At 36.5% G+C, this 257,882-nt stretch overlaps 4 protein-coding genes across 6 annotated transcripts in view; 3 read left to right on the top strand and 1 right to left on the bottom strand.

Moving 5' to 3' along the window:
- The first annotated feature begins 11,495 nt into the window (after positions 1-11,495).
- On the top strand, positions 11,496-31,892 carry LOC149775410 (uncharacterized). Its single transcript, XM_089943163.1, has 5 exons — positions 11,496-11,846; positions 20,101-20,279; positions 23,500-23,680; positions 25,152-25,357; positions 28,495-31,892. The coding sequence occupies exons 1-5, from the start codon at positions 11,543-11,545 to the stop codon at positions 29,695-29,697; spliced, it is 2,073 nt and encodes a 690-aa protein (XP_089799289.1). The 5' UTR covers positions 11,496-11,542; the 3' UTR covers positions 29,698-31,892.
- Positions 31,893-45,052: 13,160 nt separating this feature from the next.
- Positions 45,053-73,659, bottom strand: LOC149775411 (zinc finger SWIM domain-containing protein 7-like). Of its 3 annotated transcripts, none has more exons than XM_089943167.1 (7): positions 73,549-73,659; positions 72,106-72,177; positions 69,172-69,193; positions 63,994-64,096; positions 57,749-57,827; positions 48,983-49,008; positions 45,053-45,822 (listed from the first exon to the last, which is right to left on the bottom strand). In XM_089943167.1, the coding sequence occupies exons 1-7, from the start codon at positions 73,607-73,609 to the stop codon at positions 45,718-45,720; spliced, it is 468 nt and encodes a 155-aa protein (XP_089799293.1). In that variant the 5' UTR covers positions 73,610-73,659; the 3' UTR covers positions 45,053-45,717. The 3 variants fall into 3 exon arrangements, with proteins under 3 accessions (XP_089799293.1, XP_089799294.1, XP_089799295.1); XM_089943168.1 differs by having other exon boundaries at positions 57,691-57,827; XM_089943169.1 differs by lacking the exon at positions 72,106-72,177 and having other exon boundaries at positions 73,549-73,645.
- Positions 73,660-73,885: 226 nt separating this feature from the next.
- LOC149775412 (beta-ureidopropionase-like) lies at positions 73,886-173,869 on the top strand. Its single transcript, XM_089943164.1, has 15 exons — positions 73,886-74,041; positions 80,805-80,976; positions 84,900-84,987; positions 89,084-89,178; positions 91,021-91,105; positions 95,817-95,893; positions 102,498-102,552; positions 104,802-104,916; positions 106,365-106,446; positions 109,558-109,600; positions 113,299-113,325; positions 116,784-116,824; positions 165,554-165,640; positions 169,228-169,334; positions 170,685-173,869. The coding sequence occupies exons 1-14, from the start codon at positions 73,941-73,943 to the stop codon at positions 169,312-169,314; spliced, it is 1,155 nt and encodes a 384-aa protein (XP_089799290.1). The 5' UTR covers positions 73,886-73,940; the 3' UTR covers positions 169,315-169,334; positions 170,685-173,869.
- A 53,843-nt stretch (positions 173,870-227,712) lies between these two features.
- Positions 227,713-257,882, top strand: part of LOC149775413 (uncharacterized) — a 41,253-nt gene continuing 11,083 nt past the window's right edge. The window contains exons 1-7 of the mRNA XM_089943475.1: positions 227,713-227,847; positions 232,246-232,745; positions 235,174-235,341; positions 237,833-237,870; positions 239,887-240,061; positions 248,962-249,328; positions 251,088-251,174. Of these exons, the coding sequence (XP_089799601.1) occupies positions 232,275-232,745; positions 235,174-235,341; positions 237,833-237,870; positions 239,887-240,061; positions 248,962-249,328; positions 251,088-251,174 (1,306 nt within the window). The 5' untranslated portion in view covers positions 227,713-227,847; positions 232,246-232,274. The remainder of the gene's footprint in view (positions 227,848-232,245; positions 232,746-235,173; positions 235,342-237,832; positions 237,871-239,886; positions 240,062-248,961; positions 249,329-251,087; positions 251,175-257,882) is intronic.

Consider the following 257,882-nt stretch of genomic DNA (forward strand, 5'->3'; position numbering starts at 1 on the left):
ACACATAAACGAACAACACCTCAAATGGTTTTAAAAGCTTCTTTAAAGAATATAATATACTAGAAGAATAATTTGCGGTCAAAGAGGACAGAAAATAAAATGTCGTGAAAACTGGGAACAGTTTGAACCAGTACTTCTATCCGAGCATAGTTAAATTTTGTATTATAATCTATATAAGCAAACTTACTAATGTGTATAGAATCGAACACAGCCGTTCTCTCTCTCTCTCTCTCTGACACATACACACACATCTTCATTACTTTATTTTCACAACAATGAATTAAATGTAACTAGAAGCAATAATTTTGACGATATATATATGTACTAATGTGTAAATTATTGTAAGCGAAGACTTCAATATTGTGATAATATAGGGTCTGATCCCATCTGTACAGGAAATAATAAACACGTTTTGTTCGGGAGAGGGTACCATTATGTCCATGGCCCTACGAAGGCAGTCATACATTGATGACATCTGTCTCTGTTTTACTTATCAAATACGTATGTTGCCGCACACCGTGAGGTAGTCACTCTTTCCCGGTAATAAGGTTACTACAGCTGCTATCAACAGTACTTGTATGTTTTTTATGACAGGAAATGGTGTAACGACACGTTTCCTTTGTATTTTTGATGGTTTGTTTAGTTAATATATCTTCTAGTTAGAAGACAGATAAAGGTGTGGCCATGTGTGTGTGTTTGTGTGTGTGTCTGTGTGTGTGCTTGCTTTCCGTTTCGTTACTTTGTATTTAATAATCAATTATTGAAGGTAGTATTGATATAATAATTATTTAATAACAAAATGACTACGAAAGATACTTTTGTTATCATTGGACATCAGCTCCCATACTATAACTTGACTTATCCACACTCGCAATAAACTTTTTCGCGCTTGCTTTCTCTCACCTTTATCTTTTCCCCATTAACGTTACCAATTTTATTTTATTTTAAAAATGACCTACTCGTCGCAAAAGGAGCCATTTTCGCCCGTGGCTTGCAACATTGCAAATCTGCATGATCTGTACACGTTGATATTTTGTGTTGCGGCATTTTATTTGAATGTGTTTTGGACCTGATAGCACTCATTTATTTGTTTCTTGTACTTAACCTCATCTAAAATAGGGTTGATACGATGCCTGAAGATTGTACCGTTATTAATAAAAGTCCTTGACATAAATATGCTATTGTTTTATTATACCTTGTCAGCATTTTGTCTTGTTATCCCGTCCGACTATAAGAATATTTCTTTTCATGTCAAACTAATGGCATGTGCTTATTTTATCCGTTTTGTTGTTTTTTTATTTGAAAATTTCAGTGTCATAGCTAACAAACTGTTTGTGTATGTAAGGTAATACTTTTTAATTAGTGATTCACTGTAACATATTCAAATATATGAAATTATTGAATGCCAAGATCAGCCATTGTGTAGAAGACTATTGTACCTAATAATACTGAGCACCTTTCATTTATGAAACTCTACTTTTCACTGTGTATAGCACACATACTAATTTAACTGATTAAACTGTAATAACTTTTCACTGTGTATAGCACACATACAAATTTAATTGATTAAACTGTAAATACTTTTCACTGTGTATAGCACACATGCAACTATAAAATATCATTATTTTTACATTTGGATATTTGTTAAGCTCATGTACACGTGGCAAATGTTCCATCGTTTTCTTTGTAATGCCAAATAAAGTCCTGGTAAAAATATTCATCTTTCAATATCATAATCGAGTTTGCGAACTAACACTAATGAAAAACAATGACGAGCATACATGAACAAAATAACAATTTGCACGTAATTGTTTACTTATAGTCATAAATAATCAAAATATAAGAGACTGTAAATTTAACTCCCTTTGTCTACAGTCCATACGCTGCTTTCCGAAAACGTATCTTCATTCCGTTTGTGCAACAAAGTTTCTGGTTTATAATATATATGTATGTGCACGCCTGAATCAAAATCATATACAGTAACCGAAAATTTAAGTGTCTCGGTAATAATTCCATTATGACACCTTCCGTTTATTTGTCTGGGCAGGTTAGTAAGTAGTCATATTATTCGCACACCCTCCAGTTTGTTAGTACCCTCTAACGATTTTAAAAACGAAAAAACGTAAAGGATATTTACAAAATGCACAAAACTTAATCACTTCATTCATTGATTTATAATGTTTATCCTGGCTGACTCTAAGGGGTCCCTAACACTGTCAAATTATTGGCGCTTCAACGCAAACGGAAGCTCCCGACGTAAATAAGCAGACAGACTGTTCGCTGTCCATTTCTGGTTTCTAGAATTGTCTATTTCAGTCAAATCTGTGTTGTCTGCATCCAATATTTGTAAGTCTAGTTTTAATATTTCTAAAAGAAATTGAACAAATAAACAGGAGGGACTTTGGTATACATGTGTGCAAAGAGATGTAAATTCAAAATGTACGTAATTAGTTAGATTTTCAAAAAAGACGGTGAACTTCATCATCTCTGTTGCATAAAAGCATCAACTGACCCAAACAAACATGGCGACCGTATCGCTATAGGATTCACGGTACTAATTCAGTTCCCATAGTAAACCTATGCAAACACCATGATATTAAAAATTCAATAACTTAAAATTTCTGTGAGCTCATGATCAAACCTATATTTATCAGTATAGATGAAACCTGGATGTCAGCTTCTATGTAGAGGAAAGTATATGAGCCGCGGCATTTTCTGGACCTGCATGTGTTTGAAACATGTGTTTTCAATTCCACACTTAAGAGTCAGGTGCTAATTTTAGTAATGAATGTTCCAAACTCAAGACTGTTAAAGAACTGAAATTCCATCAATAAAACAGTTAAAGAACTGAAATTCCATCAATAAAACAATGTCTTTATTTTTTCTCACTTACAAGTAGGATAAGCTCTCAAAAGAATCTTTTCCCTAAAACGTAACTTACATTATTAACCAATCCTGGTCAGCCAAACCCATATATACTTTATGTTATGTCTCCATTTCCAGGCTGCTTGCCATCTTTCCATATTATTACTACCCTGTGTCCGAAAGAAACTCCCGTATGATTCGAAACGCCAGCAAGTTGACAATGTTTGGGACCCCCTGGCAACAATCTGGTTAGAACTTCTAAATCAATTAATGAAATGACTTAGTTTTGTTCAATTTTTATTTACTTCATGCCATCTGTGTTTAAAATCGGTGGGGAGTACAAACAAACGGAATGGTTTGGAGATACTATACTTGGGTCTTTGGATTGCAGACTGTTGGAATTTCTGTTAACCCATAGTTTGTCTCTTTTTATCCTATTTGCCTTTGACTAAACAATATTATGTTCAATGCCAATCATGCTCGGATGGTCTTTACAACTGTTGGTACTAAAATACGTTGACAGATATTTCATTTCTCTTTGCAGTTTTATGTCCAAAAATTCCCCCCCCCACCCCCAACATAACGGGTACAATTCTTTTGGTTTCCCCTACATAGTGCGTTGTAATATTTAAAGAGTACACGACATAAATTATAGTTTGCGTATCACATAAAATGTGTTTTACAATTCTAAAATGTCTACCTGTTTTCGAGGTTTTTACTTTTTCTGAAGTTTAATTAGACAAACACATTTTGTCAGCATTAAAGTCAACTTAAACCAGCCTATCGTTGGTGCTGGGTGGATTCAATTTCATTAAAATGTCCCTTATGCTATTTTGTCGTAAATTTTTTAAATTATAAATTTGAGGTAAAAAGATTATAAAATGTACAATATTGAAGGTAGAGATTTAGAATGAAAATTAATGGATTGTAATTATGTTCTTCTCCCTGGATAATTCAAACTTTTAAAATATATGTGAATAAATAGCAGATGATATTGAGTTTTAATAAAACAAAGTTAAATTGTTGAATAGTTAAATTGTTGAATAGTTAAATTGACGAGTCTCTTAATTAAGCATTAGCAATTAAGCATGGTGTACGAAGCACAAAGATGAACAACAAAGGGTTGTTAAAGACGAGGATAAAGAATATATAGCAGATTCAAGTAGAAACTGTTCGTTAAAATGTGTACGACATTGTACGTAAAGCTGAGAAAATAAGGAGAAAAGAAAGGAGAAGAACAAAACAGTGGAAATAAAATACGAGATTAAAAGCGAACAATACTTCCCTGCAGAGCGAATCGTTGCAAAAGCGATGACCAATCAATTGGAATAGTTTGTAAGTTGTGACCGATGTGTATTTACCTCACGCTTCAGGAAAGTTTTGTTATAGATCACTAAAAAACATTACCCCACCATAATATGATGAAGAGGCTGAACGTATGTTGAGGTGAACAATGAACGGAATTATGGTCTGTGCTTTGTTGCGAATATTAATTCCCATTAATGCCTCAGATTACATGTACCTATGTTCCCAGATTGTGTAACGTCTTTCTCGTAGTCCAGCGAAAAGCAATGAACAAGCGTCACGAAAGTTTTGTTCAATATTGCAAATCAGGCGGAACCTCAGTATTTTTGATTTAGCAATGTTTCTGAGCGTATGGCGTGATGAAAACTATTATAAAGTAGCATTTTTATTTAGTGTCCCCTTTGACCCTCTGCCCTAGACCGACTGGGTCAATCGTAAGCAATCATGGGGTACGTATCATTTTGAGTAATTTAGAAATGGAACAAAGTGAATTCGAAAAGCTTAATTAACAGAGATGAAAGAGCATTCTGTGTATTTTCATTTACCTTTAAATTTGTCCTGGAGTCCCCGGGAATTGCAGATAAATTTGGAAGCTTAATGCAAATCAGTCCTCACTCGGAAATCGCATGCCAAGTTTAATTGATGTATCATAAATGGTGGAGAGGAAAACAAGTTTTAACATTTTGGTCCGTACTCGAAGAACTCCGAAAACGTAGTCTTATCCGGTAGACAGTAGGTGACACTAGAGACCTACTAGTAAACTGTGTAAATGAAACCAACAGAAGAGTATTTAGAAAGGAGATTTATTGACCACGCGCGGATCATATTTCTCGCCCATTTGTAAATTTATGAAATTGACATTAGATTGTTTAGAAATTGTTTTTTTTTTTGGCCCGCTTCCATACTACTGCGTAACAGCAAATGATGTTTTTGCATACAACTATACAACGATTTTTTTAACAACATTCAAAATGGCACAAAGCTATGTTGAGATAGATTCAGCAGTTTTCAGAGAGGTGAAATAAATATTTGTTGTCGAATTTAAAATACATGTATCAGAAGATAATGTGGATGGTGTAATAAGGGAAACATAAAATGAAACAAAATACATAGAGATTAATAAGTTTGATTTCTCGATATCAGGCATGAAAATAGACATGCAGTGTTTTACAAAGATGAAGATTTACAGCTCACATTTAATGACGATAGCCTTTTGATAACCATCCTCAATTCCGATATCAAGATGTTAGATATATATTCAAAGAGAGAAAAGCCTTAAGTAAACAGCTCGATGAAAAAAAAAAAAAAAACAAAGAAAGAATTTTACCAGAAAAGAAAGGCTTGGGATTTTGTACACAAGGAAAATAATAAGTTCTATCCAATTTATTCAGTCAACAAAGCATCTGTAGCACAAAGGTTTAGCATAAATCTGAAGACTAGAATGGACAAGTATTTTAATCAAAGGTAAATAATAAAATCGGTCGACGTTTCACCAAAGCTAATTTATGAATACAATAACATCCACCATACGTCAATACACACAACCTCGACTGAAGTGAGTAAGGAAGAAAACACGCCAATAGTATGGATGGCACCATTAAGTCATCTAACACCTGATATATTTATAATTCCTAAATTCAAAAGTAGTGAAACAGTCAGTGTCAAAATAAGAAACAATATTGCAAAATTATACCGTCATAACCTTGCCGAGGAAATATCTAACATTAAGCAAATAACATTCGGTGAAGTGGCTATTAACAAACTTGAAGACTTTTAAAAAAGGATATAAGCTAAGCATTTGTACAAGTAAGAATTAACTCTTATATAATTAAAAAGATGGCATATATAAAGCTGAAAATAATTTTCTTCTGTTTTTTCTTTTATGTAATAACGAATCTCTGATAAATTTATTCCAGCAAAATACTCCCTTTGGTTACTTTTGTAAAAGAGGGAATAACTTTCTAAATTGCAAAAAAAAATCGATGTCCACAAATACACTCATCATCATCGTCATCATCATCATCATCATCATCATCATCAATGACCGTTCAGATAATTCACGCAGCAATTTTTCGTAATCGAAAGCTCTCGTCCTCAAACTGGCACCTTTTCGCGAAAAGTAAAAAAATGTTTAAATCGTCTACTTTACCGTGAATAAACTGTTTTCTCTTCTAAGAGTTGTTAAACTTACAGTGTCAAAACGTTCGTGAAAAAGTAGTACCGGAAATACTATCACCGTGGCCGAACATGTCAAAAATGAAGGATTTGCCATGAAAAAAATGTTACTGTGCTGAGCCCTCTTTATTCTCGAAAGTGCCCAACTTTTTCTAAGAAATGGCAAAGGTTACTTTTTTTCTGGAAAAGAATTAAATTTTTCATAAAGATGGTACTTTTCATTATTTTTCGTATTTTTGAATAGATTATAAGAATATAAGTTCATAAGAAAGATTTGTTTTCATAAAAGAAGCAACTTTTTCGTGAAATGTGTAATTTGTGCTTGAAAGGTTAAATAGACATGTAAAGAGGCCTAATTTTACCATGCCGACACTGTGACTAGACCCTTTAGTCATATGTATTGCTACATTTGTATTTACCTGCCTAATAAATTTAGACGAGTGAACCTCAGGGGACTACTTAATAAATTTAGACGAGTGGTGTGCCTCAGGCACTACTTAATAAATTTAGACGAGTGTGCCTCAGAGCACTACTTAATAAATTTAGACGGGTGTGCTTCGGGGCATTACTTTATCTTTTATGCTTTTTAACATCAAAATTAATAACGCCACCAAGTGTTTGGCTGCTATTGTGGATTGCTTTTTATATTCCTGGTATTTTGATGATTTCCTAATATTCTATCGATCCAAACATATGCATACATTTGAATAACAATTGGCAAAAAGAAAAAGGAAAAAAAAATTGGGCAACTGACGGTTTTAAATTCTCAAAATAAAAAAGTATGTATGCATACGAATACGTCATACTGATCCTAATATATTAGATCCAAACAGGACTATGGTTTTGTGGTTCAGCCAGAAAGTCATATTTAAATATGCTTAACCCAGTTCACCAAACAGGCAATGCAGCACACTGTTAACCAACGTTCTCATCAAACATACTGGGCTGTGTACCTCTTACTGTATGTATACCTCTTACTGTATGTATACCTCTTACTGGGCTGTGTACCTCTTACTGTATGTATGCCTCTTACTGTATGTATACCTCTTACTGTATGTGTACCTCTTACTGTATGTATACCTCTTACTGTATAATATACTGTTAGTTACCCAGTAATGTTGTTATTAATGGTCATGCAAGAGGAGACCGCCTTGCCAAAATAGCCATATCTCCGCAACCATCTAATTTTTAAATACCATACATGGATACCTTGTTTAGAAAGTGGCATGCATCATGGAACGATGCTGTCGATAACAAACTCCATGTAGTCAAACCACCCTTCGGCGAATGACCTCCTTCCAACAGAACCATCTATAAGGACGAGGTAGCCATTGCACAAATTAGAACTGGTCATCCTTGTATGATCCACTCTTACGTATTCCCCTGGGTGCTTTTGTTTGCAATCATCTCTTTACCATGAAGCACTTTCTTACTGACTGAGTCGATTTCTCTCACCTCTATATCATTTCAGGACATCAAGGAGATTTTTATATAGTAAGTGTCTTGCACTTTAAATTTCTTGACTGAATTTAACATTTATTCTAAAATATAGCCTGTATGCAACCTATTTCATTTGATTCTTTTAAGCAACACGTGTGCTATCAACCACCTTAAATATCTTTTATTATCTAATTACCTTTTATACTTACCATTTACATTACGCAAATTATCCCCACTATCTCATTGTTTTGTGTGTTGTCTTTTTATCTCTCGTTGATCGTGAGTTACTTTTCAAGTTTAAAACATTTATTAGATACCCTTTTTTTGGCGGTTTATATCATTATAGTACTAGTGCAAAGTAAATTCATAATCAATATGATCAATCAAATCCGTTTGCCGGTTCAGGTAGCTTGCACACGGGCGCCTTTGCAGTATACGAAGACAGTCAATGAATAAATAAATATTACATGTACATCAACTAGCCGGGTTTGACTGATCGTGGATATGCTTCAAACATTACTAGTCACGGCCGGCTTCTTTATTTTACGTGATTATTGACCTTGTAACTGATCATTTACTGACCCCAAATCTTATCAGCCCGAGATGTTGTCCTTGAACGTGTAGGTAAGTTGAACGACTACAACGGTCATTGATATTAGGTTTATATCTTCGCGAAAACAGCGCTTTTTTTCAAGTAAAGTGTACAAGCTTCAAGAAAATAACCAATTTCAGTGCGAGAAAAGTAATCTTCATTAATTGTTTTCAGTCACACGAGAACATTTCTTTTTTACGTGAAAATGTGCAATATTCATAAACAATGTCATTTTCAGTTTTTTTCTTCCTTCGGGATAAAATAAAGTTGCGTGAGATATGTCATCGTCTTCATGAAAATGGCGCCTGTGTATGTCGATGCAATTGTTTTTTAAACGTAAGTAAGTCGGTTCCTTTGCAAAGAAATAAAGTCTTTAACACTTTTTCTCGAAATGTCGAAGAAATGAAAGTGTCTCATAATATGCCCTAACAATTTCTCTCGAGCAAAATGTAAGCATACATCTGCTGTGTCTAATGGAAAGGTGAAATTTTAATGAAGAGTGCCACTTTCTTCACGACTAAATCATCTTTACATGCCGATACAAGCCCTTGACAAATAAAAGTCCTTTTTAAAAATATTTTTTTTGTGTGAAGAAAATGCGTCTTTATGAAGACTGTCGCTTTGTCACACTTTATAAACAATGCAACATTTTTCACGCAGAAAATATAAATCTTCGTGAAGACTGGTGATTATTTTCACTATGAATAAAACGAGTCACAGCAATATTCTACAAGTAATATCGCATCATCTTGTACATGTTCAGTCCTGGGTACATACACTCACGTGAAATACGTTATCGCTTTTTTTTTCCTGTACAAATATTTTGACAGTTTATTCACGAAAAGGGTGACTTTTGAGTAAGCTTTTCATCTAGAAAATTCACTAAGTCAATGACTGGAATAATAATAATAATAATAACAATGATGATTACGATGATAATAATAATAATAATAATAATAATAATAATAATATTATTATTATTATTACTATTATTGTAGAAAGATAATTCTTAGACATAGAGATCACGAAATCATCCGCCGTCTGTGACGGCGTCAAGTCAGTGTAAGAGGTTTTCCAGTCTTAATTAAAGCTTTTGTGCAAACTCTTAAGTTCGAGAAAGGCACATTTTCTCCTCTTCTTATCGTTTTACATCATTAGTGCAATATCGTGTACATTTGTGTCCGAAAAGCGCGGCCCATTATTATAGGACAAGGGTCTCTCCGTTCATGTCCCGGTAATTGTTATGGTTATAGTATTTATATGACAATTAACCTTTTCAGAAATCAAATGACCTATTGCCACTCGTCAGTCACAGTGACCCATTAATCAATCAGCGAGCATAATTAGACACATCTCCAGGCATTGCTTTAGTTAGCCATTTTCCTCCGACAAGATGACTGTTGCAATAATATCATAAATATTTGCAAATTTTGCAAGAGCTCTTCCATTTTTTCGACTGATAATCGTGACAAGGTGTCGATGGGGACTTTGTAATTATGCTTGTCGATATCCAGATCATATTTATTCCATTCCCGAAACCTAGACGAAACTTGAATGGATAAAGATTCGTGGTCGCGTGCACGGTCATTGATGGCAATTATATGTTTCTTTGCAATAAAAGCATTTTCCCTCGACAACTTGAAGAAAAATCGACAATAAAAAAAATCAACATTGAAAAAAAAATCTGTTTAAATTAACACGTTTAGAAGATAAATAGAGAACCCTCTAACCTCGGGCTTTGCTTTGTAGGGCTTGTCTTCTGTAGGAAGCTCTGAACCCTAGAAAGCATTGTTTTATAGTTGGAAAATATACATTTTAATGTTGACTTGACTCAGCAAATAATTAAATGAGTTTTTACTTTCCGTCATTGAGCTGAAATAATGGTGGTCGGGACTGAAAATTGTAATTAATCAATAAGAAATAAAATTTGATTGTTTCAGATATTGATGCTCCGACATATTAAGCACTTATTTGCATCTTTATATCATTATACAACACGGATAAAAAGAATTCCATCTCAGAAACAGAGTAGAACTTCATTTAATTTTTTACAATATTTTACTTATATTTAAGAGTAACTATTTACGCTATAAATATTTTAATTCATTTATCTCTGAGCCAACCTAAATGTCAGTTTAAATTGACAAAGATATGACTGTACGCTAAATACATAGTATATAGTCAGGTGAATTTCCTTTTACATGAATCTGTTCTCAGGCATCTTTAAAACTGACTGGCATAATTTAATGAAATAAAATGCGTAACGTTACAACCATTCGAAATCGAAATACACATATAAACATTGTCTGCAGCAGAATAATCTATGAAAGTTGGCAGGTTTTTATTTTTAAGAACAATAAGAATCATTTTAAATAAACCAATTACATCAATTGAAACATATTTCTTTGCTAAATACCGAATGTTTGTCGAAGGTTATCAGGTTGTCGTGTCATGATCTCGCATTAGGTCAATTACAAAAGAGTCTATTCACAATTAGTCAAATTATTCCCCAGTATAAATCCTGCATTTCTATTCGCAACAAATTTGATACAGTATTTAATTATTTAGCCTGCTCCTTGTTAACGGTGATTAACTCAGAGAAACAGTTGGGAATTAAGATGTTAAGTATATCCGTCAAACGAATTATGACACCAAGGGGCCACCGACCAGTACTAACGCTGGCAAATATGTGAGCATCATGTGATTTACATGTAAACTGGCAGCTAGGCAGGCTTTCACGCCAATGTATGTAACCTGTCCGAATGAAGTAGTTTATTTGGTAGGGCATCGGACACATAATCCAAGGATTGCAGGTTTGATACCAGCTGCTTCAAATGTGTCCTTGGGAAGGACATTTTGCTCCTATTTCCTCAGCGTTCTAAATCCAGTACTGTGTTAAGATAAACAAAGCTATACCAAAAATGTACAAATTCAAATTATCAGTGGCTATGTCAGCTGTTTTTCGTTTGGCATTTTAAAATTCGTTTCTTGAATAAACTCTTTCATAAACTATACTTTACCCATCGATAACGGAAATGTTGCTTTCATACTAAAAATAGATCACACGAGAGGTCAACATGTAAGCAGCCAATCAGAATAGAGTAGTTGGTTTCGATTGTATGATTCGACTGGGACTACACTTAATGAAGGCCATAACGTAACAAAATGTCGAATTATAAAATTGGAATGAATTTGAGAGTCACAGAGGACAGTGATCAGGGTGGTCGACGTTACATGGAAGATCATCATTCATTAAGATTCGTAAAAAATGACGAAGGTGGCTTTGAATTCGCATACTTCGGAATATTCGATGGTCATGGCGGTGCAGAGGCATCCCGATATGCCAGGGACCATTTACTGAATGAAATAACTAAGTACGATAAGTTCTGGAGTGAAAAAGACGATGATATTTTATTTGCTGTTAAAGAAGGATTTCTAGATACACACTATGGCATGTGGAAAGAAGTAGGTGAGTATTCTATATGCTCGAAATGAGTATCAAGGTGTGGAGAGAAATGGGTCCTTCCACAGTGAAATCATTTATGAAACATTCATGAAAGGAGCCTTTTCTTTTCTTATTAATGATGTATTTTTGTGACAGAACCTTAGTTTGTATTGATATATTCGCGTGTCAGAGGTGACCGTGACCACTGTGAATATACCGATGATGTCAAAATTAATATACAAGACCCCATATTTTGAATCTAATCGCGCGCGTTTTCATTCCTCATCAAATCTATTTGTTGAGCAGAATGAGGCTTTGACCTATATATCTTTACTTATTATTATAACGTTATCTCTATACCATTTACCTAAATAATATTGTTTCTTTGACACGTACGTTATAGTTTTGCCACTTAAATCTGATATTACGTCAGTGTTTGATTATACAAGAAGTTAATCATTGGCGGGACATGTATAATTCTCGGTGGTTATGTGAAGGTCACGGCTATTTTTAGGCACTTGTGACAGACCTCAGAGAAAGCGTGTACAGGCATGCACCTTAACCTGTTGTGAATATTCATTAGCTAATAAACTAATAAAAAGTATGTCAACTTTAAATACAGTGGGGAAAACCCCAGTAAAAGTCATGGACATTAGAAAGTCTTATCATAAAAGTGAATGAAGAAAAACAAAACTGTATGAATTAAAAGGGGGTGGTGGAATATTGGCTGTTTAAGCACAAATACGAAGCTGGTTTAAAATTGGTGACAACCAGAAGAGGTACAGTGATTTTTTTGTGGTTCTCTATGAGTGTATTTGGGTATGTGGATAGAGCATGAAGGTGGTTTGTTTTGTTTTAGTGCTATGTCTTACTATCCAAATAATGGCCTTGTATAGCGTGTTCCGATGTCAATGAGTAGTCAAAGTTTAAGGAATATCTCACACATTTGGCGACATATATCGTCACTCTGCCACTAATTTATGTGTAATTAATATACTTACTGTGCTGTCTTTTTCCTGGCGGAATTAAAATATGATACTAGCAAATGGACGCATTTTCATGTTCCATTGACATACATTTGAATTTGTTGCAATGGAAGGAGGTATGCCAAAGTATGTTTAGGTAGGTTCATGTGGCAGATGTGTTTCTTGAACAAAATGAAATGATGCTTTACAGTTCCAGTAGGCATACTATTTTTTTTATTTGTTTCATTAAAGAATAATATTTCAACTTAACCCAATTTTGGCATTCCTGGCTTTCATCGCTTTCCAGTCAACTGAAATGTAGGCCAGGGAAACTTGAAAACAGGTCCATTTCTTTTGTGAGAATTTGAATTTATTAGAGAAAAGACGTCAGAGTAAGTAAAGTCTGACTAAACATTATGACTTTACTTTGTAGAAATGTGCCGTTCTATTAGTTGCCAGTTGTGTGAGATATTCCTGAAAATTTGACTTTTGTTATGTTAGTCGACATCAGAGCACAGCGCTGTCAGTTAGGCAGTAAGACCCTGATGCCAAAAACATAAATATCAGCATCAACGTCTTACATCTAGGAATAGAGGATGGTTAAGGAATAGCCCCTCCACGTTGACACTTTGCAAATTCCCTGTGCTTCATCTCTTGAGATTTGCCTTGTACAGTATGCAACCATGCACATGTCACCAAGTTGCATTGGATATGGTCTTAAGACGTCCCCCTTAATCTCTACTTTTAAGGAGGGATACATTTCTTTAATGAAATGAAGCAATATAATCACTTTTGTCAACATTAGTTTTTCTTCATTTTGTTAAAGAAACATAATCCATCTTCAATTTCGGCATTCCTCAGGTACCATCATATTTCAGCCAGATGGGTGTAAATGCAGTAAAATTCCATAACATTTTTTATACATTTATATGTATAAAAATTTAATTATTTGAAACATGTTGTGTCTTCATGATTTTTAATTTAAAAATGTGTAAAAGGTAAGTGGTTCCACATTAGATTGAAATGATCCTGGACCTTGATGTTTTTGAAATTAGTGTTGAACATCCTTTTTTTCCCCCCAATAGTTATTCATCAATGAAAGAAAACACTAGTACAAAAATAAACCTATAAATGCATTTGTAGTTGGGATATTAATTGGTATCCATTTTGGTACAGTGAGTGTTCTGTGTAAAGGTTTGTTTTTGGGACTGGATGTTGCCTAAGATCTTGAACCTGTATCAGATGAAATGTGTGTGTTTTGGATTTTTAATGTAGCTTTAAAAAAATTTCAGTCATATTGCTATGTCTGCATAGAGACAATTTATAGTGATATCTAGTACTCGAACATCGTGCTGCAGACATGTAGCATGATGTCCCACCTAGTCACATTATCCTGACACCAGGCCAACTAGTCCTAACATTAACCTCTTAATGTTGAGTGCCAAGCCAGGCAGCTGCTTGTACCGTTGTTAACAGTCTTTGTTATGACTGCAGGGGTTTGTACCCACGACCTCCAGCATCCAAGGCAGATGCTTTAACCACTTAGGTTACATGAATGGTCAGACAAAATGAGGACAGAAGGTAAAGTTTCATCTTGGTGTTGATTTACTGTCTGTCCAACCTCATTATATGGAAAAACTTAATGAGCAGTGCACTTCTTCAATGTCCAGTTAACCATTTAAGTTAATCAGTGACCTTAGTTAAATTTACTGTTGTCAAGGTCATCATACCCGTTGCCTAAATTACTAATGTAGCCCACAGCATTATCTATAGTTTTATAAAAATTGGCATCCACATCACTGCCAGCCATTACTTACCTTTTCAGGACTGTCCATCATTTTGATCTTTGCACATTACAATTTGGTTTTAAAAATAAATTTTCTACCAACCAATCAAAGTCAAGATTGTGTCTAAAATATCCCCCCCCCCCCCGCAAAAATGTATATTTTTATTAAAATTGGCATCCGCATCACCACCATCATTTACCACTCCAGTGCTGTCTACTGTTAATCACCATGTTGAAACATGTGTTTAAAATAAATTGTTCAGCTATCCAATTATCACTATTTCAGTTCATTTACATCAAGTAAATATTATGATCACCTCTGCCTAAAGTATTTTCTACCTGAAATTGTCTATATTTTGAATGAATTCAGCACGTACATCATTGCCATTACTTGCATCTTCAATACTGACCACCATTTTGATCCCCACGCATTAAAACAATTTTTAAATGTAACTTTGAACAGTTGTTTAATTTTTTGTTTCTTATAACTCATGCTGTCACAGCCGGATGTACAGTGTAACATGGGGGAGGGTGGGTAATAAATGCGGGCGTAAAAATACGTGCTTCATTGGCACAGTTAATATCTTAAATCTATGCATATTAAATGAAAAATACACCTGTAGTGAAAACCAGAGGTGGCATGTATATTTTACTTTATTACTAGAACCACGTGGATATCTCACAACATTGGTACATACACGTGTATACTGTTTTTGTATACATGCCTAATGTATAGCATGAATGGAGTATCAACACTATGTAGTCGCCCATGAATCTCATCACATACATTGAATACACAATACAAGTGATCCCTTAGAAAATATGCACACACAGAGATTTAAAATATTCAATAATTTTGTCACAGGTCATTTAGGTCTGAAGTCGGTGGATAAAAATAGCACTATCATGTAACGAATGATGAAGCACATTTACTTTTCAATACATCCCAAGTCAGTAAAAGTTTAGGTTTTAAGCCGCAGTTGGTAGCGTTCGTAAGCATAAACTTTTTCCTACAAAAAGGAAACTTTCACTGTACAGTATACATGTTCCAGTCATGTTGGAAATGAAACAATCCGTCGGATTCCATTGCTTTTATTTAAGTTTGGTTTTGACTTCCTTTGAACATAGGTTCTGTTTTTATTAATGATTGTAGTTGGTTTTCTTTGATGAAGAGTGCATGCGATATTGAAGTCACCGCTAAATGAGAACCAAACAAATGTCCATTTCTTGCTGTGGCGACAACATAAATAATAGTATTGCGTGATTGAGACTGATTTTATTTGTATTTGCTTAGTATATTTTCACAACAATCTGTGCTTCATAGGTAATCTGTTTTCTTTGAAATTTCAGCAAATTATTTTTTCTGGGTACATTTTTAAAAAAGAAATTGTCCATCGTTTTTGTCAGTTGGAATAACTGTTCCTCCCTGCCTATTGAATAGACCAACAAGTAAGATTTTGTTGTTGTTGTGGTAGTGGAGTGATGCTGCCTTCTTCTCGTGCTTTTAGGAAATTAAAAAGGGTCAACGGATGATAGAGAACGCAGGTATTCTTTTCTGATGACAGGGATTACTACAAAAAATGTAAATGTTCTGAAGGATTTAATTCTAAGTGAAAATAAGAGGAATTTTATTTACCATCCACATACAAATGTCAGTCTATGTAAATATATTAATTACTAGTGAGCGACAGAAAATCTGACGAAAAAGATTCCTCGTCCGGTTGATCTCCGCTACCAGAAACGTCAAAACAAAAAAAGCTGATATCTCACAAAATGCAGTACTCATGCTAGATGTCAACATAAGCAGATTATAATATAACAGTGCACTGTTCAGATGGTTTGTCAATATGGACAAAGAATATGTTTATGTAACAATAGATAAATTTCAGTGTATTTTATATTAAGTTTGCAGCTTCCTTTTGTAAGGCTTCTGACTTAGTCCACTCCAAAATAATGGTTGTATATAAAAGTTTAAAAAGCCAACAATGTTGGCAATAAAAAAGTCACTAGATGTTATATTTTGCCACCAGTAAGAAGATAAAAATCACAATTTGCGACATTGTCGAAGCCCAGCGTGATCCCTGGATGAACTTTTCACACGTTATTTTTCATACTTTTGAAAAGAAAATATTTTTTTGTGTACAAAAAAAATACATATAAAATTTCATGAGTCATGTCACAATCATCTTGTATTATTCATATGCGATCTCTTCCCTAAAATGATAAACTTTTTACCCTTTTTTGGTGTACTTTTAAGCAAGAAAGTTTTTTTGTGCACGAGAAAGATACATGTATATGAAATTTCGGGAGCGACACCACGACCGTGTTTTATCCGAATTCGTGTTATAATGGAGTGTGCTATAGCTGTACTGTATTTGTGTATCTTCTACCATTGTTTCCCTTTTGATTTTCAAAAGAGGAAACATAAAATGGTGCCGTATTACACACTTAAATTTACACTTAAGTGATATGGTAAATGGAATGTAGTGAACATACAACCTGAATTGTATCCCATCTGAAATGGGTTGAGAGCTTTGCTCCTCAACTGGTATAACTGCTTATAGTTGACATATGGAACAAATTAGCATTGGAGGAATTGGACCACTTATTTCTTCTTTTCTTGTAGAACTTAAGTTAATATAAAAGAATGAATTTCTTCATTAGATTGGCATACAAACCACACATTAGAGTTAAAGAATTTTCTTTCGGCTTTGAAAAACTGTATTTTGATGAATGTTCTTGCACCTCATGCTGCTGAAGAAAGAAGCTCCCAGACCCTGGTCTGCACCTAATAGCATAGCTTTGCACAAAGGCCATATGCTACTTGGTCACTGTGGAATTAAATATAAGATATCAAAATAAAAGTAAATATCTTTTTGCAACTATTGTATATAGATTGAAATGTATAAAATGTAAAATGGAATAGAAAATAATTATATCCATTTATAGGCCGATGAATGCATATTATAATATTTATTACTCTTTTTAATTCCCCATCAACTGGTTTTTGGGCTGTAATATTTATTACCTTATATTTGTAATTCCCCGTCGACTGGTTTTCGGGCTGTAATATTTATTACTCTATTTTTAATTCCCCATTGACTTGTTTTCGGGCTGTAATATTTATTACTTTATATTTGTCATTCCCCATTGACTGGTTTTTGGGCTGTAATATTTATTAGTCTATTTTTAATTCCTTATCGACTGGTTTTCGGGCTGTAATATTTATTGCTCTATTTTTTTATTCCCCATCGACTGGTTTTCGGGCTGTACTATTTATTACTTTGTATTTGTAATTCCCCATTGACTGGTTTTCGGGCTGTAATATTTATTACTCTATATTTTTAATTCCCCATCAACTGGTTTTCTGGCTGCAAAATAAATAGTGGTCCAAGACATGGAAGCAACTTTCAGTCACCGCATATTTTGAATTCAAATGTTCATATTGTAACAGAAAGTCAAATAAATCAAAACTGCTGTTGCCAGTTTGCACAATCTAACTGAAGTGCAAAACACGTATTAAAAGGCCATTCTTGGCATGAGTGGTTAGAGTTTCTGACTCAATGTGTGAGGTCACTGGTTTTGAACTCCAGCTGAGTCAAACCAAAGACTTCTAATTAGAATGGTATTAGCTGCAGCCTTGCTTGGTGCTCAGCATTAAGATGTTAGTGTTAGGACTGGTTGGCCTGGTGTCAGGATAATTTGACTGGGTGGGACATTATGCTACATGTGTGCAGCATGATGCCCCAGTGCTAGACATAACTAAACTGTCATACTGCAGATATCATAACAATATGATTTTTTTATGAAGCTATGTTAAAAATCCAAATCACAGACACACACACACACTTACACACACATAGAAACTAGAAAGATTATGAATATTTAGTAATTGAAACATCTTAGTATTCAAAGTGATAAACTCGATAACAATAGAATATTAGGATTTCTGGAAATGACATATTTTCTGGCTTCTATTATTATTGGTCAGGTTTGATAGTTTCTCACTCCTTTTCAAAAAATAATGCTCGGATCATGTAATAGAAATAGGTGCCTTATGTATCAAATATTCAAATGGTGATATTCTGTTCCAGTATTCTTAAAATGTTCTAATTTGAATGTTAATAATTTAGGCTCTAGTAATTCATTGCTGTACTCAAGGGCTTAATGTTGTTTGCATTTATGTGTAAATATGATATATTTCTGTATAATTCTGTAAATTTCAGTGCAATTATGATATAGTTGTGTATTTGAATTTAATTGCACCTGTCTTGTTGGATTATTTTTCTTTTCAATTATTGGGTTAAATTTATACCTCAGAGAAACTCTCCCAACTGTGTTTATTTTCAAGTCAATGCGTATGTGCATTCATACATCTTTGAAATCATGTAAAAATTAAAATTTAGCTACATTATTTAAATTGAATTACATATTACAGATATTTGACTTAAGCAATAAAGGCAAATCACAGAAGCAGACCAGATTTTTCAAAATATACATGCAATGAATACTTAAGATTTCAGATGTTTTTTGATTTGATAAACTTAATTAGCAGATGTGATTCTACATTTGGTGTTTGATTCTGAATCACTGATGTATCAGTCTCTCCATGGGTGGTCATCATACAATCACTTGGTCATTTCCGAACCTCTTTGTTGTGGAGGTGGATATGTCCATGTTATTTTCCACTCTGCTGCAGCATTTAAACAATGGGCATGGATTGGTTGTTGTTGTTGTTGTTGTAGGGTTTAATGCCATTTTTAAGCACACGATAGGCTATACATGGCGGCCAGTATTAATGGTGGAGGAAGAATCTGGAAAGAACCACTAACCCACGAGAAGCTACTAGCAAGCGTTCTCACATACTCACATGAGCATGGATTGGATGGGATAAACTATCTTGTCACATTTGGTGGGAAATTAAATTATGTATGTATAGGATTTAATGGCATGTTAGCACAATTCTAGCTGTAAAATACCAGGTGATAGTTTCCAAGATTTTATAAGAAAAATGTAAATTAAAGCAGTGCCACTCTTCTTTAATATTTACATGTTGATAAAAATTTCAATATGTAATCATCCACAAGTTGAGGTAATTAATTGGTACTATGAAGATTGAATAGCAACAGCTTTATGACTAATGAAATAAAGGAACTACATTTTCACAATATTTCAAGGTATTCATTTAAAGTGAATATTTCATATTTTTCAATGGCTGATATTCATAGGAGGATTACCAGCAGTACTCAAACAGGAAATGGTCTGTTGGAATGAAGGAAAGGGGCAGCCTGCTCTCCTTTACAGTGGGTCTCTGTTTGGAAAATGATCTCTTTGGTTGCTTGGGACATGTTGAAATGTTTGTTTTGTGCAGTCTTATGAATTTAAAGGCAAGTAGACTATGTTATGATATTTTATTTTTCTTCAGTCTTTTCTGTTTACACATGAATCATTCCTAAAAGGGAAAAGCAGAGAATATTCAGTGGATTGATTTTTAATGTGCAATTTGTATTTTTCAATTTTATTGCAGATAAATGGCCAAAGACTGCAAGTGGTTTGCCCAGCACATCTGGAACAACAGCAAGCATAGGAATTATCAAGAATTCCAAATTATATATAGGCCATGTTGGAGATTCTGCAATTGTGCTTGGCTATGATGACAGCCGCAGTGACAAGTATATCCGTCCAAGATCTGAAATGTTAACAATGGTATGTTGTGTTTGCAAAACGAAGCAAGAAATTTGGTTTACGTTGATCCAACTATACATACATAGAGAAGTGTCATTAGACCAGTGCAGTTCGTTAAAATAAAAATTTACTGTAACATCTTTATTTTCCATCAACTTCTTTGCTTCCTTGTATTTACTTGTGTAATGTAACAGTGTACATCCTTAAGGTGTTAGATGGTTTGATGTTTTTTTGTCAAGTTGCTTATATATAAGTGTTTTTGTTTCATGTGCTGCTAGAGTACAGGGTATTTTGTTTTATAATCTCTTATTTGTTATATAATTTATGGTACTCAGGGCTGTGCAAATTGGATAGGTGGACACCTGGGACCAGTCAGTTTTATGTCAGACCAATGCCTGATGTCATAGTTCAGAAAAGCATTTGGGCAATTTCAAGCTTGTACAAGTGCCGTAAACCCACCATCAGATATGACCAGCATTACTGAATACAGATGTTCTAAATAACAATACTACAGCTGCTCAAAATAATGCCATCATCCTACCATGAAGGTATGTCAGATATAGTCAAATCATGGCCAGCGTAAGCAGTGCACTTGCACAAGGTCCCATTTTTAGAGAGGCTCCAAATTGAATAACAAAGCGCCAGACATTGGAACTAAAATTGTTTCTTCATATAAATGTATTTGTATTGGTTTGTAACTTAACCCATTTTATCCTGAATATGACTATGGTCGTAATACCTCATTCTATACTGAATACACCTGTGGTCGAAGTATCTCATTTTATCCTGAATACGACTAAGTCTATTCTACTACATATGTGTGTGATTTGGATTTTTAACGTAGCTTTAACAATTTTTCAGTCATATTGCTACGCTATCTGCAGTGTGGCAGCTTATAGTGATGTCCAGGACTGGGGCATTGTGCCGCAGACATGTAGCACGATGTCCCACCCAGTCACATTATCCTGACACCAGGCCAACCAGTCCTAACAGTAATCTCTTAATGCTGAGCGTTAAGCGAGGCAGCTGTTAGTACCATTTTTGTAAGTCTTTGGTATGACTCGGCCGGGGATCGATCCCACGACCTCCTGCATCTGAGGTGGCCACTCTAACCACTAGGTCACTGGAGCAGTTACGCATGTGTGTAGTATCTCTATTAACATGTGTTGTGCATCAGAAATATTTGTTTACTTCTTCACCAACACAGAAAATTGTTAAAGCATGCATGCACAGTGAAATTTAAAAAAAACCCACATGGTTAGAAAAGAAATTGCTTGCTTGAAAATTGATCGATAAAATGATGGATGACAACTCAGATGTAAACATGGATGTTGATAGCGAGGGTAGCGACATTGAAGTTGACAATTAAGATGATTCTGATGATAATTGACTTATGTGATCGGTTAGAATTGAATCAAGTTGATGAAAGAGATGATACATGGCTTCATGCACTTTTCAACAGTGATTTATAGAATGAAGCTGACTTTGAAGGCTTTCAACAGGAATGGGTCCGGGATGACTTTTCCAGATTAAATCATCCCAAAGTAATGTTTTGCATCGGCTTTTTCTGGGTTGCCCTGTCTACCAATTTAAATCGTGGCTGCAACCGATGTGACAAGTTTTCATGAGAAACTGCATGCTGAAGTACATGTTCTAGAATGTGAAGTAAACAAATTGTTCCAGGTGTTTTGTTGTCCAATTTTAGGAAAATTATTATAACTTTTGAACTAACAGTGCTAGAAACTTCAAATTTGGACCAAAATATTAGAAATAGAATTATCTTTATTTTGTTAGCATACATGCCAACCATTATGATTTTGGCATAATCATTGCGCTTTTTTCCACTGAATTACATCGTATGCTTAACTGTGTTAAGATTATGCATTTTTGGTCTATCCCCCTCCAAAAAAATTCATAATTTGTTTTCTCATTTTTATTAACATCCCATTGATCCCACAGACTGTATTCTAGAACAGACAGCTTCTTTGTAACTACGATATAAGAGTACGCTTGTCGGAAGGCTTGCATGCACTTTCCTAACATATTGTTCTGTTTATAGCAGTTGCCTATTTCCAAGAAGCCTGCTGGTTTCTACTTTCAACTTTTGACCTGTTTCTATTTATAGCAGCTGTATGGCTTAGTTAGGAGAGAACAAACTGGTTTTCTAACTTTTAATCTTTGCTCACTTATTCTTTGTTCTAATTCGTATCTGGTACAGAACCAGTCTGTAGGTATTTGGCGCTAAAAGTCAAGTCAGATTTATTCTAGTGGATGCGTGTGTTAGAGCAACAATATTTTAAAAATAATTTCACAGATGGATTAGGAAAAAAACAAAAACTGATTCAGAGATGAATACATGAATTACACAATACAGCGTTCCATGCTAGGGCAGCTTCACGCCCCTTGCAGGTTGCATGGAAAGGATTGTAATAATGGTCATGGTGGTAAAACAAAGAAACATTGAATTAGTTCTTAATAGAACATGTATATCCCCATGCAGTAGAAGACTACATTGGTCTTTTGTTAAAAAGGATGTTTTCCGATTCTAAAATTGCAGAAAATATGCACATGCAAGAAAAAATTCATCTAATATTGTTAGGTGTTTAGCAGAAGACACTTCACTTAAAATTGCAGAAGCCATGAAAATTGGGCCGTTTAGTATTGCAACAGACAGGAGTAGTGATTATGACAAAAAGTTGTACCCAGTCTGTGTAAGAGACTTTGACAACGAAAAGGGCAAAGTCAGAGTGCTCTTCTTTCGTTACCAGAATAAACAGTAGATTCCACTGGAGAAAACATTTTTTATTTGCCTGATAATGCTTTTAATAAACATAAGTTGGCAGAACTGTATGCCTATGAGGTTTTCAGCTGATACAGCTGAAATTAGTCTTCTACTGCTATTAAGAACTCGGTAGATAATGCCTATGCATTTATAAAATTCATGTCCACAGTTTAGTTCTGCTGTAGAAAAGAAATTACCTTAATATTGGAGTTAGTAAAACAAGCTAATTCAAGGTTTTTTATAACATGCAGCCATTTGCATTGGAAGAAATTTCTACAGAATGCATATTAGTGACCTATTGAGTTATTGGCAGCTTCTTTTGTATTAATGTACTAGACTGATGCTAGCTAGGTGAGCAGTTTCAGGCCACTTATGGCCTCTTGTTTTTTTTTTTAAGTGATTGAAATTTTAATTCAGGTTATAGAAATCAGTATTGCTCAATAATGTTTATGATTTCAGGACCACAAACCCAGTGATCCAGAGGAGAAGAAAAGGATAGAAGAATCTGGTGGCCAAGTTGTTGCAAAGGCAGGTGTCCAGAGAGTGGTGTGGAACCGACCCAGAATAAATCACAAGGGGCCAATACGCCGTAGTACCCATATTGACAAAATCCCATTTCTGGCTGTTGCGAGATCCCTAGGTACAATACAATTTACCAAACTTAAAGATGTAAATCTGATTAAAGTGTAAGCCAAATTGTCATATTTTGTTGACGGTAGTTGTCTGTTAGGAATTTATTATCACATGCACTTGCTTCTGAGTAGAGGCCAGCTGCCATCACATAATATGCTGAAAAATCGGAGCCTGTGCAGCTTGCTAGGAGTAGCCGATAGAACCAACATTAACCCAGATGTGGTGCATTATATAATGGCAGATCTGGGTCTATGTTGTTTGCAGTTAGACTTGACTTGTAAGCAAGTATATACATTAGATTCTGGCACTGTTCTTTTCATACCTGAAGAATATAGAAGAAGACCGATCTTGCTTATGAAATTAACCTAATTGCTTGCAGCTGCATGAAAGACCTGCTGTTTCAGATACACATCAGTTACAGGAGTCATGATAGACATGAATTTTAGGGAAGTGATTTCTTCTTTCGGATAGAACAAGGAGAAGCGAGAGCTGAACACAGAGAAGTGATAGATAAGTGAGAAACACAATATATGTGTGTGTTTTGTTTTCGTTCTCTTATTTGAATTATGCCCTCTATTTCTCATACAAGCATTTAACTAGGTTTTAAGCAATACTGCTAGCATTAATAAAGTTGTTGCCCGAAAAATTGCCAACCTCAGTATTTTGTCACCAATTTCCAAAAAGTGTTTCATAATACAGTACTACCTGTTTATCTAGAAACCCCTGTTACCAAGGTAATATTGTTGGCTAAAGAAAATGTTGAGATAAGTGTTGTAAGAGGGGGGAGGTTAAAATAAATGAAATTTCATATATAAATGAAATTTTTAAGAGATAAGCTGTTGTCAGTGAGCTGGATTTACACAGTGTGTATTGACAACTTACTACTGTGTAGAAGAACATGTATATAAACAATCCATGAATTTGAACATGGATCACTTGTCAGTTCAGGAGATCAGCTTGTGTTAGTTGTAGTGCATCATGGTTGATTGAGCAGGCATTGGCAGTGTGTTTTTCACCCTAAATAGTTAGGTACAGTAACTGAGTTATAAATTTGGGTGAGAAACATTTTTAGACCACCACTTTGCTTGGTGCTTTGGAAAGATGTCTGTGTTGGCTGTTGTTTACCCTGGATTGAGCAACAGGATGCAAGGAAAACTTAATGGATTTATTGTTGGTGGTTTAGTAATAAATAGATTAACAATTATGAGCTTTTAAGGAGTTAATATCTTTCAGAAATAAGCATGAGGCCAAACTGAAATCAGAACTCTTGTTTATTTTGGCTCAAAAAATTTGTGACATTATTGTCAAATTTTGGGAACTTGACTGCTATATCTGATATCGTGTTATAGAAGACTTTCACTGTACTGTTAAGTATTTGGGATGATAAGTTTATATATTTCAGTTATTTCTTCTGATCAAACACTGAATCACATTTTTTCCATTGATTTTTTTTAAAAATTTTATTTTTAATTTTATAGGTGATCTGTGGAGTTATAATTACCTCAGTGAGCAATTTGTTGTCTCTCCTGAGCCAGATGTATCCGTTCATGAGTTGAAGCCAGGCCGTGACAGGTGCTTGATCATCGGTTCTGATGGCCTTTGGAACATGGTGACCCCAGAGGAAGCTGTGTCTCTCGTTGTTGATTTGGAGTATCAGTTCGAGTACAAGATCATCCATGACATGGTATGTATACATTTTAAATCATAACGTTGTTTATAAGCATAAACTCAGTGAGAATTTAGTTTTATTTATTTCATAGACATTTTATTTGGATTTGATTATGAATAAACCTGCCAGTAGTGGTTGCAAGTAATTGTAATCATAATATGACATCTCTAGTAAACTTGAGTGAATAGACAAAAAAATGTGCACTGACTGCAAAGTAGAGACTAGAACATTATGCATGCATCTCAAGGCAATAAGTAGGAGGTAGGTTAATAACTTGTCAAAAGAAAATTTGTATGAAATATCAGTATTATGCATGCTACAGTTTATATGTAATAGTAGCTGTTTCTTTCATTTTTCAACTATAGATTTATTTATATTAAGCAATAGACCGCTGTGGTGGCCTAGTACTTAGAGTGTCCACCTCGTATGCGGGGTTTGAACCCTGCTCGAGTTATACCAGAAACTTACAAAAATGGTTCTAACAGCTGCCTAGATATGCACTCAGCATTAAGAGGTTAGTCTTAGGACTGGTCGGATAATGTGACTGGGTGGGGCATGATGCCCCACTGCCAGATATTGCTATAAACTGAGACACTTAAGACATCATAGTGATGTAACTGAAAAAAATTGTTAAAGCTACATTAAAAATCCAAATGACACACATATATAAAGCAATAAAGTGTGAAAACAGTCATGTTATTTGCAAATAATGATAACATAGCAGACTACAATAATTTTTATTTAAAGTCTTATGGTATATGCTTACCTATAGGTCAGGTTCATCTTCAAACAGCATAGTACATTCATATAATTTTTAGTCTGAATCCAGCTAGAATTTACTCATGACCCCAAAATGACATTGTTGGACAAGCTTGAAATTGAGCAAGACTCATGCATATTAATAGGTGATTTTAGTCCTGAATTTGCCGAACTTGTCACCACTCCAGAGACCACATTTCTAATCTGATCTTGGGATGTAGGCTGGTATTATCAAGAGCTGGACTGTGTTTGATGATGAGTCATGCATATTAATGAGGTGATATTGCAGTGCATTTGATTTGCTGTGTTAGTTAGCACTCTGGAGGCCAGATTTCAGATTCCTTTTTCAAAAACTTCAAATTTAGGCTAATACCATCAAGATCTTCGATCAGTTTTAAATTGGGCAAGATCCACACATGTTAATGAGGTGAACTGGCATATGATTGGCTGTTCTTATCATCTTGGATACGTCAAAATGATGAATGAGATCTACACACATTAATGAGATGATACTGCATCTGATAGGTTGAGCATTTTACCACTCTGGAGGTTTATTTCTAAGCCAAATTTGAATAAAATTGGAATATGGGCTTGTGTCATCAAAATGTTGGACGGTTTTGGTCATGAATGAGATTTATGCATATTAATGAAGTGATTTTGCATTTGATTGACCAAGCTTATTACAACTTAATTGACTATTTTTTTTATTCAGTTCCTACCTCATACAAGGTTTTCAAATTAGCCAGGTAGGTCCTATATTGTGCCTGTGGAGTTGATTTTAATTTGCACCTCAGTGTGTACTCCAGCCAGTGACAGAATAAAACTCCGGCATACTTGCCTCTTAACTACACCCTACACTAGCATACATTACTGAAATACACTAACATGAGTACAAGTGTAACCAGGTTAGTCCACTTTGTGTGTACTGTAAATCTTGCTCAATACAAGCATAGCTAATACTTAAAACCCTAAGGGGCCCTTTAAAACTATTACAATCATAGTTCATACTTAAGTTGCTAAGGGGCCTTGCACATTTGTTACAAACGTAATTCTTACTTCATATCTTAAGGTGCTTTTAACAACTGTTACAGTGAGGGCGCTCAACAGATATGAATGACGGCTCTGGTGGCCTAGTGGTTAGAGCATCCACCTTGGATGCAGGAGGTCGTGGGTTCGATCCCTGGCTGAGTCATACCAAAGACTTACAAAAATGGTACAAACAGCTGTCTTGCTTGGCACTCAGCATTAAGAGGTTAGTGATAGGACTGGTCGGCCTGGTGTCAGGATAATGTGACTGGGTGGGACATCGTGCTACATGTCTGCGGCATGATGCCCCAGTGCTAGACATCACTATAAGCTGCCACACTGCAGACATCATAGTTATATGACTGCAAAATTGTTAAAAGCTATGTTAAAAATCCAAGTCACAAACACATGACACAGATACGAATGTCTGAGAGATTGACAGGTGTAAGGTGAAGTTGTTAACGCTTGCAGCATGCACAGTGGATTTTGATTTGTGATTTATATTTTTAATGTAACTTTAAAACAATTTCAGTCATATAGCTACGATGTCTGCATTGTGTCAGTTTATAGTGATGTCTAGCACTGGGGTATCATGTCACAGACATTTAGCATGATGTCCCACACAGTGACATTATACTGACACCAGGCTGTCCAGTCCTAACACTAATCTCTTAATGCTTAGCGCCAAGCGAGGTAGCTGCTAGTACCATTTTTGTAAGTCTTTTGTATGACTCGGCATACTGGAAATAATGTTGATATTTTCATGTACTGTGGCTGAAATTTCTTTGGATATTGTACTTGTAGAAATTGCACATAATCCAAGCACACATTTAACTAAAACGATTGTTTCTTTGTGCTAAAAAAATCATTCTGAATTAGTCTAAAGTACACTATCTTTAGCAGTTATTAAAATAGGGAAATGGATTTTGCCAGACTAGATAGTACCTGCTTCTGAAAGTGCAGTGAATTAAATAACATATGTGTGTGTGTGTGTGTGTATATATATATATATATATATATATAAAATGTTAAAATAAAGTTAGCAGTTTCTTGAAAGGTGCACATCTGAAGTAAGGCCAAGCTGTATACTCCATAATCCATATTAAAAAACATCAATCATAGCACCAAACTAAGGGAATTAAAATTTCTTTGCACAATACCTAAGATATACAAGGTCTTTTTTAGATAGTTTAACCAGTGAGGAAAACTTGGGAAATTCTTTTTCATAAAAATCTAACCCTGTGTAAAATATGAAAGTGTAGAGCACTACCACAAGCATAGCTCATGATTAATACCCTAAGGGGCATTTTCAAACTGTCACTGTTCCTAGTTTCAAAGTGAAAATCAGTTAATACTTTCTTTTGTAGAGTGTTCCAGTTTCTTACTGGATTAACCCTGCTCAGCGACTGGTGCAACGAGCTTTACATAAATGGAAGGCACGGAATCTCAAGGCAGACAACACTAGTTGTATGGTGGTTCTTATAGATCCCCCAGGGCCCAGAAAGTTATCCATCCTGAAAAAGAAGAGGGAAGAATATTTCTTGAGTAATAAAACAAAGATTGGCCAAGAACCATCATCAAAAGGGGCTCCACAACAGCCGAGTCCCATCAAGGAACAAAAAGTTCAGAATTCTGCCTCTCTTTCCCCAATAAAAGTGGTAGTATCATCAAAGGGTGTTCCATCCATATCAGGTACACCTATGGTGTTGAGTGACCTTGGACTTGGTTCAAATGTTGCCATCAAAAGCCCAGTAAAGTCAGACCATACCAAAAATTCACAGCTGAGTGGTCAGCTTTCTTTGAAAGGTTCAACGGGTGACTTAGATGATAGTATCCAGGCAGTGGTTGTGCTACAGAAAATGGCAATGACACCAGTGCCACATGAAGATTTATTTAAACATGGTAAAGTACCAGAAAATTCTATGCATAGCCATACATCACCACTGAAAAGTAGTACCAGTGAAAACAGACAGATCAGATTACCCTCTCCAACAGATCCATCCTCTCAAAAGGATTCTGATTCACCCACATTCACCTCTAGCTTAAAACTACTTGTATCTAGGACAAGCAATCAAATTCAAAAGCTGGGAGAAACTGGGACTACTGCAAAACCCAATTTAGTGCACCTACATCATAATCACCCAGCTGAGACAAGAACAAATGTAACCTCTGTACACACATCAAACCAAAAGTGTTTACAACCAAGGAAGTTTTCAGTGGACAGTTTGAGAAGTTCATCTAATTTCAGTAGTATTCAGAACTTGCTGAAAAATTCAGATATTCCAAGAAGTGTTAGAAGATTGGCAGTTAGCAAGAAGCGCCAAAGGTCTATAGAAAGAAAGAATATAAATAATTCGTGTCTGAGTGAATTAAAAGGCTTGACAAAGCAAAATGTCAGTAACAGTTTGTCCAGTAGGATCAGTTTGCGTTTAAGGAGAATGCGACAGAAGTCGAGAAGATCAAGTTCCTACCAACTGGAGAACAAAGCTTTTGTGCCTGCTAAAGTTGGTGTCAAGAGAAAACTGGAATCACTTGATGCTCCTGTCCTTAAGAAAAGCAAGCATAGTTAAAATTTTGCAATTTAAGTTTGTCCATGAAAATATATCCCACTTCAACAAAATTTACCCACTTGCCAGTTGGAAAAAAAAAAAAAACTACAAGTGTTTCATATAATGTTTTAAAAAAAAATAAATTAGGCCAAAGTAAGAGCAGTAAGACCCCACATTGGTTTACAGGATTATTTCTTTCTTGTTGCCAAAAAATGTTTTGGAAATCAGAGTGTCAGTCCCTTTAAAGGACTAGTGTTTCATATATGATGCTGATCCATCATCAGATATGGCCACTATTACTAATAATAGAAAAACTTTTAAACCGTGCAAAAATTGCTCAGTGGAACACAACCAAATTTTATAGAAGACATCCTATTACGAAAGATGCCAAAATTAGCTGTCAGCAACAGTTGCCGTTATTAAAATACACAAAATTTGAAAACTGTTATTCAGACTTCAACTAGATTTGAGAAAGCATTATTGCAAGGAAGCCTTTCAATTTTATCAGATGTTGCTGACCTGTTCATCCAATATACTAACTTTTAATAAAAATAGTCAAATGTTTACATCAGTTCAGAATTTAACCAAATTTGACATATTGCATTCTGGCATGGAAGGCCTTTTAAATTTGTATATATACTGCTGATCCACATGGGCAAAGTATAGAAAAACAAACAACTTTTCAGAAACTGCTGATAAAGAGAGCCAAAATGTACCCTGGTAAAGACATTGCTCAAAATGAACAGTAATCTGTTAGCCTCAGGTTAGTAAATTTCCTGCTAAACTATTTTCATAATTTCAATAGTCCCATGGCTAGTCAAGTTTCAGGTGTCTGAAGTCAGCAATTGTGGGAAGGACTAATGAAGTTTCAGCAGGACTAGTAAATTTCTGTCCTTCTGCCTTCAGATAAATTAATGTTTAATTCTAGGCCTAATAAATCCTTAAAGATTATATATAAAATGCTACTGCTATGTCCTCAGGCTTGGCCATATTCATGATATTTCATCAAGATTGAGGTCAATGACCAACATTTCTGACTTTGGACCCAGCTATTTTTAACCCATAAAGTTCATGTGGACTTGGTCTCAAATGGATCATAACAGACTTTGGATACTTTTTTAAGTTTTACACATTTAAATTATGATTACTGCAGCATTTGTCTTCTGCCTGTCCTTAAATGTTAGACCAGACACACAAACAAGCACTGTTGGATGCTTTCTATATCTTGATACAGTTGATATAGCAAATGCGAATTTTTGGAATATTCTCCTTTAGATATAGTGTGAAATGATTTGTCCATGGTATTATTATCTGTGAGCATCCAAACTTAGAATTGTATATTCAGGGATAGGGTTGGAATTGAGAAACAAAATTTGCCACTGATTGTTTTACTTAAAAGAATGTTGAAAAAAAATTTATTCCAGTATTTTGTTAATGTTTTGTTGAAAACAAATTGGCTTATAGCTAAATGACACTGTTCATCATTTTTAAACACAGAAAATAGCTTTAAAATTTTAAAATAAAAAATATAGTGGATATTTAATTTGTTTTGTAGATATACAGACATCAGGGGTATTTTAGCACTTATGGAAGTTGTTTACAATATATACTGTTGTAACAGTTTTAACAGAAAGGTTGTACAATGTAGTGAATAGTAGTGTAGTTAAATTGTGTGTTCTTTATCATCTTCTAGTGAGGTTATAGACCTCAGATTGTCAGAGCCAGCCACTTGGTTTCCACATAATAACACACTTAATTATTATTAGATTTCAATCAAATTTGATAAGCAGCTTGGTTTTCATGACATGGGTTGAATTTGATTGTCAGCATTCTGCATTAGCAGAGTTATAGTCCTTGATTATCAGCATTCTGCATTAGCAGAGTTATGGTCTTTGATTGTCATAACAACGCACTTTTGTCTCAGCCCAACAAGTCTTTTTAATTATTATTGAGTTTTCTTTGGAATATTTTGGGCCACCATATATTGATTAGGCCAGTGAAAAGTGGGAAATGTCAATTCCTGGAATTAGTAGTTTGTTGCCTTGTGTGCGACCGGAACAATTATTGGGATGTAATTACAGTTGGTATTATTTTATGTGAGCACCAGAGGCTTTAATGTGGTTAGCTGCAAATTCTTTATTGACCGTGAATTTTATTGAAGACATGCAATGTAAGGAGATTTTTTTATATTTGATAATAAAATTTAAGATATTGTATAGTTGGCTAATTGTTTAACTTGAAATAGCATAATTAAGATCTGTGTAAAGCACACATATTTCTCACTGGGTTTATCACCTGTCAATTTATGCCTAAATTAAGATCTGTGTAAAGCGTACACGTTTCTCACTGGTTTTATCACCTGTCAATTTATGCCTAAATTAAGATCTGTGTAAAGCACACACGTTTCTCACTGGTTTTGTCACCTGTCAATTTATGCCTAAATTAAGATCTGTGTAAAGCACACACGTTTCTCACTGGTTTTATCACCTGTCAATTTATGCCTAAATTAAGATCTGTGTAAAGCGTACACATTTCTCACTGGGTTTATCACCTGTCAATTTATGCCTAAATTAAGATCTGTGTAAAGCACACACGTTTCTCACTGGTTTTATCACCTGTCAATTTATGCCTAAATTAAGATCTGTGTAAAGCGTACACATTTCTCACTGGTTTTATCACCTGTCAATTTATGCCTAATAGAGACAGTCAAGACACTGCTCCGGTGGCCTAGTGGTTAGAGTGTCCACCAAGTATGCGGAAGGTCATGGGTTCTATCCCTGGCTGAGTCATACCAAAGACTTACAAAAATGGTACTAACACCTTCCTTGCTTGGCGCTCGGCATTAAGAGGTTAGTGTTAGGACTGGTCGGCCTGGAGTCAGAATAATGTGACTGGGTGGGACATGATGCTACATGTCTGCAACATGCTGCCCCAGTGCTAGACATCACTATAAGCTGCCACACTGCAGACATCGTAGCAATATGACTGAAAAATTGTTAAAGCTACATTATAAATCCAAATCACACACACACTTTGGTCTACTGGACTGGCATACCAACAGGGTCAAATCTGAGTAACCTTGTTACGGGGAAACTGCATCAAAATAGGAGTGTTGGAAGATGAGCTGTGCAGTACACTTTTTTTTTCAACAAAAATATTTGTTAAATAATATGTTTGCTAGATTAACAAGTTTTTACAAGTTGCAAAATTGTCATTCACCAATCAGACTCTTGAATATTTAACATACAAATCAGTAAATGTATACTTTTAAATGGGTGATTGGCAACAATTTGAAATTCTGCATATTCTTTTCAGAAAACTAGGGAAAATTAACCCTTGTTTTATGTTTCCCCCTCCACAACAAAAATTAAATGGTTGTTCCCTCACTATGTCTGTAATGATTCACTTGAGGTTAGCAGTTAAATTAATCAGTTTTGAGGCCCAATTGGTTGGCATTTGTTGATATGTCAGTGGAAGAATACAGATAAAATCGGTGTATGTTGGTGAGTGGCGGACTACATTATATATGTATCACTGTACATGAAATTATTTCTGTTAGAACAACCACTATGTTCATTAGTGACTGGCTTTACATCTGTGATTTCTGAACAAGTCTGAAGGTCATAGCCTTGCATACAGCATTTGGTTATGCACGTCAACATTTGTTATTTCTTAAACTTTTTTATATGTCTATCATTATATATGCCTAGGAGTGACAGCCTGATTCAGGGGTCTCAAAGACTTGGCTTGTGGGCCTCATGCAATCCACCAAGCTGAATTCTGTGGCCAGCAAAATGATTGGCATCACAAGGTGTCATGAGAGACAACAAAGGTAGTGCAGCCCTTGAACCATTGAAAATGCCCTGATGCAGCCCTTACAGTGGTTCGAGTTTGAGACCCCTGACCTAGATATTTTTTTTACCCTTTCGCAAATGTGGGTGGGATGAATTGTGTTAGGGTGTAGTATTATCCTGGACAATCCGTCCAAAAATTGCTTTTAGGTCACTGTATAGAACATTGGTATTTTAGAACAAATTTGTAGTTATTTTATTGTGTCATGGTAAATAACCTTGAATCACAAGTAAGAAATACAATCATGTTGTTTAAAAAAAATATAATTGTATGAATTGATTTAAATATAGTACTATACTTTGGCAGCTAATGAACATACATCATTAACATTTTATTTTCATGTAGTCATTTAGATCAATTTAAAATGCAGAGTATGTAGATATTGTGTATATATGTACAGTAATTTATTGATTTATGTGGAAGGGTAAGTTGAGTTTGAATGAAATTGTATTTAAATATTTACAAACCTCACTTGTCTTCACCAGTAAATTTTTATAAATTTTGCCAGAAAATTGCACCCAGTCATCAATAGAGCTTATATCTGTACTGGTCCTGAAACCAGTTGAATCTTTGCTGAATTAGCTGGCTTTTAAAATAAAAATATTTTATCTATTGCCTTGTTGCCAGCTTTCTTTTGGACAACAGTTCTAAGACTGCAGAAAATGTAAAAATTTAATCTTGTATCTAATGCCAAAAAGAAAAATGTTTCCATTTTACCTTGAAGCCTAGAGCTTCTTGCTAAAAATGTCAAGAATATTGTTACTGGTGTGATTTAGTGAAACATAATATTTCTTCATTTTGTACATAAGTGTTTCAAATACAACTCAGGGGTTAATGATTTGTTACTAGTATTTGAATTAAGCATGTGTGTAACTTGTTTAAATTTCAAACTTATTTATTGGAATATTTTACCAGAATATTATATAGCAATAAATTGACTATCATCTATCAGTTACATGTATTTGACCATAAAATAGTTATATATTTTAGTTTCTCATTTCTTTACTGTACATTTTTTTAATTATAATACCTTCAGCAGGATTTTTAAATTAGTTTGCACTCATCAAAGTAATAAAATGTTGAATTCTAAAATTGTTCATTATACGAAATGAAGGATTGAAAAATTTCTGCATTTCTTACTCTTTTTCACACATTAGAAAGGAAAAAAATCCAGGTTTTTTCAGTCAGTTGCAGGCCGAATATTTTTTGTAACTTTTTGAGTAAGAACTCGAGCTGAGGAACAAAGTCGTAAAGTCAGATGATATTTAGGGTGCGCATACATCATCAGAATTTGAGTTTCATAGAGGGACCCAAGTTGAGAAAAATCGGGAAGGTGTTATTCTAGCTTTATTCTAATTACACTCAAACCTATTTGTCTCATCCTCGGTTATCTCGAGAACCTATTTTGAGTGTTTTGGTCTGGTCTTGAAAAAACCCTTCTTTGTTATGCTAAATTTTCCATCTTTATCTTGACCCCCGTTAAATCGATAACCCCGTTATGTTGGGCATAATATTTTGGTCTGAAGTAACGTGGAGCTGCTTATTTCAATGAAATGCAACTTTTAATATCCATTTTGGAGAAATTTTACAAGAAATGACCTGCAAAAGCAATCATTTTTCACACACTATTTTGGTCAGTCATATTTTTCTACTAGTCACAAGCGAACACTTTGTAATATATCATCTTTAGGTCTGGCAGAAAAACCGGTTGCCTTTTCTTTCTTCTCCTGAGGTATCGTTAAAATCCTTACGTGTTACATGGGCTAATCTTTATTTTATTTACTGAGAAAGATTGAAACTATCATGTTAACCACAAAATATACATTGACTGGAGTTAAAAGATAAAATAGAGTAAAAATTGTACCTTATATATAAACTGTGTACATGTGTGCTATCTGAAATAAAGGTTTTATTTCAGAAACAGCACATGTACACACACATGAGTAATTTATTAACAACACTTTTTTTTGTATTGTATGATATGTACAGCTGTAGTCTGAATTCTGTCTAAAATGTTATATAATCACAACACTTGTTACATAAGTAAAACTGTATACAAAGCAATAATTCTAAAACTATGACCTGTTTGTTGGCATCATTCCAGCAAACCTAAGATAGAGACATGAATAAAAGTAAAGGACATCTTTAAAATTATGTTTCTGACTTTTATGAACCCTGATATCTTGGGGACCCGGTTATGTCAATCGTTTTTTGGACTCCCCCAATGTAATCGAGATAACTGAGTTGGACTATAGTTATTGACCGTTAGAACGTTGGGACTTTGAGCTTGACTTGCTGTAATTGACTTTCATAATGTTGGGAATTTGAGCTTGAACTTGAGTTCTTGCTGATAGTTATGGACCATCAAATTGTTGGAAATTTAAGCTAGATTTTCTTGCTCACAGTTATTGTCTATCAGCATTTTGGGACTTGAAGCTATAGCTTTAGTTTCTTGCTTACAGTTATTATCATTTTGTTGGGACTTTGGTCTTGGCCTTAAGTTTCTTACATAGTTATTGACTATCATCAAGTTGTGATTTTGAGCTAGAGCTTTAGTTCTTGCTTACAGTTATTGATTATCAACATGTTGGGACTTGAAGCTCGAGTTCTTGCTAACAAGGTTTTCAGAATATTGAGCTTTATCTATTTAATCTAAAAGCTTTATCCATTAACTTTTTAAAATGGCTTGCAATGGAATTTTTACTTGTGAATGGGAAGCAAAAGTAGGGAGAAAAAAAACCTTGAATTTTGGCTTGGAATTTTATATTAGATTGAAGGAGTAAAACAAGATTATGGTTGGTAAGGACCAGTTCACGATGTTGTCCAATTGTTATAATGCTCGTATATTGTGAGGAGACACAGTTTTACCTAATATGCATACTGTGAGATATTAGTACCATAATAACAATATATATGCAGCAATAATAGGACTTCTGCCATTAGAGTTATGATAAAACAATTCATATACTACACGATAATAATTGTACTCCATTGGAACGACACATTTTTTTAAAGAACCTGTGTCAGAATACCCTAATTTTGAAAGTACCATGTATTCCACACTTATGAATGATGAAAAATCACAACCATTTTTAAAAAACTATGGAATAGGTAGGTGTAACTGTGTCATCAAAAAATTGTTTCTTAGGTTCTGATTGGTTTTCTGTGCAACGGAGGTAATTAATATGGATATCTATGCTGATTGGTTTTCTGTGCAGTGGAGGTAATTAATATGGATATCTATGCTGATTGGTTTTCTGTGCAGTGGAGGTAATTAATATGGATATCTATGCTGATTGGTTTTCTGTGCAGTGGAGGTAATTAGTATGGATATCTATGCTGATTGGTTTTCTGTGCAGTGGAGGTAATTAATATGGATATCTATGCTGATTGGTTTTCTGTGCAGTGGAGGTAATTAATATGGATATCTATGCTGATTGGTTTTCTGTGCAACGGAGGTAATTAATATGGATATATATGCTGTTTGGTTTTCTGTGCAGTGGAGGTAATTAATATGGATATCTATGCTGATTGGTTTTCTGTGCAGTGGAGGTAATTAATATGGATATCTATCCTGCTTAATAAGCACATCCAGTATTATGCACATTGAATATTTTTAAACATGTATCCAACGTTTCGTCTCTTATATTTTGCTTTTCATTAAACATTTTTCTGGAGATGTTTATACAGGTATTTTTTATCTATAGTTAAAACAAAATTTTTAAATTATATTACAAAATGCTGTATTCTGATTGATTTTAACATTTTTAGATTTCATAAGGCATTACTTTGCTTATATATATTTATTGAAAATTACAATCACATATTTTTGTCTTGTCTTTGAGTGCTTTCTTTCTCAGAAAGCTTTATCAGTTATCATATTTGTTGAGGGAACCACAGTATCTTATTTGGTACAGCATCTGACTTGTAATCCAAAGGTCAGAGGTTTGATATCTGCCCATGCCAGTCTAGGTTGGCTGTCTCAATGTGTCCATGTGGAAAGGCAGTTAGGTCTTGTTTAATTTGCATGATATTGGAGATATTGTGTGAAAAATACCCCAAAACCTATGTGGTGCAATTAATAGAATTAAGAGTAATTTCTCAAAATACCAAATTAAATAATTAGTGAACTTGAAAACATGTTGGTATATCTGTTTAATGCATATTTTTCTGCTTTAAATGCATCAGGACTTGGAATCAGCAATATCAATATCACAGAGTAATGCAGACCTGACAACTCCTATGATTTTGCAGTAAGTCTTATGAAAATTACCCTTAAAATATGGACTTGCGACATAAAAGCAAAAGCTACGGAAAAATCATCATTGCTGAAAAATCTGGAAAATTTATTCTTCTGTCGTTTGATTTGGATCCATGTTTCATATTGGAAGTAGTTAAATTTGCCAGGGAACCAGACTACCTTTACAGCAGCACCTCAGGCTTTAAACTGCACCTATTTATTCATGCGAAGCATCTGCATGATCAAACTGTTGATCATAGAATTTTTTTTTGGTGTCCACCAAGAGATGCATTTTTAAGACGAAAGGGAAAAGAAACCTCTTGAAAAGGGTTAATAATAATAAACAGGAAAAAGTAAAAAGGAATATTCAGATTCTTGTGAATTAAAGCTGGAAAGGAAACAATTATGTTTATTGGACATCACATGCCAGTTTGAGTATGAATCGTGGCAGGAAATATGATTGCCGTTGTCATGTGAAATGGAAAAAAAATTTCCAAGAATTATGTCGAGAGACAGCAGCAAGTCATTAAGCTGCATAGGATTTGGAACTAAAATTTTTTCAGCTGTACTAGTGGTAAATAAAGTCTACAAGTACTTTGCAAACTTTTCAGTTAAACATAATGTTTATCATCGCTGCACGTTCCAAATACCTAGCTTTTTCCAGCTTTACAATAGCAGTTTATATTTTGTTACATCTTACTGAAAACTGGTCAAACTTACAGAAAAAAAATCAACTGCGTTACTGAGACGAACTCGTCAGGGTTGGCAGGTCTGTGTAATGAACAGTCCTTAATACTCATGGAAAATAAAATTCATTTGAGACCACTGTGGCATAACACTAGGTGATACCATGCAATAATAATGAGTAATGAACAGTCCTTAATACTCATGGAAAATAAAATTCATTTGAGACCACTGGCATAACACTAGGTGATACCATGCAATAATAATGAGTAATGAACAGTACTTGACACATGATAAAATGTAAAACTTGTTTTCATTTGATATGAATCTTGTGTGACCAGTTAATAATACAATGTACCACTTAAAGCAAGCTGCTATTGTCATACAGTATTCAGCTTGTTTCATAAATTACATAGCAAATGAGTACTTTTGTAATATCTGCTGTGTCTGACATATTTGGCAGTTACTAATATATGAAAATTGGGATTATATTTGTGGGTATAATTTTAATTGATTTTATATTTACAATAAAATATTGCATTCTTGGATACAAAATTTCCTGTTATAATGTTTTGACTTTAAATACTTGGGCGAAATTGCTAATTAATATGTATTTCAAAGGCTATGTTATATTGTTCCCTTCTGACGTTTAATTGGTTATAATGTTCGATTTGTATGGTCTGCTGTTCAATTACAACATTTGTATCACCCAATATGCCAAAGCAGGAAAAACAATCACAGTTAGTACTAAAGATGAGATAGCCAGAAGCTGGGGCTTCTCATGTATTTTAAGTAAGGTCCTCATTGGGCTTGTTAAAAAAAAATCTAATTTGTGATAAAACTGATCGTGCTCATAAAATATAGCATTTTATTTTCAAGTTGCTGAAAGACTTTTATTATTATGCGTCTTTACCCTTATGAAGATCGTCTACTCACCATACTTCTATTGAAAGCTATAAACTTTATGTACAAAAACGAAGCCAATGAATGGGGAACAGATTGCCTAGGTTACCTCTATTAGTACTCACTTGGCTTAACATGTGATTCTAACTCTGGTATGACAAAAATACCATTTTTATGGCCATCTACTGCACATACTGTTTTTATAGTACCACATTGATATTTAACTGATTCTTTGAAAAAAATTACCCCTCCCCATTCCTGAAAAAAAAAATTATGGCTTGTTTTTAGTTCTATCCAGCAAGAAACAGTTTACTGTTCCAGCAGCCTTAACAATCAGTGCAGTGATATGGCCGAGTAATGGGATTTAGGCTTACATGTATACACAAGTTTTTAACTGATTACATTATTATCATAATATGGAGAGTTTAGGCCCAGTGTGGGACATTTTTGAGGTGTTATAATGAAGGGTTCAAATTTGGTCCAGTGTGGCTTTTGAGTCTTGGATTAAAAATTGACCGTCCTTTGGTGGAGACAATAAAAAAAAAATGATACTGATCAAAAAATTGTTTTGGCAGAAACTCTGAAGTTATTTCAGATTAACAGAAATAGATGACTACTGACAATTTCTTTCCATTCAAATAAATAAAGAACTAATTTACTAGTTACTTATGTATTGAACAAATATCTTTCAACATAAAAGTGATTTTTATGATTCAACCACCCTCAGCTAAAATCCCAGTCCCTTCTGAAATGTTAAACAATCTTTATTGCATTTATTGTGCGTGTACACACACAAACACACACACACACATACATATATATATGTATGTAAGAATGAATACATCTTTATCCATCCTTAAATCCGAGAATATGGGAAGGATGTTCATCAGCCTTCACAGACGAATCATTGTTTGTTTGGGCCTTTAAATTTGATTCATAGCAAACTGGTAACCACCATTAATATTTTAACTTTAGACTAAAAAATTTATTTAAAAAATAGATTTTTTTTTTTGTTGTTGCTGTTATTGAATAGAGATTTGATGTACACACGTGATGCTCCATTCTTGGCCAACAGGAACCTATATGCAAAAAATCTGTTACTTTATAAACATTATATTAGTTACTTATTGAAAGAATAATACATAAATCTCTCAGCTGCCATTGTGAGCTAAACATTCCATTGTTTACAATTGTAGTAGTTGCTTCCCTTGGAACTGAAATCGGCAATCCCCACAGAATGAGCTGACAAATCAGTATTGTTAACTTCAAATCAAGCCTTTTTTGGTTGTTTTTGTCCAGAAAGTGACTCACTTCTATAAATAACAGGTCTTGTATTTGGATCATAAATTAGATATTTATATTTAATTGTTGATACATAGTTTATCTGCCAAATCTATTCATTTGAGTTTGTTACAAGTTGTAATATGCACCACTGGTAAGTCACATGATTATGACCTTACATCCCACTTCAGTAATTTTTGTAAAACATGCCTTGATGCTCGACCAATGTTGTTCCTTTAATTTTGTTTATGAGGTAATGCTACAGCTGATTGGCTGAGCTAGTGAACACTGGAGTGTTCATATAGCACTCTTGAAATCATGAATTCATGTCGCAAAGAAAAATATTCTTGTAAGTCGTTTATTTTCCTTATTTTAATAGCTGCTATGGAAAGTGTCCTTTAGACTAAATCAGGCTGATTTTTGTTAGCACAAGGGAGCAGTAATTTTAGTTAGCAGTGTGCTTAGATCATGTACAATTTCCAAAAGTACAATATCCAAAGAAATATCATCCACATTACATTAATGTAGCATAGAGGTATGCCAACATTCTCTCCATTGTTCAGAGAACATGGGTATTATTATTGTATGATTAAGTTTTGATTGTATGGCTGAAACATTAAAATAGTCCTTTTGAATAATTCTCTTGTATTTCCCCCCACAGAACAGTATGATTGTAAGAGTCTCTAACAAGTCCAGCCCCCCCCCCCCCCCCCCCCGATAAAAGTGAGCTACAGTGGAACTCTGCTATAATGCGATAATTGGGGTCCCAAAAATTGGATCAGGTTAATATCGGGGTCGCGTTAATGTGGGGTTTTACACTATTTTACTTTTTTCAAAGAACAACTCATTGGCACATATACGTGTATTCATGTCTAATGTATATGATGAACAGAGTATCAACACTGTTTACTATCGTGCTGTTGTGGCATTCAGTTCATCTATAATGCATGTAATTCCATTGAAAACTTGCACACAGATTTAAAATATTCAATATTTTTTTCCCCAGATCATTGTGTCTGAATTCAATGTCTAATATACAGCATGAACAGAGTATCAACACCGTTTGTTTGCCGTCTGATATCGTACCGTCGGGGCTTGAAATTAATCCATACTATATGTAATTCCATTTCAAAAATTGCATACATATTTAAACTATTCAATAATTTTGTCACACATCATTATGCGTCTGAATTAAATGGGAAAAATTAACAGCAAAATTAGGTTAAGAAAGACTAAGCACGGGTACGGTTCATTATATTCCAGGGTCTATTAACAGTGTCTGTACAAATTTCATACACCTAAAATTTTCTCAAATGTGTTTCCATGTACATTTATCGATTGCAAATTTCCAATAATTAATGCTTGTACGCCTATTCGTTTGAACGACTACAGCAATAATTACATATCAACACATCCTTTCAGCGAACATATAGCTTTTACTTAAGATTTTGTGAATATTGAAAGAAACGTGTGAAAACTACTATACTAATCATTGTGCAAAGTGTAGAGAACGAACTGTGTTTGTGAACTTGCTTTTCCATAACGGTAAAATATTTTTATAAAGAATAGGAAATTAATAACGAGTTCATAAACACCATACCCGTGTAAAACCCAAGAACTAAGTGCAGTAGGCCTGCAATGGTCACGAGTCACTTTTATAAAAAAATTTTTAAGCTGAATGCATGTGCAATTTCATACCCTTTCAGTTTCCAGCTAACAAAGCGGACACTATATACTGGCCAACTGATTGCGTCTAATAACACCACCAAGCCCAGCAAACATGTTGGCGGCTTTCATTTTTTGATGTTTATTAAATTGTGAGAATCTTTTATCAACCACCACATTGTCTGCTGCTTGGTTGTGTATGCAGTTAAAGAAGAAACACATGTTGGCTATTGTTTGAGCAACGATTGTATACATAATTAATTGAAGACAATCACAAAGACGACTTACTGGCTTTACTCATGGATCAGTAACAAGTAACATTTCCGGTAATGTTTATTTTAGCATAACACTTCAAGATCCTGGTGATATTGTTAGATTTCAGAAGCTACACCATGATAATTTTGGCATAACACTTCAAGAATCTGGTGGGGCCCCGATTGGCCGAGTGGTCTAAAGCGCTCTCCGTTACGGATCACTGCCATCTCACCTCTGTCTGCGTGGGTTCGAGTCTCGGATTCAGCCAATGTGGGTATGTGAGAAAGCTTGCCAGTAGCTTCTCGTGGGTCGGTGGTTCTTTCTAGGGTTTTCCCGGGTTCTTCCTCCACCATTAATACTGGCTGCCATGTATAGCCTATCGTGTGCTGAAAAATGGCGTTAAACCCTACAACAACAACAAGAAGAAGAATCTGGTGAAATTGTTAAATTACAGAAGCCAAGCCACGATTGTGTTATATTCGAATTCATACTCAAACTCTTCCCTAAACTGATAATAAACGTTTTACACACTATTTCTTGTAATTTAAGGTATTTTTCCGGGTACAAGAAAAATACACGTACATCTATTTAAAATTTCAGGAACCACGCTACAATTGTATTGTATTATATTCGAATTCATACACGATCTCTTCCCCAAAATGATAATACATTTTTTTGGCGCAAAGTGCAGAGAATGAATTGCGTTTATGAAGTTGCTTTTCCATAACGGTAAAATATTTTTTATAAAAAATAGGAAATTAATAACAAGTTCATAAACAGTCACCATACCCACATGTTGACTATTGTTTGAGCAACGATTATATGCATAATTAATTGAAGACAATAACATAGATGACTTACTGGCTTTACTCATCGATCAGTAATAAGTAACATTTCCAATAATGTTTATTATGGCATAACACTTCAAGATCCTGGTGATATTGTTAAATTTCAGAAGCTACGCCACGATCATATTATATTAAAATTCATAAGTGAATTCTTCCCCAAAATGATAATAAACGTTTTACACTATTTCTTGTACTTAAAAGTTTTTATTTTTCTAGGTACCAGAAAAATACACATACATGTATTTAAAATTTCAGGAACCACGCCACGATCATATTAAATTCAAATTCATACGCGATCTCTTTCCCATAATGATAATAAATTGTTTATACATTATTTCATGTTCTCTGAACAAAATATATTTTCATGTGCGAATGAATATACAAAATTTCGGGAGCCACGCCACGACTGCGTTATATCCAAATACGCATTTTAGCAGGGTTGCACTGTATTTTAAAAATGCACATTACATTTTGTCAACATAGCAACCAATGTTATGCTGAAAGACTGAAACATGAAACTAGCCAGAATTATTTCTGAGATATCAACAATAAATTTTATAGTTTGAAAAGGGATGGAACAGATTAGGTTCATAAAGATCAAAGGTCAAAGGGTAAAATATTTGCCTATTGTTTAATGTGGAAGAAGTGAATTTGTTTATACAGCATTTATTTTTTAATTTCCTTGCAAATAAATGAAAAGAAACATTTTCACTATATATTTCTTTTACTTATTGCAACAGTTTTAAATTTAAGTTGACTCTATTCCTATATTCTAAGTCTTCTAATTTCCCCATAATTAAGGTCACTACTCACACAAACATACCTCATGGCAAATTATGTAAGCAAGAGCAAAATGAGCATAATTAGCTTATTTTCATGCATAACATCAATATGAATGTATCATTTTGTTCAGAACATCATACATAATGATAAGAAAATAAATAAAAAAATTGCACAGTTTTACATTTGTTTAAAATGGTGAAATTTGCCAGTCATTTCACTATGGTGACCATTTCATTATATTTATGGTGACATTACTTGGAGATTATTTGCAAGTACCAATGATAATAACTTGTGAGAGTAAGTTCAAAATCACTTGCCATACCAATGATGTTTATAGGCATTTTAATGCTTTTGTTTTGTGCATCTGAGATGCACCAAGTCAATTCATTTCATAATGTTTCTGTTACGAGTATTTCCTGTTGTATTGTAAATATTTCTCATGCATTTGTCAGAGGTATGCCTATTTTGGGGTTTTGCATATATATGTTGGATATTTACAGGTGATGGAGTGTTATAAAGTGTAGTGCTATTTGAAAGAATGAGATAAACATGTCATAAAATAAATGTCACAAAAACTACAGATTTAACTATTATTTGTAAAGTATTTAAATAAAACAAAAATTTGAAGCATGATCTCTTCAGATTTTTTTTTTTTTGTTAAAATAAATGATGGGAATGTTCTGTTGAAATGCATTTTATCATTACAGACAGTAAGAGATTGTAATATTGAAATACATTTACTTCTTGACTAGAATAATAATTATCACTTCAGGTAAGTTTGATTCTCTTCAACATGAGGATGTTGAGAAGAATGCTAGGAACTCTATTTTGTTGAAGGCAAAAGTACAAAGTCGTAGATGAAACATTTTTCATTTGGGATAATTTTTATTATTATTTGGTCAAGTTGCCATAAATGTTTCAAATTAACACAACATACAATTATTTGGAACATCTTTGTTTTTCTGATGCATGCTGAATAAATTGGACTTGAAAACTGAGGTATTTTAAGTGATACTTCCCAAATTGTTAGGTTCTGGGTGAATGAACATCCACTTGAATGTGCAAAGAACAGTGGTATAACATTATAAATCTTAAAAATAACACCTGACTGTGTTTCAGCAAACAGTGAAGTACATGCACATTTAATCTTTAACTGTAATGAAAAATTTGAAGAAATCATCAGAAATCCAAAGTGTCCATCCAGGTCTCTATCATTATTCAGTATGTTGTATCATGTTGGCTATATCCTGATCTGACACCTCCAGTGCTCCATGGGGTCCATCCAGGACTATCATTAATCAGTGTGTTGTATCATGTTGGCTATATCCTAATCTGACACCTCCAGTACTCCATGGGGTCCATCTAGGACTATCATTAATCAGTGTGTTGTATCATGTTGGCTATATCCTGATCTGACACCTCTAGGACTCCAAAGGGTCCATCCAGGACTCCTTAATCAGTGTGTTGTATCATGTTGGCTATATCCTGAACTGACACCTCTAGGACTCCAAAGGGTCCATCCAGGACTCCTTAATCAATGTGTTGTATCATGTTGGCTATATCCTGATCTGACACCTCCAGGATTTTGACACAACCAATGGCTTCTGATATTTTGACTGCCAGCACATGCTTACACTTTAAAGAGAGAAAAATAGAAATTAGACTCTAAACACACCTGCAAGTGTAAATGCATTCTCGCATTCATTGTTATCAGAATTTGTGGCAGTATATTCATTATTAAATTTTGGAAAGGCTGACACCATTAGTGTTGTCCCCAAATCGTTAGGTAGACTAAGGTCCTGTTGCCTTTCAGGGCATTTAAAGTGTAGTTCAATTTTTTTTACAGGACACTACATGAGTCGAGACCTTTCTGGTGGCCTAGTGGTTAGAGCGTCCACTTTGAATGGGAGAGGTTGGGTTCTGAAACCCCAGCCGAGTCATACCAAAGACTTATAAAAATAATACTAACTCTGCATTAAGAAGTTAATGTTAAGTCTGGTTGGCCTAATGTCAGGGATAATGTTTACTGGGTGGGACATCCTGCTACATGTCTGCGGCATGATGCACCAGTGCTAGACATCACTATAAACTGTTACACTGCAGACATTGTAGCAATATGACTGAATGTTTTTAAAAAGCTATGTTAAAAACCCAAAACAAACATACATATGAGTGGGTATTTCATGTGCTCCACTGGTGCATTTAAGATATCTGTACTGCCAATGAAAATCCGGTTAATGATGCTAATCTTATGCACAAGATACAGCGTATTTGAACCTCAGCAAATTTAAGACAAGGCGGCCTCCAAAGGAGGGCAGAATGATATCTAGGAAGGCCTGGGTACAATGACCTCCTAAAATAGAATATGAACAACAATGAACCGTAGAGCTGTCATAAATCTCAGTGTCACATAGTGTGACTGGTTTACATCTTATTTTTGGACTGTTTTAACCACATACAAACTTAAAAAATGTAAACAAATGACCAATTTGCACATCAAAGATCTCAATAAACCAGTCTACACATCATATATCTCAATAAGGGTTGATCAGTCTGCACATCTATCTCAAGAATGACTGACTAGTCTGCACAACATTTACCTCAATATAGGCTAATCAGTCAACACACAATTCAATAATGAATAGCCAGTCTACACATCATATATCTCAATACGGATTGACTGTCTGCACATCATATATCTCAAAAATGACTAGTCTACACATCATATCTCAATAAGGATTGACCAGTCTGCACATCATGTATCTCAAAAATGACTAGTCTACACATCATATCTCAATAAGGATTGACCAGTCTGCACATCATGTATCTCAAAAATGACTAGTCTACACATATCTCGATAAGGATTTACCAGTCTGCACATCATGTACCTCAAGAATGACCAGTCTACACATCATATATCTCAAAAAGGATTGACCAGTCTGCACATCATGTATCTCAAGAATGACTGACCAGTCTGCACATCACTAACTAAACAAGCAAGCATCATACATAGCAGGAATAATTTTGAGACAGTTGTAGTTTTAATACCAAAATGAGTGTGTGTTTGTGTTTATGAGAGAGAGAGAGAGAGAGAGAATGCATATCCAAAAATGATCAAAGAGTTATAAATCTTGGATCATATAAGACTTTCTAAAGAATGAGTCTTACAGACAATGTTTCCACAGAACCCAGTGTGTGTTATAACATTGCAATGGTTCTATGCTGCATGCTGTACAAATATTGAGTGCGAGCGTGAATTGAAATTTTAACATAGCATTAACAATTTTTCAGTCATGTAAGAGTTTAACATTTTTTTCTGAGTTTATCGTGGTATAAACTGTCAGCTGCCGACTCACACAGCAAATAACGCCCGAAGGGTGTTATGTAAGCTGTGTGAGTCGGCAACTGACAATTTATACCATGATAAACTCAGAAAAAAACGTTAAACTCTTATAATTGAAATTTTAATTATTTGTTATGTTATTTTGTTTGCATCATTAAAAACAGAAATCTTAACTGAGTGTAGTAATACATGTTTGTGGTTTTTCTGTTAGGTAGCTATTTATAGCACCTGGGATGTCTAGCTTGATCGCAATAAGGTCATAATGTTGTTTTTCTTTAATGCTTACTTCGTGTCTGCCTTAACTGGCAGTGTTTATCTTATACTGTACATGTGACTCTATTTACAGAAGTGGGTATTATTAGAAAAGTAGTTCTCCTTACAGTTCATACAGAAGTGAATGCCATTCATTTTGATCACGTGGTAACATTCTGACCAATGGAAATGTTACATTCCTTTACCAGCTACTGGCATTGCAATTATATCGCTATGATGACTGCAGTGTGACAGTTTATAGTGATGTCTAGCACTGGGGCATCATGCCTCAGACATGTAGCAGGAGGTCCCACCCAGTCACATTATCCTGACACTAGGCCTGCCAGTCCTAACACTGACCTCTTAATGCTGAGTGCCAAGCAAGGCAGCTGTTAGTTCCATTAGTTCCATTTTGATAAGTCTTTGGCATGACTTGGCACGGGGTTTAAACCCATTACCTTCCATATCTGAGGTGGACACTCTAACCACTAGACCACTGGAGTGGTTTATACAGATACTGAACACAGATCATTAACATGGTTGTTGATGATGACTCAACCTTCACCTCATGCAAAAAGTAACAGCACCTTTTATAAAGGCACTCAATATACCACTGCCCCTCAAATGATGTGGATATGGTAACTGATCCCATCAAGTCACATGAATGCTCTTTTATCAGTGATATTTAATTTATTTTACATAATTTTAGTTCTCACATTAACTACGATATGTTCTCAATTATAAGTTTTGTTCAATTGAAATCTGCAAAGACCCAGATCTTATGCCACATAATGTGCAGGCAGATCTGGGTCCATGCAGTTTGTTTTGAAGTAATCAGTACAGCAACAACACAGACCCTGATCTACTGGTGCATTATGTAACATCAGATCAGGGTCTATGTTATTTGCACTTGGAATTAACTTACAATCAAGTAAATATGGTACCTTAATTTTGTGTTTTTGTGTACCATTACCACACAGCTTTGTCTGAACATCCCTCAGGATAAGGTAACTTCAATTACAATGCAGGTCACACTTATAGCATCCATTAATATGATTACACAGAAGGGGCACTTTACCTATGTCCTGCTAGGTTTTAATGACTGTAAAACAAAAAGGCCATTCATAAGATTTTGCATCAATTAGCAGCCAGTAGCATAGAGATTTTCACAGCAACAGTGCATATGGAAATCATACATACCATCATGTGCTCTTCTTTTAGCATTACTGAAAAAAAGGAGTCAAACAGAGCATTTTAGTCAACATAAAAACATGAAACAGTAACTTTCATCTGCAAGTGGAAGTCTGATATTTATATATCTTGTTTCAGTCGATGAAACAGTATTTAATTCAATTTGTAAATATAATGTGGCTCACTTTATGCATGGATTTGAGTTTGGGTAAATGCGTTCAACACGGCCTACTTCAAGATAAAAGCAGCTAAATTTTACTGCCATATTTTAAAAGTCACCAATATCTCAAAGTGAATGCAAAATGGGTCTCAGAATTATGTTTATTCCTCATTTATGCATTTTGCCTCATGAAGCGTGTGAGGTATCAGTTACTAAAGAGTATGAGGTGTCACATACTAAAGAGTATGAGGTGTCACATATTAAAGAGTATGAGGTATCACTTACTAAAGAGTATGAGGTGTCACTAAAGAGTATGAGGTATCACTTACTAAAGAGTATGAGGTGTCACATACTAAAAAGTATGAGGTATCACATATTAAAGAGTGAGGTATCACTAAAGAGTACGAGGTATCACTAAAGAGTATGAGGTGTCACATACTAAAAAGTATGACGTATCACTTTCTAAAGAGTGAGGTATCACTAAAGAGTGAGGTGTCACATACTAAAGAGTGTGAGGTATCACATACTAAAGATTATGAGGTATCACTTATTAAAGAGTATGAGGTATCACTTACTAAAGAGTGAGGTATCACTTATTAAAGAGTATCAGGTGTCATATACTAAAAAGCATGATGTATCACTTACTAAAGAGTGTGAGGTATCACTTACTAAAGAGTGTGAGGTATCACTTACTAAAGAGTGTGAAGTTATTGTGTTCTAAAAAGTGTGTGTATGATATGGATTTTTAACATATTAAAAAAAAAATCAGTCCTATCGCTACAATGTCTGCTGTGTGGCAGTTCATAGTAATGTCTAATACTGGGGCATCATGCTGCAGACATGTAGCATCATGTCCCACCCAGACACATTATCCTGACACCAGGCTGACCAGTCCAACACTAACCTCTTAATGCTGAGCACCAAGTGAGGCAGCTGTAAGTACCATTTTTATAAGTCTTTGGTATGACTTGGCTGGAATTCGAACCCGCAACCTCCTGTATCTGAGGCAGACGCTCTAACCACTAGGCCACCGGAGTGGTCTCTAAAAAGTGTGACCTACAATATGTATGTATGTATGTATGTATGTATGTATGTATGTATGTATGTGTATTAATGTATGTATGTATGTATGTTTGTTTGTATGCATGTAAGTATGCATGTGTGTGTGAGATTTGGATTTTTAATGATGCTTTAACAATCTTAGTCATATTGTTATAATGTCTGCAGTGTGGCAGTTTATGGTGATGTCTAGCACTGGGGGATCATGCTGCAGATATGTATCATCATGTCCTACTAAATCACATCCTGACACCAGGCTGACCAGTCCTAACACAACTCTTAATGCCGAGTACCAAGCGAGGCAGCTGTTAGTACCATTTTTATAAGTCATTAGTATAACTAGGCTTATGTTCGAACCCATGGCCTCCCACATCTGAGGCAGATGTTCCAACCACTAGATGCCACTGGAGTGGTCCTGTGTGCATGTGTGTTTGTTTATGTGTGTGTGCATGCATATGTATGTATGTATGTATGTATGTGTGTGTGTGTGTGTATGTATGCATGCATGCATGCATGTATGTATGTATGTATGTATGTATGTATGTATGTATGTATGTATGTATGTATGTGGGATGATATGTACATACTTAGACTACTGAGAAGTTCAGAAGATACTGTATATATTTTCTTACAAGTCGAGTACACTACAATGAAGCAGAACTGCCATCCCATAATAATCAGGCAGATATTAATACAGCTTGTTAGGAGTATTCAGTAGAACAAATAACACTGATCCTGATCTCCCAGTGCATTATGTAATAGCAGATCAGAGTCCATGTTGTTTACAGTTGGACTTGACTAGTAAGAGAGTATATAAAGTTTCAGCAGATCATTCCAATGAATAAAAACTACCGGTAATGTACGAGTCATAAAAGAATATTAACAAGTATGTCTTAATTCACTGACTGAAAGAAGTTAGAGATGTTTTGTCTTTTTAATAACATTCCGAAAAGTCAGAATACACTTAAATCCCCAGTATTAATCACACACTGCATTAATGGAATCACATACTCAGTCCTGAAACAAACCCCTTCCTTGCCTATTTCCTCAAAAACAAAAACTATCAAAACCTCAACAACTTTTGGGCCTAATGAAGTTTGAATTGAAATACTGTTAATAAGTGAAAACACTTTTAAATGATGATATGATTTCACTGGATATTGGTTACTGTAAATTCATTCAGAGTCAAATAAATAATTCCATGAATGTACAGCAAAACAAACTTTCATCACACACTTGTCAGAACAAGTTACTGGGGCCAAGCCTGACACTTCCAAGCCACCAGCCCCCTTTCTGCCCCCTCCACCAACAGCCAACAACTCACCAAACTCTAAATCTTTAAATGTCCCACCATGGCTATCAATAGCAAAAACTAGAAATATGGACAGCCAAATGCATTTGCTAACCTGGATATCATGAACATTTCTTTATCATTCCATTTAAAGAGATCCATCAGCTATGTATACAAAGCAGGAAAAAAATACATGAGTTTGGATCACATTAGAAGTATGGTGGTATAAATAAATATTGTGACATACATTCACAGAGACTATGTAGGGATGGTGGTAAACTTATCCTTGTATGGGGATGCAGAAAAGAAACCAAAGCTTGGCTGCTTAGTAAAGTTCTGTGGCTTGCAGCTATTGAGGCATAAATATTTAAAATTTACAAAAATGCATCCATTTACAAATGGTGCACTGAGGATGTATAATAACTGAAAAGTTTAAAAAGTTGCAGAGTGTTCAAGCTTCTACCCCATGAGCTGTGCAGCACTGCAGTAGCTCCTGGGTCATTTCACCCACCTATAGTGGCTTAGGCCTAGTGATGGACATATACTGCAGCAGGAAGTTGTTTGCTTGGTTGCTATCTTTGATCTTGACAAGATAGTGCCGCACCCTGTGCCTGTTCCCAAAAATCCTGACCTTGATTGGTATTGTCTTCAGGAAGCATTTTAAATCGAAGGTGCTGCACACATTTTGAAAGTGAAAGACCCATTTGGACTTGGTGACCTTGATATTTTGCTAAGGCACCAACTACAAGACAATTGCCTGATTCCAAACAGACAAATGATAGATGCACATACAGCCTCTATTCTTGTGAGTTTTTTATTTGCATTAAGTTTCTATACTATGAGGAAGAAAATGAGGTGAGACTATAACTGACAAATGTGACCTAGTGGAGACAAAACAGCAAGGCCTGAAAGGTGGTTTGGATTTTACTCAAAACAAAACTGTGACACATTACTGGTATTGACAAGCCTTGCTATAAAAATGCTTGCTTGGTAACTGCAGTTGCATAAATCCTATAGTGGGTCGGTGGCTCTTTCCGGGGGCTTTCCTGGTTCTTCCTCCATCATTAATACTGGCTGCCATGTATAGCCTATCGTGTGCTGAAAAATGGTGTTAAACCCCACAACAACAACAACAACATACATCCTATAAACCATTCAAGAGCCTGACCCTGACAGCACACCACTTTGAAAACATCCTCAGAAGCCAAGAGATTATTGTTACTTGCTACCAATTAGATAATGGAAAATGGGAGTCTGCAAGACAGGTGCAGCAGTCAATGACATAGTCAAGCTGGAAAGTATCCTCTGGCATACAGGTGTCCTGAAGGACATAGCCTGCAGTGACATTTATAAAAGTGGCAAGTTCTGCTCAAGCAGATCAGCAATAAGTTCTGTTGCTCTAAGAATACAACAGCCACACTTGGCCCATCACTCACTGGGCAAATTGAGTACTAGGAGGGTGACAGCTGGGATACATTCAGAGGGCAATGGAAGGCGAACCAAATGCAATTTTGGTTCTTGGTGTTCGGGACAAAAAAAAACTGTACCCCATGCTCACAGAACAGTTTGAGCTATGGAATAGTCAGTGCTTGTTATCAAGGCCTGAAGCATGTACACTTCTGCTGACAAAGAGTTGGCTATTAAAGTAATAAGCAAGGTCTCTGCTGCTGCTAGGCATTGCTCAAGAGTGAAATGATTGAAACTGTATACTGGAGGAGATCCTACAGGCATGCTTTGAGTGTGGACTTGTTGGTCTCTGGAACAGCCCTGAGGTCATCAACATTCACATGACTGTCTGTTACCCAGGCAGCTTTTTGATTACTTGGGAGTGTGCACCATACCCTGAATGGAGAGGTTTCCTTTGCAGTGGGATTACACGTGTGGCTTTAGATGACAGCTTACTCAAGATCTTACAGGATCTGCACAGCTGACCCTGGTTGTCACCCAGTTATTCTGCATGGTTTGGCCACCACTTTAGAAAACCAAAATAAAAAGAGGATGATTACAATGACTGTGGTTGGGCTGTCCTTGTTTCGCTGTGGTTTATATCAATACTGGTATACTAACACACCTTGAGGCCATTGTTTCTGTTAAGAAACAGACCAAAGTCTGGCTGCCAGAGGACAAGAAATCGTTGCCATCTGCAAGCATATGACACATCAACTGGTTACTTACTGTAACAAGACCAACTTGTGTGTTGGTTATGTCATGAACACAATGTCATTAAATACTACTATGGATCACATATGTGTTCTGCGAACTTGTGACCCTCCAATTTTCTATTACAATTCTGTGGTGTTAAAGTAAGTAACAGAAAAGAGTGAGAAGCAATAAGCATTAAAGATTCAACAAATACTTTATTTCCCTAGAATAAAAAGTAAAAATGTTTAAAAGCGAACTTAAGGTTTTGTGAATTAAATCCCAAATAATCCTAGAATTACTAACACAAGTCCTATTGAATAAAGTTCTGAATTATCTTTATAGGCAATCCAAATAATTTCCTAATCTGAATGTGTTGATGTGCCTGTAGTGGCCGGTAGTTTATAATGTACTTATGTGCCAATGACTTGAATTGTAATGATATGCCAACAGTCTTTTGTTGAATCACAGTAATATAATCCAAAGTTTTCTTGATTGAATTAACAATAATTCCCATTTAATGTCTCTTTCCAAGAACATTTTAGATGAACACTTTGTATTTCTAGAGAAGACTACTTTGATTTGAATAATTTCAGCCCAAATCAAACACTGAACACAACAATGATTCTGCTTCAAGATTTTATAGCTAGGAATTACAATTTTACATAACCCAGAACAGGTGTATAGTAGGACAGATGATAACAATGAAATCAAAGTGGCCTTTAAATGGTGATTTAAGAAGTTTGCAGGCAAGCAGACTCATAATCATGGCGAACGACATTTATGGAGCAGTGTTGTTGTAAGCAATCTAGATAATTTGCTGGAATGGTAGGCTAGTAGATGACCGAAACAAACTTGCCATTTTGTATACTGAGCTGTGCATTCATGATGAAATATAAGTTTAACACAACTACTACCTGGATTATCTTTTCAATTGGCAGTGCTATGTTTATACTCATGTTTTTTACGTGTCTTCCTGACTTGTGGAGCATGTGGTCTTCTGTTGACCTCATATTGATTGCAAGTGTATATTGGTTTGGTAAATGGCACCAACATCGATCAACATCATCTTCATGTTCTTGATCAACTCCCTCACCATAATTGTTAGGGCCGCTTCCAGTGCCTGTATCTTCTATGTCCCTGGGCATACATCTGGTATGGGATGCCCTTAATGTGGTTCTAGAAATACACAGTACCATGTGCAAACTCAGCATTCTTTGTCACATGCTCAAAAGCAAAACAATTGCCTTCATGCTTTTCACTGGCATGTTCAGGTTAAAGTTCCACGTATCATCTAATTCACCACCATCCTGCTATGGCACAGCACTTAGGTGAACAAGATAGCCACAATTACAATGTACTGTTTTTTGCCTGATCATGTATGTGGGTCACAATGTTGTATTCCAAAAAGATACCACATATGAAGCTTGCCCCCTTATTAATGTTCTGGATCACTGTGTCGTAGTCATTATACATATGCTCAAAAGTGAGGTACATGTATTCTGAATGGTCAGACTGGTAGTATGGCATGTGATAATTTAGCAGCTTGAATTCAAGTGGCACAATTAAGTGGTTACCAAATGTGGAAGCAATAAATGCTTTGGACTAGGTATCAGCATTTGAAATACCCTGAAACACAGCATTAGTCCACTCTTTTTTCCATCAGCTCGAGATCCTTGTAGATGTCTGAAAAATTAGCATCATTAATGTAGGTCAATTCAGTTGATTCAAACTTTAAACTGATCTTTATGATGATGGCCCTGCCCATTTGTTATTTATACAATCAACTGTATGGTTGGCATTTGGCATTGGTGAGCCGCCATTCAATGCAATTATGAATGCAAGCCCAACAGTGCTGTGCACAATGACATTGTTGCTCGTTAGGTTTTGAAATCTGAACACAGGTTGCTGGTTTTTGTCTTTGGTGCTTGAATGGTGCTACAACTTCTTTTATGTCAAGCACATGGTGGTGGGAGTAAAATGGTTGAATTTATTTTCATACTGAACATATCATGCTTGCAAAAGTTTGGTGTTATTGGTGTTTGTGTCCTTTAATATGTTAAGATCTGTCATATTAGCCCTCTGCTTATTAGTAAAATGTGGCTGAATACTTTGAAATGACTGACCTTAATCATCACGAAGACTTTGAAATGACTGACGTCAGTTATCATGAAGACTCTGAAATGGCCAACCTCAGTGGTCATGAAGATTTTGAAATGGCTAACCTCAGTGGTCAAGAAGATTTTGAAATGGCTAACCTCATTGGTCATGAAGACTTTGAAATGACCAACTTCAGTGCTGTATGAAGACTATGAAATGACCAACCCCAGTGGTCATTAAGACTTTGAATGACCAAACGAAAGAGTCATGAAGACTTTGAAATGACCAACCTCAGTGGTCATGAAGACTTTGAAATGACCAACCTCAGTGGTCATGAATAGGATCTGCCTTATGAAGATGAAACCACATTTACTACCAAAACCAAAGAGGCAAAAGAGTTACCCCTTCTTGGGCTGGCAAAAATAAAATCCCAATTGGGTTGAAGCCCATAGAACTTGAAGTTGAAGAATGCTTACTTTTGTCTGAAGTGTACTGCAAAACATGGGTTTTGGGATGAAAAAGAAATGTACCATCAATCTCAACTGTAAAGTAAAATAAAATAATCTTGCAGTAAAGTGGGGGTCAAACTGGATCTTGCTAAAATACAAAAAAAAACCCAGAGAAAATTCTTGTCCCCATCCATATCAGGGGCATGGGTTCTAAGCAATAGGTCTAGAAGAGGATAAGCTACAGCCTGAAGTTCAAAGCGTTCCACAGCTCAAGAAGATATCCTCACCAATACAAGCATTCTGACAGTTACTGAGCTCATCACTGTCAGATTCTGCGGACAAAGTGTTAAAAGAAGCAATGCTCAGGAATCTGACAGTCTCCTGATGTGAGAGATCATTGATCTCAATGCAGCTCTTCAAAGGAGCTATTGCATGCCTCAAGGTAACCCTGTAAAGCTTACAGTAATGTATAACCAAAAATAACCTAGAAAAAAAAATCCTGGGTCAAACGGAAAATGAGACTCTTTACAAGGAGAAAAAATACTGCATTAAACAGCTAGATGAGTGCAGGCATCAAATAGAGTCTGCCATCATTGACTGACTGGTCTTTCATAGCCAAAGTTTCAGAATTTGGGAGGCTATCATATGAACACAAAGCCTGACTCAGTCTCAACTAAGCCCCAGCATACAGTGGTAAAACCTCAACTAATATCTCCACTAAGTCTTAGCAAACAGTGGTCTAACCTCAACTTGTATCTCCACATATCCCTAGCAAAAAAGTCGTCAAACCTCAACACGTATCTCCATTAAGCCTCAGAATATAGTGGTCAAACCTCAACACATACCTCCACTAAGCCCCAGCATACAGCAGTCTAACCTCAACTTGTACCTCCACTAAGCCCCAGCATATGGCGGTCTAACCTCAACTCATATCTCCACTATGTCTTAGCAAATAGTGGTCTAACCTCAACATGTATCTCCACTAAGCCATAGCAAAAAGTGGTCTAACCTCAACTCGTATCTCCACTAAGCCCAGCATATTGTGGTCTAACCTCAACTCATATCTCCTCTAATCTGCAACATATATCAGTCTAACCTCAACTGATATCTCCACTAAGCCTTAGCAAACAGTGGTCTAACCTTACCTCATATCTCCACTAAGCCCTAGCATACAGTGGTCTAACCACTACTCATATCTCCACTAAGTACCAGCAAATAGCAGTCAAACCGCAACTTGTATCTCTACTAAGTCCACTCAAATAAAACAATTATAGTAAAGATAGCAAAATGTAGAGATATGGGCAGGTGAGGTGGGGTGGAGACACCCATATGTCTTCAGAGAGGCAACCCAAAAGATGATATTTCTTAAACATGCCTAATTTATGATGATTTACCATTGGTAGTTGTGGCAGGACATTTTTAAAAATTGAGGCTGGTTGTTTTGTTGTTTTCAGGGATCAGAATTTCAGAAATGGGGCTAGAGGATTGCAAATAGCTGGCTCAGCTCGCAATAACTTACTCTGCTTGCCCCTGCCCCAATTCACTGTCTTTAATCCCATAAATGCTTCTGCTTGTACCTGAATATCTGTAGGCAGGACATGAACAGTATACACTCGAAGTAAAACAGGTGTATGGTGTTCCTGAACTTCCAACTACCTGTAAAAATTGCCAATAAATATATGTTCCTTTTTGAAAATTTGGCATTTTAAATGCAAATGAATAACAATAATAACTTAAATTATTGTAAAATATTTACCAATAAATTAACTGGAATTAGATGAAAAAATGCAGCACCTAGAATTTCAAGAGCAAAAGATACTTTGTCCCCAATCCCCAAATTTGGGTGACACATAATATTAAAAAGGGTCAAATGAAAATAAGTGCTGATGCATAAGATAATCTTATCTGCTTTGACAGTTATGCCACCTTAACTTTGTTGTCTGCATTGTACTATGTTGTCTGCACTGTACTATCCTAATTTCCTTTGATACTAACATTACTGCAATGAACATTTTATCATGTGCTCATGTAATTCATGAAAACATTAACATGTTTGAACATCTGGCCATCTTCACTAGCCAAGGTTCTATGTTAACCTATCTACACCTTGGATGAATGATCAATCTGATATTTCAGTACTTGGTACTAGTGACATAGATTGGAATTCACGAGTTACCTTCTTTAGTTAATGCCAACTAGCCAATAGCGTAAAACAAGGGTGCATTATACATTGGCTGAAAATGGTGGAGGCAACTGGCTTTGTAAGGATACTTTGTAAGTTTAACATCAAAGGTATGACTACTTATCAGAGAGAAGCCATTACGGGTGTATTTGAGGGAAGGGATTATTTGTGCAAACACTGACTGGCAGTGGAATATTGCTTATTTTTTAGTCCATTCCAGTTGTGTATTCCCCTTTTCTTGACCATGTAGCAACAATGTTCAAATCTGAGCAACTTGATTCTCATTGGACGCAGTGGCTTGCCATTGCATAAAATGAAATTCACAGACCTGAAGCACTGAAATATCAGATCAATCTGCCAAGGTGTAGATATGTTAAAATATCGGAATCTTGGCTTGTGGAGATGATATTTGGTTGACCTGAAGTGAGCTGGACCATCACATTTTCAATTTCAGATTTTGCTCCTCTTAAATTTTATTATCCATTCATTATGTGCTAGCATTTATTACAATAAATATCCCTTTTTTTAAAATTACTTTTCTTTTCAAATGAATAAATTACTGACTTCAGGAAAAATTGTCTATTTGCATAAATTCCATCTCTTTCATCATTAATTCAGACAAGAAATAAAAATTATAATATGTTACACAAACTGCCATCATAGACACTACACTAGTGGCCATCAAAGACTCTGCATTAGCAGCACTCCAAGAAGTTATATTGCAACATGGCTGATTATTAAAACATTAAACAGTTACATTGCCTGTTATATTGTTTTAAAATGAATATTAACTGCCATCTTACATTTTTTATCAACTTTAGCGACTTCAGCCATTGCTAACACCAACCTAGATGTGGATAAACATCCACTAAAGAAGAGATGTAGATATTTTTTTTCTTCTCTTTTTCTATGAAAAAGCATACCTGGTGGGTGCATTGGGTCAAGATTTGTGAGACATAGGGAACAAATTGCTAGAAACTGACAATCCAGTGGTTAAGGTTCAACACTGCAAATTGCTTTGACTTAGTCAGAAACTTAGTTTGGGTGCTGTGCATATCACATACCTGTTTAACTGTCATGTCACTATATGGACAAAAGTTTAATGAAGCATATCATAAGAAATATTTCTACCAATATTGATCAAAACTGCTTCAGCTCTTCTAGTTAAGAAGCTGAAAATAGTCTTTCTAAGTGGTTGCTAAGGAAGCCACATCAATGCAAGGGGAGCAATCCAAGATGAAATTTTGATACAGTATGTCCTAATTAACATCTCTACCAAGTTTGATCAAAACTGGCTTAGCCATTCTTGACAAGCCAAAAATAAGTTTTAAAATTTGTTGCAAACAAAGTGAAGCCAATACAAGGGGACTGACCCAGATCATAATTTTGATTGAGCAGGTTTGAAGAAATATTCTTACCAAGTTTGATCAAAATTGGCTCAAACATTCTGAAGAAGAAGTTGAGAATAAGTTTTCATGTGATTGCTGTGGAAGGCAAAGCATTTTGCCAGAGGATACACCCTAAGGACAAGTTTAATAACGAATGTCCTAAGAAGCAGTCATATCAAGTTTGAAACTAGCTCAGCGACTCTAAAAAGGAAGATGAACATAAGCCACCTAGTTATTAAGGAAGCCATACCATTGTTATAGTGGCCATTCATTTCTGATGAATTTTAAATAAAATTTAATAAATATGATATTTGATCAGATGATATAAACATCTTATTTTCTGTTCTTCTTTAGGGGGCCCCCGAGTGGCCGAGTGGTCTAAAGCGCTCTCCATTACAGATCACTGCCATCTCACCTCTGTCTGCATGATTTCGAGTCTTGGATTCAGCCTATGTGGGTATGTGAGAAAGCTTTCCAGTAGCTTCTCGTGGGTCGGTGGTTCTTTCCAGGGTTTTCCCGGGTTCTTCCTCCACCATTAATACTGGCCGCAGATGGTTATCAACAGGACCAGTAGCCTTTTTACTGGTTCATACAAGCTTCCAGGATTTATTGGTGAGTTTCGCACGTTGCCTATTAAGTTTAATAAAAAACTGGCTAAGCCATTCTGGACGAGACATCAAAATCAGGTTTTAAAGTTTGATTGCCATGTCAGGAACACTATCACTAGGGAATCCACCTTTGATAAAATTTTGGTGCATTATGTTCTGAGGGACATTTATACCAAATTTGATTGAAATTGGCCATGTGAACTTTGAGGAACATTCCTATCACATTTGATTGAAATTGGCCCAGTGAATTTTGAACATCATTGCAACCAAATTTGATTGAAATCAGTCAGGTGAAGTTTGATGAATCATTCCTACCAAATTTGGTTGAAACTGGCCCAGTGAATTTTGAGGAACATTCCTACCAAATTGACTGAAATCAGCCCAGTGAATTTTGAGGAACATTCCTACCAACAATCCAACCAAATCTGATTGAAATTGGCTCAGTGAAGTTTGAGGAATACTCCTACCAAATCTGACTGAATTTATCCAGGTGAATTTTGAGGGACATTCCTACCAAATTTGATTGATATCAGCACAGTGAATTTTGAGGGAAATTCCTACCAAATTTGATTGAAACTGGACCAGCAAATTTTGGGGGAAATTCCTATAAAATTTGATTGAAAATGGTCCAGTGGATTTTGAGGGGCATTCCTACCACATTTGATTGAAACTGACCCAGTGAATTTTGAAGGACATTCCTGCCACACTTGACTGAAACTGACCCAGTGAATTTTGAGGGAAATTCCTATCAAATTTCACTGCAATCAGCCAAGTTAATTTTAACGGACTTCCTGATCAAACTGACTGAAATTTAAAAATTCATTCCTAAAACTGGCTAGGTGAAATTTGAGGGACATTCCTAATAAAATTGTATTGTTGTTGTTGTGGGGTTTAACGCCATTTTTCAGCACATGATAGGCTATACATGGCAGCCAGTATTAATGGTGGAGGAAGAACCCGGGAAAACCCCGGAAAGAACCACAGACACATGAGAAGCTACTAGCAAGCTTTCTCACATAACCACATTGATTGAAAATGGCTGAGTGAATTTAGAGAGGCACTCCTACCAAATTGCTTGAAATTTTCCCAGTGATTTCAAAGGGACATTCCTATCAAATATGATTGTGTTATGACTCTAGGTCTTAAAGTATGTAACAGAATAACAGAAAGGAAGTGAAACCAACAATTTAAGTAAAATCAACAAGCAAATTATTTCTCAACAAAGTAAGTGTCAAGAGACACTTACATGATTGTGAATTGAATCCCAAATAATTCTAAATGTCCTATCACGGGTCCAAAATAAAAGAATGCTCTGAAAGAAATCCAAGAGTCTTGAATGTCCTGCTGTAACACAATGATGCAATCCAGAATGTCTTTGAATGAGTTCACAATAATCCCAAAATAATGAATGAATCCAAGGTCAATGAGCACTTTAGCAATTCCAATGAATATTTTAAATAAACAATTCCTCAAGAATTATATCTAATGTCAGCAACACAACTGCAAACTCTGACTACATTTTCACAAAGACTGATATAAAAAAGAAATGAATTATTTTGTTTATCAAATTCCTATTCATACACATTTTCACATGACCTTGATGTGAAACATTCATACAGAACAACAGTCTAACTGTAAGCATGACTGGCCTTGAACTCAAATGTTATGTAAACATTTTGTTTACAAATGACCATTATCTTAAAGTACAACCTACAATCATGGACAAAAGTTAAGCACTCAATATAGATTAAATATACATAACTGAAATTTATTGCCCAGTGAATTTTGAGGGACATTCCAACCAAATTTAATTGAAACTGTTCCAGTGAATATTGATTTGATTGGAATTGGTCCAGTGAATTTTGAGGAAAATTCCTACCAAATTTGATTGAAATTAGCCCACTAAATTTTAAAAGTTTAGAACAGAAATGTGGATGAACACTTTCACAGGTGATGCACACTGGATGTTAGGGCATATTATAAGCCAAACTGGCCGTGCAGCCAAGCAGAAGCCTACATGGCCTTATGGCATCAGGAAATCCTATTTGTAAAGAACTTTCTAAAACAATATCAAGTGCATTATTTTTATTGTAAATTTTGAATCATGGGAAGACAAAGTATGAGCTGAGTACATGCTCAAGGTTAAGGAGCTTCTTGGAACCACCTCCAAATTAAAAGCACTTTTCCCAAGTCCAGTTGATGGTCTTACAGTATTTCTGATATAATAAGTCCAAAGGGATAGGGATAGTCTTGTCATTGGATATAGCATCCCAGAGTTAACGAGAGGTCTTTTGAGGCCTGAGCCCACACTGCTGATATCTTCCTAGAAGTCAAATGTAAGAACAGTCGGACAAGTAACAAGAGACCTTTGAGGGTCAGATCTCATATGGCTGGTATCTACCAAAAATCAAACACAAGAACTGTTGGCCAAGTAACAAGAGACCTTTGTGATAAAATGAAATGCCTTCATCCTGCTTCCTGTGAAATTTGGTCAAATTCTGACAAACAGTTTTGAGAAGAAGCGATTTAAAATTGTTCAATCTTAAGTTACAGTGGCCATATTTGAAGGAAGAGTTAAATCTGTTCGACAGTTTAAAAGCTTATTCTTTTTAGGGGAATTTCTGTGAAATGTGGTCAAATTCTGTAAAACACTTTTTTTTGAGACTGAAGATGTTTAAAGGATTTTCTATTTTTAATAATAATAATAATAATAATAATAATAATAATGAGGACTTTGTAAAGCTCCTAATCTTTAGAAGCTCTAGGCGCTTGACAACATTAGACAACACCTATAACATAAAAAACATATAATGATATGATTACAAAAAACAAACACCATGAAATTAGAAAACATAAAAAACATGCTGAAAAGATTTAAGGTAGGGAACATTATTAGGTCTTTAAGTTTGTTCTTGCAGTCAAAATAGATGAGTTTTAAGAGCACTCTTGAATGGGATCACTGTATCTTTGTGTCTAAGTTCAGTGGGCAATTCATTCCACGTTGCTGGGCCTTGGTATGCAAAAAAACGCTGTCCATATGACTTCATTTTCATAGTGGGAATAATGAGTATACAATTGTCAGAAGAGGAGTGTAAGTATCTTGCTGGTGTGCACACATGGGTGAGGTCAGATAGGTATGTTGGACTGGACTCCGTCAGGGAATGTAGCACAGAGAACAAATTTTGTATTTGATTCTGGATCGAATGGATAGCCAGTATAGGGTACAGAGCAGCGGGGAGGTGTGCTCTGATCATGGTACTCTAAGTCTAATAATGGTGGCCATACTTGGCAAAGGATCAGTATCATCTGAAAAATCAGAAAAGCCTTTAGGTCGTGATGATTACTGTCAAATTTGTCCAAATTCTGTTGAGCTGCTTATGAGAAGTTTTTAAAAAAAAAATTATATTCTTCTTTATTATGGCAGATTGTAATCATCTGTATAGTCAGTCAGATTTGGTTAAAACTGGTCTTGTTGTTTTGATAAGATGAAATTAGGAAATGTTTATGAACAACATCTCATGGATCAGATACAATGCTAGCTGGGCTGTACCATAAGCTCACTTTACTCTATCGTCATGTGAACCAAACATGACTGAAACTTATTTTTGTGAGGAGATTTAGGGCAAATAGGAGGGTTGCTGTACCTGGTAGAGTGATCTCCCTGCTGGGCAGGTGACCCGGGACACTGACCTTTTGTCAACAAGGTCCAGGGCTGGTAACAGGGAAGCCTGAAATACACACTGCAATCTGGAAAAAACATGAATGATATGTTTTTACAATAATAAAATACCTTCACTGAAGAGATATTGTCTGAAAGCCTCACTTCCAGTGAGGTGGAAGGGGCACGGTTAATGCAGTAGTCATGCACTTACTGTATACACCTGTATAAGCAATAGTATATACTCGCATATAATTCAAGTCCAACTGCAATGACTCAGATATGTCATAGCATAATGTACAGGCAGATCTGGGTCTCTGCGGACTCAGCTTGCAAGCAGATGTGGTACTTTGCATCTTTGCAGACTTGTCAACTGTCTCACAAAACTGTCATAACGTGCAAGAGATAATTCCAATATGCAAATCCAAGCATAAGTTACAAAATCCCATCTTGTGTAAGTTCCTTAGCTTCACTTATATTAGATGTAAACAATTATGATGACTGCTCTATATCATATATAAAAAACAATCAAATCAAATTATAGATGAAAGAAAAGTTATTATAAGTTAGAATTATTACAATAAACTCAAGCACAACTTATTTGTTCCTGAATATTTTTAGATAATGATCTGTGCTAATATGGTGTTCAGTGATACTTATCAAGAGACTCATGTATATGGCAGAGAGGCTTTCACATTCATGATAAACATGTACATGGCAGAAAGGCTTTCACATTCATGATAAACATGTACATGGCAGGGAGCCTTTCACATTCATGATAAACATGTACATGGCATGGAAGCCTTTCACATTCATGATAAACATGTACACGGCATGGAACCTTTCCCATTCATGATAAACATGTACATGGCATGGAAACCTTTCCCATTCATGATAAACATGTACATGGCATGGAAGCCTTTCCCATTCATGATAAACATGTACATGGCAGGGAGCCTTTCACATTCATGATAAACATGTACATGGCATGGAAACCTTTCACATTCATGATAAACATGTACATGGCATGGAAGCCTTTCACATTCATGATAAACATGTACATGGCATGGAAGCCTTTCACATTCATGATAAACATGTACATGGCATGAAAGCCTTTCACATTCATGATAAACATGTACATGGCATGGAAGCCTTTCACATTTATGACAAACATGTGCATGGCATGGAAGCTGTCACATTCATGATAAACATGTACATGGCATGGAAGCCTTTCACATTCATGATAAACATGTACATGGCATGGAAGCCTTTCACATTCATGATAAACATGTACATGGCATGGAAACCTTTCCCATTCATGATAAACATGTACATGGCATGGAAGCCTTTCACATTCATGATAAACATGTACATGGCATGGAAGCCTTTCACATTCATGATAAACATGTACATGGCATGGAAGCCTTTCACATTCATGATAAACATGTACATGGCATGGAAACCTTTCCCATTCATGATATACATGTACATGGCATGGAAGCCTTTCCCATTCATGATAAACATGTACATGGCATGGAAGCCTTTCACATTCATGATAAACATGTACATGGCATGGAAGCCTTTCACATTCATGATAAACATGTACATGGCATGGAAACCTTTCACATTCATAATAAACATGTGCATGGCATTGAAACCTTTCACATTCATGATAAACATGTGCATGGCATGGAAGCCTTTCACATTCATGATAAACATGTACATGGCATGGAAGCTTTCACATTCATGATAAACGTGCAACAACAAAAAAAGTTTGATTGCACCATTAAATGCTATGGAGCAGTCCCATTAAATTATACAAACTTTACATGGAATAATATATAAATTGCCTCTACGCACATGTATAATAACAAAATTGTTTCTCAATTTGCCAATTACAACATAAGTACAAACTGTACTGAGAGAGTGAGGGAAAGAACTATGGCATGTTAAACTTACTGTGATTATCCTAAAAATTCAGCAGAGACGATAACGTCAAAGATAAAATAAATAACAGAAATCACAGCTATCATAATCACTGTCAAGTTTTATATTTATCATCACCACTAACATCATCTTTATTACTTTTGGTGTTTAGCATGGTAGTAACACACAAATAGTAGAAATAGTCAGTAAAAGAACAAAAGTTTATTAGTTTAGCCATACCTTCTTAATATACATTTATATATTTTTTGGCAATTGTCAGATACAAGGAATGTGAAATGAGTAAGAAATTGCATACAGACCGCTTAACGATCATAGTAGGGACAGGCAGCCTTCACTGACAGTGGCACAACACAAACAAGTACATACTCTGACACATGCAATCTCTAATAGAATGTGATATACATTTATCTATCAGGTTATGGAATGAATACTGCATGGATTGAAAGTATTTTGCTACACTGTTGATAAAGACCATGATACACTGCATGAGGTTATAAAACCATTGATAATTTATTTCTCTACATGAAGAAAGTTCTGCATTCTTCCATATTTCATAGCCTACTTAAAAAGAGAAAAGAAATTCCTCAGAGATAGGCATGCCAAGTCACATAGCAAGTAATCTTTAAGTCACAATGGCTACATTTCCATTTCTTCTTACATGACCATTTTAAAACAACCCAAAATGTCTTTAAAACATTACAAGACCTATGTAGAAATTAAATGCTTTAAGACATATCTGAAACAATTACATGTATCAGGTGTTTGCTGTGTAAAATAATTGCTCAAAAATCCAGATTTTCATTCCCATGATACTTTCTCACATCTTCAAAGCAGATGATCAAGTGATGGAATATTTTACAAAACCCTGACACCCCTTCCCCATGTCAATTTTCCTAAAATAGCTGGCATTCTCTCCCACTCTCTCTCTGCCCATGAATATGCAGGGGATGAAAATGAAGCCAACATGTTAATTAATTGATGTAGAGAGAGTAGGAGAGAGGTTAAAAAAAAATAACTTCTGTCTGTGTGGGTTCGAGGCTCTGTGCCACCGACCCACAAGAAGCTACAGGCAAACTTTCTCACATACCCACATAGGCCGAACGCGAGACTTGATCCCACGCAGACAGAGGTGAGATGGCAATGATCCGTAGCGGTGAGTGCTTTAGACCACTCGGCCACTCAGGGCCCCCTGTTATGTGTTGGAAGTATTGTACAATGATTATCTCAAGCCACATGCTATTGGTTCAAAATGCATTACTGTGCATTTATATGACTATGTTAATGAGGGCAATGGGGTGACCTGTTGACACTGAGTAAACAAGTTCTATGAAAGAGAAAAAAGAAACATAAAACCATTTCATATTATTACTGTATTATCATATTTAATTGATGGGTGTCATGAAAACAACAGTAAGTAATTAATAATCTTTGATTCGGATAATTTTTAACTTTTATGTTATAATTTGGAAAAAGTTCTATAGTAGGCAACTGTATGATACATAGAGGATCTCAAGTTGTAATGATTTGATATTGAATTTATGAAACAAATTGAATAATGTCCAGTTTTTGCAAGCCTTGGTGAGCAAAAGCTGGATATTATTCAATGAGTTTCATAAATTTAATATTAAATGATTACCAATTTGAGATTCTGTTTATCACATAGTTTTTATTTGAATGGAAATAGGAGTGAAAGAAGAAGAATTTCATTCATTTTGAATCAGTCATAGTACTTTTAATTTGTTGCGCATAAAAATAGTCCCTGGAAGTTTTGGCACTGTTCTATAACTAGTAAACTTTATTTGTTTAATTTTTTCCAGTTATAATTCAAAGAGCAACTATCCATCCAAAAAAATAGAATATTTGAATCAAACAACATCATTTTAACACAGAATGTATGCAAGTTCAGTAAGATGTCATAAAGAGAAATGTTTAACAGCAAGAGTGTGTCGCTCTCAGTTTTATTTTCTAAGCATTAAAATTGTTGGATATGTGATGGGATGATTATGTATGCAGACATTCCAGATGTACAGTAATGTATTTGTGACTGGACATTTGCATCAAAACTTCATGCAGTTTGGAACAGTAGACTATAGTAGACAAATTCTAAATTGTATCAAATGATAAGAGCTATTATTTTATGGCATAAACATGCTGTGGTTGGCTAACATTCTTTCAGACTGGAGAGCGGCTTATATCCACATTCTTCTGTGAACAAAGGTTTGTTTATTTACTCCTATAAGTTAACATTTAAACTGCTCTGGTATATAGGGTGGATTCCATGCTTCTGGTATACTCCCATCCCCATTTCATATGCATGCTATCAATTGACCAATACCCTTAGTTTTATTTGTTGTTGTTGCTGTTAGGGGTTAAAACCATAATCCAGCACATGATAATCTATACATGGTGAACAGGTGCATGTGGGGGTAAATGGTCCCTGATCTGCTCTCACAGGATGCATCAAAAGACATTGTCTATGTTGTCTGTTCCACTGATTACTCCTAACAGTGTTTCACATTATGAAAAACGGGATTAGATTCAACAGGACTCAACTGCTCTGAATTCTCACTATGTACAGTAGTGGGTGAAAATCCACTGCCTTACTTGAAATGGCTATCAATATTTCATGGTGATCATATAGCACTTACCTAAATGGACAAGTATAGTTTGGGATACAGTCAAATCTTGTTACCTTTAACACAAGTTGCTCAAACACCAGCAGTTACTTGAAATGGTGTTCAGGATCTCAATGACTTCACCTATCGCTCTCTGGAATCGATTTAGAGAACCATAGGCAGTGTGAGATATCAGGGCTCTATTACAAGTATTTTAGAGGACCCTAAGCAGTGTGAGATATCAGAGCTACTGCAAGGGATTTAGAGGACCCTAGGTAGTATGAGATATCAGAGCTACTGCAAGTGATTTAGAGGACCCAAGGCAGTGTGAGAAATCAGGGCTACTGCAAGTGATTTAGAGAACTGTAGACAGTGTGAGATATCAGGGATCTACGAGGACCCTAGACAGTGTGAGAAATCAGGGCTCTAGTATATGATCCATTTATCAGAATAAAATTTTCACATTTATTTCAAGAGTAAATGCAAACATGTCCAGTGATCAGCTTCTGTTGAGAAAATACACTGCAGACTAATTTTTAAAATTAAAAAACAAAATATGAAATCACATGAAACACAATGTTTATATCTTTTCCAGTACTTACGCAGACAGGACTTCATCTGTCACTGAAACAGTAATAAAAAGATATGATGGATTTTTTTATACAAAAAATACTGGCTTCTCTAGCAAAATATGAATGAAGACAGAATTATACCTTATTTCGAACATTATAGCATTTATTCTGTTCTATCATATTAAAGTACCAGAAATATTGATCATATTCAAATAGGGCAATTTGGTTAAAGTCATTAACCAAACAGACTGCAAACTACACAGGTCATCATCTCAGTCTGCAGGACTCAAAAATAACTTGTTTCAGTATTAGCAGTGTTCTGTTGTTATAATATTTTCAGCATGCAAAAATCATGATATTTCAAGGTCCACTAACATATTTCATATTTTCAACAACAGACTTAAATTTTGAATACAAAATATCACAAATAAGAAACTTGAAGTTCATGTTTTTCAGGCTGCAATTTCATAATTGAAACTAGCAAAATGCTAGTTTGCAAGCATCATATTTATTCCCTGGTTTGGTCCATGTCATTCAAAAGTTCAATAGTCTCTTAGATGAAATCTACTAGTTCTTTGTTGTTGTTGTTGGGTTTAACACCATTTTCAGCACAGGATAGGCTATACATGGCGGCCAGTATTGCTGATGGAGGAAGAACCCCGGAAAACCCAGGGAAGAACCACTGACCCATGAGAAACTCCTGGCAAGCTTTCTCATGTACCAACATTAGCCAAGCCTGAAACTCGAACCCATGCAGACAGCGGTGAGACGGCAGTGCTCTGGAATAGAGAGCGCTTTAGACAACTTGACCTCTTGGGGCCCCCCACTAGTTCTTTGTACCCTGGCAAAATAAATCTTACAATAATAACATTTTCACATCTTGTTATTATGTAAAGCAACTACCTTGTCAAGCTTTAAGTTTGTATCATTCATTAATGTAAGGCATGATGGACTCACTGCCAAGATAGCTCATGGGACCATACATATTTATGTCTACATCAAGCACAATGGCAAACTGCATAGACTCAGATCTGCCATGGCAGATATGCATCTATGCAATCTGCTAGGAAAAATCAGTAGAACAAAAAACATAGACCCTGATCTACAAACATATTAGGCAACAGCAGATCAGGGTATATGTTCTATGCACTCGACCTATAAGCGAATATATATGATATGCAAGACCATGTACCATATGAACAAAATAAGTCTTACATTGTACTACCATTGATTTAACAAATCTGTGTACTACAGGTGCAACTGACAAATCAAAATTTGATGCCCCTTCACCCAAAAGAGAAGAGAAGTTGTACTTCACATGCAATGGAAGAAAATTTGGAAACATTTCATGCGGAATGATAAGTAGTGAAGTTGAATAAACAGAAAACACATATTTATTTGGCTGTAATTTCTGATACAACACCTCTCACCCCTCATAACATTTATTGCATCTAAAATTTGTCCAAAGTGATTTTTCAGCAATTTTGAGAAAATATTATTTCCTTGGTAATCAACAGAAGTGATGAACAATATAACAATGTACAGGATAAAAATAATATACTTTTATACAAGATAAACACAATAAACCTTTGTACAATATACACACTAAACATCTGTACAAGATAAACACAATGAACATTTGTACAAGATAAACACTGTCAACAACTGTACAACAAAAACACAATAAACCATTGTAGAAAATAAATACAATGAACTTTTTTACATGATGAACACTATTAAGCTTTGTACAAGATAAAAACAAACCTTTGTATAAGATAAACACAATAAACATTTGTACAAGATATACACTATCAACCATTCTACAAGATAAACACATTAAACCTTTGCATAAGATAAACACTACTAACCTTTGTGCAATATCAACACAATAAACCTTTGTAAAAGATAAACACAATAAACCTTTGTACAATATCAACACAATAAACCTTTGTACAGTATCAACATAATAAAGCTTTGTACAAGATAAAGACTACAAACCTTTGCACAAGTAGAAATAGTCGGTAAAAGAACAAAAGTTTATTAGTTTAGCCATACCTTCTTAGACACAATAAACCTTTGTACAAGATAAACACTATCAACCTTTGTACAATGTCAACACAATAAACCTTTGTACATTATCAACACAATAAACATTTGTATAATATCAACACAATAAACCTTTGTACAATATCAACACAATAAACCTTTGTACAGTATCAACACAATAAACCTTTGTACAATATCAACACAATAAACCTTAGTACAATATCAACACAATAAACCTTTGCACAAGATAAACACAATAAATCTTTGTGCAATATCAACACAATAAACCTTTGCACAAGATAAACACAATAAACCTTTGTGCAATATCAACACAATAAACCTTTGTACAATATCAACACAATAAACCTTTGTACAAGATAAACACTATCAACGTTTGTACAAGGTAAAGACTACAAAACTTTGTGCAAGATAAACATGATAAAACCTTGCACAAGATAAGGAATATAATCCTTTTAGTACAAGATAAACATAAACCTTTGCAAATGATAAAAGAATATAAACAAGCAATTCTGTAATATGATTCTCACTTACAGTCGACTTATGGACTTTTATTGCTGTTTAGGTACAACACCACAATTGCAAAAATAATAAGAGAAAGTGTGAAGAAATAACACACACACACACAGATATATATATATATATATATATATAGAAAGTGTGAAGAAATAACACACACACACAGAGATATATATATATATATATATATATATATATATATATATATATATATATATATATATATATATATATACACATACACACACACACACACACACACACAAATGAAGAATTTTATTTTATATCCAGGCCAATGGCAATATGCAGCCAGATGGACTGAAAAAGGTCAACGAACATTTTCTTCAAGGTGATCAGAATTTCATAATAAAACTGTCTTACATCTTCCTTTATCTTTATACACAGTTTCTACTTCCTTCAGTAGTTGAGAACTAACCTCGTCATAGACATATCCTGAAAAACATAATACATTATAAACTCTGTTTGTGTGTTTTCGATTTTTAATATAGTTTTAACAGTTTTAGTCATATCATTATGATGTCTGCAGTGTGACATTTAATAGTGATATCTAGCATTGGAGCATCATGCCACAGACATGTAGCATCATGTCCCACCTAGTCACATTATCCTGACACCAGGTTGGCCAGTCCTAACACTAACCTCTTAATGCTGAATGCCAAGCAAGGCTGCTGCTAGTACCATTTGTATAAGTCTCTGGTATAACTCTGCCAGGGTTTGAACCCGTTACCATAACAGCATTTGAGGCAGACACTAACCACTTAAGCAACCAGATTGGTTCATTATGAACTGTTATACCAAAATTACATTTGTCATCATTTTGATGTAGCAAAATCAAACTTAATTTATTAAAAAGAAGTGACAATTATTCATCTGAATCACGGATGGTGATAAAGCATTGTCCAGTTTTGGCTCATAATATTTGCTAGACCAGCAAGTTGTTCTCCACCTTTTTTTTTTTGTTTGACTGCCGCCAGTCAAACAAAAAAAAAAGAAGTGGAGAACAACTTGCTGGTCTAAATATCTGCTTGCAAATTTATCACAGAGCCGATTTGTTCTATGTCACTGATGGCCTATGCCTAGTGAAGTGGGTGCCGACTTAAAATACAGACTTCTGCAATTTTATAAATAAGAGTATCGTGAAAATATTAGAATATTTAAAGAAAAATGAATCTACAAATTGGAAAAACAATATAGTGTTGCATACGTTATTTCTTTTTCTAGTTTTGTCCCTCTCCCCCAAATAATAAATAAATATTAACATGCTGGTTTTGGCGTTTTTCCTTTTTCCACCCCCAATCTTTTAAGGCCTGTCCTTAACTCGCTATATCCACAGGTGACTAATGCAAGGATAATGTTAGGAAAAAAACAATAGCCTAAAAGAAAAACAAAAACATTCAACAGACTAAATTTCTCAGATAAATACTGAGAATCGTATAATGAGAAGGTAGAGTGAAGTGTCTGAGTTTTATCACTGACAAACTATTGTCACTGTCGTTTTTACTTTTGCTGGCTATTTTTTTCAAACACTAAGCTTTTATTTTTATAACAGTCCAGTAAGCCGATGGATAAGAGAAGGAACCATCACATTTTTATTTTTTTAAATTCCATGTTCACAACATTGGGTTACCTCCCCATATCCAATCATGTATTGAGTTATTTGCTCTACGCAAAACTCGAAACACGAAATTTGGTGCCTTCAAATCATGGATTTGTGGTTCTACCCTTTAAATGGACAATAACAACAACAAAAAAACTAACACAAAAGTTTCATGGATTTTCTACCCAAGGCAAGAAACAAGAAACCTTTTCTTAACGCGAAATCGGAGTCAACATGAGTGATCCTCTTATTTAAACTCTCCGCCATCCTAGGTCATGGTTGGAATATTCTCAATCTATGTGAGAGGGAAGGTAGACTTAGACGATAACGCTAAGTACGAAACGATATATATATATATATATATATATATATATATATATATATATATATATATATATATATACTTGGTATAAATTATTCGGTTCTTAAATTTTTATTCTTATGAGCGAATGGAAAGCTATTATTTTTTGTAGCATGTCATTATCACAACCATAAATCAGGAAATTAAATGTTCACACCCCTTTTGGAAAAAGTTTGGACCATAGTTCTTCCGGCAAGAGGTTATGACCCTGAGTGAAAAGTACCTTGCAAAGCGAAGATGTCCGGAGAGTTTACTAGTGTGGAAGATTCCTTGGAGAAACATTTACCACCCGCGGAACTTGCGGAGGTTAGGCGAATTCTTTACGGAAAAGAATCAAGGTACAAAAGGACAAGTGACACTTTGAAAATGTCGCAAAGTTAGGACTGTAATATAGGATTATGCAGACAAACATATCTCTCATGTATTCTACTGACCTAATTTTGCCAAAGCTATCACTTAGTTACTGAAGAACGATGATAATGAATTCTGTCTCGTAAAGCGAAATAAAAAATATAAAAAACCCAAGATAAAATAAATAAATAAATAAATAATAATAATAATAATAATAATAGTAATAATAATAATGATAATAATAATAATAATAAAACAGTTGTGGCCAGCAATTATATTAATAATTATAGTGATCAGTAAGAAGATTTATTTAAAGTCTGCATGATTTAAAAACATATAATGGTCTTTTTTTATACTGACATGACATACAAAACAATAAAGACATGAAATTATTCATGATTTACAAAACATACAAACATAGCATAATAGACATACAATCGGACGAAATGCACATTGCAGAACGTAAAATATAAGCAAGCAAAATGTTAACAAAATACATTACTTAAAAGTGAAAACTGTATTTGGGTAAATTAGAAACCACAAATTATGATAATTTACAAAATAGTAAAAGCAGTGTTACTATGACTCGTTAGGTAAAAATTTAAATACAGTAGCACCAATTTAGGACTAAATACATGTTAGGTTGCAGAATGAGATTAAGCCTTCCTTAAAATGAAATGAGCCAATAGTAGGGCACTTGACAGTACAAAAGACAATGACAGATAAAATGCAAAGGTAACAAATTAGGCCACTCTAACCTGGATTTGGTATATATGTGTTATTTTTGTCCAGATGCACCTATATTAGTTGTCAAGGGTGTGGATGTTGCAAAGTCCAAAACTAGAATATATGTGCATCTGGACAAATGTAACACGCATATACCAAATCCAGGGTAGTGTAGCATAATTTGAATGCTTGATTAACCTTGTATTTTCAGCTGTTTCTCTTACATTCTCAATGTCATTTATGTGCTTCATCAAGTTGTGAAAATTAGTATGTATGTACTTTTGACAGAAAGTAACTTGACCATACCAATACCTAATTGTTTTTGACACAGATGGGATGTTTAATTTTCCACTGTTCATTCTTTTCACCCCATTACACAAAATATTGGACCCTGCTATCAAAAACTAGGGAAAAAAATTTGACCTATTTTTCCCCACTAGAGTGGCTTTGGTTTTCAGGTGTTTTTTTTACACCCTCAGTACCTGGAACCTCATTTCATCCCACAAATGAAAAGTGTAATGTTGCTGCATCTTGATAAGAACTCATCCATACCAAAACTGGGTCAAGGTGATCCAGTTTTGTCCTTAGTTTTCTTTTCAGCTTGTTATAATGCCCTCCATGTCACAAAAATTGATATGCGATTGCATCTGAAAGTATGGTTGGATGGTTGATCTTTAACTGCACTTGGAGCGCACTATTTGGTGGCTAGGGTAGGTATCAAACTTGCAAACCTCTGTACCAACTGTGCTACAATAGCTCCCCTCAAAGAAGTAACTGTGCCAACTGTGTTGCTGTGGCCAAATTTAGTGCTTGAATGACTTTTGAATTTGAAGCAATTTGTTCACAATAGCTTTCAACCTGCTTCACCTGCACTCATGATAATTGTTATGTAATTTAATCATAATGAGAGTAACTCAACCATTTTGACTTAAGGTCAATGCGGCCATATATTCATGCATGAGTGACTTATTTTTAGGTATTGGTTCCTTATATCATTAATCTTAGACCCCATGTCACCCATGCTTATGAAAATTGCAATGTGGATGCATATCTACTTGTTGATGTATAATCTACTATAGAATAATCTATGTCAAATTAGGCCATTGTGATCAAATTTTCAGGCTTGAGTGACTTTTACATTTTCACTTGCCCATTTTTTACATCCTCAATATCTTGTATCCTCAATATCCTCAACCCTTTATTACCAATGCTCATGAAACTTGGCATGTGGATGCATTTCAGGGAGGATAACTTAGCCATACAAAAGTAAGTCACTTTGACCAAATCTTCATGATTTTGTGACTTGTGTATTTTCAGCTGGCAGTTTGTTATACCATTAATATCTGGATCCTATTTCACCTATACTCATGAACATTGGTTTGTGGATACATCTCAAGGATAACACATAGTAAAAAAGTTGGTCTTTTTGACCTAATTTTAGGATGAAATGACTCCTACTTCCCTCAAGATTAGTTTTTATATTGTTGACAACTCCATATATGCTCCTGTTGGTGAGTAGATTCATGTTTATGAGTAAACACATTTTAAAAATATATATTTTTGGACTCCTTAGTTGCGCATTTCTTTTGGCTCTTGTGCAGGCATATTTGTTTTATAAACATAAATCTAGTTTGATACTATTTTATTTTCAAAACTTACAGTACATTTGCCACTTTTATTTGAATGCACCACAAAAACTTCATTCCTTACCCTGCTCACAAGTACTTAATAAATATATCTTGGATCCATACTGAAGCATTGGTCTGGGTCTTATTTAGGCTGAGAAGGTATATGTACATGTAGATGAACAGTTTTGTGAGAAAACAGGTCAGGGTTGGCTTTAACACAGGCACATAAGTTAAGATCCATACATGCAGTATGTGAGGTTGCATGTTAACAAGGTACGTGTATGTACTCGCATACAAGTTATATTCAGAGGTAAACTTTTTTGGATCAAGAGCTGCTATCATATAATATCCTGGTGGATCTGGGTCTGTGCAGTTTGTTAGGAGTAACCTGTGGAACATGCATAGATCCTGATCTGTTGTTGCATTATGTGGTGGCTAATCAGGGTCCATGTTATTTTCAATTGGACCTGACTTATAAGTGAGTATATATACAAGATTCCTGTACACTGTAGGTAATATACATATATAGTGTACAACAGGACTGACTATGAGTACACATTGAAAACTTGGCCCAGCCAGGTGTAATTGTGCACACCAATTTGAATGATGGCTAGAGTTGACCTAACCTTACCTGTTCATTAGAATACCATTTCTAGAACATTTTTTGGTATATGTCGAGAGATTTTTCTGGGATTGCATGTCTGTCGTCTGTCTTTTGTTGTCCATCTTCCAATGTTCAGCCATTAGCTAAAGTTTGTTATTGCAGCTCCTACTACAAGATCTCGTTGGTCTTCAATTAAACGAATGCTGCCCAAAAATGAATTATATTTACAGTAGCCACTTTTGAAAATCTTTTTATCAACACTCCATCTGAATGGATGGTCTTAGTAACATGGGGTTCTTCCTGAAAATCTTTTAATGCTCTTTAGATGATTCTAAATGAAATTATGCAGATTTGACATGTAATATGGCAGCTATCTTGAAAATCTTGTTAACACTACTTGACTCAAACAGAGAGTCATATTGACATGGGGTTTCCAAATGACGATTTCTTTGGTCCTAGATGAAAATGGTGAGCTTGGACATTCACTTCAGCCACCACTGTGGCCATTGTGAAAATATTGTTGCTACACCTCATTAATAGATGGTCATATCAATATGTTGTTTCACCAAAGGACATCATGATGTAGTTGGTCTTACATGAAAATGGTGCAAAGCTGATGTCCAGTATGGCCACTATGGCAGCCATTTTGAAACTCTTTTTGCTACTCCTGAGTGGAATGTCATATTGACAGAGGGTTTTCACCAGAAGAGATCTTACTAGATGGCCCTAAGGGGGCGCTCTACTGATATTATGAACTTCAGAGAAAGTGGTGGATGTATAGTGAAGTTTACATTTGCAACATGCACAATGGAGAGAATGTTGATATACCTCTATGTTACATTCATGTACTGTGGCTGACATTTCATTGGATATTGTACTTGTGGAAATTGTAAATGATCTAAGCACACAGCTAACTAAAATGACTGCTCCCTTGTGTAAAAAAATCAGCTGAATTAGTCTAAAGTACACTATCTTTAGCAGTTATTAAAATAGGGAAAGTGAATATTGCCAGACCAGACAATAACAGCTTCTGAGAGTGCAATGAATGAATTACCAAATACATAAAATATAAAAAAGGTATTGGCTCTTTTCACAATTTAGCTAAGAAGTCCAGGAAGTGAAAATGACCAAGCGGAGCTAGCAGTTTTTTTGAGAGGTGCACATTTGAAGTAAGGCCAAGCTGTATACTCTATAGCCCATATTATACCCATCAATCATATACCAAACTAAAGGGAATTAAAGGTTCTTTGAATTATACCAAAGATATACAAGGTCTTTTTTAAATAGCCAGTATAACCAGTGAGGACAACCAGGCAAATTCCTTTTCTTTGAAATTCTAAACCTATGCAAAATACGAAACTGGTGAGCGCCACCTAAATGAAAATGGTTCATCCCATACATCCAATGTGGCCACCAAAACTGCCATCTTGAAAATCTTTTTATTGCAAGTCCACCTGAATGGAGAATCAAGATTGGGTTTCATCAGATTTCTTCTTAATGGTGTCTAGTTTGTCCTGAATGAAAATGGTGCTGTTCTTAATTCCAATATGGATGCCATAATGGCTAATTTGAAAATCTTATCGCTCAAGAATATAGAGATGGTTTCAGCACTCAGCAGTTAAAAAGAAGAAATAGCGTTATTTTGAATTCTTGGAAATACTTTTCAATCAGTAGTGTCAGTTTCTTCACTGGATTTCTTGATTTCAAATATGCCCCTGCTTTGAATTTGTTATTTGGGATAATATGCATTTTGGTATTTGCTTTTTTTAGTTTGTTTGCATGAAATTTACTAATATAGCGTGATGAACAGTCTAAAGGACAATAAGATGAAAACTAACAGATATATTTTTCAAGTTTGTTATGTTTTGTAGTAAGCAATATTTATGATAGTAAATTGGCAAGTCTTTGCTGTGCATATTCAGTGCACTGGTCAATGCTTATGGGAAGGAATGTTGTCCATCATCTGTCTTTTGATATGCATCTGTCTGTTAGTACAAGTTTCTTATTGCTACTCCTCTTATACACTCATTCATCCCAGGTCTAATTGATCCTAAATGAAAACTGTACTGCTGATATACACCATGGCTGATACAGCAGCCATTTGAAACTATTGTTTTTGCCACTCCTTCTAAATAGATGTTATTTCAACATGTGTTTTTACACAAAATACTCTTCATGATGCCTAGTTGGTCCTAAATGTAATTGGTAGCTGTCTGATGTCCAATATGGTCACCATGACAACCATCTCTACTCTTGAACTGAAAGTCATACTGACATGGGGTTTCCACCAGAATATTACTCATGGCATCTACTTGTCTTTTAAGTGTGGGCATTTTTTATGATGTCGAGTTGGTTGTAAATAAAAATGGTAGCAATCTAATGCATGGCTTGTATTTTGAAGAGTGCAATGGCTCTTGCATGCTGTGAAACTCATTAAATTACTTCCAGGAGAGGGATCCATCACTGTTCTCAAACTTATTGTTCAAAACAAATATTTCCAGATGTTTTCGCATTGACGTTTTCAATTTTTGCTCCAGATTTCATTAAAGGTTACTTTCACAAATAATGAATGTTCACTGTTTCTGCCATTTTGATATATGACATCACATGCCATAAACTATGATGTGCTGTAAACAACGATGTTGTAAATATTTGAGGAGAGTTAATAACTTTCCTCATCACTACCAGGAGAGTTGTTTGAAGCTCTCCTGCATTTTACGAAACATAAACCCTGCTGATGTCCATAATGGCCATCAAGACAGCCATCTTGAAAGTCTATTATCTCTGCTTGTGCTGGTTTGGGGGTTTCCACCAAGTCTTCTGATGGCCTCTAGTTTGTCTTAAATGTAAAAGGAGCCAATTTTGCATCCAGTGTGGCTGCCATAGTGGCTAATTAAACCAATCTTTATAAATTGTCTGTCCTGAAAGTCTTGTTATCTCTGCTCTTGAATAGAAAGTCAAATTGGTTTTCACCAGAAGATTACTTATGGTATCTACTTAGTTTTGAAAAATGTGCCGATCTGATGTCCAATAAGGCCACCACAGTGACTGTCTTGAAAATTTTATTTCTGCTGCTAGATGGAAAGTCACATCAGCACTGGGATTTCACCAGAAGACCTCTTATAATTTCATACTTGGTACTAAATAAAAATGGTGCTGGTATAGCTATTTCTTGAAAATGGAAAGTTTACATAGGGTTTTAAAATTATTTTATCTGGTTTGTCCTGAATGAAAATGGTATTTAATCTGACCTCAGATATGGTTGCCACAATGAACATATTGAATGTCTTTTCACTAATTATCTCGAATGGAAGTTCATATCAACATGGTGCTAGTTCTGCATGCACTGTGGCTGCCAGAGTAGATAATTTAAAATCTTTATAAATTCTATGTCCTGATAGCCTTGTTATCTCTATTCAGGAGGAGAAAGTCATATTGGCCTTGGGTTTTTACCAATAGATTTCATATGGAAGTTTCTTCAAAATGAAAAGCCACATTAATATACATGTACAGTTTTCACCAGAAGATTGTATATGATACCTAGTTTGTCTTGAATGAAAGTGCTGCTAATCTGACCTCAAGATATGGTTGCCACAATGAACATAATGAACATCTTGTCACTAAATCTCCTGAATGGATGTTTGTTCTAAATGAAAAAGGTGCAAGTTTTGCATCCAATATGACTGTCATTGTGGCAAATTAAAAAAAACTGTCTGGAAATGTTTAAGTTTATTGTATGATATTATTATTTGTGTAATCACAGCATACACTGTTGATTTTTTTTCACAATAGGAGCCTAGATTTTCCTAGTGATGCTTCATCCCTGGCTGAAAAGCGAGATTTTGAGTTGAAAGGATATGCATTCACAGCATTACCAGAGAGTGTACGACCTCCAAGAGTTGTTAGGGTTGGACTGATACAAAATAAAATTGTTCTACCTACAACATCCCCAGTGTCTGACCAGGTGAACTCTTTAAATTTATTGCATATTGTTTGTCTTTTTTAATGTTGGGTTGAAAAGAAGTAGAAATGCTTCCCCTGCAGTGAGTTCTGGTATGGTGTTAGCAACAGCTGTTTCATTAGAAAATCGTTAATGTTCTGAAACTACAACTCTCCTGATCGAATGATGTATAGTGAAATACTTATTTAGCTTTTTAGAGAGAAATTTAATTGCATGACCATATTTTCTGATCTGCAAATCTTACATGAAATACAGATATTATTTTTCATTGCAACCTAGAAATTGTCATGGATGTTAAGATAGATAGAAACTTTTGTAATGTTGTTGTTGGTTTGTTGTTGTAGGGTTTAATGCCATTTATCAGCTCTGCTCCGGTGGCCTAGTGGTTAGAGCATCTGCCTCGGATGTGGGAGGTTGTGGGTTTGATCTCTGGCTGAGTCATACCAAAGACTTACAAAAATGGTACTAACAGCTGCCTCGCTTTGCGCTCAGCATTAAGAGGTTAGTGTTAGGACTGGCAGCCTGGTGTCAGGATAATGTGACTGGGTGGTACATCATGCTACATGTCTGCAGCATGATACCCTATTGCTAGACATCACTATAAAGTGTCACATTGCAGACATCGTAGTGATATGTCTGAAAAATTGTTAAAGCTACATTAAAAATCCAAATCACACACCCCATTTATCAGCACAAGATAGACTATACATGGTTACCAGTATACATGGTGGAGGAAGAACCTGGGAAAACCCCAGAAATAACCACTGACCCATGAGAAGCTACTGGCAAGCTTTCTTACATACCCACATTGGCCGAACCCGAGACTTAAACCCACACAGACAGAGGTGAGATGGCAGTGATCCGTAACGTTGAGTGCTTTAGACCACTCGGCCACTCTGGGCCTCCAGACTTTTGTAATATTATAAGTATAGATAAAAAACATTGTAATAACATGTATAGTTATAAAACTTTGCAATAAAAGATGTATGGATAGAAAACATTGTAATAACTTGTAGAATAAAAACATTGTAATAACAGCTATACAGATATTAAACTTTATAATTCAAACTGTATAGTTAGAAACCATTGTAATAATGTGCAGATAAAATACATTGTAATAACAGCTATACAAAAAGAAAATTTTGTAATGTTTGATGTATAGATAAGAAACATTGTAATGATGTGTATAGATAGAAAGTGTTTTTATAACACTTGCACTGATAGAAAACTTTGTAATAAAAGATGTATAGATAGAAAACATTGTAATAACATATGTATAGATAGAAACTTTGCAATTACAGATGTAACAAAAAACTTTTAATAACATGTATTGCTAGAGAACTGTATTAATAGATGTATACTGTAAATAACAAATTGTATGCTTGTTAAAATTATGTAATGAAAACGTGTATGATAGAAACACTGACATATACCTTACTGGGTAGTTTTTTAGTTAGTAGCTGTTTTTTCATAAGGGCCATGTGATGCTAAGGATGTAATACTAAGGAGTGAACTGATGAACTTGTTAGTCATACTTGAAATAAATGCTGACTAATGTTATATCCCTCATTCTAGTCATTTTATCTGTGTTGACCTAATGTAGCATACAAGTACGACATGTTGGAATACATTTCATTTTATCTGTGTTGACCTAATGTATCATAGTGTTGACCTGATGTGGCATACAAGTACAACATGTTGGAATACATTTCATTTTATGTGTTGACCTGATGTAGCATACAAGTACAACATGTTGGAATACATTTCATTTTATCTGTGTTGACCTAATGTAGCATACAAGTACAACATGTTGGAATAGATTTAATTTATCTCTGTTGACCTAATGTAGCATACAAGTACAACATGTTGGAATACATTTCATTTTATCTCTGTTGACCTAATATAGCATAGTGTTGACCTAATGTAGCATACAAGTATGACATGTTGGAATACATTTCATTTTATCTGTGTTGACCTAATGTAGCACAGTGTTGACTTAACGTAGCATACAAGCATATATCACTTTTAAACAACTACTCTAAAACTACCACCAAAATATTTAGAGTTTTGCTGATCAGTAATTTGCCAAACATTTATAATAAGTAGCAAATTGTACAGAGAAAACTTTGTAATAAGTACCAATATATATATATATATATATATATATATATATATATATATATATATATATATATATATATATATATATATCTTTTGTTGTAATTAAACTTTCTTATAAAAATAGACATGTAAAACTTTTTAATAAGTATAAAACTTTCTAAGAAGGAACAAATTTAGCATGACATTGTTTTTGTAAAACAGATCTGTACATAGACAACTTTGCCATAAGTAACACATTAGACATACAGAATATTTTAAGAAGTACTAAGTAACAAATTGTGCATTGAAACCTTTATAATAAGTAGCAACTGCACATAGAAAACTTTGTAATAAATAGCAAACATTGATAGTAAACTTTGTAATAATTTACAACTATACATAGAAAACTTTGTAATAAATAACAAATTACAGATAGTAAACTTTGTAATAATTTACAACTATACATAGAAAACTTTGTAATAAATAACAAATTACAGATAGTAAACTTTGTAATAACTTACAGCTATGCATAGAAAACTTTGTAATAAATAACAAATTAGAGAGAAAACTTTGTAATAAGTAACAAATTACACATAGAAAACTTTGTAATAAGTAACATCTATACATAGAAAACATTGTAATAGTTAACAAATTACTCATAGAAAACATTGTAATAAGTGACAAATTACACATAGAAAACTTTGTAATAAGTAACATCTATACATAAAAAACTTTATATTGATGACTGACTTATATTTAAACAGAATGTCAGGTCCCCAAGGGCCAAATTTCTTGATGATGTGTATTGCATAATATTGAGAAGTGGAGTGTTTTCTGACTCTGCTATATAACAAAGTTGATTGCATATCTCCTCACCAACTCTGAATTTTTCCAAAGCAGTGTCTGAAGATTGACTTGAGGATCTTCTTAGCTCAAGTGAATTTTTGCAAACAGTTATTCACCGTGTCATAGGGACCATAACCCTTTGATATCTATCTTGATGAGGCTATTGCCCGATTGATGCTTTCTTCAGAGAAAACAGAGCACTTGAGACATACACTTCCAGGGCCAAGGTGGAATTCATTCGAGGTTGTGCTATCTGCCAAGTGAATTCTTACTTTTGGGACTTCTGTCTGTATATAAATTGACTTTACAAGTTGTTATCGCATTTGTTTCACTAAAGGAGGTTTGAATTGCTAATGTGGTCTATTTGTTTTTTGGTGTTCAAATGTTTTTAAATCTGATGTTGTGAACTTGTAGACTTTAAGTTTTAGTATACTGCAACTCTGAGATTCAAAGAGGATCCACCAAGGCCTGATCACATGGTTGGAAACTTTGTAAGAGTTGGGGTTAGTAAAATATTTATGTGATTGAATAAACAATGAAGTAGTTGTCTGAATTTTCAGTTTGCATTAATTTAAAAAAAATGTTTTCCTGTCTTTTGCTTTGGTTAATGCACCTATTAAATATTTACATATTAGACTAGGCTGTTGGACCTGTTCTTGGTGTATGCTGACCTGGACAATATAAGGTCTTACTTGTCTTGGACCAGCAAGCCAAAAGCAAAATTTTCAGACCCTGTTCATATAATACTTTATTCCAGACATAGAAACTTTGTAATAATAATTGATTATACCACAAATTTATACACAGAATGCTTGATTTTAGCAGGCATCTCATTAAAACAGCCCATTCTTGCTGGCACAGAGTGCTGATAAAAGCAAAACTTCTGTACAGTACAAATTCCTGTAGCTGATATTTTTCAAGGAACAAATCTTTCAGAAATTGTCATAATGTTTGAAAAATGTGTGGTCTTGTTTTTCCAGCTGGAAGCACTGCACAGGAGAATCAGTGAGATAATTGAGGTGGCAGCTCTTTGTGATGTCAATATCATCTGTATGCAGGAAGCATGGAGTAAGTCATTATGCAATTTGCATAACGTGATAATAATTAATAATAATAATATGATTAACTAATCTATTTAATGATGGTAATTCCATTAGATACCATATATACTCACTTATAAGTTGAGTCCATCAGTAGACTACACAGACCAAGATTTGCTGTTACATAATGCGCCAGCAGATTTGTGTATATGAAGTTTTTTGGGAGTATGTAATAGAACAAACAAGATAGACCCTGAGATACTGGCACATTATGTGATGACAGATCAGGGTTTATGTAGTTACAGTTTGGCTTGACTTATTACCAAGTATTTATGATTCATTCAACTATTCTGCTGTTCTCAACATGAAAAAAGTGCTCTAAATACATTTTGTTACTATAACACTTTGTGATGTAGATTCTTGTGTTCAAGTACACTAGGGTTGTGTACAGTTTGAGAGCCCACTTATCTGAATTAGACTGACCTATCACTCGTCAATGTGATTGTTTGGGGGAACAAAGTCCTGCTAAGAACTACATGACAGAAAAGAGCAGGACTGCAGACTGCAGTGCTGCAATGTTCTCACTGATACATCCATTTGAGAATTCATTACAAAGTGTTACCTTTTACAAAAGTTGCGTTCAACCATTATGACTCATGGGGATAAATCTACCACAAGGGTGTGTAAAATAATTCTTTATCAGCAATTAGACAATGTTGATTGTAAATTAATTCTTTATCAGCAAATAGATAATGTTGAATGTAAAATAAATCTTTATCAGCAAATTGATATTGTTCAGTGGAAAATAATTCTTTATCAGCAGATAGACAATGTTCAGTGTAAAATAATTCTTTATCAGCAAATAGATAATGTTGAATGTAAAATAATTCTTTATCAGCAAATAGACAATGTTGAATGTAAAATAATTCTTTATCAGCAAATAGATAATGTTCAATGTAAAATAATTCTTTATCAGCAAATAGACAATGTTCAATGGAAAAAAATTCTTTATCAGCAAATAGAAAATGTTCAATGGAAAATAATTCTTTATCAGCAAATGGATAATGTTCAGTGTAAAATAATTCTTTATCAGCAAATACATGTAGATAATGTTCATTGTAAAATAATTCTTTATCAGCAAGTAGACAATGTTCAATGTAAAATAATTCTTTATCAGCAAGTAGACAATATTCAATGTAAAATAATTCTTTATCAGCTGATAAACAAAGTTCAGTGTAAAATAATTCTTTATCAGCAAATAGACAATGTTCAATGCCAAATAATTCTTTATCAGCAAATACATGTAGATAATGTTCAATGTAAAATAATTCTTTATCAACAAATATATGTGTGTGTTTGATTTGGATTTTTAACGTAGCTTTAACAATTTTTGAGTCATATCGCTACGTTGTCTGCAATGTGGCAGTTTTTAGTGATGTCAAGCACTGGGGTATCATGCCACAGACATGTAGCATGATGTCCCACCCAGTCAGATTATCCTGACACCAGGCTGACCAGTCCTAACACTAAACTCTTAATGCTGAGCACCAAGCGAGGAAGCTGTTAGTACCATTTTTATAAGTCTTTGGTATGACTCAGCCAGGGATCGAACCCACGACCTCCCGCATCCGAGGCGGACGCTCTAACCACTAGACCACCAGAGCGGTCATCAGCAAATAGATAATGTTCAATGTAAAATAATTCTTTATCAGCAAATAGATAATGTTCATTGCAAAATAATTCTTTATCAGCAAATATATAATGTTCAGGGTAAAATAATTCCTTATCAGCAAATAGATAATGTTGAATGTAAAATAATTCTTTATCAGCAAGTAGATAATGTTGAATGTAAAATAATTTTTTATCAGCAAATAGATAATGTTCAGTGTAAAATAATTCTTTATCAGCAAATAGATAATGTTCAATGTAAAATAATTCTTTATCAGCAAATAAACAATGTTCAATGTAAAATAATTCTTTATCAGCAAATAGAGAATGTTCAATGTGAAATAATTCTTTATCAGTAAATAGATAATGTTCATTGTAAAATAATTCTTTATCAGCAAATAGACAAAGTTCAATGTAAAATAATTCTTTATCAGCTAATAAACAATGTTCAGTGTAAAATAATTCTTTATCAGCAAATAGATAATGTTGAATGTAAAATAATTCTTTATCAGCAGATAGATAATGTTCATTGTAAAATTATTCTTTATCAGCAAATAATGTTCATTGTAAAATAATTCTTTATCAGCAAATAGATAATGTTGAATGTAAAATAATTCTTTATCAGCAATTAGATAATGTTGACTGTAAAATAATTCTTTATCAGCAAATAGATAATGTTCATTGTAAAATAATTCTTTATCAGCATTCATTGTAAAATGATTCTTTATCAGCAAATATATATTGTTCAGAATCCAGTGCATGCAATCAGTGTGTTAAAACTGCATGAAAAAAATATTCTTGAGAAAGGCCCAATTTATGTATAAGGTATCGACAAAAACTGCTTCATATTATCTGAACAGCATTTTCCAGTGAAAAGAATCTACTAATACCCTAAATCTGAAATTATTAACTGGTCAAAATTTCAAAGTATCCAGGCCAAACAATGAGCTATTAAAAACAGTTTTCAAATGTCAAATGCTCCTTTTTTAGAATTAAATTTTTCAGCATAATACATGTGCTGTAAGTAATTCTTTCTAGCACAAAAGGTGTGTTAGATGGATGAAATCCAAAATAATGTGATGCTTATTAAATTGTAAGATACATCACCCATGTCCTGTTCATAGACCAGAATACCTTATGGAATGGCTTTTTGTCTGTCAGTCTGTCAGCACAAGAGTGTTATTGCTCTTAAACCTAAACTGTTTGAAGGATTTTCTTGAACAAGTTTTGATCAGACTTACCATGTAAGATCCACGCGTGATAATGAGGATTTAGGCAGTGGTAATGAAACCTGAAATCTTCTGATCCATGAGTTCATTGAATTAACCACTGAGTTACCTTAGTTCTTTTGGGTGGGAATCTCAATGATTTTGGAGTTTTTAATGGTGGGTCCTCAGGGGAGGCAAGAACACAGAAATCCATGCTTATTGTACAGATTACCTCCCTTGATAATGCTAAGCAAGTGTATCTTCTATATCAGCTTGTTGTTATAGACTAGGTCTTTGTTCCTAGATCCAGAGGACAATGCTGCTTGCATAAATGACTTCTCCATTTTGTGCCAAGAAAGTGATTCTATACCTTTGGTCAGGGGCCCTGAGTGGCCGAGTGGTCTAAAGCACTCTCTATTATGGCTCACTGCCATCTCACCTCTGTCTGTGTGGGTTCGAGTCTTGGATTCGGCTAATGTGGGTATGTGAGAAAGCATGCCAGTAGCTTCTTGTGGGTCGGTGGTTTTTTCTGGGGTTTTCCCGGGTTCTTCCTCCACCATTAATACTGGCTGCCTAGCCTATCGTGTGCTGAAAAATGGCGTTAAACCCTACAACAACAACAACAACAACCTATGGTCAAAAAAGAGTATAAATGATACCAACATTAATTGACAGTGTAGTAGCTATGTGTTCCAGGTTTTTATTTCACCTCCAGATTTTCAATTCATGTGAATTTGCATTTACAGGCAGACATGTCAACTACACAAGTGGTTGATATCTCTTGTTTATAATTTTTGTTTCACAGTAATGCATATTTGCAGGTACCATGGTTGACTAGATGGAAGTTGTATAAAGTGGAACAGTAAAACTTGTTACTAGAGCATTATGAAAAGAAAGAACAATTATATATTGATAGATGGGCAATATTTTCATAAATTATCCCCCTCATCTGCGTACAAGAAGAAGCATTATGTTTTCAAATAAAATATGCATATATATTTTTTGCTCTTGTGTTAACCAAGTGTTTTGAAACATAAAGTGCTACTTAATGGTAAATTATTGTAGAAAGGATGGTCATTACAGACTCCAAAAGTTTTTACTATAAACAAGTGTCACTTACATGGTACATTATCACAGAACATGATGACGTATTCTATTATGATATAGATACCTGATAAATGGTAACATGTGCATTCCAGGATTCAGATTAATTTTGTGATTCTCGTTGAACAATATTTTCCATTTTAGCAATGCCCTTTGCTTTTTGCACCCGAGAGAAACACCCATGGTGTGAATTTGCAGAATCAGCAGAAGATGGTCCGACTATCAAGCTGATGCAAGAGGTAATTAATATATATATATATACCTGTCTTAATATGCGTGCATTATTTAAAACATTCTATCTGAACCCATCAGCCCATCTGTTCATTTGTCCATTTACATTTTGTTATCCAGCCCATAACTTTGCAAATTTTTTGAAAGACTTTGCTGAAACTTTGCCCAGGTATATATGATGACCTAATGGTGTGTCACATATCATATTAAAGTTCTATATATCATAGTCAAATCCCAAGTCAAAGTCAAACTCACCACATAAATAAAAGCACTGTAAATTTTAATTTTTGTTTGTCAGTATAAGTTTTTAAATACTGATGTTATTTCAGTAAAAGATTGTTACATGTATGGTATGAGCGCTTTGTTGCATACCATGGCTATGCCCCCTGCCCTGAGTTCAGTGTTGCAAAAGATTAAAATCATTGACTTGCATCCTTTTTCATGGTAAAAACTTTGAACCACTGAAAATATTTGACAGAGTCATTTGTGTGGTTGAGAACAAAAAAATTATTTCATTCCTCTTTTAAGTTCATTTAGGAATATTTTTTTTGTTGTTCAGATATGATATGAGAGGAATCATTTATTTAAATTATTCATTGGAATTAAAAAGTTCTCGTTGCCATTTTGGACAAAATCACTTTTTTAGGATTATTGTGAATTCATTCAAAGATATTCTGGATTATGTCAAAACTGTTGGTACATCAGCACATTCAATATTGGAATTCATTTGGAACACTCTGTACTTTTGGACTTGTGAAAGAACTTTTAAAATTATTTGGGATTTAATAGATAATACTGCAAGTTCCTCTTAAATTTTCATATTGTAACTTAAATAAATAAATATGTTGACTATACTAAACTTGTTGATTTCACTTCTTTCTGTTACGTAGACCATATGGTTGTAACATTAGCCTTTCAGTTGCCAGTTTCACATTATGTGGAAAGTTATTATTTTGTTGACAAAATAATCATATGCCAGACATTGTTGGCACAAAGGAAAAATTTGCTGTAATCATAATTACTTACTAAGGTACCAAAATTACATCTGTTATGCATGGATTGCCAGGTAACAAAACTCTGTATTTGAATTGTTCAGTCTTTATTTTTTCTTTTATATCCAGTGTTATAGATTATATAGGTTGAAATCAGATTTCCACTCTGCTCTTATAAGACAAGGCTTTAGAATGTCAATAAAAATCTATTTATTGCGCAAAGTTAAACACAAAAATATCAACTGGCTTATTTATGTTTCATTTCAGTTACATTGATTTCAGTCTAAATAAGGTAAACACTGTGAATTGTTTTATCTTTGTGGGTGTCAGTTTTGTAATTTAACACTATTTCTTGGCAGAAGGAGTGGTCTTTCAAGACAGGTTCTACAATATTATTATTGTTATGTTTGGCAGAATGGGCGGTTGTTCTACTGTATTAATATTATTATTATTATTATTACTACTACTACAATAGCACCAGTCTTGAGAGACCACCAGTCCTGAGAGACCATTATGTTTGGCAGAAGGGATAGTCTATCAAGACAGATTATACTGTATAATCATTGTTGTTATTATTATTATTATTATTATTATTATAGTAGAACCTATCTTGAGAGACTACTGCTATGAGAGGCCACCTGTCTTGAGAGACCAGGTCATCCATGCACAGATTTATGGATAATATTGTGTTACACCCTGTCATGAAAGACCACCTGTCTTGAAAGGCATGTTTTGGCAGAAGGGGTGGTCTTTCAAGTCAGGTTCTACTGTATTATTATTATTATTATTATTATTGTTGTTATTGTTGTTATTATTATTAAAGAACTTATGAAACATTCTTGGTGTTGATTTCTGCAGCTTGCAAAAAAGTACAACATAGTGATCGTCTCTCCTATCTTGGAACGAGATGAGAATCATGGAGAAATTCTGTCCAACGCAGCAGGTAATATTGGAAATTCCAGAAGTAAGAAATCAGATTTTTTGGCCTCATTGTAGTCCCTTGTCTTTAGTAGTAGGTGTTTGTCCTAAGAGTTGACTCAGAATGTTATATGCAAAATGGTCTTACTACAGTAGTGTTGTGGACCTGACATATGTGAACAACCCAGTTTTTTTTTAAAGCACATGTCTGTTTTTGAACACTTGTGATAATAGGATTGCTCGTCTGCTGGAATTGCTTGAAAAAGGTAGAATTTTGTGCAAAAACAAAAAATGTTTTGATTGCACATTTTTCTGGACACCTTTGAAATTGCTGCTGATGTAAGTGTACCAGGAGACTGAACTGAACCCTGCCTCCAGGAAATGAAACGGTAAAATCCCAACCTCTTACAACTTATGCTATAATGTATGGCAATAAAGAAATAACTGCAAGTGTTACATGGAATAAATGTATTGAATTAACTATTGTCCACTTGTCAGTATATTATGTTGCAACATGCCTATACTTCGTGAATTCCTGCTAAGTTAGCCAGGGTTGTTGATAATATATTGCCAGCAATTCAAGGCTGGCTATTATTGACATCACAAAAAACAGGAAATTATGAATTATTAAATCTTTGGGTCATTTATTTTGCTGCTAGATCTAAGGACTATTTTTGGCATACATCGCTGAAAATACAGTTTTTATGGAGATTATTGTATAATATTTAATGTCTTCAAGTAGGCTATATGCCCTGATCTGAACAAGATTGTTATTACAGTAGAACCTGTCTGGAAAGACCGCTGCTGCGAGAGACCACCGGTCTTGAGAGGCCATTATGTTTTGGCAGAGGGGTGGTCTTCAAGACAGGTTCTACTGTATTATTGTTATTATTATTATTATTATGGTAGAACCTATCTTGAGAGATCACCTGTCTTGAGAGACCAGGTACTTCATGCACATATTTATTGATAATACTGTGTTACACCCTGTCATGAGAGACCACCTGTCTTGAGAGACAATTATGTTTTGGCAGAAAGGGTGGTCTTCCAAGACAGGTTCTTCTGTATTATTATTATTATTATTATTGTTATTAATATCTTGTTCAGAATTATGTAACAAATGAAAGGCTCTTGAATGAAAATAAAATTAAAATGCTCCAAAACGAAAATGAAACACACTATATGCTAAAAATGAAGTATAAATAGAAGAAAATAATTGTTAATTAAATAAATGGATAATAATAAAAGCTCCAAAATAAGAAATCAATGCAAAAAATGATTAAAAAAACGCCAGAAGTCATAGAAATGAAAATATCTGAGGTAATTTAATATGAATAGAAGAAAATAATTGTAAGCTAATTTAATTAATATTTTTAGTTTCCTATTTATAACTTAATTTGAAAAGGGGTAATTTTGCCATCATCATAATAAACAATATCATATATACCTCCATACAAGACAAGTAAAACTGCAAACAACATAAACATATAATTATGACATCGTTCTCCAATAAACTTATAAAAAGAAATTATCTAAATACAAACATTCTAAAAAGAATGCAATTATTGTAAATAAAACATAATACAAATTTAAAATATATTAAGTGTTTACAAAAAATCAGGAATAAAACTTCTGCCATAATTGATCTCCCCTTATTCTGCTGTTTATTGCAGTATTTATCTGCTCCTTATTCTTCTGTTTATTACAGTTATTACCTTAAAATGGAAGTATTTATTGACATCAACAGACACTTTAGCTGAATATAGGTTATAGAATGAAAGAATTCACTGAGAGCAACAGACACTTAGCTCGATGAATGAACTGAGAGTAATATATGATCTTCAGTTAGGGAAAGTCCTGTGTCTAAATATTGGTGACAGTTCTTTTCTTTACATGCATAAGATCGAAGAGTATAATTTACTGTACATTTCCATGTCATTTTTGTATAAAGATGTACATTTAGAGAGTTTATTGCAAAAGATGTATAGCAAGTCATGGCTTTATGTTTTTTAGACTGTCTTGGATCATATTAGAGTGTTTTAGACTGACTTGGATCATAGTAGTGTGTTTTAGACTGTCTTGGATCATAGTAGTGTGTTTCAGACTGCCTTGGATCATAGTGTGTTTTAGATTGTCTTGGATCATAGTACTGTGGAACCTGTCTTGAAAGACCACCCCTTCTGCCAAAACATAATGGTCTCTCATGACAGGTGGTCTCTCATAACAGGTTATTACACTATATAATCTCTAAATCTGTACATGGAGAACCTGGTCTTTCAAGACAGATGGTCTCTCATAGCAGTGGTCTCTCAAGACAGGTTTTACTGTAGTGTGTTTTAGACTATCTTGGATCATAGTAGTGTGTTTTAGACTATCTTGGATCATAGTAGTGTGTTTTAGACTGTCTTGTATCATAGTAGTGTGTTTTAGACTGTTTTGGATATTAGTAGTGTGTTTTAGACTGTCTTGGATCATAGTAGTTTGTTTTAGACTGTCTTGGATCATAGTAGTGTGTTTCAGACTGGCTTGGATCATAGTACCGTATTTTTGCGTATATAAGACGCGTCTTATATTAAATTTTACTTACCCCGCACCCTAAGTGCATCTTATATTCGTGGGCGTCTTATCTAATTATTTTTTTACACAAATCTATTCATCTTCATCTTCATCGTTATCAGTTTCAGCTTTAAATCCATCGAAACTTTCATCGAATTCACTCTCGTCGCCGAATACCTCCATAGCCGCTGATAATCGATCTTCATTGGCGTCAGTGGTATCAGATGCAGCCGATTCGTCGTCCGAAGAACTGATATCGGCGGCCGGTTCTGGAATTATCCGACACTTTCTGAAGCCATTGACGATTGTTGTTGTTTTCACTTTCTCCAATGCCCGGAGAACCCAATTACACACCTCTACGTACGTTGCACGATGTTGTCGACCAGCTGGCGTGAAGGTGTGCAGCTCTGTTGCCATGCTCCTTGGCAAACTTGATGACGTCTAATTTAAAATTGGCTGTATATGATTTTCGCTTTGTCATTGTGAAAATTTTATAAATTTTATAAATGCTCAAGAGGTTGATCACTCATTTATTTATAACAAGAGACTGATCCCACGTATACCCTATATACCGGAATATACCGGTATATACTAACCCAAGCCACTGAAGCCTAGGCCTAGCGCCTACAGGAAGATAAGATCAAACGATAACCGTTGCGGCCCTGCCTCAAACAATTCTTTGAACTCTAGCCAAAACGGTCAATAAAGCCTTGTTTACATCAGGTGAGTGATCGAAACATTAGAGATATTTGCGTTTATGACAAAGGAAAGTACCGGTAGCCACTTTGATGCACGTGGTTTGAAAACGGATTTTTACCGGTACATATTTGAACAAAACAACACACACAATTATTCAAAGGATTTGATTAAACTTTATTGGAACAATAATGTAATAGTAGTTAACAAAATAATATTAGATAAGATCAATACTGTAAGTAGCTTATAAGTTATTTTAAAAAAATCAACGCTATGTCATCTGGAGTCAATATAGGGTTTGTTCAGTTCGGCAGATCGCGAAGCCGAGTGCGTCTTATATTCGTGGGCGTCTTATTTAAAATATTTTTTACACAAATCGCCAAACCCCGCGTCTTATATATGGGTGCATCTTATAATTGGATGCGTCTAATATACGCGAAAATATGGTAGTGTGTTTTAGACTGTCTTGGATATTAGTAGTGTGTTTTAGACTGTCTTGGATCATAGTAGTTTGTTTTAGACTGTCTTGGATCATAGTAGAGTGTTTTAGACTATCTTGGATCATAGTAGTGTGTTTTAGACTGCCTTGGATCGTAGTGTGTTTTAGACTGTCTTGGATCATAGTAGTTTGTTTTAGACTGACTTGGATCATAGCAGTGTGTTTTAGACTATCTTGGATTATAGTAGTGTGATTTAGACTGTCTTGGATATTAGTAGTGTGTTTTAGACTGTCTTGGATCATAGTAGTTTGTTTTAGACTGTCTTGGATCATAGTAGTGTGTTTTAGACTGCCTTGGATCGTAGTGTGTTTTAGACTGTCTTGGATCATAGTAGTTTGTTTTAGACTGACTTGGATCATAGTAGTGTGCTTTAGACTATCTTGGATCATAGTAGTGTGTTTTAGACTGTCTTGGATATTATTAGTGTGTTTTAGACTGTCTTGGATCATAGTAGTTTTTTTTAGACTGTCTTGGATCATAGTAGTGTGTTTTAGACTGCCTTGGATCATAGTGTGTTTTAGACTGTCTTGGATCATAGTAGTTTGTTTTAGACTGACTTGGATCATAGTAGTGTGTTTTGGACTATCTTGGATCATAGTAGTGTGTTTTAGACTGACTTGGATCATAGTAGTGTGTTTTAGGCTGTCTTGGATCATAGTAGTGAAAAACAAGAATTTCGCATGAAGTTATATGCTCTTAGATTTTAGTGGCAATAATTTTAGTGGAATTTGTAGAAAATAAGAATTCATTGGCCCTGTATAATTACAGCAGTTAGTTCAGTGAATAATTCTTATCTTATATCAAGGCATGAAAGCAAAAAGAATTAGTTCAACAGGTGATATATATGGCATTCAGAGTTTGTCCTGAAAAGTCTGTACTAAATGTATTTTTGTCTCCGTTTTTAAGTAGTCTATGCTTGTAAGAGAGGCAGGAAGTAAAAGTTTGGAAGAAAATAGTTTAAACTTTGTTTACTTGTTCTTCCAGTTGTTATCTCCAACACAGGAAAGGTAATGGGAAAATCCAGGAAGAACCACATTCCAAGAGTTGGGGATTTTAATGAGGTATTATTAATTTGTGAAACAAATTATTTCTATATTGTTTTGAATATCTCCCACTTGTACTATGTAAATGTCATTATTTTGTGAAATTATATGGAAAGTAAGGCACATATTACTGTTTATTTAGACGGGCCTTAATGTAAATATTGATGTTAATGGATGGATTTATTGGGTGGATTGGTTCATGCACACAGGGTATGAAAGGAAGTCATTTCACATGAACACATTTTAAGAATTGTATCTTAATTAGGTTGAGTTTGTTAACTTTGTTTAGCTTATATTTAAATGTACATAGGAATATATAATGACGTTTAAATATTGTGTTCTGAACATTTGTTTGAAAAAATAAACATAATGGGTGGCAGTTAAGAGTGTACTGTTAAACGGCAAGTTAAGCCTTTTGTCATTGTAGACCAGTACGAAGCATCGATTGGTGCTTCTGCATTTACCCTTTCTCTTGTTATATCATGGTGCACAGCGGTATAGGAATGGGATAATGAGGAAGATATATACACCTACTATGAGTGGATGAATTGTTTTAATCATCCTGCTTTTTAACGTGGGAATTAAAAACAATGCATGCAATTAAATAAGGAAATATCCTTTTTTAAACCAGTTTAGGAGAACAGGCGTTAAGGATTTTTAACAAAAGGTTCTTGAACTCAAATAAATATTGAAAAGGATGTATAAATAAATATAAATGTTGGATTGAAGTTAATAATAACAAATTTGAGAGTGTTTGATGAGGCAAAATATTTTGGGGATCTTGTAAGTTTGATGTCTAATCATACATTATTTGGAAATGCTTCAATAATATTCCAATTCAGAATGGTTTGAGTATTTTAAACTGAAAACATCTAAAGGGAAAATAATGACAATGTATCTGTGGTATTTGCAATGATTATTTTATTGTTCTGATTCTTAGCTCAGAAATATTTGAGAATGAAGTATTGAAAGCTTTAAGTTGTTTTTTTTAAGTAGCAAATCAGCAGGTGAAGATAGCTTGAATTTTTCAAGTGTAAAAGAGATAAAGTATGTTATTTAACAGCTACCTTTAATATTCTATTCTACAATGGTATCTTTTTCTTTGAATATGTTCCCCAATCACATTATGTTAGGGATATTAACTGCTACCTTGCTAATCCAGCCTTACTAAAAGATGAAAATCAACTTATCCTGTCTATTTTTAGATAGACAATGGGTAGTAACTCTTGTCCATTACCTTCCCTTGATGCCACCAATTGTCACCAGATTTTAGCTTTGCTGTGTGCTGAGACACACACAGTGCAATACCCTCTGACAGTCCAACTCTTTTTTTGTGTTCCTGTGGACCCATCCAATTTTCATTTTGCTTTTATGGTACAGATTTATCAGTCTACTGCAGGTTGTATGCTTTAATTTAGAATTTCTGCCAATATTTTGAGAGACTTGTTACTTACCAAGACTTCGTCTTGTAGGACCACCGTCTCACCATGCTATCATTTACCTTACACAAGGTCAGTGCAGGTTAGTGTACATTTGACTTTATTCGCTTACTCTGTCCACTACGGAACTCATGATAGTGAAATTCTGAAGTGTTGCTTCGCCAAGAATAGATCCCGAAGGGGTCATGTCCTTCACATGGAATGGCCCCTCCATCAGTTGGTCATCACTCAGATTCACACACTTCAAGGGCATCCGATGATCGACCGCTTTGTGACGAAGTGGAATCAACAGCTACCCACCTTCATCTCCCCAGTTCCAGACACAGCAGCTTGGGCTGTGAGATGCACTGTCAGCCATCTGGGAGGGGTTGTGGGCCTCTGCCACCCCTCCTTCAGTGCTACAATTACAGGGTCAGAATGGCAAGATGACTCTGATAGCACCTCTTTGAGGTCACAAGACCTGTATCACTGATCTTTTTTCCCAATGATAATACACCAGGAAGATTCTAGCAAACCTGAGTCAACCGTATCTTCTTCTACATGCTCAGCTTTTACCAGAACAGCCTTGGTTGTCAGATAATTCAAACTTTCATTTTTGGAGAGAATCTCAAGAGTAACCATCTTGTGTGCCTCTATCCCTCATGGCCGACTTTCTCTGGCTCTGTTCTTGGAGGAGAAACAGTTGGACCACAATTGCTACCAAAGGCTACTGCTCATATTGGACACATTCCAGTATCATGTTAGCATGTTTGGACATGATAGAGACCTATCAGATCTTTTAGACAATATTGGTCTCCTTGACCAAAATCCCTTAAATGTCTCCAAAGGGATCCAGTCAGGTTTTTTAACATCGCTAGATTCGAACTTCTTGAACATCGCTATTGTCACTATCATACAGACCTTGTTTACTGATAGCTTTAGTTGCAGCATGCAGGGTAAGAGGGTTGCATCCCTCTTTATGGTCACCAGAATTCTCTTCAGTTCAGATCGGATGGTCCGGCAGTTCTCATTATACTATCAGCATTTGTACCCCAGAACAGATTACCAGTGTCCTTGCCTGCTTTCTTCCATATCCAGGTTGAGAACAGCTGCCATTCAAGAGTATGTTCACCGTCTTAGGGATCTATGATCTTTGACACATTCCGACATCATGGCAGATATTACATTGGGCATGATAAAAGATCTCTCAGCTCTGTTAGACAATTTTGATCTCCAGCAACCAAAATCCATAACATTGCTTCCAGAATGGAATTTCTTGGGTTCTAACTTAGCTCAACTCAAGCAAGTTTCAATCTCTTGTTCTTGCTTCACTGAAGTTTCAATCATACAAGACATGCTTCCTGCATGCAGGGTGATTGAGCTACATGTCCTTTCAATCGACCTGAACTATCTTCTGTTCAGTTCGGATCATTCAGTAGTCCTCCTTACACAACCAGGCCTAGTGGCCAAGAATCATTTGCTGTCTGTAGGTAACCTTTGAGTTATCATTCATCCTCTCTTTTCCATAGACAAGTTGAGAGCTGCAGCCATGCTGGATCCTGTCTGTGCCCTCAAGCACTATTTGAGACGTACAGAGACAAGTTGTGGCATGAGCAATGGCTCTTCTCACATAGCTTACTGCTCCTAAGTTTTGAACAGTCTCTGTGAGACAGAACACAGGATATCACGCTTCATGCCCATTATTCCTGGCTGAAGGGGGTCATACGCTTGGTGTACTCTGACATCTCTTGTCTCACCAGATCAGAGTAGCCTGAAGTAGATTATGGCTCAAAAGCCTCGGGCCATCTCTGCGAGCCTCGCTTTTGAATGCAATGTTTTAATCTGAAACATTATAGAAGCTATTGGCTGGCATGCAGAACCATTCTTCTCAAGTTTTACCTCAAGAGACTTAGCATCACAAAGATAAAATTTGGATCTGGGAGGGCTGGTAGCAGCAGCACAGATGGCCACCAGACCCAACTAGATCAATCAACACAGCCCTGTTAGCTTTGCTGGATTCGCCAGTGAAAACTTTTTTGTAGGTGAGAAGACTTCAACTTCATCTTCTCAACCATATGAGTCCCAGATGAAGGGATCCCAGGCTGTGTTGCTTGTGTCATTAGGAGAAGGGGTTATCCTTCATATGGGGAATCCAACCACTCATGTCCCAGAAGGATACCAGAGGTAGAGGTTGGATGCTCAGCATCCCCTCCTCCTATTATTTATTCTCCTAACATAATGTGGTTGGGGAACTTATTTGAAGGAGAAAGCAAATTTTTAAGTAAATTATGTTTCTCTGAGAATTCTTACCCAATCACATTACTTAAAATCCCTCCCAACCACTCGTTCATGTGAGCCTCCACATTAGTGTCTCACTTAGCTAAAAACTGATGACACCTGGTTGGTATCAAGGGGAGGTAATGGGCATAAGTTACTGCCCTTTGTAAAAATATACAGGATAAGATGTTTTTCATATTTTAGTAGGGATGGAATCGCGAGGTAGCAGACTAATATTCCTAACATAATGTGACTGGGTAAGTGTTATCAGAGAAACATATTTTACTTAAAAATTTGCTTTCCTGAAAAATGCTGAATGGGTTTATTTACACTTTTTAATAAAGGCAACCCCTTTGATCCAAAATGGTAGATAAAGACTAACTTTACTAGACACTTGCAGCACATTTATTTACTATATTTTTAAATGACAAATGTAGTATGTGGGCCCACAGCTATGGCAAGATACCTGAAGAATATGTTGATAGGGCTCCTTCTGTTGATGTTCCTTGCAGTTGTTAGAAGTATGATTCATACATGTATGGGGGCCCCGAGTGGCCGAGTGGTCTAAAGCGCTCTTCGTTACGGATCACTGCCATCTCACCTCTGTCTGCGGCGGTTCGAGTCTAAGATTCAGCCAATGTGGGCATGTGAGAAAGCTTGCCAGTAGCTTCTCGTGGGTCGGTGGTTCTTTCCAGGGTTTTCCGGGTTCTTCCTCCACCATTAACACTGGCCGCCATGTATAGCCTATCGTGCTGAAAAATGGCGTTAAACCCCACAACAACAACAACATACATGTATGATTGTGGTTGGTCTGTTGGTGTGCACAGTGGCATTAGAAGTATGATTCATACTGTATGATTGTGGCTGGTCTGTTGGTGTGTACAGTGGCATTAGAAGTATGATTCATATTGTATGATTGTGGCTGGTCTGTTGATGTGCACAGTGGCATTAGAAGTATGATTAATACTGTATGATACTGTATGATTGTGGCTGGTCTTTTGGTGCTCACAGTGGTGTTAGAAATTTGATTTATACAGTATGGTGTGGGCTTGTCTGTTGATGTGCACAGTGGCATTAGAAGTATGATTAATACTGTGATACTGTATGATTGTGGCTGGTCTTTTGGTGTTCACAGTGGTGTTAGAAATTTGATTCATACTGAATGGATGGTGCATTTGAATGGAAGACACATTTAACTTGCAATACAACATCCTTTATTCATACACTAATGGGATAGATACATTCTGGATGGATAAAGAGTATGCTGTTGAATAGCAGCTAACATTTTTAAATAGAATAAAAAGGGGAAAAAAATACCAAACCATGGTTGGATAGGAAAGTTTTTTTTTTGTTTAATGGAGGTTACCATTGTAAGGGGTTGCACTGTATATGATAATTGCATATAAAATTTGTAATAATTTCACAATTTGTGTGATGTCAGGCACCTGCTATTTTACCTTTATAATTGAGACTTCAAATTATTGGTCATTGATAGTGTTTAACTGGTTTGAAATTAAGATCCATACTTTGGGGGCAGAGCTTGGGAGGTTGGGACATTTTTTCATGGATATGTATGTAACTTGGTGGTGATAACTAAAACCAAAGTGTGGAGGTAGTGTTGCATTGCTACAGACTTGCATGGTTGGAACATGTGTAGATGATATTTATGTAATGAGATAGCAGTGATAACTGAGAAGAGCGTGGAGGTAGTGTTGCAGTGCTACAGACTTGCTTGGTTGGAACATGTGTTGATGATATTTATGTAAAGAGCAGTGATGGGAATCGGTCAGAAATTCATAATCGATAATCGGTTCCACAAAACCAACTGATAATTGATTATAATCGTTTACTAAGAGCAAATTTTAATTTTTGTTTGTTATTCAGTTATATCTTTGATCAATAACTCAAGATGTTAGTAAATGTACAGGAGTAATCTCTTTTAATGACATGTATACTTTAACCTGATAATAATATTACATTTTTGTCTATTGTGTTGTGTTATTTTTGTTCTACATCTTTGTTAAATGAATGCAACTTTTTATGGCTGATAAGTCATATGCAACTGAAATACTGCTACAATCCCCCAAAATCCTTTCATTCATATGTAATGTGTCTATAATTTTAAGTGTAGAAGGACATGGTTTTCTTGTTTGTCATTGTTTACAAATACTACAAATAATGTTGCATTTAAAACTGAAACAGATCAACAACATGTGTTTAAATTTATTAACTCAACTATTTAACAACTTGATCCTGTAGTAATGGCTATATGTTCCTAATTATGAAATTTGGCACCTATGAAATATATGGTTTTATATTTGTAGTTGTGAAGGGAATTAATAAATTTCAGGTCAACTTTAGTGGCTGGGAGTTTTACTAACCTTTGTGCTTTGCATACAACTAAAAAGTAGTCTCCCTTTACACATAATCGATTATGGAGTTTCACAATCGATTATCTTATTGGTTCGCTCAACCAGCTGATGATTGATTATAATCGATAATCGGAACAACACTAGTAAAGAAGGTATAGTGATAACTGAGAAAAGCTTGTAGGTTGTGCTACTTTGCTGCAGACTTCTAGTTGCCTTTGGGAGGTTGGGACATGTATAGATGATATATATGTAATGAGGTAGCAGTGATAACTGAGAAAAGCATGGAGGTTGTGCTGCTTTGCTGCAGACTTCTAGTTGACGTATGTGGTTGGGACTTGTGAAGATGATATATATGTAATGAGGTAGCAGTGATAACTGAGAAAAGCATGGAGGTTGTGCTGCTTTGCTGCAGACTTCTAGTTGCTTTTGGGAGGTTGGGAAATGTGTAGAGGTGATATATGTAATGGGGGAATTGATAGCTGAGAATAGCATGGAGGTTGTGCTGCGTTTGCTTCAGTCTTCAACTTGACTTCTATATTGTATTTTTTGTTGCAGTCAACATACTACATGGAAGGGAACACTGGTCACAGAGTCTTCCAGACACAATTTGGTATGTGGTAGATGTGTCTATTTGCAAAACCCAGATAGTACAAAATCATTACATTCAAATACATAAATGAAAAAAATGAAAGACACTGTGTGAGAGAGAGAGAGAGAGAGAGAGAGAGAAAAAATTTGGATTTTGAACTTTGCTTTAACTATTTTTCACTCATCGCTAACAGCTGCCTTGCTTGGCGCTCAGCATTAAGAGGTTAGTGTTAGGTCTGGTCAGCCTGGTGTCAGGATAATGTGACTGGATGGGACATCATGCTACATGTCTGTGGCATGATGCCTCAGTGCTAGACATCACTATAAACTGCAACACTACAGACATCATAGCAATATGACTGAAAAATTGTTAAAGCTACGTTAAAAATTCAGATCACACACACACACACACACACACACACCATCCACATGTCAGTCTATGTAATTATATTAATTACGAGCGATTGGCCGAAAATACGAAAGATAGATTATAAGATAATGCCTCGTCTTGTTGATCTCCACTACCAGAAATTTCAACTAGAAAAGCGGATATCTCACAACATACAGTACTCATGCTAGATGTCATGATAAGTGGATTATAATATAACAATGCACTGTTTAGATGGTTTGTCAATATGGACAGAAAATTTGTTTATGTAACAATAGATAAATTTCAGTACATTTTATATCAAGTTTGTGGCTTCCTTTCATGGGGCCTCTGAATTTGTCCACTCCAAACCAGCGGTTGTATATACAAGTTTAAACAGCCAACAATGTCGTCAATAAAAAAAATTGGCATATTTTATATTTTGCCACCAATAAGGGAAAAAAATAGCAGTTTATGACATTGCCGAAGCCCTGCACAATCCCAGAGTAAACTTTTTACACGTTATTTTTCGTACTTTTAAGAAGAGAAAACTATTTTTTATGTACAAGAAAAATACACATAAAATTGCAGGAGCTATGCCATGATGATCTTTTATTATTCATGTGCGATCACTTCCCCACAATGATAATAAACTTTTTACATTTTCTTCATACTTTTAAGAAAGTTTTTTTTTTCATGTACAAGAAAATACATGTATATAAAATTTCTGGAGCCACACCACGATTGTGTTATATCCAAATTTGTGTTATAATGGAGCGTGCTATAGTAGGGTCACACTGTAATTTGTCTAAAGTTTCCAGTCATTCACACCTGCCATAAGCACAGTTATTTTTTTTAATGATGGTACATTCAATCAGTATTCACAATGGAACCAGTTTCAGATGTTCAACGAACATTTGAAATGATTTTACTAAATCACTGTGACAACATTAACTCAAAAAGAGCTATATTATCGAATGCATCTTGCATTGTTTCAGTCACTAAACTGTTTGATGCATTTAAAAGAGATGATTAACATCTTGATTATTAAGATTCACTTTGTAATCAAAAGTCGGTGTTTTGTCCTCTTATTAAATTTTTATCTTAAGGTGTGATTATTGTTAAGCCCCAACAAACATGAATCAAATTTGAGTACTGTGCAAACCCCAGACAAAATGTGAGTATTGTACATACCCCAGTCGAATGTGAGTACTATACAAATCCCAGCCAAAAATGAGTACTATACATACCCCAGCTAAATGTGAGTACTGTACTATCCCCAGCCAGATGTGATTAATATACAAACCCAATTCAGATGTGACTATTATACAAACCCCAGTCACAATGTGGGTACTATACCAAAAAACCAAATGTACTTTACAAATCCCAGCCAAATGTGAGTACTATACAAACCCCAGTCAAATGTGAGTACTACACAAACCCAAGTCAAATGTGAGTACTACACAAACCCAAACCAAATGTAAATACTATACAAACCCCAGCCAGATGTAATTAATATACAAACGCCAGCCAGATGTGAGTACTATACAAACCCCAATCAAAATGTATTTTACATACCCCAGCCAAAATGTGAGTACTATAAAAACACCAGCCAAAAATGTGAGTACTATATAAACCCCAGCCAAATGTGAGCATTATGTTTTCCAGGTAAATTTTCTATGTGTAGCAGTCTGTCTTTCAAGTAAATTTTCTACATTTAGCAATCAGTTTTCCAGGTAAATTTTCTGTTTAACACTCTGTTTTCCAGGTAAATTTTCTATGTTTAATGCTCTGTTTTCCAGGTAAATTTTCTATGTTTAACACCCTGTTTTCCAGGTAAATTTTCTATGTTTAACACTCTGTTTTCCAGGTAAATTTTCTATGTTTAACACTCTGTTTTCCAGGTAAAATTGCAATCAACATATGCTATGGACGACATCATCCCCAGAATTGGATGATGTATGGCATTAATGGAGCTGAAATTGTTTTCAACCCGTCGGCAACAGTTGGATCTCTCAGGTTAATAATTGTGAAGAGTTCTGTACAAAACTATACATGTAACTCTATATACATGTAACTCTATTGATATTCACGCAAACAAAAACCTTATGAAGAATATAAGATATGTATTACTTAGATAGTAAGAACAATCAATAAAAGTGAAACAAAAATGAGTTCCCCAAAGTCTTGGAGTGCTAGATGGTGTTGTGGGGGTTGACAGGGATTCATTTTAATAAATACCTTTTTCTGGCAAAGATTAATTAGGTTTTGCATTTCATACAAGAATACATTGCCTAATATATAAATGTGAAGAGTTTTTTTTATCATTGTTGAAAGCATGAACACTGTATCATAAGATATTTGGTGATGTCAACACTTTCCTAATGGTCAGAATATAAACACATCTGATTGATGTAAGTATTCAGCAAGCTGAACAACTTTAACCATTTTGATTCAATATTGATATTGTAAAATTGTCTGTGCAGGTCCCATCTGGGTATGCTTGTCCCTTTCCACTTCCTTTTTTCTCCAGGAAAGCATAGTTTGTTATGATTCTTGTTTTTCTTGTGTGCACCCACAAGTTACAAACAGATTTCCCTCTCTCAGACATATGATAAAGTACATCACCACTTTAAAAGGTCTAAAAACCATTTATTTTATTTTCTTTAAGCTAGTACTTTTGACAACTTTTTTTCTGTTTTTAAAAGGGAAAAGTAAAGATTTTGTTTGTCCACGAGTCAAATTTCAAATGTTTCACTTTCAGATTTCTGTTTATACACATTTATCAGTATACTTGATTAATATGAAAATGTGACTGATGTGTTTGTTATTTACAGGAGAGATGAAAACGTCGTAACTCAAAAAGTAGTATTGAGGGATGTATTGCAATATATAGTTACTTATCACTTCCAAATACCATATGTACTTGACCCCAACTGCGAACTACACATACCCAGATCTGCTGTTGCATATTGTGCCAGAAGATCTGGGTCTATTGATTTTGTTACGAGTAATCAAAAGAACAAAAAAAACCTGATCTGTCAATGCAGTATGCAATGTCAGATCGGGGTCTATGTTATTTGCAGGTGGATTCAAAAATCAGTATATATGGTACTTAGTACAGAAGATTTTAGGATGAAAATATATTTTTGAGTGTTACGCTATCTTCAGGGTCTATGCTGTGTTGTGATTCAGGTAAGATAGTCTCCTCATTTCCTGTAAATTTGCTGAAATATGCAGAAAAAACAATGCTGACTTTTTAGATGTCCTTTCTTGATTCCTCTATACACTTACTTTCCCTTTTTTTCCCACCACCCCATTCTTCTGGACCAGTGAAATCACCTTGCACAAAAATTGGCATCTAGCATGAACCCATGATCCTACCAGCTTACCGTTCTACCTGCCTAGCAATAAAGAGAAATACACTGGTTTTGTTGACTCATGACTTTATCCTTACTCTTCTACAGTGAACCTCTGTGGCCAATTGAAGCCCGGAATGCTGCTATTGCCAATAGCTACTTCACCTGTCCCATCAACAGAGTGGGAACTGTAAGCAGTTTTCTTCTTCTTATCTACATCAAAGGCAGATTTACATAATGTATCAATAAATCTTTGATCCATTTAGGATCATTCTAAACTAGGGAATCTTATTTGTATGCCATATGTGTAATTTGGATCCAGCTGCATAGACCCAGATCTGTGTTCACATAATGTACCAGCAGATCAGGGTTGGTGCAGTTATTTGGGATAGTCAGTAGAACAAACAATATTGACCCTGACAAGGCCGATGTTGTTTGCTGTTGGACCTGTTTTGAAGGTGAGTATCTACATGGTAACTTTGCCAGTAGCTTCTCACGGGTCAGTGGTTCTTTTGGGGTTTTTCCCAGGTTCTTCCTCACCATTTATACTGGCTGCCATGTATAGCCTATCTTGTGCTGAAAAATGGTGTTAAACCCTGTGACAACAACAGCAACTACATGGTAGCTTAGTGCAGTGTTTACTCCTCTTTGATAAAGTTGTTTCCAGGAGCCATAAAAAGTGTACCAAATTATAGGAGAGACTAAATTATTCTAAAACAGAAAGCCATAGGTAAAAAGTGTACCAAATTATAGGAGAGACTCAATTATTCTACAGTGGGAAGCCACGGGTAAAAAGTGTACCAAATTATAGGAGAGATTAAATTATTCTACAATGGGAAGCCATGGGTAAAGGAGAGACTAAATTATTCTACATTGGGAAGCCATGGGTAAAAAGTGTACCAAATAAGTGTACCAAATTATAGAAGAGACTGAATTATTCTACAGTGGGAAGCCATGGGTGAAAAGTATACCAAATTATAGGTGAGACTGAATTATTCTACAGTGGGAAGCCATGGGTAAAAAGTATACCAAATTAGAAAAGAGACTGAATTATTCTACAATAGGAAGCCATGGGTAAAAGTGTACCAGATTATAGGAGAGACTAAATTATTATACAACGGGAAGCTCAGGGTGGCTGAGTGGTCTAAAATGCTTGCCTCTTTCAGTGTTGGTTTAAAATTCAGGCTTGGTCTATGTGACAAAGCTTGCCATTAGCTTCCCATGGGTCATAGTTCTCTGGTTTTTCTATATTGATTTATGACTCACCTGAAAAACTCATAAAACTATGATGAAATGCATGAGGGGCTGAAAATTAAAATGGTTCCCTAGGGAAAACATTTGATAATGCTCCCAATTCTGTCAGAAAATACCCTATATAATCATGCAAGATGTACATATCTTGCAGAAAACTACAGCAGAAAATCTTACATTCATAACAGGATTCATTCAAGAAAATCACATCAATGAAACATATTTTAGAGCCTGTACAAAAATGACTGTTAACTACTTCCGATTATGTTAATTGTCTTTAAGAAGTTTCTAAATGTGCTTTTTTTAAGACTGTATGATTGTACTGAGCACACATTTTGCAGACTGAGAGGTATTTTGGACACTTCAATTTTCCATTACCTCAAAATGCACATTAAAATTAAAAAAGGCCAGATATGCAAGATTTCACTAAAAGACTTCATTTGTTGTCTAATTGGTCCTAAATCGAAATGGTGCAACTGTGATGTCCAATATGTCCATCCTGGCAGCCATCTTGAAAATCTTGTTGCCACTTCTGAGGTTATGGTTCTATCAACATGTGGTTTTCACACAAAGATGTCAGATGTTTAGTTGGTCCTAAATGAAAATGAGACCAATGTGACATCCAACATGGCTACTACAGTGACCATCTTCAAAATATTGCTATTGCTTTTTCTCCTGTATGGATGGTTATATCAGCATGTTGTTTTTAGTAAAAAAGTTTTCATCATATCTAACTGGGCCTAAATCAAACTGGTGCTGATCTGACATCCAATATGGCCACCATAGCAGTCATCTTAAAAATCACATCTCTGCTTGAAAGTCATATTGAGACGGGGTTTTCACCAGAACACTTTCGATGATATTCACTTGATCTTTGCTGAAAATGGTGCTGATCTGATTTCCATTATAGCCACTCATCTTGAAAATCTTGTTAATGTTACTGCTTATTAATGGAAAGTCATATTTCCAAAATATTATCTCCACTCCTCTCCAAATCAGTGGCTATATCAATGAGGGTTTTTTACCAATAGACTTCTTATCATACCTGGTTGGTCCTGAATGAAAATGGTGCCAGTCATACATCCAGTATGGCTGCAATGATGACTCTTAAAAATCCTCTTGTCACTACTCTCTCTGAACAGATGATCATTATGACATGGGGTTTTCACAAAGTCCTAAGTGAAAACGGTGACAGTCATATGTCCAGTGTGTCTGCCACGACAACTGTCTTAAAAATCCCCTACATTTGCCCTAAATGAAAATGGCACCAGTCTTTCATCTAATATGGATGCCACAGTAGTTAAACTGACATTCCTATTGCTCAGGAATATCTGGGATGGTTTCAGCACTCTGCTGTTAAAAAGAAGAAATCGTCTTATCTTGAATTCCTGGAAATTCTTGCTTGGTAGTAGAGAGTCAATCCTTTGAATGGACTCTTGTTAAAGTTATTGCTCAGTTTGAAACTGGATGTAGTTTATGTATTGTGAAAGCAACACATCTCACATTTTCCAGTGGATCATTGAAACTTTGTACATTTTAGGGTCAGTCTGAAGATTCACAAAAATCCTTTTCTCACACTGCATTTAGCTGCAGGGCATAGTGACAAATCACTGTCCTCTTAAAAAAATTTGTTATTGTCTTACAGAGTCTCATGAATGCAACTTGTCCTGCAGTTTTTTTAAAATGGATATTATTGAAATTTTGTACATAATATGGTTATCATCCAATGATATGCATACATGTACTGACAAATTATTTTGCTTCCTGATTTTTTGTAAGACTTATTGGCATTATGAATGCAGCTGCTCACACAGTTGTCAGTGGATTGTTGTGAAACTTCGTCGATACTATACTTATCATCTGAAGATATGCATGATAAACAGTCACTTACTCTGATCTTTTGGAGGACTTTTGCACTATAGGTTCTTCATCATTGGGGCAAGGATGAGATGCAGAAGAGAGAGAGAGATATGTTTACATGATCAAATTGCTCACCATTTCAGAAGTTTTAAAAATTGTAGTTCAGAACATTAACATTTTTTTATTTCAGGAAGTATTTCCAAATGAATTCACATCTGGTGATGGAAAAGCAGGTATGTAAATCAAGAAAGATAACTTCTATGATCTTGCATATTCTGTTAGTTTTACTTTTTTTTATTGTTTTTTCCAATTTATTGGTGTACTCATGCATTCCATTGCATCAGCCAGAACTCTCAGGGACCCGAAATGCATCCCTGTGGTGTGCCTCATTTTCCCCAGGATACCCCCCTTTTGTGGTCAGCCATGGCCAATCTGCAGAACAGCTCAAGCCTAGACTTCTATCATGAAGCCAGTGTGACTATTTAACAATTAATCCTTGTCACTGCAATTATCTTGTGAAAAAGATGGCCCATCCAAAGGTTCCTGTGACATACCTAAAAAATCCTTGTATGTAAACACCTGCAATTGATTTGCAAATAAATGATGCCTTATTTAGTTGTAATGGTGTTTATATTAAACTGGTGATGATGGAAATATAAATCAAGAAAGTAATCAAAGTTTTCCCAGTGTTTGATTTGGACAATATTGTCAAATCATTGATCTGCCATAATGATAACAATAACTGTTTAAATGTGTGTGATTTCTATAGGGCAATACAGTATACTAGAGACTTTTAAAAGAGTGCTAAAAAGTAGTTAACTCATAAATATGAGTTGGTAAAATCTGTTTTCATGGAAATGGACTTGTGATGAAAATGACACAAATTCCAGTAAAAGTGTAAAAAAAAATATATAAAAATTCCATAACATTTCCATGGTGATATGTGAGTATCTGTATCTAAAGCTTTTTTAAATTCATTGTATCGTACTTGTACCAAAATTAATTCATCATTTTTATAGAACCCATGTTATATCCCACCTTTATTCCTTAGGGCCAATTCCTAAGGCATTTGATACTGTTTATTAAGCAACAATTAGTTTGAATTAGTTGTTTTGTACATACTAATATGCTGGATGGTATATTTTTCATTCATTCTTTGTTTCATGTAATGATGGTAAATTATGCAGAAATGAGCAAACTCAATACATTGTAGCAAGACTTTTAACATAAACCTCTTGATATGCACCCCCCCCCCCACTGCAATTATGCACATTTTTGTAATATTGTTTGATGAGTACCGCAACAGAGAATTAAATAGGACACAAATGGATATTCATGTCATATGCTGGGATGGAGAGAAAGTAAGAAATTTTGCTTTCCAGTATTAACTAATACTCTTTTGTGGACTTTTTTCTTTCATTTGATGTCTGAAATCAGTACCATGTGATATGAACTCCGGCAAAGCTTCCTGCCTAAGTATGAACTAATAGTGCATTTCTTTTATGGACATTTCAAAGAGACTCGTCTTTAAAAAAATTCAGACTATTTTGTTGTTGTTATTATTATTATTATTAAAACACCCTTATATATTCTGTTTATGTTACCACAAGGATTCATCATTTCACTGCACAGGATCTGTTTGAGAAATTACATGAGCAGCTTAACATGGATATGAGTAAACTGGTGCAGTTATCTATGTATGGCACAAAATGTTAACTGGGGTCTTTTCAAACTACTGTTAGAGGACCTTCAACTTTTAAGTTATTAGACATAGGGAGCTCTGGATTACACACTGTCCATAATGGATTCAGATCTGAACATAATGCTTGGTTCTCATCATTGACTTGGATTTTTTAAAGGCATGCCTATTCATTGTGAAGACTTCACAAATGCTACTGGATGTTCAGATTTTCCTCTCGGACGCTGTTCACATCAATGAGTTGAGACATAGCTGTAGCAGAGCATGTGTTGAAGATTTGGCCTCATCTGAAGCTATTCTTGCTGCATAAAAATGCCACTGAAAACAAAATCATTTGACAATCTTGTGGTATTTATGAATGATGACTTGCTTATAGCCAGGGCTGAAAGCTTTTTCTCAATGGCAAAAGTTCTGCAGCCATTCTTAAAAAAGTACCATCAGGATGCTCCAGTGATTCCAGTTTTAGCACAGGATTTGTTTATCTGTCTTCAGAATCTTCTTCAAAGATTTATGATAAGCGATGCTCTAAAGTCTTGTGCATCAGTTTTGGCACTATTAAGGATTGATTCAATAGACTAAGAATCAGCTGCCATGTGAGAGAATTTATATAGGATTTGAGGCTAAAATAGCACTTAAGAATGCTGCCAAGAAAGTCAATCAAAAAGACGTTCTAAGATTTCACATGAGGTTAAAGACTTTCTGAAGGTGGTTGTTCTGAAATCATTAGAAAAGTCACCTATTCAAACCACATGTCAGAATTCTGAAATGGCTGGTGTCATGAAACAAAGTCACCTGTGCAAAATAGCTGGAAATAGCACTAAGCTGTTTAGCTATCTTGGACAGTTTAGTCCTGATGACTGATGCCATACTTTAGTTTCTGGATCCTTCGCCATAGAATTTTCTTCATTTGATGTCAATAAGCAGTGCCTAGATACATTGTTTCTTCATTTGATGTCAATAAGCAGTGCCTAGATACATTGTTTCTTCATTTGATGTCAATAAGCAGTGCCTAGATACATTGTTTGTTCACTTGATGTCAATAAGCAGTGCCTAGATACATTGTTTCTTCATCTGATGTCAATAAGCAGTGCCTAGATACATTGTTTATTGTTAACATTAAGCAACTTTCTGCATGTGCTAATCGCCGGTCAGTCATCAAAACCATCTTTTTGCTTTCTCATGGCCAAGTTGAGGTTGAAAGAGGTTTTAGTTTAAGTAGAGACAATGACTACCAACATGCAGGACTAGAGTCTTGTATCTGTACACAAACCTGTACTGGGGAAAGATGTCCAGTTCATGGAGATATACTGTATAGTACAGTGACGGTTCCATGCCATGCTATGGCCAGTTAGTGCCCTCTTGCCTAGTTCCTATTATGGACCCATGGCAGCTGATATCTTCAGTTCTTACAAAGAACCACCTCTCATTTGTCACCAGAGTTTACTCATGCATCAGCAGACACCACTTTTCTAGGTACCCTGTTTAAGAGGTCATTACAATAATACTGTTGTCCCAATGGTAAAAATACTTGTTTTACTTCATGACAGCACATCATCTTATGAACTGTGCTGCATCGTTAGGCATGTGATCTCATCTTCAGCAATTTACATTAACAATATACGCCAGAAGTCGACAAGAAAACTGAAAAGTATTCAAGGTTAGACCGACTGTCCCATGGATAAGGCAACCTCCCTTTTTTGAGGCTTTTATTTTTTCCCAAATTATCTAGCTTATGTGTGAGTACATACAGTAATTGGAAATTTCTTAGTATTTAATTTAGTGTTGGAAACATGCTGCTGTGTCATAATCCAGCAGTTAGTTTGACCATCAATCCAAAGATTAATAAAATTGGTTCTTGTTTGTATGCAAACCAGACCTTCCTTTACATAGTCATCCTACTAATTAAAACTATTGACTTAGAAGTTAAAAACAAATTCTTACACTTTTGATAAATTAGAAGACATTTTTTTTTTTAAATGTCTGGTAGAGTGGAGTTTGGTGCAGTCCATAATTCCTCATATCTCCTTGTATTGAATATTTTACAAAACAAATATTTTTGGAAAAAATCTTCATCATTAAAATAATTACTGTCTTATTTAGTATTCTTGTTTAAATTTTTACAAGCTGAGATATTTTAGATTATTGAACTGGGTAATAAGGATGAAAAATAAATATTGGAATAAATGATCTAGAATATAATATACTCTATGGTATACATTTATTATTTTTCAGCTCACAAAGATTTTGGACACTTCTTTGGTAAGTATGATAATTCTCTAGATACCTCTGAAATTCTGGAATCAAGAAGTCTGCTCGGTGCATTAAAGTACTAGAAGAAATACTGTTTGAGTTATTTCCCGTGCCAATCTGTAGCTGTAGTGCAAGATACACACAAATAATATTATGACCCAGTCTAAGATCCTATAGCAACAAGAAAAATGACAACTGAAGGCAGGGTGGGTTTTTTTGGCGGGGGGGGGGGGCAATTTTTATACTGTATGAGTTCATATTGAGAAAAGGGTTCTGATTAGGCATTCTGGAACATTTTTTTCTGACAAAGTTGAAGTCAAAGCAGTATGTGACTAAATAACAGCATAACCTAGAATTTTTAACTCTTGTTTACTCTCATGTATACATGCTGACCATAAGGTAGAGTGTATTATGTTATAATCTTGTCCCTCCAACTCTCTCTTACTAATTTTGTTTATGCACAATTGTCAGGGTCTCTGTGACTGAAAGAATAAAAATAGTTTCTGCACAATCATATTAGTACTACATCACTGACCCAGACCAAACATTGTGGATAGTGTGCACTTTGTGTGAGGAAAAGACCTATTGGTTTCAGAGTCAAAATGTCAAAGGTCAAGGTCATCATGACTGAAAGAAGAAAAATGGTTTCTGCTAAAAAGTGGTCAGATATTGACCATTACTTAGAAGAAGCTTATTGATTATGGATGAGTGGATAAAAGGCGAAGGTCACTGGTAATTTTGCATAATAGCTTAGTACCTTGGCCAAAGTTTGTGGATTCAGGAGGCTAAAGGTCAGAGGTCAAAGTTATGGCAAGTCTGATAAGATAATAATGATTTTCTCATATTAAGTATTGTTGAGCACCACATACATAAATTAAAGGTCAGTGTCATTGGAACCCATGGTGAGTAATCAACTAAGTCAGCCATGCCCTGCTAGTGCCAATATAAAAGACTGTTAAACACATTGATGTAAAATGTCTGATTCCTGGTATTCTTACCAATTTTTTGAGCTTATAAATGTACAAAGACCATTTTGTCATGTGTAACTAAATTGGGTCAATTAATTTGATGGCTGGTTATGGCACTGTTGATGTTTCTAAACTACATGAACTGTGTATACTCATTTATAAGTAATGCAAACTGCATGGACCCAGATCTTCCATCACATTATGCACTGGCAGATCTGGGTCTGTGCAGGTTGTTAGGGGTAGTCAGTAGAACAAGCAACATGGACCCTGATCTGCAGGCACATTATGCTATGGCAGTGCAGGATTTTTGTTGTTGGCAGTTTGACTTGACTTATAAGTGAGTATGTATGGTATGTGGTACTGTTTTGAAATTTAAGCACAGGTTGTTTTCTTTTATGTTTATAGTGTAAGTAATGTTTCAGCTCACTTCAATGTAGGGACACTGATTTTATGTTATGGCCCAGGATCTGTTGTACATACTACCTTGTGTGCACATGAACAAATGCTATTTTCAGCCTTTTTTTATTTTAGATTTTTTATGCCTAAAGTGTGCATATTACATACAGGTCAGGATGGTAGACTTTTAATGCTTAAAATGTGAATATTGTATATGAGACAGGTCAGGATGGTAGACTTTTAAAATGTGAATATTGTATATGAGACAGGTCAGGATGGTAGACTTTTAAAATGTGAATATTGTATATGAGACAGGTCAGGATGGTAGACTTTTAAAATGTGAATATTGTATATGAGACAGGTCAGGATGGTAGACTTTTAAAATGTGAATATTGTATATGGGACAGGTCAGGATGGTAGACTTTTAAAATGTGAATATTGTATATGAGACAGGTCAGGATGGTAGACTTTTAAAATGTGAATATTGTATATGAGACAGGTCAGGATGGTAGACTTTTAAAATGTGAATATTGTATATGAGACAGGTCAGGATGGTAGACTTTTAAAATGTGAATATTGTATATGAGTATATGAGACAGACTTTAAATGTCAGTACTCGTTACACCAAGACATTATGAGCAAATGCAAGGCTGCATATCTAAACTGAGATACTTCGCTCCTTTTGCAACTTCCTTTTCAGATGATGCCTCTAAAACACATGATTTCTTTGGTATCTACTAGACTTAACTATTATGATTTTACTCTGTCTGGTTCATTGCACTATCTACTTACGAAACTAAAAAAAAACAATCATTAAAAATACAGCTACTCAGATCATTCTTAGAGTCCCATGAACTGAGCAGTCCTCCACATGCACTGTACTCCATTGGCTTTATGTTCACTCCAGAATAAAAAATATTTTCTCTATGCTACATTTCATTGCCAACTTCCAATCCAAAATACCTCTCTGACCTCACCCGTGTGTGCACCCCTTCTTGATACGTGTGCTTCACTTCTTGTATTCTCATTATTCCAGTTATCTAGACCAAATCCTGTGGGCAATGTTCTTTAGCATACCAGGGCCCAGTAACCTGGAATGAACACAATAATCTTATTCAAAAGTATTTTAAAAACACACCTATTCGGACTGCAAGAACAGACTTACGACTTAAAAATGTTTCTTTACCCTTAATATTTTAAGTATGCTTTTGTTTGTAATTTCATTGTTTTTGTCATTTTTTTTCTGTATATATATATATATATATATATATATATATGGTAACTAATATTGTAAAGCACTTAGAGCTCTTAAAGATTAAGCACTGTCTACATTATTATTATTATTTCCAGTATTATTTAAATGGCTAAATATGATAGATTGTGATGTCACAATGACAGCTTTGCATGTTGAAAATAAAATTCACACTAACCTATACTGTGAAGATTAGACCCAACATACTCATTTTCTTTCACCCATATTAGTACCTGGCCACCATTGTAAAAGTTGAAGGTGATCAAAAGTTTGCATTGGGAATTTTCGTGATGACAATTAATGTGCAAAGCATTCATTAATCAGGATTGAATAGACTATATTAGTATTAAATTTTAGAAGAACAATTAGTAATTAATTTGAGTAAATGCACTTACATGACCACATCAACATACCCTTTAACATAGTATGTCAAAAAAAAGTTTATTAATTTCAGGTAAATATTGAAGACTTTTGTATGTATAAAATATGGGTAGATATGTATGGCAAACCTTGAATGTCTAAAATACATGTATATACATTGTATTTGAATACATATGTATGGCAAATCTTGAATATCTGATATATGTACTATACCAGTTCATATGGCAGACTTTGAAGGTTTAAAATATGTACATTATATTCAGGTAAATATGGTAGACTTTGTATGTCTATATATGCATTATGTAAGGTTACATATGTATGGCAGGCATTGAATTTCTAAAAAAATGTACAATATATATGGGTACTATACAGGTTCATGTGGCCGATTGTGAGTGTTTAAAATATGTAATTTGTATACTGGTAAATGCGGTGGACTTGAATATCAATAATGTTTTTTATTTAATCTCCAGGTTCAAGTTATGTTGCAGCTCCAGATGGAAGTAGAACACCAGTAAGTCTTTTTTTTACCTGTAAATGAGACAAAGGCATCACTTTTCTGTTATTGATTGCATCAGTGATGTCAGGGTGCTGTCACATTTTTTCTACATCAGTTTCTGTATTCTATTACTTGAAGTTTGTACCAAAATAAGTTAATTCCAGCCTTTTCTGCCAAAGGTATACGATTATAATGCAGTCTCATAACTCATATACAGATCACACCATTCCATGGTACACTTGATTGATATGGTTATATACCTTTCTGACTTGCGTCCCTTGTTCAGAGTGTAACATTTTAATCAAACTTGGAATGTGGGCTTATATCGTCAAGATCTTGTTTTGTTTTTTGATAATGAACAAGATATGCATATATTAATCAGTGGATGTTGCATTTAATTGGCTGAACTTGTTGCCACTCTGGAAGCCATATTTCTGATCCAGTTTTGATTTACTTGCAATAAGGGCTTCTGTCAAAAAGATTTTTGATGTATTAGAAAATGACCCAGATCTACACATGTTAATGAAATAATCCTCTTTAAGATGATTCATTATGAAGCTAAGGCAATTCATTATATGTTTGCTCTCTTGCCCTGTTTGCCTTGGAGTCAAGGTCAGTCATGGAAAATTTGTGTTCAGAGTGTGGTTGAAGTTTTTCATTTGCTTATATTCTTGAAGCCTTTGATGGAATTTCGACATGCTTGGAATGAATCGTCATGCAGCTAAAGCAGTTCATTCTTTATCAAGCTTACTCTCCTCTTATGCCCTTCAGGTCAAGGTCACACATTGTGCAGCAGTGCTTTGATTATGGGCTCAACATGAAGCTCATGACCTTCTTGTTCATGAAACTTTGTTCAGGTATATTATATGTTAGGAATAGACATTGGATCATGTACTTTAGTCACACAACTTTCCTCAAGGCAAATGGAATGGCAAAGGAAATGCCAAAGTTCTGTGACTTGTATCCTTGTCAGAAGTATTACTTTTGCATCACTACAAGTAATGTGATGACACTTTTGTCAATTATATACCACATAGAGATGGAGATGGTGTGTTGCATACCATAGCCATTCACTATTCCACAAAATAAGGATTTCTGTAAGGGAAATGTAATTTTGTGACTTGTATAAGTGTAGCTTTTGAACTAATGAAGCTATTTTAAGGAAATGTTGCCAAGTTTATATCAGGCATAAATGGTGCATTGCATAACAATGACCCCTGCATCAAGGTCAAGGTCATTTTAAGGGGAAATTAAAGATTATGACTTGTAACCATGTCTGGAGTACAACTTTTGAACCACTGAAGATAGTTTGAGGAAACTTTAGGCAAATGAATATAATGTAACTGGTGTGTCACATTATGCTCCCGCTTTCTGGGTGAGGGTTATAGTACACGAAAATGAAACTGACTTGTATCTTTGTCTAGACTATATTTTAATTACTTACGATATGTTGATAAAACTTTAGCCAGTTATATATTATGACTAGTGAGTGTGTCATGTCTAAAGCTCAGGATAATATAAATCAGCGACCTCTATCCATATATAGGTATAACATTTGAATCAATGAAGATATTTTAATGAAACTGCAGCTTTTTATATCTCTTGACAGTGTATTATATATTGAGTCATACTCCTTGCCTTAAGGTCAGGGTCACAGTGAGAGAAATTGTAAGTCATTTGCCTTTTTTCTTATCGAGGCTGTCACTTTTTAACCCTTACAAATATTTTCATAAGTCCCTAGTTCAAAGATCAAGGTCATTAGTATGGAAAAGGTCATAAGCCTGGCATATGATGTGCTGTTTTTGGTACACTTGTTTCAGGATTGCAAAAGTAGTTGTCACTGCTGTGAGGGCTTGACCTTCATTCACAGGATTCTGAAGCATCCCTTCTTGATCTACCCTTTAGGTGGCACTCTACAGTTTTGTATTTTGCATAGGACTAGATTTTAAAAATCAAGAATTTCATAGGTTTTCCTCACTGGTTAAACTGCTATTTTAAAAAATGACCTTGTATATATTAGGTATTTGTTAAAGGAACTTTTAATTCCCTTGATTTTGGTGTATGATTGATTGTAAAAATATGAGTTATTGAATATACAGCATGGCCTTACTTCAAATGTGTACCTTTCAAACAGCTGCTAGCTTCACAAGGTCATTATCACTTAACTGGACTTAAGAGGTAAATTGCAAAAAAGGAGCAGATAACTTTTTACATTTTATATATTTGGTAATTACTTTATTGAACTTTCAGAAGCTGGTATTGTCTAGTTGGGCAAAGTTAATTTTCCCTGTTTTAATAACTGCTAAATATAGTGTACTTTAGACTAATTCAAGCTGATTTTTTGAGCACATGGGAGCAGTAATTTTAGTTAGTTGTATTCTCAGGTCATGTACAATATCCAAAGCCCTAGAGTAACATAGAGGTATGCCAAAATTCTCACTATTTTGCAAGTTGCAAATGCAAACAGGTTCACTTTACACCTGTCACTCTGAGAAATTCATGATATCTGTAAAACACACCCTTGGTTATCAGCACTCATGCCTCCGCATCCCATTCAAGTACTATGGTATGTAATTCACATACAAAAACTGATGTGTGCATATGTTTGTCTGGATGACTATAAAAGTAAGTACAGATATCAAAGTACATGTATATCAAGTTAGTTCTGTATCTATAATTTTTGGAGTAAACATAACAAAAAGACCTTTTTTCCCCATTGTTATGTAGGCTTATTTCATATGATATGCATATGCAAATCATGATCAGCCAGGTGCTAGATTACCTATAAGTGGCATATAGACCAAGATACTCTAATGTGAATGTAAGATTGATGCCTATTGGTTGTTTCATACATGAATGTCCAATCATATTGCTATTTATTAAAATTTTGGCCATGTTATGAAGATAAGTGTATATGTTTATTGTGATGTATACAAATTATGCAACAAAGAAATGTTATTAAAAATCTCTTCTGTTGCTGAAAAGCTAGACTATACACCCGATGAGTCAGACATTGAGGTTTCACTGAAATAAATGTTGTAACTACTGATAAATATCAACTGAAAATAAATAGCACACACGAGTAGTTCTTGGTATACACTAAAATGGACATGGAATGGCAATGTTGTAGTTCACTGGCCAATGTGTATCTAGTGGTGAAGTGGCTTCAGATCCGGCCCAGAGTCTGAGCTGTTTATATTGAAAGAAATAAGTCAATTTTCCCTGCAGTGCTTAAGATTAAATATGTACATCACACCTCCATTATAAGGCCATTCATTATAGCATGGTTCTGTTATAAGGCCGTCCATTGTATCATGGTTCCTGTTATAAGGTCATTCATTATAACATGGTTCCTGTTATAAGGCCATTCGTTGTATCATGATTCCTATTATAAGGCCAGTTCATTATAACATGGTTCCTGTTATAAGGTCATTCATTATAACATGATTTCTGTGATAAGGCCATTTATTATTTTTTGGTTCCTGTTATAAGGCCATTCATTATAACATGGTTCCTGTTATAAGGCCATTCATTATAACATGGTTCCTGTTATAAGACCATTCATTATAACATGGTTCCTGTTATAAGGCCATTCATTATAACATGGTTCCTGTTATAAGGCCATTCATTAAAACATGGTTCCTGTTATAAGGCCATTCATTATAACATGGTTCCTGTTATAAGGCCATTCATTATAACATGGTTCCTGTTATAAGGCCATTCATTATAACATGGTTCCTATTATAAAGCCATTCATTATAACATGGTTCCTGTTATAAGGCAGATATAGGCATAGATCCCATCTCATAATTCATTAGTAGAGTAATGTATCATGTTCTTCACTATAAGTCATTATGCTCAACAGTTGCCACAGACAGTGTAATAATGAGGGATTACTGTATTAGCAGAAGAAGAATTCTTTCTCTTTTATCATTGTCAGCAGCAGCAACATCTTTGAGTTCCACAAAGTCTCAAATTTTCATCACCTGTTTTTGATATGTATGATAGGTAATTGCATAAAAACTCAAGACATAATACAAGCCAGTCATTTTAATGCAAAAATGTTAGATACTTTCATAAAATTAAATTCGAGCCCATGCTAAAGTTGAGAAGTACTGTGAATGTGGGAACTGCTCTGACAAAGCTGAGCCCATGCTAAAGTTGAGAAGTTCTGTGAATGTGGTGACTGCTTACATAAAGCTGAGCACATGCTCACTTTGAGAAGTTCTATGAATGGGTGGACTGCTCACACACAGCTGAGCACATGCTCAGGTTGAGAAGTTCTATGAATGGGGGGACTGATCACACACAGCTGAGCATCTGCTAAAGTTGAGAAGTTCTGTGAATGTGGGGACTGCTCACACAAAGCTGAGCACATGCTAAAATTGAGAAGTTCTGTGAATGTGGGAAATGCTCTCACAAAGCTGAGTGTAACAGGATATATATATATATATATATATATATATAACAAATACAGTGATTCTTTCATGCTCCAAACATATGTCTCATTCAAATACTCTATCCAAACATTCACAAGTAGGAAAACCAAAAAATGATTCAAATGAAAGTGAAATTCAAATAATCTCCTGGAATGTAAGTGAGATTCACATAATCTCACATAATAAAGAATAAAGATTCAAATAATCTTATGTAAACAAAATGACTCAATTGTACTCAATTGAAACAACCAATTGAAACAAACATGACTCAGTCATTTATACAGTATGATTTATATATATTTGTAAAACTTGCAAAATGTGTCCACTGACAAACCACACAGCTCTCTCAGATTCTTGGGTTGGCCCTCACTTGTATTGGCCTTACACACCCTTCATGGATCCACCATGCACACAAGTTTATAAACTAGGGGTTTCGTCTTCTAGTGGCCTTGATGGTTACATCATCTTCCATATCGACCCACAGACTGCAGACAGACAACCTGAGATACCCGCACACACATACGCACCGACACCACACAGTTCTCCTAGATTGGGTTGGCCCACTTGTATTGGCTATACCCTCCCTTCATAGATCCCCTATGCACACAGACATGCGTATAAACATATGTACAGACAGCCCTAGACAGCTACTGACAGCCCTAAACAGCTTCAGATAGTTCTAAACAGCTTCAGACAGCCCTAAACATCTTCAGTCAGCCCTAAAGAGCTTCAGACAGCCCTAAACAACTTCAGACAGCCTTACACGTCTTAAGACAGCCCTAAACAGCTACAATCAAACCAAACTGGTCATAATAATAGGTTCAGAATTAATATATATAGATACGTGCTACTAAATTAAACTAATAGCAACTTGTAATTCAAAAGTTCACAATGTTTCAAATCTGCGTCGTAATAAAGGCATCATTTCACAATATGACATTAAAAACTGAATATGCTTCACATATCAAATAAAATACAAATTTAACACTTACCCCTATGGCTGGAGAACACAGATGGAGAACGTTCACTCCTTGACAAGACCAGTGTGTCAGTTAGAAACGGAACTTGCCTTAAATCCAAAAATATTCGACTTCTTGAGGGAATGAAGTTTATTTAATACGTTCTGGCAATATGTTTTAAGGATTTTATGTTTATTAACTTTATATTTTGTTTTATATACAGAATCTTAACCATTTCTAACTTATCTCTACTACTTCATGTTTATATTTATTTTGAAGGGTGTATCTTCATACAGCTTTTGTGCAGTTCCTAATTTTTACATTTATTGAACTATTCTTTAATTTGGAACTATTGTATGTAGCCATTAGTATGCTGAGGTGCCATTCAGTGTTAATACATACCCATATATACATTATCTTCGATCAGTTTGATTTTGAGTGCACCATGTCATCATTACTAGAATTGTGTCCTCTCCTTTTCCATTATAACTTGAGTTTTCATGACATTAAGTATTACCAAGGATTTTTGGACTTCAACCATATTTGACTTGTACCAGTAAATTTATATTGATGAATGTCAAGTTCATTTTCCAAAGTTTGACATTTTTGCCCATAGGAGTAATGGCCCTTGATTTCTTATCCATAGGAGTAATGGCCCTTGATTTCTTATCGTCCTTGCTTAATAACTTTACCAAGTACTGTTCCATTTCAACCAGATTTTCTGTGCTTCATTATATTGATGAGAGATTAAGAATGGTTAACTTCCAGACTTCCACATTATCATTTGTAAGAGTTATGTACCCAGATTTCACTTACTCCTAATTTTGATTTCTATAGCATAACTTTGTTAAGGTTTGTTGCATATCATCTAAGTTTAGTGTGATTCTTGATATAGATGAGACCTTGATATTTATTTATTACAGGATTCAACAGCATCACTTAAGAGTTTTTATGGTCCCAGATTGCCAGTTCTCTTTGACTTTGGTTTTTGTTTCATAACTTTAACAAGAATTGTTGGATTTCTACCAGAATTGTTATTTGTGTGTGTTTGTGTGTGTGTGTGTGAGAGAGAGAGAGAGATTTGGATTTTTAACGTAGCTTTAACAATTTTCCAATCAAAAGACATCTGTAATAATAGTTAGCATTTAGCCCATCAAATTCTTCCAGCAGACTGTGGTCTATTGGTCAGTATAATATACAATCATGAATACAAAAGGACCCAGAACACATTTTTTTTTGACTATATATTCTCTACATTTGTTTCTCAGTACTGAACTTTCCACTGTGTCACAATCAGTACAAATCATATGTTAATCTAAAATACCTTCAAAGATGACTTCATGGTGAAGTTCTTGTCATAGATTCGCTGGCATTTTTTTTAAGGCTGGACTTTAAACAAACCAGCGTGCAATGGAACAGATTTCACTTCTGGATCGTCACCAAGACCTCATTACTCACTGTCCACTGTCGTTGAAACACACACAGACAACCACACCATAGACTCATATTCTAAAGAATAAACAATTGCCTTTAAATCCATACCAAGAATTCCTAAATCTAACTAATTTATCACCACCAAAAGAGACAGGAACAACATGCTCTAAAAATAGACTGGGACTACATTCATGGGTACTGAACCAGAACTATTAATTTTGGTCTGATTCCAAAATGCGGAATTCCAGATTAATGCAGAATATTCTCATGCCAGTTTGAAATTATAAGAACCCTAGGGGTAGGCAGGTTTCTTTCAGTATATAGTTTATTTACATCAAACTTGTTCTGGTTGTGCTTCCTTATGTGGCTGAGCCAATTTCATTTGTACCATATATGCTTGCTTATAAGTAGAGTCAAACAGCATAAACCCGGATCTACTGTTGCATAATGATCAAGTTCTATGATGTTTGTACTACTGATTACTCCTAGCAAACTGCATAGACCCAGATTTTCCAGTACAATGTATGGCACATGAAAGTTTCCTGTATTGATGTTGGGAATCTCATTGACTAATGTTGAATGAGTCTCATGTACTATGTTGAGTCTTATGTACTGGTGTTGAATGAGTGATGTATTGATGATGAGTCTCATGTACTGACATTGAGTCTCGTGTACTGATGTTGAGTTTCATGTACTGATGTTGATTGAGATTCAGGTACTGATGTTGAGTCTCATGTACTGATGTCGAGTCTCGTGTACTGACATTGAGTCTCATGTACTGATGTTGAGTTTCATGTACTGATGTTGAATGAGATTCAGGTACTGATGTTAAGTCTCATGTACTGATGTCGAGTCTCGTGTACTGATGTTGAGTCTCATGTACTGATATTGAATGAGATTCATGTGCTGATGTTGTATCATGTACTAATGTTGAGTCTTGTGTACTGATGTCGATTCTTATGTACTGATGTTGAGTTTCCTGTACTGATGTTGAGTTTCATGTACTGATGTTGAGTTTCATGTACTGATGTTGAGTTTCATGTACTGATGTTAAGTCTTATATACTGATGTTGAGTTTCATGTACTGATGTTAAGTCTTATGTACTGATGTTGAGTTTCTTGTACTGATGTTGAGTTTCATGTACTGATGTTAAATCTTATATACTGATGTTGAGTTTCATGTACTGATGTTGAGTTTCATGTACTGATGTTAAGTCTTATGTACTGATGTTGAGTTTCTTGTACTGATGTTGAGTTTCATGTACTGATGTTAAATCTTATATACTGATGTTAAGTCTTATGTACTGATGTTGAGTTTCATGTACTGATGTTAAGTCTTATATACTGATGTTGAGTTTCATGTACTGATGTTAAGTCTTATGTACTGATGTTGAGTTTCATGTACTGATGTTGAGTTTCATGTACTGATGTTAAGTCTTATATACTGATGTTGAGTTTCATGTACTGATGTTAAGTCTTATATACTGATGTTGAGTTTCATGTACTGATGTTAAGTCTTATATACTGATGTTGAGTTTCATGTACTGATGTTGAGTTTCCTATACTGATATTAAGTCTTATGTACTGATGTTGAGTTTCATTTACTGATGTTAAGTCTTATATACTGATGTTGAGTTTCATGTACTGATGTTGAGTTTCACGTACTGATGTTGTATGAGGGATTCATGTACTGATGTCAAGTCTCATGTACTGATGTTGAGTCTCATGTACTGACATTGAGTCTCGTGTACTGATGTTGTATGAGGGATTCATGTACTGATGTTGAATGAGATTCAGTTACTGATGTTGTATCATGTACTGATGTTGAATGAGATTCATGCACTGATGTTGTCTCATGTACTGATGTTGAGTCTTATGTACTGATGTTGAGTCTCATGTACTGATGTTGAATGAGAGTTTCTTATACTGATGTCAAGTCTCATGTACTGATGTTGAGTCTCATGTACTGACATTGAGTCTCGTGTACTGATGTATGAGTTTCATATGCTGATGTTGAATGAGAATACAATGTTGGTTGGACAAGTTGTGTATTGATTTTGAATGATTCTCATTAACTGATGTTGAGACTCTTGTGTACTGATGTTGAATTTGCCTCATGAACTGATGTTGAATTTGTCTCATTAACTGATGTTGAATTGGTCTCATGAACTGATGTTGAATTTGCCTCATGAACTGATGTTGACTTAACCTCATGAACTGATGTTGAATTGGTCTCGTGAACTGTTGTCAAATTTGCCTCATGAAATGATGTTGAATTGTTCTCATGAACTGATGTTGAATTTGCCTCATTACCTGATGTTGAATTGGTCTCATGAACTGATGTTGACTTAACCTCATAAACTGATGTTGAATTTGCTTCATGAACTGATGTTGAATTTGCCTCATGAACTGATGTTGAATTTGCCTCATGAACTGATGTTGAATTTGCCTCATTAACTGATGTTGAATTGGTCTCATGAACTGATGTTGAATTTGCCTCATGAACTGATGTTGAATTTGCCTCATGAACTGATGTTGACTTAACCTCATGAACTGATGTTGAATTGGTCTCATGAACTGTTGTCAAATTTGCCTCATGAAATGATGTTGAATTGATCTCATGAACTGATGTTGAAATTGCCTCATGAACTGATGTTGAATTTGCCTCATGAACTGATGTTGAATGGGTCTCCTGAACTGATGTTGAATTGGTCTTATGAACTGATGTTGAATTGGTCTCATGCACTGATGTTGAATTAGCCTCATGAACTGACGTTGACTTTGCCTCCTGGACTGATGTTGACTTAATCTCATGAACTGATGTTGAATTTGCTTCATGAACTGATGTTGAATTTGCCTTATGAACTGATGTTGAATTTGCCTCATGAACTGACGTTGACTTAGCCTCCTGAACTGATGTTGAATTGGTCTCATGCACTAATGTTGAATTAGCCTCATGAACTGATGTTGAATTGGTCTCATGAATTGATGTTGAAATAGCCTCTTAACTGATTTAGAATTTGCCTTATGAACTGATTTTGAATTAGCTCATGAACTGATGTTGAATTAGTCTCATGAACTGATGTTGAATTGGTCTCATGAACTTCTGTTGAATTAGCCTCATGAACTGATGTTGAATTAGCCTGATGTTGAATTTGCCTCATGAACTGATGCTGAATTTACCTCATGAATTGATGCTGAATTGGTCTCATGAACTGATTTTGAATTAGCCTTATGAACTGATTTTGAATTAGCCTCATGAACTGATGTTGAATTTACCTCATGAATTGATGTTGAATTGGTCTCATGAACTGATTTTGAATTAGCCTTATGAACTGATTTTGAATTAGCCTCATAAACTGATTTTGAGTTAGCCTCATGAACTGATTTTGAATTAGCCTCATGAACTGATGTTGAATTAGCCTCATGAACTGATTTTGAGAGTCCTTTGTACTGATGTCAATTGATCAGACTCATGAACTGATGCTGAATGAGAGTTTCATCAGGACTGGCTTGTAGACCAACAAATAGGTCTCCACTTTTTTTTCTTTCTGACTGTCAAAAAAAAAGGCAGAGACCTACTTGTTGGTCTAGGCCGGCCTTAGACTGATTGAGCCCAGCGTGTTAGTAATTTGTAAAAAATATATCTACTGAGAGAAAGTAGTTTTAAAGCAGTGGAAGAAAACTTTAAGTTCAGTATCGTATGAAACGTATTTAAAAGTTTTTTTCCAAATGCTGTGCTCACAGGGACTTTCTGCATCAGTCATATACTGATGTTGAATGAGTCTTGTGTACTTATGCTGAACCAGAGCATCGTGAACTGATGTTGAACCACAGAATACACATGGCTTTAAACTTGTGTATTCATTTGCGTGAGGAATAGAAACTATTCTCTACTTCAAGAGATGTGTTTTGTCACAATCTTTATCATCATGGAGCAGGAGAAGACGTAAATTGAAAGAACTTGTCCATTTGCTTGCACATCATACCGCGAGAAGTTTAATTGATTGTATATGATAGCATACAGGTCAAATCTGACTGCATGGACTCAGACCTGTCATTACATGATTTGTCTGCAGATCAGAGTCTGTGCATTTTGTTAGGCCAGATCAGTAAAGCAAACAAGAGAGTCCCCAATATGCAGCTACTTAACTCGCCAGAAGTTCTGGGAATAATAAGTTGAACAAACAACAGAGCCTGGGGCCTGCCTGTACATAATACATCTGCAGATCTGGTACATGTAGTTCATTTGTTCTTATCAGTAAGTCAGACATAGGTCCAGATATGCTGGTGCATTGTACAGTAACAGATTAGGATCTGTGACATTGTTAGTACAGATTAGTAGAACGTACAACACAGACCCTGATCTGCTGACACATGCGACAGCAAAGCAAAGTCTATACAGTCAGCGATTGGTTCTGACCTAAATTTTGCTCTCGACTTATAAATGGTTATATACATGCAGTGTGGATTTTGGACAGTGTCTTTTATTTTCGTCTCATGTTAAGTTTTTATTTGTAATAATTTGTGACAAACCTCATCAGTCAGTTATTGCTTTTTTATATAAAAAAAACAAAAACATTAACTTGTAAATTTAGTGTTAACATCAAAGCAAGGAAGTACGTCTTTATAATATGTTCACCGGCAGGTAGAATGGACTAGTCCTGGGAGAGGTCGATTTCACTGGATGAGTCTATGTAATATTGCAGGTTAAACAGCTTGTTAAAGGACAACTAAAGTGCAAACGGATCTCGCTGATATTCAATCAAACATGATCAGTTGTACTGTTGTCTCTTTGAAGTACAACATTAAAGTGCTAGAGATTTCTAAATCAATACGACACACTTTGTATTTATAGAGAAGAGATAGGACGCATTGTGCACTCGAAATACGTACACGTGTCGATGTTTTTTTGTATGCAAACAAGTTTCGTGTTGTACTGTTTGTAGAGCAACCCCGTGCTTGGTAAACATATTGCTAATTCACAGCCACAAATGTTTCATGTATAAATTGATCAAGCATTTGATGAGAAACTTGCGTTAGGGGTTTTTCCAAACGAAATACAAAGTCAGTTAAGAATTATTCTTAATAATAATTATTTTCATTAAATTTAGTATAGGCCACACCAAAATAATTAGTTCTTCACGAATACTGCTGTTAAGGTTTGATGAAAACAATACAAGTAAAACCGGTTATTTATTAGGGACTGGTCATTTTAAGGAGGGAGTATGGGGAGAGGCCGGATTTTCATGCCAACTGGCTATTTTTTCTTCATTTTTTCACAAAAGATTTCTTTGTTACTAATACGATGAATAGAATTCGTTATCTGCAAATGAAGAGTAAAAGTCGCAGCCTCTCCGGCTCCCAAGAACCTCCCCCCACCCCTGCATGTTTGGTCCCTTTGTCATTTGTGTGAAATCTTCAAGCTGAAATATGCAAGACAAGAATAATACAATTAACAAATCAGCAGGAAAAAGCAATCAGTGTAATCTAATTGTCTGGAGAGAAAGCAACAAGGTTGCATATTTGACTAAAAGGGTTGGGCCAAAAGAAGAATCGCAATAACTGCAAATGGTTACTTCGTTGCAATTACTATTAAATATTATATCAAATGATACAATATATGGAAATACCTTATTAAGGGGGAATGTTGTATTAAATGATACGTTATCATTTATCAGATTATGCAGTATGACATAAAGAATTTTTATCTTATATTCTTTTCTTAAATGAATATGTTACTAATCAGAAATGCAATAGCCACCACAGTAGCCAAATTACAAGTAGTGTGATTGTTAATGGTGCTGATCGGACATCTAATATTGCCACCACTGGCACCATCTTGTAAATCTAAGTATTACTACTCATGAACAGAAAGTTATACCAGCCGGAGGTTTTCACCTGAAGACTTCGTATAGTATCTTGTTTATTTTTTTATTTTATTTTACCTGAAGGTATTTTTTAAAACTATTGAAATACATATAAGCAGTTTATTTTCTTCTGCAAAACAGAAGATTTTTTTCAAACTATATTTTGGCTCAAACTTCCGGTATCCACCCTTTCCATTAAATGGTTGCTCCCGTGTGTGCCTGTGAATTGTCTAGAACATAACAGTCAAAATGGCATGCAATATGCATTACCCCCAATGCACTGCAGTGTATTGTCTAATACTTTGTTATCAACGGGAAATGCAAATAGAGGCATCACCCCGTTGCACTGCTGTGTACTTGTTTAGTACACTTAATAATACAGTCAGCGGGACCTGTCGATACGTAACCCCAACGAACTGTTTTGTACTTTCCGGGTCCTGCAAATCGGAGGCATAACCCCAGTGTACTGCCGTGTACTCCACATGCTGTTTTTGATTCAGGGTCAACAAGAGTTCACAGTGTACAACCTGACTCACGTAATCATGGTAATAATCTAATACCATGTAGCCAGCTACATAATGTGTATACATTGTACGTAACACTTGAAAGTTGAATCCTAGGTTATTTAGTTGCCAATAATTTTGGAAGGCATGAACAAACAAGTTTAGTTCCTAAATTGTTTTCAGTTACAGTGGTCTACATAAAGTTCTAGGGGAAAATGTCTGGAAACATGCCTGACCAGACTTCTGAACGGGGTTTCCAAGCAGACAAAAACTAGGACCCGTTGATCTAAAAGTAAAATAATACACAATTCCCAGATTCAACAATTTAGTTCTGAAACGTTTGTTCCACCGTATCAATTTTATCCATTGCAGCCACCATAGTAAATGCCCGTATGATGTGATATATTGGCATTGAGCTTGTCGCTCAAGTTCTCAAAACAGGATAATAAAACTTGTACCCCGTAACGTGCACAATTACAAAACATTAATGTTTATAAACATTTTCTACCTTTTTACTCATAAAATGACTATCGCTAATTACAAATATATCATGTATAATAATATAAATGGTGGGAATATATATGAAGACTTGAAATTATACCATGATTTGTTTTAACTTATTTGTTGTTGTGGGGGGTGGGTGTATTTTACTGGCACTGAACAGGTTACCTCAGACCAAAAAGAAGTATATTTAACATAACTTGCGCGTGCCCGAGTTGTGTGCTATGGAATATGCAAGCCATCGTTCTAAAGGCTAATTCATATATACAATCATGTATTTGTGTTGTGTATGTCTTGTCTGTCACCTTACCAGTCATGATGCTGATTGCTCCCAATCCGGCTTAACAGTTTACCCAGTCATGAAGCTACCGTAATTGTTCTTCAATAAGCATACCAGTTCACCAGTCATGAAACTACTGTAATTGCTCTTCAAGAAATATACCAGTTTACCAGTCGTGATGCTAATTACTCCTTGTCGGGCTTACCCATTTACCATTCGTCGTGCAAATTAATCCTCATCAAGAAATGGAGTAAATTTATTTCAGAAGATTTTTCTGCCATTTAGATTTAGACGTACGCAAAATCTGTATAAAAATAAACACTAGATTGGTATACGTGACCGACTCGCACACCAGTGTAGAACTAAAATATTGTCTTACGTCGGCTTAGGTTTTCGCTTATGGCAGTTTCATTTGGCTGAGAAGGTGTCCATTGCTGACTTGCTCAGAATTAATATGTTGCGTGTGTATTGTGTAAGGACGTCAACGAGGCTTACTTATTGGTACTCAGAGACCATGCGATCTCATTAGATTAAGAAATTGCAGTGCTGTGTCTCTTGATTCTTAATGCGACTAAATCCACTGAATCCGCATTAAAGGATCTAGATGGCAGATGCGATGACGAGTCGTTAAGCAGGAATGTTCAGTAGATGTGTAAAGGGAGGCTGCTTGCGATATAGTCCGAGTTTCCTCTGACCCTTGTCACCCCATTTGTGATATTTGGATGTTATGTTGGGGTGTAGGGTCAGAGTGCATTCCCTGTTGAAAAGTTGGAATTCGCCGACCATTTGGTGTCGGCATGGGGTAGCCGCTTACTAGCCGGCCCAACAAACTTGAATTACCTTTCATCGAGATATACCTGCATGAAATCGATAGGAATATGAAGAGACGAAAGTACGTCGTTGCTGAAATGTGACCTGGATCTGGTCATTTGCATCCCGAGTCACATGACTATGCAAATCTCGAACTACAGCCTTATGAAACCATTCATCTTCGCTAGGCGCGATTTCGATATGTTAACTCCATCAATATCTTGGCCAATCGATCAGGCATTTTAGTGCTTTGTCCTAGCGACATCTTTTAGATTTCACGAGTTGCCTCCCTGATTATCTAATGCCAAACAACAAATAACGTGTTAACAGCACTGCATTGTACAGTGCCCGAAAATGTTGGAGGCACTTGACTTTAAAAAAAGGACACTGTGTAAGATTAATTTAGAAAGTATGACTACTTGCCAGAGAGAACCCATTGCAGGTGTATTTTGGTGAAAGGATGTATTTGTACAAACATGGACCGGCAGTGGAAAATTCAGTTTTTACGAGTCCATTCCAGAGATCATGTAGGAACAGTGTTCAAATTTGAACAACTAGATTTTGATTGGAGGCGCATCCAGTGAGATTCACAGACCCGAAATACAGAAATATATGATCGAACGACCTTTTTCTAGATAGGGTTAACATACCGGAGTCTCGGCTAGCGAATATGGCAACCATTGAATTCACTCCGTCATCAAATGTATATTTTTCCAAATTAACAAGAATCCATAAAAGGGTTTGATGCTCTGCTATCAAAAGATATTTTGCAGGAATATTAAATTAGACTGTTTTTTCTTTTTTACTGCAGAGTCTTGAAAAGATCTTTGGTATACAAGATGCGTGTAAGATTGGCACAATTTTTGTTTAGTACACAGAAGGTAGCAAGAAGACTGTTGATGAAAAAAGAAAAAAAAAAAACCAACACAAACAACCCGTGTGATCATCGCTTGTGGACGATTAGCAGTATCAAACGTTTTAAGAAGGCAGCTATGGCGGTCTTTTTAAATGCCAGACCAGCTCCATTTTCACGTAGGACAGTAGTTAAGGGGGATCTTATAGGGTCAATGGGACTTATCATTACAAATACCCTTGGGACAATATAGGGTCTATGTAAATTTAACATGGAGAAAAATCGTGGGACAAGATAGGGTCTATGGGAATTAACATGGTAAAAAACCCCTGGGACAATATAGGGTCTATGTAAATTTAACATGGTCAAAAAACCCTTGGGACTGTATAGGGTCTATGTAAAATTGAAACAGGGAGGGTCTCTATTTTTTTTTTAAAAAAAATAAAAAATAAAATAAAAAATAAAATAAAAAAAGGGGTAGGCAATGGAAAGGCTATCTCTTTTCGAGAAATATGGCTGGCCCTGAAAAGGGCCTTTGGGTTTATGTTAATATTAATATTAACATAGATGGCATCTGTTACATCTTCTTCTTCTTAAACTCCTTCTAACTGCCGGTCCATACACAAGTACCCTCTTGAGACATCCTTGTCTTTCTATATAAACTCTCCTCATCCATAGACTTGTATCTGTCCTATCAACAACAGTCCACTTGGACCGGACATACATGAGCATGTCCGTTCTGAACATCATTGTTGACACAAGGGTTGAAGAATGAACGTCGGTCCACATCTTGAGGCTACTAGAAACAGGTGAATCAATGCACTGAACTGCGCTTATTTATAGGTACAGGTAGGATTGAAACGGATTGAGTTCATTCACCAATCCGAACACGCGTTACAAAATTCAGCCAGCCGCATCCAATCCGAAGAGAGCAGTCTGTGACGTCACGTAGTCAATATAGATCTGCTAGCGCTTGTGTGCAGTCAATCTATGCGACAGTGATTCAACATGACGGAAACTCAGAAAACGATCCAATGGGGTGCACCAGCAGCGGAGACCGCCCAAGGGAACCCGGACTTACTTTCAGAAGAGGTGAATTGGGATTTTGTGGATTTTCTCTCCTCGCAAGAATTTGTTCCGGAACCTTCGTTACCTTCTTCATTACCGCAAGTGGAGAATTTTAGACAGAGACAGAAAGAAGAATTGGAGAAATTTATACAACGACAAAAAGAAGCGGAACAGGCTTTTCTCCTACAGCAACAGCAACAAGAAGAAGAGGTAAGAAAAAAACAACAGCAGCAACAGCAAGAAGAAGTAGCAGCAAAGAAACAAGAGGGTGAGAATCAAACGGTCACGGTACTGTTGGACATTTTAGCGGAGTTAAGAAGTCTGAAACAAATGTATCAGACTTCTTTATCACGACCGAAGAGAATACGACCTTCCCGAGCTAAACACGTCAACCCTGTGACTAAGCCTACCGTACCACCCTTAGTGATTTCAACCCAATCATTATCATCATCATCAACATTACGCAGTCCAGAAGTAGGCCTTGGCCGTGGCAAAGGCATAAGGCAGTTAAAGTTGATTGCTTAAACTCACCCCTTCACCATGAAGAAAAAGGCCCTTTTCAGGGCCACCCACATTTCTCGAAAAGAAATACAATTTCAATTTGCCAATAACTCAAAAAACAAACCCCACCCATTTTACCTTATAGTACGTGTCTGTGTATGAGTGCGTGAGTGTAGCTTCTTATTTTAAAATCACAACTTAAAGACACTTACCTTATATCATTAATTTATTCTTTTCTCCATTTTTTACAATCCAATTCACAATTCACAACACAACACTTTAATAAAAAGTTCATTGACTTCTTCTTTCTCCTTGTTTAGTCTCTCTGTTTTTTGAATTTTTTCACCGTCACACTCTTTTCCTCTTCTTCCTCCTCGCTTTCTTCCCTTTTTCTTTTTTTCTCCTGTTTCTTTTTCTTCACCTGTCTTCTTTCTTCCTCAGAAGAATCCCTCTCTTCCTCCGAAGAATCCCTCTCTTCTTCTGAAGAATTCCTCTTTTCTTCTGACTCCTCTTGTTTCTTTTTTGGGCAATCTGGAGACCAATGTCCTTTTTCTTTACAATAATAACAGGTATCTTGACTTTTGTCTTTTTTAGTCCCTGTTTTTGTTCTTTTTTGACGGTCTGGACACTCTGAAGACCAATGCCCTTTCTTCTGACAGATATAGCAAGTATCTTGACTTTTATCTCTAAAGGAAGGAGAGTAGTCCGTAGGCTGGTCTGAAGAGAATTTTCTAATGACCCCTCGCAAAGCTCTGACGAAACGTTCCATCTGGTTAGTCTCTTCCATCGTTGTGCTCGGCTTGAGAGTGAAATGAATAGTGAAAGGATAAGACACACACCCTTTTATATACGCTGGTCTGCTATGACTATAAAGTAGCTCATGGTGTTTGAACTTGAGTCATTTGACTTTTTGCTTTCAAGATGAAACGATCCTATTCATTCGAGAAGAAAGAAGAAGAAAGTAAGAGGCAGAAACGTGATCTATCGCCTCGAACCAGGGCTGAAATCTTGGCACAAATTCATGCCAGTGATTTTGAAGAGGACATGAGTGAACCAGAATTTGAAACCTCTAAACCAAGTTCACCACCCTTAGTCAACCCTGAAAAATACTATTCCATTCGAGAGACTGAAAAGCGTTCCTCTAGAAAATTTAGAACCACGGCTTACAAATACACGGTGAAGTTTAAAGATTTCAAGTCCGAAGTACCGTTAGAGAAAGCAGAAGGGTTCATCACCGGAGTGTGGGATTCTCTGCTCACTTCACTCAAGCGACAATGTCAACCCAAAGAAGACGATCGCTTGAGACTTTCCATACAACACGACGGTTTGAAATCCCCTGTTTGGATCGAGTTTAGCAGCCCTGCAGAATTGACTGCTTCCAAAGTCATGGACAAGATTCAACACGTGCAACAATCTAATGACCAGTTTGACATCACCGATGGAAAAGCCACATTGGACATGACCCACGTCTCTCCTCCTCAAGGGACCGGACGCAAAAAGATGTTATTGGTGAACGACCTTCGCAGCATTAAGCGTAGCCTCGTCCAAATTCACAATCCTCATGACCAGATGTGTTTAGCCCGTGCCATCGTGGTGGGACGAACCTATGCCAACAAGAACGACACGGCAGAATGGAAAAGAGACTGGGAGAACATTCGACAATCGGACCGAGCCAAACAACGAAGTGAAGCAGAACTCCTGTTACGACAAGCTGGCATGTCCAAAGACACACCCTGTGGCATTCCTGAGATGCAAAAATTGCAAGATGCCCTAGCTCCACGATACACTTTGAAAGTGCACACTCAAGAAGTGCGCGGGTCTCTGTTGTTTCGAGGGCAAGATTTTAAGGACGGAAAATACATTCACGTTTATCATCACGATGACCATTTCGATACCATTACCAGTATCACCGGATTCCTGGGATACGGTTATTACTGTGAGAAATGTGACCATGGTTATAATAATCGAGAGCAACACAAGCATTGTGGATCGAAATGCACAGGATGTTTGGCCTCTTCACCCTGTCTGAGCGAAGAACCAGTGCCTTGTTCGACTTGTCTGCGCACGTTTGTCAGCCCTACCTGTTACCAACAACATTTGAAGACGCAAGGTTCACAGAAGAAATGTGCTTGTCAACTGCTGAGATTGTGCTCTACGTGTGAACAAGTCATACGTACCAATAATACCAAGGCACACGTATGTTCAGGAAAGAAAAAATGTCACATTTGTCACCACATCGTGGACTTGGAACACCAATGTTACGTGCAAAAATACCAACCCCCACCAGAGAAAGAGGACGGTCACAAGAAGAAAGGCAATTTCATCTTTTTCGATTTCGAATGCATGCAAGAGACCGGCATTCACATTCCTAATTTCTGCGTGGCTCATCGAGCGTGCGAGAAGTGCATTCAAGAACCTATCTTCAGTCATTGCCCTCACTGCAGCAAGATTCCCGGAGGGCGTGAAAAAATCTTTCGGGGGCCGAACACGTTAGCCGATTTTGCCCAATGGGTCTTAGACCCCGTCGACAAGACGTGGAGCCAAGAGGACATCGAACGTTACGGAGATTGTCATCGTCATGCCACGGTGATGGCTCACAATTTCTCCGGATACGATGGACAGTTTCTTCTCAGATACTATACGGAACATGGCACCGAACGTCCTAAAGTGACTTTGAACGGAGCCAAAATCATTTTCATGCAAGTGGGACAAGTACAGTTTAAAGATTCGATGAGCTATCTGGCCATGCCTTTGAGTCGAATGCCTAAAACGTTTGGAATGACAGAAATGGCTAAAGGGTACTTTCCACACTTTTTCAATACGGAAGCCAATCAACACACCGTTCTACCCCATTTACCTGAGGCTCACTATTACGACCCCGACAACATGCGTACCGAACAACGAGAAGCTTTCTACGCTTGGTACCAGGCTCACGCCTCGGACCCTTTCGACTTTCAGGAAGAAATGCTAAAGTATTGTCGTTCCGACGTGGACATTTTACGACGTTGCTGTGGAAAATTTCGAGAACTGTTCATGGAACACGGAGGGGTCGATCCTTTGAAAGAAGCTTGCACCATTGCCAAAGCGTGTTCCTTAGTGTACCGCCAACGATTCATGCCTGAAAAGACCGTAGCTGTCATCAGTTCTCAAACGACCCACTATGTCAAGCGTCAATACTCGGTCAAAGCCCTACGTTGGTTACATTACTTGTGCGACAAGGAAGACAAATGGATTCAGCATGCCCGCAATGGAGGGGGTGAAAAGACCATCGGAACGTATTCGGTCGATGGCTGGGACTTAGAAAACCCCAAGATCGTGTACGAGTTTAACGGTTGCTTATTTCACGGATGTCCCGTCTGTTACCCTGACCGTGACACTAAAAATCAGTTTTTACAACGAACCATGGAAGACTTGTACCAGGACACTTGTCAGCGGCGCCTAAAGTTGGAACAGGAAGGATACCAAGTGGTGGAAATGTGGGAACACGAGTACGATCACCGTATGAAAACCGATCCCGAGTTTAAACGCCTCGTGGGAAGTTACCAGTTCATGGACCCGCTGAACCCGAGGGATAGTTTGTACGGAGGAAGGACCAATGCCACCTGTTTGCTGTACCAAACCAACGAAGAGAAAGGAGAAGAAATCAAATACTTGGACGTGTGTTCGCTGTATCCCTACGTGTGCAAATATTGTCGCTTTCCTACAGGGCACCCGCAATTGCTGACGGAACACATCGACCTGAAAAACATTCGACAATACGAAGGCTTGATCAAGTGTAAAGTTTTGCCTCCCACTAACCTATACCATCCCGTCTTACCTCACCATTGTCAAGGCAAACTGATGTTTCCCTTGTGCCGTACTTGTGCCGAAACGTGCAACCAAGACCAGCCTTGTCAGCACAGCCAGGAAAAACGGGCCTTGACGGGAACCTGGGTCAGCGTAGAATTGTTCAAAGCTCTGGACATGGGATACCAACTGTTAGAAGTGTACGAAATTTGCCACTTTCCCAAGACACAACAATACCACAAGGGTGACCCTCCTCAGAAAGGCATTTTCGCTGACTACGTGGATGCCTTTTTGAAACTGAAGCAAGAAGCCAGCGGCTATCCTTCCTGGTGTCACACTCCCGAAGACCAAAGACAATTCAAAGAGAAATACTACGAACAAGAAGGCATCACTTTAGACCACATTGAGAAAAACGAAGGCAGGCGATCGTTTGCCAAAGTGATGTTAAATTGCTTGTGGGGTAAAATGGCACAACGACCGTGTTTACCCAAGACGGAATATTTGACAGAACCTTCCCGCTACTTCCAGATGATTCACGACAAAACCAAATACATGAAACACGTGGACGTCGTTCGAGAGGATTTGATCTTGGTCAATTACGAAGAAGATCTGGACTTTGTACAAGACGACCCTTTTGGAAATGTCATCATTGCGGCTTACGTGACAGCTCATGCTCGCTTAAAATTGTACGAAGCTTTAGAACTGTTAGAAGAACGCGTCCTGTACTTTGACACGGACAGTTGCATTTACATCCATCACCCGATTCAACATCACCCTAACATCGAGGGAGACCGTTTAGGAGCCTGGACAGACGAGCATCCCGACGACAAGATTCTAAGTTTCGTCAGTGGCGGTCCCAAAAATTACGGTTACGAATACCGGGACAAACAAGGAGAAGTGCACACGACGTGCAAAGTGAAAGGACTGACTCTGAATCATCGTACCAGTCGAGTGGTCAACTTTGGGGTATTGAAAGAAGCCTTGCAATCGGGAGAGGATGGAAACTTTAAAGTGACCACCTATGAACCGAACAAGATTGTACGTTTACCCACTCACCACATCGTCAGTCGACCCCTGGAAAAAATCTATCAAATCGTGTACCAGAAGCGAGTGAGACTTCCCAATCATTTCACCTTACCGTACGGTCACGTCGGTATTGGTCTGTATATAAAAAAGGAACCCTAGGCAAGATCGATAGTTCATTGAGACTACCAAGACCGAGCGAACAAGATGAATACTTTGAAAGAGACATCGTTCCAGTTTGGGGATTGTAAAAAAGTTGTATCTTCCTCTAGTGTGACTAATACTGGATGGATAAGACCCAGGCATTGCGACGGAAAATGTCCGGAAGGAAACTGCGATTGTCCATGTGGTTACCATTGTAATTGCGTAACGGAGTTTGCAGACGAGTGCGATTGTGAGCCTTGCGATGGGTACGATGCTGTACGTTGTGACCTGAGCGATGCCGTAAAGCATCATGGGAACTTTAGTGTCACTACCCCTATCATGGAAAGGGATGCTGTGCGTGTCAAACCTGTGGGATGCGAAAGTGATGCCGCTCGTCCTCTTGGACATTTTACTGGGTTTCGTTTTAAAGGGGAATGTTCACCTTCACGTGTACCCCCCTACGGATGTCATCCAGCCCTGAGTAAACTCCTGCCCATGTCACTCAACCCTCATCGAAACGAACCTGTGAAAGACGAATATTCCTTTCCTGTGCGTTTGTCGGAATACTGCGACTTTGAAAATCGTCTTCAATCGTTCAAAGGAAAATGGCCTAAGTATCTGGGAGGACCGACCCCCGAAGAATTAGCCAGAGCCGGATTTTTCTACTTGGGCGAAGGAGATAAAGTCAAGTGCTTCAGTTGCGGTGTGTCACTTCACCACTGGGAACCGCAAGATTCGGCCTACGTAGAACATGCTCGATGGTCACCGAATTGTCATTACTTACCCTTAGTGGGACCGAGACATTGAAGTAACTTCTTACCATGTCGTTGACGAAGAAGAAACCAGATTGGCTAGGAGTCAAATGTTGGACATCACCGAGACCAGTATTTAAACTTCATTTCAAAAACGATATTGAATCATTACCTAAAGAACTGCAAGAGAAGATTTACAAGGAAGTTTGGCAGGGGTTTGCCAGAGTGAAATCTCAATGGGTCACTGTAGAACTTTTGTGTCGAGAAATTCATAAGAGGAAAGTGAAAAAAGTCAACCAGTGTGTTAGATTTCTTTGGGTTAAGGTTGCATTCCTCCTATTATATCGCTTTAGACCGTTTACATCAAAAGAGTTCAGTGACATTCTTGGACGTTACCCTGAATGGCAATGGTCAGAAATTACTCACTATGTGGATTACTTTTGTGAATTGTACAGACTGACCTATTCATGAGTACTTTACAAGAGAACATTCGTGCTTTGCCTGTGGAATTGAGAGAAAGGATTTACCGAGAGCTGGTCAAAATACAAGTGAAACGTAAAGAACAACTGCATCCGTTACGTCACCAGATCTTTAACCACTGGTACCTGAATGGTATAAGAGAACTGATTCGTCAGAAATTGTTTCAATGGTCAGACCTTGTTCAATACTTCCAGGCCCCCGATGATTCACGTGTTGATCATTTTGGTTACTTCGAGATTCACCTAGAGCAACCCCTTGAGGAAGACGAGGTAAAGGATTACCAACATTTGTTACGTGGAATCTACTTAGCGGAAGAGGAAACTTCTCATCGGACTCTGACGTTTCGGTTACAGTATGCAAGATTTACATTCCCAACTGGAGAACGAAGATCACTGGCTAGAAAGTACGTGTATTCTTTTCGAAACAAAGAGACTATAAAAACAGGCAGCTATGCCACGACTTATGTCGTATGTCATCCAACAGATTCCGTGGAAGGAACTCAATGACCATATTCAAACCGTGGATCATTACCATCGATTATTACAAGAACTGTATCCATTCAATTTGGGACGACAAGTGGTGTGTGTCTTAGTGACTTGTTTTCTGGGATTTCGTTTACCAGCCGCTTCTTTGTGGACTCTTTACGATCAGTACTTACCACCTCCATGGCCTTAAATGGTCACGAAAAACTCCTTTTGCTCAAAGCCTTGCGGTTTCATCTGGATACTTCTCGACCTCAACAGGAAAAAAAGATTCGTCAACTTTTAGCTACCCAAGACGTGTATGACGATGTGTGTGTAGCTTGTGACTTACATCCCCATTGGACAGATGTCCGTGCCTGGAAAGAATGGGGTTTTGAGGCTTGGACCCAAGAAGTGGCCCAGTATGCACGAGAGTTATTCAAGGAAAAAAGTTACTTTTCAACCCGTGTTAGTGACGGTGCCAGAAGAACCCGTCACCCAGGACAGGACTGTCGTGGACAGGCCTGAAAGACCCTTTCGGGAGGACACTTGTGTGACCTTACCCCCTACTATAGAACTGGTTAGAACATTACCCAAAACATGTTGTTGTACAGACACTTGTGTTTATTCCACGTTCATAGTTATCATGTGCCTTTTATCCTTGTACTTAAGCCTTTGGCTTTTATGTATTTTTGTCTTTCGTATTCATGTTTGAAAAAAACATTCAATAAACGTGTTCTGAAAAAGTATATAAACTCTTGTCTTGTTTGTTTTTTCGTGTCACAAGTGACATTTCTCACACCATGACTACCTCTGCTGTCCCTGCTCCCTCTTCCTCTACTGTCAAAGTCATCGACGAACACTTAGATCGTGCCAGTTGGGAGGCTTTGTATCTTCGCCATCCCTTTAACATGCTCATTGCTGGACCTAGCGGTTCAGGCAAAACCGAATTCGTCAAACGTTTGATCGAACATAAACATCATTTGATCGATCGACCCCCTCAACGAATCGTGTGGTGTTACAAAGAGTGGCAATCGGCGTACAGCCTCTTGCGAGAAAGTCAAGGCGATTCCATCGTGTTTGTGGAAGGCATTCCTAAAGAAGACGACGGCATCGTCTCTGACTCCCGTCAAACCCATTTGGTCATTTTCGACGACATGTTAGGAGAAGACGAAGAAGAAATTAAACTGTGGTTCACGCGCAAAGGGCATCACCGTAATGCCAGTGTCGTTTACATCACCCAAAATCTGTTTCAACAAAGTAAAGCCCATCGCACCATCAGTCTCAATGCACATTACGTGGTCTTGTTTAAAAGCCCTCGAGATAAATCGCAAGTGCAAGTCTTAGCCAAACAGTTAGGAACGCCTTGGCTGACTCAGGCCTACGACGATGCCACTCAAACGCCACACGCCTATTTACTCGTCGATTTGAAACCTACCACTCCCGAGGATTTGCGATTTCGTACCCACTTGTTTCACCACTGGTGCCAAGACGGAGGGCCTGTCCTGTACACGTCTCCGTCCTCGACTTCATTTCACTCCCCATGAAAAAAATCTATAAAAACCTCAGACCCTTTTTCGTCTGTCTCACACAGTGTGAACATGACGTCCCTTCAGTCGCATCTTCCCGTCAAATTGATTCGTGCCTTGTATGGCATCAGTCGAGAAAAAGATCCACAAACACGAGCTCGTGTCTTAGAAGCTAGTCTCAAAGAAGTCTTACGATGGTTCACCGTGACGGCACGTCAATTACTCCAAGGAATCATTCAGATTCCTCATCAAACCCAACGCTTTTTTGATCGAAACAAAGTCGCTTTGGTCCAACTGGCCGATCCCCGCATCGACACTCAAACCAAAAAACAAATCATTTTGAAACCTGGAGGGAGCGGTACTCTAGGAGGGGTCATCATTCGCTCACTCTTAAGATGGGATCCTAATGCCCCCAAAGTTATCCCCAAGACAAAAGTTCAACGAAGCCCCAAGAAGAAAAAGAAAAAGACCAGGTCCCCAAAGAGAAGAACTTCTCCAGTGGCAGGACCCTCCTCTTACCAGACACCACCCCGGAAAAAGAAAAGAAGCCCCCAAAAAAAGAAACAGAAAAAAAGTCCCCAGAAAAAGAAAAGTCCACAGAAGAAAACTAGTCGCAAGAGAGGCACTTCGGCCAGGACGCAACCTTACACTCGCAAACCACGACCTGCCACGGCAGTGACTGCGTCTCCGGCAGCCTCACGTTTATCCACTTCTCCGTTGATGTCACCAGGAACTGAAGAGTACTTGGAGACGTTGATCACACCAAGAGCTTCTCCGTTGATGACCCCCAAAAGAACTTCCCCAGTGGCAGGGCCTTCCCATTTAGCGGCAGTGGCTGCTGCTCACAAAGTACATTCTCCCAAAATCAAAGTCCATGAAAGATCGGGCATGTTACAAAGTTTACTGGATTTGTCCAAGCAAGAACTGGCTCGATTTAGTCCGTTACGTACCCCTGCACGACGTGTCATGCCTGTCCTCAAACTGATACGACGTAAAGACAATCAGTGGCGACGCGTTCCAGTATAAAAAAGGCTTGTGACCGAGTAGGGTATCAGTGTTCTTTTGGTGCTACTAAAGACTCAAAGATGTCACCCTCCAGAAAACGCCAAGGAAAGAAAAGGAAAGGACTACCACCACGTTTAGCCAAACATGGGGACCTGTTATCTGTCCTGTCCAAAGCTTCTCCACCCCTACAAAAAAAACTCATTCAAACGGCCTCCAAAGAGGTCATCGATACCGTGTGCGAATGTTGTTTGAACGTTTTGAAAGGCACGATCCCTTTGTCCAAACACCAGAAACAATGCTTAGGCAAACATCGTCACGTTCTTCGCCAAATGGTTCGAAAGAAAATTCCCATTCGTCAAAAAAAGAAAATGTTAGTGCAACGTGGAGGCATTTTGCCTCTCTTGTTAGGTCCCATACTGAAAGGAGTCTTGGGAACCATGTTGGGAGGACTGGTGGGAGCAAGATAAAAAGGCCCTCGAAAGTCCCAAGATCTCAGAATCGACCCCTGACAACCCCATGGAAGGACGAAAACTAGCTTTAGTGCCTTACAAACGATGGATGGAATACCATCGGTGGCAAGAACAACGCACCCCGCATTTACCTCCCAATCCCAATTTGAGCCAGATGTCCCAGTTACAACACGAATTGCAGTCCTTGATGGATCGCCAAGATTTGTCCGAAACAGAAAAATCGCAAAAGTACGGTCAACTCTTGCAACGACTGCAACTCTTTCACCAGAAAGCTTTAGACGAAACAGCTTTACCCACTCTAAAAGATTTTAAGACCTTGATGAAAAGTTCAGCACCATCATCATCATTACCATCCCCAAGGGTCACCAGAGATGCTACCCCACAAAGACCTGAGGAAGAAGAGATGCGCGAAGTGTTTCAAACACCGTCAGCAGCTCCCATTGCAGCATCCTTGTTGACCCCGTCCCCTACACCCCAACGAGAAGAAATGAAAGCTTGGGTTAAAAAGATGATGTCCACGCCTCCTTCGACAGAAGTGAAAAAGAAAGAAGGGAAACCAGAAGCGAAAAAAGAAAAGAAGACCAAAGCCATTCCATTGCCACCACCACCACCACTACCATCGACTTCTACTCCCGTAGCCCATCGGACACGTAAATCCGTTTCCAAACCACCCTTTCGACCCACCCAAAGTAGCATCACCGAAGAGTGGGTGACTTATTAACACGCCAACACAAAATAAAAAATGGAAAAAGTCTTAGCCAGCATTTACTACGATCCCTCACATCCTGCAGGTTACGCAGGAGTTCAAAAATTGTACCGTGCTGCCAAAACTCGACTGAAAAGTCTCCGTTTACCTCAAGTGCAACGATGGTTACAAGAACAAGCTACCTACACTTTACACAAACCCATTCGACGCAAGTTTGCCAGAAGTCGCACCCGAGTGGAAGGCATCGATCATCAATGGCAAGCCGATTTAGCCGATGTCTCTCATTTGGCCAGCTACAATCGTGGCTACAAATATTTGTTTTGTGTCATCGACGTCTTTTCCAAATTTGCCTGGGTCGTGCCCTTGACTTCCAAATCGAGCAGCGAGTTAGTGCGAGCCTTACAACGGGTGTTGAAACAAAGCGGTCGTCACCCTCTTCGATGGCAAACGTACAAAGGCACCGAATTTCTAAACCAAGCTTTCCAAAAAGAATTAAAGAAACGTGACATTCATTTTTTTACCACCGAGAATCCCGAAACCAAAGCCAGCATCGTGGAACGTTTTCAACGTACTTTGAAAGAACGCATGTGGAAATATTTTACGCATCACCACACTCTGAAGTACATCGACATCTTACCGCACCTGGTGCAAGCGTACAACCAATCTTACCATCGAAGCATCGGACGTGCCCCGCAAGACGTGACTCCCGAGAACGAAGTGCTGGTGTTTGAGCGCCTGTTCGGTACGTCCCCGACGAGGGCTGTCCCCAAGAAAAGTGGAGAGTTGGCCGTAGGAGATTGGGTGCGCATTGGCAAAACCAAACGCACTTTCGACAAAGGTTACTTACCTAACTGGACGACCGAATTGTTTCGCGTCACTGGACGAGTGCATGGCCGTCATCCTGCCGTCTATAAATTGGAAGACATGAACGGAGAAGTGCTCAAAGGAACGTTTTATTTGCCCGAGTTACAACGTGTCACCAAAAAAGAAGACGACGTGTACGACATCGAAAGCATTCTCGAACGCAGAACCCGTAAAGTGGGCAAACGACGTGTCAAAGAAGTCAAAGTACGTTGGAAAGGATATCCACCCAGTTTCGATTCTTGGATCGACGCTTCGCAAGTCATCGACTATAAAAAGAAGAAGTGACCATCATGCCCTTTCACACAGCAGACGCAGCTACGTCGACCACTCCTCCTTCACCCAGTTCTTCTGTGCAAGATTTACAAAAACAACCCTTGTGGGTGTGGTGCGGAGAACGTGTGCCTAAAATGCAAATCGTCTTTTTCTGCCAAATCTTCGTGGTGTATTGTGTCATCGGGGCAGCCATTGCCAATTTGAGTTTGCAACAAGGAGACAAACAATTGTGGACCATTTTATTGAGCAGTTGCATCGGTTACCTGCTTCCCAATCCCTCCCTGAAATTCTCCTCGAACGGGAACGTTGTGTCCAGTGCCAGTGCCAGTCACCACTCCAACAACAACAACAACCACAACCAGAACCCCATTTTGGGCGGAGACACGCCTCTGACATCCAGTAATATCCCCTCGGACAGCCACAGAACTCTGGAATTATGAGTCACCAAAACCAAGTTTACTTAACCCTACCCAGTGACAGTTCCATGGAGGTGTTTCCCAAGAACACGTTGTGCTGTTACACGGCTAAATTACCTCAGGCCATCCAGTTAGATCACGAAGCCCATTGGGAAGTGGCTTTAGTGGAAATGATTCACCCGACCCAAGTCCTCAATGTCGTTGCCGATCAAAATAAATTTGATGTGGAAGTTTATGACGAACAAATGCAACAGTGGATGGATACCCATAGCCAATATATCCATAAAAACCCTAACAAAGAAAATCCAAATTGGACCACCTATCACTTGTTCATTCCCCCAGGTTATTATTTTAGTGGTGAACATTTGGTCAACACCATAGCCACCAGGTTTAATGTTGTGTTTGGGGAAGCTTTTAAGACTTTCAAGACCAAAACTGTCACCCTGGAATACCACAAAACAGCTCGTCGCTTCCTGATGAAATTTCCTGAGAGGTCTAAAATCATGGGTTTCTATTTTTATGATGAATTGTTTGACATGTTGGGCGGTGACATGAAGCTGAGGAAGACAGTAGAACAACAAAAAAAAAGGAATTATCAGTCATTTTCAACAACGAGTCTTTTGGCCAGTATTTTCGTACCCCGGTAGAACTGAACCAAGGACTGAATTTGATGTTCGTGTACTCCGATGTGGTGGAATATAACGTGGTGGGACACACCTCCGTACCGTTACTGCTTGTCATTCCTTTCAAAGTGGATTCTGCCACGAACGCTGACGAGGAAGGTGGAAACACTTACCACGTCCACCGCGAATTTGTCCATCCTCACTATTTGCCGGTCAGTAAGTCGTATTTGGACACGGTCAACATTACTATAAAAGGAGATTTGGGACAAAATATTCCATTCACCAAAGGAAAAGTCACGGTGAAACTCCATTTTCGAAAACGGTTCTCTCACGACTCGTAAGTAAGTCATGTATCCAGTGTACCGAGGGGTTGCTCGACAGCGAGGACATGGTTTAGGAGACATGTTAAAATCGGCCTTTCGTTCGGTGGCCCCGGTGTTGAAACCGATGGTGACACGCGGATTGCACGCTTTGAAAGATGCGGCACTGACGCAAGGCAAAGAATTTCTCCAAAATGTCATCATCGACAAACAAAACCCTAAAGAAGCCTTCATGAGGGCAGGCAAAAATGTCTTGCTGCAAACGGGTAAAGACATTTTAGGCCGACGAGACACACCTATAAATGCCCTGCACGCTACCGAGTCAGGCATTCAGCAAGGACAAGGCAGAAAGAGACGACGCAGAAAACACCCTTTCACCAGACTTCAAGCTAGAAAGGCCAAGAAAAGAAGAACCGTTCGAGACTTAGACGTTTTCGATTATTGAAACACAGGAAAAAAATGATGCACAGAGAGTCTTGCGTTTGTTCCAAGACGGAACTGGATCTGTTTGCCATGCCCCCCACCATGATGACCATGCAAGAATCCCAGTGGGTGGAATTTCATCCCGTCTCCTCTTTGACGGAATCAGCTCCCATCGAGTTTGAAATTAAAGGACAACCCGAAGATTACATCGATCTGAATAGCAGTTACCTGTATTTGAAAGTGAAAGTGATCAAAACGGACAACACCAATCCAGGAGGCGATGCTAGACTAGCTCCTGTCAACAATTTCATGCATTCCTTATTTAGCGAAGTGGACTTGTACTTGAATAACAAACTGGTCAGCAGCAGCATGGATACTTACCCATATCGTGCCTACCTGGAAAATCTCTTGACGTACGGAAAAGAAGCCAAGAATACTCATCTGGATGCTTGCGTAGTATGGAAACCTGACACGTCCGGTGCAAACACGTTTAACGACACAACCCTGACAGAAGCTGACAATCCTCACAATGTGGGGTTTAACACACGTAGAAATAAAATTCTGCAAGGGCAAAGTTTAGAACTGATGGATCGTTTGCATTTGGACATGTGGTTACAAGAAAAGTATTTGCTCAACGGCGTGGATATCCGCCTGAGACTGAATCGTAGTAGTGCCGCTTTCCATTTGATGGCCCATGCCAATGAATACAAAACTGTTATCCAAGAAGCTAGACTTTATGTACGCCGTGTGGAAGTGTTACCTAAAGTGGGAAACGACATCAGTCAGACGTTGAGCAGAACGACCGCCAAGTATCCCATACGACGTGTGGAAGTGAAAACGTTCACCATTCCCACTGGACAGCGATCCATGATCGAAGATCATCTGTTCCAAGGACAGTTACCCAAACGTTTAATTGTTGGTATCGTCAGGAATTCAGCCTTCAACGGAACCCACGATCAAAATCCTTTTGAGTTTCAGCATTACAATGTGTCCAAGATCGAAGTCAGTCGCGACGGCAAGACCTTGTGTACCCGACCCTTTGAGCCCAACTTTGGTGTCGCAAAGAATTATTTGAGATCGTACTTGTCCCTGTACGAAGCCACGGGACAGTTAGGAACCAACACCAGTCACGGTATCACGTACGAGGATTATGCAGGAGGCTATGCTTTGTGGGGTTTTGATTTCACTCCAGACCAAGGCAGCGACGAGGGACATTTCCATCCTATAAAATCCGGGCAGATTCGTGTGGAACTTCAGTTTGCAAATCCACCTCCAGATCACACAGTGAACGTCATCCTGTATGCAGAATTTGATAATACCATAGAAATCAATAGTTTGAGAGAAGTCATTCTAGATTACTAGAAGCCATGGAAGACTGTTATCCCTCTTTACCTAGTGGAGAAACTTTGGAGATGGAATGTGAGGAGACCGTGGAAAAAGAAGAATCCCAAGACAAAGACGAAGAAGATATCATAATGAAGTCAAGATGGCCAGAACAAGAAGCCCATTTAGTCTCCTGTTTTGCCAAACACTTGGTGGAAAAAATGACGGAATTGATCAAGAAAAATTGTTATGGATGTCAAAACGATCATCCCAGTCAAATTCAACACGATAAATGCCTGATGCTGAGTCAAGAAGAAAAATTGGACGAGTATCTGGACGAGGCTTGGAGTCTCATCTCGGACAAAGACGTGTTGCACCAGTGGTATAAAGACTTGCGTGAACATTCTTGTCCACCATTAACCACTCAAGAGATCCATCGTATCGAAGCTCTCCTGAATCAGAGTGAGGAAACAGAACGAATAACCGTTTATTCGTCAGACATTTTCAAGCAAAAAGTCAGGATCGAATTGACGACTTATTATTACCTGTGAAGAAGAAGAAAAAACACACACACACAAAACAATGGATACCTGGGAACTTTATTACCTTTTGAACCACAGTTCGTATACGGCTTCTTGGAATCCTGTCGTCTGTGCTAAAGATGAACTCCCTCATCGCAAACCTAAAGACCATCAAGCTTACGTGATCAACACGGACGACAGTCATCTCCCAGGAACCCACTGGGTAGCCGTCTACTTTCCTCAAGAAGGATGTGTGGAATATTTCGATTCGTACGGATTGCCCCCTTTGGAAGACGATATCATTGACTTTATGAGAAGAAATGCTCAAACCACACGATTCAATAATGTGAAATTACAAGGCACAGATTCCTTGGTGTGTGGACAGTACTGTGTGTATTTTCTGCATCATCGCAGCCTGGGCTATTCCTTAGAACATTTAGTGACTCATTTTGATCCTCGTTCTTCTGCTAGAAACGATGTGAAAGTAGATCGATGGTTTTGTGACCATTATGCTTATCTTTTGTCTCAAGCTAGGAAACGTAGTGTCCATCAATGGCCTAATGATTTCCAACAGTGGAAATCACAATTTCATTCACAACGTTGTCAGCCCTGTTTAAAGTAGGTTGTATTTGAAGAAAAAAATGTTTGTGTTTTGAAGAAAATTGTTTGATGTTATATTGTTAAAAATGTTAGAGTTGTTGTTAAGTGTTAAGTGATTTTTGAATAAAAAATGTTGCGTTTTGAAAAAATGCTTTTGTCTTTTGTTTAGCTATAAGAATGTTGGATTGATGCTCTTTCATTTCTTACTATCCCTCTCATGACACTCACTAAACGTTGCGGCTCGAAAACCGTGTGGGGGATGTTTTCCTTCACGTCCGCGCTTTGACTTTAAGAACCGGGTTATTTCCAGTCTAACCATCCATTGTCGACTCATCCTCCTACGAAGATGTGCTCCAAACTAGCTAAGCTCAACGAAGCCTACGTGAATTTGCATAGGGTCAGACACAGTCTGATACCAAAGCCAGAAGAAATAGAGAATGTGAGAATGTTAAAAATGACCGAAGACCTGATAGAAGAGCTCTTCAGAGAAGAAGTGAACAGGGAAAAAGAAGAATGGACAGAGAAGTACAGACTTCAGAGACAGCAGCAACAGCAGCAACAACAGCAGCAACCTGAACCTGACAGAGGCTTTGTCGATTGCCGTATCGACACCAAAGAGTTATTCTTCTCTTTCCGAAGAAGCAGACCTATTGCCAGAAAGTCTATCCTCAGAGGACATCGCATTCTTAGAAACTAAAAAAGAATGCCATAGCAAACAAAAAACAGCCCTTTTCAGGGCTACCCAATACTCTAGAAAAGAAATAACGATCGATTTGCCAATGTGTGTAGGTAGAGTAGTGTGAAAATAAACACTAACTCTTTTTAAAAATGTGAGGGTATTTGTTGGTGTGTTAGTGTTTGTAAGAGCTCAAGTAAGTTGGTGTGGATAGTAGATTAAAATGATGTTTTTTTTGGTGTTTGAGGTGTATATTTGGAGTTAGATTGAATTGCTTTGCGTATGTGGGTAGTCTATTGAAGTGATTTATAAAAAATTTTACAATAGTGATGGGTAGAATAAAAAAGTGAGTGAGTGTTTCTTTTAGGTCCGCGCGTTGTTTTTTTTTGGTCATGATCTAGGTAAGATGAATTTTATGTTATTAGGGGGATGTTTTCCTTCACGTCCGCGCTTTCAGTATAAATTGAAACTCGTTCGGCAGTCCAGCTACCCTTGTTGATTGATCAACACCAAAAAATGAACACGAGACTGGAGAAACTGTTGGAGCTTCATGTGCATCTGGAATATGCCAGGCGCATATTAAATGAACTGGCCGCGGAAGCCATTGTCGAGGAGGGAAAGATAAGAGAGGAGGAAAGAAGAAACAAAGAAGAGGAGGAGAGAAGATATAAAGAAGAAGAGGAAAGAAGATACAAAGAGGAGGAGAGAAGATATAAAGAAGAAGAGGAAAGAAGATATAAAGAAGATGAGGAGGAAAAGGAGAGAAGAAAAAATTTCAAAATCCCAGAGAGCGAAAATTGGGATTCTGAAGCGACATATCCTGCCTCTGCTCTCTCCCCCCAAAAGGTAAAAAGTAACTGGGGGATAAGATGCGTATGTGGCGCCAGGCCTGGAAGGTGCCACCATTAACCAGGTGCCCATGAAATTCCAAACAAAACAGCCCTTTTCAGGGCTACCCAATACTCTAGAAAAGAAATAACGATCGATTTGCCAATGTGTGTAGGTAGAGTAGTGTGAAAATAAACACTAACTCTTTATTAATAGTGGAAGTGTATGTGTTTGTGTGTTTGTGTTTGTAAATGTTGAAGTAAGTGTGAATAGTAGATTATGGGTTTCTTTATTGTTTTTTAGCGTATGTGGAGAGTATAGTTGAGGTTATATTATATGAAATGAGAAAGTAGGGGGATGTTTTCCTTCACGTACGCGCGATGTTTGGTCATGATCTAGGTAAGATCAATTTTATGTTTTTTAGGGGGATGTTTTCCTTCACGTCCGCGCTTTCACTATAAGAACCCACAGTGTTCGTCGTTCGCACCATTCTACGGAATAACGGAAAGAAAATGGTAGCTGTATCTGACCTGTTCAACAACTTGAGACACAGTTATTTTTGGATAGTTGATGGAGTATATGTTGTGGAAAGAGTAGAAAAGGAATGGAAATATCCAGTTACAAGGGATTTTGTGACAAGACAAGTGAGGAGTCTGAAACTAGCTATGGATCTCCTTGACGGTATGTTGGAAGAAGAAGTGAAGAAAATAAGAGGATTCCTTAACCCTCCCTATGTAAGAGTAGGTAGCTTAAAGGAAGCTCTGGATAATACAAGATCAGTAAGATGCTTCCTACAAGATATATTAGTATGGAGTGAGTGGTCATTTGTGAAATGGGGTGTTGACCAACTTATAAAAGCCGAGGAACTTATGAAACGAGTGCTGACCCAAGAAGTAGAGAAGATAAAGGAAAGGTGGACTAAAGAAAGAAAGGAAGAACAGAATAAGAAGAAGAAATTAGAATTCGACCAACTGAATAACAACTGGATGAAAATACAGGCCAAGTTCCGAGCCATTTGTCACCCGGACTGGATGCCGGAAAAGGAGAAAAAGAAGACAGGAATAGTGACAAAAGTGAGAAGATGGTTGAAGAAGTGGATATGTTAGAAGAAACCCAAAGGCCCTTTTCAGGGCCAGCCATATTTCTCGAAAAGAGATAGCCTTTCCATTGCCTACCCCTTTTTTATTTTATTTTTTATTTTATTTTTTATTTTTTTTAAAAAAAAATAGAGACCCTCCCTGTTTCAATTTTACATAGACCCTATACAGTCCCAAGGGTTTTTTGACCATGTTAAATTTACATAGACCCTATATTGTCCCAGGGTTTTTTTACCATGTTAATTCCCATAGACCCTATCTTGTCCCACGATTTTTCTCCATGTAAAATTTACATAGACCCTATATTGTCCCAAGGGTATTTGTAATGATAAGTCCCATTGACCCTATAAGATCACCCTTAACTACTTAGGACACGTAATACACAGTCATTTTTAGTGATAACCCAATAGTGATTTGACTGGTCATTCAGAAGTAGTGGCAATAAAATGATTTCCACCACTGTGGTCTTATTTGGGAGTTAGATCAATGCCATTTTCATTTAGCATCAACTAGAAGCCTTTTGGTGAAAACCCATGGCGGTATGACTTTTTGTTTAGGAGTAATAATAACAATTTTCAAAATGGCTACTGTGGTGGCCATATTGATGCCAGGTCGGCACAAACTTGACACCATAAAAAGTCATCTGGTGGAAATCACATGTTGTTATATTTGATATTTGAGCGGCAACAGTTTTATTTACGTTCTGCTCAGCATTATAAATGCTTTTTACGGTTCAGTGAATTTTAACATGGGCGTGTAAAATATGAACTAAAATTACAGAATTCATTTCACGCATAAATGACTTAAACACTCTTCACATTGATGCACAGTTGAACACCACCCATTCGATACATGCTTAAAAGGAGTGATCTGTTTACATCTAATCCACCATAGAATTGTACATTTTTGTTGTTATTTTGGGTTTAACTCCATTTCTCATTGCAAACGGTAATGGCCAGTATAATGGGTTGAAGAAGATCTTGGGGGGAAAAACGGTAAGAACACGACCCACTTATAGCTACTGGCTGTTTTCTCACATACCCACATTGGCCAAGCAGGGACTCGAACCAGCGTGGACGGAGGTGAGTGGCAGTGATCGGTAAAGGCGAGCGCATTAGACCACTCGGGACTCCCCAGTACATTTTTTATACAGGGCTGAGGGCTGTTTTTTTTTTTCTTTCTTCAACTAGTGGACATAATTTGTTCTAAATTTCAGAGGAAGGTTTAAAAAAAATACTAGAGTGCCAGCCTTTTTTTTATATAACAACAACAACAACCATCTCGAAAATTAAATGGTTGGTCCCTAAGCTATACAGGTCTATGACTAGGCCAGGGGTGCACAACCCCCGGCTTGCGGGCCAGATCCGGTTTGCGAACGTGTTCTGTCCGGCCCTCGGGGCAAATTAAAGCAACACAGAAATCTGACCCGTGAACAGTAATTATCTTAAGGAAATAAGTGTGTGCGGCCCTCGAGTTGTCTTAGAAAATGCATCCTGGCCCATGGCCAATAAAGGTTGTGCACCCCTGGACTAGGCAGATAAATCAGCCCTCTCACCCGTGATGTTATTGGTTGACGGTTTAGGGGATATCACCTATTCATTAAAACATGCACAAATCTGCAGCCACATTGGAGTACATTTTTATACACATACCTTCATTTCTCGCGGATGTGGAGATACCGTCGGTTGAAGCGTTCGTTTGGTGGCATGTACATTATATTTCCGGAGCAAATCCTGTGTTTGGTGACTTTTAAATCCACTTAGAATAACACAACCCTGTCGTGAGGTCATTTTTAATTTCTTTTTTTTTTTTTTTTTTTTTTTCTCTTTTTTTTTGGGGCACCAGACAGATGCCCCCCATTCCTAATTACATAAATTATTTATGTGTTTTTGTATTCCCCCAGATATGTTGTTGTGTATTATTTCATCGTTTTTGTGACGTGAAATTAGGAGTTCGGGTATTTATTCAATCCCTAGTGTTTCTATAGAGGAGTATCTCCGAGAGTGATTTTGATTATCCTTCTCGGTTAAACTTCCTCTTTTTCGTTTCCTCTGTGACCTTGCTAGGGTCTCCTACATCCCATGTTTGCTATATGTTTGTGCTATGGGTTATGTATGCTATAATGTGTTTTTGTTGGGATAGCTTGTTGGATCAAATTCTTGTAGTGCATGAGTTTTCCTATTATATTCCGTATTATTATATAACGGAAGTTCTTTTTATACGTTTTGAATTTTGAAGAAAGGTGATATCCCCTTATTTTTTGAATCTTATTGATTCTTATGTATGTGATAAATCACCTTTCTTGGTTAGATTAGGCTGAGCTCCATGAAGGGTTCACATTTTTTTTAATTATTATGCTTCTCCCCCATGGAGCAGGTCTATCTTTTAATTAGAAATATCTCAAAATTGTTTCAATCGTAGAAGAAAAAAAAAAAAAAAAAAAAAAAAAAAATTTAATTTTAGGTAAGTTTTTAAAATTTAAATTTAAGTTTAAAACTCAATTTCAATTCCAAAAAATTTTATAGCTATTAGTGATAGAAAGGATAGAGATTCAGTTTTTATATATTTATTTACAAGAGGGGTTCCTTTCCAGATTCTGCCATGGGCCTGTTCACTTCGCGTAGCGCCATGTGACATAGCCCCATGGCATCATTATCTGTACTTTCCCTCTTGAGGTATTCCCTATGTTAAAATTTAATTGGGCCACATTTCTTAATATTATTAACAATAAAACTTGAAATTTTATATAAAGTTGCTTTACTAAAATCACCATCAAGATATAATATACATTGTGGTTTAAATTTACTCTTTAAGTTAATTTCATCAATTATTTTATTCCTATCAGCTTCTGTTTCCTTACAACATAACATAACGTGTTTTTTATTGTATATTCCTATTTTACACAGCGGACATTTAGGCGGTACTCCGACCATGTGCCGTCTCGCTGCAACCTCTCCCGTCAACCACGCATCATGCATGTATTTGAAGGCGAGGCTTTGTATTTTTAAAGATCCTAATTGTGACCAGTGCCCCCATGCCTTTTTCCAGTTCACATATAAATTTTCTCGTTCAACTTTACTTAGTATATTTTTGGTTATGTCATTCCGAATCCATTTATATGAGAGTTTTTCGTCCTGGTCCCAAAATTCTTTTGTGTCCCTATATTTCATTAATAGATCTCTTATACTCTTAAATTTTCTAGGTGTTTCTAAAAGTTTCATTAATTTGTTATTTTTATATATTCCCTCCCTGTTCCGCAAAACAAAACCAAACCAATATATATAAATCCCCTCCCATGGTAATTTAGGTTCGTCACTCAGTCGTTTAAATCTATTTAATATATTGGTAACTTTTAAAATTATGGGGCTTGGTAACCCTATTCCCCCTGATTCTTTTGCCTTGTATAATGTTTCTTTTATAACATAATGTAATTTAAAATCCCATAAATATTTAATTATAAGTTTATCTATATTATTTAAAATTATGTTACTTATGTTAGTAGACTTCATAATATAATTCAAATTTGTATACATATATGTTTTGGCCACCTGTGCCCGTTCCATTAAACATAACGGCAGAAGTGCCCAGATATCGATATTTCTTTTTATCTCACATTCCATTTTTTTACAGTTTTCCTTTTCTTCATTTTTGCCAAAGTACACACCAAGTGCTTTAACAGTATCTTTAAACATATGGGCTGGTATGCTGGAAAGCCTACCGCGCCAGTTGCCTATCTCTAAAATTTCTGTTTTATCATGATTTATTTTTGACCCCGATGCGCTTCCAAATTTTTCATATTCCTTTATAAGGTTCTCAAAGGATTTCGGGTCCTCTAAAAAGTTAGTGCAATCATCTGCATGTTGTAACATTTTCACTTCCTCTTTGATATTTGGAACATTTATACCTTTAATTCCTTTGTTTAGTTTTACACTGATACTGAGCATTTCAATTGCTATCACGTATAATAGCATTGATAGTGGGCATCCTTGCCGCACCGATCTTTTAATGTCAAATTGTTCTGTCATGGCTCCGTTATTTTGAACTCTTGAAGTAATGTTATTATATAGAATTTTTGTCCATTTCCGGAAAGGTTCTCCGAAGCCAAATTTTTCCAGGACTTTTTGTATATAGTTATGCTCTATTCTATCAAAAGCTTTTTCTTGATCAAAAAGTACCATAGCAGCTTTCTGTCCCTTATTTTGTACATGTTCTATAAATGCAGTTATGCTTAATATGTTATTTTGTATGTCCCTATTTTTGGGCCCACACGTTTGATTTACATTTATTATTCCACCTATCCCCTTTTTTAGCCTATTGCTTAGGATTCTACTTAATATTTTGTAATCCGTATTAAGGAGGGAGATGGGCCTCCAATTTTTTAGTTCTTCCCTATCCCCTTTGCCTTTATATATTAAAATGATGATCCCTTCTTTCATCGTTTCCGACATTTCATTATTTCTTAAAAATATATTGTTATATAACCATTCAAGAATGGGCAACAGCTCTCTGCAAAATGTCATATAGAATTCAGCAGAGAGTCCATCTCCCCCTGGAGATTTTCCCTTATTCATTGTATTTATACTTTCTAGAATTTCTTCTTGTGATATAAAGTCATCACATATTCGTTTAAAATTATCATTAATTTTTTCACATGGTATATCTTGTAAGTAATCATCAATTTCATTCTCTGATATTTTTTGAGACGTATACAGTGTTGCATAATAGTTTTTAATATGATCCATAACTTTCTGTTTTTCTATTATTGTTATTGTTGTTGTTGTTTTTGTGTTGATTTTTACCCTGTCCATAAATTTATCTCCCCTCATTCTTTTCTCTTCTCTTTTATATAATCCCTCTGCTTTTTTATATATCCCCGTAAATTTCCCTGCCCTAATTTCTCTACCCCTACTTTCTATTTTATTTATTTCTTCCAATCTGTTTTTTAAATTGGTCTCTATATCCTTAGCATTTGTTTTTTGTAGTTGGTATCTGATCGCTTCTCTTTCTGTTTTCAGTTTCCTATTTTTTAAATTACAGTGTTCAATCGCTAGTTTTTTTAGTTTGACTTTAAGTTTTTCCCACTCTAATATTATATCACCATATTCCTTATTCTTAAAATCTTCTATCTCTTTCTTTACTCTTTGTATAAAATCTGTATCTTTTAAAATTGAATTATTTATCATCCATCTTCCATGCCCCCATTTTATTCTATTTTTAAAGATTACAGTCATATTAATAAGTTTATGATCGGATATTTTAAAATCTGTGATACTCGTTTCTTTGTATACATTTCCATCATAGTTGTTACAGTAAAATTTGTCTAAGCGGCTTCCTTTATTTATTTTATAATTATAAGTATATTCTTTCCTTAATAAGTTCTGTACTCGGTACACATCCGTTAATTTATATTTTTTGATAAAAAAGTCCATATCCGGTTTGATCCTAATATCGTTTGGCGCTAGATCCCCCTCCCTATCTATATTTTCTCCCACCCAGTTAAAATCGCCCCCTATAATTATATTCCCTGTTGCATATTTCTCTATATATTTATTTAAATTCTCTAAGAATAATTTTTTATGTTCCCTATTTGCTGGCATGTATACATTAAATATATGCACATCCTCTATTGTAATATGTATCATCCTACCGTTAAAAACCTTATCTACTTCTATTCTTTCCCATGTCAAACCTTTTTTATTTTTGATTAGAACTGCCACCCCTCCTTTAACATCTGTGTGTTCGTAATCACTAATTAATAAGATCCCATTTAGGTAACTTTCCATTATTATTTTTATATTGTCTTTAAAACCGTTAATTTCGTGCTAAATAAAGCTGTTACCAATTATCGGTTTCTGTGCAGGGCCGTAGAGAGCGATCACGGGCCCTGGGGTAAGAAATACCCGGGCCTGTCTTAGTTCTTGTTCAAACAAAAAATTTATTTTATAAAATTAAAAAGTGTTGTTCGGCCCGGGCCACCTTACAAACCAGAACCCCGGGGATATATCTCCAGTTGACCCCCCACCCCCTTGTCGGCCCCTATGTGTATAAGTGTACGCATGTTTATTCTGCAAAGATTTGCATGCAGCAGACTTCCACATTTTAATGAACAGGTGACATCAGACCAATACTCATATCAGTATCAACACAGATTTGGGGTTTGATTTATTGGATTAGTTTATTTCCAGTAGAGCTAAAATTAGATAATATTTTCCATCTGGTAGTGTTTAAACAGCCACCAGGGAACACTGTATTGGTTTTGTTATGCCAACCAGGAAACCCAATTGCATCATAATCAGTGCGCATGCATGTTTGTGGCCTTATTTTGTAGACAGTATGCATTTTGCGGAAATGGTCTTTCAGGAAGGGAATCCGATTTGTGATCTAATGTCAAATTACAGTGATTTCGGAGCCCTAGAAATTGGATTTTGGTCAACAATGACCATAACAAAAATAAAACGAAAAATGAAAATCCCACATTAAAGTTATCCCTTAACTGGATATTTCTGGCTCAAAAAGATCGCCTAAGCTTGTTTTCTTGCCCACTTTTCTTTGTTTCCAAAACCAAACAGTGAATTGGAGCATTCATGCCTTTGAAAAGCCAATATAAGTTTCTTTTTTAGCTTATGGATTTTCGAGGTGAATCCAGAGGTAGTTTTATGACACATTGATAAAGATTTTAGGCTATTGCCTTTGTAAATTTAAACAAAGAGTATATATATATATATATATATATATATATATTACAGAAACGGAATAATGTGCTAATTATATAAACTACTACTGCTTAGTACAGCTACACCCCGGCGAGTGACTTAACACGCAGTACTTCATCTTAACAGCATTTGCCCTATTTTCCCCCACTGTCTGCCGGACTAGGTCATGTATTCCACTTTCAGTTCGTAGCGGAAACCAGTTACGTAATCTGTACAGTATTGATCGTCCCTTTCTATATAAAGATAGCAGTGGAATGGATTACACCACTCTGGCTTATTCCATTTACGGGACGGGAGTGTTCGTCTCTGAGTATTGTTGTTGTAGTTGTTGTTGTTGTACGGTTTAACGCCGTTTTTCAGCACAAGATAGGCTATTCATGGCGGCTATTATAACTTTTGGAGAAAGAACCTTGGAAAACCCCGGGAAGAACCATCGCTCCAGGAGAAGCTACCGGTAGGCTTTCTAACATACCCACGCTTGTGATTGTAATAGGTGCTGCAGGAACAAAGTCGGTGCAAGCCTACTGAACTCCGAACTTGTTTGGTACATCTGTCTCTATTTGAGCCGATTAGGTACTTCTACACCATGGCAGTACGTGCACACTTGGGGTCGAATTGATCTTTTTCAGGCCGAAGTTTTGAACTCCAGTCAATTTCTCACTATATATATATATATACACACACACGCGCGCGCGCGTCAGTTTGACTTGAAATCCTTTTATTGTTGAGAAAATGAACGATCAAATTTTTGTCTTTTATTCATTTAAAAATATGTTTTAATAATAAAAGTGAACCAGTTAATGGGTTATAAGATTTGAATTGCAGATTGCATCTTCCCATCATAGTTGATGCAATCAAAAATGTTATCATTTTGTCTTTTACTTTTCTGTACTGATAGAACTGGAAAATAGCTAAACTATGTTAAAAATCCAAATCACACACACATACACATACATTTCTTTCCTCACGAGACCCCAGAGTAGTCTTGTTGACTAAGGGGTTTGACTCTGTAGTTAACTTTCGTATCTCACCTCCATCCGTATTGAGTCTTGAGCCGATTATTAAAATTGCCGATACCGATTATTTCAAGAAACTGTATGTTCTACAGTTAGTGAAAGCACTAGCATTTGATTGACAAGTAAACCATGCTCTAGTTTTGTTATAACTAACAATGTCTAAGATAGGTGCGGATTTATGTTAACCGTTCAGATGTTTTGTTAAGTTACCATACATGTGATAACTACTTCCCAAATTTTTTATCCCACCGTATTTCTTATTGATAACTCATATATGCAAATAAAACTCTTTACTAAAGAACATATTTATTCTGAATTTGTTTTTTGGGGACACATATGCTCTGTGATGTTTCTTCATTGTTTCTTTTAATTTAATGATGCGCCTCGGATGCGGAAGATCGTGGGTTCGATCCCCGACCGAGTCATACCAAAGACTTACAAAAATGGTACCAACAGCTGGCTCGCTTGGCGCTCAGCATTAAGAGGTTAGTGTTAGGACAGGTCGGCTTGGTGTCAGGATAATGTGACTGGGTGGGACATCATACTACATGTCTGCGGCATGATGCCCCAGTGTTAGACATCACTATAAGCTGTCACACTGCAGACATCGTTGCAATTTGACTGAAAAATTGTTAAAGCTACGTTAAAAATCCAAATCACACACACACACACACACACACTTTAATGATGGTAATCAATGCTTATATATACGGTACATTAATGCCAGGTCAAGTTGACTCGTGTAAGTTTCATTGGTGGGAATGGAGATCATAATTTGCTTGTCGAGAAAATGTCTACAACATTCAGTGACCATTCCTGGGATTTAGGAAGCAGTTCATTAACAAGCAAAGCATGTAAAGCGCGGTAAAAATAAATTTCTGAACTCCTGGTTGACGGATATGTACTTTGTGAAGTAGCCATAAAAAGAGGTTGGGGGTTGGTTTAATTCCTAAATGCGTGAAATCGACGGTCGCATTATACGTCACTTATCTTACATTGCAAAGTATGATTATAGGGTTTTAGTATTAAAATTTCATTATCTAAATAAAGTCTCTTATGAAACTATTATTTGGAAAATAATATACATAATATAGATCTGCTTAATACCTGCTGTTTCTAATTTAAAAAAGAGAATGTAGGAAAGTAAAATATTTTACATTTGATAATGCATTTATTACAGGTGGGGCCCCGAGTGGTCTAAAGTGCTCTCCGTTACGAATCACTGCCATCTCACCTGTCTCCGTGTGTTCGAGTCTCTGATTCAGCCAATGTGGGTATATGAGAAAGCTTGCCAGTAGCTTCTCGTGGGTCGGTGGTTCTTTCCGGGGTTTTCACGGGTTCTTCCAACACAAAACTACAACTAACTGTTGTCACCTGAAATAATTGTTATTGTTGTTGTTGTAGGGTTTAACGCCATTTTTCAGCACACGATTGGCCGTACATGGCGGCCAGTATTAATGGTGGATAAAGTACCCGGGAAAACCCTAGACCAGCAAGTTGTTCTCCAATATATATATATTACAGAAACGGAATAATTTGCTAATTATATAGACTACTACTGCTTAGTACAGCTACACCCCCGCCAGTCAAACAAAAAGAAGAGGTGGGGAACAACTTGCTGGTCTTGGGAAAACCTCAGAAAGAACCATAAACCCACGAGAAGCTACTGACAAGCTTTCTCACATACCCACATTGGCCGAATCGGAGACTCGAACCCACGCAGACAGGTGAGTTGGCAATGATCCATAAAGGAGAGCGCTTTAGACCACTCTGCCACTCGGGGCCCAGACAACAGTTGGGCCTATGCACTAATGGTGATGAACAATGCAAAGACCATGGAAGTAGTGCAAAGCAGTCATGTAATGATTTATTTTGTAATATTATGGCTGTATTGCTTGTTGTCAATAAAGTAATAACCATCCCATCTTTTTCAATTTTCATTGCCTATTACATGTGTATGCTGGAAGTTCAACGGCCACACCAGGCCTCATTTGGCTGGTTGGCTGCTGTGCTTGGGATGAGTGCCTGCATGGTATTGATAATTTGTGGTGAGCAGACAATCAGCGGTAGTTTACAGCAAGCATGTTAAAAAGTATTTACTTTTAAGAATATACTGTCTTTCAGTTACCCCCTAAATCAAATATTTATTCCTTAATTTCCACTATTAAATTCTGATTTAAAATTCAAGCCATGTCAAGATGAATGTTATGATTAAATTTATGTTATGGAAATCTGTTTACATCGGCACCGATTATTTCTGCTGATACCGATTATACTGATTGTTCCAATAATCGACCCGATTATGAGTATGGCTGATTAATAGGTACAGCTTTAATTTCTGTGGAACATTTACAACAAAATAAACTTGACACATTTCTTTCTCACTCATGTATACATGGTGAGACGTAGGTGTCATTCTTCTATATAGATACAGGGCCAACAAAGGGAGGGGGCAACCGGGGATATAACACTTTAATTTTATTAAAAAAATTTTTTGTTTGAACAAGAACTAGGACAGGCCCGGGTGTTTCATACCCCAGGGCCCATGATCACTCTCTATGGCCCTGCACTGACAATCAGTATTGTGAATGTCATCAACACTATTGAATTTGTGTAAGCTGGTCTAAAGTTTAGCATAATCTTTTGCCATTGTTGGTTAACTTTTACTTGTTTGGCCCATAATTTTGCAGTGTTGGATAGATTGTAATTGAACATTGTCCAGGTATATATCATAAAGAAACAGTATGTCATTATACCATAGCCATGCCCATTGCCTCGAGGTAAAGTTTATAGCAAGGAAAAATGCAATACCGTAACTTGAATTCTTGTCTGGTGTATAGCTTTTGAACCATTTAACGTGTTTTAATGAAGCCAGTTACCTGTTATATATCATATATAGTTAGTATATTGTATACCTTTGCCATGCCTCCAGCCTCAAGGTCAGTATCACGTCAAAGAAAATATATGGAGTTTAAGTTTTAAAGCACTTTTAATGAAACTTTAGCCATTTTGTATTTCATGTGTAAATGGTCTCACATACCATTGCCATGCCCCAAGTCATAGGAGAAGGTCACAGGATGTTGGCATGGTAATTCTGATTTTTCATCCTTGTCTGGAGTATAACTTTTGAATAATGGAAGATATTTTAATGAAAATTTAGCCAAATATATATTATAATCAGACTGTGTGTGACATACTATAGCCATTCCCTCTACCTCTAGATCATCATCAAGGTCAGTGCATGTAAAAAATTGGTAAGCTCTATCATTGTATGGGGTATAAATTTAAAACACCAATATTATATTGAAATTGTAGACTTTTATACATCGGGACTTCACAGTGTTGTACATAATGATAATCATGAATCATTGATTCCAATTCAAGGTCACAACAAAAGACAATGTAAGTCAGTGCCTTGTTTCTTTTTGAGGCCATTACATTTAACCCCCTACAAATATACTGATGAAACTTTATTCAGATCCACATCTTGCTGTGACCATGACCCAAGCTCATAGACTGAGGTCATTGGTAGGGAAAAGGCCATGTGATGGTGGTATCACATGCTGTTTGCAGCATTCATGTAGTGTTATAGTTTGTTTAAAAAATTTTTTTTACAAGTCATATATGGGTAGGTGGAGGTAATACATGTACATAAACTCATAGAAGTAATTGAGATTTTGCTGAACACATGGATGCAGTGTTGCATGCTTGGTTCAACTGTAAATGGACATTTTATGTACCCGCCTCCCCATGTAATGATCAAGACATGAGGTTTTGTTAATTAGTGGGGAGGGGACAGCAGTTTGAGGTGGGACAATGTCCTGTGTTTGCTCAAGGGCCAACACTGGATGTAGATACTTGCTGACATAGATCAGTTCCGTTTCATTCCTGTTATAGTAAACATCATTATTCAGACCAGAAAAATGACAGAGAACAAGTTTAATGTTAAGGGTGATTAGCCAATATTCAATAGGTCTCAGCTCAAAGAAGCTGGAAGAGTCCTCTATTAGTCACATTTTTTATCCATCTGCCAGTCTCTCTCTCTCTCTCTCAACAACCATCTGTCCAACCAATAACATTGTTTTCCACAAGATACCTTTACTGGGAAAATTTAACCAAATTTTGTATGCAGTTTTATGTAGATTGTACTTTATAAGAGTTCAGTTTTCTGTGTAATCATTTTGAAAAAACATGACCCCTGATTGCCTGCCAACCTCACTTTTGTTTCTGAGGCCATGTTTTACCAAGGAATGGTAGGATTTCAGTCACAATTGGCATGTAGTTTTTTTTGATCAGACCTTGAAAGAGTTGTTTCCAGTGTTGTGATATAGTTTAGTAGGAGTTATGCCCCTTTGTTGCCTCCTTACTGTTAATGGATGGTCAGATGTGATATATAAACACCACCTGAGTGAATCTTTCTTCCAAATACAGACTTATGAAGTCGGTCATGGTCAGATGTAATACATTAACACAATTGAAGTAGTTACTGGCTTATTAAGTTGGTGATGGTTAGGTGTGATGTGTTAGCACTTTTTGAGTGGATCATTGTTCCTATTACCTGCTTATTAGACTGCTTTAGTGGTTAGAGCATCAGATGCAGTAGGTCGTAGGATCGAACCCTGGACAAGTTGTACCAAAGCCTTATATAAATGGTATTTGCAGCTGCCACACTTGGAGCTCGGCATAAGAGGTTAGTGTTCGGACTAGTTGGCCTGGTGTCAGGATAATGTGACTGGGTGGGACATGACGCAACATGTCTGTGACATAATGATCTAGTGCTAGACATCACAATAAACTGCCTCAATGCAGATTGCCAATATTCAATGCAGATATAGTGATATGAGTGGAAAATTGTTAAAGCTGTGTTAAAAAAAAAATCAAAATCACACACACATTTTAATTAAGTTTGATAGATGTATTAAGCACTATTTAAGTGGACCTTTTATTTCAAAATATGGGCTTAACAGTTAACCACATGACTTTTTCACGTACTCTTTCTACATCACCAGCAGTACAGAGCGACTTGAACATCAATTTGAAGGGGAAGTTTTACACCAAAAAGCAGCTTCTTAACCCAATTCCTCCCCCTCCCACCAGGATGGTGGGCTAAGGTTCATAATTGGTTCAACAAAAGATTGATGGGGGTGGGGTGGGGTGGTGCTTGATATATTGAGCCATATATTAAAGACTGATACATTATGGTTAACAGGACATTAGCATTTATGTTCATATGCAGCCCTTTTCATATGAACAAGACGATGTTCTTGGTTGACTAATTGCTGCTTGGAACAGACATTTGGTTGGGTTGAACAGACACCATTGGTTGGGTAGAACAGATACCTTTGGGTGCAGTGGGTGGAACAGACACATTTGGTTGCAATGGGTAGAACAGACACATTTGGTTGGGTAGAACAAAATCCTTTGGTTGGGTAGAATGCATTGAACAATACAGTCATTATGATTTCTTTCATTTTCAGGGTTTGTCCAGAACTAGAGATGGTCTTCTGGTGGCAGAGATGGATCTGAATTTGTGCAGGCAAATAAAGGACAAATGGGGCTTCAGGGTAAAATAAAATATATGTGTATACTCCTTTTTCACTTTAGTCATAAAATATTGTTGATGATACACTTTCAGAGAGCAGAGCCTTATTTTTACTGTCTGCCAGTCTTGTCATAACTGAAACCCATTTGATATAAAAAGGTTTGAGAGTTTTAGATTGTTTTTGCACAATAATTTATTCTGCATCAAAGACCAGGATCAAACATTATGACTAGCTTGCACTTGGGGTAAGAAAGAAGTATATTAATTTGATGGTCAAAAGGTTCATGGTGGTTCTCACAAGTATGTCAACAAATGTAGCTTATTTAGTATCAAGGCAATTGCTATTGCTGTCTCTGTGTCTCTGCATCTATCTTGACATCAGCCTGCACACTGTACAGTGTTCACACAGTATTTAAGATTTTCCCTAGTTTCTTACACTTGGGGTGAGGAAGAAACCTATTAATTACTTGATCAGAAGGTCAGCAGTCAAAGTCACTGTGACAGAAAGGAGAGAAATTGTTTTTGCACAATAATTTATTCTGCATCAAAGACCAGGATCAAACATTATGACTAGCTTGCACTTGGGGTAAGAAAGAAGTATATTAATTTGATGGTCAAAAGGTTCATGGTGGTTCTCACAAGTATGTCGACAAATGTAGCTTATTTAGTGTCAAGGCAATTGGACCAAAATGCATTACCCAGGATGCTTCATGGTTGCTGTCTCAGGCTAAGCCGGTGGTAGGATTTGAAGATGCACTTCTCAGTGACAATCATGGACACTGAAAAAAGAAAACGTTTGTGCACAGTATCGTTAAATCTACATCACAGACCTTGACCAAATTTTGTGGATGGCTTGCACTTGGGGTAAGGAGAAGTCTTTCAGTCTGGCAGTCAAAGGTCAAAGTCACTTCCTGAAAGAAGAGAAATGGTTTGTATAAAAAAAACATTTAAGTTCTTGAATCTTGATGATATATATTCACCAGAGTTTGTGGCTGACTGTTATATTGTGTAAGAAAGAAAAGTTTATTGATTTAGGGAGTCAAAGGTCATGGTCATTGACTGAAAGAAGAAAAACTATTTTTGCTTAGTAACTTTAGCTCTGGGCCATGTACCTCGACCAAAGTTTTGAACATCTTGAAAAGACTTCTAAAACTGGGTTGAAATATCCTAGGTCAAAGTCACTGTTGCTCAAAGATTGGTTTTTTTTTTTTTTATAGAGATTAACTTTTTTCTTGTGTGAAAATTCCCTAGCCAAAATTTAGGGATGAGTTGCACTTAGGGTAATAGAAAAGCTTTCTGAGGTGTAAAGGTCATAGGTCTAATAGGAAAAATATTATTTTTGCACATTTTCTCTAGAGACTGCATACCTTGACCAAAGGTCCAGGTCATTAAGACTCATTGGTTAATAATTTCTGAGTCAGCCATGCCCAAATAGTTCCTGAAATGAGGACTATTAAACAAGAGGTGAACATGTAATGTACCATTCAGGGTAATGTTATTAATCCCTCATTGATTCTGGGTTCAAAGGTCAAAGTTATTGCCAGTTGTGTGAGTCAGTGCACGATACATAGCAGCCCTCGCCACAGTATATTTTCTTTGCATAGAATACTGTTCATTTGTGTCTACAAACAAGTAGAAAAGGCACATAGAGCGTGAAATGTTGTTGTTGCTGCCAAGCATTAGCAAACCAAGAATGTCAATATCTCCTAGATAATTATGGAACATTGCAGGTTTTATCTACATACTGTGTCAAGGTACATTTACCAACCAGCATGGCTGTTTGGAACATTTTATTTGTCTTGTAATACATGTTTCCAAATTGTTGTGCAAACGGTCTTAGCTTGAATTCTCCAGGGCAGTATTGTTTCTCTCCTTTCCTATTATATGTATTGCTATTACCAGCCTCAGTTGCTGGGAATGCGAGAGAGCAAGCCTTACCTTTATGATATGTATCAATAGTCTGTACAAGATTGGAGAGGTGTGTGTGTGTGTATGTAGGGGGAGACAAGTTTAAAGAACAGGTATGATTCAAGCATATAAATTGTTATTGACCAGTTGTATGTGTTGATGTGGTTGGCACTTGTACTGGTAGTCCTGGGTTTGATTTTGGGCTGTAGCTCTGGTTGTACTCCTTTCCTGTATTACATTTACATTGAGAGTTATTTAGTTAATTAAGATGATGTAACTAATATGCTGACCTCGTACATTTTTGTATGTGAAACTCAAAAACACTGATAAATACAGAAAAGTGCCACAATATTCAGATACCTTGCATCACACACATAACTTCACTCCGTCCCTGTCTAAGTCCCATCCTTACCTGGAAACATGAAGACACAGAACAACTGAAATAAATTCGGGATCCACAACATTTTGACCTTCTTTAATTTTAATGTATATTTTATATATATACATATTTGCCTTGATAACTGTCAACTAATTAGGTCCATTAGAAACATCATCCACAGCATAGGAAAGGGCCTGAGTGAGGAGACTCCGATTTTGGTGAACAATGTGAGGGAAGTGCTTGCAAGTATCATGTTAAAAGATCATCATTCCATCATGAAGAGTTGTCAAAATGACGGCTTAGCCGCTGGGTCAGGCTGTGATTTTCACAGTAAGTTATGCTGTCCATCACTGTGATGTCAGCAACTTCATGTAGCGTAACTTTCAGGTGGCAAATAAAATGGTAATTAGCTTGTGTCATCATCCAGAATTACCATTAAGTTCTCAACAATTGTCACAATGCCAGCTTAATTCCTGGGTTAGTCGAGTTGTTACAGCTGTTTATTTATCTTTTTGATTTCACAATGTTCTGAATGCACAAGTCATTGGACATGAGACTCGGTGTAAGCATATATATGTTGATAATTTTATGTTCATATACCTCCTTATTCCCCATTAACATCAAAGATACTTGTACATTTTAACCATTACAGTGCATTAATATTAAATGTTGAGCATGATTGTTTGGGGTTTTATTTGCAAAATACTTAGTTATTGTCCACTTCTCTGTGTCTCAAACTTTTTATTAAAGGGATCTGTAGATCATTTTGTGTTATTAGCATTTTCTGGTATAAGGAGGTTGATGAGTTATCCAGGAGCAGATTAATGAGTGAAGGAATTATCCATACACAAATTATTGGTGCCATAACATTTTCATGGATTTTGTTGTTGCCATAAACTACCATATATATATACATGCTTACAACTCGAGTCCAAATGCAAACAACACAGAGCCTGATATGCTACTGAATAATGTACCTGAAGATCAAAGTCTGTGTTTGTTCTACTAAGTACTCCAATAAACTGCATAGACCCAGATCTGCCAGTGCATACATCTGTGCAGTTTGCAGATGGAATTGGCTTATAAGTGAGCCTACATTAAGTTTAAAGGCCAAAAAAAAAACCAATTGTCCCTTTGTGAAGCCAGTCAGGTATTGTTTCTCACTTCATGAATTCCCAGCCAAAATATTGTTTTTGTCAGGACCACACAGGTAACGTTTCTCACTTAATGAATTTCCAGTAAAAATATTGTTTTTGGCAGGACCACGAAAATTTATAACCATCAGACTTAATAATTTTAAAGCTATATTTTTCTTTCCCCAGATGACCCAGAGACTTGATCTGTATGCAGAGTCACTGAGAGAAGCTGTTAAACCCGACTACCAGCCTGATGTCATTAAGGAACACTGACCACTGACATACTGGACAAGGTTAGAGAAAAGATAATGCTATTTTTAAAAAAAAATCATATCCTTGACATTGTCATAAGATTCTCCAAGTCTACAGTTGAAGAATATTTCAAATCTGATGTGGGGCCCCGAGTGGCCGAGTGGTCTAAAGCGCTGTCCGTTACGGATCACTGCCATCTCACCTCTGTCTGCATAGGTTTGAGTCTCGGATTCGGCCAATGTGGGTATGTGAGAAAGCTTGCCAGTAGCTTCTCGAGGGTCGGTGGTTCTTTCTGGTGTTTTCCCGGGTTCTTCCTCCACCATTAATACTGGCCGCCATGTATAGCCTATCATGTGCTGGCAAATGGCGTTAAACCCTACAACAACAACAACAAATCTGATGTAAGAAAACTTTCTGGAAAAAATGGCATTTTTTTTAACCTACAATCATAGAATGTCACAAAACTGATATAAGAAAATCTTGTTGGAATAAATTTAGAAATTTTACATTAAAGATACAGCAATCCCTTATTAAAATAATGTTAATGGAAGCCACTGAATTTTGTTAGCATTTGAACTGTGGCAGTTGTCTTGTTGCTTAGTCTGTTTGAATGGACAGAAATTATTAACAGAATCAACTGATTATAGATCACCAAGTCTTCTCAATCATTGCTTGAAATTGATCTTCTACCATGATTGTTACTCAGATTATAACAGTATATGCAGCGGCTGATTGGAGCAAATTCATCAATTCAAATTATCGCACCTATGTAAATTTGAAAGATATTTTTTATTCCAAACTGCTTTATATGATCTTGACATTACAACTCAGAATCTGGTGAGCATTGTCCCAGATGTGCAAATGAACCGTGTCACTTAGACTGGTTTAGAAATGTAATTAGAAAATACATTTAAATTTTATGCTACAGTTGGTGTGAAGATCAAACTGACTTCATCCAAAATGGATTATCAAGAGCAAATTGTCATTGAATAATACTGAGTGCATGAAAACATGATCCTTGTGTCAAAGATGTTGACTACATTGTTAGGGATCATGAATTGTGGAGCACGTCTGGTATTTGCCAATTCACAATACTTTCATTTAATCCACATTATATTATTAGAGTAATTAGACCTGTTTCACAGTCTGGTTGTCTGTTGAATCACCAATTTTTTTCATGCATGTTAACTTTCCTTTGTTTATGTTCCAACTTCAGTTTTTGAATTGGCTTTAATAAAATTTCTTGATGTCTGTAAAATTTAAGTCCTATTCAAAATTATTGCACATTTAGAAAATATGGAGTCCAGAAAATTTAATGGTCTGAATAATTATAATAATAATAATGGTATATTGCAGTGAGAAATACTGGATGGTGTTCTTTCTTTTTGCAGGGATCATCATTCAGATGAGTCTTTCATGGAGTTGCCTGTTAGACGGGGATCATGCTAGATCTGTGTGCCGATATTTTTTTAATGGCTAAATCAATTGTTTTGAAAGACTATTTGAATGGCTTTGTTTTTGTTTAGATCTACATTTACCTTCGATACAGTTATTTATTTCAAACAGGAATAACTTTAAAGAGCTACTGCTTGCATTTTTTTATTGCAAGGAATCAACTCAAATTTAATATTTCAGTTCTTTGACAACTTAATGAAGAACTTCAATGCTTCAAATAATATAATCTCCGTTTTCATTACCCATTTCTTACTATAAATTTTTACTGAACCCTTACTGAACCCCTTTCATCCTAAGACATAAATAATGACCCTTTGCTGTTGGGAGTGGAGAACCAAGGAAAAGAATGCATCTTGATGAGAATATGATGTTGTTTCTGTGCATTGTCATTCTACGTAATTTTTGTTATGCAGTTTATACTTTTTAGAGGAGTTAAAAAACATGGAACAGGGTTTTCATCATTCATCTTCAAGTGTAGTCCTGTCAAGCTGGGCTGGAAATCACCAGGTCATGCAGTTTATATTAATGAACTAATTAACTTTACTTTTTAACTGCCCACTTATAATGATTCTTAAAGGATGAAAAGTTCATCATATTTAGAGAGCAACCATATATGTACATCAACCTTTTCTGGTCAGCAGGCCAGTGTGTGGGTGATGCCTCTTTAAAGCATCCCTGTTTGATCAAAAAATACCTATATATCTTTTTAAACAGATGTGTTCAAACCACTACGATTTTATGTGTATGGATGACATTCTAGTTATATCGATCTGTTACATGGATTTAAAGTTCAGTTTACTGCTTTTTTTTTAAAGTACCATAGTTGTAGAGAATCTTAATTGATGCTTATTTCATATAAAATTTAAACTAATCTAATAATTAATATTTTATGGGAGCCTTGGGAGCAAAAAAACAATTGGTACCATTTTAGCCTTGAAAAGTAGTTGTATTAGTAAAAGCTTAAATACAATTACAATATCAATAAGATGTACTCTTACTTAAAGTCATCAACTAATCTAATGTTCATATAAATTCTAGATAAAGAACGAGGTTGCATAAAGACAAGTATGTTTATATCAGGTCACCAGCATGCACCCTCCCCCCCACTCAAAAAAAACTTGACATTCAACACTCCCCCTCCAAGCAAACAAATAAGAAACATTAATAATGTTAAACACACCAAAAGAAATAACAGATGGTGATATCTACTGTAAATGCATGAAGGTGATGTAAATAATAATACCTGAAGTATAATATATCCATTCAGAAAGCATGGTTCAAACATCTAAGATACTATTCTTTTAAACTTTAAGCAGATTTTGTTTCAACATGTGCAGGCAATGAGCTCCATATTCTTGCTCCAAAATATTTCAAACTACACCTGCACTGTTCATTATTGGGTTTTGGAAGTTTCAGTTGTTTGTGTGAGTTTGATCTTAAGGTGTAGGGCCTATGATTTTGGTTAAAAAGTTCTTTCATTTATTCTGGCAGTTTACTTTTTTCATATATGAGAAAGCTTGCCAGTAGCTTCTCGAGGGTTGGTGGCTCTTTCCGGGGATTTTCCGAGTTCTTCCTCCACTATTAATACTGGCTGCCATGTATAGCCTATCATGTGCTGAAAAATGGCATTAAATCCTATGACAACAACAACAACTTTTATCATAGTTGTAAGCAATTAATGCTTTGTGAAAGTTTTTTTCTCACTATTATTTTGAACCATTTGAATCCATGGAATATAATTTCTGATGGTGTGTTAAAAGGAGCATTAAAAATCGTTATGAATATTGCTTCTTTTTGGTAACTTACTTTACTGTAGCTGTCCCTTATTATAATGTACATACAGCTCTCATAATGTACCTACAGCTTTCCATTCTTATAATGCACATACAGGTTTCCATTTTTATAACACAAACACACACACGACTTTCCATTGTTGTAATGCAGATACAGCTCTCCCTTGTTAAAATGTGTATCCAACTCTCCTTGTTATATTGCACATACAATTACATCTGACCTGTTTTAAAATGAAAATATAGCTTTCCCTTGTCATAATGCACATGCAACTCTCCTTGTTATAATGCACATACACATACATCTTTCCCTTGTTATAATGCATATATAGCTCTCCCTTGTTATAATGCAAATGTAGATATCCATCATTATAATGTTCTTCATTATAACTTGACTTCAGATATAGTATGGTACCACTATTAACTTCATGATCAAAGTCATACCAATGTTTAACAATATGGAATACTTTTATAGATTTAAATAGGGGGTTGAAAGAAAATAAGGCAAAGCTTAGTGTTGTATTTGTATTTCCTTAACGAAACACCATTATTTGGCAAATATTGATTGTTCCCATTATACCCTGGTTTAGTATATCACACTGTTCTCAGTATAACATGGTTCTATACATATCACAGTTCTCTCTAGTTTGAGCATGTAATTCATAATTGTGTTTAATAAAGTTAATCTAGAATGAACATTGTTACATGCTGCAGTCATTGAAACTAAGAACAGATACCTTTGTGTAGCATAATAGGTTATGATTCCTTAGCTTTTGACCTTGCCACTAGTACTCTAGTCACAAAGTCATTCTTATGACGGAGGCCTTGAAATAAGGTCAAAAGCTAAGGAATCATTACCTATTATGCTACAGAAAGGTATCTATTCCTAATTTCATTGAAAGTTATTTTACTTGTAAGGGATTTACAGACACAGAATGCTATGTCACTTTAAATCAGTTTAAACTATCGCTCTTTAAAAATGTATAATCATCTTTGAGAAAATTGGTTTAGTTTTCATGTAAATCTTTGCATTAGACCTGAGGTAAAGCAGTATACCAGTAAATCTTTGAATCAGATTTTATGTAAATATATAGGACCTTCTTTTTATTATTCTGTCAAGATCGTGTAATCAGACATTATTCACTTAAGTTAGTGTAATAAGGAATGACATGATTTACTTATATTTTGACATAATAGTGCTAATTATATCATATTCATGGAATGATATTCTATCAAATATCATTTTTGGTAGGTCTTTGTTTACTTTATACAGTTTTGTGTTATAATTAGATTTGTCATATATTGTAATAAAGCTGGAAATTAAGTATCCAGGGTGACTTGAAGTTTTATATTCTGTAGTCCTTTTACAATGTAGAATATAAGATCTGTTTGCTTAATATCCTGTCTTGAGAAGCAGTTGTTAAATCTGATACTCCCATCATATTAGCTGGTAGGTAGGCATTTGTCCTTATCAGTGAGGCTGAGGAGCTGGCAGGAGAGGCAGTTGTCCCTATCATAGAGGCTGAGGAGCTGGTAGGAGAGGCAGTTGTCCCATTCATAGAGGCTGAGGACCTGGTAGGGGAGGCAGTTATCCCTATCGTAGAGGCTGAGGAGCTGGTAGGGGAGGCATTTGTCCCTATCATAGAGGCTGCGGGGCTGGTAGGGGAGGCATTTGTCCCCATCATAGAGACTGAGGAGCCAGTGCAGGACAACTTGATGCCAATAAGTAGCACAGAAAATAAGTTATACATTGTGATGCATACACTTTAGTATTGGAAATACTGTGACATCCTTTGTCTTTCTGTCTGTCTGCACAATCAAGGTCACACTTGTTTCTAAATAAAGTTACTTGTTTAAAAATGTAGTTATTAATGTATGCGGTTATTTTGCTTTTACAAGAGAGCAACACTTTAATGTGACACTTTAATGAGAAGCAAACAATACCATATATGTCTATGTATAAGTCAAGTCCAACTGTGAACAGTGTAGAACCTGATCAGCCAGCACATAATACTTCAGCAAATCAGGGTCTTTGTTCTACTGATTACTCCTGATGAACTGCATTGAAGAGAAAGGCTTCATTTTATATTTCTCAACATTATAAGTCAGGCTAAACCTCTTGCCCTAAGTCAGTGGTCTAACTGTGGGCTGAGAGCCAAATGTGGTACCATGAACAGCAGCAGAGAGGGTGAACAGAACTTTGGTAGAACGTCATTTTAAAAAAATAAAGCTTCCTACGAAAATGAAAAAAATAAGGTCAATAACACCAAACCAAAGCCTCTAACTTACCAAGGGTTTCTTTAATTGGGTTAGTTTATTTTGTTACTTTATTTTTTCGTTTTTCGTTCATGTTTTAAAAAGTATGTGCGTTTTCGTTTACCTGCTGGACGTTTCATTGAGGTCGCACCCTCTCTGCTGCTATAAATATATGAGTAAATATATCAATCTCTCAATCAAATGTTTTATCAAGACCTATACGATATTGTGATCATCGATCACATAAATTTATTGTTATAAATCTGTGTGGAATAGATTGTGCTTTTGAAAAGAAGTTTTTAAGCCTGATCATGTCCATGTCTCCACTACACCAAGTTTGATGAATGTTCCTGAAAGTATGTGTATCAACTCCATTAAACTCAACTAAAATATTACAGTTTTCTCTGATCATTTAAGGTATTTGTGTATATCACTGAGTAACATTTATCACATCTGTGTTTTTACGCCTGCCTCAAGAAAATATTCTAGTTGGTTTCGATTGTTTGTCCAGCATTACATCATCATATACCACAAGATTATTAATAAATCAATTGAGGTCATACCGGATGGGGGCTCATCAATATCGGTGATAACATCAATAATGTCATCACTATCTTCATTTAACAATTTTTTCATTAAAATCTTTAAGCACATTGTAGCTTTGCTGATCAACTGACAAAGCTACTAAATACAACTGATCATATTTGAGCCATCTCATTATCAGATTAAGTAATAATTGTGTCTTTCCAGACCAAGATAGACCTGTTATTATCATTCTGATGGAATTTAGTGGTGCTAAATGATGCTTGACTGGCTCATGCTTTCGTGTTTCTGAGAAATCAATGTCATCCGTGTTGTACAAATATAATAAATAATATGGATCTACATTGTGTTCGATGCAGAACATCCACATCTACAAGTGGATTCACACAATAACAACAAAAAATAAAAAGCATCCACTTAAAGGTAAATGTGTAAAATGTGGTACAAAAATATATATTTATTTCTAATAATAAAATCAGTGGTGATATCGCTACTTCACTGGGAAAATTAACAGGAACTCCATGAGCTAAATGTCCAGGAGAAAAACATGTTTCTGGATATAATTATTATGGTCCTGGAACCTGACTTGATATCTAACTTGACAAGTGAGATCAACCAAGACCTGGAGAGTATCCAATAAATGCTATTGATCAAGCATGTCATTTTCATGATGAAGCTTATAAAAGTTAAGAACGGCAAAAATGACATATTGCAGATGTGAAGTTGATTCATGCGTTAAATTCTATAAAAAATAAATCTTTCAGTGAATCATTAGCTAATTGGTTGGTAAGATCTGCAATGAAAATTAAATTATTATTTGGAGCCGGTAATTAATCAATCAATTATTGAAATAATGGAATCAATTTACTATAGCCCAAGAGGATATTGAAAAAGTAGAGCAGAGATTAGTAAACTAGCTGATGCAGCAATTGTTACCCGTTCTGTTGCTGCAAAATGGTAAGCACGTTAGCCAATACGGCAAATTTATCCACTACCACCTAAAAAAATTCCACATGCACAAATGTCAGCACTCCTAATGAAGTTCATCAAGCAGATATTTTATTTTTGCCACATGATGCTATTAAATTTGGAAGACGTCAATTAACATACAAATACACGTTAACTGTCATTGATGTTGCAAGTAGATATAAGGAAGCAGAGCCATTATCAACTAAAACAGCCACAATTTATCAGCGAGGACCCTTATGATGGCCACAACTATTACAGGTTGATCCAGGCAAGGAATTTCTTGTTACAGTATCATCTCTGATGAAAAAATTATAACTTTAAAATCAGACGAGGACATACTGCAATTCATCGTGATCAGGCAATTGTTGAATGATTTAATTGAACACTTGCTGAGTGATTATTTGGATATCAATATGCAAAGGAAATAATTCGGAAAGATACGAGATCTCGTAAATGGGTTGCAAGATTACCAAGTGTGATAAATGCTTGATTGAATGAAATTACTTGAACACCTGCCATGAAACCCATTAATGCGATTAAAAAAAAAAACATATACCAATACAACATGAATTTTCAAAACAGCCAGTATTAGGTAATGTGACTGTCAGGTATTTATATGAATCCGGTGAACTTGAAGGTGGTAAAAAAAAAGCGACTGATCCTATTTGGAGTATTACAGCATAATATTTCTAGCATGGTAAGATCCATGGGTAGACCTGCAATCTACAGATTAGATTCAGCTGCTCCTCAACGCGATTTGTACGTGAACAATTACAAGTAATTCACGAAGACACACAATTACCACCGCATTCACTTTTGTAAACTAACACCTCGACTTCAATTACATTCAAGACAGGTCAGCATTACATTTTAGCGTGTATGACCAAAATTACTATTAATTCTGTCTGTGGTGAATTGTCTTGGATTATTATTTGAATACTGCCACAACATTACTGTGTTACAGCTCGTCCAATGATTATTCTGTTGTTTTAATATCAGCATCATAATCAAAGTCGCGCTTATTTTTTTTTTGTCACATTGTTTAAAACTAATTGTTTTCTTGCTATATCATCGCCATTGCCAGCCTTGGTTTCCTGAATTTTATCATTATTTTCTGTGAAGTCTATGACAATTATCCGCAGCTGAGATATTCTTCTGACTCGAGACACTGTGAGATAAACTAAGTTTGACCATTCGATACGATCATTGACAATCCAGACATTTGTATCAGAGATAGTTAATCCTTGTGATGAATGAATTGTCATTGCGCATCCTAGCGTCCATGGAATTTTGTCCATAGTTAATGCGCTGTCAACAACACTGACAGGAACTAAAACAATATCATTTAATACAAGATTTTGTTTTTCTGACAATCTTGGTATATCAACGTCGATATTCTGTCGTCGCATATCTGATGGTCAATAACACAATGGTATGCGTAGAATTTAAAAAATTTCTTTATGTAACAAATAATTGTTGTTGAAGTGTATCATGAACTATCTTTCTACCTGCCACTATCAAATCCTTTTGTCTCCATAAATTCCAAAAATTGTTAATAGGAGCTTCTGAAATTATTTAATGCATTATTTCACATTGAATTTTATTCTTTTGTAGTCTGATTAATTTCTTAAACTCTTAATTCTGGATCATGCGCTCTATGACTATCAGTTATTTATTCATAATAATCCACAAGTTTTTTCAGCCATTCATGTGGAGACAATCCAAAAAAGGTGGTGGTTGACCATGATGGCCACACATTATTACAGCAGTATTTTTTGTCAATAACCAATCAAGAAATAGTTTTAACGTTTCTCAAATGAAACTGCATATTTCATCCCAAACGATAATCCTTGGAATATATTTCTCTCTAATTCATTCAGGAGTGCATTTATCTCCCTTCGATCGAAAGAATTTATGAGAAGTACATGATTTAATATTTCTTTCTCTTTCTCTCATTTCGCTTGCGAGTTTGTGTGTATGTTTTAATAAAACTATTTCTGTACAACTGTTCAAGAATATTTCGATCACATGAGTTGTTTTACCAGAACCGTCAGGCCCACTGAGATATATCTAGCCACAGGATCCTATACATATGGTGCAGATGATAATTTTGATATTTTATTTTTTGGGCAATAAATACCCTTAATTGCAACGTCGGCAGATTCAGAATAATTGAGTATATTTTTTTGTTTTATTCTCCATTCACCCTATGAAGCACAAGTGCGAATATGTTGTTGTTTTAAGGTTTAACTCCATTTTTCAGCACACGATAGTCTATACATGGCGGCCAGTATTAATGGTGGAGGCAGAACTCGGGGAAAACCCCGGAAAGAACCACCGATCCACGAGAAGCTACTGCCAAACTTTCTCACATACCCACATTGGCTGAATCCGAGACTCGAACCCACGCAGACAGAGGTGAGATGGCAGTGAACCGTAAAGGAGAGCGCTTTGGACCACTTGACCACTCGGGGCCCCTGCCAATATGTAGTTATTCCAGCAATCCTGTATTCTTGTTGATATAAGACGAATCCGTAGGGACTCTGCAGCAAATTCAGAAACTCTACTTATCATAGATAATAGGTTTATCGAAATGTATGCGAGCATTCACGATCTTAAATGTGTATACTGCGGTGACTTACCATCCATGTAACTCACAATTGTACATAATTTAGTTTCGTCCGATAAATTAACATTACTTCGACTTACAAACGTATTTCTATTCGTTGTATCAGTAATTATAAAATCGAACTCAGCATCGTCTATAATGAATCTTGTACAATGTCTTTTATGATCATATGATCCTCCTTGGGTGAATTTACCGATTGTTTTTATGCCAACTTCTTTTCCGATTTTTTTCAAAATCAGTTTTATCAGGATTTTTATCATCAAAATATTTCTTTTGTTGTGGTAACCAAATTTCTTTCTGAAGACAATACGATATAATTGCTTCACTTACTGTCAGAAATATCAGTATTTTTACATCTAGCATTTACCGTAACAATACTGTTGGTGCCCACATTTTTTTCTGAAAAATATTTGCCAAACCAGACATAGCAAATAGGATGAAGATTTTTGGCAAACTTAAATGACTCGATACAAGCGGCAACTGAAAGAATGGTAAAACAATTAGTCAGGAATTGTTCAGTATCGTCATGGGTATATTTCAACGCAAGATTTTTCATTTCTTCATGGAGAGATTCTGTATGATAAATATCTCCATTAGGCCGTACAAACTGATCATAGTTTCCATTATCTAAACTTTGAAATAACCATACTGATACAGGATAGTTCTTACTTATTTGGTTAATAATTTGGTTATATCTCCTTGGTAAAAGTTAACAGTTCGCATTATGATCAATAATTTCAATCGAAGCTTCTTTCGATTTATATTTCGATTCGTATAAAATCTCCGGTTATTGTCCTTACCATTATTGGGAATTTTAATTTCTTTCCTAGCTCAGTGACGTCTTTGACAGATGCTCCGGTATCTTTGACTATTTCTCCCCACTCGTTTATTATTTTACGTCTTTTATCCGCTAAACCATTCCCACGTATCGCGTTTGTAAAATGTTCCGTTACTCGTTCGGCTACACAATTTATTTTTGAAAATTTCATAGGTTTTAGGTTATTAACGCTGGGTTTATCATTTATGGGATACATTCCATAAATAACAGCGGTTACAGGATACGCTCTTTCATAATACGATTTGTCAGTACCAGTCAACATTCCTGGTTTGGAATTGTTACTTAATACGGCAATTTTTTCATTTTGAAGGACATGGTCACGTTTGTCACTGATAATCCAAATATTATTGTTTGTTTCTCCTAAAACAATAAACTTTACTCTGAAAAAATATCTTCGATTGTCGAGATAATTAATTATCTGTAGCAATCCAGTATAGGTAACTTTATAATAATTTCCGAAACATATATCAACAAGATTGGAACTTAGCGCATTGCTAGCGTGGCTGATTCTCATACTTGGGGGTCGGCATTCGAATCTCGTGTCTGACATACTGTCAACGGTGGCGATATTTTGCAATTTTTCGTTAAAAAGTTTTCATTAAAAAAGTGGGGGTCCACCCCAAGCTCGAACTTCAACAGAAAAAATACATCCTCCCCATCATGCCACCACGTGGTGGATCCTTTTTGCACTCTCCTGGGGTTGATTAGTGTGTGTGTGTGTGTGTGTGCAAAAATCTGTAGAACGTAGAGAAGGCTCCTGTATATGTATTGTGCCGTCCTTATAATTAAGATTATATACATTGACAATATGTGGTATTGCTGACAATAGTTCATATTGTCAAGACACTATGTGGTATTCCTGATTGAAGCATTGTCATAACTGAACCATTGTCATGTCACTATGTGATATTCTTGACTGAACCTTAGAATAAAGATTGTATATACGCTGTAAATAGCTTAATACAATGCTGTAAATATGCTACGATATGTGTTGTGCCGTCCTTAGAATTAAGATCATATATGTATCCTCTGGACCTGCAAGAATCTTGTTTGGTAATCTAGGGATTCACATGGGAGTTGTACCGTCCTTAGAAAAAAGATTGTATATACGCTGTGAATAGCTTAATATAATAAATATGTAAATATTTGTTTATTTTAAACATATATTTATTATATAATGAATTATGAAAATATTATTGCTATTAATTCTGCAATAAAAAAATAGAAAAGACGGCATAATATTTCAATTTGATCTAGAAAAGAATATTTGTGATTTTCAATCATTTCAAACACGTAAATTTGAAGATAGATATACACTACCAGCAAAAATCAGATTTATTAAACTCATCCACCAAGCTATGAAAAACTCGTATCTCTCTCAAGCGTGATTGAAAACATTACATCAGAATATACTCACTAATACAAAACGAAAAAAATTTCTAACACGCGCGTGAGGCAGTTAAAAACGTTTATGTCAGATCGTGAAAATGAAAATAGTAAAGAGAAATTTTGAAAGTTAAAGTGAAAATAGTAAAGAGGATTTTGAAAATGAAAGTGAAAATAGTAAAGATGATTTTGAAAGTCAAAGTATTGACAGTCCCTGTCGTGGTTAATTATCCTCTGACTTTATTCTACCTGATAAATATAAAAAATAATTTGACGTGACTTCTACAATTTTTGTTCTCGATAATTTAAATATACCCATGAAATCATTAAGATCTTACGTAGATATTTATATTCAGAGATTCTCCACGTAAATCAATTAAATGACCGCTTTGGTCAGTAAGTTTAAAATGTATTCTTGATAATAATTTATTATGACATCGTAGATAAACCAGATTAATCGGTTTTTGTACAATCAAATATCCAGGAAGTACTTGAGGCGTAAATGTATATAAAATATATCCTTGTTGAAGTTGACTAGATTTTTCAAGATCTATCTGATAGTTGACATCAATTGCATCACATACAATACTGACTGCAATAGTTGAAGTTATATTTAGGATTCCAGGCGAAATATGTCTTCCGCCACCCTATTTTTCTCCATGACTCAAGTACTTCGGGAAAGTTTTCATTAATAAGATAGATTTGCTTCTGCGCTGGAATTCATCATTGATTTGTTCGATTCGATAATTTCCTGTAGGTACGCTGTCAACTATACAACTACAAGCGAATTATTTGCTTGTAATCCATCGAGTGATTTTGATCTGATATTTGGCCAACCATGATATATTCGTAAATGTGCTAGCGCTATTTCTTTTACTGGAATTGCAGTTGGAAAGTTAATACTAAATTCAAGATTAGTTGAGCTTACTGATATCATCGTAGTATTTGGCGGAGTTGTGTTAACGACAATCTGTTGCAGTAGTTCTTTTGATGATGTTAGTGGAGTTGACATTATTATTATTATTATTATTACTACTACTATTATTATTATTATCTAAATCAGGCATTTAGTCAACGGACTTTGAAAGAATTCCTCGCGATTTCATTAATTTTTCTAAAATTTCTACGAAGATTAAATCATATTTACATGTGCGTCATATTCAGCTCACAGCGTAGTTAATTTATTATCTACTGTATTATATTTTTTGTTGCGGCATCTTCATCAGACGTTGAATCTCTTTAAACAAATATTTTATTTCTATTCATGTTCACCTGTCATTGTATCACCGGTAGATCGTAAACGATTAGCAACACTTTTTGCAAATTCATATCTAATAGTTGCGATTGATATATTTGAGTCTCTGATTCTACCGCCGTCAGTAAATACTGGAATATTATCCGTAGTAGAACCGAGAACTCTGCGAACTATGTCATTCCATTTGATATTACTCGTCTTTAAAACACAGAATTTATCCTGAAAACTAACAACTTCATCTCTGTCAACTCCAGAGAGGTTCATACTAATGGCAATTTCATCTTTAGTCGCTTGTTTCGACAGATCGATATCATCTTTTTTTTCTTGTCTTTGACAGAAGAAGATCTTCCGTAAATATATATCATTATACTTGAAGATCTGTTTAAAACGATTAACGGTTACTTGTATATTCGTGCACGACTTTATGAGGTGGTAATGTTGATGAAGATAATGCGTCAAGTAAAGCAATTGCTTACGCCCGCATATTGGCGGATCGGTTATTGTCTGTATTGGTAATGTTGAATACCAGACTGGAGTTTTTATTGATTTCACGTAACTTATAAATTCTTTTGGTGGAGCTAGCCCATACGAATAAAAATAAATAATTCCACGTGGATCAATTGCGTATGCAACCCAATGAGTACCGGGACCAGAATTATTATCAATATTGATGATACCGGTTTCAATATTGTTTGGTCGTTCTGGTAAAAACGCATAAAAACAGCTCTAAAAATTGTTATATTTAATTTTTTTTTAGCAACGTCGAGTAAATCAAAGTTTGACATTGGAAAGATTAATGAAGTGTTCCTGGAAGTCTCAGATGTTTTCCGTATCGATAAGGAGGTCCTGGTAATCTTAGGCCTTTACCTCTTTTTTATTCCTTTTCCTGTTATCAGGTTCTTTGCTGCCCATCCACCAGCAGCTCCAATAGCACGACGTGCAGCTGCTTTTGCTACAACTGGAGCTTCAGCGGCTATTAACGCTGGTATAGATGCAATAAGTGGAAATATGCCGCCTGTTTTAATTGAGTCTTTAACCGCACCAGCAGAAAGATTGAGTTTGACGCCTGTGTTTGATTGTTTTGACGTTATTGAAGTGTCTGAGTTGACGTTCTGACAAGTTTATTTTGACCACATGTGATCTGATCTGTTTTTAGTGATATTTTTATTTCGCAGTTTTTCGCTCAACTTGATTGAATCTTTTTAATCTGACCAGTAGTCAGACTGAGACTAACATAATGATATGACATAATATATATCGGGAGTGATTTAATTACATGTTTTCTACGGGGCATCAATAACTCTCATTCGTCCACCAGCATCTTCAATCAGCATTGCTTTCTCGCTGAGTATAACAGCGATTGTTCTGTAAGCACCATGAATAATTGGTGGACCAACTACGGCAACAGGAGGTTGTGTTACTTGAACTCGAAAGTGAATATCAACGACAGATTGTCTAGATAAATCAAGATGCTCCAGAGAAAAGTAATAAATCGGATACGGCTTCATAAAATTTAGTTGTGATATTTTCAAACCAGTATCTACATTTTGATCGCGTTCCATAAATGTCATTAACTGATGATAACCACGTGATACACGATTTTGATCAAAATTCAATAATATATCCTCAGCTGGTTCTTGATGTCCAGTTATTCTTAAGGAATCTTCACTAACTTCAAGTTTGTCAAATATCATATGACTACGTGTTTGTGAATTTACTCGCACAAAATCTTGAAAAGCAACAGCTATATGTCATGGTTCAGAAATACCCTGCTGTGATAATATTGATTTGCTGCCCTGATCCATAAAAGAAAGTAATTTTTGTTCTTCAACAATCGTTGGAGTCATTACCGGCATCCATAACGAAAGTTTTGTTAGTATTACTTTACCTGCACCACTAGCAGGTCGTCAAATTGCATCATCGTCAGTAGTCTTTCTTACAAACGCAACTGTATGTCTAGCCCTAAGATAACTTTTCTAACGTTTCTGCAAAATCCAAAGATGTGGGATAGTGGAATTGCGCATGAACATCTTCCATGATCACCCTTCATCAGTGATAGCCGTGATGTAAATCCTAAGTTGAAATCTGGATTAGCACCATGAACCACCGGCGACACATCAGCGTCAGCATTGTCGGCAAAGTTTCTTGGTCGTCTTATATGATACGGTCTGCTCTCAGGGTGGTCAGAATCGTCTTTAAAAAAAAGTCATTGTCAGGGCGACTGATCTTGTATAATCATCTGAATATATTGCGAGACCTATTATCGTCGTGGCAACGTCGACGTCCTTCTGAATTGATTCAATATTTCTTCCGTCGAGAATATAGGTAGCACTGTCAAACAACGCCATGAATCCGTTATTAACAAAACCAACATCAGCTGCATATTCAGTATCATCTGGTTTTATAATTTCGTCTTCTACTTCAATAAATATTTTAGCAGGTAAGAAATATCTGCTTATCTTTAACTTGTAATTCGATTCGACTACGCTGATCTGGTTTACGGGCGTCGTAATAATAATACTGATAATCGCGTACAGATTCATCCTTGAGAACTGGCCCATCCATGCCACACGCTGAATAGGATATACGCTTAAACATTTTATTATAATTGTTATCGTGTAACACGAAGACCACTTCCTGCTATCAAACTTGAAGTTATACTTTTTTTTTCTGCTTCACCAGTTAGCTCTGATAGTTTTTGATTTGCAGCTTGATTTATCATTCCACTGACATTTGCAGGCATAACTTCAGTGCTGGCCAGCTTCACCGGTGGCTGAGGTTTTCGTCGTATTAATCGTGCTAGTATGTCCTTGATTGCCGAGAACGCTTTATCAGCAACGTCACCAACTGCGTCAGGAATGTTTCCACGAACAAGAACAACAGCTTTTATTCCTAGTTGTTTTGCAATCGGTAATGCTTTTGGGGCTGTCCTTTCAAATAAACCTTGAACAACATCGCCGAGTCCATCTCCGTAAATCGCTTGGTAAGTTGTCATTCGTGAGTTTACAACTCTGATTATGATCGGTCGGCGTTCAGAATTGTGTATAGTCATCTTATTTGTTATTCATTTATCTAATCACTGTGATAATCATCAGCATTTTCATCGATGAGGGACCGATAAACATTGATGTCTATGACGTCGCCTGTAAATAATCGTTAACAAATATCAGAGATCTCATTAATTATTTCCGGAGAATTATTTCCAGCACGTTTTCCTCCAATCAGAATTTCTAGTCGATCTACGTTGGCGAGAATATTGTTAGGACAAACAATAAAACCACTTCCTTGAGTAGAAAAACCATATCCGCAGCGCCAAAAGAATCATCTCCAGGATCTTTTTCTTCGATTGGTTGTTTAGTTAATAATGATTCAAGTGCATCACCTTCTCTTCATCTTTTTACATCATGGAGAAAATCATGATAATCACGGTCATGTTTGAAAGGTCTATTTTTAAGTACAGAATATACATCTTTAGTCCAATCAGCTTCATTTTGCCAGGATTCAACAAATTTAGGTTTTACATATTTTGATCTTTCATTATATCCCCGTGCGGCAATCATTACTGCATCGTCGAAACTTCTGATAAGTTCAATACCTTTAGTTGTAAATTTATTCTTAATATTAATTAGTTCTGGAAGTTCTTTGGGAGATTGTTGTTTTTGTTGCTGTAGTCGAGAAATTTATGATTTTTGTTGTTGCCATTCTATTTGTTGCTGCGGTGAAAGAAGCTGATATAAAGGTTCGTGCCTAGGAGGTTGCGGTGGAAGAGCTTTTTGTTGAGGAATTTGTTTCAGTGCCTCGTTATAAATTTTTTGTTGTTGTAATTAACAATTTTTTTTATATATCTTAGATCATCATCTCTGGCTTGTTTTTTTTTTTTTGTTGTTGTGTTGTTGTTGTAAAATACGCGATATTACCATTTAACAAAAATATCATCATTTACATTTTCGTAACCGGGTTTTAACATATTAGGCTTATTAAACATACTATTTAATATTATTCCAGGTAATTTATCTTCTTTAGTATTTTTAAGTTCTTCGATAAAATAATCTCTAAATTTATTAAACAGTTCAATATTTTCTATTTTTAATTTAGGTTTAGGTGCAAGATCTTTTTTTTTTTTACATCAGTTACTTCAGTACGAATCTTGCCAATACATTCAAGTATTTCTTCTCCTACAGGGGGAGGTTGTACGGAAGCTATCTCAGTTGGAAGATCTCGTAAAATCGTTTTCGTTTGTTTAGTTCTTCTCGCTACTTTTTCTTCCTCAGTTTTCTCAGCAGTTTGTCTTACTGGTGGAAGAAGACCTTCAGTAGCTTCTGCAACTCTTTCAGTAACTTTTGTAACAGGTCTAGATAACTGCTCTGTACCTTCTGCAAATTCATCTTGAGATTTTTGACGTTCTTGCAATTTCTGTTTGACAGAATCACGGACGGGAAGAAATTTCTTTAATGCCTCTAGTCGCTCTCTAGCTAATCTAGCTGTATAAGATTCTATAGCAGGTGCCATTATTTTATCAGCGATAATTTTAATTACCCGCACGGATTTATACCAATAAATTTACCTGATCCTCGATCACGATATCGTATAGGTCTTGATAAAATATTTGCTTGAGAGACTGATTTAATTACTCATACATTTATAGCAGCAGAGAGGGTGCGACCTCAGTGAAACGTCCAGCCGGTAAACGAAAACGCACATACTTTTTAAAACACGAACGACAAAAATAAAGTAACAAAATAAACTAAACCAATTAGAGAAACTCTCGGTAAGTTAGAGACTTTGGTTATGGCGTTATTGACCTTATTTATTTCATTTTCATAGGAAGCTTTTTTTTTTTTTAAATGACGTTTTAGCAAAAGGTCTATTCACTCTCTCTGCTGCTGTTTAACCTGCCTCAGTGGACGTATCCATATAGGGGATACCCGTTCATTTCAAATGAAAATCCTTCTTATAATGGAGCACATGTCTGATGCTGATGTTGTACGATGATATTTTAAAAATTTTGTTAGCAAAATATGTATCGCATACATCGTGACCGAATGTGCGGATTTGCCTCTTGTGCATATCGCCTCAGACGCTATTGAATCAACACAGATTAGTAAAGCCCATCTTGTTTTCACATTTAACGACAGAGGACAATTACGATTTCCCACTAGGTCTCATACCGTTTTAAGTTTCATTAGCACTGATACAATAATAGATATGATCGTGCTCCAGTCAGATCTAAAAAGACACAAAAACGCTGATGGGTACTTGATTGATAAAACAAATGGAATATTTCGTACAGTTCAAGAGTGGGTTGATATGATTCAAATTTAGTATAATATTAATTGTGTTCTCAGTCAAAATCCTTTGGTGCTAATGTTTTGTTTCATTGCTGCTGGATATTGATATTTAAAGTGGTCAATTTTCATTCTTAATATTATTTTGTTAAGAAGGAATCCTTTTACTGTTGTGTATTATGTGCAGCATACACACACGCGGACACACACTCACACACATAAACGTATGTATGTCTGCATGTGTATGATGATATCTTTATACATATATAACGTGTTAGTGTAAATATGCATGTGTGAGTGTTAATGTGTATATGTAAATAGATACACTAATTATTGATTTAATGTATGTACATGCGACAGCTTTGTTTTATTGTTTGTATCAAGCGTGCCATAATCAATTTATGAAACAAACTTAAATATTTTTGTATTTACTTGCTAATCGATGCATGGCTTAATGCAATAAAGACCATTCATGTCACAATGAGTAGTCAGGATGTGAGAAACGCAATAGTCAAGAGTGAATCTCAGTCCCCATGTTGGGCTCCGTTATGTGCGACGAGCAGAGTTCACACCATAATATTATTCCAGTAGATGACTATGAGGCGCCGTAGCGGACAAAAGCTGGTCCAATGCGAAAGATGCTGTTGAAATTTCCATGTCGTATGTCATGTGTTGGCTCAAATTGCAGTTCCTTAAAGTTCCATTTTCTAGATCGAAATTTTAGATTTTATATGTTGAAATATACAGTGGTGGTTTACAGTTCTATTTCCAACGTTGACGTTTTACAGTGTATGTTTTGAATTACACAGTGGTGGTTGTAATTTCAATATCATATTTCGATGATCCCCAATTCACACATTGTATGTAACTGTTTCTGATGAAAATTCCATTTCATATGGCGAGTATTTAGATTTCATCTTTTGAATTTCACAGCAACGAGAAGCAGCCTCACTGTTTAAAAATAACACTGTCCGTTCAAGAGAGCGACCTCTAGCGAAGAAATTCATAGTAATTCTTGACGTGAATGGTAACTTTGAAACTGTAAATGCATGAAATGTAATGGCACCTCGTAATTGAATACACGAATGATGTATCTTAATACTCGATATTGTTTTGAATTGTTAAAGCGTGCATTGTGTAATGTTACTTTTAACACTAACACATCATTTCACCATATGAAAAGAACAATTTTAACAAGTACAATAAAATGTCCAATCACCACTGTGTAATTCAACAGATACAACCTAAAACTCAACATACGAAATGGAACTTTCAGCACAATCAATGTGATTCAACATGTTAAATTGAAACTCTCGACATATGACATTAAAATTTCAACAGCCGCCGTGTAATTCAGAACATACAATCTAATAAGTCGACATTGGACATAGCATTTTTAACCAGCGGTGTGTAATTCAACAGACGAAATCTAAATACTCAACACATGAAATGGAACATTCAACATAAACTCTTTGAACCAATACGTAAATTAGGAATTCTCGACGTATGACATAGAAATTTCAACCACCGCCGTATAATTCAAACGACACAATGTAAAACCTCGACATAGAAAATATAACTCTCAACCACTACTGTTTAATTCAACAGATACAATCTAAAATCTCGACCATGAAAATGGAACGTTAAGGACAAGCATTTTCGATACAGCGCGCGAAATTGGAATTCTGGACATATGACATTAAAATTTCAACGGCAACGTTCTGATTGGACCAGCTTTTGTCTGTTGCGGAGCCTCATACTGGTCGTTCACTCTTCATTAGGCTGTGGAATATTTTATATCAGTGCTTCATTCTTATGTTAAGCCGTGCAATTTATTTTCATTTTAAAAATAAGATAATGCGGCCTAAATCTCTGTTCGTTGACTCACACCCTGAATTGACTATAAATTCCACTTTCGTTACACTTTCGAGTTCAATCAACAACTAGTATCCTATTTCACAAAGGCCCCTACAGTTAGTTGGTTCCAAGTCATAATCTTGCATTTAACACAACAGTGAGGTGTTTGTTTACACATTCAATTTCTCTCTTTTCATATATAATTAACACAGCAAATTTAAATTAATGTATTTCTATAACAGGACTAGTTATCGTTACTAATAGATCGGGGCCAAAATGCTTTGAAAGCTGCATACAATAGTACATCTGTCGTAGCTGGCGGGATGGGCAGCTTTATCGTGGGTGGTCCAGTGGGAGCTATTGCAGGTGGAGCGATAGCTCTAGCAAACTGTGACTAAGTGAAATTATGCTGATAACAATGACACATTTTTTAATTTGAACACGTTACTTTGTTTACAAAACTATTTTTGCTTTGTCACAAATTAACTTTGAATTTTACATATATAATTATATTTATGATCCGATAATCACATAAACGAACATCATCACCAGCTTGGTAATAAAACTGTTTTAACTTAAAAGAGTTTTATTTTTTGTTGTTTGTTCCTTACGCTTTCCAAATTAAATATTGTGTATCTTCATTAATTTCAGGGCGTTTTTAACCAAAGGATATAGAATGAGGCGTATTATTATGCATCTAAATATTAATATGCTTTATAGGATCTGAATATACTCCAGTTTGATTCATATTCTTAAAATATTTTGTCATTCTGTTTCATTCTCTATTACCTTTCAGAATAAAAACGTATTCTCAATCAGTACAAAACTAAAAGTAACTAATAATTCTTTATATATTCCTTCTATATAATACAAAGAAATATTTCGTTTACAGCAAATTATTACAATTCGTTATATCACGTGGTATTAAACTTCTGGTTGGTTGGTTAGTTGGATTATAGTGGTTTTCGTTCTTTTGAACATGCACCACTTGTTTATTCACGCACTGCGTGATTTTTAATTACTCCTGGGGGAAGGAAAAGGAGCCTCATCCCCCAGGCTTTTATATACTCACAGAGTACTTTTTAATTTAGCCACTCAGGTGTAGGACTAACTAGTCCTTAACAACCTGACTGAAAGGCTAATAAACATGAGTGGGAATAGTCACACCACACACTCATGTTTCTTAGTTGGATTGAAATGCCCCAGGTGTCAACCCAAGCAGTATGTGACGCCCACTACGATTGGTCGGCAGCGATGACGTCACATTAGGACACCTGGTCTTGTGGCAGTTGGAAATCGTTCCACATACTGCCACGTGTACGTTGTCCGAGCGTGGTAAAGGAGGAAAGGTAATCGGAAAGCCAGCCATGGATGTCATGTACTCCCCAAAACGCCAGCCCGCACTTATTCCAAATCATGTCCAGTTTTACTAATGGACAAAATATACCAATAATGTGTTAACCACCTCTGCAATTAATCAAATCATAAGAGTTATAAATTTTGAATAAATTTTCCGAACAAGTTTGAATTTAGTGTACATAGTGTACATACTTATTGAAATGAAAAACCAATCGGTCAAGTCTAAACGACTTATAGTAGTTGAGTAACGCATGGTAAAAGAGTAAGTGTGAGAATTTAAACGGCGGTACCAAAACAGATCAATTCAGATGTAAGATTAGTTGATCTAGGAGGGATACCAAGCCAAAATGGATCCCTATTAGATATTTACAGGCAATTTTAGTAGCCCTAAGAGGGGCTTTTTGTTTTTAGCAAACGTTCTCCGTCTGTCCTCTGCTTCCCTGCATAGCTGGGCTGTTTTGCTTTCCTCGTTAGTTTCCCCAGGAAAGGCATAACCACGAAGTTTAGCGATGTATTTAGCCGCCTCGGTCAGCTGGCGCAAGGAGAACTCTAAGTAAGCTTCATAATAGAACTGGCTCAAAATTCTGACTCCATAATACCATTGTGCCGGTCGTGGTTTCTGTGTACCAAGAGAGCGCCAATTAATGTATTGGATTGCATTGACGAAGTGGCCCGCTTTTTGATATCATCAATTGCCTTTCCCAGTCCCATATTCCGGTCGATAGAGCCTTCCTTTTTTCCACTCTGTTTAGGAGGTGCAGGTTCCTCAGCTTCATCGCCGCTGGATGATGATACTTCCAGGGCCGCTGCCAGCGTGGAAGTTTCAAATTCTTCGGGGTCGTCTGCCAACATTGCCTGGATTTGGCTGAGTATGTTAGTAGAAATAGTTTGTGAAGCTTGATTTAAAATTTCAGCCAGTTGTTGTTGAGTTACTAACGGATCTTGGTCCGTATTGGTATGGACAGTCTTATTCTCAATCCCGGCCCTTTGTGTTGTAGTTGTGTGAGAGGCAGACCGTTGTAATTTGTTATCTTGTTGAGTCGCAATACTGGAGTCAGGTGGTAACTGGGTCTGCTTTCGCTCCGTGAGTGAGTTCGTAGAGGTGTTCATTTTCATGCCAGATGTTGTTTAAGAGACAAGGAGACGGTTAAGAGTAGGTCAGAAAGGCAGTATAGATAAAAAAAGAAATTTTTTTTAAACATTTTTTTTTCGTCTTGAATTCCTTATTTATTTTGATTCCCTATCTTATTGGTTTGGAGTGAAAACTTGTTTTATGGTTGTTTGTATGTTATTAAACTTCTGTTCGAGAAAAATTCAAGTAAACGCGGACGTAAATGAAACACCATCCTTAACTATAGAAAGCAGTTGGCTATTTGCTGAGTCTAATACTACAGAAGCATTAGAAGATTCCACATTCTGAAAATATTACTTAAACGTTAAAATGAAAATAAAGAATTTTTATTTAAAGAGTATATTATTAATTTTTGAAAAGGTAGCAATATATCACGTTCGATTTATTAGAAGTATAAAACATTTATATCATTGTTATTGTAGAGATTTAAATATCACCTTCGGAAAAAAAACACTTTTAGAGAAATTTTAATAAATATTCCTAGTTCTATATTTTTTGTTGTTGTTGTGCTTTTATAGATACAAATTCTAAACGGCAATCTTGTAATACATACCATGAAACGTTTAATGATCGACATGGGTTATGTCGTCACAAGAGGAAGTATAAATTTTATTATTGATTAAATAAACGTGAAATAGCACAACAAGATGCCCGTCAAGCTACTTAGAATCGTCAAATAATACTATATGAACGTTTGGATTTAGTAGTAGACATTTTTGTAATAGTGTAAGACAAAGAAGTTCAAGTAGGACAAGAACTTCCTAATAAGTACATCATGAGTACTACCCACCCCAGAAACATTAAACGAATGATTGCCCCCAAAAAGAGCCAACAGAGAAAATATCCAGGGAAAGCAGGAAAAACTTTAAGCACCAACCCAATATCCGAATTTCCTTATTACTGGAACAAGTAACACCAGCTCACTAACTCAGTGCACACAAGTATCCTGGAGTATATATCTGTTATTGGAAGAGAGGGAAAATCTAATCCAAGGTTAGGAACACAAACAAAAGCGCTTGGGAGAAATGAGACTGAAGCAACGGCCCGAAAAGACTAAAAACAAAAACAAAGCACAAAACAAAGAGACAACCCCCTGAAGAGAAACAGCAAATTAAATAACTAGTACTATGACTTGCGTAGATAGACAATGAGGGAAAACACACACACACACACACACACACTTAGGAAGTGAAATACTCAACTCGATCTAGATAAACAGGACCCCCTCTGTTGGTTCGCCCTATCGAAGAGACCGAGCTCGAGTCAGTGAACTTGACTATCAATCAAGCATGGACATAACAAACAGAAATACAGACATAAAAAACAAACATAGCACATTTTCCACCAAGGAATAATAATAATAATAATAATAATAATAATAATAATGATAATGATAAAAATAAAAATAATAATGATAATAATAATACTACCCTTTAAAAACAAGACCATCTCCAATCAGGACAACCAGTTCGCCATGTTGAAGAGAAGACAAAGACGTAGCGCATCACATGCATACCATTTTATGCACCAAACATAATCTTTTCAAGCGCATAAAATAATACCTTTATGAACAGTAACCCTCTCCATAAATGTCAGCCAATTCGCCATGTCGAAGAGACTGACCTAGGATCAGCAAACTGGACTGTCACTCAAAACAAGCACCAACCATATTAAAGTTAAAAATAAATGGGAAAGGGGGCGGGGTATGCCCAAATTCAAGACAGATTGGGTATATCATAATTCATCGCCATAATGCATGAATATTACATGCATTCTTCTAATGCTACATTGCCCTGCATTCCTTTTTCTTTACCTCATTTCCCTTTTCTCCTTATAGTAAACGTTAACTATTGTTCTACTTAATATATTCTCTCAAACACTGCCTGTATATAACACAACAAACATGAATGAGTGGACTTAACATCTTCTATTGCAGAATTAACGCTCTCAAAAATATTTATTTTCTTCTCTCCCCACTCTCTCTCAAATCGGTGACAGGAGATATGGCACGATACAAGGAGTATCAGACAAGCTCTAACCGACCTTCAAAGAAAACCTAGACAGTATAATGTTGTCACAAGTCCACACCATCAGGCCCTGCCGCATAATGTAGCAATATCTGGATTATTTCATAACACGACCCATGCAACTGGCCCACACAAAACCAAGATTATAAGGTAGTCCTAAGTCCAAACTATCAAACTGCAATAACATTAGACATGCTCACCATGGGATTTAAACAAGAAACTCCTCTAAAAAAATAATGGACAGTATAAGGTGAACTATCAGGCCCAGCCATAAAATCTGGCAATGATTGGACAAACTGAGCACAAAGTAATACTAAAAGAAATGTGCTTTGTCCCTATAATACAATTCAAACCGACCTTATAGTTTGCGAGTCCCAATGCGCCATTCTGATAACGGGGCCCAGCAGACGGAGTTACTGTAGTATGCTTAATTGTTTTGTCAACTGGAGCGCGGGACCGCCCAAGGTATCAGCCGCCTGGATCGCTTTGTCTCATGCCGGTCCTTGAGCCATTACCGTTTTAAACTTACATACGATTTTAACATTACCGTTCCCGTCTGTGCCTATGACATGTCGACCCGTTTTCCTTTACCATTTTAAAATTACCATTTCCTTTTTTTCCCCATAATTACTTTTGTTCACGTAAACACTTTTTTCCCTGTAAACATTTTTATACCTATGGTCATGCTAAACCTATGGACCATGTTGACATATGATTTAATGTATGTACCTATATCACCTCCGTATGAAAACATAGGGATCAATTTAACATAAGATTTCGCATTCGTACGTATATCACCCTCCGCATGTTAACCCATGGATTTAATGTAAACCCTATAAACACCCCAATATCCATACATAAACACTTTTGAATGTACCCATGTGAGTATAATAATAACGGAAAGGTCTTCTTACAAAATCTAGTGACTGATGGGAAATGTCAAAGTTATGTTTCTGTTGAAAACCTGCCAAAAAGGTTGACACTATTAAAAAAGGTAGAGAATTTAAGCAGGTAGATACATATAAATTCACTTCCAGTTTGTGAAAATGATTTCTCAGGTTGTCTTTTTAAATTGAAAAAATATGCTGTTTTTTTGTTTTTGTTCTGATTTACTTCCGATCTTAGTCGAAAATGCGACGTGGCTGAAACCAAAACTTCAATCATGTGTGGACTGCCAATTTCGTGCTGGTATGCCTTAAAACTCAACCCACTCGACTCTCTAGATAAAGTGTGTACCCTGACGATGTCTTAAGAACAGTGCTGTGTAAAATCGACATTTCCCTGCTAATAATATTATTCAGTAACAGTTTTACATCAAAGGGTAAAAGGAGATCATTATCATCAAAGTCATGTATAGTGTGTCCAAAACATTGAATAAGAAAGCATAGTAACACCATTTGTGTACAACGTGATCCGTTACTTCACATGCACTGTAAGTTTCCGTTTTTTTCTTAACCGACGATAGCATACACGGTTACTTAGCGGCAATGGTGCTTAGTAGTATTGCCTTCTGTGACGAATGAGCCATGGTAGGGGCTAAACAAATTGGCGAGAGGTATATGGGACCTTTAAGTCGCCAGAAGCTCCTGCATTTTAACTACAGGTGCTCGTATTGTTGCTTACAATTTAAGTTTCAGTAATACATGTACATACAATACTATTAGTGATACTATATAGTACATGTCTGACTGATAGTTTATGGCAACAGTCGCCAAAATAATGCACAAGTCTATGCATATTTGTTACAGGCCAGTCTCAAAGAAGTATTACAATGGTTTACATCAATTACTTAAAAGGTTAATTCACATACTCCATGAAAGCAAAACTTTTTAAAAACATAAATTAGCGTTGTCGTAACTGGCAGATCCAAGAATCGATACTAAAACTGAAAAGAACGAATCATTATGAAACCTGATGGACGTGGCTCTTTTGGTGGTGTTATTATATGTTCACTTTTAAAATGGGATCCTAATGCCTAAATTAAAACAGCTAAAACTTAAACTGCCTTTACCACTTTCTCCTGTTTTTGTGATAGTATGTTTTTGCATGTTTGCATAATAGTGTGTCAATAAACACTTCCTACCTTTATGTGTGAAAGTATATTTATATGTTTACATAAAAGTATATGTATAGAAATATTACTCCACTTATCGTTGGATGATTGGAGTGAATGTTTGGATATTAATAAAAAAGCAGATGCTGAATTGCATATGTGGAGTATTTTGGATAAGAAGGCAAAATATTGGTCTGGATTTTAGGGGAGTGTAGTGTCTGCATAGTAACCAAAACGTGGGTGTTGGATTGTATATGTGATGAGCTTGAATTTTAACATTACGTTCCCCTTTTATTCATAAATACGTTTGACTCTATAATACCATCCACCATATTAACCTATGGTCGACAATAAATATTTAGATGGGAAAATTCAGAATTACGAGTGAAATCTAATAAACAATCCCAAACGAGCTCTATCATCTGCTTGACACAAACATTTTAAGTTTTACAAGGACGAATCAAACAAGTCAGTGACAAAGACGGTCGATCTCTCTTCCCGGATCTCTGGCTTATAATTTTAAAATCTGACATTGTCATTGTATTACTAAGCTCGAAAATGTCTCGAAGTGTACTTTCTCGCAGGCTGGATACGGATATAATCGTCTGGAACAACAGAGCGACTTTAATCTGACTCGGTTAGTAGTAGCGATGGATACACGTGGATTATCTCATCAAATTCTCTGGGGGTAAACTTATGCAAACGTCTCGTGTCAACCTACAGGCTTTAATTTGTTCCGTCGCTTGTTTTTCGTGGCCTCTCGATAGTGTCCTGGAAACGTTTCATTGAAGCAATCGCTCAGTGTTATATCGTTTTATTCGATTGTAATTTCCCCGTATGTACATATTTCTAAGTACTTTGTATGTTCTAAAAATAATATATACACCTATATATTGATTTGTAATAGTATGTGCTAGTCATCGTGCCATATTTTATGCTAGTCATCGTGCCATATTTTATTCATTAGTTAGTCATAAAGTGCACCTTGGAGTGAAAGGACGCGTGTTTTCACATGATACCCCTTTCAAACTAAACATTAGTGTGTGTGTGTGTGTGTGTGTGTGTGTGTGTGTGTGTGTGTTGGATTCTAAGTATGTAAGTTATCGTACTGTACCCTATCATTCTCTCCTTTGCCTATGGTAATTTGCTGGATTGAAACTAAAAATATGTTGTCATCTCTAGCTTTGATATCATTATCTAGAATTTTGGACTGTTTACGAATATTTGGAAGATTACACCTTAAGGGATATATTTAAAATATTTTATGTGTTGGTAAAACCAATCTTAAGCTACTATTCACCATATATAAACATAAATCAGCAAAGAGTTTGTAAAATATAACTTAAAGTATATACCGTGAATAATTATATCAGTCTGTGTGAATGACGACTCCCTTGAGTATAAAGTTGAGATATGTGAAGTACTCGCCTAAAATTATACACATGTCGATGTCGACAAGCAGATATTTTTTCGAATTTTTATTATTTTAAAGAAATTGGATTATGCCGGAAAAAAACACGTGTAGCTGGGTCTTGGGACATAAATCCAGCTTTGTAAGTCTCGTAATCTTGATTTGGACATGAAATTAAAGAAAATTTAATTCAGAATTTGTGTTTTATGCATTTTTGGTGCACATCTGATTTGATACATGTTTTCTAACCCAGAAAAAGAGTCATTAATTGGCAATATCTCTTTTTAACGTTAATGATCTCAACGAAGCCTAGCTCAGATTTAGAAATCTGTTTACACCAGTTCTCAATGTGACTGCTCCAGTTAAAGCAGTTTGAATTAAAGTAAATAACAGTATCATGGATAACTAATGAAAGTTTGGAAGAAATTAAATAAAGAAGAGATAAAAGTAATGATATGTGTACATAATTATTTAGCAAGTTAGAAATCAAGTGCCGAGAGATGTTAAAAAGGCAAAACCTAATAATTCTTGTAACTAAGTCGAAAAGAGCAAAAACGACTAAAAAATTATGCCAACACATTATGATTACATTTGGGTTCAACAGAATCAGTTCTATTTGGCATGGAGCGAAGCGCACAACGCAGCATGAGGATTCAATGAAAACTAAAAAAATAAAATAAAATAAACTACAATAAACAACACCATATCTTGCTCTAATGCAGCGTAAGTTTGACAATTCCAATTCTTCGTAGTATGCCGGAATTGGTGCAAAATCTAAAGATGAACTCCAAATAACAGAATAAAAATGTAAGATTTATAAGTAACTTTGAACCCGGATGAAGCATAAAATATTACGAGCTGGGTATAGTGCAGGAATGACCTTTTAGGGACTCATCCCGGCATGGTTTTCTTACACAAAGTCGGCTCTTTTTAATAACTTCATGGTATTCGTTTCTACTTTTACAAGGAACACTGCCGTCTCACCTCCGTCTGCTTAGGTTCGAGTCTTGGGTTCGGCTAACGATCGTACGTGAGAAAGCTTGCCAGTAGCTTTTCGTGGGTCCGTGGTTCTTCCCAAGGTTTTCCAGGGTTCTTTTTCCATCAGTTATACTGGCAGCCATGTATAGCCTATCATGTATTGAAAGATGGCCTTACACGTCACAATAAAAACAACAGCAACTACTAGCAGCAAACATTATGTCCAGATATAGATAAATGATACGAGTACGACAAATCACATCGACCGACAGATATTACTTTGAAAGAATCCATCACATGTCTATAAAGGTTAAATTTATATAAAGCACATATTAATGAATGTTTATCTGCTATTATCAAATAACTTAGTAGTTTTTATGTGAATAGTACTTGCAGGGCCGGCCTTAGGAAGACTGAACCGATTTTGACCAATTGGACACCGTGCTCACAGGGGCCCCGCGTGTTAGTAATGTTCAAAAATATATCTATGGAAAGGAAGTAATTTTAAAGCAATGGAAGAAAATGTTAAGCTACATATCATATAAAACTTGTTTAAAAGTTTATTTCTAAATGCTATCCTTACAGGGGGCCATGCGCGTAAATCCAGGGGCCCCGCCAAAATGATCCAAATCTGTTTGATCAACTCCTTTGCCGACGCAATTAACAAAGGATTATCGAAGTTTAACGTTATTAGTATTCGATCAGTTGTTTAGTTTACGTCATTTGCCGGCGACACTAATAACTTTATATTAAACTAGGACTATAATGAGATTTAAATACTTGTATAGAATCAATTGGATAATTATTTATTTTATGTAATTGTTCATTTGCGAGAAATATGAAACTTTTTAAATTGTGCCATTCATTATTTAAACATTATATGAGAACGCCATTGGGAACGAACTAGAAATGCAACAAATAATTCAAAATAAGAGACTCACCAACATATATCTTGTATAACTAACATTGTGAAACTGTCTTTGTATTTCAAATGAGTGAATGGTTGCAAGTATATACAAGTAGTGAAGGGGGACGATTCAGGGACAATGGGACTTATCATTAAAAACACCCCTGGGACGATATAGGGACAATGTAAATTTAACATGGGGAAAAATCGTGGGACGATATAGGGACAAAGGGAATTAACATGGGGAATAAATCGTGGGACTGTCTAGGGACAAGGGAAATTTAACATGGGAGAAAAAAGCAATTCTAGGGACAAGGGGAATTGAACATAGGAAAAAATGGCGTAGGCAATTGAAACTCTATCTCTTTTCGAGAAATGTGGGTGGCCTTGAAAAGGGCCTTTGGGTTTATGTTAATATGCCCTTAACATAAAGGGCATCTGCGGCATCTTCTTGTCCTCAAGCTGCGTCTTACTGCAGGGCCATAAATCAGAGTCCTCTTGAGGCATCCTTGTCTTTCCACATAGACTCTTCGTATCCGCAGACTGGTGTCTGACTTGTGGACAACTGTCCACTTGGATCGGACATACATTAGCATGTCCGTCCTAAACATCATTGAAGAAACAAGGGTGGATGATTCGACTGTGGTCCACATCTTGAGGCGCCGAGAACAGGTGAATCAATGCAGTGAACTGCGCTTATTTATAGGGAGAGGAAGGATTGAAACTGATTGAGTTCATTGACCAATCCAAACACGCGTTACAAAATTCAGGCAGTCCGCATCCAATCCGAAGAGAGCAGTCTGTGACGTCACGTGGTCTATATAGATTCGCTAGCGCTTGTACGGTGTCAATCCATGCGACAGTGATTCAACATGACGGAAACTCAGAAAACGATCAGTTGGGGTGCACCAGCAGTGGAGACCGCCCAAGGGAACCCGGACTTACTTTCAGAAGAGGTAAATTGGGATTTTGTGGATTTTCTTACTTCGCAAGAATTTGTTCCGGAACCTTCGTCTCCTTCTTCATTACAGCACGTGGAGAATTTTAGACAGAGACAGAAAGAAGAATTGGAGAAATTTATGCAACAGCAAAAGGAAGCGGAACAAGCTTTTCTCCTACAGCAACAACAGCAAGAAGAAGAGGTAAGAAAAAAACAAGAAGAAGTAGCAGCAAAGAAACAAGGGTGTGAAAATCAAACGGTCACGGTACTGTTAGACATTTTAGAGGAGTTAAGAAGTCTGAAACAAATGTATCAGACTTCTTTATCACGACCGAAGAGAATACGACCTTCCCGATCTAAACACGCCAACCCTGTGACTAAGCCTACCGTACCACCCTTAGTGATTTCAACCAAATCATCATCATCATCATCATCAACAGTACGCAGTCCAGAAGTAGGCCTCGGCCGTGGCAAAGGCTTAAGGCAGTTAAAGTTGATTGCTTTAACTCACCCCTACACCAATAACCGAAGGCCCTTTTCAGGGCCACCCACATTCCTCGAAAAGAGATACACTTTCAATTGCCAATAACTCCAAAAAAAAAATCAAAAAAAAAATAACCATTTTACCCTATAGTACGTGTCTGTGTATGAGTGCGTGAGTATACGTTCTTATTTTAAAATCAAAACCCAAAGACACTTACCTTTTTATACCTAATTTATTCTTTTATCAACAGTTACAATCCAATTCACAATTCACAACAGAGCACTTTAAAAGTACATTCACTTCTTCTGTTTCTTTGTTTAATCTCTCTGTTTTTTAAATTTCTTCACCGTCACAGTCTTTTCCTCCTCCTCTTCCTCCTCACTTTCTTCCCTTCTTCTTTTCTTCTCCTGTGTCTTTTTCTTCACCTGTCTGCTATCTTCCTCCTCTTCTTCCTCTGAAGAATCCCTCTCTTCTTCTGACTCCTCTTGTTTCTTTTTTGGGCAATCTGGAGACCAATGTCCTTTTTCTTGACAATAATAACAGGTATCTTGACTTTTGTCTTTTCCAGCCCCTGTTTTTCTTTTTTGACGGTCTGGACACTCTGAAGACCAATGCCCTTTCTTTTGACAGATATAGCAAGTATCTTGACTTTTATCTCGAAAGGAAGGAGAGTAGTCCGTCGGCTGGTCTGAAGAGAATTTTCTAATGATCCCTCGCAAAGCTCTGATGAAACGTTCGATTTGGCTAGTCTCTTCCATCGTTGTGCTCGGTTTGAGAGTGAAATGAATAGTGAAAGGACAAGACACACACCCTTTTATATACGCTGGTCTGCCATGACTATAAATTAGTCTATGGTGTTTAAACTTGAGTCATTTGACGTTTTGCACTCAAGATGAAACGATCCAATTCATTTGAGAAGAAAGAAGAAGAAAGTAAGAGGCAGAAACGTGATCTATCGCCTCGTACCAGGGCTGAAGTCTTGGCACAAATTCATGCCAGTGATTTTGAAGAGGACATGAGTGAACCAGAATCCAAACCCTCTAAACAAAGTTCGCCACCCTTAGACAACCCTGAAAAATACTATTCCATTCGAGAGACCGAAAAGCGCTCCTCTAGAAAATTTAGAACCACGGCTTACAAATACACGGTGAAGTTTAAAGATTTCAAGTCCGAAGTACCGTTAGAGAAAGCAGAAGGGTTCATCACTGGGGTGTGGGATTCTTTGCTCACCACACTCAAGCGACAATGTCAACCCAAAGAAGACGATCGCTTGAGACTCTCCATGCAACACGACGGTTTGAAATCCCTTGTTTGGATCGAGTTTAGCACCCCTGCAGAATTGACCGCTTCCAAAGTCATGGACAAGATTCAACACGTGCAACAATCCAATGACCAGTTTGACATCACCGATGGAAAAGCCACACTGGACATGACCCACGTCTCTCCTCCTCAAGGGACCGGACAACGCAATAAGGTGTCATTGGTGAACGACCTTCGCAGCACTAAAAAGAGTCTCGTCCAAATTCACAATTCTCAAGACCAGATGTGTTTAGCCGAGCCATCGTGGTGGGACGAACCTATGCCGACAAGAACGACACGGTAGAATGGAAAAGAGACTGGGAGAACATTCGAAAATCGAACCGAGCCAAACAACGAAGTGAAGCAGAACTCCTGTTGCAACAAGCCGACCTGTCCAAAGACACACCCTGTGGCATTCCTGAAATGCAAAAATTGCAAGATGTCCTAGCTCCATTCTACACCTTGAAAGTGCACCCTCAAGAAGTGCGCGGACCTCTGTTGTTTCGAGGGAAAGACTTTAAGGATGGAAAATACATTCATGTCTATTATCACGATGACCATTTCGATACCATTACCAGTATCACTGCATTCCTGGGATACGGTTATTACTGTGAGAAATGTGACCATGGTTATAATAATCGAGAGCAACACAAACATTGTGGATGGAAATGCTCAGGATGTTTGGCCTCTCCACCCTGTCTGAGCGAAGGGCAAAAACCAGTGCATTGTTCAACTTGTCTGCGCACGTTTGTCAGCCCTGCCAGTTACCAACAACATCTGAAGACGCAAGGTTCACAGCAGAAATGTGCTTGTCAACTGCTGAGATTGTGCCCCACGTGTGGACAAGGCCTACGTACCAATAATGCCAAGGCACCCGTATGTTCAGGAAAGAAAAAATGTCACATTTGTCACCACATCGTGGACTTGGAACACGAAAGCTACGTGCAAAAATACCAACCCCAACAAGAGAAAGAGGATGGTCACAGGAAGAAAGGCCGTTTCATCTTTTTCGATTTCGAATGCATGCAAGAGACCGGCATTCACATTCCTAATTTCTGCGTGGCTCATCGAGCGTGCGAGAAGTGCATTCAAGAACCTATCTTCAGTCATTGCCCTCACTGCAGCAAGATTCCTGGTGGACGTGAAAAAATCTTTCGAGGACCGAACACGCTAGCCGATTTCGCCCAATGGGTCTTAGACCCCATCGACAAGACGTGGAGCCAAGAGGACATCGAACGTTACGGAGATTGTCATCGTCATGCCACGGTGATAGCTCACAATTTCTCCGGATACGATGGACAGTTTCTTTTGAGGTACTATACGGAACAAGGCACTGTGCGTCCTAAAGTCACTTTGAACGGAGCCAAAATCATTTTCATGCAAGTGGGACAAGTACAGTTTAAAGATTCGATGAGCTATTTGGCCATGCCTTTGAGTCGAATGCCTAAAACATTTGGAATGACAGAAATGGCTAAAGGGTACTTTCCACACTTTTTCAATACAGAAGCCAATCAACACGGCGTTCTACCCCATTTACCCGAGGCTCACTATTACGACCCTGACAACATGCGTACCGAACAACGAGAAGTTTTCTACGCTTGGTACCAGGCTCACACCTCGGACCCTTTCGACTTTCAGGAAGAAATGTTAAAGCATTGTCGTTCCGACGTGGACATTTTACGACGTTGCTGTGGAAAATTTCGAGAACTGTTCATGGAACAGGGAGGGGTCTATCCTTTGAAAGAAGCTTGCACCATTGCCAAAGCGTGTTCCTTAGTGTGCCGGGAACGATTCATGCGTGAAAACACCGTGGCTGTCATCAGTACTCAAACGACCAATTATGTCAAACGTCAATACTCGGTCAAAGCCCTACGCTGGTTACATTACTTGTGCGACAAGGAAGACAAGTGGATTCATCATGCACGTAACGGAGGAGGCGAAAAGACTGACCGTGGCACTAAAAATCAGTTTTTACAACGAACCATGGAAGACCTGTACCAGGCCACTTGTCAGCGACGCCTAAAGTTAGAACAGGAAGGATACCAAGTGGTGGAAATGTGGGAACACGAATACGATCACCGTTTGAAAACCGATCCCGAGTTTAAACGCCTCGTGGAAAGTTACCAGTTCATGGACCCCCTGAACCCGAGGGATAGTTTGTACGGAGGAAGGACCAATGCCACCTGTTTGCTGTACCAAGCCGACGAAGAGAAAAGAGAAGAAATCAAATACTTGGACGTGTGTTCGCTGTATCCCTACGTGTGCAAATATTGTCGCTTTCCTGCAGGGTACCCACAATTGTTGACGGAAGACATCCACCTGGAAAACATTCGACAATACGAAGGCTTGATCAAGTGCAAAGTTTTGCCTCCCAAGAACTTGTACCATCCCGTCTTACCTCACCATTGCCAAGGCAAACTGATGTTTCCTTTGTGCCGTACTTGTGCCGAAACGTGCAACCAAGATCAGCCTTGTCAGCACACCCAGGAAGAAAGGGCTTTGACGGGAACCTGGGTCAGCGTAGAATTGTTCAAAGCTCTGGACATGGGATACCAACTGTTAGAAGTGTACGAAATTTGTCACTTTCCCAAGACACAACAATATCACAAGGGTGACCCCACTCAGAAAGGCATTTTCGCCGACTATGTGGATGCCTTTTTGAAACTGAAGCAAGAAGCCAGCGGCTATCCTTCCTGGTGTCACACTCCCGAAGACGAAAAGACATTCAAAGAGAAATACTATGAACAAGAAGGTATTCCTTTAGACCACATCGAGAAAAACGAAGGCAGGCGATCGTTTGCCAAAGTGATGTTAAATTGCTTGTGGGGTAAAATGGCACAACGACCGTGTTTACCCAAGACGAAATATTTGACAGAACCTTCCCGCTACTTCCAGATGATTCACGACAAAACCAAATTCATGAAACACGTGGACGTCGTTCGCGAGATATTGATCTTGGTCAATTACGAAGAAGATCTGGACTTTGTACAAAACGACGCCTTTGGAAATGTCATCATTGCGGCTTACGTGACAGCCCATGCTCGCTTAAAATTGTACGAAGCTTTAGAACTGTTAGGGGAACGCGTCCTGTACTTTGACACGGACAGTTGCATTTACATCGATCACCCGAGTCAACAGCACCCTGACATCGAAGGAGACCATTTAGGAGCCTGGACAGACGAGCATCCCGACGACAAGATTCTAAGTTTCGTCAGTGGCGGTCCAAAAAATTACGGCTACGAATACCGGGACAAACAAGGAGAAGTGCACACGACGTGTAAAGTGAAAGGATTGACTCTGAATTATCGTACCAGTCGAGTGGTGAACTTTGGGGTATTGAAAGAAGCTTTGCAATCTGGAGAGGATGAACACTTTAAAGTGAGCACCTATCAACCCAACAAAATTGTACGTTTACCCACTCACCACATCGTCAGTCGACCCTTGGAAAAAGTCTATCAAATCGTGTACCAGAAGCGAGTGCGACTTCCCAATCATTTCACCTTACCGTATGGACACGTCGATATTGGTCTGTTTATAAAAAGGAACCCTAGACAAGATCGATAGTTCATTGTGACTACCAAGACCAAGCGAACAAGATGAATACTTTCAGAGAAACATAAAACAAGTTTAGACAGGCACAATTCAAGTGTGGGGCTTCTGAAGTGGAATGCGATTGTGAGCCTTGCGATGGGAACGATGCTGTACGCTCTGACCTTAGCGATGCCGTAAAGCATCATGGGAACTTTGTTCTCACTAACCCTATCATGGAAAGTGATGCTGTGCGTGCCAAACCTGAGGGATGCGAAAGCGATGCCGCTCGTCCTCTTGGACACTTTACTGGGTTTCGTTTTAAAGGGGGATGTCACCTTCACGTCTACCCCCTTACGGATGTCATCCAGCTCTGAGCAAACTCCTGTCCATGTCACCCAACCCTCATCGAAACGAACCTGTGAAAGACGAATATTCGTTTCCTGTGCGTTTGTCGGAATACTGCGACTTTGAAAATCGTCTTCAATCGTTCAAAGGAAAATGGCCTAAGTATCTGGGAGGACCGACCCCCGAAGAATTAGCCAGAGCCGGATTGTTCTACTTGGGCGAAGGAGATAAAGTCAAGTGCTTCAGTTGCGGTGTGTCACTTCACCACTGGGAACCACAAGATTCGGCCTACGTAGAACATGCTCGATGGTCACCGAATTGTCATTACTTACCCTTAGTGGGACCGAGACATTGAAGTAACTTACCATGTCGTTGACGAAGAAGAAACCAGATTGGTTAGGAGTCAAATGTTAGACATCACCGAGACCAGTATTTAAACTTCATTTCAAAAACGATATTGAATCATTACCTAAAGAACTGCAAGAGAAGATTTACAAAGAAGTTTGGCAGGGGTTTGCCAGAGTGAAATCTCAATGGGTCACTGTAGAACTTTCGTGTCGAGAAATTCATAAGAGGAAAGTGAAGAAAGTCAACCAGTGTTTTAGATTTCTTTGGGTCAAGTGTGCATTCGTCCCATTATATCACTCTAGACCGTTTACATCAAAAGAGTTCAGTGACATTCTTGGACGTTACCCTGAACGGCAGTGGCCAGAAATTACTCACTATGTGGATTACTTTTGCTCTAGGAGAAGATTGTGAATTGTACGGACTGACCTATTCATGGATACTTTATAAGAGAACATTCGTGCTTTGCCTGTGGAGTTGAGAGAACGAATTTACCGAGAGCTGGTCAAGATACAAGTCAAACGTAAAGAACAGTTGCATCCGTTACGTCACCAGATCTTTAACCACTGGTACCTGAATGGTATAAAAGAACTGATTCGTCAGAAATTGTTTCAGTGGTCAGACATTGTTCAAAATTTTGAGGTCGCCAATGATCGACATGTTCATAATTTTGGTTACTTCGAGATTCACCTAGTGCAACGCATTGAGGAAGACAAGTTAAAGGATTACAAACATATTTTACGTGGAATCTTCTTAGCGGAAGAGGAAACTCCTAAACGAAGTTTGAAGTTTAGGTTACAGTTTGGAGCATTTAAATTTCCTACTGGAAAACGAAGATGTCTGGCTAGAAAGTACGTGTATTCCATCCGAAAAAAAGAGAATATAAAAACAGGCTGTCATGCCGAGGTTTTTATCACATGTGATTGAACAGATTCCGTGGAAGGAAATCAATGACCATATTCAAACCGTGGATCATTACCATCGATTATTACAAGAACTATATCCATTCAATTTGAGTCGACAAGTGGTGTGTGTCTTAGTGACTTGTTTTCTGGGATTTCGTTTACCAGCCGATTCTTTGTGGACTCTTTACGATCAGTACTTACCACCTCAATGGCCTTAAATGGTCACGAAATACTCCTTTTGCTCAAAGCTTTGCGTTTTCATCTGGATACTTCTCGACCTCTACGGGAAAAAAAGATTCGTCAACTTTTAGCTACCCAAGACGTGTATGACGATGTGTGTGTAGCTTGTGACTTACACCCCCAATGGACAGATGTCCGTGACTGGAAAGAATGGGATTTTGAGGCTTGGACCCAAGAAGTGGCCCAGTATGCACGAGAGTTGTTCAAGGAAAAAAGTCACTTTTCAACCTGTGTTAGTGACGGTGCCAGAAGAAGCGGTCACCCAGGACAGGACTATCGTGGACATGCCTGAAAGGTCATTCCGGGAGGACACTTGTGTGACCTTACCCCCTATAGAACTGGTCAGATCTTTACCCAAAACATGTTGTACAGACACTTGTTTTTATTCCACGTTAATGATTTTCCTGTGCCTTTTATCGTTGTACTTAAGCCTTTGGCTTTTATGTATTTTTGTCTTTCGTATTCATGTTTGAAACATTCAATAAACGTGTTCTGAAAAAAGTATATAAACTCTCGTCTTGTTTGTTTTCGTGTCACAAGTGACATTCCTGATACTATGGCTACTTCTGCTATCTCTGCTCCCTCTTCCTCCACTGTCAAAGTCATCGACGAACACTTAGATCGTGCCAGTTGGGAGGCTTTGTATCTTCGCCATCCCTTTAACATGCTCATTGCTGGACCTAGCGGTTCAGGCAAAACCGAATTCGTCAAACGTTTGATCGAACACAAACATCATTTGATCGATTGTTCACCTCAACGCATCGTGTGGTGTTACAAAGAGTGGCAATCGGCGTACAGCCTCTTGCGAGAAAGTCAAGGCGATTCCATCGTATTTGTGGAAGGCATTCCTAAGGAAGACGACGGCATCGTCTCTGACTCCCGTCAAACCCATTTGGTCATTTTCGACGACATGTTAGGAGAAGACGAAGAAGAAATTAAACTGTGGTTCACGCGCAAAGGGCATCATCGTAATGCCAGTGTCGTTTACATCACTCAAAATTTGTTTCAACAAAGTAAAGCCCATCGCGCCATCAGTCTCAATGCGCATTACGTGGTCTTGTTTAAAAGCCAAGACAGAGGGCCTGTCCTATACACGTCTCCGTCCTCGACTTAACTTCATTCCACAAAAAATCTATAAAATCCTCAGACCCTTTTCGTCTGTCTCACTCAACGTCAACATGACGTCCCTTCAGTCGCATCTTCCCATCAAATTGATTCGTGCCTTGTATGGCATCAGTCGAGAAAAAAATCCACAAATACGAGCTCGTGTCTTAGAAGCTAGTCTCAAAGAAGTCTTACGATGGTTCACGGTGACGGCACGTCAATTACTCCAAGGGATCATTCAGATTCCTCATCAAACCAAACGCTTTTTTGATCGAAACAAAGTCGCTTTGACCCAACTGCCGATCCCCGCATCGACACTCAAACCAAAAAACAAATCATTTTGAAACCTGGAGGGAGCAGTACTCTAGGAGGGGTCATCATTCGCTCTCTCTTAAGATGGGATCCTAATGCCCCCAAACTTCTCCCCAAGAAAAACGTCAAACGAAACTCCAAGAAGAAAAAGACAAGGTCCCCAAGGAGAACTTCTCCAGTGGCGGGACCCTCCTCTTACCAGACACCACCCCGGAAAAAGAAAAGAAGCCCCCAGAAAAAGAAACAGAGAAAAAGTCCCCAGAAAAAGAAAAGTCCACAGAAGAAAACTAGTCGCAAGAGAGGTACTTCGGCCAGGACGCAACCTTACACTCGCAAACCACGACCTGCCACACCGGTGACTGCGTCTCCGGCAGCCTCACGTTCATCCACTTCTCCGTTGATGACACCAAGAACTGAAGAGTACTTGGAGACGTTGATCACACCAAGAACTTCTCCGTTGATCACCCCAAGAACTTCCCCAGTGGCAGGACCCTCCAATTTAGTGGCAGTGGCTGCTGCTCACAAAGTACCTTCTCCCAAAATCAAAGTCCAAGAAAGATCGGGCATGTTACAAAGTTTACTGGATTTGTCCAAGCAAGAACCGGCTCGATTTAGTCCGTTGCGTACCCCTGCACGACGTGTCATGCCTGTCCTGATGTTGATACGACGTAAAGACAATCAGTGGCGACGCGTTCCAGTATAAAAAAGGCCTGTGACCAAGTCGGGGTATCAGTCTTTTTGGTGTTAAAGACTCAAAGATGTCACCCTCTAGAAAACATCCCTCTTCTAAACAACCCCAAGGAAAGAAAAGAAAAGGACTGCCTCCTCGTTTAGTCAAACATGGGGACATGTTATCTGTCCTGTCCAAAGCTTCTCCACCTCTACGAAAAAAACTCATTCAATCAGCTTCCAAAGTGGTCATCGATACCGTGTGCGAATGTTGTTTGAACGTCTTGAAAGGACGAAAACTAGCTTTAGTGCCTTACAAACGATGGATGGAATACCATCGTTGGCAAGAACAACGCACCCCGCATTTACCTCCCAATCCCAATTTGAGCGAGATGTCCCAGTTACAACACGAATTGCAGTCCTTGATGGATCGCCAAGATTTGTCCGAAACAGAAAAATCGCAAAAGTACGGTCAACTCTTGCAACGACTGCAACTCTTTCACCAGAAACCTTTATACGAAACATCTCGACCCCCTCTGAAAGATTTTAAGACCTTGATGAAAAGTCCAGCACCATCATCACTACCACCACCACCACTACTACCATCCCCAGGGGTCACCAGAGATGCTACCCCACGAAGATCTGAGGACGAAGAAATGCGAGAAGTGTTTCAAACACCGTCAGCAGCTCCCATTTCAAGTAGGATTGCAGCATCCTTGTTGACCCGTCCCCCACACCCCAACGAGAAGAAATGAAAGCCTGGGTTAAAAAGATGATGTCCACTCCTCCTTCGACAGAAGTGAAAAAGAAAGAAGGGAAACCAGAAGTGAAAAAAGAAAAGAAGACCAAAGCCATTCCATTGCCACCTCCACCACCACTACCTTCGACTTCTACTCCCGTAGCCCATCGGACACGTAAATCCGTTTCTAAACCACCCTTTCGTCCCACCCAAAGTAGCATCACCGAAGAGTGGGTGACTTATTAACACACCAAAAAAAAAAATGAAGAAGGTGTTAGCCAGCATTTACTACGATCCATCCCATCCTGCAGGTTACGCAGGAGTTCAAAAATTGTATCGTGCTGCCAAAACTCGATTGAAAAGTCTCCGTTTACCTCAAGTGCAACGATGGTTACAAGAACAAGCTACCTACATTTACACAAACCCATTCGACGCAAGTTTTCCAGAAGTCGCACCCGAGTGGAAGGCATCGATCATCAATGGCAAGCCGGTTTAGCCGATGTCTCTCATTTGTCCAGCTACAATCGTGGCTACAAATATTTGTTTTGTGTCATCGACGTCTTTTCCAAATTTGCCTGGGTCGTACCCTTGACTTCCAAATCCAGCAACGAGTTAGTGCGAGCCCTGCAACGAGTGTTGAAACAAAGCTGTCGTCACCCTCTTCGATGGCAAACGGACAAAGGTACCGAATTTCTGAACCAAGCTTTCCAAAAAGAATTAAAGAAACGTGACATTCATTTTTTTTACCACCGAGAATCTCGAAACCAAAGCAAGCATCGTGGAACGTTTTCAACGCACTTTGAAAGAACGCATGTGGAAATATTTTACGCATCACCACACTCTGAAGTACATCGACATCTTACCGCACCTGGTGCAAGCATACAACCAATCTTACCATCGAAGCATCGGACGTGCCCCGCAAGAAGTGACTCCCGACAACGAAGTGCTGGTGTTTGAGCGTCTGTTTGGTACGTCCCCGACGAGGGCTGTCCCCAAGAAAAGTGGAGTGTTGGCCGTAGGAGATTGGGTGCGCATTGGCAAAACCAAACGCACTTTCGACAAAGGTTACTTACCTAACTGGACGACCGAATTGTTTCGTGTCACTGGACTAGTGCATGGCCGTCATCCTGCCGTCTATAAATTGGAAGACATGAACGGAGAAGTGCTCAAAGGAACGTTTTATTTGCCCGAGTTACAACGTGTCACCAAAAAAGAAGACGACGTGTACGACATCGAAAGCATTCTCGAACGCAGAACCCGTAAAGTGGGAAAACGACGTGTCAAAGAAGTCAAAGTACGTTGGAAAGGATATCCACCCAGTTTCGATTCTTGGATCGACGCTTCGCAAGTCATCGACTATAAAAAGAAGTGACCATTATGCCCTTTCACATAGACGCAGCTACGTCGACCACTCCTTCACCCAGTTCTTCTCTGCGAGATTTGCAAAAACAACCCTTGTGGGTGTGGTGTGGAGAACGTGTGCCTAAAACGCAAATCGTCTTTTTCTGCCAAATCTTCGTGGTGTATTGTGTCATCGGGGCAGCCATTGCCAATTTGAGTTTGCAACAAGGAGACAAACAATTGTGGACCATTTTATTGAGCAGTTGCATCGGTTACCTGCTTCCCAATCCCTCCCTGAAATTCTCCTCGAACGGGAACCACGGGAACCTTGTGTCCAGTGCCAGTGCCAGTGCCAGTCACCTCTGCAACCACAACCACAACCAGAACCCCATTTTGAGCGGAGACACGCCTCTGACTTCCAGTAACCCCTCGGACAGCCACAGAACTCTGGAATTATGAGTCACCAAAACCAATTTTACTTAACCTTACCCAGTGACAGTTCCATGGAGGTGTTTCCCAACAACACTTTGTGCTGTTACACGGCCAAATTACCTCAGGCCATCCCATTAGATCACGAAGCCCATTGGGAAGTGGCTTTGGTAGAAATGATTTACCCAACACAAATCAAAAACATCACTGAAACTCAGAACACTTTTGACGTCGAAATTCTGGACCCAACAGTGCAGCAAACCATGACGACCACTATTCAACATAAATCATTTCTTGCGAAGACCCCAATACCCCGTAGCAGCAGTGACACTTCTCCTCCTTTTTACATTTATCACTTTAAAATTAACTCAGGCCATTATTTTAGTGGTCAACATCTGGTGGAGGTCATCGCTGAGAAAAATCTATGCAACATTTGACAAAGTTCTGACCGGACTAAGAAAACGTGTCACCATTGAGTACCACAAACTGTCTCATCGTCTACTCATTAAATTTGAAAGTGAGGAAAAAAGTATACGTATTAAATTTTGCCCTGAATTGTATGACATTTTGGGTGGAGACCTCAATATGGTCACGGATAAGCAGACCAAAAAGATTCACATGGCAGACATTGACAACAACGGGCATTTTGCAAGGTTTTTTCGTTTCCCGGTAGAACTGAACCAGGGACTGAATTTGATGTTTGTGTACTCCGATGTGGTGGAGTACAACGTGGTGGGACACACCTCCGTGCCGTTACTGCGTGCCATTCCTTTCAAAGTGGATTCTGCCACGGTCACTGACGAGGAAGGTGGAAACATTTATCACGTCCACCGCGAATTTGTACATCCTCATTATTTGCCTGTCAGCAAGTCGTTTTTGGACACGGTCAACATTGCTATAAAAGGAGATTTGGGACAAAATATTCCATTCACCAAAGGGAAAGTCACGGTGTAACTCCATTTTCGAAAACGGTTCTCTCACGACTCGTAAGTCATGTATCCAGTGTACCGAGGGGTTACTCGACAGCGAGGACAGGGTTTAGGAGATATGTTAAAATCGGCCTTTCGTTCGGTGGCCCCGGTGTTGAAACCGATGGTGACACGCGGATTGCACGCCTTGAAAGATGCGGCACTGACACAAGGCAAAGAATTTCTCCAAAATGTCATCATCGATAAACAAAACCTCAAAGAAGCCTTCATGAGGGCAGGCAAAAATGTCTTGCTGCAAACGGGCAAAGACCTTTTGGGCCGACGAGAAACACCTATAAATGCCCTACACGCTACCGAGTCAGGCATTCAGCAAGGACAAGGCAGAAAGAGACGACGAAGAAAACACCCTTTCACCAGACTTCACACGTCTAAAGCTAGAAAGACTAAGAAAAGAAGAACCGTTCGAGACTTAGACGTTTTCGATTATTTAGAAAGAGAAAAAAATGATGCACCGAGAGTCATGCGCCTGTTCCAAGTCGGAACTGGATCTGTTTGCCATGCCCCCCACCATGAAGACTATGCAAGAATCCCAGTGGGTGTAATTTCATCCCGTCTCCTCTTTGACGGATTCCGCTACCATCGAGTTTGAAATCAAAGGACAGCCCGAAGATTACATCGATCTGAACAACAGTTACTTGTACTTGAAAGTCGAAGTTCTAGATAAGGGAGGAGATTCTATAAGCGGCGAAGAGAAAGTAGCTCCCGTCAACAATTTCATGCATTCCTTGTTCAGCTCAGTGGACTTGTATTTGAATAACAAACTGGTCAGTAGCAGCATGGATACTTACCCTTACCGTGCCTACCTGGAAAATCTCTTGACGTACGGAATAGATGCCAAGAACACCCATCTCAATGCTTGCGTGCTATGGGAACCTGACGAAGCGGGCGATTTTGATAAAACAGATATTAGTGATGACCCCCCAAAAAAGCAGACACCAATGAGGGATTTGTAGAACGAAGAAACAAAATATTAAATGAAAAGAGTTTAGAACTGATGGATCGTTTGCATTTGGACATGTGGTTGCAAGATAAATATTTGCTGAACGGTGTAAATGTTCGCTTGAGACTAAATCGTAGCAGTGCTGCTTTCCATTTGTTGGCTGATGCTGATGCTACTACTGGTGGCAATCCTAAAAGCAAAACCGAGGACGTCAAACTCTACGTACGACGCGTGGAAGTGTTACCTAAAGTGGGAAATGACATCAGTAACACTTTGAGCAGAACGACCGCCAAGTATCCCCTACTACGCGTGGAAGTGAAAACGTTCACCATTCCCGCTAACCATCATTCCATGATCGAAGATCATCTGTTTCAAGGACAGTTACCCAAGCGTTTAATCCTTGGTATGGTCAAGAATTCAGCCTTCAACGGAGCCTTCAGTGAAAATCCTTTTAAGTTTAAACACTTTAAGGTGAAGAAAATCGAAGTCAGTCGCGATGGCAAGACCTTGTGTACCAGACCTTTCGAACCGGACTTTATCCAGAACAATTACTTGAGATCGTACTTGTCCCTGTACGAAGCCACCGGTCAGTTAGGGACCAACACCAGTCACGGCATTACGTACGAAGATTACGCAGGAGGCTATGCTTTGTGGTCTTTCGATTTCACTCCAGACCAAGGCAGCGACGAGGGACATTTCCACCATATAAAATCTGGCCAGATTCGTGTGGAACTTCAGTTTGCAGAACCAGTGGACAAGACAGTGAACGTCATCCTGTATGCAGAATTCGATAATACCATAGAAATCAACAGTTTGAGAGAAGTCATTCTAGATTATTAGAAGCCATGGAAGACTGTTATCCCTCTTTACCTAGTGGAGAAACTTTGAAGATGGAATGTGAGGAGACCATGAAAGAAGAAGAAGAATCCCAAGACGAAGAAGTTATCATGATGAAGTCGAGATGGCCAGAACAAAAAGCCCATTTAGTCTCCTGTTTTGCCAAACACTTGGTCGAAAAAATGACGGAATTGATCAAGAAAGATTGCTATGGATGTCAAAACGATCATCCCAGTCAAATTCAACACGATAAATGCCTAATGCTGAGTCAAGAAGAAAAATTGGACGAGTATCTGGACGAAGCTTGGAGTCTCATCTCGGACGAAGTCGTGTTGCATCAGTGGTATAAAGACTTGCGTGAACATTCTTGTCCACCATTAACCACTCAAGAGATCGATCGTATTGAAGCTCTCCTGAATCAGAGTGAGGAGACGAAACGAAGAAACGGTTATTTGTCAGACATTTTCAAGCAAAAAGTCAGGATCGAATTGATGACTTATTATTACCTGTGAAGAAGAAAAAAACAAAACATGGATACCTGGGAACTTTATTACCTTTTGAACCACAGTTCGTATACGGCTTCTTGGAATCCTGTCGTCTGTGCTAAAAATGAACTCCCTCATCGCAAACCTCTAGATCATCTAGCTTATGTGATCAACACGGACGACAGTCATCTCCCAGGAACCCACTGGGTAGCCGTTCACTTTCCTCAAGAAGGATGTGTGGAATATTTCAATTCGTACGGATTGCCCCCTTTGGAAGACGATATCATTGACTTTATGAGAAGAAATGCTTAGACCACCCGATTCAATAATGTGAAATTACAAGGCACAGATTCCTTGGTGTGTGGACAATATTGTGTGTATTTTCTGCATCATCGCAACCTGGGCTATTCCTTAGAACATTTAGTGACTCATTTTGATCCTCGTTCTTCTTCTAGAAATGATGTGACAGTAGATCAATGGTTTTGTGACCATTATGCTTATCTTTTGTCTCAAGCTAGGAAACGTAGTGTCCATAAATGGCCTAATGACTTCCAACAGTGGAAATCACAATTTCATTCACAACGTTGTCAGCCCTGTTTAAAGTAGAGAGTTAATTGAAAAAAAATGTTTGAGATTTGAAAAAAAAATGTTTGATGTTATATTGTTGGATTATTGTTAAAAATGTTAGAGTTATTTGTTAGTGTTAAGTGATTTTGAATAAAAAATGTTGTGTTTTGAAAAAAAAATGCCTTTGTCTTTTGTTTGGCTATAGGAATCTTGATTCATGCTCTTTGACTTCTTACTATCCCACTCATGACACTCATTGAACGTTGCGGCTCGAAAAACCGTGGAGGGATGTTTTCCTTCACGTACGCGCTTTGACTTTAAGAACCGGGGTAGTTTCCAGTCTAACCATCCATTGTCGACTCATCCTCCTACGAAGATGTGCTCCAAACTAGCTAAGCTAAACGAAGCCTACGCGAATTTGCATAGGGTCAGACACAGTCTGATACCGAAGCCAGAAGAGATAAAGAATGTGAGAATGTTAAAAGTCACTGAAGACCTGATAGAAGAGCTCTTCAGAGAAGAAGTGAACAGGGAGAAAAAAGAATGGACAGAGAAGTACAGACTTCAGAGACAGCAGCAACAACAACAACAATAACAGCAGCAGCAGCAGCAGCAACCTGAACCTGACAGAGGCTTTGTCGATTGTCGTATCGACACCAAAGAGTTCTTCTTCTCTTTCCGAAGAAGCAGACCTATCGTCAGAAAGTCTATCCTCAGAGGACGTCGCATTCTTAGAAACTAAAAGATTGCCATAGGAAAAAAAACAGCCCTTTTCAGGGCTACCCAATACTCTAAAAAAGAAATAACAATCGATTTGCCAATGTGTGTATGTAGAGTAGTGTGAATATAAACACTGACTCTTTTGTGGTGTAAGTGTATGTGTTTGTGTGGATAGTAGATCATGATCATATTTTTTTTTTTGCTGTTTGACGTGCGTGGAGAGTAGATTTGGGGTTTGGTTGAATTGCTTTGCGTATGTGAATAGTATATTGAAGTGATTAATGAAAATTTTTAAATTAGTAATGGGTAGTATAAAAAAGTGAGTGTTTCTTTTAGGTCCGCGCGTTGTTTGGTCATGATCTAGGTAATATCAATTTTGTTTTAGGGGATGTTTTCCATCACGTCCGCGCTTTCACTATAAATAAAAAATCACTCGGCAGTCTAGCTACCCTTGTTGATTGATCAACAATAAAAATGAGTAGCAGACTTTAAAACTTTTTGAACTCCAGATGCACCTGGAATATGCCAGATGCCTCCTGAACGAGCTGGCTGCGGAGGCCCTTGTGGAAGAAGCCAGGATAGAACAGGAGGAGGAAGAGAGAAAAATAAAGAAGAGGAGGAAAGAAAGAGATAGAGATCAGGTGTCACCCTATGATGAACCCTGTGTGCAAGGTGACACCTGAGGCAAGGACATCTCCCCAACCTGTAGTGCACCACATTTACAACAGGAGGTAAGGATGCCGATTCATCCTAGAATAAGAAATAGAAGAAGAGAAAGGGAAGTCTTCACTATTCCAGAGACAGAAGATTGGAATAGTGAAGCCACTCAACCCGCCTCTGCGCTTACAGCAACAAGGGTGAATTGGCAAGGAGACTGGAGTCGAAGATGTGTGTGTGGTGCCAGACCAGGAAGGTGCCAGCATTAGATAGGTGCATCTGGAGTTAAAAAAACATCCCTTTTCAGGGCTACCCCAATCTCTAGAAAAGATATAGTAATCGATTTGCCAATGTGTGTATGTAGAGTAGTGTGAATATAAACACTGACTCTTATGTGGTGTGAGTGTATGTGTTTGTAAGAGCTGACGTAAGCTTGTGTGGATAGTAGATTTTGGGTTTGTTTATTGTTGCTTCAGGTATGTGGATAGTAGATCATATGAAATGAGAAAAGTAGGGATGTTTTCCTTCACGTCCGCGCGTTGTTTGGTTATGATCTAGGTAAGATCAATTTTGTTTTAGGGGGATGTTTTCCATAACGTCCGCGCTTTCACTATAAGAACCCACAGTATTCGTCGTTCAAACCATTCTACAAAGAATAAAAAAGAAGATGGCTTCAAACCAACTTGATAAAATGAAAACATTGCAAGACGTCCTGGACAATTTGGGTATGATGGAGTAAATGTTGGTTAACATAAACGAGGATCGCTATTCTTATAGTCCCCATCGTGTGAAGATGGAGATCAACAATTTAAGAAAAGTAAAGGAAATGATCAGTGCTCTGATGAAAGAAATAAAGGAGGAGGAGGAGGATGAAGAGGAAAGGATAAGGATGAGAGTATGGAACGAGAAAATTGAAAAGGAAGAAGAAAATGAGAAGAGGAAGAAAGAAGAGGAGGAGAAGCAGAAAGAAGTGAAAAAGAAGGAAGAAAAGAAAGAAAACAAAGAGAAAGAGTGTAGGACAGAAAATAAGAAGCTGGTGGAGAAATAGAAGAAATTAAAAAAAGAAGACGAAACCCAAAGGCCCTTTTCAGGGCCACCCACATTTCTCGAAAAGAGATAGAGTTTCAATTGCCTACTCCATTTTTTCCCATGTTCAATTCCCCTTGTCCCTAGAATTGCTTTTTTCTCCCATGTTAAATTTCCCTTGTCCCTAGACAGTCCCACGATTTATTCCCCATGTTAATTCCCCTTGTCCCTATATCGTCCCACGATTTTCCCCATGTTAAATTTACATAGTCCCTATGTCGTCCCAGGGGTGTTTTTAATGATAAGTCCCATTGTCCCTGAATCGTCCCCCTTCACTACTTATACATCCTATGATTGTTAACACATGTTGTCACTTGTTAATGTGATTATAGTAGCTTATCCCTACCACGTACAATGAAGAGGATTGCTTATTTAATATAGTAATAACCTTGTTTTAGTACAGGTCATGACAATAACATACATTTTGTACAATATTATAGTCTTATTCTTTGTGGCAATATGCATTTCGATGACTTCTTTGCGTGTCTCCGAGCTTTCTTTGTGTATCTTAAATCTTCGCTCAACACTGACCGTAATTAAATAATTTGGAAATTCACACAAGCATTTTTTGATTACAACTTCGAGTGCATATATATACTCAAAAGAGAAACAATGAGCAACATATGGGCAATACAAACTATTCTGATTCTTATATATATAATTTCATACATTTTGTATCTACATTCAATATTTTCCAGATTTGTAAGTTTATACTGTCTTTGCACTGTCTTTGCTCGCATTTGCGTGTCTTCCCGTGTCTATGCAGTGTTTGCATCTTTTGATACCTTTGTAGAAAAATATGAATCTATCTTCCAGCCTACGTTTTCTAAATGGTTTCCTGGACAACTTATTTAATATTCGGACATACTTCCTGGAGTCCAGTCAAAATTGGATGTAACAAACCCGATTGTTCGCTTTTGAATTTTTTCAGCATCATCTTCTAAAACTTGCAAAAAGAATGTGTGGTTTTCGTAACTTGTTAAGCATATTCTCTGGGGCAGCAAGAGGCCCCGTGCAAAGTGGGTGACCTGCATGGTTTCTGCCTTATGGCGGTCTCAGCTCCCAAATGGATTGTTTTCGGTTTGATGGTTAAAATAATTATATTTTGGTCTTTGGGTCGGTTGATAATAACTAGTCAGCTACCAAGGTAGAATTTACTTTCAGCTAAGTAGTTTTATCACGAACATTAGAAAAGTCATTTTGTAAACAACGTTATGTATTTTATATCACACGAACATAATCTTGTTTTCAATATAGTTGTCACCCAGCGTTATTCCTCCTCATGATGATATTTTTAATTTTCTCCTTATCGTCCTGAACCTAAACTTTACAAAATATTAATTTTATACTCTTATTGTTCACATTTATTGTGCCAAATCTTTCTGTTATCCTGTCATACACACTTCGTCATAAATAGCATTTGGTAAAACCAGAGTGAAAAAAGTGAAACAATATTTTATTAATCGATCTCGTGAATGAGACGCACATTAATACCTTTGTGTCATGCAATTTCGCTTGCACTCTTGTTATTTTCTAAAGTATAAATAGTATTTTTTGTAATCTTAAGCAATCGAGGATGTATTTGTGACATCAAAAACATGGGAATTTCCCTTTCGTAAAGTGTGCAGAATCAATATGTACATGGCTAATGTCAGTACTATCTTCGATAATGTACGGACTAACGATAGTAGACAAAATAGTATTGCGATGGTAGGTAAGGGAAGGCGTCGTGGAAAGCGCATAATTTTTGCCTCACCATGCCATTGTAACTCTATACAGACTGATCGAAATTTATCTCCTATAAGCGTATTCCGCATGCGCAGGAATTTCACCGCTGTTTGAGGGAGTGACTATATACACGACCGTCGGGAATTTAGTATTATGGTCTCAATTTACCATCCTCAACGTTCGTGTATATAATCAGTTTGTTTAACAAAACTTTCGGTATGTGTTTACATTAAGATACTGTGCCATTTTAATGTTTATAACGCCTTTTGTCGCCAAATATCCCTAGAGATTATTGGCAACACGTCTGTGATATGTAATTTATGTCGTGTATATAGTCATTTTGGAGCATTATTTACCCGACAGTCGTGTATATAGCCTCTGATTATAAATCCCACGGACACGGATCATAAGCTGTTACAGTCATTATTAGCAGGTAAATTTATTTGACTCTCAGCTTAAGTATATTCAATTAATTATTTGCTATTAAGATTATCTGATGCAGAAAGGTTTGATGTCAGATTTGTTGAGGTAGTGAACGGAAAGAAATCATATTGCTAGTTTGTCTCCCATGTCATATCGACGTGGAGCCCCTGTGGGTGGAGGTTTTATCTCGGACCTAAATACAGCAAAACACATATTCGCTGCTCATTTGTTGAATTTATTAACACTCAACAATATTTTGCACAGTTCTTTTCTGTGTCATCGGCATCATGGGGCACAAGTGTTGCACCTTTATAAACTTTTTCACCAACAATTTTAAAGTGGTCCTGCAATTATAAACTTTCTTGCTTAAATGACTTTTCAAAGTTTTTGGATCATGTACCAGCGAAGCATGCGAGACAGCAATAACGTTCAAGTCACACAGGCCATGTAGGTATTCAACACCGACTATTTCAGTAATGGGTATAATTTTTAGAGTTTAATTATACATTCCTTTAAGTGGCAAGTATTCCCTTCATTTTGGATTCTTATTCATCCACATCCTTTTTTAAGATCATTATTTAGACGCACCGAAAAGTGCATAGGGCAAAATCAATGTTAAAGCGCGTAGACATTTTTAGACGAAATTAATCTAAAGGTGTGATCCTGCACAATCCGGACTGAAGGTCGTGCGCTGTGCAAGCTATTCATATTGATAAACAAATTCGTACTAACCTATATTGTGACGATACCACTCGATGTGCTCTTTTCTTGACCTATGTTTAGTACATTGCCACCATAGAGCAGAGCATTCAATAACCAAGATTGAATAGACTTTGGTTAAGTACACAGGTGCTCGACGCGAGCTTGATGTTTTAAAAAAAAAATAATCTAAAGGAAAAAAATCATACAGAGTGACAAAAATACCTGAGATTACCCCCATGACCCGTTCTGACATAGGACCCGCTCTATCATAATATATAAGAGAGAAGGTACGGAACTTCCAAATACTTCGCTCCACCCATAACCCTCGATTTCCTTCTGCTATTTCCGTCTTTAAAGGCACGCGACCATACTATATGGCTTGTTTTACTTCTGAGATATTTTTCTATCCATCAAGCCATCATTGACTTTTCTGCGTTGTACCAAACTGAAGTTACGGGCTCCGAAACGTGCGATTTTCGCTAAGTTTTCTTCGTGGACACTTCCGTGCTCCTATGATAATAAGAATAACCTTTTGAGCCAATCATATTTCGGCGTTGACGTTAGTGCCGCCTATTTTGAAAATAGAGATGCATGTATATGATGTGTTGTGCAGTGAAGAAGACAATGTATAATACTTGCATGGAACAGGATTCCTAAAGTTGAATCGAGTTAATGGTAAGTAAAAAGCTTACTTTTGCATCTACCGCTGTTCTGTAATGCAAGAAGGGATGCACCATAGAGTTGAAAACATTGTTCATATCGCTCTTGTCACCGGTTTTCAGATGAGCACGGAAGTGTCCACAAAGGAAAACTTAGCGAAAATCGCACGTTTCGGAGCCCGTAACTTCAGTTTGGTACAACGCAGAAAAGTCAGTGATGGCTTGATGGATAGAAAAATATCTCAGAAGTACAACAAGCCATATAGTATGGTCGCGTGCCTTTAAAGACGGAAATAGCAGAAGGAAATCAAGGGTTATGGGTGGAGCGAAGTATTTGGAAGTTCCGTACCTTCTCTCTTACACAGGTGCTCGACGCGAGCTTGATGTTAAGAAAAAAAAAATAATCTAAAGGAAAAAAATCATACAGAGTGACAAAAATACCTTAGATTACCCCCATGACCCGTTGTGACATAGGACCCTCTCTATCATAATATATAAGAGAGAAGGTACGGAACTTCCAAATACTTCGCTCCACCCATAACCCTCGATTTCCTTCTGCTATTTCCGTCTTTAAAGGCACGCGACCATACTGTATGGCTTGTTGTACTTCTGAGATATTTTTCTATCCATCAAGCCATCACTGACTTTTCTGCGTTGTACCAAACTGAAGTTACGGGCTCCGAAACGTGCGATTTTCGCTAAGTTTTCCTTTGTGGACACTTCCGTGCTCATCTGAAAACCGGTGACAAGAGCGATATGAACAATGTTTTCAACTCTATGGTGCATCCCTTCTTGCATTACAGAACAGCGGTAGATGCAAAAGTAAGTTTTTTACTTACCATTAACTCGATTCAACTTTAGGAATCCTGTTCCATGCAAGTATTATACATTGTCTTCTTCACTGCACAACACATCGTATACATGCATCTCTATTTTCAAAATAGGCGGCACTAACGTCAACGCCGAAATATGATTGGCTCAGAAGGTTATTCTTATTATCATAGGAGCACGGAAGTGTCCACAAAGGAAAACTTAGCGAAAATCGCACGTTTCGGAGCCCGTAACTTCAGTTTGGTACAACGCAGAAAAGTAAATGATGGCTTGATGGATAGAAAAATATCTCAGAAGTAAAACAAGCCATATAGTATGGTCGCGTGCCTTTAAAGACGGAAATAGCAGAAGGAAATCGAGGGTTATGGGTGGAGCGAAGTATTTGGAAGTTCCGTACCTTCTCTCTTATATATTATGATAGAGAGGGTCCTATGTCACAACGGGTCATGGGGGTAATCTCAGGTATTTTTGTCACTCTGTATGATTTTTTTCCTTTAGATTATTTTTTTTTTAAACATCAAGCTCGCGTCGAGCACCTGTGGCAACGATACGATCCCCGTGTTATGTGTCAATACAAGACTTGGTGATTTCCATTTCGTAACGTGTGCAATATTAATGAACTGGAAAATATCTGCATTGCTTCAGTGGGATGGGGTGGGGGAGGATGAGGGTAAAGGGTTGGATGAGAGATTTGCCAGAAGCAGCTACTGCATGTTTACCGCTTATTATAATTTTAACCATCTAGGTGTAAATAAAACTTACTATACACTTGTGTTGTTTAGCACAATCACCCCCTCAGGCTTTGAGAATGTACACGTCTAGATGATGCTAGACAAAATAGTGTGGGTATGTTAGGTAATGCGCAGGCCTTTGAAATTCTATCACTATAGTAAGAAAATTGCAGAATATCGGGGATGGGGAAATTACATACACACACACACAACACAGAAAACGGGGGGGGGGGGGCTGTGGCAAAAATACCACTTACCCCTTGAATAGTCAAAATTACACCGGATTAGAGCAGAACGTGTTTATATATATATATATATATATATATATATATATATATATATATATATATATATATATATATATTTCTCTGATAACATTTGACCTGGTCTAAAGATAAATTTTAATCTGGCATTTACTTTGTATTAATAGGCTATTTATTGTACATTCACTTGTGAATACGTTATCTATATGGAGACCAACATATTTAACACACTTTTGAGAATTATCTGTGTGGCCATTACATGTTATTTTCAATTTTATTCATTTTTGTTCTTCTTGCTTCATGCCAAATAGGATATATTCTGTCTTGATGATCAAATGTAATGATAGTTTTTATCAGTGAGTCAGTATTTGCAGGTTTCTAGTTCTTTCACAAGTTATTTGCCAATGTAATCAGCAGGGATCGTCCTGGGCTTCGCCAATGTCGCAAATTGCGATTTTTTTTCCTTTTTGGCGACAAAAATATCCCATCTGGCGATTTTTTTGGCGACATACTTTTTGGTTATTTAATTTGTACATACAATCATGGATTTGGACTGGATAAATTAAAAGGCAGAACGAAAGGAAGCCACAAACTTGACTAAGCAATGCATTGGTATCAATCTGTTACACAAACAATCCTTTGTTCTTATTGACAACCCCATCTTTACAGTGCATTGTTACATCATAATCTGCTTATGCTGACATCTGGGCTGAGTACTGTGTGTTGCGATACAGTCAATCATGCTACCGCACTATACCTACAACTGACCGACTTCTGAAGACGCGAATAGAACAGATACAATTAATTGAATGGCTAATCCTTCTGTTTTTTTTTTTATACATATACCAATACAATAGTTCTGCTGAACCTTCATAGAAAACTGATAAGCTTTGAAGTACCGACAACTGTGTATAAATACAAAGCAAATGGAAACAATCTAAATCACAATTACATCTGTCGCCAGTGCAGCATTTTACTCATTGATCTTTTCCTTTTGCCATCAGTCCTGTGTTACGGCTGCAGAGACTTAAACTCCGCAACAAGAAATAGCACAAAAAAAAACAAACAAAAAACAACAGTTTTGCATAATTAATAATAATTATTTATTTCTCAAAATACAGGAGTGAAAGAATCCCTAAGTTGGGTGTGAATTTATGCTTATATATACGGTCCAATATTGCCAGGTGTTGACTCGTGTAAGTTTCATTCGTGGGAATGGAGATCCTATTTTTCTTGTCGAGAAAATTTATACAGCATTCAGTGATCATTCTTGGGATTTAGGAAGCAATTCGCTACAAGCTTTGTGAAGCTAGCCATGGGGGGGGGGGGGGGGGGGGGGGGCTGCTGAGAGACTACTGGTGTCACCTGTCAGTACTGTACACTGTGAATGTGGATTCAGTAAGATAAACTTCATAAAAACTGACATCAGAAATAAGCTCTGCATCTCATCTCTCGAGAATTTAATGAGAATCAGCATGTACAGATGTGAAAAATTAGACTTTGAAACTGCATTCAACAAGTGGGCAGCCCTAAAATCGCGACGGATCTTCATGTAACACTTTGTAACATTTTGTTAATGCTTCTTGTAATTAAAGTATTAACTAATCCATCTTTTGTAATTTTCATTGCCTGTTACATTAATAGACTAAATTAACACTTGGAAAAATGTACACTACTTTTTTTGGCGACACTTTTTGAAAATTGGCGACAAAATATTGAGGTTGGCGATTTTTTTGGCGACAGCTTTTTAAAAGCCAGGACCATCCCTGAATCAGCATCCTCATGTGAAAATTTATTAGCATTGTTACCGCTCTGGTGGCCTAGTGGTTAGAGCATCCGCCTCGGATGCGGGAGGTCGTAGGTTCGATCCCCGGCTGAGTCATACCAAAGACTTACGAACATAGTACTAACAGCTGCCTCGCTTGGTGCTCAGCATTAAGAGGTTAGTATTAGGACTGGTCGGCCTGGTGTCAGGATAACGTGACTGGGTGGGACATCATGCTACATGTCTGCGGCATGATGCCCCAGTGCTAGACATCGCTATAAACTGTCACACTGCAGACATCGTAGCGATATGACTAAAAAATTGTTAAAGCTACGTTAAAAAAACCCCAAAAACCAATTAGCATTGTTATCTGCATATAATCAAGCTTACAATCAGAACCAATGTTAGTTACAGTATCAACCACAAAGCACAAAAACAAGAGGCCTTAAGTATTGTGGTACACCATTTGATAATGTCAAATATCTGGATTCTGTACCATTAACACTAACAGTATGTCGTCTATTTCTTTTATATAATTGAAACCGTTCAGCAGACGTGACTCCTAATTTTAGCAACTTTTGTACACAATATATCAGGCACGTGCAATCTATGGCCTGTGGTTCAGATGTGAAAGGTGACCTCGTTTTATCCACTCATTAACATCTCACGGTTTAGCTTTAAAAATCGCTTATTCAGCCTGCGCCCAGGTTATATTATTATATGGTACAGACATCATTTACAGGTAAATTGTCAGAAACGATACGATCCCAGTGTTATGTGAGTGTCAATACAAGACCTTGGTGATATCCATTTCGTAACGTGTGCAATTTTAATGAACTGGAAAATATCTGCATTGCTTCAAAGGTTACACACACTTGCAATATATTGTGATTTTCTTTGTCAAAAGCTTTCTGTATGGCGATCATGATGATTCCAGCATAGAAACCTTTGGGCAGAGGAACCATAATATGATGAAAAGCATGTATCAGTTTAGTACATCCCTCAAAGCCTGACAGCAGTTTGTAAAGTTAAGTATTCTTAGTTAAATCTTTTCAAGATGAACATCGACTGCCCTGTCTAGTGTCTTTGACACGATACTGAACATACTAACAGGCCTGTAATTATTTGCATCAGCCCTATACTCAATTAAAGAGGCTAAAATTCAGCTAAGTGGCTCAGTGGTTAGAGTGATGGACTTCAACCGAAAAGGATTCTGGTTCAAATCCTACCATCGAATCAGTCTGTGTCGGCTACCTTCGTATTTCATTGGTTAAGGTACTTTACTCCAATTGGCACTAAATAACTTACGTATGCTGCTATAACTTAAAACACCAAACCAACACGAAAATAGCCATCGTTAGTTCACCAATCACAATACTGCCTGATAACAGTCCATGATATTGGAATCATGAAAACACTGACACCATCTTGTATAAATCTTGTGAGGATTTTGACAATCCCTGTACTTTGATGATGAATAAGGATACTCATTTTTTGTAAACAAAAACCAGTGCTTCAACTATGAAGTTCCCTACTTCGTGTGCTCCCTTTGCTGCACTCCCTGATACAAAGTCTTGGCGTAGTGCAACACAGCAAGCATAAAATACAGGAAAATGGTCTTGTTGATTTTCTTACTCCTATCAGTGGGTTACATCCCTTTGCAAAGATAATACCACTGCCAGATCAATGTAAATTTTAGTGGACATTTTATCTCTGCAGTAGATAAAATTAGTGCAGAATGTTAAGAGTTTGGTCATTTAAACAATCGATATTTTTAGTTTCTAAGACTTCACTTAACAACCATACATTATTTCAGACATATTTTGTTTAATCAAGCCACCATAAATCTAGAGAAAGAGAACAGTTGCTGGTGTTACAGTTCATAAAAATAACTCTGCCAATGATTGTCGTACAGAATGTTATGTGTCAAGGAAGAACACATCATGTCTGCTTTATGCAATAAATTTCTTCCTGCTTGGCACAAATGAAAACAGTCTTTAACATTTTACCAGCTAAGTAAACTTCAATGCTATTTTACTATGAAGATTTGTTATTGGTTATCAGAGCGACAGCTGATCTCTGTAAACTGAATAGTAATGATGCTGTAGGTACAAACCAACACACACACCTATACACACACGCCTCCATTACATCTTTTATAATGGCTCCCCAATAAACATGTAATATATGGTATTAAGTAATCATGGATTTTGTTTCAGACATTTCATACACGACTCCAGCAAGATCAGGTGTGAAATGATTTGCTTGAAGCTGCAGTATGGAACGTATGCCTATAAGACCTTGAAGTCTTGCAGAGAGACCATTGCAAGTATGTACAAGATGACAGGCTGACCACAGGTACAGATTTTATTAGACTGTGAGGATGTTTTGGTCATACTTAAAGTTGATTTCCTAGTATAGACTCTTTCATGGTCAGTAATAGTTAAACTCTTTAGAATTTGGACCTCTTTTAAATTTTCTCTTTAACATATGCCTTGTACAGAAATTTAAATATTATGCAAGGTGAGGAGTGAATTACATGATAACGTAATATAAAATAGGTACATTGTCTTTTGCTATTCTTTCTATCAATTTCCTTTTTGGTTTCCTCTAAAAGCAATCAGTACTCCTTAACTGCTTGATGGTTACATTTTTAAGAAAATTATCAGCTAAGATGACGTACACTCAATGAACTTCATGATGACTGTGTCAGATGCAGACAAAGCAGCAATTCCGTTTCAGATGATCACAAGTTATTCTTTACTGTGCCAGATTTGTCAAAGGAGGTTGACCCAAGCTAGATATTAGAAGAATGTCTTTAAAACGTATACCTAATTTAAAGCTGTACCGATGCCACTTTTTGCCGATTATGCAGATACCGCGTATAGCCAATTATTAAAATTGCCGATACCGAATATTTAGACCGATTATTTCATTATTATTTGTTTTATTACAATGACTGGTTCAGAAACATAAACCTATTAGTATAATGCAAGCAGGTATTTTACCGTGTGAGTTATAACAAGGTTGTTTATGCGGCAAGTGAATTTGAACTTCTGTACAAAAACAAACAGAAACCGGATAAGAAGTACTCTTTATAGAAAACAAAGATCACACAAACATAAAACTTGAAAAACTTTAAAACTAATAATGATAAAACCTTAGGTTTGCCAATTCAAGATAGAAATGAATGAAAATGTATTAAGCTAGTCTTTTAATTTATGTTCAGTGATGCAGGTCGCCATTACTAGATGTCAATAAATGACTAAAAATGGTAATAACAATAGCCCAATAATAATTAAATATAATAATACGCATACTTTAAGACTATAATTAGACGTCACTGTACGCTGGCTGCAGCTAATACTGAAAGCCTAGTTGAGGTAGGTTGTATTTAAGCAACAGTAACATTTCTCCCTTCTCGCCAGGTAACGATCCACGACGATCCGAAAAAATCTGGCCTGCGTCACTATACAGCTGCTCGCTCGGAACGCTAGAAGCTGGTGCAGACAAATAGTGTCTAACTAATTTGGACAAGTAGAGGAACTGAAACCTGTGAGCATTCCACCAGCCATATATGTCTTCTTCTCGTGGCAACATAGGGCTGACCAGATACAATTCAAGCATACGGACAGGTTCATCACAGGCGACATAAACAAATCCCAGAAATGTGATGTGGATGGTACAGTGGCGTTTGTTTCAGTTTCAGTGTTTCTTTTTCTTTGTCGAGGGGTTCCTCCTGCTTGTCAGCGTACGCAACTATGATGCATTCTGCTCTAAGCCATTCTTTGGATCTGGTCACAGGTAATTCTTCGCTGAATAGGCGATGTTTGAATTGTGGGTCTAAGATGGTGGCCAAGATAAGCCTCTTGTTGTTGGCAACGTCAGCAAAGCGTGTTTTCAGTGACGTCAATATATCATGGCGCATTGTCTGATTACCTTGACTCACTTGAGACCTCGAGCCAGCAACATTCGGAGCATTTTCAGCATAGGAAGAATGACGGATACTGATGTTTGGCTATCACTTACTTCCTTGGTAACGTCCGCGAATGGGCCTAACGTGTCCACAATATTGTTAATCAAGACCCACTGTTGGGCTGTTAGACTATGCAGGTCATAGAGAGTAGCGTAAGCCCCCAAGATGTGGTTTTGCTCATATAATGAAACCAACATATTGTATGCAGAATTTCGGCGTGTCTGGACATCTTGGATGAGTTTCTTATGGGAAATGCCAAATTTTTTCTGCTGCTCTTTGAGCTGCTGTTGTGCCAGGATGGAGTGCCGGAACTTGCTGACTATGGATCGCGAGATCGCCAAAACATCTTTTACAGCTCGTTGCGACAGAATGCCATCACTGACAACGACAACGAGCTGCAGCCCTGTGTGCAAAAAAGCTGATGCTGTCGAGTTCAGCCAGACGCATTGCTTTAACCATGTTTGCACCTCTGTCATGCAGAAGAACATGTATATGAGTTTTGGGAATGTTGTATTCCTCGCATAATTTGTCCAGTTTGCTCGCCAAATATTTTCCTGTGTGTGATTCATCGAGAGGCGTTGCTGCTAAAATCACCTGTTTCCGCTGAAAGTCCTCCGTCAGCCAGTGTGCCGTAAGACTCAACAAGGCTACGCCGATGGACGGGTCTGACCACACATCAGAGGTAAAAAAAAGGCATATTGGGGAGAAACTAAATTACGCACCTTGCTTTTTATCGCCTTATGCATGTCAGGTATCAAAGATGTGGACAAGTACTTCCGACTTGGAATTTTATCAGACATCGAAATCCACTGTCTTCAACAACGGAAAATGGTTGCACATCTACTACCATGAACTCTGCAATAGCTTTGTGCCAACTAATAGTTATCAGGTCATCAAATGCAAATGGCTGCTTCCGGTCCAGCATAGCGTCAATAGTCAGAGTACGAGGAGTTGCTGCAGCTGCCGAGGTTAACTGCGCAGCATCCTTTTATTTTTGATCTGCCAGAAACAGGCCATGTTCGACGATGTGCTTGCAGCGCAAGTGCTGGACAAGATTTGATTATAGTTTTTAGAATCCTTTCCACCTCTGGAAATGCATGCTTTGCAAAGTGTGCAATTTACTTTGGACTCGTCGACTGCATTTACTTTGAAGTAAGTCCATTCTAAACTTGAGTGTTTTGAGTTCAACATTATACATAGGCTTGGTAGTAAATTTTAATAGTGTACACTCGCTACTCATTATTGATAATCCAATCGATTCGTGCTCTTGAAATAATGTTTTAAATAAAGTAAGTTACTACTGAGTTGTCCACGTAGGTGGATGGATGCACGAACCACTCTGCGAGTCGCGCGCTGCAGCAGCTCAGCAGCTGCGGTAATGTCGCTGGCATGCCAATATCAATGCTGCATGATATTTTGTATGTTAGCGTTCAGCTTCTTCAGCGTGCGACCGGTATTCGTTGATTAGCTGCATTGCAGGACTGGCTAAATATCGGATTAACTATAGTGAGTCACAGTTTCATAGTAGTTGGAAATTTCTCAAGCTATCTAATCTGCCTAGCTATCTGCTAATGTGTATGCTGGACGTTCAACAGCTTCACGAGGCCTCATTGGCTGGTTGGCTGCTGTGAGTGGGATGAGCGCATGAATGGCATTGATACGTTCTTGTGTGCAGAAAATCAGCGGTAGTTTACAGCAAGTGTGTTAAAAAAGTATTTACTTTTAAGAATCTATTTGTCTTTCAGTTAATCCCAAATCAAATGTTTATTCCTTAATTTCCACTACTTAATTCTGATTTAAAATTCAAGCCATGTCAAGATGAATGTTATGACTGAATTTATATTTTGGAAATTTGTTTACATCGGCACTGATTATTTCTGCCGATGCCGATTATACCGATTGTTCTAATAATCAGCCCGATTATGAGTATGGCCGATTAATCCGTACAGCTTTAACCTAATTACATGTTCATTTCAGCCCCACTTCAGGATGACAGACAACAAAATTGTGTTGGAATTTTCCGATAATCGTGTGGTGTTAAAAAAATTCTTGCGGAGAATTCAGATGTATGTGTACTCATGGCTAAATAGTTTTCCTTACATTAATTTCCTTAAAAGTGTTTAGTGAAAGAATTTACCAATGTAGCATTAGACTAGCATACATTAATTTGTTGATCCTGCCTTCATTTGTGTGAGAATTGTTTTCAAGCACCATACTAACATTGCTGATTTAATTTATGTATAAATGACAAATAATCATCACTTTGATGAATTTCATTACAAACATCTATATATACTCTTTATTTCCATATAGGTACAACGATTCATAAATACATATTGGCATTGTAATATTTTCTGTTACGATATATAGCACCGATATCTATATTGCCACCAAAATATATCAACCATATTGCATGATGACTGACTATACATCAGTACAGTAGCACTTGAAAAAATAGGCTAAAAGAAAGACGATTGAAATGATCCATGTTTCTTCAATAACAAATATTTTAATTTTCTGCAATGCTGTTTCTTTCTCACCGGGTCATTAAGCCTCTGTTATGACTGGTTCTGCATCAATTATAAATTCACTGTCAACAATTGCTTATTACCACTCTGGAGACCATCTTTCTGATTTAATTTTGATCAAACATGAAATGTTGACTTACATCATCAGGTTCTCGGAATACTGCAGTAAGTACCATAGTATCTATCATGCGAAGTACACCTCTGTATTTTGTCAGGATATTTACTGGCAACTAGTGATTTTAATAATTTCAGGTTCTTCCTAAAAGGTACAGACGGACAAAATGGCATCGGTCAAGCCAGGAGATTCATTAGAGCAGCGTCTGAAAGACCCAGCTTACAAAAACTGGTTGAAAGCAGGAATGTGTTTGATTCGTGTAAAGGAAGGTCTAGAAACTTTTGTGGATGCAGAGAGTAAGGTGCTTCACCAGTACATCTTGACCCGATGTACACCTTGTGGACAATGTACACAGGATGGACTTAGATGTAAAAATAATAAAAAGCTGTGTCCTAACTGTTGCTCCTTTAAACGTGAGATTGAGAATAGGCACAAGTGTAAGCCGAACTGGGGCAATACAGATGTACAGAAATGGCTATATGACCACTGGTCAGTGGCCAAATGTTTCATGAATCCAGGACAATCGGGAAATAATTTAGCATCAAATACAGACGTTAGTGGATTGCTTAATTTTATCATTCATTACAACAATTTCCAGTATCCTAAGTATGGGGATATTCAGAAGAACGCAGAAAATGTGAGTCATTCTCTTTCCATTTTTCATGTTGTTGTCATCTGATCTATGGTATGCAATGAATGCTTTGTTATGAAGTGACTTAGTATGGTCTTTGATTATGGCAAAGTTATACTTTTGAACATATTGTCTTTTGCTTGTATTAACCTATGTCGGCTAGATTGTGGGTACAATTTAACACGATTTGTATTTCGGTAGGACGTGATATAGTATGGAAGCATTTATTTCATCATTTCAGTGGAAGTTGTAATTTGTTGTGATTTATTTGAAGATACAACAGTCATTATTATGCTGTACATGGGAACCATGAGGTACATTATTAGTATTTGAAGATACAACAGTCATTATTATGTTGTACATGGGAGCCATGAAATAAATTATTAGTATTTGAAGATACAGCAATCGTTTTTATGCTGTACATGGGAGCCACAAGATACATTATTAGTATTTGAAGATACAGCAGTCATTTTTATGCTGTACATGGGAGCCATGAGGTACATTATTAGTATTTGAAGATACAACAATCATTATGATGCTGTACATGGGAGCCACAATATACATTATTAGTATTTGAAGATACAGCAATCATTTTTATGCTGTACATGGGAGCCACAAGATACATTATTAGTATTTGAAGATACAGCAGTCATTATTATGCTGTACATGGGACCATGAGGTACATTATGTATGGAGTTTTGTTACAGCTTAATCAGTTAGGATCCATCAACACATCTTTATAAAGGAATTATATATCAGGAAGAACCCTTTAGTAAAAGATTGCTGTATGTTGGAAAAATTCTGGCGAATTGAAATTTGAGTGAACTTGGCACATTAAGTAGAGTTCATCTTGCATGCATGTCCATCTGAGTTGTGCAAGTGAATAAGGCTGTTCACAAGTTATAGAGAATATTTCTTGTATGATTTGATTTTCATTAATACTGGAATATGGGCTTGTGTCATTTAAGATCTCATTACATCCTGTCACCATTTCATGTGGCTAGAATAAATGGATTTGTCATAAGACTGTCACATTCTGAAATATCTTGTCATGTGACTATTATTTTGGCTAACCAGTGCATCACATTACATATAACCCATATTGCTCAAAGCACTGTCAATTAATCCATCCATTTTTGTAATTTAATGGGTTGTTGAAGTGCAATAACAGTCACATGATCAGATATAGTACGATCAGATATAGTACATACAAAACCGTGACATGATAGATCCACATATTCTTAGGTCACATGACCAAATCAGCTATCACCAATAAATGGAGTTGCATCTGATTGGTTCCTAGAGACTTATTAAGCAACTGTGTATCAACTGAAGGTGTCCACGAATTTGAAATGGAGCAGCTGGTTGGGCTGTCCTCTTCCACATGAATTTGCAAGTTGTCAAACATTGGATTTAAAGCAGAAATATACTGTACAGGTTGCCAATATGCCCCTTCATCCAGCTGTAACTCAAGAGTTGTGAGAAATACCAGTAAGCCTAAAACTGATTGATATTTGCACATATGTGTTGCAGGCAAAATTTGTGTGCAATAATTGTAGAGTTTTATTGCAGTTTTATAAATGGGTGAAACTAGATCCACTGAACATATTATTATTACTTGTGCCAATACAGGGTTGGGGCTGATATATTGAACTATTTGGTTTCAATGGCAAGATATAAAGAAACCTGCGAAGCAGTGCTCAGTGTGCAATACTGTGTACTTGTTTTTAATTACATGGCTGAAGCCACTGGATATATTGATTTTTAAAGGAAGAAAGAGTGGACGTTTCTAATCTCCACTAGCAGAATAAAATGCCAGATCAAAGTTCCTGAATTGGAAACTTCTTTTGAGCAATTCCTTATTTGGTTTGAGAATTTTATACTGTTTGGTAGACATGGATCGCAGTCGGAGAATGTTACAAGGTTGTCTATCATGGAATGGTGACTGTAAATCGATAGGGACACAGCAATGGGATATCGTGTACATTAGCTATTCTCAAGTAGATTCATGCTTCCATTTGTAATATTTTTGACTTATTACATTTTTTTGATGTCGGTGAAATGGTCGCTTATTATGTTTTTACAAAACAAGCATCATGTAGTATGCAAGCTATCGAAACAAAGTTCAATTGATCGTAATGTAATTAGGTGAAGCTGCATAAGAACTTAACACACAATGAGATCCTTAATTACATCATATGAAGGCACCTGTTAATCTATTGTTGGTGCCATAATCTCCTCATGTGCTAAGTTCTGATAATGTTCTGTTACTTGTATAGAGATCAACCACTGTTTTATTCTAAGAAATCAGCATACAATACTTAAACTGCTCACTGACAATGTAATGTGGACATTTGGAAAATTAACAGTGGCAGATATGGAGAACAAACTTGTTTACCAGCAGACATTTTATACATTTCAACTTTAATTGAAGGTTCGTGAAGATAGGAACCATCTCATACATAGCGGACATGATCAACTTTCTGATGCAGCTCTCAAGTCATACACGAATGACATGTTAAAACTATTGATGGATGAGAACCCTGATGGACAGCTTAAAGGAAATAAGGAGGCAGAGAAAGCTAAAATCCAAATTCAGGAGGTTTGTATGCACAATTGCCATTCCACTTGACTAAGGGTTGTTGTTGTTGTTGTAGGCTTAATGCCATTTTTCAGCACAAGACAGGCTTTACATGGCAGCCAGTAGATATGGTGGAGGAAGAACCTTGGAAGACCAGTTATTTGTTACCTTTTTTGGCATCTTAATTTTATATAAAACATGGGTGGGGATAGTGCCATTGTTATTGTTGAGAAAGTCATTCACATTCCACAGAAAGTATTCTTTACTAAAACCAATGTACTATACTGTATTTTAATGGAGTAAGTCTACATGGCACTTAAGTACGATATGTTGTTTTTGATCTCCATTTTCACATCAGCATTTCTTTATATTTATTTGTTCAAAATACTCCATATTTTGCTTGGCAAATACATATATAGCCTCTCATTAATTACTCATTCAACATCAAAAAGAGGCTGATCACAGGGTCATGCATCAGGTAGAGCTGTAGTTTGACAGAAAAGAGGTTATTGAATGGCTGTGTTTTGCTTCCCTATATTTTGTTCTATTTGGAACACTGAATATGTATCTGGTTTTAAAAGAAAGTGGTACTTACCTAAATCTTGTTATCATTATGCCTTTTGCATGAAGGTGACATGGAATTTTGAAGAAAATGCTTTTTGCAATATTTAATTTGTTTTGAATGAAAATGGTGCAGACTTGATCACCTTCATATCAGTACTTTTGTGCGGGTGTTATGAAAACAGTGTGACTTGAACATATTATGACTGTGGTCTTAAACTATGCAAAAGAGAGGAGGAAGTGAGGAAGTGAAACAAGCAGTTGAGTAAATTTCAGCAAATAATTTATTTCCCTAGAAAACAAAGTGAAATTTTTAAAGAAACCTACAGTATTGTGAATTAAATCACAAATTATCCCAAATGTCCTATCGTAAGTCCAAATTATATAATGTTCTGAATGAATTCAAGTAATTTTAAATGTGCTGCTTTACCAGTAGTTTTCATTATGATAAAGGCAAGTACGTGTTTGAATGCGTTCTCAATGATCCCAAAGTAGTGTTTTAGTCCAAAAGAGTCAATGAGCTCTTTGTAATTCCAATGAATAGTTTAAATAAATAATTTCCCTTAAATTATAACTAAAATTTAAATAAATTAAACAGTAAGAAGACTTTGTTTACAAAACCTCTATTAATATACGAACTGTTACCTAACTATGATTTTCCAGAATTTCTGGAAAAATTCATTAACTCATAAAGAAGGTCAGCTCTTTTATAATTAAACTTAAATTATAATCTTAGAACAATGACAAACAAATTGTATGTACAAGCATCAACACTAACAGTTGTTAGCTAAGCAAATATGTTGCTTACAAATGACCCTTATCATAAAGTATAATCTACAACCTTGGACAAACGTTAAGCACACAATGTGTGTGTGTATATATATATATATATATATATATATATATATATATATATATATATATATATATATATTATATATATACAACATTATCTAGTATTGTCTTTAATTTAAACATCAGCAATTCACAAAATATATATGACATACAATGTAACAACTCTGTATCATAAATCTTTGCTACCAATAAATGGAATTGATATTGTTATTTTAACATTGACTGGCTGCTATACCATGCTCATACTGTGTCAGAATAACATTATTCACAACAAGAAAGGTTTAATCAATGCTGTACCTGAAAGTCTGAAAGCCTCTGTACTTTACAGTTTCCTTCAAGCTTAGATCCTCCCATAACCATCCTCACTTTGTGAGACTTCTTTGTCATAATGACAGCATCACACAAGTATTTCACTAACAGAATACAGATTCTTTATTATTTAAAAACTAATTAAGAGTTCTTTAACCACTTTTTCTCTACCCTACATCACCAAAACCAAATGTTTTGTTTTAATTAATGGTTGAATTTAGGTGGACCTGAGTGCACTGGCTGCAGACTTTTAGTATGTGATATTTTTTGCCTACTTTCAACCAACTCTGCCTATGTTACATGGCCTAAAGAGCAGTTATGCCAGCAAGGGGTATATCAACATTACATGATTGGTGATCAGTTGAACCAATGTATCAACCAGAACTGCTGCACAGAATTTAGTTAATTTGGCACAAGCATCCTGTCATAGGGATCTTTCAATATTGGACAAATAATGTTGATGCACCATCAGATATGAATAAAAATTCAGAAACTTGAAAAACCTTGTAACATTTGTTTTTAAACTGCATTCAACATCATTGGAAGAAATTGCAATAGAAAACATCCTAAAGACCCAAATTTATTTGCATTAGGCCCTTAGGCAGATGTCAGGCAGAAGAGTGATTTCAGGCCTACTTGGGTCTCTTGTTCAGGAATTTTTTTTCTCAGCTTCATCAGTGTTTCGGTCTTTAATGGCTGTTTGTCACTTTCTAGTATTTGCGCATAATATTTTGTTGCCTATCAGTTTGTGTAAATTAATTACATATGGGAGTTTTATAATGTACAGGTGTTGAAAGAAAATTTTGTCATACTCCTTGAGGATGTGTATGGTGGCGCTCACCAGATAATATGTACTTTTGAGAGAGTGACGTATGTAAGGTGAAGTAGTTCGCATTTAAAACATGCACAGTGGAGAGAACGTTTGCATACCTCTATGCTACATTAATGTAATGTGGATGATATTTCTTTTGGATATTGTACTTTTGGAAATTTTACATGATTTAAGCACACTGCTAACTAAAATGACTGCTCCCTTGTGTTAAAAAATCAGTCTGAATTAGTCTAAAGTACACTATACGTAGCAGCTATTAAAATAGGGAAAATGAATTTTGCCAGACTAGACAATACCAGCTTCTGAAAGTGCAATGAATGAATTACCAAATATATAAAATGTAAAAAAAGTTATCGGCTCTTTTTTATACAATTGACCTCTGAAGTTCAGGAAGTGAAAATGACCAAGTAGAGCTAGCACTTTTTTGAAAGGTGCACATTTGAAGTAAGGTCAAGCTGTATACTCTATAACCCATAGTACACCCATCAATCATACACCAAAATAAAGGGAATTAAAGGTTCTTTGCATTATACCTAAGATATACAAGGTCTTTTTTAAATAGCCAGTATAACCAGTGAGGAAAGCCGGGGACATTCTTTTTCTTTAAATTCCTAACCCTATGCAAAATGCGAAACTGTATAGCGCCACCTTAAAGAAAATAAAAAAATGTTTGCAATTATTTTTTTTTATTTTCATATAATTATGTATGATGTTCTGAATAAAATGGTACATTCATATTGCATTTAAGCATGAAAATAAGCTAATTATGATCACTTTTCTCTTGCTTACATAATTTGCCATGAGGTATATTTGTGTGAGTAGTGACCTTAATTATGGGGAAATTAGACGACTTAGAATATAGGAATAGAGTCAACTTAAATTTAAAACTGTTGCAATAAGTGACAGAAATATATGGTGAAAATGTTTCTTTTCATTTATTTGCAATGAAATAAAAAAATAAGTGAAGAGAAAGTGAATTCGCTTCTTCCATATTAAACAATAGGCAAATATTTTACACTTTGACCTTTGACCTTTATGAAGCTGATGAGTTACCTCCCTTTTCTAATTGTAAAATTCATTGTTGATATCTCAGAAATAATTCTGGCTAGTTTCATGTTCCTGTCATTCAGCATAACATTGGTTGCTATGTTTACAAAATGTAATGTGCATTCTTAAAATAGCTCACTTTTATCATGGGGGGGGTAGGCTGGACTTATTAGAGACTCTGACTCTCATAAATACTGTTCTGTGTGGAAAAAGGCAGGAGAATTATTCATAAGGATTGTTTTGATGCTTGCGACTTAAATGTTTCAGCCATATAAACATAATTAAATCATAAAAAATAATACCTACATCTTCTTTATGGTGGCGCTCACCAGATAATATGTACTTTTGAGAGAGTGACGTATGTAAGGTGAAGTAGTTCGCATTTAAAACATGCACAGTGGAGAGAACGTTTGCATACCTCTATGCTACATTAATGTAATGTGGATGATATTTCTTTTGGATATTGTACTTTTGGAAATTTTACATGATTTAAGCACACTGCTAACTAAAATGACTGCTCCCTTGTGTTAAAAAATCAGTCTGAATTAGTCTAAAGTACACTATACATAGCAGCTATTAAAATAGGGAAAATGAATTTTGCCAGACTAGACAATACCAGCTTCTGAAAGTGCAATGAATGAATTACCAAATATATAAAATGTAAAAAAAGTTATCGGCTCTTTTTTATACAATTGACCTCTGAAGTTCAGGAAGTGAAAATGACCAAGTAGAGCTAGCACTTTTTTGAAAGGTGCACATTTGAAGTAAGGCCAAGCTGTATACTCTATAACCCATAGTACACCCATCAATCATACACCAAAATAAAGGGAATTAAAGGTTCTTTGCATTATACCTAAGATATACAAGGTCTTTTTTAAATAGCCAGTATAACCAGTGAGGAAAGCCGGGGACATTCTTTTTCTTTAAATTCCTAACCCTATGCAAAATGCGAAACTGTATAGCGCCACCTATAAGGTGAAGTTGACTGCTCTAGAAGGACATATGGACCATATAAATGAAGAGCTTCAGCAAGTCAAGCAGGGTGATGTTATCCAGGGGCAGGAGATTGGAAAGATGGCAGAGGAAGTCAGAGATCTAGAGAAGAAATATGAGCAGCTAAAGGCAAAGATAGATAAGGTATACTTATGTACAGAAGAGTTAGAAAACCTTGAATTGAAACAGGTATTATGGATGAAATCCTTTTCATTTTCATTTCCTCATTTTTACTTTTATATCTATGATGTGTTGCACAGGGTATTGGTTTGGTTGGAGTTTTATGGCATTGTAACATGTGTTGGTTCTTAATTACTCACACAACGCAGTAGCCAGTCCAGGAAGAAGTGATGGTAGGATTCAGTCATTAGTCACTGAATAGAGAAAGGAGATGTAAAGTTTAAAATTCATCATATATCAAAACAGATTATAAACATGTTGTTTTTATTAATACATCATATTAAATTACACATAAAAAACTGAAATGTATGATAAATAGGTGCATACTGTGATCAAGTAGGGTCACACAATTGTGCTTGTTTGATATTCAGGACAAATTCATATTTGGTTCAGACAAGCTAAAGCTTGCAAGATGCTTGACTGCAGGAAGATCCAAAAATTTCAGAGAAAAGTTTTGTTCAGTTAATAATATTTTATGTTTTGCAAGTTATATACTGTGCAAACAAGCCACTGTACTTATATCAAAACCTGTATTTACCTTTTATGTTGCGCATGCATCTGTTACATAAATGTCAGCAATTTAATTTATCTCATGTGTGTCATTTTCTTCATGTAGCCATTGTAAAGGTCAATCTTTCAATTTCTTGCACAGTATGATACTGTGAATGCTTTGCACATTCAGAATGTTTTGGCAAATAGGGAATAAATATTAATATTTTTTATTTGTTAACAGTTGCATTTCAATCATAATGTTTGTAAGAAATACACACTTCCCAAGTAATCACTGACTACCTGTAGGTTGGTTAGGAATTTTGACAGTCATGACAGTGGGTGATTTGATTGACCTTAATTCCTATGCCGGATAATGAAACCCAGTAGAATGTTATCACTTGATGGACTGGGGGATAACAGTATATGTGTTAGATCACAGTTGTCCTGTATTTTCACACATACTGATTTGCATATGACATGTCTCTTATTTTTTATTGAAAGTAATTGCTACGAAATCATCACCAATAAGTATTAAAAGTGTTACTTAAACTTGAAATCTAACGAGTAAGTAACAATGGACACTGATGACATTGGTTTTCCAGTGAGACCTGCAGCTGCAAAAAACTAAGTACTTAAAATCAGATAATTGGACTTGTTCACCAATTTATAACTAGTTATTCTATTTTCCATCATTAAAGTGCTTTAAATTCCATACACAAATGGTTGTTTAAATAGATATGACTGTGAAAATAAGGCATACTTTCATTTTGTGTGCCAATAAAAAAAAATGCATGTGCTTTATATGATATTAGGTTATTGTAAATAGGTAGCTTATAGATGTCAAACAGTGAACACTGCTTGATGTAAACAATGTCAGCTAATTTTCCAAATGCTGCCAATATCTTATCAGCACCATAGATGTAACATTCTGACATCAAACCAATTTACAGAATTCATAAAACTGTTGGACGTTCTGTAAAAGCTATCTTTTTATGACTTGAATTATGTACCATATCTTTCTACTTTTATTAATATATATAATTTCCGACAACTTTAATTAGTGCCAATGTATTTAATGTGCAAAGAAAAACACATGAAAAGAAGAAAAAAACTAATAGCATTTTTGCAGAATATATTTAACATAATTTCAAGAAAACATCCAGTCTTTATTTTATCTTATTTTTAATTTTAATTGGGGTTCATGCTGTGGTGTTTTAGGGCAAACTCAGATATCCTAATGGCAAGTTCAAGCTTGCAGTCAGCTTGCCCTAGCACTAGTGCACTTTAGTACCATTTGCCCAACCATGTCAATATACAGTATATAAAGAATGTCAAAGGTATTAGCTTTGAATACATGTGTGCATGTTGTTACAACTCAAAGGTCTTACACTAAGTAAAAAAAGGGAAAACCAACAAATTTTGTACAATTCAACAAATAATATATTTTTATAGAATACAAAATTGAAATTTAAAATTTGTGAATAAAATCCTAAATAGTCCTAAATGTTCTGTTACAGTTCCAAATGATTGCATTGGTTTTCCAAATAATTTCCAAGATTGAAATGTGCTGATGTTCCTTTAGCCCTGAATATGCTAACGGCTTGGAATGTGATGATGTGTAATCAGTCTTGATGTAACAGAATAATAAAATCAAAAAGGTCCTTGAATGAATGGACAATAATTTCAAAATAACGATTTAGTCGAAGAACTATTAATGAGCACTTTGTAGTTCCAGGGAATACGTTTAATAAAAATATCCATAAAAATTAAAACTCAACAATAAAGCCAATTCCACTTCTAAGGCAGCATATCCAGTAAGATTCAGACAGAACATTGAAACCAAATGGTTTGAACCAAGAAGGCTAGAAAAAGACAGCCATGCATAAATAAAATTATCTTTTGCAGCCGACACATTTTCTTTTAAATAGTTCTCTAAATTTTCTTAAAAGCCTATAATGACTGCTATAACAATGAAATATCCGGGATATAATTTGCGCTTACATAAATTTACATAAAATAACAGATGTCATTATGGCTCATTAATTTCTAGGTCAATAAAAATATTTTCCAGTATCGGCAACAAATTGAAATAAACTAGTTGAAACATAATAAATTTAAAGGCTTAATTCCTGTAGAAACAGCCACATAAAGTTTTGCAAACATAACCATTTTTCTGTTGTATTTGTTTGTCTTGTCTATGTTTTGTATTTGCCTTTGAAAAAGACTCATTAAAGAGTTGAAAGTGCTCAGGCTAGTTAGATTCTAGTTTTGCACTGTTCATTGTCAGTTTCTTGCATTGACCTTAATCAATCCCTGACACACGTGATCCCTTGCTGGATCCAGTGCATTTGAAAGGATTGTTATTTACCCCATGATTTGTGTTCTTTATATATATATATATATATATATAGATATACATGTATTGGACAGCTTTAATTAATGCCAAATGTATTTAACCTGCAATGAAAAACAGATTCCTGGCAGAAAAATAAATTGTTCTCATAAATTTGTATAATACATATAACACAAGTTCAAGAAAACATCTCATTATTATTTTATCTTATTATTTAATGTTAATTGTGGTATCATGTAATGTTTCTGGGCAAGCTCAGATCTCCCAAGGGCAAGTCCATGCTTCCATTCAGCTTGCTTTTGGGCTATCTGGCTGCTACAACATTTGTCCAGCTCTTTCAATATTACTGTATTGCATATAAATAATCTGAAATGTGTTAATATAGCTTCCAACTGCAGTGCAACTTCTCTTTCTTAGCCCACTAAAAGATAAAAGTGTATTGTCCATGATTAGGTGGCTACTTTAGGGAGGTAAATTGTAGATTAAATGAAGAGAAAGGGAGCTGTTGGTTGTTAAAGATGGTACATGTATTTGTTTTTGGAAGGTGGCTGTAGTGAGAGCTTGCACTTTTTGAATGGTCCATTATTAAATTGGTTCTATTAAGATACATGTCAAATTAAGAGGTGGGAAAAGTCTCAGTGAAAATGGTATATTTAGTTTAGATTTGCACTGCAAACTAAGTCATTTCATTTCACTCACTGATTTCTCAAACATTTTGAAATGCTGGTAAGATGTTAATGATTGTGGCTTTGATCAGCACTTGATTCAGTTCTAAACCTGCCTTGGTTTGTCCTTGAGAAAGGCACTATCTTCCATCTTCATGACATGTTAATCCTAATAATGTGTTACAAGTGCTGTACAAACCAATCAATATCTACATCTGTCTTTTAAACACTGAAGTTCAACCAAACCCAAATCCAGGCACACCCAAACACATCTTCTGGGACAGATTTGCTTGTCATATTTAAGATGTCAGGGCAGCTTCTTTTGCACACACACACACACACACACACACGGATTTGTTACCACATTCACAAAACAACTTTACACATTTTCAAATCTAAGAAATCTATCACCACATCTTACTTAACTTTTGATAATAAATATTGTTACATTCTTTTTATCTCATCAATCATAAATTAAAGTATGGTAATTTTGTGATTAGTGCTGCATATGAAAATTGAGAACAGTGCTAAAAATGATGTATTTGTACTTATATATCTAATGTTAAATTCACACATCTTCAATAACACACACCAACACTAAAGTCTCTGGTGGAAGAAGGGAGTGGGTATTAATAGTGTTATTCATGTCTCGCTGTAATGAAAAGAAATCCTGATTTATCCACAGCACATTGAATCAAGCTTTACCAGTATTGGTACCTCAAGGTGTAGGCACTGTGTTATGAAACTTACACCCAATGCATGGTCTTTAACTGTTAAATTGATTAAATTGTCTCTCTGTAACATTGTGATTTTCAATTGTTACAACAATGTTTTTAATCAGTATTTAATGAAAGAATCAAGGATCAATGTTGAGGCATCTTAGAGAGCTAACAGTTTGTTCACTACATGATATTCTTGGCTAATTCTTTATTCAGAATCATACTTAATAAACAAAGACACATGTCAGGTCAAAAGGATTTGTAGATATTTTGATAATCGCTACACAATCAAATTTAGTTACCATACCAATTTTAAGTTTTGATTTTAGTATTACAAGGTGAAATGTGAAAGTTAAAAGAGTTTCAGAATAAAATTTAAGTGTTTTATAATACCATATACATGTACTATGATGGGAGAAAATTCACCTCATATTTTTTGTTTCTTCCTTTACCATTGAAACAGCTTCTAAAAAATCATTAAAGGGTCAGAAGTATTATTATCCCCTCACCTATCTGTAATAATAATAATAATAATAATAATAATAATAATAACAATAATAATGATAATAATAATAATAATAAAGTATGTAATGTTTTGGATTGAGTAAAGCACCTAATCGTTAGAAGGTCTAAGCATTTTACGATATTGATAACACATAAAATAAAATTATTTGACTCAATGACATGGGTGGTGGTGGGACTTGCAACATAATTTTATGTTGAAAGGACTTGGATAAACAACATTGTAACAGATAAGGAGAATCTTTAGTAGCATTGGGGAAATGGAAAGAGAATTATGTATGTACCAGGATTTAAATGACATTTTTGAATGGTTTTGCAATGTGCATGACAACAATACCACACTCACATTTCACACTTACATCAAGAATAAGAGCTAATATATGTTCATTTGAAACAAGTCTATTCTTAAGACAAGAAGAAACTTTTATTGAAAAAAATGTTACTTCTAAATGAAGATATTAAATGCAGATATTAAATGTTAGGAAGTTATATGCAGCTGTGTTTGCTGACTTGAAAATCCACGTTGAATAGCACAACCATCTGTCATGTGGCCATGTTGAATTTCACACTGGATATGGCTGTTACCAATTACCAGTATGTGTCTAAACTGTATGCAGGTCTGTTCTGGAAAGATTTGTATGTAACAAAATTACACATTTTAATTCACAGGTGACATCAGACCCACATATCATAAATCAGTATCAGCACAGATTTGAGGGTTTGATTTATTGGACTAGCTCTTTATAACAATTGTTTGTACCAAATCCACAGAGACAGGTGCAGATGCTGTTAAAAGTTGCTGTGTATGTTCTGTATCACTACTATATGGTGATGATGAATTGACTGAAATTGTGATATCATGCTTATATCTAATAGATTGAACTTTGTCACACAAGTAATTTGCAAACAGGTCTGGAAGGTTGACCTGGAGAGAAGGTCATTGGATGTGGCAGACATTTACTCCTTGACATTAGCTTGTTCATAATCTTGATCTTACACTGTAGTAGGCTGAGTTTGCTACATGAATTATGTCTGTGCCATTCGTCTTAACAGTTTCATAGATCTTATTATTTTGAATAGTGAGGCTGGTGGAAATTAAAAGCCAAACCCCCTCAGCCTTAAGACATTCTCTTTTAGATGTGCAAAGGTGGTCCCTAACACTACTATATCATGGAGAACACTTTTGAATTGATACTCTGCACTTGATTGCTGGGGCATGTTTGTGATAAACTCAAGCACTTGTCAAGTTGTACTGCTGTAGGAGATAATGAAGTTGTTAGGTTTGGTTGTATGTTATGCATTAGTTGGGTTCTATTTATCATATGGAGCGTTCTCTTAGTAATAAACAAAGATGGACAGTTATGCACTGATACATTGATATGGCAGATGATGCAGAGGTGATCTAATGCAAGTTCCTAAGACACAAATGATGACAAGAATATTATCATCAGGTCCATGAAGAATCTAGTATAATATATGACCATGTTTATAGGTGGACTATAACATTTTATGAAGTTACATCATCACACCTTTTCATTTGTATGCTTGTTTTTTCCCCATTAATTCTTGTGCTCTTTCATTCTATTATTACAAGGTTTTAACTCGGTCAGTACTTTTTGCATCTGCTGTAGAAATCTTGATTGTCTGACAGCATTAAACAAGCACCATCTATTCTGAGTTAAAGATCATGGTACCATTAGACAGAGAAGGAGGAAAACATACTATATCCCTAGGACTGTTGCTCCATTATTAAATCAGTAGGGAATATGGTACTCTTTCTTCTATTAAATCAGTATGAAATATGGTACTGTCACGTTTCTATTAAATCAGTATGAAATATGGAACTCTCACTTCTTTATTAACTCAGTATGAAATATGAAACTCATTCTTCTATTAAATCAGTATGAAATATGGAACTCACTCTTCTATTAAATCAGTATGAAATATGGAACTCACTCTTCTATTAAATAAGTATGAAATATGGTACTCTCACTCAATTAAATCAGTATGAAAGATAATACTCTTGGTCCTTTTTTAAATCAGTATGGAATATGATATTCTCACTTTTCTATTAAATTGGTATGAAATATGGAACTCACTCTTCTGTTAACTCATTATGAATTATGAAACTCTCACCCTTCTGTTAAATAAGTATGAAATATGGTACTCTCACTCCTGTTTTAAATCAATATGGAATATGGAACTCGCACTCTTCTATTAAATCAGTATGAAATATAATACTCTTGGTCCTTTATTAAATCAGTATGAAATATGGAATTCTCACTTTTCTATTAAATTAGTATGGAATATGGCATTCTCACTTCTCTTTTAAATCAGTATGGAATATGGTACTCTCCTTTATTAAATCAGTAGGGAATATGGTACTCTCCTTTATTAAATCCGTAGGGAATATGATATCTTCACTCTTCTATTAAATCAGTATGGAATATGGTACTTTCACTCCTGGCAAAAGTTAACACAGCTTATCAGTACCTGAAGAAATCAAATGAACTGGCCATAATCCAACTTAGATATTTCAATTACACTGATCAAAATGTTCTCCAAAATATCCTCTAAATAAATGTATTATAAACACTAACATGTTAAAAACCTGAAAGAAATATTGCCTTTAAATTTCTCTCCCTCTCAGTGATTTAACTGAATTATTTAATATCATGGATTTTTAAATGGCGTTTTCCATCATCTTCCTACGTTGTTGTGTGCTTGGTTTCTATTGATTTCACATAGAATGCATTAATCTCTCTCTCTCTTTCACACACACACACACACACACACACACACATGTTCATTCAAGGACACAGTTAATTCAAAAGGATTATACAAAATGGGTGTGTATTTATCATTAAATATTATTAACTATAGAGGACAGTGTGTAAAACAAAGCAGATTTCATGAACATCAATGTACAGGAAAAATATAGGTTGTAAGTGTCTGAAATGGTCCAATACATGGCATGGCTTGTAAACATATTTTTTTTGGCTTGAGTGACAGCTTATTAAAGAGATGAAATATGTTTTAATTGTTATGTCTGAGGTAAAAGGTTATCTTCCTTTCGATTTCATGCAGGTAGGGCTCCTTGTATATTCAGTTAACTTGGCTAGACTCATTTGTAACAGGCTTCTATAATGGTGCTGTGCTTTCAGCAATTCCAGCTTTTAAATAGGGAACGTACTCTGACCTCACACCCCAACATAAATGTCCAAATATCTGACTCAAGGTGGGAAAGGTCTGAGAAAACTGGGACTACTAGTAAAGATATGTTGTCATAGCTTTGATACATTTATACTTTATATACCCATAAATATGAAATGAGAACATGTTTTTTTCGTGAAAATGAAAATGTCCTGAAAAGTAAGAAATCTGTTTGGTGTTTGATTATAGTGTTTTTGTCATGTCATTTGTACATTGTATTCATTATTACATGAATATTGACAAACTAGTTTCCTTTAGCTGCAAATAAATACTCATTCTTATTTCTCACCTAATATCCGTTCCTCTGTATAGTGCATCAGAAATTGGCAGAAATTACTTCCCCCACCCCATCCCCAGCAAAACCACTCTGAAACTATGTAGTAATTGATGTTTTTTGAAATATTTGTGGAAACTGTATGGCTTGTTAGGGCTTGTGTTTAAATATTAAGCTATGCAAATATGTTTGCTTTTAGTTCAGATAAGAATTTTAAGATGGACAAAGATAACAAGATTTCAACTGGTGGTAATAAACTGTACATAGCTAGTCACAAATGAAGGCCTATAAGGAACTGAATGTTACAAATGTTACAATACAATGTTTTAAGTGCCTTCTTAAATTCAATCTTTGGCTGTCAGAAAATCTTATGTGGCTTGAAATACTTTAGATATCCTACAAAGTAGGAATAAATGTATGGGGGTTTTACTTATGTTTTCATGGTTACAAGAACTAACAAAAATGCCAGTGATTTCAGAAGTCATTGGAGTTTGGGGAAGTTTGCACTAATTTATTGTCACATTCAGGTTGATTCCACAGAATTCATGACATCTTCATAGTAAAAAGACTCACAGACCTAACTGTTTTAGATACATTTGAATCTGCATATTATTTTCACTCATTAGATTCAAGAAGACCTTGGTGCAGTTCAGACACTAAAAGCAAGTCTTCAGGTTCAAGACACCATAGTCAGCAACCTTGCTGAGAAGGTAGCAAACAAATTCAGTTTCGTTACAATAGAAAACCAGAAAATAAAAGAAATGCAGATCCAGAATGATGAAGTAAAATCCAGGGTGGAGCACGTTGAAGCTGCGATCACAAGACAGGATTCCCACATCAGAGACCATCAGTCACAGCTTAGAGACCTTTATTCCAAGATCAGAGACCGTGATTCACACATTGGAGATGATGATTCCAAGATGAGAGGCAATGGAGAACAAACAGAAGTTTTGTATGCAAGAGTACCCCAAGAATATACAATTTCAGGCAAAGGTGAGTTTGGATAAATAATACCTGCTAGAATAGGTGTCATGACTGAAGCCAGGTACATAGTATGCTATAGTTAAGGGGAAATGAATAATCTTATAAAAAACCCTTATGTTGTTAGCATAATGGAATCAAAGAATTTATCAAATGAAGTACTAATATATGTTAGTATGTTCAAAGCACAAGGCATCAGTTTGGAAAATGACTGTAAAACAAGTGTAAGAAATTTTGTAACTTTACAAGCTTCATTAAGTACCTATGATAATTGTAAAGTTCCTATTAATCGAAAAAATGAGGAAGTCATTTTCCCACAGCAGCAGAGACATCACTTTCTTGAAGTTTTTGATTTGCATGTGCAGTGTATTTCCTAAATCCCTTGATTGAGTTTCATCGTAATCAGTGTGAATCATTATCAGTTTAACACAAGCTTGGTAGTAGCTTCCCATGAGTCAGTGGTTCTAATCGGGGTTTTCCCGGGTCCTTCGTCCATCAGTTATAATGTTACCATGTATAGCCCATCTTGTGCTGAAAAATGGTGTTAAACCCACAACAACAGCAACAACAACAAAATTAGAGGAGAGATGATAGTCGAAATGCAGATGTGAATGGAATGCAAATGCAAAATGAAGTGAATGAAACATTGATTTGGTAAAATTTCCTGTTCTTGGGTAGAAAACAATAATATCTTGCCCATTTATTGTTGTATTTATTTCATATAAACAAGCATTCATTTGTTCATTTATGCCCTCAGAATCATGAACCCTATCTCACCTGCACTGAAGAAAATTTAGGATGTGTCTGAGAGACGGGGAGCTATTCAGCAAACCAAAAATAGATCACAATGGTTCAATTTTCATATTTGATTGACTGTATATGGTGTAACTTATGTTCGTTATCAGTTTCATTTCTGCACAATAACTTGCCCACTATGTCTGCTGATAAAAGACTATATACATTTGTGGTAAGGAAGAACTTTATCAATTTAAGACCTGACAAAGGTCACAGAGCAAGGTCATTCTCTGAAATAATAAAAGGGAGTTAGCACAGTAAAATTAAGTTCATTTTCCATCTGTAGTAACAAATCTTCAGGCATGGCCCAAACTATTTGTGAATGGCTTGCACTTGTGGTAGGGAAGAAGGGTTTTGATATTGGGTCAAAATGTAAAGGACGCCAACACTAAAAGAAGAAATATGGTTTCTGCACAAGCATTTCAGTTTTTGACCATGTACAGTCACTAAAGGTTTTGGATGACTTGCATGCTGGGTAAGATATAAGCCTATTAAGTTTGTGGTGAAGAGATCACAGTATAACTAATAACTTTATTTTTTGGGGCATGTATTTTTAGCAAAGTTTGCGGTGTGCTTGCACTTAAGGTATGGAAGACTCTTACTGATTTTGGTCTCACAAGGTCATAGACCAGGGTTATTGTGACTTAAATGGAATATTCAGAATAACATTTGTGTTATATTAAGTTCTGTTTGCAAATCTTGTGGATGACTTGCACTTTGGGTATTAATGAAACCTATAGGACAGCTTAACTTGACCAAATGCTAGAGCACCAAGACACATTTATTCATTAATTTCTAAAGTCAAGCAGGCCCTACTAGTGCCTGTGCAGGACTATTATCATTAAAACCAATGGGAATAAGAAATCTCATCTTTCATGATTGTTTTGTTAGCGATTGTTTTTTCTCATAAAACAACCATATGGATGGTAATGCAGTGTGATGTGTAATATGATTTTATGCTTTAACTATTTAATAGTTCTTGTAGGTACAAATGGACAAAAGAGGAAGTTAACTGATGACCAGGAGGGACCTGAGTCCAAAAGAGTCCCACCATATCAACAAGGTATGACAGAGACATATGAGAGGAATTTATTGGTATCTTTTATTCATTCAAATGTTTTCATCTTTCATGAACTCGTTTGATTTAAAAGAACTGTGATGTTAAGTGATGGTCTGTCATGCATTGTCTGTTGTGTCTTTCCTTTCATCATCTGTCCCTGTTAGAAATTTGTTTCTAGCTCACCTGGTGGTAAGGCCAAGTCTGATTATGGCATTTATGTGATGGAACCTACACATCAAATTAGTACATTTCAAAATTTGATCACTAAATTGGCTTTTAAATCATTAGGATTTCTTTTTGAGATAAATTTTATGAGTTTTTATGCAACCAATGCAGACAACAAGTGCATGTTTTGCCAGGATATTCGCTTCATATCATTATAAAACTGCAAGTGTTCAACATGAATCAGATTCTGAATGCAAGTTTTACAATAAAAATTAATTAATATGAGTGAAGGTTACCTCAAAAAGGATATTTCTTAATTCATGGCAAAAATAGTTTATAAAATCCACATTTTTTAAAATTTGACTTCACAAGTTAACATACATGCCAAGTGTTCTAGGACCAAATCATGGAGAGCAGTGTTCACAATCGGGGAGATTTGGGTCCAAATCAGGGAGATTAGCGGTACGACCATTTTTGTCACAAATTTAAGCATGAAAGTGCACATCGTACCAAATCTAAGTAAAACTTAACTGCACTGAATAATAACTACTCAGCTTTATTAATTTTCTTATATGTTTCAAAAATTAAAATTCATATATCCAGGCAGTGTTGAACTTTCAAACTTATTTCTTTTTTCCAATGGTGTATTTTCTTTCGATTCCGTTAGTGTGTTTCATCATGGTACCAAAAATATTATATTTCCAAAGAGTTATATATAACACATTATTAATTCTGAAATACTGATGAGAAAAACAAGTTACATGTGTTCAATAAATGTATCAGTGCATGTTACATGCCATGATTTGATTGGTTGTTAGGTATATATCAACTTGATTGACAGATTACGATAGTTGGAAACAACCCATTGAATGTTGTCTTGGTTGGAAATACCTAAGTTTTGCAGATGTTGTTTTAGCTGGTAATACATATGCTCGACAGATTTGTGATTTCAGGGACTTTTATCAGAAAAACAGTAGATCAAAAGATTGGGGCAAAAATTGAAAGACTACCAGACAATCAGTTGTAGAATTGGCACGTAATGTGAGTTAACTGCCTCGTGTCCACTGATGACCTTGATTGTGTTAAACCACCTGTGTACTGATAACTTTGATGATGATTATTAAGCTTCACATTTAACAGATTCTCTCTACAGTTATTCTCTGGTTCAGATTTCCCCTATGTGATGATGTCTGCATATATCTGGCAATATAATGTCTTCCCCCATATACCATCTTAAATATCTACTTTACTTGAAACACATAATGCAAACTCTGGACCGTTGCTAACTCTCCAGCCCTGACTTGAACTCTGATTCCTATGCATTGTTGAACTTGTAATGCATCCGATTAACTGAACATATTTCCAGATCTGACTTTGGTCTTACTTAGAATATGCACTTGTATGATCATGATCTTTGACAAGTTTTATAGAACACAATTCACACACAGTAAGGAGATCTAGCATATCATTGAGCTTGGCACCAGTTTGGAAGGCATATTTCTGATCCAGATTTTATCAGACTCTGAAATATAGGCTTACACGAGCAAGATCCACACATTTAATGAGGTGATCTTGTGTCAGATTGACTGGCTGAATTTGTTCTTATTTGAAAGACTTTATTTCTAATCAAATTTTAAGTAAACTAGCAAACTAGAGGTTAGTTTGCAAGATCTGTGAACAGCATCAACATATATTCATGATTTAAAGACCTAATAATGTTTCTTACCTTAAATATTCTCAGCATGTTTTTTATGTTTTCTAATTTCATGGTGTTTGTTTTTGTAATCATATCATTATATGTTTTTTTATCTTATAGGTGTTTTCTAATGTTGTAAAGCGCTTAGAGCTTCTAAAGATTAGGCGCTATACAAAGTCCTCATTATTATTATTATTATTGATCTTATCTCAGATATGCTGATATTGTCAACACCTAAAGTGACTTTTGATTAACTGATCATACTAAGTAAATAGGTTTATATCGCCTAGATATCCAATGAGCTTTAGTATGAGTAAGATCTGTATACATTAATGAAATTCAGTACAGTTAGAAATAGTTCTCAGTTTGTATGCTATTTAATAATTTACTTTCTCTTTGAATATTCTTTTCTCTAAAAAATGCAAGGGAAGTAACCCATGATATGGACTATTGTAATTACACATAAATTCTCCAGTTGCATAATTATTCAGACCATATATAAACATGTTTTTAGAATTCATTGTGCACAAATTTCATTACCACAGTTCATAAAAATTAGCAAAATAATGCACTTTAGGGATTAAGATGATTATTTGTTATGAAGTATGGTTGTTAGAAGCACTGCACAATTGCAGGCCTGCAAGCTATGTGCAATGTTGCAAGAAAGGAGTAGATTTTTTATACACAATTATTTATATTTCATTGCTAATCATTGTATTTGTTCTAATATTGATTTTGTTCCAATAAGAGAATAATGCTATTAAAAACCATGCCTAAGTTTATAAATTTATTTCTAAACATTTTACCCCATTTAAAATCTTTGTGTTTGGAAGTTAATTTGATATGTTTGGTAAAATAGAGTTTTACCAGCCTTGTCTTGCCATTCTAAAGTGACTGGAACATTTGTCCTTTATATGTTATCATATCAATTGTGCATTATTTTATGGCATTTGATAGACTCCTCTCCATGCATCACAAATTGTCTGAAATTTGCATTATACTACTACTACAACTACTACTACTACTACTAAAGTCTTTACTTTATGAGGGTGACACAACTGGTACAAAAACTAATCTCCTTTGTGGGCCTCAATTATCAACATATATACAGGCAAATATATATATAATATTATACAGCTGGGAGACAAGCAAAATACAAATAATGGATTGATGTACACGTGCAAACACATGCATACACATAATATATACAACAAAGTTGATCATATCCTGCTTTAGCAATTATCTGGATTAGATTCATTTCAAACATCTGTGATGAAAGGAAGGCACTGATGATGCTTCTTTAACATCTTTAGGTTGACAGATCCAAATGATTGGACCAAAAAAGCCAATTTGTTTAACGATTTAGTTTTGGGCTCAGGAAGAAGAATGTTATTAGACGACATGGAGCATAGCATCGATAGCCTAGAAACTGTATTGATGGTATTTGTCCTTATACTGAATGTATCATTGATATTCTTGGGAATTTAACAATTAGAAATGTAAACATACAATTAGCCTTTCTGCAACATATTCTTTCATATATAGTCATGATCTTCAGATCCTTCATTGACATTATGAACTTCTTGTAATGGATAAATTTGATGGCTTTTTTTTAACGTCTTTCCACTTTTAACAGTTGTTTTAGAAGCATTACCCCGTATGATGTTGCAGTAGTCCAGATGAGGTTGAATATAACTTTTGTAAAACATGATCCTGGGTTTAAGGTTTGAAATTCTGTTTATAGTAACCAGATATTGTTAGCCATCTTTTCAGTAACATTACTGATTTGCACTGACCATAACATATTGTTATCAGAGTATGAACTCTTAGTTTATCTTGTGTAACATTTTTCAGTTCCACATCGTTCAACTAGATGTGGAGAATGTTATCATTAATTCTGTTATGTCCTATACCTGTTGTTTTGTTTTAGTTTTTGGTGAATTAGTTAACAAAACAACAATGCTTTTCTCCTGAAATACTTCCAGATTGAATTACCAGGAGTAAAGAAAACCATGGGTTGACCCCCCTCCCCAGCTAGTGCAAATTATAATTTCAAATCATGTGAAAGCCATGTGACTCTTTTGACCACAGGTGAAAGGTTCATATCTAAACCTTGCTTTTAAGAGCATGAGACTGTATATTAATTATGCATTATCTTTGGAAAGAATTTTATTAAACAATAGTAAAATAGGTCAGATAGACTGGATATAATGTTTACAAGATATTGTGCATAGTTTGTGTTCTTTCAGTGGTAAGTCTATTTGATGAAGAGGTTACCTATTAACTTATGCAAGACATAAAAGTAAGATCAGACCCACTTGGACCTCTTGTTTATCACTTCACTTAGACTGTGATGTGAACTTCGTACATGCATTTGTCTTGAGAGATTTAGTTAATCCTACCTTGAGAGATGTAGTTAATCTTACATGAAAATAGCACCCCCCATACATTCAATATGATGACAAGGCATCAGTTTGGAAAATGACTGTAAAACAAGTATAAGAAATTTTGTAACTTTACATACAAGAGGTTTATTAGATCCCAAGTAAAAATATTGCCCTTCCATCCTTCTTTTCTGCTCCAATGTGATTTCTTTTCATTTCTCCTCTTATGCCTCAGAAAGTATTGTTATGAAATTTGAGGTGCATGTTTCTGCTCAGGTTTAGAACATGTCACATGAGTGATTATTGTGCAATTCAGAAATACAGGAATAATAATTCACTGATATTTTCTTAAGGGTCAGGTCAGATTTTGCATAGTTTGTATGTACCCACTCATCCTATAACCAGCATAGCCCCGGTGGCCTAGTGGTTAAAGCATCTGCCTCAGATGTGGGAGGTTGTGGGTTCGATCCCCGGCCGCGTCATACCAAAGACTTACAAAAATGGTACTAACAGCTGCCTCGCTTGGTACTCAGCATTAAGAGGTTAGTGCTAGGGCTGGTTGGCCTGGTGTCAGGATAATGTGACTGGGTGAGACATCATGCTACATGTCTGTGGCATGATGCCCCAGTGCTAGACACAACTATAAACTGCCACACTGCAGACATCGTAGCGATATGACTGAAAAATTGTTAAAGGTACATTAAAAATTCAAATCACACACACACACACAAACGCAAACACACACACAAGCATAGCTAAGAAAACAATTATCATATCATGATGTACTTTGGTGTGTGCATTGTCTGATAGACCTAGATATATCTTTTACGGATTTGTCTTGTCAACTGCATCTGTAATAGAGTTGCGCTCCTTGACATTGAACTTTATAATTTTCCATGGGATGCTGCTCATAATCAGTATAGCTCAAGAACCTTTCAAGTCAGTCTAGAAAAGAGACCGCTCCTCTGGTGGCCTAGTGGTTAGAGTGTCCGCCTCGGATGTGGAGTTCGTGGGTTCTATCCCCAGCCACGTCATACCAAAGACTTACAAAAATGGTACTAACAGCTGCCTCGCTTGGCACTCAGCATTAAGAGGTTAGTGTTAGGACTGGTTGGCCTGGTGTTAGGATAATGTGATTGGGTGGGACATCGTGCTACATGTCTGCAGCATGATGCCCCAGTGCTAGACATCACTATAAACTGCCACACTGCAGACATCATAGCAATATGACTGAAAAATTGTTAAAGCTATGTTTAAAAAGTCCAAATCACACAAACACACAAGAACCTTTCAATATATTCTGACCTAATCTGATATGTGCATAATTTCAAAGCCTAAGCTTGCATATGTATTTTATGGTTTAGACTCATCCACTCCATTTTTGGAAAGAGTTATGGCATTGATCAAAATATCTTCACATGGGATTTCTTTGTAAAAAGCATAACTCAGGAACTATTCAACATATTTTCCTGCATTTTGGTAAGTCTCTTAGACCCAGTTGTGCATTTCATGGGCTTCGTCTCATCTGTTCCATTTTAGACAGAATTTTGGCCCTTGTAATTTACCTTCATAGTTTATAATCAGCTTAGCTCAAGGACTGTTAAACATATTCTGATGCAGTTTGAAGTTAACATTCATTCATAGACCTGGCTGTGCCTTTTACGATTTAAAACTTTTCTTTCAGTTTTGCTTTAATGCAGGGTCCCATGTGACTCTATCTTTCTACATTTTGTTTTTCTTTGACAAATCAAAATCCATATCTAAGATGTATTTAATTAGATTCTGTTGCATGTTTTGGTCATCTAACATGGGTACCATTTTACATGGGTAATGTTTACTTGTTTTAAACTGTCCTTTAATACTCAACATGGCCACTTTTTCAGATATCTTGAAAATCTTGCTTTTATCTGACCTTTTTCGGATTTTAGCCAGTTTAATTGACTTGCCTTGCTATTATTTCTGATTTAAAATTATGTTTGCTTGCTTTTGTCATTCTAAAACTCATGTTTCAACATCTTGGGACTAGTGAAAAGATTTTGGTCTTCCAATAACATATATATAACATAACTACCAGAAAATACTTTTTTGTACTGGATTTAAATCAGATGTGGGTTGTGTATAAGAATCTGTGAACTCTTTGCCTCAGTTTCTCAAGCCTTCCACTTATTATATTATTCATAAATTCTAAGTACACATTTGATTATTATAATCTCAGATTTTCAGTACATATGTCTTCAATAGATAGTGTATCACCTACCATATTCTTTAACCTTCAAGTCATATTAAGGTGATATTTTTAACCATTTATTGGTCCACTGCACAGATGGACAAGTCACACAAAATGGTATAATTAACTCAATTGAGAATTTAGTTGTTGTACAATAGTTTGTCATAATTTACCTATTGCAGATGAAACACTTAGGACATGTCACAGTTCATATCATGTTAAAAATGTACATAACAAGG

Source organism: Sinohyriopsis cumingii, chromosome 19, assembly GCF_028554795.1.
Source record: "Sinohyriopsis cumingii isolate HCF-2022 chromosome 19, ASM2855479v2, whole genome shotgun sequence".
In the NCBI taxonomy this organism is placed as follows: Eukaryota; Metazoa; Mollusca; class Bivalvia; order Unionida; family Unionidae; genus Sinohyriopsis; species Sinohyriopsis cumingii.

Excerpts from the sequence above, each read along its gene's own strand:
- LOC149775410 (XM_089943163.1), top strand. The coding sequence starts at position 11,543 with ATGTCGAATTATAAAATTGGAATGAATTTGAGAGTCACAGAGGACAGT. Across the intron at positions 20,280-23,499 it reads GATCTGAAATGTTAACAATG|GACCACAAACCCAGTGATCC; the intron begins GTATGTTGTGTT and ends TTATGATTTCAG. Across the intron at positions 25,358-28,494 it reads ACAAGATCATCCATGACATG|AGTGTTCCAGTTTCTTACTG; the intron begins GTATGTATACAT and ends TTTCTTTTGTAG.
- LOC149775411 (XM_089943167.1), bottom strand. The coding sequence starts at position 73,609 with ATGGCGGAGAGTTTAAATAAGAGGATCACTCATGTTGACTCCGATTTC. Across the intron at positions 64,097-69,171 it reads ACAGATGAAGTCCTGTCTGC|ATTGCAGTGTGTATTTCAGG; the intron begins GTAAGTACTGGA and ends TGTTTTTTCCAG. Across the intron at positions 45,823-48,982 it reads TAAAAGAAGAGCACATGATG|TGTAAGCATGTGCTGGCAGT; the intron begins GTATGTATGATT and ends CTCTCTTTAAAG.
- LOC149775412 (XM_089943164.1), top strand. The coding sequence starts at position 73,941 with ATGTCCGGAGAGTTTACTAGTGTGGAAGATTCCTTGGAGAAACATTTA. Across the intron at positions 89,179-91,020 it reads CTATCAAGCTGATGCAAGAG|CTTGCAAAAAAGTACAACAT; the intron begins GTAATTAATATA and ends TGATTTCTGCAG. Across the intron at positions 109,601-113,298 it reads ATCTGGTGATGGAAAAGCAG|CTCACAAAGATTTTGGACAC; the intron begins GTATGTAAATCA and ends ATTATTTTTCAG.